The 202,922-nt window shown below is 37.3% G+C and overlaps 4 protein-coding genes across 4 annotated transcripts; 1 reads left to right on the top strand and 3 right to left on the bottom strand.

Annotated features, from left to right (window-relative positions):
• Positions 1-3,707: 3,707 nt before the first annotated feature.
• LOC124158537 (activating signal cointegrator 1 complex subunit 2) lies at positions 3,708-6,618 on the top strand. Its single transcript, XM_046533675.1, has 2 exons — positions 3,708-3,873; positions 4,056-6,618. The coding sequence occupies exon 2, from the start codon at positions 4,102-4,104 to the stop codon at positions 6,247-6,249; it is 2,148 nt and encodes a 715-aa protein (XP_046389631.1). The 5' UTR covers positions 3,708-3,873; positions 4,056-4,101; the 3' UTR covers positions 6,250-6,618.
• A 5,034-nt stretch (positions 6,619-11,652) lies between these two features.
• On the bottom strand, positions 11,653-22,658 carry LOC124158527. The gene is made up of 4 exons (XM_046533665.1): positions 22,415-22,658; positions 18,818-18,911; positions 13,543-13,630; positions 11,653-12,512 (listed from the first exon to the last, which is right to left on the bottom strand). The coding sequence occupies exons 1-4, from the start codon at positions 22,566-22,568 to the stop codon at positions 12,057-12,059; spliced, it is 792 nt and encodes a 263-aa protein (XP_046389621.1). The 5' UTR covers positions 22,569-22,658; the 3' UTR covers positions 11,653-12,056.
• Positions 22,659-26,981: 4,323 nt separating this feature from the next.
• On the bottom strand, positions 26,982-201,847 carry LOC124158523 (dynein axonemal heavy chain 5). Its single transcript, XM_046533651.1, has 76 exons — positions 201,558-201,847; positions 200,342-200,534; positions 200,086-200,255; positions 197,340-197,465; positions 197,073-197,237; positions 195,955-196,062; positions 193,808-194,114; positions 193,647-193,664; positions 192,334-192,557; positions 190,757-190,904; positions 190,484-190,665; positions 189,597-189,803; positions 182,340-182,536; positions 182,049-182,193; positions 177,890-178,013; positions 176,616-176,848; positions 175,734-175,884; positions 172,878-173,056; positions 172,359-172,379; positions 166,825-167,112; positions 164,127-164,175; positions 163,959-164,096; positions 162,291-162,526; positions 161,928-162,209; positions 161,582-161,820; positions 158,707-158,947; positions 153,316-153,515; positions 151,612-151,776; positions 150,291-150,443; positions 149,999-150,206; positions 149,606-149,767; positions 149,303-149,527; positions 146,406-146,578; positions 142,002-142,180; positions 141,436-141,623; positions 139,725-139,919; positions 139,485-139,623; positions 136,292-136,449; positions 132,938-133,056; positions 126,262-126,389; positions 125,432-125,628; positions 125,161-125,346; positions 121,148-121,604; positions 117,948-118,090; positions 117,680-117,814; positions 117,348-117,588; positions 115,327-115,532; positions 113,929-114,092; positions 110,924-111,046; positions 110,605-110,797; positions 104,591-104,721; positions 104,032-104,180; positions 103,789-103,958; positions 103,456-103,682; positions 101,586-101,808; positions 100,333-100,531; positions 97,648-97,793; positions 93,751-93,966; positions 90,437-90,702; positions 90,186-90,354; positions 88,017-88,172; positions 87,604-87,916; positions 86,918-87,048; positions 81,990-82,243; positions 80,420-80,610; positions 80,146-80,267; positions 77,520-77,688; positions 75,816-75,968; positions 70,197-70,423; positions 57,616-57,693; positions 49,750-49,944; positions 47,019-47,281; positions 42,687-42,843; positions 38,315-38,527; positions 32,322-32,474; positions 26,982-28,318 (listed from the first exon to the last, which is right to left on the bottom strand). Exons 2-76 carry the CDS (start codon positions 200,454-200,456, stop codon positions 27,932-27,934), a joined length of 13,788 nt encoding a protein of 4,595 aa, XP_046389607.1. The 5' UTR covers positions 200,457-200,534; positions 201,558-201,847; the 3' UTR covers positions 26,982-27,931.
• On the bottom strand, positions 59,518-61,953 carry LOC124158512 (jerky protein homolog-like). Its single transcript, XM_046533640.1, has 2 exons — positions 59,986-61,953; positions 59,518-59,626 (listed from the first exon to the last, which is right to left on the bottom strand). The coding sequence occupies exon 1, from the start codon at positions 61,697-61,699 to the stop codon at positions 60,005-60,007; it is 1,695 nt and encodes a 564-aa protein (XP_046389596.1). The 5' UTR covers positions 61,700-61,953; the 3' UTR covers positions 59,518-59,626; positions 59,986-60,004.
• Positions 201,848-202,922: the final 1,075 nt, after the last annotated feature.

The raw sequence follows: 202,922 nt of genomic DNA, 5'->3' as shown, positions 1-202,922 counted from the left end.
TAGTGTTCAAACTACTCATTTATCGCTAGTGCTATTCTTAGGTTTGTTTAATGCTAATCATTTTGTTGGTTATGTATGTAATTTGCTATTTCAACTCTGTCCTTTCAACTGTTTAATTGTCATTAATTGAGCATTATTCATTAAGTGTTCTACGATGTTTACATTTCTTAAAACTTTAATCTCTTTCCCTTTGAAGTAAGAACTTAATTTCTACTACATTGGTATAAAATATTCTTCACTTTTCTTGTTTTCTACTTTTGGGATACTTTCTTTCGTATAAGTGATGGATATTAACTTACAAGAACCTTTCATTTTAAGACTCCTCTGCCGACATATGCTATCTTAATGGGTACTCGTCATGAACTACTTCCTACGAAATAATGTCCTTCTCCTTTCATAATTAAATAATTATCTTCCATGAAATGATATTCAAAATTGCATGCTTATTTCTAGTGAAGTAATGTTATGGTCTATGGTTTCAGGATTAGCATTATTTTCCCTGTCCCAGAGGTGTTGCAAGATACATCTACCTCAAGGAATACTGGGTCACCCTCTTTGTCTGTAACTGTGGAGTGTTTACTTAAGTAATGGAATCTTTCTCCTATTACGCAAAGGCTGCTATCTCATGTTGTAATTGATATTTGTTGCTTGTGCATCTCATGTGCTTGTAGAATTGTTAACTTCCACAGATTTCATCTCTAGTATGTCATATTGAAATTGTTATTGTTGTATTTCTTTTACCAGTTATTGTATCAATAAATACCAATGTCCACTGAAGTAAGTTTCCGAGATCATTATTCTTACCAACCACCAGATCGCCAGTTGACTTTGTACATGAATCTTGTATTATGGTTACTAGTTAAGTAACCTGGGGAAGTTCATCAGGAAGATTTTCCTACATTCATTGCTTTTAAGTTTCTCGCAATCGCAGTAGCATTATTAAGCCTGAATAGCACGCCCTATCGTGACGCGTAAAAGAACAGGCGCCGAGATGTCCATTCAAATTTCGCGGCAGCCTTGGACCACTGGCATAGATGGCACTGATGTATCAAAACCTATACGCATTATCCTTATGGGTATGTCGCCCCCTTGCTCCAACCACAGATATATACAATAGATTGGCAGTGCCTATGTTTTCCTCACGGTGGCGCTGAAGCCGGCCGGCAGAAGAATTTTGCGCAACTAGCCATCTTGCTTTCACCGACCGTTGCTCATGTGCCATTAACATACGTGTATTTGAGAGGCTACTTTTCCTGCTTTTGGAGCTTTTTAAAAGAAGAATGGTGAACCACTGCGTTATGTGGGGGTGCACATTTAAGTATACTACGAGGGGAAATTTTCCTGGGGGCGAAAATGTGTCTCTACACGCGCAAATAATAGATATAAGGAAAGCATGGTTTGCGTTCAGTAATGTCTCCGCTTCCATCTCACAGAGCATGAAAATATTTTCCAAAGCCTTTTTTTTGTACGTATCGCCACGAAATTTATATCACGTGAAGTGCAGGTTATGCTCTACCTTTTTAAATTTATTGTTGACAAAATTCACATAGTTGTAGAAATAGCATCATGAAACTGTGACACGTTATTTTTGCTGAAATGCAAATTGCTCTCGAAAACAAATTCTAAAGGTGTGTGACGGAAGCGGATATTTACCGGAGTTTCTGAAAGCGATATCATTTCAAATGCAGTAGCTTCATATCTCTAGGATCGGTAATTAACCCCTCAAGCGCGGCGGGCATTTATTTAAATACCATCCCAGCGGACGGATGAGATTAAGAAGACTTCTCCTTATTGGCATACTATCATTCAATAATTTATATCGTTCATAATATACGATCATTATCATTAAAATTTTTTGTAAACTTGCATAATGTAGTGCGCTACTATATAATAATTTTTCAAGCGATTTGAATAAATATAGGCGTTGAGTTTTTCGACCGAAGTCGTCAATGTGCTGGTTTAAAACGGAATTTCATCGAATCATTTTAAAAATTTCTGAAGGCCTAAAGTCGTTATGAATATTTTATTGGAGAGGGAAAGCATTTCTTTAAAAGATAGAGCAATTTGTTTTAATCTAAAATACAATATCTGGCGGAGAAAAAAAAATTATGTACAGTAGGTCAGGAAGCGTACTGGGTACGCATGACGGCGTTGAGGGGTTAATAACATGTGCATTCTCTGTCTCGGTGTCTGTGTTTTGATGACGGAATCATCATGATGTTTTAAGTTGTGTTTTCTGTGTTTACCAAGAAAAGACTTTCTCCAGTTTCCATTATGTCATATACTTTCCGCTGTTGCATTATTACATTGTATCGGAATTTTATTTCCGTTGTAGTATTATTATTTATTTAGATGTGTAGAGCGTGTATTATGCACCTTTAACTCAATCTGGAAACTTAACGAATTTCTTTCAAAAGCATAAGTTTTGACTTTGTTAATATCTATTGAGTGAAATTCCGAGAAACTGATCGCTTAAATAATGGTTTGCATGTGCTCGCGGTGAAATGACGCGGTCACATTCATTATAATTCAACCTTTCCATGTAGCACTTATCAGGTATTTGATCATTTTGTGGCTTCTATATAGAACATGGTGTCTGTTATAATCACTTATCCCGGTAAGATAGAAATTCTAATTAAAAACGTACCCCCTCATGATGTAAGATTTATATTATAGTCTGCATCCCCTTCGAATATTATAACAACATGAAACTGATTATTGATGATCATGGATCAAATCGTTGAGTTTTTTAAGCCAATAACTTCTTTTCAAGTTCGCAATTGGGTGATCGTGAGGGGAAATCCAAAACACAGCCTATATAAAATAATGTAAATTATATTTCTGATGCTTAAGGATAGGAATTCAATCGCATTGACTCTTTACGACCTCAGAAAAGCATTTTACAGCACCAAGCAGCATGCCTTGCTCAGAAAGTTAGATCATAATGGGTTTAAATAGGTTGAATCAAATTTAATTACGTAATATTTTTGGCCCGATTACTTATGGCAGTGAAAGGTTAGGTAGCATTGCTTCTACGTTTTTCGTCTAATTGACAACTCTAACTGAGCAACAACTCTTTGACAACAAAAATACAGTAAGTGGAAGCATCAAACCTTTGGAATTTTCGAATTATTTTGTTTGAATAGTGTGACAATGTCGCTGGTAAATCTAAGGGTGAACAATACCATGTATTCACGATTGTAGGCTACCTTCCTACACTAGCAGACGACGTAGTTAACCATTTTCCCCATCTGCTACGCCCCTTCTACATTTGGGACACAATATTTTTTTTTCGAGATAACTCATGCATATGGATTCCAATTCCATAATATTGAGCAGGAACCGAATTAGTATTAATCTTAGCTCAGCTTATATTACCAATTTCATAACTTCGTCACGGTTATGTTCCGCTCAAAGATGGGTTAATTTACCACGTAAGTGTCAAGATCGGTCCCTTTCTTTTTAATTGGATACATCTTAAACGAAAATGACAACGTTTTCTATAGTTCATAGCCTTAATCAATGCGCCATTATCTTTCACAATGTAATTTTCCTCCAGTTCCCTACTTACGCAAACGCATAGGTCGGTGAAAGCAACATGGCCGCCAGCAGAAAGGCATGGCTTCACCCCCCCCACTCCTATTGCCAATCTATTGTATATATCTGTGGCTCCAACCCTCAACAAAAACAAGTTATAGGCGAAAAGCGAAGATAGTGGAGTTGAATTCGCTCGCTAGCACCGGATTCCTCTTACTGTTCCTAGAGAATATTGGAGAATATCGAGAATATTCTGGGGCTGTGGGTGTTGAATCCTCACTAAAGCTGCTATAAATAATATTTTATTTGGTGATAGCATTTTGTTGCATTTATATGGTAAGTGATTTCTTGTGATATCTACTTTTAACTGTAGGACGGTGCCTAAAAGTCACTTTGTAGACTCATAGCTTTCTCTATTTGTCTCGAAACTGTTTATTTATCATTATTTCAATCACGTATTCAGTTATCCTGATTATACGTTGACGGATTTACCGACCGTGGTTTCCCAAATTTCGTAGGTTGAAGTGGAATGTGTGCTCGCGCTCAAGTTTCGTGAGAGACGGGATGGCGAAAGGCAGTGCTGACGACTACGCAGAAGAAACGTCCATACTGACGAAAATAAGCAAGGATTACATTGAGGATCATGTGTACATAAGCTATGTTCCTCCCCCGCTAATCCGGGGTAAGGGGGTGTTGGCCCGAAGTGAATATGAAGAATGGGTAGGCAGAATTAACGAAATACAGGAAGATCTCGTTTGGCTTCTTGAGTTACCTTATCATAAGTTTTGGTCTCAATTTGCATTTGATGGAAGAGTTACAGCATTGCTTAATTCTTACATTCAAAACACCCCTAGACCATATGAATTAGAAGAATTCAATGAGTGTTTGGAGAGTGAGATTGCATTAAGTACTAAAGAAGCCCAAGATAGGGTGCACGCGCTTGTACTCTGTGTGTACATTCGCCTGGCCAGTTTTAATGAAGTTAAAGAGTCAAAACGTTTGTTAACTGCTTCAGAGTTTGGTAGTCTAATTTATGACAAGTTTATATTTGATATTCCAACGATTTGTGACATTTGTTTAATTTACGGTAGTGAAAATCATTTGGAAGTATCCCATATAGTGAATACTGTTTTCGGGCAACAGCCTATGTACTTGAATGACTTAAATGAAGCAGTAATTTGTGCAACTAAATCCTTGAAGGAAATAATGCAGAAGTCCAGAGACTTGGATGTTTCCGATTCTGCTTTGCTGAAGGGTGTTGTATGCATGACTCCTCTTCTTGATATTGTAAACTATCTGATTGATGTGGTTTTTTCTGTGTCTGCTCTCCTTGAATTTTATTCTTCTGCTTGCAATATGTTGGTGAAGTATAGATACGTGTCCTTACTCGGTGACATTTACTATAACACAGTTCCGCTGCTCTATAGTCATGCCGGAGAAATTTCTTTACTGGTGCAAAGTGGTAGAGTAGATTCTGGAAAACACAGTAAAGTCTCTCGAAAGCTGCGAATTTTGCGGGAGGAGATGCTTAAAACATTGAACTTAATTGTTGCATACTTTGTCAGTGAATCCCTTAAATTTAAATCTGAAAATAATGAGGATGGTGTAAAAAGGTGCATTGGCAATTTTCTAGATGTGTGGTATGATTGTCTCCCTTTTGATACATTTGTGAGGGATTATAACAAATTGTATGGCGCACAGAAAGATTTTATTGTGCTCAAAGAAGTTAACTCCTCTGAAATTGAAAGCGACAAAATTTCCTTCATCATGGAATCTATACTTTCACATGAAATACTTGAAAAGAAAAGCAGACACTTTCCGCAACCCAAGAATGAAGTAGAAATTCTAGGAGCAGTGGGCGATGTAACAGAAGAAAATATAGAAAATAACAGAGTTACGAGGATCTCAGACTTGGAGCTTCAATGTAGAATCTCCTCTGTTAGTGATATCCTTCCTGACGTGGACGTTGATGTCATCCGAAACTATCTATCTACAATGGATTATTCCACAGAAAAAGTAATTGATGCAATATTGAAAGATTCAATTGCTGGCATTCCTTTGGATGAAAAGAAGCCCATGGAGTCTGAGGAAAGCTATGTAAATCAGAGGATTAATGTTTTTGATGGAGATGAATTTGATGTAATGACTAACGACCACATTGATATGACAAGGGTGAATTTAGGTAAGAAAAAAGAAAAGTATAAAGACTTCAAAGAACTTATCGATGATAAGTCACATAGAGTAGAGATGGCAGACATGTATAATCGTCTGGGTGTAGTCAGTGAAATAGATACTGTAAATGGTGGTGTAGACACTTATGATGATGAATATGATGATACCTATGATGATACTGATGTAACTAGCAGGAAAACATTTGTGACACCAAGAGTACTTAGGGAGGTAGTTTTGGATTCTTCTGAGGATAGTGAAAGTGAGGACTCAGAGGGTACGTCTGAGTGTGGTCTCAAAAGCAATTTGAATTTTGTGGCAAATCCTGCTGAAATCAGAGAGAAAATGGAACAAAAGAGACAAGCAATGAGAGGCGCTAAAGCACCTGTAGTAGAAAAAGATGTCATTGGGAAACCAAAGGGCACAGGTCAAGATCAGGCAACTGTGATAAATCGCCAGCGTAAAAATGCAAATAAAGCTGGGCGAGCCAACCATCAGCGTAAGAACCGGTCATTGAAGAAGCAGCAACAAGGAATGTTTTAAGTGGGCTTCATTTGGAAGCATATTTATTATAAACTTTGCTTCACCGTGCTCAATCATGATGTGAATCTTTCCTTTCCTATTATATTTATATGTTTGAATATGCTATGAATATTTTCTATTATGATAACTTAATTTTTTTGATATTTAAATATATATTATATTGGTCTTAAAGAATGTTATAGTTATAAATTTGATGGTTTGTTAGGTATTTGTATTTTTTCCATTTGTTGATTAATTTTTGTCTATTCAACTGTAAATAGGTGCATGAAGATTTTGGGAGTACTCTTTTGTATTTTTATTCAGAACTTGACATATATTTGGTGTATGAGGCTGTGATTTGAAGGTAACTAATAAATAGATGAACACATTTATAATTTTTGTCATTACTGAAATCTAGGGGTGAGTGCATCTATGAAAACTATTGGAACCTTTCTTTGGATTCTATCCTTGTTTTAGGATCCAAGTTGTTTGACATTCAGCTCCCCACTCTTGCTCGATCATCAGGGTATGATCTCAAGGACAGCACTAACTTATTCATTACTCCCTACTATCCTTGTCCCCTGTGAATATTTATCATTGTTGTTGAAGCCCCGTATCCTTACTATTTTTAGTTTTCCCCATCTTCAACTACCATCAATCTGAATATTGGCTTGATGCAGCTCTCCACTCAATTCTCTTCAAATCTTTTAATACCAACTCATTAATCTGCTTAAGATCCTTCGTCATCGGCTTTATGTAGGTATCTCATCCTAGGCCTACCTCTGCTAGTTGCCCTTCTATCTATCTTTCAACAGTAAATTAGCAGATATATTTCTTGAGGTGCAGGCCTATTGATGAAATTCATACTTCAGTTCGCCAACATTTCAAACATGATAGACTCTTCCTCTGGGCTTTAATGCATTGTTATGAAATTGAAGGAGCAGACAGTTAGTATGATTGATATTACAAAAATAGAATTAAATACTTATTATTATTACAGTATTCCACCAATTAAGGCAGTGGCGGCGCGTGCGTATACGCATGTTAGCAAGTGCACACCCAAAGATGAATAAATTATAAAAGAAAACTATTCCTTTGCAACGCGAAGGATAAAAGTACTGTCTGCATATGCAAGAAACATGAGCCTCCGAACGCTACAGCTATCTCCCTTTCGAATTCACCGCTCTACTAGTGTGCGATCCCGTGGCATCATGCCGGGCGCATTTTCGGTCTGTGCGATCGCTTGAGGGAGCTCTGGCGGGACGAGGTAAGCGGGGGGGTATGTGCTGTTCAAAGGGGCGATGGGAGCAGACTCAAAACCATGCGAATGCGCACGCGCATGTTTTTGGTGACTGACTAGCAGGTAGTGTAGTGGTGTAGCCGCCACCTACACTACCTGCGCCCAGGATTCTAGTCCGTCTACAGAGCCATCTGTATAGCCGTTTTCTACACTACTTCCTCATAGGGTGTAAGGAAAAGAGAATGAATTTCAACTACCGTCACTTGTAAAGGTGTGTTGAGAATAATTATTTTCATACATGCTAATATTATTTCTGTTCATGCAATTTTAAGAGTAGAGTGTACCAGTGATATGTTTTGCTTGCTATGTATTCTATTACGACGAAATATGACGCTCATGGATTAGGATTAACATAATATAAATAAATCATCCTATATCTGCTCTAATGCACACCCTAGATAAATTACCACCAGCCGCCACTGAATTAAGGTAGGTTTGCATGGAGTACTTGAGTAGTATTTAGGCAGTCTCCTCTCCTTCCATTGACTTCCCTCTTCCCTTCACAATAAGGCCTATCACTGTTATTTTATCTAGAAATCTTATTCTCTTCCCTCGTTTACCTAACATTCCACCCGCTAAAACTGCTTCCAACTTCCCCTCCCTGCTAGTACTCACGCCATCCAAACCTTTATCTCCTCTGTATCTCATCAAGAAGCCACCTTTTTTCACCCACCACGAGCAGCACTTCGTTGTTCTTCCTCCTCTCCAACCACTTCACCTTTTCCATTTTTTCGTCATACCCACAATGCAAAAGTCTCCATTCTTTTGTCGTACTTTTTTATAAGTGTTGCCGTAAAGCTCTTCACTATCCTTTTTTTTAAACTCTTGCATAACAATAATCCTCTCATAAGCTCCTTCCTATTCATGAATGCTTCCTTTGCAAATGCAATTCTCTTCCTGATGTCCTTACTGCTCCATCAATTTTCCTATTATGTGCCGACCAAATAGTTCAATAGCTCTACATCCTCAAGATTTTGCCCATCTACTTTTATCTCGAGTCTCACATTTCTAGCTTGGGATGCTTTTAAAAATGCAAGTTTGCCCTCACCTCCATTTGTCTGTTTAAAATCCTCAGTACCATTTTTGCTGCGTGCGATATTTGGCTAATAGTTCTTGCATCTTGCAAGCTTTCTTCTTTATCAGTAGCAGAATTAGAGCAGTTTGGAAATGCTATGGAAATTTATGAAGTCCTTCAGCTGACATCCCTCCACATAGATCCTGCGTACTAGTTCAAAGAACCTTCTTTTACTATCCCTCCCTAGATTCTTCAGAAGTTTACACTGGATATTGTCCATGCCCACCGCTTTCCTTGCCTTAATATCACCAGTGGCGCCGACTCCAAACTGGCCCAAGCCCCCTCAAAAATTCGTTATGGGTGTGAGGAAAAAATGTGCCAGGCTTGTCGATTTTCCCTGGAGTGTCCAGATCTCGATATTCGAGTTAACAGGGTTCTAATGTTGACAATATGACTCTTCTAAAATTCTTAAAACTCACTAATAATAAAATTTCCCAAGATCCCCAGTTTTAGCCCCCCCAATATTTTTTGTAAGTCAGCGTCCCTGAATATCACTATGGGGTCTCTTTATTTCCATGTCTAAGATCATCCTCCTCCGCTGCACTTTCCTCCTATAAATTCAATCTTACCCACCTGTTTCTTTTGTCGTACAGGTCCTCCAATTATTATTTCTATCTACTCTGAACTTCTCATTGGTTAGCATCCTTCCATCTCTAGCCTTAATTTTTAACATGGATTTCCCTCTTTTGCTGCCCTACAGCACATTAAAGTTGGCGTGCAACTCACCTACCTCTCCTTCTTTCTGAAACTTTTACATTTCCACAAAGTCTTTTTCACCAAGCCTCCTTCTTAGTTTCACGCTGTAATCGATTATTTGTTTGCCTATATATCCTTTTACTCTGCTCTGTGCCCACTTTCTTCCACTTCCTTCTCTCAACTACTTTTTTATCATTTCCTCTGTTATCCATGGCTTCTTTATCTGTCTACAATCAGTCATGCAAATGAACTTATTGCCGCTTTGACCATTAAAGATTTAATATTTTGTCAACCTTCCTCCACAGTCTGTATATCTCTAACCTCAGGATACTATTCTCCTCCTGGTTTTCTCCTCTCTGTCCCATTAAGAATTTCTCCTTTCTAATTTCCATAGGTGTTTTGAAACTTAAATTAGATTTCATTAGCGCTAGGTTGTGATCTGAATCTGCATCCATCACAGGGAAGCTGTGCGAGTTTTTAATTCTATTACTGTCTGTGAATGTCTTACCTAGATGCAATCTATGTAATATCTCCCCATATACCCTGGACTCAACCATGTTCACCTCTGCACTTTATGATGATTGAACCATATGTTTGTGATAAATAACTTTTTTCCCTGCAAAATTCTACTGCTTTCTCTTCGTTGTCTTTTCACATTACTAATCCAAATTCTCCTATTTTATTTCCATCCCTCCCTTACCCGACTGGAGCTTTCCAGTCCTCCATCACTGGTAGAATTTTCTTACCCAGGATTCCCTAATTATTTCCTTGTGCTGTTCATACACTTCAAAGGATACATAATATATATTTCCTCATCCCTATGATTGCTTGCGGGCATGAAAACTTGAACCACAACAAGGTTGGTATGTTGCCCCTCAATTTCTACCATCAGAATCCTATCACTTACTTGATGTATACCTATCACATTTCTGACCCATCTTCCCCTTTTATTACTAAATAATAATATTTATTTGCCTGGAGATCTTGATACATATTCCATGATACACGGCACGTCAATGTTTTGCTAAAGCTAGCCCTCGCTGACTTTCCTCCCCACCACTATAGATAACCCTGTACCCATCACTCCAGTAGTCCCCACTATCCTACCACCTCGTTTCGCATAGACCCAAGATATATATTCTGCCTTTTTCCATTTCCCTTTCGATATATTCCATCTTGCCCACCCTCTTCATCAAATTATTTTAACCATTTTAGTCATTCCAAACCTGCAACAAAAGATGTTATTTACCAGTGCAGCTCTGGGGATCATAGGAACATGTAAGCCTTTCCCCTGCTATGAGTTTGTAGTCCAAGGGTAAGGATGCATAGGATAAACAGTATTTAAAAATGTTGAGTAGTAAAGTAATGCGTGTACCTCCATTGAAATATTGTAGTTACTTTTTTGTTGCTTTGTTACATTCTTACAATTAGTTTTGGTGTTTCAGATTATAGTAAATTATACTTAAATTCATATTTTAAATTCTTTTATTGCAGCTATTCAGCTTTTTTGAAATATAAATGATTTTAAAAATATACTTTTAGTTAAATTATGTTTTGTATCGAGACATTTGATGTTTTCAAAAGTGAAAGTACGTTTGTAGTCAATTGTGTGATGTGAACAAGTTGCTTCTATAACCGGATAGTTTTTCTGTTTTTCAAAAAAACTAGAGCAGCATGCATGAATCTTTTGCCATTGAAATGATTTCAATGGTCAACTTTGTGCCAGTCCTCGACTGCCATGTTGCTTTCATCTTGCCTGTACTGTGATGTTGGTTGCAATCTTTGCAGCATTGAGAGAGATGGTGTGACTGATGCTTCCTCTCCCACGCTGAAAACTTTCTCAAGATTATTTCTTGTTTAATAGTTATTTATAGTCTGACAAAAATTAATCCAGAGAAAGAAAGCATGGTGAATAAATAAATGAAGCCATTTAAATGCATATCTAAGTATCCAGAAGTGAAGAAAGCAGGAAGTTTTTAAGATCACTTAGGATAAAAGAAAGATTAAATTACATGTATTCACTAACAGAAATGCGAAACATTACTTAAAAAAGTTACCATAGAGAAAGAGGAATATGAAAAAGAAACCCATATGTCTACCATACAATATTCTGCATTACATATACCTAAAGGACGCAATGAAATTAAGCAGGCTTGTAAAACCATAAAACATGGGAGACATGGAGACTATAGCAGGAGAACTGTTAATATGCATGTTGCATGAATCCCATAGCAGGGAAGGCAATGGAGAAGCAGATTACATGGAGTGAAGAAAGAGGATGAAGAACTGTGAAAGGATTGAGATGCATGGAGATTGGGAATTAAAAGATGTCGAATGTAATAAATCCGATACATTTTAAAATAATAAATCTTTATTCTCAACTCTGCTTCCATCAAACGCCCAGGTAGTGAAGCCTAGAAAGTAGTTGCCCTGAGTCCCCGTAGTAGGACCAAGCCACATTCTTGAGGCACTGTGCTTTAGCATATTGCCAGCTCCAATGGGTCCAAAAGGTGGTTGCAACATGTTCCTCCAGATCCTCTCAATGTGCTCCCATCGGTAGAAGGCCCCTAAGAGTAGCACCACTTCTAGACAGTGACTAGAAGGTGAGCCTTTTCATGACCCTCTGGTGGGTCCCACCACAGTCTGAACCCAGAAGGGGAAATTCAGTCCCACCGTGTAAGTGTTAAGGAAATTTTTATTCACCATTCTCTTTTACTTTACTTCAGTGCTGGGTGATTAAAAAAAAATTCTAAATCCTCAGGTGTTTTTATTTACCAGCTGTTCAAAAAGTGCTAAAAATCTCTCTCCCTGCCTTTCATGTACTTCAATTGATCTCTCCAACAGGGAACAAACTCTCTTAATTCCATGGAATACTTCTTTTTCAGCAAGCCTCCGCCTCCTTAAGGGTCTGGTGTATGAATGCTCCTCATGATAGGGAGAAGAGCGTGAATCCAGGAGTTGAGTCACTCGTGATGGGGAGGGAGGTGGACAGGATGCTGGTGAGGGGGATGCTGGTGATGGAGATGATGGTGATGGAGATGGTGATGTTTTTCTGACTGGAGCGATTGGAGAGGAGGGTGCAGGTAATGAGCAACTTTCAAAGATTATGATTGGTTCATGCTCTTCTCCTCCGAATAATTCATCCATTAGGCTGTAATGAGGCCAGCTAGGAGATTTTGCAATCCTTTCTTCATGTGGAAGACTCTGTAAGGTCTGAAAATATTTTAAAGATCAAATTACAAATTGAATCAGTTATTTGGTTGATGGATACAACCATTGATGAAATCACACAAAGTGACTTTATAACACATTTAGTAACTTCCATATATGTACATATTTAAGAAGTTACCGCTTTACTGAAGGTGACAACTCGGGACAAAAAGGCAAGCGAAAGTCCAGGGTAGAGCAAAAACTCGCACTCCCTTACTGAATGTAGATTATTCTACAGCCATTCATCCCAGCATGAATATTGCAGGGCCCAGGAAGGTTTTGAAGTTAAGGAAAATTATTCTGAGAGAAGAGAACTGCTTTTTTCGAACACACTTATCACCAAAAGATACATATGAACATTTAGCATTACTAAAATGCCAGAGGTTATGTACTGATATCGATAACTAATCCTAAAAATAATGAAAATAAAACAAAGGGCAATAAATTATAATTCAATCGAACAACAGCATTTGCAACATGATTATATGAATCTCACACATAACTGTGAACACTACTATTCTGGTAAAATAATTGGCTTGATAGCAATGGGGCAAGCATAAATAGTTCTGAAAATTTGCTAGACTGGAAATACCATAAGATTCCAACCATTGAATCATGAGAAAATCATTTGAATTCAAGTCAAATCATGAATCATACAAATTTAAATAATTCATTAACATCCCATGCAAAGCCTTCGAGGAGGCTTGCAGCAATCTGCATAGCTTGAGGGTGGAGTCCTTCAATGGGCCCACACTCATGAAAAATATTACATTTGATTTAAAGTAAAAAATCTATTTTGATAAAAATATCCAAAGTAACAAATAAAGAGGAAGCGTGAAAACTCTTCCACTTCCAAAAACACAACTTCCACCAAAATACTTCACTGAAATTAAATTGAACATAAAAAACATTGATTGACTCTATGAATCAGAAATTGTACATGTATTTTTTTATTTTTATAAAGATAGGCTTAAATGTCAAAAATTTATTTTTTTTACTTCACAACCTTTTGAGGAAATATCAAACCACTCACCTTATATTTCTTAAAAGTGTTTTCCCATTTCTTTCTGCACTGCCCAATAGACACCAATCCCTCCAGTTTTAACTCCTTGATCACCTCACTAAAGTTTAAGGTGAAGATATATGGATGAGAATAAACAATTAATGAATTTCATTACATAGTTTAAATAATTAAATTCAGCCCTTTTCAGAAATATTAAAACTTAAAACAAAGACAATAAATAAAAATTAAATGGAACAACAATATTTGCAACATGATTACATGAATCTCACACATGTCTGTAAACACTTGTAAACTGGTGCGGTCATTTTGATGGGAGTTGAGATTTCATTTAGCCACCTTAATTTTTTACCAAATAACATTGTATTCAATGACTACACCTAACTCAACAAAGTCATTGCTGTAAAGGTTGGTAGATACGTTAATTAGTCATGATTTTAAAATTATTTCTACCATAATGCCACAGTAAATGGCATAATGGATACCTATGGTGAGAGGGATGGATTTTAACAATTTTATACATGGGCATCATAGGTGAATTTAGGGGTGGACCCCTTAACCCTTAACTTAACCCTTTCGCGACGAACATCGGGTGGGCATTTTCAAATGCAGAAGGCCTGATGTGAGGTATGGCTGTCATGGCTTTTTCAAAGCAAACCAAACGACTGGATGCCGGCTCTAGCCGACACGAGGGAAGGGAAGTGACCGCTGAGGAAGCAATCGTCAGACGTTCAGGCCTGGCCTGAGACCCAAATTAGCGAGACCTTAGGGCCACTCCTCGGCAATTAAGCCCAAACCTCCCACTCATTTATGGTCATCCTCACCACAGGAATCCGTTGCGAAGTGGTCATGCAGTCAATGGTTTTTTCATTTATAAATTTTGTTGTATACAACAATTTTTTATATGGATTGATTGAATTGGATTCTTTGTTTTGCTCTGTGCATAAGCAACTTTTAAACAAAATTTTAGCATTAAAAATAATGCACTTCTGGACTTATAGTCTTAGTACCTTGTGTTCACTAACTTAGTTGTTATTAATGCTAGAAATACGTTTAAAATTCCACAATGCTTAAAAAATATTAGTAATTCTAATCAAATGCATTATTTGGTTGAAACAGAATGCTGGTTACACAGTAAGTTGATCCGTAGATTCATGATAAGATAGGGTTAGAGGGTCTAATCCAGTGGCCAAGGTAATCATAATCATAATTTATTCAACATTAAACATAATATGTACAATGTAATAGTCTTCGTCAAAGAAAAACTAAATCTAGAATATACAATTTAGAGTATTGCTCTCCAGAAATTCATTGAGTGAATAAAAAGCTTGAGTCACTATCCACGAGTGAAGAACACCTTTAAACTTTCTTAAAGTACAATTTCTTGCCTCTTGAGGTAAGTGGTTGAACATGCAAAGTTTAACATGGTCAAAAGAATTTTTTGTAGTTGACAGCCTACAGTGGGGCTGTAAAAGATTATGTTTGAGCCTTGTGTTGTAATGGTGGACATCAGCACCAGTTTTATGGCTGTCAATATTCACTTTTACATTTATTAAACATTTAAATATATATAGACCGTACAATGTCATAATCCCTTGCTGCCTGAATAGTGGTTTGCAGTGTTCCCTTACGTTAGAATTGGTAATAATCCTAATGGCTCTTTTCTGTAGAATGAATAACTCTTTCGATGAGGAAGAATGGCCCCAAACCTCAATGCCATAGGAGAGGTGGCAGTGAAAAATGGCAAAGTAAACTGCTCGAAGATGTTCGGCAGGAATGAGTGTTTTCAGTTTTCTAAGGAGGAATATGGCTTTTGATAACTTAGCAGTTGTAGAGGATGTATGACAATCCCATGTTAGTCTGCAATCAAGGTCAAAGCCCAGTAGCTTTAAATTTCTAGTGTGGTACAGAGTAGGGCTTAAGGAGAACACCATTTGTTGGGTTTTATTTGTGTAAAGGGCAAGCCTGTTTGCTGAGAACCATTCTTCGGCCACTGAAAGGATAACATCCGAAGGATAGGTGGGGTCATTTAGATCATGTATGAGAGTAGTGTCGTCAGCATATAAGACTGACGTGCAAGGAAGATGGTGTGGGAGATCATTTATCAAAATTAAAAATAAAAGAGGACCGAGGACAGATCCTTGTGGTACACCATGTGTTACGTTAATAGGGGCAGACAGTGAATTATTCACTAGAACACATTGCGAGCGGTTTGTTAAGTAGGACTCCATGAGTTTTAATTCAGTATTATTGATACCATAATATTGTAATTTTCTAAGGAGTAGTGGATGGGAAACACAATCAAATGCTTTAGAAAGGTCACAAGCTGTTAAAACAAGAGAGTATCTATTTTCAAAAGCCTCCAGTAAGTTATCGACCACATATTTGATGGCAGAAGATGTAGAACGACCTTGACGAAAGCCATATTGAGAGGGTGTAAATAGATTATTATCGTGAAAATGATTGTAGAGCTGAATTTTAATGACTTTTTCAATTATCTTACCAAAAACAGGAATGATAGAAATTGGGCGGTAATTTGCTGGTGAGGTTCTATCACCTTTTTTATGAATAGGGACTATTTTCGATATCTTGAGTTTTTTTGGGAATGAGCCTGACTGAAAGCAAGTATTGCAGATTATTGCAAGGGGTTCACTGAGTACATCTGCTAATTGTATGATAAGGTTGGCAGATAATCCATAAATGTCGGTGCAGTTTGATTTTCTGAAGCTTTTGATAGTTTTAAAAATGTCAGTGGGAGTAACCCACTGCCATTTGAAAGCAGGTGCGGTTACAGAGAGTTCTCTAAGAAGATCAGTGGCATCAGCAGATGGGCTCTTTAAAGAGGAGATGATGAGATTGATTGAGTCAATGAAATGCTTGTTCAGGCTTTCAGAACAGAAAGGGAGTTCTTAATTGAGATGTATAGAGCCAGTTTCAGAATTAATAACTTTCCAGGCTGCCTTTACTTTATTGTCAGCCTTATTAATTAGAGTACCATTTGCCATAATTTTTGACTGATTTATTTTATTTATGTACTCCTTCTTATGAAGAAGCCAGGCCTTCTTGTCCTCAATATTGCGAGAGTGACTATATTTGGAGTGAAGTTGGATTACTACAGATCGTAAATGAGATAATTCCTTAGTAAACCACTTATTACTGGGCTTTTTACCTTTAGTTTTGGACATAAGTCTTTTGGGGAAACAGTGTTCAAAGAGCAATATGAAATTCTCAAAAAAACAAGTGAAGTTATCGTTGCCATTTTGATATTGAAGGAGCGAAAACCAGGTGACATTGGACAATAGAGATTTTAAATTTTCACCACCAATATGAGAAATATACCGAGTAAATGTAGGAAGATGGGTCTTACATACGGGTTCAGAAACTCTTCTTTCAGTGGTAAATCTGAAGTCCAAAGCTAGGTGATCTGACAACCCTAGTCAGTCACGTTGACATTATAAGAAGAGGCAGGTAAGCTTGTGATAATATTGTCAAGGCAAGAGCTGGCTCTTGTGGGCTCTCTGTTTACACAGTGCAAATTGAAGGACATGAGCAGAGCAATGAGGGAGTTTGTCTCTCTTGTGTCAAATCGAATATCGACATTTAGGTCACCAAATACAATTATAACCTTACCAAACTTATAGAGAGTAACTAAAATTTGCTCTAGCTGTTGGCAGAAAATTACAAAATCACCATTTGGGGATCTATATAAACACACAACAATCACATGGTATTCTTTCACATATATGGCACTTGCCTCACAATGCACTTCCCTGCATAACCCACTGATGTTGATTACTTTAACAGATAAGTGCTGGGCAGCATAGATTGATGTACCGCCGTGCTTTGCTTTAATTCTGGAGAAGGATGTTGCCAGCCGGTAACCCTTGATATTGGAGATATCAAATTCCTCAGTTTTGAGCCAGTGCTCTGTTATACATAGAAAGTCATATGGGCACTCATTGACTGAAACTTCTAGGGCACTAAGTTTATTGCGTAGGCATTGAATGTTTAAACACAGGATTGAGGACAGACCACTGTGCACCTTTACACTGTCAATACTGTTATTATGGTTAGAATTATCAGACAACTGGTAGGAAATGATAGAGTCCTTTTGATCTCGAATAACTACTTCTGTTTCATAAGGTGACACCGGCGCAGAACTTAACTTGGTGCCAAGTTTTTTCGAGCTATCCGAAAAGAATACCATTCGAACAGAACATATAATGCCCGGGCGACCCGTTGAATTGGGTCCCAAATCGTCCCATGTAATTTAATATTAATGACTTCATATTAGAATAAAGAGAATATTTTGTAGAGTAATTGTTGTATGTTGTTTTTAATCTCAAATTCGAGAGGACTGTTTGCCTTTCAGACCCTTGTGCTCCCTCTCTGCCCCCTCTGTTACCTACTATCTTTATTTGTATTTTCATTTCGCATTTAATTTCATATCGCAGGCATGAAATTATTGCCGTGGACTTGCATGTAGTTGAATATGGCACAAGGGAGCCGGAGATTTCGTTGCACTTGGGCATGCTTACACAGCGACTATTCAAGGTCAAACTGGAGAGGAAGGGAATAGTGGAAGCAGACGAGTAGAAGTGAAGGCAAGGGGGGAAGTGAAGACAGCATGAGTCATAGACAGGCACTTGCCTGCATAGACAGTTTGTCATTAGTCCTGGTTCCTGTAACCACTGTTCGGTGATGGGATGAGCGCAAGCCAGGGTCCATCATGGGCAGTGGGGTAGCCAAGAATTTTGTTTGGGGACTCACACAATGATATTTCAATCAAGCTATCATAAATGGTTCTTTACATACGAAGAAATGAATTTTGGCCAACAATTCAAAGAGTATTCATATTGTTCAGCAGTTGAATAGATGGAACTCTTACACATTGATCAATTGGCAAATTTGACACATTTGGCCACATAGAGTACCAGGTTAACTGTTAGATACAACTTTCTACAGCTTGTAATCTTAAAATTACCTTACATAAATATATTAACAATAATAGTGCAGAGTAATTACTTAGATGTTAATCACATTATCCCTGGTGAAAATGGCCATTATAAAGTTCAATCCAAAAGGCAATTCATGGACACCCATACTGGAGAGCCATTTTGCCATTTCACTTTCACAAGGGGTAAACACTCCGCATTTCAAGACAATTATATAAGGGATGGAAACTACTACAACTTCTATTACACCTGCATAAAAGACCTATCTCACTGGGTAAGACTTTCAGAAAGAAATCATGCAGCAAATATTGACAAAATCTCAGGATACCTACGTCCATGCTCTACTCGCTGAATGCCTGCGACCAGAAAAAAGGTGGGAATGCTTCTGCCTGCACTTTATGAGTCTGTCAGTCAACTCTGTTGGCCCTACAACAATGTAATGTGAAAACACAACAGTTAATATTAACAAAACCATCAATTCATAGACATGTGTATATTCATCAATTTTATTATATTCATTTACTTATACAATAGTATCAATTTCATAAAGCATATGTTGTGTGAGTGCCGGAAATTTAATTTCCAGCAAAACAGAAGAATATGAAAGAACCACCAGCACAAAGCAATGGCGCCTGAAATATGGGGATTCAATGCTTACTATCAATATGTCTGAGTCTGGATAGCGAGGCAGAAAATGATAGCAGCCTCACATTAACACATTCGATACCTCCACTGCATAAACGCTCAACAATCGCCCACCGATTCAAATCCGCTCATCTAGGTAGTCCTTGTAATATTAGATGAGCAGATTTGATTCAGTGGGCGATGACTCCACATGAATGAAGCTTATTATATGATATTGTGTGTATACTGGAGAAAGAACCATAATTACCGCTCTTGGGCACATTACACGAGGAGAACTTAAACGTGGTGCAATTATTAACACTTAGCGTAAAGTGTACCACCTTATTCGTGGAACTTCGTCATAAAGTTTATTTTGTAACCTCCGGGACTGAGGTTATGAATTTCGTAACAAAGTTTCTTTTACTATGGATTGGATAGGCCTTTTTGTCAGGACCGACGATTTGCTTCGTAATAAGGAGAACTTCGTATTTACGTTGTTCGTATTAACGAGAGTCTACTGTAGTAGCAATCAGTTAGCAGGTTAGGGGGAGGAGTGCAACCTTGTTTCAATTGGTCTTGCGTAACTTGATATGTTCCTTCGAGGCTAATAATGTATGGCCTATGTAACATGAACCTTGAGTAGTCCATGATCTGGGGCCTGTTGGGTGGTCTCAAGGAAGGGAAAAGCATCAGGCTGAGGGGTGATGGGAGGGGGAATAATAGATAATGGGATATGGGGGATGAAGTTACCATTCCATAGCATAGTAAAACAACAAAACTGAGCTTCCCTGATGGTAGTTCCATCTCTTGGGGAAGCTACGTACTATTTGCCTCTCGTATTTTGCCTTATAAATTGTGTAAATGAGTTTTGCCAAAGGAGATTCAGAATAGGTGGAATTTGACGAGGATGTATGGGACAGAGGCAATAGACCAGAAAAGGATGAAGAAAACGGGGACCTGGAGCAACAGTGGAGCTGAGCAAATTTTCATGGTTGCTCCAAGGCGCTCCACTACTTCCAGCATGTCAGAGTGGAGCACTTGGTTGGAACAATGTTTTGGAGCAACTCAAAGAGGAGCAAATTACAGTAACGTTGCTACGCTCTGGTGTTCTGGAGCTGAGTCACTCCGAGGATAACTTTCTTCCAGAAATTCTACTTCCACTCAAAAGTGCATATTTTCCAATTGGTATTGCCCATAATTTATCCCATACACTAAATATAATCAAGGGTCCCGAAAACGCCACGATGCATTGGTAAAACATTGATCGTAGAGGTTGTGATAAATATTCACGCAAATTGCTATTTGATTTTCATTATTAATTATTCATAGTTATTTCGAGCCGGAAACACTGGAACTAAAACAATGAGGATACCCTTAAAGACTGAGCAATGAGAAAAAAATAGAAATACCACATTTCAAAATAGATGTTATTGAGCGTCAGAAACACATTGCTCAGTAGAACCTCTACTTACAAAGCATGTCATTGGGAGGTTAGTCAATTTGAAAGAAATATGTTGTTCATGCATATTTCTTTCAAATTGAGAAACCTATGTATATAATTTAAAATTCCATGAAAATAATTCTTTGCACCTAATGAATGGACCGAGTGCGTATCCTTGATACTTTCAATGCACGCTACCGCATCGTTTCAAAAACATGCAATTCCAATTATTGTGATTAGTACCTAGATGTTAAGTCAGTTCATGATGCACAATCAAAATCCATAATCTCGAAACATGCTTTAACAAAAATTGTGTGGTACTGAGAAAAATGATGATAATTCAAGAATTTTGCAACTGTTATCTGCATAGTTGACTGTAGCATTTTCATTTTTCAATACCGCCCAAAATAGACTTTTCTACTGTTATAATGATATGACTAGAAGATTTCACTATGTCTATCAAATTATATAACAACACAGGTAGATATATTGACTAATGTATGTTATTTTAGACTTGAGGTTATCTTTATTTGTTATTCTTCAAAAATATTTAACATAACATGATTGAATAGAAAACATAATGCACTGCCTAATTTGAAAAGTATTTTTTGCATAATACTATTGTAAATTGGAACGTATTGGCATAAGCTATTACCTACCACAAATCATGTTCACAAGTGATTAATAACTCAACATAAAAATAGCGATAGGGAATATACAATGAGTCCCAATGCTGTAGAAGCGAGCCCATATAAATTTCTAATGGCGGAGAGGAGCATTGACGTCAGTGTAGTGATCTGGAGAGGAGTGCTTGCAAGGAATACTCGAGCAGGCGATTCAATTTTAGTTGCCTGTTAACCTGTTTCATTTGCAACCGTAACCATATTTATGTTTACAAATGTTTGGTTTGCCAATTTGTGGCCTTTCTGAGGCGATCAAAAAAGTGGTTGGCCTAATTGGATTCAAAGAGTGGCCCGTGTGTTTGGCAATCCAAACTACAGCTTGCCGGATGGCACCCACCGCACCTACAGTCGGGCCATAAAACATATACGGCAAGCTATGACTAGCCGTAGCCATAACTGCCACTGGTTAGCCACAATTCGGCCATAATTTTTGTGCTGACTATGGAAGGTGTATCACCAAAACACTATGCAGGAGTACTTTAAGGGATCATAGAATTAAAATACCAAAATATTTGCGAAATCGAAAACAAAAATTTTTCTGGGTGGAAATAGGTTAAGGCGCACGGATTTAGGCAGCTAAATTTTGGGTAGCCATTTCGAAAGGAAGCATGAATAGGGACATCCTCGATGTTGGAATTCCAAGTTCCAACCTCTCACGGAGAAGCTAACGCAAAGGGTTACCAACACCTGGGCAAAAAATCAATGTAAAACATGCCAGGAAGAGAGATGAATTAAGAGACGAACGAATGCATCCTACATCGTTTAAGTTCTCGTGCAAATGCGTGTCAACCGACTTGTGAGTTTTGGATGTCAGAGAAAAGTATTTTCTAATCCTTGCAATAAATCAGGCAACATTTTTGTTTGAGCAGTAGATGAAACTGGTATTTTTTCAATCCGTAGTTACAAGTAAAAATTTTAGTTTTTCGCGTTTCTCTTGTACTGGCTTACTTTGCTGCAATTGCTCAGGGCATATTCCGTAATATGTAGTCGGTAGTATTTATATCGTTCTCTTTAGTATTGACACTACTTCAATTTCCCCACTTTTGATGCAAGTTACGTTCTAGCGAATTTCTCCGTCATGTCAACACTCCCTATAATGATGTTTCATTTTAGTAAACGAAACAAAAATTACCAAGCATTCGGACAAGCCTGAAAACCCTGAAAATAATAACACCACTTACAAACAAAATACTTTCCCTCGTTGGCAGACATGTTGCACTTCGTCTGATACAGCCAGTACAGTTTCTTCCCAAATATCAAGAACCGCAAGAACCCACGGGGAAACTTATGGGGTTGTTGCCAAATATGTTTCAGCTTCTTCCCAAAAGGGATCATGGGAGAAGGATGCACTTCTCCACGAATATTACGGTAAAGGAGTCTCACAGTGCCGCTACAATAGTTGTCACTTCGCTTGCATTATTATCAGTTGTTAAAAATTTGCCACTCGCAGCGCCACCAAACAACCATATCCGCCTTTCACGAAGAAATACACAGCAGTACATGGAAGAACACACTTGTCACCTTCACTCGCCACAAGTTTGTTTAGTCTATGGCGAGCCTTCAGGACAGGGTGGCACTGAAAGTGAAATTCCCTGAATTTTACAGGATTTAGGATTACAGGAGTGATTTTTGCAGTTTTCCATACAAGTTGACACCCTGTGTGTACCTCCATGGTACCTCACATTAATCTTTACACATAAAAATGTAATTTTTCCCTGAATGATTCGCTTTCGAGTCCCAATCGAAAATACCGCAAAGCGCAAAAACGGATTTAAAGATAGAGTTCGCGAGGCTACTACCACTAATACCTCATAATCGCGGTAAATTGAAATGAGTCATGCTAACCGAGATACCGTGGCCTATTAGCGCCGCTATTTGGTCAATGTTGGAGGTCGATAAAAATGCGCACGAAAAGGCAGCAATATAACGCTCATAAACAGACGTGATGTTCTCAATCCTTTACTGAGCCACATGGGACAAGGGGATCGTGCACTCATCGATGCCCAAATCCTAAAATCCGCTGAAATCCACCTGGCTGGCTGGCTGCTGTTTGGACCATCGAGGACATCGCTGCTAGTCATGCTTGGGCGCCTAGGTTAGGTAGGTCTAGGTTTGCATAGGCGCGTAGGTTTCTATTAGATCACTATGTCATATTCTGGACGAAATAGAGGGCATCTAGACGTGGATTGCAGGATATGGTGGCAGTCTCGAAGTTTTTCGCGTCGCCAAGGATTATTCTGGTACATAAAATTTTCCTCGTTAATCTCTATTCAGTGTTCTCATGAAAAGAAAGCGGGTACCAGAAAGTTGGCCCACATGAACTTCCCACCGTGGGCTATTACTTAACTTTCTTACCCTACGTGAAAAAGCGTCATTTTAACACCTTTTGTTCGTATCTCAAATAATAATAATACCATTCTCCTAAGTCCAGTCTAAACTGGTGCTACTTAAATCAGTTTAACGATATCAGTATTACTCGATAAATTTTGTTTGAACTTGCGAGGTTAGTCGGGTGCCGGCACGTATGCGTTGGTTTTGTTGTTTTATGAATTCATTGATCCACATCCTCGGTTTTAGTTAGTTGCAAGTGGTCACAGGCATGCGCGAGTTTTCGCAGTTTCCTGCCCTTCCGTATTCATGCTTGCTAAACTAATGTAAGCCTTAAACTTATCATTTAACTAGTACTGTACTATAATAAAACGTGACATGAATTGTAGCTGTGCCTCACTTTGTTAGTCTTCTGCAAGAACTAATCTGTGTATAGGTACTGTGGGTATACCCATGCCTCCAAAGTGCACATTTAATTGCAATCTCTCTTGCAATGCCATACTCTTGTCATTAATATGAATTTACACTGAGACTTTCCCAGGGATATTGATTACCTATTCTATACACACTAAACCTTGGTGGCAACCCAGTGTGGCCCAATTTAGGCTTTTGATCGGCAACATGTTTGTCCAACGTTTTGGCTCATTTCAGTTTACAGGGACTAGCCACGGTGATAACGCAGTCACCTGCAATCCAAAAATTGTGCAATAAATCCACAAGAGTACATTCATGCCAACAAAAGGCCCAACACTGACAGCAGTCATCATTGGCTCAACATTGTCCCTGCATTATGTACTGCCTTCATATTTTATTATAGGAATCAAAACTGATTCAAATATAATCTTAAAGCCAAAATGCTTCCTAATATACCTTGTGGATGGGTTTGAACTACCTTCCAATAATTCTTCATAGCCTCAGAGAGGATATTTTAAGCCAGAGCTTTCGGAGTCTTAATTTTCAATAGGCTCATCTCTAGTTAGTTATTGGGAATCCGGTTATTCTCAATCCCTGCTCTACCTTCACCATGTTCATCCTTTTCTTGTCTATTTCAACTGCCCAAAATCTCTTGCTCAAATTCCTTTATCCTATTCAGAATCTTATTTTTTGTAAACATCCTGCCTTTTTAGGACTACTTGTCTCATGCTTCTTCCACATATTGGCTACACAGTGCTAATTGGCATTCATGTATGTAGTCACCTACCTTTCCCTTCCCGAGCAACTTTTAAACTCTTAACATTTCTTCATCAACCAAGCTTGACTTCTCTTCTTTTTTTGTCATTGTAGTCTTTGATTAATTTCCCTTGACCTACTTCTGCCCTCTGTGTCAAGGTTTCTAAACTTCCCTCTCTCCTTCATATTCCCTTTAATTTCTTGTGTGATCCACCATTTCCTAACCCTATTCCTTGCTATTTATCCAATTGATTTATCTGTCAGTTGCATCACTCCTTCTGTAGCCCCAGCTTACTCTTCCTTTATCGTATCCATGTCACCTCTCTATTTTCTTGTACGTACTTCTGTCCTCTAACACCTGGTGATCTCTCCTCAAATGCAAGTAGCATCTGAAGCTCATTGAAGTCCCTTCTGCTCTTTGTTTTTCAGGACAGGTTTTTTTTTTTATTCCTAAACCACCGAATACAGCTGATATCGGCCATGTTATATCTTTTCATTCAACAAATTTAACAATTGCACGGACACAAACAACTATGCCCTAGGAAATCTACCCAGGCGGGACTCGAGTCTGCGATCTCTTGTTTGGCAGGTGAGGATGTTACTCCGCCGCCACCAAGGCCGGCAAGTTTATCTTTATTAATTGAAAACCTGTGAATATATTTATCCATCATCAAATTATTTTTATTTAATCACTGAAATAAGTAAATAGTAACAACCATACCCATAGGAAGATAAAGCCTGGCATTCAAAACTCAATTTTATGTCAAATTTAATCCGAAGACTATACGAATATGTCTCTTTATATCTTCAATACTATCACCCTTGAATGCTACAACATTCAACATTGACTGCAAATAATAAGTTATATTGTTATTGTTTCCTCAATAGAACTTTGGGTTTCTTTACATCCACCCTTTCCCTTCACTGCTAGTATATCATAGTATATAATCGAATACCTGTTACTGAATTGATCACCAAAATTATTGAATTTGCATTCATCAAAGGAGAAAATAGATATTGGACTCTAAATTAATATCAGATGTCATCTTAACATTAGTAGCCTATAGGTTGAGAAAGCTATACATTTTGTGAGATGGAACGCACATATTTTATACTTATAAGGGTGTGGGACTATATTCCGCTGTAAACCGATTTCTTTCTTGGAGCACCAGATAAAGCACAGGTGAATTGTTCTAACTATTCAAGTATGTCTGATCTGAAAGAAATACTTCAAATCTATATTATATGAGGTAGTTGAGGTTACCTTTGGGACACTACTACAGCTGAGGCTATTCGTTCTCTTTCATTTATTATCATTCATGAGATCTTATCGGTTTTCTATTGCAGTTATGGAACGCAGAGAAAGAAGTGTGGTACACAATGAACTTTTCAAGGGAAACATTCAAATTCATCTTTGACTTTTTAGAATATTTAAACAGCCATTTAGAAAATAAATGATTCCTTTTTTTTTGCTTAATTTTACACGTAATGAATGAACAATTCCAGAATAGGGAGAATGTTATAACAAGATCAACTTCAAGAATGATGCTAAAACAATGCAAATTGACTTATGTCATACTTTATACCTCGCCATTTCATTCCCAGAAAGTGGATGGTCTCTTTCAGACCTCTGCAGAAGCAATGAAAATGGGCACGTCGTTGATCATAGTGTAGTTGCATACCCACAAATGCCAAAATGTTTTACCAAACTGTATAGTGCACCTGCTGGCTCTCATCATTAAAATCAAAATGTTTCCTGTGCCTCCCTGTATGGTGAATAGGCACAACAAATAACGATACCCTAAAATTACAGTGACAGATCCTGATGATTATGCTCCTCCAATCAGTGGGACTGCTTAATCACCTTTTGAGATGAACACAATGTGTATTCATAGCAAAACCATTTTGCTGGTGATTGGATTGGGATGGTAGCTGGAGCTATGGCTTTCCACCTAGTCGAAGCAGGTTCATATCCCGGCAGTGGCAGAGATTTTTCAGAGGTTGCCCGATCCCTGCTTGAGTGCCTAGTGGAGGGCACTTCAAGTGCAGCACTCTGTCTGTCCCCTTGGCGCCTTTCGTTAACAGGAGGCTTAGGCCAATGCTGGGTTTCTCTCCCCTCTTCCCACTTGGCTAAAATGCCCTCAGCTGTCAGTCGCCTCCTCCATACTCCTTCAAGTTTATCAATCTGATAGGACTGCACTTTAAGACTTCTAATGCTAAGCATAATACATGTCATAAAATATAAGTAAGTATTTTCCTCTGTTATTTTATTGACGTTTGACTAGTTTCTGTACATAGCATCATTATCAAGAGGTTACATTACAGTAAGTGATTCACACAATTAACTTAGCTTATGTATGAGCTGGGTTTTGATCTGGTCTTGATGGTCTTTAATAAATCTCTAGAAAACTAAAATATAGATGACTTTTAGAACACAGATCTGGCTGTCATTATATTTATTATAAGTATTGATTGACATGGTGCAGAACGCGTGAATTTAATAACTGACAGTCAGTCACATGTTCTGCACAATGTCAGCCATATATGACCAAAAATTGATAGTAACTTCAGCCTTTTTTGGTGAGCCAATAGTCACCACAAGGGCTTTATTGTGGCTAAGGCTTGACTGATATAACACGTGCAACAACCACATATTGACAAATCTCAAATAAAGTAAATAGTTACGGAAATGACAACAGTCAGTGACATTGGTTGTGTTAGCTACCTGAGATAGCCTCTAAATTCAGTGACCCCAGTTCCTAATTGCTATGCTTTGCACATATGACAGAACAGCCCCCTTAAAAGTCTGCCCAGGGTGGAGCACGCTCCTCGCCGCATGTAGCAACTTTACTGGGTAAAGTTTTGGAATACAAAGTGGCCCCAAGAACAAAATTTTCAGGTACGTAATGGTAAAGAAAGTTTTAATATTGAGCCTCTGACTGACCTAAAAGACTTAAGAAAAATCTAGTCTTTCTGACACTAAGTACGTAATGATCATGCCCAAATTGAAACCAATAATATTACAAGACCTCTGTACAATGACAATGCTCTACCAGGGATAAATGTCATCGTATTTAAAATTTATTATTATAATTCTGATATTTTGTAACTTTAAGCTAGTTGCTCCGAAAAGTCTTACATAACTACATTAATGAGTGAATGCATAGTCTAATTGTAAACATCAAATTACACTTCCACTTTTATTTGATATCACACAATAGAGCCACTCCTCGCAAAGTCCAATGCCGAGGATTATTGTCAGTCTCAAAGTCAATAGATCCCACATACTTCAAGTCAGTCCGTTGTGGCTTTCTATAAATTGGGCATTCATATAAACGTGGCTCCTTACCAGCCGTAGTGTTGATAGCATAAATATAGATAACTGGCATTTGTTCATATAGCACTTTTGGCTTGCTTTCAATCAATTTCCCACTTCTCCGATCAAGAGAGGCCCCCTCCAAAAATAAACCATGTACATATACACCCTCTGGTGGGGAATCTGTCAGGTCTTCTTTGTTATGACGGGTGATCAGATTTTGTAGGACAACTGAGTCCAGGGCCCACCCTTTGTGTGCTCTGGTGACCTCCTGAAAACAGAGAAAGGAATCAAGATTTTACGGTCAATAAAAAAAAATAGAGAAAATAGTGATGTATTAACTCCTCCTATTAAAACCCTGGACTATCACATATGTACTGCTTTCAGTGTTACATATGTATAACCATATGAAATGCCATTCTTCCAACACAATTTGATGAGTGACCGCACAGGATTATGATAATAATATGTACTTTATTCACTTGAGAAAGGCAATGCACATTGAGAAAACAGGCAAGTGTATGAGATATATAATGTTAGGAGATATTACATAAGAGCAAAATATAGCATAAAAGTATTTGGCGTTAAGTATTTTCTAACAGAGTAAAAACACTTAACAGTAATAAATTCAAGGATTCTTTTCTGAAAAATAGGTAAGATTTAGAGATGTGTGAATACTAAAAAATTCAAATTGAGTGCTTTGAGTACTCTTATGAATGTCAAGGCGAGTAGTTTCGGTTACTGAGCTGATAAGGCCAGTAGGTTCAGAAATTGCTGACAGGAAGCACTATCATCAAAATAGTGTACAAACCCTTTGCAAAGTTGATAGATCATTTAATTAATTGCCTTGGCCTGAAACTGTTTCAGCTGACTTTATATATAGCAGTCAAATACTGTAACAGTCAACCTGGGTGCCAAATTGGCAGCGGTGGCCAACCCTCCTTTCCTGCAGAGTATTCGGAGTAATATCAGTGGACTGCTCATATGTTCTTGTAAAATAATTTTACCAACCGATTCTCCTCTGTTTTCTTTACTCAAATGCTCAGAGAATTTTTTATAAATTTGTTTTTCTACTGTAAATGATTCTTGTTAATATCTTCATTGCATGAGTCATTTGCCTAAAGGCAGTGGCGGCTGGTGGTTATATATTCAGGGTGTGCATTAGCGAAGATATACGACGATGAAAATGGGCGTGAAGTTCAAATGAATGCTGCTAAATGGTACTGAATGCATTGACGGACTAGGATCCTGAGCACAGGTAGTGTAAGTGGCAGCTACACTACACCAAAAATGTGGCCGGCGCGATGCCACGGGATCGCACGTTTGTTGAGTGATGAATTCGCCAAGGAGATAGCTGTAGCGTTTGGAGCTTCATATTTCATCCATGTGAAGACAAGATTTAAGATCTAGTGTAAATTGGATACCCTAGGGGGGGCTATAGCCCCTTTACCCCCCCCCCCCCCCATAGATCTGCCACTGTGTACAGCAGACTCCTGATTATCCGGGTTGCGAATTATCCATGCATGAGTTCCCTGTCCTTTGAAGTTTTCTTTGATCTTTATAAAAAAGATGTATTCAATGGTGTTCGGCAAGATGTTGTGGAACATATTGCAATGCAGCATTAGTACCTGATGATGGCGAAAGTGATTCGCTGAAACATGTCGTACGATAATAAATACTGTGGACATACAAAAAGTTTTTCATTTTCATTTATCATTTGTAAAATCAGATGCCAAAGAACCAAGATATTTGTGTTTTGGTGATAAAATGTTACTCTGGGCTAATTATTTCCATTAGAATACCCTTATTTAAGTGGAATTATTTTATCTACTTGCTGACAAGGAATGTTTCAAAGTTCTTGGACGTCTGCTCTAGCATTGTAAACGATGATCAGCAATGGGAAAAAAAACTCTTGATAAATTTTAGAAGATTCTCTATGGTTAACCATTCTTAAATAGGGTGGTTTCCTGTTATTTTTTTGTTGCCTAAATCGAAAGATTATTACTCCCAGAGTACGTATTTCACGCTTTTAGATTCTTAAATGACGATATCTATTTTTCGCGATTAAATGAAAAGTGAAAATTTTCAAGCGCGCGAAAACGCGACGCGTAAGTATAAATGCCGGGAAATCTCTCCGTGTGACGTATTTCTGGTTCCCGCTGCCGCCCTGTGAGGTGACCTTGAGGCGAGGCTTAGCACTGATACGACGCAGGCTGCTAGCGGGTAGCTGAGTACCCTGCTGGCTGGTAGCGCTTGGCTTAAATAAGGATAATTAATACCTTATCAAATGAAGAAAACTTTCCCACCTTAGCCAGTTTTAACAAGTGATTATTAGGACATGTTTCCCTGAGCTCTGCGCCTCATGCATGCATTGGTAACCTCAGACGACGTATAACTCCTATCTTCTCGTATAGAAACTAGGTCCCTGTGACGTCACGTGGAGTGGCATCGCATGGGCGCCAATCTGGCCCTTTTCAAATAAGGATAAAAATGGACCATTGCCTTTCGTCTAAACCTGTATTTCTAAAACGAAATAATTTGTATATTATGAATACACTAGTGGTGGGTAACGAATCGCAATCAATGCCTTTCGTTTTCTTTGATGAAGGAAACTACCCTATTCAGAGAAATGTTACTTACGATCTAATACAATTATGTAAAACGAAACTTGAAGCTTTTATGTGGTGGAAGGGCTCCATATTAATAATGAAAAACACTTTGTTACTTCCACAAAATTCACAGAGTTTCTATTTTATTACCGGTTTTGTCTATTACACCATTCTCAAATACAATATATGGAGGAGGCAGGTATGTATATGTATAGTGGTTGTTAATGTGGGGGTGGTAAAACCTCTTCCCCCCCACCCCCACCTGCCTCCACCATATATTGTATGTATTTGTGCATTGTAGCCATGCAATTGTACTCTTGCCAATCGGTGAAATAAATTATTATTACCTACATATTATTATTTGAAAATGGTGTTATAGCCGAAACCGGTAATAAAATAGAAACTCTGTGAATTTTGTGGAAGTAACAAAGTGTTTTTCATTATTAATCTAATACTATATTGCAAATGCGTAATTATTACCATGGCCTTGCATGCAGTTGATTACGGTCCAAGGGAACTGGAGATTTCGTCACACTCGAGCATGTTTACACCATTACCAGTCAAGGCCAAACTGGAGAGGAATGGAATAGTAGAAGTGAAAACAGCGGGGCAAGTGGAAGTAGAGATAGCATGAGGCATAGCCATGCACTCGCCTGTGTATACAATTTGCCTTGGTTTCCTATAACCGCTACTGCACGATGGCGTAATGGTGCACCCTTTGTCTTCACGGGAGTTCTGTGCTCCTCTTTTCCAAGCATCGCTGTGCAGGATCAGGCCCAGTGATTACGGATCTGCAGATCTGTAATCACTGAGCCTGATCCGGCACCCTGCAGCAGTTGCATCCCAGGCAACTTGTGCGAGACACAACTACTCGGCATGTTTGTAGTTTCCAATGATGGACAGTGGCTTCGAAGCATTCGTGCAAACCACTTTTCTGAATCCGTGACCTCGCAGCCAATTGTGCGTGGTTTTCAGAAACCAGATATTACACATAGCAGTACAAATAGGAGTACAATCTTGATAACACCGCGAAAAAAATTGTGGTTGGGAAGAGAAAGCTCTTAACGATTCCGGAAAGCAATCTAAAATAAAAGACAATGTGCATAAGTAATAATAGATCGTTTACTTTATGTAAATTCTGAAAATTACAATAAATAAAAGTAAAGTTTGGATTATCCATGTTTTCTGATTATGCGTGCTGCCTCTCCCCATCATTAGCCCGGATAATCAGGAATGTACTGTACTTAAGAGTGGTTGCATGTAGAAATATCTATTTTCCATCGACATATTTATGTAATGGATTTGTCAAATTATGCTTTCAAGCCTAAATACCTTGAATGCAAAACTACATATGTATATGACTAGTGACATGGCAGCAATTCCATCATCATCACATCAACATCATTTGAGAGCAATAAAAATTTTTCATTGACTTACCTGCAGTGATGTTTTCTCGGGTTTCACACCGGGTCAGGTCCTCCTTTTCTCCTTCCAACGTTTCGATGAACAACTCGCCCATCGTCTTCAGGGATTCAGGAATCCAACGATCATTGTTGTTCATCGAAACGTTGGAAGGAGAAATGGAGGACCTGACCCGGTGTGAAACCCGAGAAAACTTCACTGCAATTGTTTGCCAGGAAAGAACCAAAAATTATATTGACTTACCTGTCTCATAGCAGTTAAAAATCCTTGAGGATTGAAAAAGCCAGTCATCCAGAACACGTTTGGGCGCCCATTATTACACCATCTTCGGAATTGTGCATCTCTCTCCAAAAGTTCTGTGTACCAAAATCCTAGTGTAGCAGATTCCCAAGAAACCTAGAAGGAATTGAAATGTAAATTTTGACGTGGATAACTGTTAGAAACACACTTTTCAATACAGTCAAATGCTCAGGTATGTCATCATTGATTCTATTTACAAAGCTCTCAACTTTTATTACTTTAGTTTGGAGCAAACACTGTTTCTGACTCAAAACCTTCGGCAAAAAAGGAAAAAACGACCCATGTTGATCAAACCAGCTGCGGAATAGTGCGCCTAAACCATGAACAATCACGAAGAGAATCAGACGACGACGGCTATACCCGAGTGCAACACAGAAGAAAGAAACGAAACTTCTTTGGTATTGGAAAAGGTGCGACTGAAAACAACGGTGCAGGTCTCCGAGCTGCGAAAATGATAACGTACGTATATGTGGGCCGCTTGGCCAGCGATTCCACTGAAGATGAAGTGGTAAAATATGTAAAAAATAAGTTTGACGTCACGTGTGATTCTTGTGAAAAAATAGAAGGTAAAAGTGTACATGGTGCATTCAAACTCGGCGTTGAATACAGTGATTTTAAACAGGTGATTAATCCGCTTCACTGGCCTTCTGGCGTGATTATCAACAAATTTACAAGACCAAGACAACAGTCGACTGACATGAGAGTCGAACCTAAGGGTAAGTCTTCCTGACTAGCTTTCTGTGACTCAAATCAGCAAAAGACGCACTCAGGGTTTAAATTACTGGTTTTAAACATTCAGTGCCTGAGTAACAAAATAGCAGAGCTTGAAGCACTAGCAGAGGCAGAGAAACCAGAATTTATATGTTTAAGCGAACATTGGATGAGAGATATAATTATATCAATACCAGGCTATGTGATTGGTGACTTTTATTGTCGGAAAGATCATCGTAATGGAGGTGTGGTTATTTTTGTAAAAAGTACATTAGTTTTTTCTAATATGTCGCATTTGGTGCATAATCTAAATGCTGAACTTATATTTGAATGTGCAGCAGTGAGGTACACTGTAGCAAGTAATGATTTTATTGTATTATCTGTATATCGATCCCCTGTTAGTAGCTTTAATAGTTTCCTAGAAATTTTAGATAATCTGTTGTACACCTTGACAAGTCAATTGTCAAGACCAAATGTTATATTGGCAGGAGACTTCAACTGTAACCTTTTTAAGGACGGACAAGATAAAAGAAGATTTTTGCAAATTTTACAGTCCTATCAAATGAAACCACTGGTAAATACTCCAACAAGGATTACTAATGGCACAGGGACACTACTGGATAACGTTTTCACTGATTACAATGAATCTAATGTTAATACTTCAGTATTTGACCCAGCAATATCTGATCATTCAGCTATTGTATCCATCTTTCATATACATGAGGAGCATCCTCAATCAAAAACCCTAAATCAATGTAGGTTCTTTAATGAGCATAATATGAATTATTTTTGTGTATTGTTGAATCAAGAAGATTGGAAAGACATATATGGTGGAAGACCTCTGAATGTTAACTTTGATGAATATCTTTGTAGATTTAAGTATTACTTCAACTTAGCTTTTCCGCTGCAGTCCGTGGAACACAGGAGTGTCAGCACAAAAAAATGGGTTACAAAAGAAGTTCAAAACTTATCCAGAGTTCTAAAACAAACATTTTTGCAAATACGGTACTCAAATGATGATGGGTTGCGACAGAAGTACTCTCAACTTAGGAAAGAATATAAGATATTTATAAGAAAAGCAAAAAGGGAGTATAATGACCAAAGGTTTAGGAATGCCTCTAATTATTCTTAAGTAGCCTGGGACATCATAAAAAGTAATGTCAATGCCAACCCAACAGTTCTGCCAGATCAAGTTACAAATGAACAAGGGGAAATTACTACAAACCCCATTGAAATCTCCAATGCCCTAAACCACTCATTCTTGCATCTTCCTAAGAGGGTGATTACCACCCAAAGTGGAGCTACTCTCGAAAACCATAAAATAAGTAGCTCATTGTATCTTAAGCCTTGCTCAGAAAGAGAGTTGTCTCTCTATATAGCCAAGATAGGAAAGAAAAAGTCTGCTGACATTGAGGGAATAACGGGAAAAGTAATTAAAGACTGTGAGTCCCTCATACGAAGACCCTTACTCTCGTTAGTCAACCAGTCCTTGTCAGAAGGTGTATATCCTGATTCCTTGAAGGTATCCAAGGTGGTCCCAGTGTATAAGAACAAAGACAATAGAAATAATCTGCAAAACTACAGGCCAGTATCTATAGTGCCACAATTTGGTAAATTATTTGAGTATGTATTCTGTAAAAGGCTCATTGACTATCTTGATAAGCAAAACATAATATCACTCCATCAATATGGCTTTCAGCAGGGAAAATCGACAGAATTGGCTCTATTTAATGCAATTGATAATATTACACAGGAAATAAATAGTAAAAATAAGGTAATGGGGATATTTTTTGACATGAGCCGAGCCTTTGATGCTGTGGATCATGACAAATTGCTAAAAAAATGTGAATCAATAGGTATTAGGGGCATTCCTCTAAATTGGCTTAAGACATATCTTCATGGAAGAAAACAGAAAGTAGCATACAGGAAAGATGGGACAGTCTATTTCTCCTCCACGTTAGAAGTCAAAAAGGGTGTACCACAGGGGTCAGTATTGGGTCCTCTTCTCTTTCTAATATTCATCAATGACCTACCTAATAAAATTGTAACCCAAGATAATAAGTGTGTATTATATGCAGATGATGTAACCATCTTATCAAAAAGAAAAAATCTGACCGCGTTAATTGATTCCAGTCAATATATAATAAAATGCATGCAAACCTGGTGTGATGTCAATGAACTAAGGCTAAATGATGATAAAACCCAAGTGATATTGTTTTCTGCTGGGCACAGCCCAAAGGACAACGATCTACTGCAATGTAAAAATAATTATCTTAATGATATGGAATGTGTAAAGTTTCTAGGAATTTATGTGGATAGAAATATGAAGTGGGATGCACATATAGAGCACCTATGTAAAAAACTGAATACAGTGTTTTATCTTATATCTGTATTAAAGCATAGTGTAAGCCAGTATGTTCTGAAAACCCTTTACTATGGATTATTCTACTCAAGAATTTCATATGGAATTATAATATGGGGATCTTCGCCCCAACTTCATGATGTGTTTGTTATACAAAAGAAATTTGTGAGAAGTATGTGCAAACTAAAGTGTCGAGCTCATTGTCGCCCTTTTTTTAAAAGCCTTAAATTACTCACTGTACCTTGCGTATATATATATCAGAGTGTCATATATGTAAAAAGGTATAAAGGTTGTTTTACTATGAATAATAGGATACATTCCTATGAAACCAGGAGATGCAATGACGTTCATGTCAAACAATCGAACCTAGCTCTGGTATCTAGAGGGCCTGAGCACATGTGTACAAAATTGTATAATAACCTACCTGTATATATTAAAAGTATAGAAAATATTGATGTTTTTAAAAAGAGTGTCTTAGCTTACTTAATAGAGAAGTGTTTTTATAGTATAAAAGAATATCTTCAATCTGAAATGTAACATTTTCTTATGTGAATTTGTTAATTTTGACGTGCCCTATATACTTGTTTTATGATTGTATCATGACATATAGTATCCTTTGGGCAAATAAATATTATTATTATTATTATTAACCATTATTTTATCATCCAAGAAGGTATTTACAAGCCAGGTCTAAGAGCTGGTGGCTAATAACAATAGTATCAAGTAAAACCATTTATATGATGTACATCAATCAACAATCGATCAACATTCTGAAGAATGTTAGAAACTCTTAACTAAAATATTTCTAAAATTCTAAATCACCAAATTTTATATTGCAATAGAAGGACGTTATTGAAAGTTAGAACCAAAGATAGAAGGACCTTGTTGAAAGCAATTAACCTAACCATCATGTAGACATTGATTAATAAGTTCAACTACATTGTCAAAGCATATAGATTAAGAGCTTTCTAGCACATTAACTGGATACATTTTTTTTTTGGAATTTCATCGCGGAGAGTTGATGCTAGTACTTTTGTTCTGAGGTCCATGATGTTCCCTCTCAGGGGCGCAGATAGAAATCAAGGCTAGGGGGGGGGGGGTTTTCGGCACAACTAATACCGGGGAGGCTAGGGGTATGGAATACCCACCAGGGTAAGCAGGAGGTGCTGGGCCCTCCCCCAGAAAATTTTTTAGATAAATGGTTTAAAATGCTGAGTTTTAAAGCTTTTTGAGGGATACAGGCAGTCCTCGACTTTCATACAATTCACACTTTCGTACATTCGAAATTGACACCTTTTACTTGACTTCTGTACGCTAAATTTGGATTTTCGTACGTTTGGCTGTATTTTTTTGAAATTCCCACGATATTTGCTCACATGCAGACAATACAAACCCATATGATCGCAGAGTTGACTTTAATCAGGGTGCTTTTTTGAGAGAGACACAGCTTGCTAAAGGCTCCTTTACCAAGAGAAGGAGAAAGCTGTAGTCCGGCCATCATTGGAGAGATTTATCAAAAAAGTTGACTAGACACCATCACACAGCTTCCAATGAAATTAATAAATAAAAGTACTTCTTTCTAATAGTGTTTTTCCATTTGAATGCTGTTTAATTTAAATATGACATTTAAACCATCAGCAACGATACTGCACGAAATATCCAAGGAAAAGGTGTAAAAATTTACATGTATCAAGAGTGAGGGTTCAACAATAGGGTGGTTTCCTGTAATTCTTTATTGCCTATATCGAAAGATTATTACTCCTGGAGTACGAATTTCACACTTTTAGATTTTTAAATGATGATATCTATTTTTTGCGATTAAATGAAAAGTGAACATTTTCAAGCGTGCGAAAACACAATGGCTAAGTATGATTGCAGGGAAAAAACAGCGTTACGTCATTCTGGTTCCCACTGCTGCAAAGTGAGGTGACCTTGGGGCGAAGATGTGTGCGCTGCTGACATACAGGCTGCTAGCAGGTAGCGCTTGTTTTAAATAAGGACTATTAATACCTTATCAAACGTAGGAAACTTTCCGACCATAGGCAGTTTTAATAGGTAATTATTTAGGCATGTTTCCTTGAGCTCTGTGCCTCATGCATGCATTGGTAATCTCAGACGATGTAAAACTCATATCTACTCGAATAGAAACTAGGTCCCTGTGACGTCACAAGGAGTGGCATCGCATGGGAGCCAATCTGGCCTTTTTCAAATGCGGTTAAAATTGACCGTTAACATTCGTCTAAACTGGGATTTCTGAATCCAAATAATTTTTATATTATGAATACAATAATGGTGGGTAAGGAATCGCAATCAATGACTTTCGTTTTCTTTGATGATGTAAACTACCCTATTGTATTTTGATTTATAATGGACATTATAAGTGGAATGTCAACTTAAACACCGAGCGGAAGAGCATGGGTAAAACATCAGCTTTATTCAGATTATTTTTATGCAGCACTGCTCGGACGTACTCTTGAGAAGAGAAAATCAAGCTTCGGCGACAATTGACATCAACAGCCACCAATTAGCACCCAATGGACAACTCAACTTTCAACTATACGTCAGGCCCTGGTTGTTGGCTAAGACAGAGGATTTTGAGCCAAATATGTGTAGCCAGAGTATAAAATGACATACCTACTGATAAACTATGCTTGGTTTACAAGAGGTAAATGATTAGCCTCAACAAAAATTTTTTGCCCTTATACACTGAGGGGTAGTGGAAAATCTCCCTTTTCTCCCCATGGTTTCATCAATTTTTTACATAGCTTAGTTTCATATAATTGCTAAGTTAATTTTATTGATTAAAATATGAAAGGAAGAGTCTATCAAAGTTGGTGTCACTATCTAGTAATGTCTTACTGACCTTCTGCCACTGGTCTGGTATCCGAGCATCATACATTGCATCTAGAGTCTCTCGTAAACCTTGGCTCATTACAATTGTTCCATCAATTGCTAACCTCAAGTCGCACAGTGTTGAGTACACAGTTTTAATGACTCTTTGAACACGATCAATTTCTTGACGAAGAAATATATTCATTGGTAATAAAGGCCCCATTCTTTGCAAGGCTTCTCGAACCTGAAAAAGTAAGACATAGGTAGTTAAGATATTTTTATTTTTTCTGAAATCTTTTTAAAATGATACTGAGGGAGAAATACTTGGTTAAATCCAATGAAATTTATCATTTATCTCTGTTGTCTTAATTTTTGTAGGATAATTTTTTTCTCTTAACACGTTGCGTACGGATGACGAAGATTCTCGTCATTTAGGCACGTCAACCTAAACAATTTTAAAGCGTACAAGCGTACGTATTCATTAGTACGTTTTCAGTTGCTGTTCCTTATTAATAATGAATTGATGCATCATAACGTTTGATTGGGTAAAGTTATATTCTAAACATAAGCTTACCCCGGTATGCAATGTGTTAATATCAACTATAATACAGCTAGCTGAGGCAGATGAGGCCAACTCTTTTTTTTTTATGAGTTATGATGGCAAAAATCAAGTTAGCTGCTTATTGTAAGGTAAAGTACTTATGTAAGACAGGCATCAGAACATGAAATAAGTAGTTAATGCTATCAAAAATCCTCATATAAATTTATTTAAGCTGGATTGTTTCTGGCTTTACTTTGTGAAAATCCATTCTGAACAATAAAAAGTTATGGTACTTCTTGACACGATTTATTCAAGACGACCGGTTTCGTCGTAGAGGCGACATCATCAGGTACAGAAATCGTTATATTAAATTAAGCTGCTTATTTGCATTCTTGGCATTAGGGACAGAAAAGCATTCTTCTCATGTTCTCATTATACAACCATCAGATACATATATAACATGCCTGTACAGCTTGCTGAGGAAATCCAGCAAACCTTTAAATTGCTAAACACTTTAAAATAGTAATGTTTTAACGTGCTGGAGGGTAAAAATGAAACTGTTAATATTTTTTATTTCAGCGCATAATTTGTTATAAAGTATAAGGCCTATCTTTTTTATATAATAAATAACTGTCATACTTCGACAGGGTTCCCACTCTACCTTAATAATGAAATTCACGGTTTTTTCCAGGTTTGTACGGTCTCAATGTCGTCAAATTCATGGTTCGTTTATAAGTAAAAAATAGGACAATCAGCGGCCGTATATTAACTAAAAATCAACAAACGCGACATATGCCATATGTACGAGACATATAATGTAAAAGCAGCAATGAAAAGTGATATCTGTTATGACGTCAGCATTTGGAAAATTCAGGGCCAACTTAAGGCCCAACCCAACCGCGCTCTTGCCCGGACGCCGAATACCATGGCCTCCTTTAATATGCGAATGCCCTTATTCCGTCTGAACACCGGAACTCCTTTTTTAATAGGGTGGTTTCCTATTATTTTTTTATTGCCTAAATCGAAAGATTATTACACCTGGAGTACGTATTTCACGCATTTAGATTTTTAAATGTCTCTTTTTTTAGATATCTATTTTTCGCGATTAAATGAAAAGTGAAAATTTTCAAGCGCGCGAAAACGCGACGCGTAAGTATGAATGCCGGGAAATCTCTCCGTGAGACTTATTTCTGGTTCCCGCTGCCCCCCTGTGAGGTGACCTTGAGGTGAGGCTTAGCGCTGATACGACGCAGGCTGGTAGCGGGTAGCTGAGTACCCTGCTGGCTGGTAGCACTTGGCTTAAATAATGATTATTAATACCTTATCAAACGAAGAAAACTTTTCGACTTTAGCCAGTTTTAATAAGAGATTATTAAGACATGTTTCCTTGAGCTCTACGCCTCATGCATGCATTGGTAACCTCAGACGATGTATAACTCCTATCTTCTCGTATAGAAACTAGGTCCCTGTGACGTCACGTGGAGTGGCATCGCATGGGCGCCAATCTGGCCCTTTTCAAATGAGGATAAAAATGGACCATTGCCATTCGTCAAAACCGCTATTTCTAAAACGAAATAATTTGTATATTTTGAATACACTAATGGTGGGTAACGAATCGCAATCAATGCTTTTCGTTTTCTTTGATGAAGGAAACTACCCTATTCCTCGCACCTTTGAGAGATTGTGTTTTGCGCACGCTGTTATTACCGCACAGTAACCAAATTTCCCTTACCCAATCTTTCTCAGATCGCCGAAAATATTTATTAAAATTGTTTATAAAGTGTGATAAATCAAAAAATCAATTTCATATAATTACAGTGGAACCTCGATCTATAGTTTTTTAGGGGGTTGGACGAAAAAACGATGAATGCGGGAATGTTTGGATAGGTTGCCTATGTCCCAGGAAACACAGGATTTTGGCGCGTAATTATGATATTTGTTAAAGGATTCAAAGAAGATTTTAGCCAATTACAGGAATACTAGTACTTTATCGAGACACTAAGGACATATTGTTGATTCGAATAATATCTCTTTAAAATATCCTGCCATATAAATAGCCATGAAATTTTCTGTTCTAAAGAGAAGGCAACTTACACATTCTTTTCTAATTATCGTAGCGCCAGATGAGTATATGAATCCGGATTGTTAGTAGGGAGAAACAAAATATCTTGACAAGATATCCTTTCCTCAGTAACTCTTACAACTGAGACTTATAGTATAACTCATAAATTGATAACTGATAATAACCTGATATCCTGTTTTCGGAAAAATGCCACATTAACTGCCAAGAAGCTCAACTACGAGGATATCGAGTTTCGCCAGAAATCATCATTGTATTTTTCCAACTATTTTCTTGTTTTAAATGCTTAAATAACGTTAAAAATACGTCGTGTATGGTCTCATTCTTTTTAGAATTACATGCACTTTACAAATATTTCAATCTAATAAAATTATAATGTCAACAGCCGAAATTCATTGTTAGACACCTTTTGGGCTAATAGGTGATTCATGCAGCAATTGACCTCCAGAAACTGGGAACTTTGAAGCAGTTACGCTGAAAAAGGTCAGTGGGTGAGAAAAGGGGGGGGGGGCGCGAAACACGTTTCTATTTTTCTCGTGTAACCTGATATTTTTTTCGAAGCTAAGGTCTTCGTAATATGATCCCTGCGCGAGCTGAGACCTTTTTTTTATTTTGGAGAAGAGGAAAGCTTCAGAGGGGGGAGGCAAGTTCTGAGTGGAGGGGAATAGCGGATCTTGGGAAATGTGCTAATGTTACTATCCCACTGCACTCAGCTTCTCCCCATAGTAATTCAATCTCCTGGGGGTGTCTGTCGTTATTAGCCACAAACAACACTTTGTAAACACTTCATCTCATTTTCGTTAAACGATGGGTGCAGGAAAATTATACGACGGGACCGCAATCTTCAAACGAGGTGAGCGTAGTCTATTGAGAGCTATTGCCATAAATTGAAAGCCTATTTGCCGTAGAAATGTTTCCTTAGGTAAAATTCCAATGGCAAACTCATATTTCTAAGCATATGGCATGTGCCCTAATTTCGATTGGGAGCCAAACTTCGAGTTACAAATCAGATAATTTTCGTAAATGGTTCATTCTGGGCCCATTAGAAATGCAAGTTATTTCATTCGTCCTTTTTCGAATACAAGTCCATCCCAAGCTATCACTGAAATTGAAACGCTTAGACAAAATAACAGACTTCCGCCATTAAAATGGAAAATATCGGTCAATGTGTCGTCATATAGTACGGACCAATTACTACACTTCGAATATTCGTGTGTAGAGAAATGCGTAGACTAAGAGTCTGCGCGTGTCTGACCATGAAACATGATTAACATACCGAATTTGATCAGTAAATCGTAGTATTATTATCAAGATTGCGATACATTTAAGGTTTCATGGCGAAATTCACGGCTTTTTCCAGGTTTTTTCACGGTGAACTAAATTCACTGCTTATTTACGGTTTAAAGGTTTTCACGGTTGAGTAGGAACCCTGTTAGAGACATTTATTCTATTTCCTTGTACTGTTTTAAATAAATCTGGATTCTGGAGATCTATCATTAAATTTCACATGAAATTTTCAGAAAGGCTGATTGTCCTTCACAGACATAAATATTTCACATAATTTCCACAGATTAAAGATTAGTATTTCACAGGCATTTAAGAAATAATTCCATGATAGCTTCACGTAAAAAAATTTCTTATTGGGTTTTCAAAGGCAGGAGATTTACGATCATTTTACATTCCGCTCTAGGTTTCTGATAGACCATGAGCATGGAACACTATTTAAGTACATTCCACACACATGACTAATATATGCTACTGCATTTTCCAAGAAGGACTCACCTCAAAATTATTGTACTGTTTTGGTAATTTTTCCAACATATCTTCAGCTAGGCGGTACACGATACTCTCTCTTGTTTCTCCCCCTTGACTGCCTCCTTCTTTGGGCTGAACACTAAGAATAGTATCTAAGATGCCCTTGGCTGTATTTATCTGGTAGCTGCAATACAATTATGAGGAAAGACCAAATTTAAATTTCAATTCGTCACACTCCAAGTTATTACAATGCGTGTAAATATATCTTCAATACTATAATGAAATGAAGTTTTAGCCAATTTCCAGTGCATGTACTAGCGAACTGGCATTCAAAAAGTTAAAATTTATTAATCATCCTCTCATTTTTCATTAACGGAAGCAGGAAGTAAATTATTTGGCCCACGAAAGTACATGAGCAAGTAAAATTTAAGCGTGGAACTTCAAATGCTGATTTTTTGGGCAGGCAATTAAAGATATCCTGGTAAGTTGGACATCAAAATTAATGTTCCAACCTATCCATGAAAAAATTACCATGCTGCAATTTACCAATGACTTAGCAAACATAGCAGGGACAGAGATACAGAGAAAATTCTATTAAATATGGAAAACATAATGACAAGATACAATATTTGTAGTAGGATCAAAATTAAAAACCATGAATTGAGACTTATTTTAAAATCAATTTATCAGAATTATTTTCCTAACACACACAAACTCCAAGCAAAGATCGACATTAACACTTTGTCGACTGATCTCAGAGATCTCTGTGTTTTGCATGCTGAATGTTGAGGACCGGGCACAGAGATTTCTGTGTTTTCAAATATGATAACAAAATTTATTATGCTTAGTTTAATATTAGTTACTTATGTTCTCATTTGCCTCTGATGTATTTAAGGCTCTGCTTTCAATGATTTAAATTAGTTATTTGGCATGAAGATTTTTAGTATTTGAGTATTTTTTTAATGAGCATAATTCACTTATAGAGATTAACAATGTACCGTATTTCCCGGCCTATAAGACGCACCGGCGCATAAGACGCACCTGGATTTTTCAGGTTAGAATTTACGAAAAAAACTAAAATACTTGGATAATACAAAAAAGAATTTTAATGATAAAATTTTACATAAAAACGGAACTTTAATATTAAAAACTTTTAAAATTATTAATGAGCAAATATATCAGAGTTTATTCATCATAGAAACCCAGAAATTCCTCATCACTGCTGCTAAAATCATTCGCGTAGATATTTTCTCGGGAGTCGTCACTTTCCTCATACAAAATGTCATCTTCACTTCCATCTAGCGCATTGCTGATTCCACACTTTTTGAAAGACTTTATGATAGTCTCAGTTTTTACTTTCTGCCAGGACTTTTTCACCCACTCACAAACGGTAGAAATTGACGGCCGTTTCATTCTTCCGGTCGGTGTGAAATCGTGAGTTGGTGCCTCAATCCACTTTATCCATTCTTCACGCATAAATCCCTTGAATGGTTTATTGATTGAAACATCCAAAGGCTGCAGTTGAGAAGTCAATCCACCAGGAATCACAGCAAGATGCGTCTTCAGTTCTGTAGCAAGGATTTTTGCGGACTCCGTTATATGGGCCTTAAACTGATCGCACACTAACAAAGACGATTTCTTCAGAAGTCCGCCTGGACGCCGGGACCACACCCTCTGCAACCACAGTTTCATACCCTCTCCATCCATCCATCCCTTATGATGAACATGAATATAAATTCCATGTGGAATTGTACACTTAGGCAGCGTTTTTCGTTTAAAGATCAACAAAGGAGGGAGTTTTGAACCATCAGCACAACATGCAAGGACAACAGTATAGCGTGTTTTTTCGTTGCCGGAAGTCTTTATCGTAACTGTCTTTGTACCTTTAACGTCCACAGTTCTATTTGATGGCACATCAAATGTCAAGGGAACCTCATCCATATTTCCTATCTGTCCTATTTCAAAACACTTCATTTTTCTCAGGTTAAGAACGTATTTATGGAATTCGATAATTTTTCTTTCGTATTCGGGTGGCAGTTTTTGTGCTATTGTGGCTTTAGTACGCATGCACAGACCATTTCTCTTCATAAATCTTTCACACCACGACGTTGTCCCAGAAAAATCGGCAATAGACATATCTATCGCCAACTTTCTCGCTTCCATTAAAATCATTTTTGTTGAAACAGTGATCCCGTCCTTCCTGTGATTTATTATCCAGGTCTTAACGTGCTCCTCAAGCTTTGGCCATTTCGGAGAACATGAACGTAAAGTTTTCTTACTCTTATTTGCATTCATTAAATCTACCTTCTGCTTCCGCCATTCTCGTATCATCTTCTCCGTTGGAGGTGGGCCGAAACGCCTTGCAGCTGCCCGGTTGCCGTGTTCCGAAGCATATTTCACGACTTCAAGTTTAAACGCAATACTGTACGACAATCTTCTCTCTTTAGATCCCATTAGGTTATTCTAATTTTGACTTTTTATACAGAAATTACCAAGTTTCTGTGCTTAGAAGCACATGTGCAGACTAAATAGAAAGATACGTATTACGCCTGAACTGACTGAACACCGAGCTCATACTTTGTTACCTAAGGTTGAGTGCCGGTGGTGCCGGTAGACTCGTGAGTTTATCGTGAGAGATACAATGTATTAGCATATAGATGACATCTCCTTTAGCTCAATGTATGCAAGTTTTGCAGCAGCACCCATTGCAAGATTAAACTAAACATGCTACATTGTATGCATTTCTGATTTATCCGGGAATTTTTTTTAAGGGAGTTAGACATCGACGTATTAAAACTTTATTTCTAACAACCTGCTCAAAAGAGTGCTATTATCAAAATTTTTAATGAATTGAACTATTTTCAATGCCTGATACACTAAAAAATACCTAATGGTAATTATTTATCCTGTCAAAACGGTTGCTTATTATAGGACCCGTGATATCCGTATACCATCGGCGCATAAGACGCAGGCAAATTTGACAGCACATTTAGGAGAAAAAAAAGTGCGTCTTATCGGCCGGGAAATACGGTATATGAATACAATTTCACTATGCTGTACCATGTGAAAAAACTCCATGAAATATAAATTTTTCCAATATAGCAACACTATAAATTCTCCAGTGTTCTGAAATCATCATTATAATTTTTTAGCTAACTTGCATGGAATGGGGATAAATGGAGGACTGGAGTATAGTGTTGTTTTAGTTGTAACAAAGAGTACAATGTTAACCAAAGCTCATAGATCTCCTAAGGATGAGGTGATTTAAAGAATCTGAAAGGTATTGTGAGACCTTTCTTTCCAGAATCCATCCAATTTTAGCTCATAAGTTTCGGCTATGAAAATGCTCCATCAACATCATCACAAGTCAACAATCATGAGATTGGTTTGATACAGCTCTCCATTCCACTCTCATATCAGCTAGCCTTTTAATGTAGTTTACGTATTTCTTCACTTTTACGTACTTAATAATAAATCCTATGTCCTATGTATTTGGGGATGTCCCTTTCCCTTCTTCCTGTCCACCCATCCCTAGACGATTGCCTTCATCAGCCCAGAACATGTCTCATGATGTGGCTGATTAAGTCATCCTGCATTCTCTTCAGGATTTTTAGAAGACTTGTCTTTTCTCCCACCCTAGGTAGCACTTCCCCATTGATTAATCAATCCATTTCTTCTTTATCATAATTTGGTGGCATCTCATTTTGAATGCTTCCATTCTTGACTCCCAGGCAGCTGTTAACATCCAAGACTCGCTCCAGAGAGAAACATGCTTCATAGTTAGCACCGGATGAATTGTTTCCTTACTTATATGCTTGTATTTTTAGCTGTAGGTGAATTCTCCTTTTTGTAGAATGCCCTCTTTGCCTGTGCTGTTCTACTTACGATTTCTTTCCTGCTTCGCACATCGCTGGTCAATCGGCTTCCTAGGTAGCAAAACTTTCATCTCTTTAACCTTTTGTTTTACCAGTTTAGTGTTACTCCCAATCTCCTCTTTTTTGCTGCAAACTAATATAATAGTTTTCTTTTTATAGACTTTCAGCAGATATCTGGCCAATGTCCTTCCCATATTTATCAAAGTCTTCAAATGATCCATGTAAAGAATATTTTCTACATTTTTGTGTGAAATAAGTTAAGAGAGGCTTTCAGAGAGATACAAATGTAATTACATTTTTTACACAGCCTATGGTCTACAAAGATTTAATTTCCCTCAAAATTTATTCCTGGATCCACTACCAAACAGGGAGAATTATTTAATTTGTTTACTAAACATGTGAATTAGATAAACTCACACATGAATAATAAAAAGAGTAAAATTATGAAATTTCAAGTAATTCAACATTTTACTTATTTACGTACGTGATATCCGCATTTGTGTGCAGTCCAAAAACTTCTGGAGTGTCAGTGGAGGGTAGAGAATTTATGTAATCAATATATCCTTGAAGGTTACGTGTTGATGGAACTTTATAATTGCGATAAAATTCAAATCCTGGCCTGAGTAAAACATCACAAAACCAAACATGAGTGAAGGTAGTCAATAGCCTTTTATCAAAGTCGTCTGTCACTCGACCACCATATTGAACTTCACCCAGCATATAGCACACTGTGGGCCATGACACACCCTGTAACAGTAGAAAAGTTTCTGTAACCAATGAAAATAAATGGAATTCAAAAAAATACACAGTTATTGTAAGACTGTGGCAGAAATATCAAGCAAAATTTCCTTTTGTAGCTCTTGGCTTGAATGCTGACAATTTTAAATTTTTTAATGCTTCAGCTATTGCTCATGAATAATGGTAAAGAACATGCTGTTGTTAGAGATCTGTGAAATTCCTGAGATTCCATCAAACAAAATTGGCAAATAAAATGAAATAATGCAAAAATAGTAAATACGATGAAAGTTAAATGTTGTAAGAATAAGTTTAACCCTCATAGGATATCTTATATACAGCAAAATTATCTGGGTTAATGATGAGGAGAGGCATGAACAAATATCGGAAAACATGGATAATCCTAACTTTCTCTTTAATTTATCGTTATGTTCATAAATTAAGTAAATCAAACAATGAATTAATATTTTTGCATATAGTTTGTTATTTTAGATTGCCTCCCAGACTCATCGAGAGCTTTCATCACTCAACTTCAATCTTTGTAGTGGCAATAATATGGTTGTACTTGTATTCCTACTGCTCCATGTAAGACCTGGTTTCCAAAAACCAGGCATCCGTGGCTGCGTGATGCTTGGCAGCATGATCACGAATTCAGAAAAGTGGTTTGCCAGAGTGCTTCAAAACCACTGCATCACATCATAAACTACACTTTCAGGCACCACACCACGGGGTCGCATCATGCACAAGTTGCCCGGGATGCAACTGCTGGGGAATGTGGATTCATGATCACTGAGCGTGATCGTGTACCGCGATGCTTGGAAAATAGGAACATTGAGCTCCCATGAAGGCAACTGGCGCCAGATCACACCATTGCAAAACAGTGGTTCTAATAAACCAGTGCTTATGATACACTGTCTACGAATGCGAGTGCTTGACTGTGACTCATGCTATCTCTACTCCCTTCATCTCTGCTTCCTTTTTTCCCTTCTGCTTTCAATTCCACTGTTCCCTTCCTCTTAAGATTGACCTTGACTGGTCACAGCGCAAACGTGCCTGAAATCTCGGGTTCCCTTCGGCTTTATTCAACTGCATGCGAGGCCACAGCAATAATTGTGCATTTGCAAAATGAAACATACATTTCAAAATCGTAGACCTCATTTTTCTCAATTTAAGATTGGTTACCCATTGAAGAATCTTCTAAAATGAATTAATTGTTTTTTCCCGCCGCTCATTGTCTTCTGCTGGAGCAGGTGCCCATGTACCAAGGGCGTACCCAGGATCAAAACTAGAGGGGGGCAATCCGCGGTTGTTCAAGTTGTAACATAGAAAAGATTAAGGAAACCAAAATTTCAGGAAAATGAAAACAGTGCTTTATTTGTTTTTAAATTAATTTGCTCAAAAAATATTTTTATACTAAATACCTACATTATTTATGCTAATATCATTTTTTTTGGATTTAAAGAAAATTTGTTCAAATGTTTTGTTTTGAACTAAATTTACTTTTGCTTCTAGTCTAATCATATTTTATTACATTACGAGGGCTTTTTTTCATAGGAGTTCAATCGAATATTTCACCAAATTTCACTGCAAATGTACACTTAGAATGTGGCTATCAGAGTAACGTATATCTTTAGATGTAAATCATAACAATATCGCTCCTATACATTTGCTAGTAAGGTTTAAAAATAACAATTAAACATCTAACCTTAGGGTCTCCAAAATTTGTTCTAGGTGATGATTAACTCCGTTAATATGAACGCTAGAGTTCCGTTTAAATTTTGGAACCGATCAGCAGAGCATCCAGAATGCAATTCTTGGCATTGATTTTCAATAAATGCAACATGTACATTTTTAGTTATTCTAACTTATAAACAAATAAGTGACCATGAACACCTTCCTTGAGTGGGACATTAAGTGCCGGAATGGGCCGAGATAATCCCCACAAGAAAGGGTCGGACCTCTCGTGCCTTGGGACCCTAATGGCGTTTGGGACCCACTTGCCATGCTTGACCACAAAGCTGTGAAAACACGGCCTTCGGACTTTAGCGTCGATAAAGTCAAGCCGTGGAAACACGGTCTTTGTAGGGAAAAGGTTAAAATGCAATAATCCTGGTGTTTTTATGTCCGATTTTATTTTTTTATAAAGATTACGGAAAGCATTGAAGGAGTATGAAACTTATGCACAGATAATCCGCAGCCAGATAATCATGAGTCTGCTGTATATTATTTATTTTTCATTTTCTCTTTTTGTTTATTACTATTTAATATTGTTTATTTTATTTAACCCTATAGTATTTACGTATTAACCATAGGTATAAATGATAATCAGCAAATAGGATCATTCCCTCAGACTCAAAATCATAATTCATTGACTCTGACTGGAAAAATAAACTGTCAATGATTAGATAAATAAACACTCAAGAGCCTGAGTAGCATCTCCCAAAAAGCTTAGCTTTACATTTATCAGTTTATCTTCATACCTTTTTTGGGTCCATATCATCTAAATGGTTTTGTATGAATTGAATGCTTGCTGAGAAGTCAGCTTGATTGAATTCGTATGGTATATTCCAACCAAGAGGTCCAAACTTTCTTCTTTCCTGGACTACTGTATGTAAAAAGGCTACTGCGTACAACAGAGGTGGCCACTGAGATTGAGTTGAGTAATCCAGGGTATCCTGTAAAACAAGTTTGAGTCATAGATATTATTACGGATGAAAAAAGAAAAATATCACTGAGCAATCACACAATGCCCATCATCTGCTTAATGAATTAAGAAATTTTTTCATAAAATTTGAAAACCATACTCTGATTGTATTCATTTCCATATTTAAAAAAAATTGTGATAATACATATTACCAATCTCATATCACGAAAACATTAGGTATGTAAAGTAATAAAGCTAGTTACTTGTAATAATTTACTTTGAGCAACTACAATAAAACCTATTTTAATTAAAATACTAGCAATAAAACAGTTAAAAGGTACTAATTTTTGGTTTTTACTCTTGCTTAATAAAAAAAATAATCTCTCCTCATATCCATTTGAAATGCCATTTCGAAATCGATGAAAAATTCGGGTCAGGTGAATATCATTCTATTGAATAAAATTTCATAATTGGACTTTTATGATGAAAAGAAAAAAATACAGGGATTTATAACAAAGATTTTAGTGAAAAAAATATATTCTGCCGAAATAAGGGACACTAACCAACAGGCAATATAACTGTCAGTAATTCTATGTAACTTTTAAATTATTGTAACACATTTTTTGATTGAGTGACAGAAATTCATTACTGAAATGTATCAAATCTATGCTGTTGGTCAAAAACACAAAAACATTATGCTCTTTTTAAGTTAAATAACTCCTGTAGATAGATGAGGGTGTAACAATTATGACACCAGACGATACAATTGGTTTCAATTCAAGGTGTTATTAGGTACTAGTGACCAGTAATAATTATTCATCGTCTGCATTAATTTTCTTTCAAGGTTACTGCCTAGGGTTTTTCATCATCCACTTTTACAAAAAAAATATTATGGATGATTTTATTGGATATGTCAGATCCGAATATCTGAGGATACTATGTTTCACTTGAAAATGATATTGGATCCGAATTCACTGAAAAAAATCAGATCTGTATGAAAATTCCTAGGCAAGGGAATAAAAAAACAAACAGATCCCAAGTAACATTTTTGGTTGGCCCTCTGTTGGCAGATGGTGGGACACAGCGGTTGGCCCATGGTATGATTTGGCCACCTCGCCAACCGTATCCCAACCAACGATTCCCCAACGATGGGCCAACAGAGCATTACAGTCGGGCCTTCATATTCCCAACTATAGGCCAACCCCTCTCCAATGATACACTGTTGGCCCTTTTCAATTCTGCCATCCGTTTCCCAACGAAAGCTATACAGTAGACTCTCGTTAATACGAACAACGTTGTTACGAAGTTCTCGTTATTACGAAGCAAATCGTTGGTCCCGTCGAAAAGGCCTATCCAAGCTATAGTAAAAGAAACGTTATTACGAAATTATCGTTTTTACGAAATTACGAACCCAAGTTCCGGTCCCGGCGGTTACAATATGAACTTTATTACGAAGTTACACGCACAAGTCACGGCATTTAGGTGGATATTCACAACACTTAAGTTTTAATAATCGCGCCACGTTATTCTCGTGTACTATGCTTAAGAGCGTCAATTATGTTTATTTATTCAGTTTACGCGCTACATCATATAACAGCCCTCATTCCTGTGAAGTCGTGGTGACCCACTCATAACCGTTAGTAAATTGGATGTACAGTCAATCCTCTTCCTATGCACATTCGATGTACGAATTTTCAGAGATACGAGCATTCAAAACTTTCAAATTTCAAATTTGGCGCCTTTCGATTTGGCCGATACTACGCGGTTTGGCGCTGTGAAACTCTCACTGTAATCACCATCTGAATAAGGTATCATTGAATCTGGTGTGAATTTAGGAACTGTTCAGCGTTTCGCCCGTTCTTCGTTACCGCGGGGAGACATTTTCTCGGCTCCGGATGCATCGCAGGCCCCGATGGATCAGGTCGCCACAATCGTGAGTTAGCGCATACGTGTAATGCAGTGTTGCATCCCGCAGGATAACCGTACTCCTCGATAACTTACATGCAGTCCGGCTGGCGAGGGGTGTCCGATTACGGCACAATAGGAGGGGTGGATAATCCTGCGTCAGCACGGTTTAAAGCCAATCGCTGTCCCCAAAACGCACCTCACACCCTCGTCTAGTCATACAACTTTGTCAAATGCATATTCGAGCACCGAAATAAGCCTGACCAACCAAAATAAGCCCATTCATCGAATCACAAGAACAAGTAATTATCCCTCTAGGTCCTTCACGCTCATCGTCCCTTCCGGTTATTTTCTTCATGGAACACTTTGCAAGCGTTTCGCTTTCCTACCTGGCTCCCATACCCCCTACCCAGCCCATTGTCTGTTACTGGACAACTCTCGGTGGCCGGACTGTAATTTTATCAACCTTGGAACAAGGTCTTGGGGCGCATCTAGTTTGAACATCGGAGTTCATGTGTTCGGGAAGATATCAACCTTCGATTGCGTCATGGCGTAGTCTTCTGTTGAAAAACTGAAACGAATTTTCTTGTTTATATATATTTCCGCGTAATTTAATAGCGTTTATAATACACTATTTCTTTCGACGATTCTTAAAAGAAACGTTCTTACGAACTTCGTTATTACGAACCTCCGATTTTTCGGCCCCGTGAACTTCGTAATAACGAGAGTCTACTGTATTTTACTGGCATTCCTCATTTTTATAGAATGAGAGTTAAATTAATTTACCTTCTCACTTGATATGATACCGGTACATAGATAGAATCTTTACCTTTAACTCCCGATAAATCAAAATGAAATTAAATACATTAACAATCAATGCTATAGGACAAAGTAAGGTTACAGTGGTTAAAAGTGGAAAACAAAAAATCAATATCAGTTCAGAAGGTCCCCAACTTTTATTTTCACAAATTAGGACACTTGTTATTAGGACAAAATTAGGAAAATTTCAACAGCACCTTTCCATATTACAATATGGCACACACAAAAACTGTCCATCTTCTTTGTAGGGCAACAAAACACACTTAGATAAAATCTGGGTGGACTGTGCAATTTGCATCCAGGTACTAATTTTTTTACTACAAATATACCAATGGTACCACTTCTAAGAGGTAATTCAAAGAAATCCTCCTTAATTTCAAACATGTCACACTGCAAGATGTACACCCCTGAGTTATTTGATTCAATTGCCTTCACAATTCCTATTCTCTGGTCTTCGGTAACGAAATTGTTAAGTTTAGTCCATTTTACTTAATTGGATTAATAAGTGCAAGATTTAGGGATATTAATAGGAATCACAGAAACACTGATTGAGTATAATATAGTTGATGTATTTTCCATAAAATAATAATTGTGCAGTTGTTATTTAGGTTTACTCCTACAAATTCAATCTCATTCTCTTCAGAGAGGACTAAATCACTCACTTTGTCCATTGAAACACTGTTTTCATTAAAACTTCCACTTGTACTAGATATGCCACAATCTGAAAAAATATACATATCGATCTATCTAAATTAACACTTTCGCTGCGGCGGACGCACCGGTGCGTCCTGCGCAAACTATTATGCTGAGCGGAGGACGCACCCGTGCGTCCTGCTTCGACCCGTTTTCAAATGCCCATAGAATCAGCCGAGAACGTCTTGGGCGCTCCAAATTACCTCTCGCTGCTCTATTACATTCCGTACCATCCAGTATTGGCCGTCGTTTCTAGGATTCACCTTTCATTATTTAGGTAAATACTTTTTCATCTTTTTTCTATTTTTTCGTAATTTTTTTGCTATTTTAATTTTTCTGAGCTAAATTGTCTTGGAACTGGAGATAAATGGGTCTCGTATGCCTTATAAACTCTTCTAAATATTATTTATGTCAAATAAAGTTTTATATTCAGTTTATCCGAATATGTGGAAATGTGTCGATATATCCGAAGATTGCAAAAATATGTGAACACATTGGTTTGGACAATTGTCATGGCTGCTTCTTTTGTACATAAAAGATATTACGTTTAGCTATAATAAATCCTTTGAAAAAGTAATACGCGTGATTGAGCCAGGTCCGATGCCAGAATTTTCTATACATGTCCCTTTATCGTGCATAACGTGGAAAAAGTTAGCTCTAAGAAATTATCACCATAAATTCGATAATAATGAATTATAATCCATTGCACTCTTCTTTTATTCTTCCATATAGCCTATTGATTATGTAAACATGCCGTAATGTTGCCGAATTTTGCTGAAATATAATGAAAAATTTTGTTGAGCATTCAATCACTTGTTCCACAAAACCCCGAAACACAATATTATAAACAAGTGTCTCGTTATATTACGGTTCAATCGCAAAGGCTATGTACTTTGTTAAACTGACAGATGGGTATATAATTACCACTCTGCGTATACATTACACACGGAACTGAAATCGACCACTATTTCAAGATAAAATATTTTACACAGGATCCATTAGCATTGACCTTGAGAATGAAATTCAATGCCGGTATGACGGAAATGTAACACCGGGAATTCCAAGACGATCACGATAATGTGTGAAATAAAAGGGAAATATTTCGTCTCATTTCATGCGGATATCGTTTCGTATGGCCTATAAAAACAAAGTCGTCGAGGCATTCCTTTCACTCTCATCCCTCCACGCCCTCTGGCCGAAATATCATTGCAAGTACGACGCTGCCACAGGAAAGTACTGTGCTCGGGGCCTTCGGAATAGATTGATATGCTCGATTTTCGGAGATATCTATCATCTGAAGTATCATCGGAGGTGTCACCGGTTACCTGAAATCTTGATTTTTTCCCATTACATTAGATGGCTGAGGAGCCAGTGGCATCAACGTCTGGTTCAGCGGGAACGCGATGAAAAAAGAGATGAATATCCTTAGAGAATTTTGAAGAAAAAGACTAATTAAGAGTTTATGGATATCCTTATGCAGTTTGATGAGGAGATGGACAGCAAGGAAGATAATGCATCCCAGGAAGGAATTCCAGAGGAGTCGTCCAAAGAGAGTCAGGAAGAAAACGCCCATGCTTCTTCATCAAAACTGTTCCGAAAGCACTCAAATAACTTCTATTTATGGTACAAAGATGAACTCCAAGTAACAGATATCCCTTTTACTGGCACCTCAGGACAAAAATTAAATGTTCCCAGCGGGAATCCTTACGACTTACGACTCATTGCCAATGATGTTTTTTGAGTTGCAACAGAAACGAATATCAATGCTGAATATGTGGTTCGAAATAATACTTCTCCAAATTAGAATATCGTCTTGGAATAAGTCTTGAGTCGAAGATAATTGGAAACTTTTTTGACCTTCTATTTCCGATGGGTTTTATTTCTCTTAGTAGATTATAATATTATTGGAAAAATCTGAAATATATTATCTCCCTGTTTTTTCCATATACATGTCTCGAGATAGCTTTTGCAAATATTGCGCGCTAATCACTAAGATAGAAATGTGGTTGAATGCGAACACTTACCCAGTGATCCATTTTACAATATACGACCCTTGCATGATACATTCTATGCAAGTATGAGTGAATTGTACTACGTGGAAAGGGCTGTGAGTCTAGACGAATCCATGGTTCTATGGAGTTGACGTTATCCACAGTTACTATTAAAACAAGTCATTCCTTACAAACGTCACAAATATGAAATAAAATTGTACATTATCACTGAACCACGCGGTTTGGATTTGGATTGCTTGATATATTGTGGCACCGAGGGTAAAAAAGTGGGGGGAGCATGGAACGCAGAGAAAGTCACTCATAAATTGTTGGCAAATTTAAAAAAATAAGGGGCACGCTGTGTACAGGGATAACTTTTACGACAGCGTGAACCTTTTCCATTGTCTGCAAAAACATACTGTACAGAGAAAACATACTGTACAGTCATTCTGATAATGAAGAGATGTGAAGACGATTTCCTCCGAGTATGGACACGATTTTGCGGGCAGGCGGGGAAGGGTTTCAACTAAGCCCAGTATGGTGGACGATTACAATAAACATTTTGGAGGCAAAGATTAGACCGATCAATTGTTGTCATATTATCTTTACGAAACAAAAACTCGCCGTTGGTACCTAAAGCTGAGAATATACTTAATTCAGATAATAATGATTCATTCTTTCATTCTATACCAAAGATTTAGTGGGAAACGTGTACATTTGTTAGAATACCGCGATGAATTAATAAACTATACTATAAACATTGCTAAATGTCCAACCTGAGGTAATGCCTTCAATGAGTTCCCCTAAACATGGCCACTCACCACATAATTTGGAAATGAAAAGAAAAGGAAGAAAGAAGTGCCGAGTATGAGCCAAAAATAGAGTGAGGAAATATGTTAGCACTTACGATCCAGGTTGCCCCTAAAAACACGGTTTTATGCTTTAGGATATTTTCTAACATCTTATATTTATTGCTGACTTAAATAGCACTCTTCATTCTAGTGTTTTTTTCAGGATGATTCTTGAAAGTTATCCCAAAACCATGAGTAAATTATGAGTTTGTAATTATTTTACGAGAAAATTATATTTTCACTAAAAAAATTATCACTTTCGAATACTCCAAATTTTTAAAACATCTATTTATTTGCAAAATCAGTCGAATAATAAGAACGTTAGATGAGAATTAAGGGAGATAAAAATATTTGTGTAGCGGGTTGCATAACGCATGTGACACGGGTTGCATAGCTTTGGCAATGCTGTGAGCGGCAGACGCACCGGTGCGTCCTTCGTTTTATTTGTTTAAAACAATCATAGGATTTTTATTATTATTTTTTACGGTATCCATAGAGACATATCTACTTGGTTATGCAGAAAAACCACTGCCGCTCACAGCGATATTTTTCATCAAAATGGCTAGCAGCGAAAGTGTTAATGATGAAAAGTTTAAAATTCCACGAAACTATCTGTTTAAGGTAACATGATTTTAGGAATGCCAGTTTTGTAAGACTTACCAAATGAGGTCAATGCCTTATTTTTGTTAGAAGCACTCGACTTATTTTATTTAACTGCTATCACAAAGACATAGTGAATGATTAACATATAAAAGCAATCCCTAACAACCAAACAAGTTTTGGTTGTTAGGTTGCTAGGGAACCATGTGAACCGTATCCTGCAACTTATGCAATCGTACTATAATGTTATGATGTCCCAACAGTGGCCCAATGATAATCCATTTCGTAGGGCCATCGTTGGGGATTTCCGTTGGGCCAACAGCATAAACCGTTTCGTTGGGCCGACGAACAATATCTGCGTTGGGCCAACAGTGGAATTTGGTAGGCATATCCACCCACAATGAGCCAACCGTGACTACGGTTCCCCAACCGAGGCCCAACGGTCAATGTTACTTGGGATATAATATATATTCTATCTAATTTGGTAATATCTACTCTATATAATTTGGTCCCAATCTATAAGAATAAAAAATTAAATGTTTGAGACATTAGCAGAATAGCATTGCTTGTATTGTATGTACCCAGAAGAAACTTGATTCATTTTATTTTTTTAATTTTTAGCATACAATAAATAATGGTCTTGGATCCATAAATATCTGAAGATCTGATACCTCAAATCAAATCCATTTCTGAAAAAAATTCAGGATCCGTCCATCCCTAAAAATAATGATTCTTTCAAGGGAATAATCCTTTCTTCAAAAATAATGTACAATATACTGAAGGTTTAGAAGTAACTCCTAAGCAGTTGCTCTGGCAGGAGTACGCAACTCTCTTTCAACTTACCTGTGTAATGTTCTGATAGGTTCGCTTGAGACTAGCTCTTATGCCTTGAGGGGGTTCATTGGTAAATTTTATTGCCATCTAGAAAAGAAAATTATACAACTAAATAGCATTGTATGGTTTAAGAAGCAGTAAATAATAAGAAAAATCTGCTCTTTTACATTCTCCCAAATGCAAAGGTTTTTTAAACACCTATAATAATAATATCATCTTTCATTTAGAGCAGAATACATATAGTCCATTATTAAATTCAACTCTGACAGTTTTTCACATCCAAGATCTGGCAGGTATAATCTATTAAGGTGGGATTGGAACCCATGATAGTTCAGCAGGCAAGGACGCTACTCTGCCACCACCAAGGCTGGGAAATGGATATGCCACCAATTTTTTTGTACTATACATGAACTGCTAACTGCAGAAATGCAACATGTCCAAATTGGCTAACTTAACGGGAGAGAAAGAAAACTTAGTAAACCCATGTACACCACAAATATAGTTTTATGAAAATATTTTTGTTTATGATAAATGGGCATTTAGAAATTGTACTGACTAATAAAGACAAAACACCTAGCAAAGACAAAAAAAAGAAAAATCTTCCAACTTCGACATGATGCCTTTCTGCAGCCAGCAATTCCCATACTCTCGTTAATACAAACCATGTTATTACATAGCTCTCATTATTACAAAGCAAATTGTTGGTCCCAACGAAAAGGCCAACGCCATCTATAGCAAAAGAAACATTATTATGAAATTTTCGTCATTACAAAATTACAAACATCAGTCCCGGTCCCAGCAGTTTCAAAAAGAACTTCATTACAAAGTTCCATGTCCAAGCAATGGCATTTAGGAGCGTATACATTACGTCAAGTTATAATCATTGTGCTACGTTTAAGTTCTCCTCGTGCACTCCGCTCAAGAGCGACATTTATGATTCTTTCTTCAGTAGGAGATACTTCTTTATACACATAACATCATATAATAAGCTTCATTCCTGTGGAATCATGGTGACCCACTCATTGCCACTTGAAAATTACTCATTGCCACTTGTAAATTGGACGTAATCCTCTACAAACAGTCAATTTATGAACTTACAGAGATATGAACATTTGAAAAATTCAAGTGTGCCAAAAATTTCAAATTTGGCGCCTCTGGAGTTGGCCGATGCGGTATGGCATAGAGGAACTCGCACTTTGGGCATAATCTGAACAAAGTATAATTTAATCCGTTGTGAAGCCAGGAACTGTTCATCGCTTTGCCCATTCTTCCTTCCTAAGGATACCGATTTTTTTTGGCTCCAGCTATGTTACACGCGCAGCTAGATTACCTCGTCACCGTCAAGAGTTAACGGATAATTGTAATGCAGTGTTGCATTATGCAGGATAACCGTACGTTTCAATGCTTAACACAGGTTTATCAACTCATGAATAAGGTCTTGGAATGCATCTTGTTCATATACCAAGGACTTATTGTATTTGGGAAGATTTAAACCCTCAATTGTGTCATGCTGCATTCTTCTATAGATAAAACCAAACAATTGCTCTTGTTTTTATATATTTGCTCGTAATTTAATTGCGTCTATCATACTTATTACTATGAAGCTATTCCATAATGCGACTTGAAGCATGGGATATTGAAGAGACAAAAAATTTTGACAAAGTATGTTATACAGTAGAAGATCGATAATCCGGAATGCGTGGGACCAGACCCTTTCCGGATTAAAGATATTTCCGGTAAATAGATCTGTTCCCTGGATGCAGGCAACACTGCAATACGGAAAATATTTTTTTCCGGAACGTGCATTGGCATCAACAGAAATGATGTATTGCTGAGTAAGGGATCAAGAAAAACTCAATAAAATTCATGATGAAAGGCGTGAGAATCTTGGATATTTATTGAATATATATTATGGTGAGAATCTTGGATATCTATTTGCCATCTGTGATTAAAAAAAGGTTCAAAACATTTGAAAATATTCTTCGTCCGTAAATCGCAGAGGTACTCTTGATAAGGCCAACTGTAAATGAAATAAATATGGCAAATAATATTTTTACAATCCGACTGGAATATCAACATTTTGCCTCTCCGTATTTTTCAACATGCAGCTATCGCAAATTCCATGTCGTTTTCACGACTACTAGCATACATTTATCGGTAATTATCAAATCCTCCGATCGGAGGTAATCCCACTTCGAGTACGTTACCGTAAATAACAATCGAATTTGAATGTTAATTCTTCAATTTAATATTAATAGTCGCAGCTAATCTTTTAAGGGCGGAAAACGCGAGTATTTTGGAAAATCTACTTGGCATTAACTTCATAAACAACGCGTTCCCTAGCGGCATGAATCCCGAAAAATTGAAAAAATTGCTTACCATTACGTCCATTGGATATTTATTTGCCATGGGTGGAGTGGCACGCAGTATCTGTGGCAGCAACATCCGCGCACTTGGTTGTTGGTGCGTTCTTCATGAGGTCGGTAAGTTTGACCTGTTTCCAGCGGCTGCGTCTCTCTTGTATTAAATTGTTTTTCAACCTATGCATGTGTAATACCTCCATATCGTTGGAAGAAGAGGGCCTCTGCTCCAAGTACTTTATGAGTTTTTCTGCATAAGTGATTGCGTCCGACGTAGTAATTTTCTCCTCATCAGAGCTGCAGTCACTGTCGGTCACGTCTTCATCAACTGTCGAACCCGTGACTGCATCCATTATCTCTCCATCGGTCAAGCTTTGGTACACTGGGGCATTATTGTCGCAGGCATTCCATTCTTTTAGATCTTCATCACTTATGTCGGCATCCAGCTCTTTCACAAAATTTATAAAATGAGAAACGGGATCATTCGACGGACCCTGGAAGCCATCAAATTCTGGTATGTCGTCAGTTTCCTCACAGCGGTTTTGAAAATCCGGCAGCAAATTACTCCAACATCTTTTCAAAACCTGGGGAGTAACCTTATCCCACGCTTCGGCAATACACCATACTGCATTTTTAAGGGTAAATTCCTTCTTAAATTCTTCATAGGAGAAAGCAGTGTCACGGTTGATGATATTTTTCATAACTTCACTTCGATAGTGACACTTAAGGCTATTTATTATCCCCTGATCAAGTGGCTGGATTAGAGCAGTACAGTTCGGCGGCAAAAAAGACACTATAACATTCTCCTCGACGAGAGTTTCTGCTGGAGGATGAGCAGGGCAGTTGTCCAACAACAATAAAATTTTTGCATTTTCAGGCAGTCCAAGAGCCTTGAAATTTTTTCGGACCTCTTTGACAAAGTTAGTATGAAACCATTCCTTAAATAATTCTTGCGTAATCCAAGCTCGCTTATTGGCTCTGTAAATCACAGGAAACTGGTGTATACCCTTAAATACGCGTGGTTTTGCACTTTTACCGATGACCATGAGCTTGCATTTATGGCTCCCGGCAGCATTGGAACAGGCTGCGATGGTGACCCTTTCCATTGATTCTTTCGCTCCGCTCGCAGTCTTTTCATCGCGGCAAACGAACGTATTTCGGGGAAGACAGCGCCAGAACAATCCAGTCTCGTCCATGTTGTAAATCTGATCCGGTGAAAGATTATGTTCATCCACCAACTTTGCCAGCTCATTGACGTAATCTTCCGCAGCATCGTGATCTGCTGACAGTTTTTCTCCGGTAACCTTCAGATATCGAATGCCATGGCGCTGTTTAAATTTTTGTAGCCACCCTGTCGTATATTCGCACGGTGACGTGATTTGTAATTCCTTGTGGAAATATTTAGCTTTTTCCATTATTATTCCTCCGGAAATTGGAACTCCTTCACTTCGTCGCTGCCGGAACCATTCGTATACCACCTTATCCACTTCATTGTTACTCGGCCCCCGTATATTTCTTCTTTTGGAAATTCCGGCCAACGAGTCAGACTCCGAAACGAACTGCAAAAGTTTTTCTCTCTGTCCCTTAATGTCATAAATGGTCGATTGCCCGACACCATACTCCTCACGAAGCTTTAACACACTAACACCTCGATCCAATTTTTTCAATAACTCCACTTTTTGTTGAAGGGAGAGAGTTTTCCTCTTTCTCTTGGATCCGATCGCTGCTTCCATGACCAATAGAGATGAAAATCAATCTATTGCAGGGTTATTCACTTAACGACACAAACTGCACAACGCTATCTGATGGCAAACGCCTTGTTACTGAAGCTGAAAAGAACTGACAACGAGACCCACGGAGTTACATTATGTTGCGAGAACTATTTCACGTGACCGACAAGGCGTGTCATTGGGACATTGTGAGTCATTTTTGACCTGCGGCGAATACAATGTCTTTGGGAGAAGGGTGGAGTGGTGCAGTCGACGTTTTCGACCAGTCCACATGACTCATAGGGAGAGTCTTAGGGCCTCGCGGCGGGGGTCGCCCGCCCAACGACCAACTCGAGAATGCAATGCATGGTGGCCTTTCATTTTTCTCTTGGATTTAATTATCGCAATCTCAGGTTCAACCGCGGGTCATTAGGAAGGGTTAAATATGTTTTGAGAACATCTACTTGTGAAAAGGGATTGCCATATCCAATATTAAAACTACTAAAGGGCTCCCGCGATTCATCTACATCTACATCTACAAATTACCCTGCGAGCCACCTCTAGGGCGTTTGGCAGGGGGTGATCAATCACCAGCATGCAGCATGCATCTGGACTCCCACATGCACACCACACCGTCCAAGAAACGTCCCGTATAATATCAAACTATACTACTATATGCTGTTAGAAATAGAATATAGAATAGAAATTCAGAAACATGCAGTAAGTTTTACATAGGTTAGTAGGCTACACTACAAGTCATGCAATCTATTTACGCGTTCTATTGCTGCCGTTATAATCTCTTATTGATCGTGGAAAAAATGACATTCGGAATCTGTCAGTTCTGCAATCTATCTCTCTTATTTTATTTATATGATCTGATCTTCCGTAGTACGTTGGCGTTCGCAAGATATGGTTAACTTCGTCAGAAAAGACACTGCTCTTGAATTTATCTAAAAGGTTTAGTCTATTTTTCAATCTACGGTCCGACAGAGATTCCCATCCGAGTTTATCTAAGAGGTCAGTTACACTAACAAGACTATCGTAACGACCTTTCACATACCTGGCAGCTCTTCTTTGCACGCGTTCTAACTCTGTTATTAAGCCTTTTTCATGAGGGTCCCAAACACTGGCAGCGTATTCCAAATGTGGTCTAACGAGGGAAAAGTAGCTAATTTCTCTCACTTTGTCGTCGCACTTTCCTAATATTCTTTTAACAAAACCCATTTTACGATTAGCTTGACCGGTTATTTCTCGAATATGTTTATTCCACGATAGATCATTATTGAGTCTAACCCCTAGATATTTCACAGATTCAACTGCCTTTAACTGAGTGCCCCGAATGACATAGTTACGCTGTAGGGAGTTATTCTTCTTCCAGAAATTCATTACGACGCATTTTTCCAAATTTAATTCTAACTGCCAAGCATCGCACCAAGCTTGGATAGCAGCAAGGTCATTCGTTAGTTCATCTATATCTTTGCTGGAACGGATTTCTCTGTAAACTACAGCGTCGTCTGCAAATAATCGTAACTTACTCTGCACTACTTCGCCAATGTCGTTTATATAAAGAAGGAATAGGAGTGGGCCAATGACACTACCCTGAGGAACGCCAGAAGTGACTCTAACCTCATTGGAGACTGCACCGTCTAATACTACTCTTTGGACGCGGTCGCTCAAAAATTCTCTAATCCAGGAAATGACATCTTCGTCTAGACCATAAGATTTCAGTTTTATTATTAACTTTCCGTGGGGTACTTTATCAAATGCCTTTTTGAAATCAAGAAAAATCGCGTCTACTAGAATGTTGTCTTCCCCGGAGACTAAAATATCGTGGGCGAAAAGCGCTAACTGAGTTTCGCACGATCTGCTTTTCCTGAATCCATGTTGATTTCCCATTAATAAGTTTTGCGCGTCTAGGTGTTTCATTACCGAGCTGACTACGATGTGTTCAAGGACTTTGCAAGAGATGGACGTTAAAGATATCGGCCTGTAATTAGATGGCTGTTCCTTGTCTCCACTTTTAAATATAGGCGTTACATTAGCGATTTTCCAGTCATTAGGTACTTCGTGTTGCTTGATGGATTTACTGAATAATAACTGCAAGTAGGGGGCAAGTTCTGAGGCTAGTTCTTTATATACGCGAGAAGGGATTTCGTCTGGACCAGGTGATTTATTTGGACTAAGCGATTTCAATATATTTTCTATTCCGAGCGTACTAATGTCAATTGGTGGCATCTTATGTATACAGGGTTTGTCATCGGTCTCGGGTGAGTTTTCGGAAGGCTCCGTGAACACGCTCTTAAAGTAGGAATTTAATAAATTGGCTTTATCGTAACTGCTTGTCAACACATCTCCATTGTCGTTTCTCAGCGAACATACGGTAGATCGTTTACCTTGAACTTCCCTAACATATGACCAAAATGCTTTTGGGTTATCCTGTAACTGCTCTACTAGTGTTTTTCTTTTAAAATTCGTGAACGCATTCCTGAACGCTTCCTTCGTGGCGGCTTTAGTCATCCTATATTTTTTAATTATTAGCTCGCGTTCATTAGCGGATAAATCCGTGCTGACTTTTTTCATTTTAGCATGACACGCTCTCTGTCGCCTCAATGATTTTCTCACTTCCGCGTCGTACCATCTCGGTTCGCTGCCTTCTTTTACTATTTTACTAGGGATGTAGCTATTTATTCCCGAAGTTACGAGCGAAAGAAAAGCTTTCCAAGTATTCTCTACATTTAACTTTAATACTGATTCTTGAAACTCGGGGAAAGCATTTTTCATATGACTCTTAAACCCATCAAAATTAGCTCTTTTAAAAATGAAAACTTTACGCTCTTTTTTAAAGTTTACAGCGGTATTTAGAGAAAACTTTGCAGTTACTACCCTATGGTCACTTATTCCTTCGACAGTGCCAACGTTTATTACCTGATGTGGTATATTTGTCGCTAATAAATCAAGAATATTTTCTCCTCTGTTTGGTGCGGATGCTATTTGAAACAATGAATTAGATGTGAAAGTGTGTAATAAAGCCTCGCAGATCACTTTATCCCTCCCACCAGGAATGAAGCTATAAGTCTCCCAATCTATAGAAGGTACGTTGAAATCTCCACCCACAATCAAGTTTCTTTCCGGATACTTGGATCAGTGGCGGCTCGTGAGTCAAATGCTAGGGGGGGCGCACTCCACCGGGGGGTCATAATTTTTTAATATTTCGTGTATTTTATTAAGTTTTTACGGCAATCTAGGAATTAAATTCTGTGATGCCATACGTTCCGTTTTTTTCAACACAAATACCTAGTTTTCCTAATAAAGCTTGATTAATAAATACTAAATGCAGTAGACTCTCGGTTATACGGATCGGCTTAGTCCAGACTCTCGATGATACTGATCAATGATCTTGAAGGCTAAAAATATATTTGCTGCGATATTTTGCAAATACAAACGAAAATACGTAACTTTAGATTTTAGCGCCTACATTCTTCGTGCGGATATGCCCGCAATACACTTATGGTGTTCGTTTTTCAATCATAATGCGTTATTTGTCAAATCTATTCAACATTTGCAATGATTTAGGTGGCAATGACACTTGTAACACGTGAGGAGGGAGGAGAGTGTCAATGACTTCCACTAGGCAACAAACACTACTAGAATGCGCGCGCTTTGCTATTGCAGATGTAAACTTTGATGGCGGTGTTCGCGTTGCTTCTTGAATACAGCATGATTTAAAATCAACAATTAAACATTTCTCACACATTTTAAACAAAATATGAAATACTCACAGGCCTTTAGTTATATTGCAAAAGTCCATCCTTCTTTCATTCTGTCCAGCAAAGTGATCAATTACACGTTCGTTGAAATCAGCGCTGGACAACAATTTCTTTCTGATTAAACACATGGCAAGGGCACTAGTCTATAAATAAACAAGGGACGACACAAAATAGGCCGACGAAAAATACGACCAAAAAGAACAAGGTGCCTGGACACAGAATTGGGACAAGTTTTCCCTATATTTCCCTTAAAAAAACGAGCACTGTTGATTAATTCAAAATTATCTTCTTGAATGTACACACAGCACTAAGAAACTTCTTAATCGGCAATTACGCACAATTAACTCCTCGAAAATGATGTCTGAACTCATTTCACTCCGTTCTTTCCGAGAGTCTTGCCGTTACTATAAGGACGACTCAAGGGAGATAGAAGTCGTGGTCCACTAATGCTGATTCAGCTGAGGGACGAATTTAAGGTCAGCAAAGGCATTCAAGCAAACAAAGGACGTCACGGACCATCTCCTTGAGTCTAAGATTCATATGTGGTAAACACACGAGACGCCAACGGGTCGCATTTGGAATGACCGTGTCTTCGAAATCATTGCCATGATATAATAGAAAATAAGTTCTAGATCGTAAAAGAAGACGACTCGACTGAGCCACAGATGGTAGCTGTAAGGATTTCCGCACTGATATGAACTCTTCGAGGCCACATAAATCAGACCCAAGTGGGCATTTTCCGTCAGACAGCTACCGCTCTGCCTCTGAGGAATTAGGTGAACATGAACTAATACAACAAGGACGGCTAGAAAAATGATGAACCTACACACAAAAGGTGCATTGTACGCGGCACTTCATGACATTAATTGAATGACTCTATTTAAAGTCGCGCTTAACGATTTAAATTATATTTAATCCTTCACCCTTTCACGCACGCACCTATTTCTTAAATTATAAATCAGTAGGAGATGTTAACTGATTTTTCCCAGTACCGCAGGTCTTTTGAAAAAAATTATCTGAAAAATAAATACCGCATTTCTAATCATCGGGAAGATATGAATACATTGTTAAGGCCTAAATATTATAATATTAGTTTCCCCAAGGTTCTTGAAATTCGTAATCATAACAGAACTGTGTCAAATACTAGAGAATAGTTTTCCTTCGTCAATACGGCCTTTAACTGGTTGGATTTTGTGTGTTCCGGAATTCAAACACCAAAAAATGCAAGCATAATGGGATAATTTATTTACTGTAGCAATACCTACCAGTAATTAAAAATTAAAATCGTATAACTACACCCAGTACAGTGACCATTCTGATTCCGTACGCCCCTTTTCTGTGGCAGCACCAAGTAGACGCCAGATTATACGCCCGCCGGCCTGCGCAGCGATGTCAGCTCACTCGTCGCTCTGCGCATTTTCGGACGACGTCCCAAGACTTCTATAAGACACAACGTTAGACGCGTCATAGCACCAGCGGCCCCCACCACTACCACTCTCCATATAACTGCATGGGGATGGATTGGGACGTTCTGGCCAGCGCCCCACGGCTACAAATACGAACTTCTCGCGCTATTTCTTTTCGTGTTCTTCCAACACTTTCGATGTATGGGACTGAAAAAACGCTTTGATTAATCAGATGTATAATTATAAATTAATGGATATTTATTTTTTTTACTTTTTCAAATATTTGGGAGGGGCGGCGTCCGAGAGTCCTTATGGGCAAACCGCCACTGACTTGGATGCTACGCTGTTTATTTGATTTTGAAAATCCAACATTGACGTTATATCTGAGTTAGGTGGTCTGTAATACGAACATAATAAAATAGTTTTGAATTTTGGACATTTAATTAAACACCACACAGATTCAACGCTGGTCTCAGTTACGGTTATCGCTTGGCTGACGATTGAATTCTTTACAGCTATAAAAACTCCGCCCCCAACTCGATTAATTCTATCTTTCCGATAAACAGTGAACGATTTTGGGAAGATCTCATTGTCTGAATCATCATCTGTTAGCCAACTTTCTGTTCCAAAAATGACGTTACACTTCGTACTATGAATTAAATGGTGGAATTCGGGAATCTTATTTCTTAAACTACGGCAATTAACCACAGCCACGATTAAAACTTCGGAAGTAGTAATATTGCGATTCGGGAATAATTCTGATTTGCTTTTGTCGAATAGACTATTCACAGGCTCTATACCGCTGATAAATGGAAATGCATGTCTTATTGTCACACTATCAAAATGACTTGAGCCTTGACTGCCTTTGAACGTGTTGCTCGACTGACGCTTCTCGTGCTTAAATGTAATACCTGAAACGCTGATTTTTCTCTCTACTTCTCTATTCTCATTTCTGGAAGAATCTTTGTCTGTGAAAAGTTTTGAACTTACCCCTTTATTTTTCAACCCACTAATATATCTACACTCTGCCCTACTCTCTACTCTAAAAAAGACCTACAGTGCTCAAATATGCTACTCGCTACACGACTAGCCGACTCGGCCGTGTAATGGACTCCCGAACGGTTCAGAGGGATCCGACACGATCGGATTGCCGGCCTAAGGTCCACGAAGGAGGCTCCGATGTCCGTGCAGAAACGACGCAGCCTCTGGTTTATGCCTTCCACTCGGCTCCAAACCAGAGAACCACGATCGATCCTCGGGACAAGACTACAAATCGAAAGCTCAATGCCGACTCCAATGGTCCCACCCACCCGCTTCACTTCGGAATTCAGATCCCGGAGGGAATCTAGAATTTCCTCAGATCCACGGAAGGTGGCATCATTGACGCCGACATGAGCCACGACCCGCAGCCTGGAGCACTTCGTGCCCCGTACCGCCGCACCAACCGCCTGCGTCACCTGAGGAACACCGCCACCAGGGATGCACCATGACGTTACACGGTCGCTTACACCCTCGCGGTCTGCCCTCTCCCGTAACGGGACCATCACACGACGGACATTGCTACTCCCTAACACTATGATCCCCCCCTTCCCACTCTGACGCCCCTTCCTAGGTGCCGGTTTCGGGGTAGGAGTAGGCACGTCAGGCACCTCGGAGTTTCCATCCGACAGCAACTGGTACCTGTTCGAGACGGGGACGGGATTTGCCTCAGCATCCCCCAAACCCCGTCTTAGAGTGACACTACCACCGTCCCTCCGAGACACGACCCTCCAAAACTCAGATTTACGGGGTGACGTGACCCCGTCATCGAGAGATGGACCTCGAGGAAGGCTCTCGATCGACCAGCCGCTATTTGCAATCGGGCGAACCCGTGCAGCCCCTGTGGCACGGCGACCTTTCGAAGAACCACCCCTCGGACCATTCCCCTCAGCGGTATCAGCCACCCTTTCAAACTGGGCCCGAAGTTCCCGCACCATCGTCTCCAACGCGGTAATGCGGTCTCCGAGAGCCTCGCATTCACCGGCGTTTTCAACTCCGGCAACGGGTGACCTATTCGAAGGCATCCTATCACTATCGCAACTTTGGATTTCAGAAAAGCTTACCTGACGGGAGATACGCTTAATAGATATTTGAGAGAGTAAAACAAACCGATAAACTTACTAGCTTTGATTGAAGCAACTGGTAATTTCGCTCGTAGATTTTCAAAAAAGGCAAATTTCTGATCGGAAAATAGTGCTTTCACCAGGGAATATGCCAGCTGAAAAAATGTGTTTTAAGCAATACGTTGATTCTCACTGCTGCAAAATGAGCGCATGCAGATTAAAGACGTCGATAGAATTCCTCTTCCTGACGGTCGGAGCTCATTGAGTGAAAAAGAAGGCAATCGTAAGAAAATAAGCAGTTATCATTCATGTTCCTTACAGTTTTATTTTAACTGCAAATCTCCTCGGATTAATTTGAAGTAATTTTGGGCGTGCGGCGCGCACAATGTAAACTTCAATCCACTTTCATCCCTCTACTGAAGTCCGGAAAGTTCGAGGAATATACATGGTACGTTGATTCCGTGAAATCTTTTGCGCGAAATCACTACATCTAGGGATCCCGGATCACGAAATGAAATATTTTACAGAAAATAACGGCAAATTAGTTGACTATATCTCTTGGGATTAGCGAGAAGACAGCCAGGCTCTGAGACGGCGATTTAACCACTTAGATAGCCATATTTTCGGCGATGCAACTTAAAAAATAGAAATTTTGAAAAACTCCGGGAAAACCTTCCGTTGTTTAGATCATTCCGTTAAATAGATTTCCGGATTATCGATCTTCTACTGTATTTTGACGATTCCTAAAATAAATGTTCATACGAACTTCATTATTACGAACCTCCAATTTTTCAGTCCAGTGAACTTCGTAATAACAAGAGTCGATTGTATTACCTTTTTATCTCAAGTTTCCATAATATTTTTTAAAGAGTGATGATTTCTTGTTTTCCTCTCTGTGTTACATAAATTTAGGCAGTTCTAATATTTAACAATAATCACTTATCAATTTTACTTCATAGAAGTCAACAAAACACACAAGACAGTACAACTTGAGCTCCAAATTTTGGCCAACTGCAATAACTGATGGAGAGTATTTTACTAGGGTTTGCAAAAATTCAAGTTTTGGCAGTTCTCTGTATGTTATGTTGACTTGACCCAGTCTGAAATTTGACAGTTGTAAAATTTGACTTTAGCAGGGTATGCTGAAAAGAATCTCCTATGCCTGAACTTAAGAACTATCAGGAAGTTCTACTCATTTGGTTCCATAGCCCACTGATTTCAAAGAGAGAGATAAAAATTAGCTTACTTGCAGTAATCCAATGGGAAACTGGGGATGAACTTCAGTTGTCATCCATAATCGGAAAGAATCATGCACAGTTTCAGCTTCCACTAAAGCATCCATGACCTCAGTACAGAAAGGTAATGAGAGATGAATATTTTGAAGAAGAACCCAGCCTCCAACAGACATCATTTCTGCTATCAAACGACGAGCATGCAACTCTTGACCTTGCCCCATTGATACCGAGCGAATAGCTATTAAAATAAGAAAATAAATAATCAGCCATATTCCCAATAATTGTTCACTTGGTAGCATCATACTCCTATCCACTACTGTAAGATCAAATCAAAATAAGCATAGTTTACATCCAAGAAAATAAAAAAACAATGAATGCAGATTTTACAGCAGAATTATCCAATTATAAAAAGAATTAATGAATTACAGATTCATGAAATTGAATGTAAGATATCCTTGCTTTTTTAATAATGTATCATCAATCATTCATATTACCAGCTAAAGCTTTCGTGGGTCATTACAGCTGCATTTAGAGTGTTTGGTTATACCCTGCTCAGTAAATTGGTTATTGCCTGACATTTTGTGGCCATTGCTAGTCACTCCTTCCACAGGAATAAGTCAATTTTTCAGAGCAGAGCACTCGTAATGGTTCCAAAAACATTTTTAAAATCAGGATAAAAGATAAGAGTGGGTTGAAAGAAGATATTTGATCATCACACTTAGATAAACCTGCTCTGAAGGAAGTCTTTCTCCCGTATGTCTGTGAAGTCACACACATAATAGGAAGCTTTCCCTGTAACCGTGAAATAAAAACTGAATTCAAGCCACATAGAAAAGTTAGGAGTAGCATTTGGGAGAGTGAGGGTCACCACATCATCACAAGAGGAGGGAGTGTACAAGATACCTTGCCAAACCTGCAACAAAAAATATGTTGATGAAACCAGATGTTTAGTTAAAACCCAACAAGAAGAACACAAGTGCATCATTCAAATTGACCAACCATGAAGTTAGAGATAGCAGGGCATGTAACCTTGAGAAAATTTATCAATTTTGGCCAAAGACATGTAATGGCAAAAGTGAAAAATTTTAAACCCCAGCTTATCTACAAAGCATTGGAGATCAGAAATGCCATGGTAATTTCTAAAGGGTCAATCATACTCAAAATCAGCCACACATGTTATCCTGCTTTGAATTTTAATAATATGATAACTTTATTAAAATATAAAGCCCCTTAACTAAAGAAAAACCCCTACTTTGTAAACCTTCCTCCCGCCATGAACTGTTATACCAACTGATATAACTAGGGATGGTCGGATCGGATACCACGGATCCAAATACCTGGGGATATTGCCCTTCATCAGATACATAGGATCCAAAGTCACGGAAGACATTGGATCTGGATCTGAAATTTTAAATAATAACTTCAATGAATGCAACGCCCTTATAAGGGTGGAAATAGTCCTGATTCTCTCTTAGAATGTGCCGTCGCATGTGATTCTTGTCCTACTCATGAACCGTTTTGTTTGAAAGCTCTCGCAGAGGTTAAGTAGCAGAATTTCAGCCGTGGAAAATAAAAAAGGCAAAATACGACTGGCACATAGTGTGACTCTTCCCAAGAGATTGAACCATCATCGGGGGAATCCCAGCTTTGTAAGATAATAACCACGTCAAAAGTAACTACATCACAGATTTCAGAAAACCACCCTCGGCCGTCCATCAGCCTTTGCCTCTGTTATTTTTTTTGTTTCCGAAACCACCCGGACCATAAATCATTGTCTTCTAAGGAAAATATCAAATTACACGAGAACAATTGAAGCGTGTTTCATCCTTATCCTATCTCACCAACTGACCTTTTTTTGGCCTACCTGCTTCAATTCTACATTTCTAGACGACAAATGATAGGTGAGTGACTTTCTGGGCCCAAAGATGTCTCGATAGCTTCAAAAATTAGATGACATGCACGAGATTTAAAAAAGATTTAGACCAAACGCGATGTATTCCTGACGATATTTCTGTTTATTTTCAGTTCTAATTGATTGCCACTAAGTTTTCTTTTTACAATTCATCATCATTGGTCAACAATCCTAGGATTGGTTTGACGCAGCTCTCCACTCCGTTCTCCTATCAGCTAATCTTTATTTACAATTAGACTATACTAATATGCAACATTGTCCAAACAGCACAATTTTCAAAGAAACAAGCGCAGCATTAATTCCTCAAATAAGTAGAGACGGATTGGAAACGCCAACTGCATATATCACGTAGCGTGCCCAGCTTTGCTTTGAAGCCAACGACGTCACTGAAGCAAGATCTGATTTGTTCGTCCTTGGCACCCTCATTTGTAGCCTTGTTGCTTGAAATACACAGGGAGCGTGCTCCTTCCCCTCCACCTCTCCTTTATGCGCTCCTTCCCCTCCACCTCTCCTTTACGCACTCCTTCCTCTCCACCTCCAGGCGCTTCTGCTGCCCACCCCTTCCTTGTGCTGAGCGATTGAGCACCTCGTCGCACATGATGTTAATGCTGTTTTAAATACTGTTAATACCGCAGATTGTGCAGTTGCAATTTGATTTAATGATATACTGATAAAAATTTCTTTCATTGTGTAGAAACATTTCTATTGAGATAAGGAGAACCAATATATGCCATGTGCGTTCACTGTGGCGTGAAATTATCGCAAGGAAGTGCTAAATCCACCTCACCATACTGAAGCATTTTCGGGTGGAACACAAGTCAGTATACGATGAGAAAGTGACCAAATTCGGGGGAATCGTGCATGAGGTGAAGGCTATTTGGGCTTCCAGCCGGGTGGTCTCCCTCCATTCTGCCGACGTTTTGGAACCTGACTCGTGTTCTGAAACGTTGGCAGAATAAAGGGAGACCATCTGGATGGAAGCCCAAATAGCCTTTTTCGAAAATATTCGCCGGGAAAGCATCAGATTTTACTTCACGTGAGGAAAATTTGAATTAAGTCGGTAGCAGAGGAGAAGCCAGGAATTTCGTAAGGGGGAAAATTTTTAAACAACATGTTCCAAAGTAGAGGGTTTCAAACTGATTTTAACATCCTTCATAATTGAAATAAACTTCATTTTTCAAAGAAATAGATTGTAAATTTATGATTTTACAATATTTTGTTTCCTTTTATGAAGGAAAGTAATTGTGTTTTTATATTTTCGGGGGTTCGGACTTCCCCCTGTCGCTGCGCCACTGGTCAGTGGATTTTTTCTGTTTTCATTTCCAAACCCAAACGTAACAGTTTAGGTCCTGAGTATGTAAAGATGTTTTAAAAAACTTGAAAGCCTATAAAAATGATTTTTAATTTATAAAAATAATTAAAATGTGCATGAAAATCTAAAAAGCATTCCTTTGATTGTATGTACCCAGAATATACTTGAATAATTACTTTGTTTAATAGCAGGAATTTGAAAATGCATTTGCATCTGAAAATATCCAATCCGAAAGATATGGCTCCGAAAGTCAAGGACCCGGTCCGAATCCGGATCCAAAAAAAATCCTGGATCCGTCCATCCCTAGATATAACGCATTGGGTACAGTCAAAAACACTAAATTATGTACACCCATGTCTCGTATAGCGCAATTTCGATTAGCGCAATTTCGATATAGCGCAAATTCGTTCCTCGGGGAAACATTGCAACGCAGTGTAGCCTAATCAAAAATCTTAAACACTCTCGTGATAAAACGTGAACTTGCGCTAAGTACACACGAAATTTCTATCATTTTACGCATATTCATATTATTGCTTGCCTCAAATCTTCTTTTTTGTTTATATATTATTCGAAATCCATTGCTGTGCAATGGCCAAAAGTATTACTCGTCATTGGGTCAAGATAGCCGGCCTACCGAAGTAATTTATCTCGTCTCCTTAACAGAATAATAATGAATAATTTAGATCGTTAATTAAGCTTGGGGCTAGTAGACATGAGTTTTTTTCAGCAATACGGTTTGAGACGTATTTTTGCCGTCATAGGTAATCGGGCGATTGACTTCCAGGTAGAGAGTCTACGCTAAAGCCTTCAAGGTCATCGGTATTCACGGGGGAGAAATGGAGCGGTGGGCGAGTGGCGCATGAATAGCATCAACACACAAAAGGTTCCGCTATAGAGTCTCAAACACAATGGCTTCGTTCCCTCCCCGCAGTCGTATGCCTTCTACGTCTCAGGAATACAGTTCAGCAGTGGAAGGTGATATAGAAAGAGCCATACAGAGTAAAAACCAAGAGAATATGACATAAAAATAGGAATGCGTGTAGAAAATCAAGAATTTATCAAGAAAAACTATAAACCTAGAAGAGGAATTGAAAGAGGTCAATTGCTTTGAAAATGGAGAACGTCAAAGCGATATTGCTTGGAAGTTTAAACGCACGATGCCTTATTCTGAATAAAGACGAAGTTAAAACATCAGTGACCTCAGCCGCACCAACTTCAGCCAAGCGGTCTACACATACGGAAAGTTCATAGTGAATCAGTACAAAAAGACGAGAGTGGTAATCGCTCCGAGACATTTAGTGAAAGCTCCGGTTGGTTCCAGAATTTAAACGGCAAGCAGGTATTTTCAGTGCGGCGATATCAGGTGAATCTGCAAGTGTTGATAGCGCAGTCACCGCAACATTTTCTGATGAACTCCAAGCTGTGATTGAAAGTGGCTCCTTTCCCCCTCAACCAGTTTTTAGTGTTGACGAGACAATATTGTTTTGGAAAAGAATGCAATCTCGTTCATTCATTTTCAGGGAAGGAAAACCTGGGTCAGGTTTCAAGGCATTTAAAGACTGTTTCACGTAGCTGCTATAATGACTCGGAGGACTTCAAATTAAAATGATTTATCATTCTTTAACTCCGCTAGCTATGAAATGGCATTCAAAGTAGCATTTTCCTGTCATTTTGATGAGCGACAAAAGGGCCTGGGTGACATAATAGTTGTTTTTAGACAAGTTTGAAAAATCGTCAACTGCCGGCAACGCATTACGATCCCCTGAGATAGCAGATGTTAGCCCACCCGCACGACTGGAGGGAATTTAAAAAGCACGTAAGAATTTTTTTTAACGTGAATAAAAGTCTTCAAATGCATGCATACTATTTTTAAAGATGTTTTAAACTATAAATATTTATATAAATAATGTTTTCTAAGGCTATTTATGGGAATATATATGTTTTAGAGGAAATTCAATACCCAAGACCTATGCTACCAGGAACGCATCCCTATCTTCCCAATGTTAAAACGCTCTCGTATAACGCAAATTCGTATAGCGCAAAGACCCCAAGGAACGCATCCCTTGCGCTATACGAGACATGGGTGTACAGCCACCAGCTATCAGTTTATCCATGTATCACTCCCTCAACAAATTCACCCACTTTAACCCTAACATATCCATTCCTATCCACCCACACCACCTATCACTTGTTCTCACTCTGTTCACTTGCACAAGGTCATAAACAACTTTTTTTTTAATCTATATTATGGCAGAATAAAAGGAAATGCTGTTGTTTCACCCACAAAGACAAATGATAAGGCACCCTTAATATAATTTTTGGGGAAGAAATGAAATTTTACTATGAATTTTTATAATAATTGATCCACATCATTTAAATGAAACACATGCATGCATTGAAACCAACCTATATCCTTCTGTTTGGCAAGTATTGCAACTTGTGAAGAAGGATCTGACCCGACAGATAGAATGCAAATCAATGGTGTCCTTGGCTCAGACTCTGACCACGTTACTTCCAAGTCCAAAATACATGCCTCTCCATATTCAGGGCCTAATGATTCTGCAATACATAAAAGTATATGGGTATCACATACCAGTCATAATACTGAGAAACTCAACAACTTCAATATCAAATAAACTAATTCTAAATGATCACCACGCAGCTTGAGAAGGAAAGGATTGGTAGTAGTATGCGCTAGAACTATGACATTTATATGAGATTGAAAGCATCAATGGGAAAGAACTCACACACATATAACATCAGGAGCAGAGAATTGACTTCAAATGCTATTCTACTAATAATAAGTAACAAAAAAACACTTCATTTTGTAACATTCAAGAGATAAACTTCTGGAAATGGTAGAATGCGATAATGAAAATGTATTCACCATAAAATTCACTAATTCATTATTAACTTTGAGGTATTCCATTATAAGTTTTCTTGAATATTTCACTATTACTTATACCATTGCTTTTACTGAAACTAGTGGTATAAGTAATAGTGAAATATCCAAGAAAACTTATTCACTATAAACCAATTAAAGAACTGAAATGGATAGGAATTAACTCATACTGATTTGGAATCATTGTACAAAGTATCTCAGTAGAGATAATGACAAGGACACCTTGCTATGAAAATAACTTTGATTAGTTAACATCAATAAAAATGGTGGGGATGGAGAAGAAGCTGAGCATAGGCGAGTGCTATTGATGAATACTTAAGGGCTTCTTCAAATTCAAAATCTAAAATTTTTGACAGCTGATTATTTTGATGAGGTTGAAGGACAATGGGGAGGAAATGGAACATATCAAATACTCCAATACAATATCCACAATCCAACTTATGCTCAAAGGTGGATTTTTTTCTCTGTAGGATTTATTTAAAGGAGTCAATCCAATCTGTGGAGGCTGAGAGAAATGCATGTAATATCTATAAGACTCGGGGAATTTTAGAAAATATGTTCACAGTAGACACTCGTTAATACAAAGTTCGCAGGACCAAAAATTTGGAGATTCATATTATCAAACCTTCCCAGCTTTAATTCCTTCCTAATATGCATGAGAAAAAGAATATCCTCTAGAGGCCTCTCACAATGAAAAAAAAATTTGACTCTCAACTCCCATCTTAATTTCTCTTGAATAATTCACAACTCTCATACTTTGGGCATTTAGTGCCCTCTTAAATTTTGCTAATCCATTGGAAACCTCTACTATCAACGTAACATAATTGGTTATCTAAAACAAACAATTTTAGCCCAGAAATTATAAAATTCTAATTCTATTCATATGCTAGCATACCCCTATGCTCAGGACCATCACTTTATTTTGTAATAAGGAAAACTTAGCAATAAAGCCGTTCATAAAAACGAGAGTCCACAACATAATTTCACAATTTTTCAAAATTATAGTTATAATAATATTGCTAAATTAGTACTTTCATTGCATTTCAACACTCATGCATGAGGATTTACGTAAAATTTGGAAATATCTCCGATAAAAGGGGCGACCACTAGATTGAGGCAAAGTGTACCAATCCCTATGAGTTCCAACTAACCAGAATGCTCTGTATTATCTGCTATGCCTCATGTTTTATGCACAGAGTTTCATTTACCTGCTACATATCTCCTGGCTTGGGACAGAGTTCTGTCAGGACTCCATGAGCGAATCAGTAATAGTTTTCTGAATACATCCAAGGATTTTTGGTAGCCACAGGGTATCAGCTCCTCTTCAGGGCGCTCTTTCTCATACCAATGTCTCCACTCTTTCTCATTCGTTTCAATCTAATAAGTAAACGGCATAATTGGCATCATAAATCATTTCCATAAGCATTAATTTTTGTAAAATAATGATTTACTGTTAAAATTACAAAATACGAACTGTATTTCAGTAGATCAACACAGATTTAAAAAAAATAATATTTAAGTATTTTAAAAATTTTTGTCAGTAAAGTTTTGAAGCAAGAAAAATTGCAAAAATCAAACCCAAATTGGAAAACCTCACTTTTCAGAACCTACTCGGACAACCAAAATTGATCTCATTTAGGATGATTCAGGAATTTTTGAAATGAAAACAGAGTTGTACTGAATTTAATTGAAACAATAAAAAATAAAAAAAATATTCCATAGAGAGAGACCTGGGAGCAAAAATTTCTCATCTCATTGATGCTACTACTATATAATAGGGAAAATAAATCCAAAATAAAATGATATATGTATATTAAATCAGAAATTTTATGATACATGGATCATTAAAAAAAAGCCACAGAGAAGAGATTTGTGATGATGGAAAAATTGAACTAAACTCCATCACAAAGTGGATGATATCTAAAATTAAAATAAATGTTCTGCATTCAGCCATGATAAAATCTATCAATGAGTGAGTGAATGCATATTTAAATAATATTTTGTCATCACATCCAAAATAATTCTCAGTTTTTTCTTATTTTACCATTACCTTGTGAGCTTACACTTAAGTCAAGGTATAACCCTTAGGAAATTCTCAGCCCAAATATTCAACAACAGACAGCAATGCTAGGATAATTCATTTCATAGATGTGGCACATATTGCAATCTAAATTGTAGTTGACTAACAGTACTGCTAGAAGACACATCAGTTATGGCAAGACCTCTGCCCAGCTACCATGTGGAGTCGATCATCCCAGTGTGGTAACAATCAGTCCTGCTCGCAGACTCGGTGATCTACTCACTGACACGAGCTTCCACTGTTAATGAATTTAAATGAAATTACTAAAATGAACTTCCACCAAAGGATAATTTGCTATTAATTTCTCACAATGTGCCCATAACAGATCTCAGTATGCTTTGTATTATTTTTTTTTGGCCATTATAAGAGGCAGCTGTTATATTCCTTGCCTTATTTCATTTTACATCCAAAAGTCAGTGCTTCCTTCTTCCCTTTCGTTTCCCACACTCCCAACCATCCAAACCCTTCAGCCACAGGAAGTGTTAGACATGCTGTGAACGTGATCTTGTCATACATTCGATCCAATAACAGAAGCGCTGATGAGAGGGACGACGGCTCCCTTTGGGGCAGTCGGCATGGGTATGCGAATGAAGTAGCAATTAAGTGTGATTGTTCTGACTCATGAATTCTTCCTTTTTCTGCGCGACTTTCCCTATACTCCTTCGGAAGACAAGACTGGCAGAGCCATGGCATCTTACACCATGCAATTATGTCCCTTACAATGTGCCCATATTATTTTATTAGAAACGGGTGTTCATGTCAGAACACCCTTTCCTTTAAGTTATTTAGTCTTCACAGGAAAAAATTAAAAGGCCAGTGTGGTAATTATATAACCCATGACTGATTTAAGTCATTAATTCTCTTTTTTAGGATAATTCATTTCATAGATGTGGCACATACTGCAATCTAAATTGTAGTTGACTAACAGTACTGCTAGAAGACACATCAGTTATGGCAAGATCTCTGCCCAGCTACAGGCTTAAAGCCACAGGCTTAGCTCAATTGACACACTGGTTCCTGTAGATTAAGCCATGTTGGGCCAGTACAATGTACCTAATACCTTGACCATGTTACTCTTTGTCTTCTCTCTGCAAGTGTCAGGAAGGATAAAAATGTATTTTGAAAGTCGAAAAAAAAACTTCATTTATTGAATAACTATTTTGTAAATTCATGATTTTTCAATTCTTTTTTTCTTTTATAAAGGAAAATGATTGTTTTTTTACATTTTGGGGGGATCCAGACCCCCCAGACCGTCCCCCTGGCTACGCCACTGGTCCCAGTGCCAGGCCTGAGTAGGCCCCCCTCACCATAGGTGGATTTAGGGGAGGCGCATGAGGGCATGTGCCCTCCCCTCTCCCGACTCTTAAAATATAGATGAGATTTATAATACAAATATGTATTAATAAATTTTATATTTTAATATAAAAGTTATTACTATTTAGATATTATTTTTATTATTTATATTAATAACTTCTATACTAAAATAAATAGTATATTTCGTACAGTAATTGTTGCATGTAGTTTTTAATCCCAAATAAGAAGACCGTTTGCCTGTCAGACCCTTCTGATCCCCCCTGCCAGAAAAAAATCCTGGATCCGACCTTGCCCCTCACCATTCAATTTATCTATCTACCCACAGGCTACCTACCACAGGTTTTACCCTCTGACTTTACAAATGGAATTTTTAGTGCCTTTTCCAAATTATTATAATAAGTTATCATTCTTCTTTTCTTGATTTATCTAATTACTTTTACCTTAGAAAGTAGAGTAGAAAAAACCTCCAGCTTATTGATTTCTACGAGATTCAACCATGTTATGTCCAGTATCCACCGAAAAGGTTTTGGGGCTACTCCATTTAAATCCAAGGAGGCACCACCTAAAAAACCATAATTAAATGATACATGACATCAAGTTCTGATATTTTAATTATTAGGGCTAATTACTGCAGTATGGAAAATTAAATGCTACTCTACATGCCTCTTTAGGCAGTTCATTTTCATCTTCTCCTTTTGTAAATCTTTGCTTTACCTTTGATAAAAGCCATAAATTCATCATGAGAAATGATTCCAGCATGACAGTCAATTTTCATAGCCAGCATAAGGGTAAATAGTGGCTTATGACGTTCATAAAGACTTCTCAGAGTAAAAACCCAAACTTCATATGTAAGATATCGTAAAATGTTTTCAATTCTTTCTTTAGTGACAGTACTTTTCACAGACCTAAAAAAGAATACATTACTTATTAAAAGAAAGGTCCTGGAAAAATCCTATTACATAATTTCACACATTCTGAATGTGGTGTATCATTCCTTGATTTCAGATTCGAACACCATTCCTCAGGAAATTGAAACGACTTACTTGAAGTGGATCGAAATTAACATTTAAAAAAAATTAATATTACTTTCATAAAAGCCATCTTTTTAGAAAGATTCTGATCAGATGTTACATGCACATTTTTTGGAGCCTTCTATTCTACTATTCAGTGAGGATGTGCTGCTAAATTCTTAGCTGGATTTTTTCAGTGATAGTTTTTTTAGATCTCTGTTTGAAAATAACTTTCCTGCCCAATTTTTGTAAATTCTAGGAAAATCAATAGAGAAAAAACTGAAATGTCTGTATTTACTGCAGTTAAACAGTATAATAATAATTATTATTATTATATTTGTTCAAATTATTTTAATGAAAAAATGCCATTAGGGTACAAATTCCACAGAAGTAAAATTATTCTATTTAACCTGTACATAAATCAGGATATCCCAAATTTTCATCAAGTGCTTCGAACAATCAAGTTAACTAAGCAACCAACACATCTTTCACCCCTGTAGAATGCAACAGGGGAGGATGCCTTGGTATCTATGGAGGTTGGACTTCTTCTGAGCTCTCTCTTTATTCTGAAGGCTGCCAAAACTCTATTAGTAAAGGAAACCTGTCTTGCCAGGAATTGAGAGAGACTGGTGTGCCTCGTTCGGATTCAAAGAGCTATTTTCTTTTTTGTGTGATAAGGAATTGTTTTAATTCATCAATGTCTTTTTATAATGATAAATCATTTAAAATATAAGATCTTCTAATTCCATTTAAAAAATGCACATTTTAATACCATATCAATATTACAAGAGTTATAGAGTGTAATACAAAGATACAAACTCATACTTCACAATTTTTCCCAAATTCCTTACTCTGTGACCCTCTCTTGTATGGTAGAGACACCCTAAAGATTAGCTTTTTTAATTATTACTACCAAGGGCCCAAAAAAATCCTACATTCGAAAGTAATGGAGAGAGGTTGAGAGGTGTGTTGAACGCATATGGAATAAACCCATATGAAAATTTACAACTGGTTTAAAATGTATGGCTGTAATTTTTTCAATAGCCACTCTTAAAATGTTTGCTTGAAATATTTGTTAGATTCATTGGAATAGCGGTAAATGATACTAAGCTTTTTCAATACTTCAAGGAGAGACATTATTGAATGTAATCCACATAAGAAATGGAGAATAAAAAAACATGAAACACCCCTGTAATTTCAGATTTCAATTCATTTTACCTGCTTTTAAGGAAATAGTTTATACTATAAAATGCATGCTATTAATCAATACTTACTTGGTAATTGAGTTGTCAAAAATCGTTAGGAATTGTTTCAGTGAATTTTGGTACATCACATTTACATTGCTCATTTCAACGATAAGAAAGTATAATATTGAACCCCTTGCAGCAACTGATCTGAATTCCTCTCTGGCCACCATAATTTTGCTCTCAGTTTGTGCTGATACTTTAAGTTTTGCATTTACGTCTTCTGCTGTTGATTTAGTTTCTTGTAAAACTTGTATCAGTGACTCATCATCAACCAAAGAACCCTAGAAAAATTTCAAGACAATTTATTATAGCAATTATAATTTTCAATCCAAACTACCAGGGATGGAATTCTGTAACATGGAGTGATGAGGAAAGGCATTGTGGATTATTAAAGATTAATTAGTTGTTCTTTAAAAGAATCATTGCTGATAGAAGTTTTAGTTTGGAAGAAAATTTAAATGGTGTTCGGATTAAAATGAATTTGATTACATATTCTACTGGCTAAAGTGACGTACGTGTATGTGTTAGATGGATACAATTACATTTATAGATAGCATGCAGGTATTTTCTATTGACTGGTTGGATTTTAACATTTGTTAATTATTCGGTCAGGGGGAAAATTGGTGCTACATGCTTTATATTTTCGTTGACCCCAGGAACCTGGAGGAATAAGTCTTTGACTATGAACTTCAATGGGACACCTAAACATCCTATGGGTAGAGGCAAAGATTATTGGTGAATAAAAACTGTGAATTTCGTTATAAAAATCTGTCAATTTCGGTTTAAAATGTCGTCATAAAATTTAAATTTCGTCACAAAAAAATACCATTTCGTCACAAAAAATACAGTTTCGTTATAAAAATTCACTCGTCATAAATATTCTTTTTTATCCCAAGAACAATAATTTCAACAATAGAAATGCTCATTACCATATTAAATGTATTTTTAATGGTAAAAACCTTGATAAAGAAGGGTCAAATCAAATGCTAAAGGAATAAGTTAAGCATTTGTTAGATACACATAACATAAATATTCTTTGCTATGAATATACATATTTCAATCTCATAGCACTAGAAAAATGCCACAGTTGTACAGACGGTTGTACAGAGTTGTTGTTGTATATTTTTGATTGGTCTAAATTTCAATGTCTCATTGGCCTGCATGATGTAAAAAACGTATCGTTTTCACCAGGGGCAGATCCAGGATTTCTTTCTGGGGGGGGGGGGGGGGGGGGGGGGCACAAGCAAGGCCGTATCCAGGATTTTGTTCTGTGGGGGCACAAGTATATCTCGTAATACAAAACGAACGCAATGATAATGACCATATTACAATCTTGCACATTGTTGAGGGTCTGGGGGGGAGCACGCGCCCCCGTGCCCCCCCCCCCTGGATCCACCTATGGTTTTCACTTATTACATTGATAACAAATGTCTTTAAGGTCTAACACAAAAAAATTATATCAACACTTGCTAATGTGTATTTATCTACTAATGGGTTGCTTCTATCTATAAAAGTTTTTTGGAATATGCCATCTGAAATTATGCACACTCTGGAATTTAAAATTGGCTGAATCCTTCTTTTACTGGAATTGAGATCCATTGGTCAAACTTGACTTTAATTCTGAATTTTTTGGAAGTTCAGTGGTTCTTTTATTTATATTTCCATACATGGAAAAACCACTTTCTGCATCTACATTTGCCACAGGTATCCACAGGGTTTTCACACAATTTTCTACAAAATGGGGAAAATCATTTTAAAGGGCAAGAATTAGTGGAAGTACTGAAAATTCTTTTCCTTCTTCCTGAACTGATCTAACATAATCCTTCAAAATAGAATTGCCAAGAAGTTCATGAGTTTCTGTTAATGATAATATGGGGACATTAGCAACGAGTGTGCTTAAGTCCATCACATCAGCTGTCGATATACACCTTGTGTTGAATAATCTTCCCATGGCTATAATAATGTTCCTCCTTGGGTCACTGTGTACAAGGAATGACAACTTCATATTTGTCTTTACGCCTATTTGCTTCAGGACCTCACACATGAAAAGTTGCACAGATTATGTTGAGGCTATTAAAAGAAGATTCATTTTCTTTTCCAAACTGTGCATTGCTGACTAGGGTAAAAGAATTCAATTCTCGATATATACAGGTCTGGTTCTCCCTCACTGATTCTCGATACTTAGTTCTAATTATCTGAATTAATGGCAAATTTAAATGAACAACCTCAAGAAGTGAATGAAAATAATTTCACGAAAGATGTTAATCAGCAGGATAAATACCTCCATAATTTTATTTGCCAAGTAAAATAACACGTTGTTAAGAATGCATGATCGACCAATGTGTCTCATTACATCAGGCAGCCACTGGTTCTTTCACCAGGTTTTTTGTTGTAACTTGTAAGTCAGATCAAAATACATTCTGTGATGTGGCTAGCTTAAATTGTTACTTTAATTGACAACTTATTTGCATGCTTCACTGTCACAGTTCTTATAACCTAAACAATAAACTGCTCAACACGCCGGTACAGCGACACTGGATAAACTGAGCGGCCATGAATTAACGCAAAATTGTAATGCGGCGTTGCATTGTGCAGGATAACCACCCTTTTCGACGCCTTGCATAGGTTTATCAAATTACGAGTTGGCTCTCGAAACGCATTTTGCTCGTATGTAGAAGAATTACTAAATATATACATGAATCAATCTTAAGACCACTCTCAGACGAAACGATTTTCCGCGGGCGCCGTCCATGGCATGGCACACGGCGTTGCAGAGAGTCGTCTCGTCAGAAAGCCGCCTGAATTTCACGTGAACGGCGGCCGGCGAAAGGTCGTTTCGTCTGAAAGCGGCCTCAATGTAGCATAGTGTATATTTCACCTCGTAGACGGCGCATCACCGGGCCGGATTGAAATGGGCGCCGTGCCGTCGACGGCGCGAACTCGTTTGGAGACATCCATAGAGGCCTATAGAGAGAACGTCACCGTGTTGAGGACGGCGGCAGGCGATAAGTCAGATTGTTTAAAAGCGGCCTACGTGGCCGCGGGTACAGAATGTTACAATGTTGGCGAGAGCGAAAAACTGACGAACCTTTAAATGCGCGAGTTAGCAAGCAACTCTCAAAAGAAAAAAAAACATGGACGCCATAAAATCGGAAAGTAATATATGCGTTTTTAAGACTTTTTTTCTCTTTTTGGCCATGAATACGCTGCAGACCATTTCGGATTTGGGCGCCAAATTCAAATCCTCGCCACGGTTCCGAGCCGGTTGCAAAGCACCGACTTTATGCGATCGGTTCTCGATACCGGTTTATAAATAGACCTTGAAGTGACGGGGTATTTTTTATCGGCAATGGTACAAAATATCGCGCCAAATTCGCAGAAAAAGTGCTTAAACGCGAAATTTCGTGGAACCAAGTGAATTTCGCGCAGCCTTGGAAATTTCGCGTTATAATTCGTGTTTCGCGGTTCGCGAAAATTCGGTGCCCCTACCTATGGGTGTATAAAAAAAAGACAAAAGTAAGTGACAAAATAATCTATTTTTTTTACTGCATATTTCAATTCCGAAACATATTTGGAATTTCATGTAAATAAAGTTGACTGAATGTGCTTAGTGAGAAAATATCGATATTCTGTATTCCCGGCCCCTCAAAGTACACATTCAAAATGCATTCATTCCAGGATTTCTGTTCATACTAAACAGCCTTTATCACAGGATGTCTTAAGGCAACATAATTTCTATAATGATCATGTTGCCATCTTTGGATTATGTACCCTCAGCCTTTAAATCATGAATTTATGAGATAAATATTGAATAAATGTCTGATAGCATTCTGTAGGCCTATTGCCAGATCCAATAGCCATGAAATGCTGAAATATCAAGAATAGGGTGGTTTCCTATTATTTTTTTATTGCCTAAATCGAAAGATTATTACTCCTGGAGTACGTATTTCACGCTTATAGATTTTTAAATGACGATATCTATTTTTCGCGATCAAATGAAAAGTGAAAAATTTCAAGCGCGCGAAAACGCGACGCGTAAGTAGGAATGAAGGGAAAAAGTCCGTGCGACGCATTTCTGGTTCCCCCTCCCGCCTGGTAGGTGACCTTGATCGAGGCTCTGACCGCTGATAGGATGCAGGATGCTAACGGGTAGCTGAGTACCTTCCTGTCTGGTAGCGCATGGCTTAAAAAAGGTTTATTAATACCTTATCAAGCGAAGAAAACTTTCCGACCTTAGCCAGTTTTAATAGGTGATTATTAAGACATGTTTCCCTGAGCTCTGTGCCTCATGCATGCATTGGTAGCCTCTGACGATGCATAACTCCTATCCTCTCGTGTAGAAACTAGGTCCCTGTGACGTCACGTGGAGTGGAATCGCATGGTCGCCAATCTGGCCTTTTTCAAATGAGGATAAAATTTGACCCTTGCCATTCGTCTAAACCGGTATTTCAAAAACCAAATAATTTGTGTATTATGAATACACTAATGGTGGGTAACGAATCGCCATCAATGCCTTTTGTTTTCTTTGATGAAGGAAACTACCCTATTAGAAAGCAATGTAGCCCACATTGGAGCTCCATCTTCTGATGAGTTGCACAGCTTATGGCAATCAGTAGAGTGAAATAAGTCAATAGGTAACAATGAATATAAACTCCAGGAATAATGCCAAATATACTCGTAGTTGTGAAATTGCATATACGCACTAGGTAATATGATTTATAAGTGAAAAATTATGCTATAGAGAGGTCGGTTCCCTTATTGGAGCTACCAAAGTGTGTCATCTATTATAGTGAGGTTTTGTAATTGTAGAATTTCATAACAGGAGGTTTTACTCCATGTGATATGTGACCATAGAGTAGGATGGGTTCGAACCTGAGGGGCAAGTTTGAATAATTACGCTGAATGATGAACTTGATTTCACATATCAAATATCTAAAAATCATTAACACACCCACCTCAGATGAGGTTAGACGACAGAGTAGATTAGTCTCCAATTCCTTCATACTTCTTTGGTTTTTCATTACAGATTCAAACAGGGCTACTCTCTCTGCTTCTAAATCTGCTTTTTCCATCAATATGACTCGTCCTTTAAAGAAAAAATCGTACAGAATTCACATCTTTGAAATTTAAAACTTGATATTGGGAATTGTACTTGAACAACCCCATTACAACAAGAAAAAAATGATATTCAAGATGTAGAGGAAAAATATATAAATATGAAAACCACAAATATCATACCATACTAAAGTATATTTGCATAAAACATAAGATGGTTATTTTCTTGAAACAAAAAAAAAATACTTACTGGGAAAATATGACAGAGTGGAAAGTGGCAATTTAATGGAGTGCAATTTATATGCTGGGTGACAATTAGGTTTTAAATAATACATACTCTCAAAATGGCATATTTTGCTAAGTATAAAATTATTGACAGATAATAGCTATCAGCAAATCATGAAATAGGCATCAACAAACCAAAGATTAACCTGTATTCAGATGTATGCTAACATCTTAGAGGCCTCTACAGCAGCAGCACCAAAAACGAAACTACTGAACTTATTCATTCCTTTTTGGATTCAACAACCTAAGCACAGAGGTCAAGCATATCTGTGAGGCAAGTAAATGAGAAAAAAAATCATACCCAAAAGTTGATCCTCCAGACCCTGCATGGTAACAGTGAAATCTATTATGGATGTTTTAGCACTTATTTCTGGAGAATATGCTGGATTTGGCAACTTAGTGGTGATATACAGAACAAATCCAGGCATTACATCACATTCTTTGTCACCAACAACTACTTTCTCAATTGATCCAGATTTGATGAAATTTTTCTCCAGAACATTATCTATCACTGGGTCCAACTCTTCCCCAACATCTTCAATCAACAGTGGTCTACCTAAAGACAAACTATCCTCCAGATGAGTTCTGAAGTACTTATGATTTAATGATGTGATCTGAAGAAAGGAAATAAAATACACATATTCATTACATAAATTCCTTTTCCATTCTAATCAGGAGAGGAGAAAAATTCACCATGGAGGTGGCATACATTACCTGCAGTTCATTAGTAGATTCCTTGTTTTTTATCCATATTTTTCCTTGATTTTGAGGGTCTACTAACAATGGATATGAGCTGGATTTAGTCACAATAAGGGCATTTTGAACTGATAGTTCATCATTGGGTAGTCCTTGTAAGGTCCATTCAGATACCTATAAATCAGAGATGTGCATTTAGCTTTGTGGAATTTTGTGGAAACACTTTAGGCATATACTTCGTTCGACTAATATCTCTTTCAAATATCCTGAGAAAACCAGACCACACTGAGAAATTGTTTCATTATTGCCGTCTCAACATTTGCACTCCTATGATATATTTCTGTCTGATGTAAAAATTGTGCGCAAATTATAAATAAATAACATTGAATATCCACCAAGTGTCTTCCTTTATGTAAATCAAACAACACATGTAATTAAAAAAATAAAGTACATGATCTGATTATTTTAGATTGCTTCAAGGACTCATTGAGAGCTTTCTTCACCCAACGATGGATCTTTTTCGATTCCCACATGACTCTAACACTGCATGTCAAATTATTACATTTAGAGTTGCCATTTTTTACAATCAAATCTATAAAATGAAATATTAGTCTTTTGTGTGAAAAATTCACAGATTAATTTAAGTATACCAGGACTAACCTTGATGATAACTCGGTGAGAACTTTGGGTTCAAAGTTCGGGCTTTGCTCTCCGGGTTTGGCACTGCATGCACAATTTGGACTGCTACTGTCGTATCATATGCTCAGCAGTCCATACCACCTTGTCCGGTAGAGTCCTCAAATTTCCACAGGGAAGAATGATGCTTTGGTAGCTTAACTAGATAACAACTCGACTGGAAATCGGGTCATCCGGATTTGAATCTCGGTCAATGCGAATGATATTTTCTCTGTGGATTTTTCACATAATTTGTGCATTGCGGGTGACTCCGTAAAGTTATCAACAAGGCTGACCTCAGTACATCAGACTCCCGATTATCCAGCTGCGGTATATCCGTGTTGCAGATTGTCCAAGCATGGTTTTCACTCTCGCTCAACATTTTCTGCGATCTTTATAAAAAAATAAGATCGGACGCAAAATCACCGGAATCACTGCATTAATGCTAGGATACACCGGGCTTATTATTTCCGTTAGAATCCCCTTCATAAAATGGAAGCAATCGTGCACTAGCTGCATTCACGGGAGCACCGTGTTCCTGTTTTCCAAGCCTCGCAGTGCGTGACCGTGCTCCTTGATCACGTATACACGTCGCACAACAGTTGCAACCCGGGTAACTTGTGCCAGACAAGACTACGTGGTGTGGTGCCGGACAGTGTAGTTTCCAACGTCGAGCAGTGGTTTTGAAGCATTTGTGCAAACCACTTTTCTGTATCCATGATCACACAGCCATGGAAGTGTGGTTTTCGAAACCAGGCCTTACATGAAGTATTCATAATACGAGTGCAGCCATGTTATCGCCGCTAAAACGATCACGAACTGGCAAAGGAAGCTCTCAATGAGTCCAGGAAGCACTCTTAAATAACAGAATAACTGCATAAATAATTATACATTGTTTGTTTTACGTAAATTATGAACATTACAAGACATTTAAGTGAAAGTTTGGATTATCCATGTTTTCTGATTATTCTTGCCGTCTCCTCCCATCAGTAGCCCGGATAATCGGGAGTGTGCTGTATACTTAAATTTGTACGTCTTTTGCTGTGGACAACTCTAGCTGAAGCTTGTTCTTTTGATTAAGAAAACCTCCGGCTACCATAGAAGAACAGCAAAGGGTTGATTCTAGCCCATTCCATATATTCTCAATCTGACTATACTAATACAGTAGGTACCCTCATTTTGGTAGAAAACAACAAACTCTGAATCTGCCAAAAGTCTGTGAATGAAAACTTTATTACTAAACCGTGACATTCTGAGAAAGTGGCCTCATCAGGAGGAAAACATTATAAGCATCAATGTTAAATGCAGGACCTATTCAACATCATTTAAAACTTCAAGATTTTATGAAGGTGATAATTATTTGAGAAATTTGAATCACGTAATAGTGAGGATATTCGAGTTATAAAGTTAATCCTAATAGAGAGGTAATGGCCTATAAAATATTTCAATCTTGAGAATTGTTAAAAATGAATACGTGGAATGCCACTATATTCCTTAGTAATACATACTTACCATTGAACTCTCAACCAGCATGTTAATAATATGCAAGTCGTGAGTGAAAGGAATATTCTTTGACTTCAAGATATTCATCCAACTGCTCACAAGGTTCGCTCGGAATTCCTGGTTATAGGGTCCACAGTATGATAAAAATCCAGTAGCCAAGAGGACATCACCAACTAGCCTGTTGATTTATAAATAACATCTCTGTTGTTGATATATGACATCAGATTTATAAATAAATATACTGATTGAAATTAATTTACCTTCCTAGTTGTGCTTTAAATTCTTTGCTTTGTTGTGTCCATCGAATTTTTTCCCCTCCTAACCCATTGATCAGTGCACTCGCAGCAGACATTTTACGAAGGCAAACATTGGCTGCATCAGTTAATCTTTGCTTTTCAGCCACAGCAGAATCATACTGAGCTTTCACTGCTGCCAATGCAGCTTCTCTTTCTTCTAGTTCATTTTCTGCTTGCTGCAGATCGTCCATCGCTAGTTTCAATCTGGCTTCTTGTAATGTCAAGTTAGCCTTTGAAAGGAGGAATCAAATCATGATTATAATTACTCAAATATAGAGAACTTTTCGAAAGGTTTCAGTACAAATGAAAAATAGTCAAGATACACACTTAGGATTACTACTCTCATGTTGTTTTTCTTTTCCAGGAATTTCACAGTAGACTTCTACTATTAATTAACCACTTCATTACAGCATAGCGATTACGTGATAGCTTAACAGAAAAATATTATTGATTTAAAATCAAGGAACCAAAAGATGGAACTTCAAATTATGGGGCACAAATTAATCCACTTTAAAGCGATGAATAAATGGGCAACATGAAATACACATTAAAATTAGGCAACCTATGAAGACAAGATCAGAGTGGTATTCAAGGGTTGATTTATGTCAGTGGTTTAGCCAGGAATTTTGTCAGGTGGGGGGTCCAAAACCAGAAGGGTAATAAAAAAAAACAGAGTACTTTGTAGAGGTTTTAAACTAATTTTTATACGCATTATAATTGAAAAAATTCATTTTCCAAAGAAATATTTTGTAAATTCATGATTTTTTGATGTTCTGTTTTCTTAAATTAATTGTGTTTTTATATTTCAGGAGGGGTCCGGACACCCGGACCTCCCTCCTCGCTATGCCAATGGTTCATGCATGAGTTCAAATGGTGGGAGCTCATCCATTAGCAGGAGAACATTTCAAATGCACATGATATTCTGCTATTGGAAAAAAATTCAGTTTTTTCTGTGGGGATGGTCAGGAATTATCTAAGCATCCATTCAGCAGGGGTTTTTTGAGTTAGCTTACTTTTGCTCGCAAGTAGAAAATCAAATACATTGTGTGTAGGTTTTCCATTTTTCAGGCAAATAGTTGTTTTTGAAAGTACTTTCGAATAGCCCCTGGATATTGCCTTTGGGTACTCAGCTCGCTTCACAGGAAGGAGGAATGGATGAAAAGTGCAAGAGCTGAAAACTATAGTGGTTCTGGCATAATCTGGTGGAATTCTAACACAAATTTTAGTTAAAACTTGCAATTTTCCACAAACAATTTTATTCTCGTGACAGTTTTGAATACATTTTTTATTATTGTCAGGCAGCAATAGAATTAAATTTATTGTTATCGGCTGTTTGAATAAAATTGTATGTGGAAATTCTTAGTAAGTTTTAATTTACACCCTGTAAAACTGTTTTATTTTTCCCAGATATTTAAAAAGCTTCATTTTCATTAACAGCTAGGTATTTTATCGTAGTTTTAAATAGCTTAAAAATTACCCTTGCTGGTGGAAAATAAAGGGGGTTCCCTAACTTCTTAATTTTGCTTGCAAGTGGGGACAAAAAAATGCTTACATAATACTTGAACACTGACAACCAAAGAAAATAATTCATTAATAAAACCAGAAATATGATATAAATTTCAATTTGGTATAAATTAGTAGCTGGGTGTGCTTCTGTGTCACAAAACACGGGTTTACGCACAAGATCTATTAGAATTTTGACTCCCACCTCCGAACTTTTTCGTGCTGTGACCACCAATTGCGATATTGTTCTGTAGCATCCTGATGTGTACGCAACCAACAACTCGTTTATGAAATGTGGGTGGCGTATGCTCGTAGGATGACAAGACGGAGATGGCAATTGAGCGGTGTGTACATTATATTGTATGTATAATATGTGGTCCTATCTATTTGAGTTACAATCCTACGATTGTTTAAATCTAGACTTTTCTTCCTTTATATCTCACACAAGCTCTTAACTGACCATTGTTCTTTTTCTCCACCTCCTCCTGGTCTCACCCTGTAAACTTGGCCTTGGTCTTCCAAAGGGAATATTCCCTTGGTTAACCATTCCCTTGTTTCCCACATACTTGCTCTTTCATTTAATACAGCCAAGACATGACATGACCTTGACCTTGCTGAAATACATATTGAGGAATGGCCATTGTAGGTAGGTTTTTTGATTTTTGCTTTTTATCTTCAATTCTTAATTCATCTTCAATCAATCATAATATCAAATATTTAAGTAGTAATTGGATAAAGCCTTCAAATCAGCAATATCCATATGGGTATGAATGATTTACCCACTCTACACATATATTAGCATTACAAACCTATATTTCTACCACAATGATGGACAATTTTGGCCAAGTTTAGGACTAAGACCCAATAGAGAGGGATGTAATCTACTAGCTACAATGCAAATTTTGTGCAGTATGCGAGGACCATTGAAATTGGAACTGAATACAAGGCTGCCTGGTTTACTGAAAGGTTAATCACTCAGGCAGAGCTAGCACTCACATAAATTAATGAGTACAAGAGTTGACTACAATGTAGCTTATGCTTTCTCAGTCTCCTTGAATGGAATAGTTGACAGTGGGCAAGGATAGGGATTTTCAATTATTTAGCAGCATTTGAAGCCCCATCAGTGAAGGACAAGTTACCAGGCAAGTAGCAGACAAAAAGAACTCTTGAATAAATAGAAGGTTAAACACTCTTAACAATGAATGAACCCAGGGCTTAGGGATTGGCATATGCAAACACTTGAATAACTCAAATATTGAAAATGATTTGAAAAAATTTGAATCCTTCTATTTTTTGTCATTAGAATATCCTGAGTAATTAACCCTCCAGTAGTCATATTGGCAAACTCAGTGAGCCAGTGGATATATTCTTATCCATGCTCCAAACTAATCATTGTTCTTTAAATCTTAATTTATATGTTATCTAGGTAGGAATTGAGTTTCACATGCATAGGAATTGACTTACAGGGATAAGAAGGACTTCTGAAAACTTAGTTGCGATGATGTAAGGCAAAATAACTGAAATTAATTGATAAATGTATGATGTTTTTTGAGTTCATTTTTACCAGATACTTTTAAGCTAAATATTCAAAACATTCTAAGAACATGAAGTACCCCATGTCATAATGTTCACTGCTGTCTCTATCTGAGTGAATTTTCCTTCTCAGAATGAATGTTCTTCACTATTTTCTGTGACTAAGGCAAGAAATTAATTACCTTTTTAATAGTGAGATCAAAATTTTTCTTAATGAAAGCTATTGAAAAGTAGTTAAATACCTTAAGAGGCAAAACCTCCTTATTAACACTGTGGAAAAATGCCATAGCTTTTGTCCAAGATAGCAACCCAGCCACATCACCACAGACTCTTTTAGCAGTATCCATGTTGTAATCTTCCATTTCAAAGTACGGCTGGAGGAGTTCCACCATTTCATCATTGATTATGTCTTTAGGATAGTTTTGGAGCTGAAGTAAAAATGTTGTACTAGCCATCATCTAAATAAAAAATAAAACATAGCGTCAGCTTTATAAATGAGGATTAACGATTTTTGTCATGAAATTAAAACTAATCACTCAAAAGACTATCAATATCAAAATATGAAAGAATACAGTGGAACCTCGATCTGTCGTTTTTCAGGGGGATGGATGAAAAAAACGATAAATACGGGAAAACGATCAATGCGGGAATGTTTGTGCGGGTTGCCTATGTCCCAGGATACGCTGGATTTTTTGCGAATTATGACATTCATTAATGGATTCAAACGAGATTTCAGTTGATTACAGAAATATTATTACTTTATCGAAACACTTAGGTCATATTGTTGATTCGACTTATCTCTCTTTCTAAAATCCTATAGGAACAAAGCCGCCTTGCTAAAAAACGTTTGTACTCCACTCGGAATTTTCCCGGCTATTATGAATTTCTGTCTGATGTAAAAATTCTTATCTATCAAATCCCATTTCAAGTACACGTATTTACGAGAGAAATGTGCGTGTTATGCCTCAAACAACTGATTTCGCCGTCGGAGTGATTGGTTATGAAATGGATCAAGAAGGCCAAAAATAGTTTATTATTTGAAATGTTCCTTTCTAGCAATTAAATTTTTGATATGATTGAGGCAATGAGGCGTTAATCGTCAGCGGCACGCCCACCTAATCCTCGGCTTCATCCCACTTCTTGTTTTCACCAGGGATCTCGCTCTACCCCCACCCCTGCCGTCATGTGCTACCGGACATACCGAGGCGTTCTTCAATATTCACGTATTTCTAGCCCGGATTCTTTTATCCATCATCAATTATTTTCAGTCCATCTTTAAAGTTCTCACCTGTGTCTTCGGAAGGGCCACGGTCCGAAAACGAATAAGAATAAAACTAATAAAAATGAAACTGGACTCCATTGAACCCACGCGGAAAAAAACTCGCTAGTTTTAAGTCAACCCACCCCGGAAAGTACGGAACCACTCGTACGAGGTGAAGTTCGGCACTAATTTGGGTTGCTATCGCATACGGCGTAGGCAGAGCTTACTGCAGAGGGTGAAGCATGACCATATGACTGCGCAATGAAATTTTTTATCCTATAGAGAAGGCAACTAACCCACTCATTTCTAACAATAAGTAGCGTAGCTCTAGATGAGCAGGTGAATTCAGATTGCTAGTAGAGAGAAACAAAATATCCTGAGAAGAAATCGCTTCGTTAGCAGCTCAGACAAGTGAGACTTGTAGCATAACTCGTAAATTGTAACCAGACGAAAAAAAATCGCATCAACTGCCGTGAAGCTCACTATCAGCTACGAGGATATCGTTATTCGCCAGAAATCACCATCGTATTATTCCAAATATTTCCTTCCTTAAAATGCTTAAATAACGTTAGAAATACGTCGTGTTTGGTATCAATCTTTACTAAATTACGTGCACATCACTAATATCTCAAAATAATAAATGTATAATACTAATTGCCGAAATTCATTTTTAAATACCTTTTGGGCTAATAGGTGATTCATGCCGCAGTTGACCTCCACCTTTGAAGCGAGTCGGCTAAAAAGAAGTCAGCGGTCTAGAGAGGGGGTGGCGTGAAAAAGGTTTCTTTTGTTCTCGAGTAACTTGATATTTTCTTTCGAAGCTAAGGTCGTCGTAATACGATCCCTGCTCGAGCTGGGACCTATTTTTTTATTTCGGAGAAGAAGAAAGCTTCAACCGGGGGGGAGGCGATCGCCTCGAGTGCTGAATGGAGGGGGATACCGGATCTTGGGAAATGCGCTAATGTCACCATCCCACGGCGCTCTGCTTCTCCCTATCGCATTTCAATCTCCTGGGGAAGATTCAAACTATGTCTGTCATTATTAGCCATAAATAACACGTTGTAAACACTTCGTCTCATTTACGTCAAACGATAGATGCGGGAAAATTATACGACGGGACCGCGTTCTTCAAACGATAAATGCGGGAAAACGATACTTCGGGGAACAATAGATGCGGGAAAAAATTACATTGTCTTTATGGAACATAATTTGGGACCAGGAGCGGCGAACGATGAATGCGGGAAAACGATGAATGCGGGAACGATAAATCGGGGTTCCACTGTATAAACCAATGATCACAAAACCCAAAAATGACCCACATGGAACAAATACAAGTTAGTCTTTTATGTAGAGCAAGCTTTTAGGAGTCTTATTTTATATTGTCAGTCCCATACCTATGATTTTTAGTTTCATTTCAGTAATTAATGTAATTACTAAGTTTTATTTTCTTTAAAAAATCAATAGAAATGACTTAAGTGCAGTTGATAAACATTTCCATTTGACAGGTTTAAGTGAAAAGAAATCAAAACCAAGTTAAATTAAGTCAAACACAAATCTGTGCCCCCATTTGAGATTGTTTACAGTTTATTGGGCTAATGAATAAAATCGTTGTTTCACATTCCCTTTGGTACTCAATAGGGTGATTTCCTATTATTTTTTATGGCCCAAATTGAAAGATTATTACTCCTGGAGTATGTATTTCACACTTTTAGATTTTTAAATGACAATATATATTTTTCGCGATTAAATGATAAATGAAAATTTTCAAGCACACAAAAAATGCGACGGCTAAGTATAAATGCTGGGAAAAGTCTGTGTGACGTCATTCTTGTTCTGGCTACCACCGTGTGAGGCCACCTTAGTGCAAGGCTATGAGCACCGCTACGATGCAGCCTGCTGGCAGACAGCAGAGTACCCAGCTAGCAGGTAGCGCTTGGCTTAAATAAGGATTATTAATACCCTATCAAAAAAAGGAAACTTTCCCACCTTAGGCAATTTTAATAAGTGATTATGAAGAGATGTTTCCCTGATCTCTGTGCCTCATGCATGCATTGGTAATCTCAGACGATGTAAAATTCCTGACTACTCGTATAGCATCTAGGTCCCCCTTACGTCACGTGGAGTGGCATCGTATGGACGCCGATCTGGCCTTTTTCAAATGAGGTTAAAATTGACCATTAACAATCATCTAAACTGGGATTTCTAAAACCAAATAATTTGTATATTAATAATACACTAATGTTGGGTAACGAATCGCAATCAATGCCTTTTGTTTTCTTTGATGAAGGAAACTATCCTGTTTCGGTGCACAGTAAAGGCAAAGTGGACTGTAAAGTTGATCTTTTATTAATGCGAAACAAAAGTTATTTATCAAACTATAAATATTCGTGACTCCAAAGAGACCATCATGGAACATACTGAACATCTATCCTAGCAGCCGGTGGCGGCTCTGCCGATGACGGCCACTTGCCCTCTATTGGAAATTTTAGTAAACACAACAATCCAAACATACCCTATTGTTTGACTGTCATTCTATGGCAAAGAAAAAGTTATGGAAATATTTCACCAAAACTCATGTTCAAACAGAGTCAAAGAATCAAAAGTTTAAGAATTGCATAAACAGCAATTTGGCAAAATCTCATAGCAATTATTATAATATTTCATCCATCATAGCCATTCATATTTTTTTAAGAGTAGGCTATCGACAGTAATACCTCGAAGAATAGCCTGTAAAGAGAAATGTTTGCTTTTCCTCAACGGCATTAAGGTTTTCACCGTTGAGTGGGAGCCCTGTACATTTTATCAGTAAATGTTCTCCACCAGTAAAGTGCTGATAACACATTGCTCCAACCTACTTTATGCTCATCAATTTGCATACCTTCAAAGATTCTGCCCAAGATGGCTTGGGGCAAGGTGCAGTGGTATCTCCAATGACTGCATGAACTTTTCTTTGGAACAGTAGCAGCACACAATCCATAATACGCATGATTAAGTGAGGGGGGCGGCCTAATTTCCTAATGGTTGCTGAAAAATTGCAAAGAATTATAAAAAAAATATTATTAGTTCACAGCATGGGTTTGCATGAAATACATCTCAAACTCAGCAGGATGATGACAGGGTTAAGTGAATAATCAGTTTGCTGCGCAAGAGGGTGGAGGAGGCTTACAAAGGGGCCCACCAAGATGTGTATGTACTTACATCTTGATCAATCAGGTCTCCAATAAGCTACAATCAGTCCAACTAATGCAATCCAATTATGGAGAACAATCAAAAGACTAGGAAAAGAGGTTAGCCAACATAAAGACATGCACCATCCATCAACCACTGCTTCCACTGATCACAGAAGATGTAACCCAAGACTGAAAGCAAATGGAGAGGTCAAATTGCTAAAATTAATGCTGATGCCAAGGGAACATCTGCAGTCCACCACCCTTTTCCAGTCCTTTCTTTCTTTGGCTTCATCTGGCTTTTACTGCTGGGGACACTTGACATTGGCCCACTCCTCCTTCCACCTTTTCATCACCTAATCCTTGATCAAACAGTTGAGCAGATAGTCTTCATCTATAATTTTTCCACAGCTGCCCAGTACTTTCCAAGAGTGCAAGAAGTAGCAGGTGTTTTAGGAGTTACTCCTAAGTCCTCCTCCTTCTGATGCCCAATCTGCTTTAACAACCAGATTTCTTTCCTTTACTACCCCACCCTACCCTTGCCTTCCCTCATTTCCCCTCCCATTATCCCAAAATCACCATCGCTTCAAGATTGTTGGCAGACTACTCACACTTCCCATCCCGTCAGCAATTCCTCTCCCAAGATTACCTCATCTCCACCTCCATTTTGGACTGTATTCATCAGCACCAGAGATCCCCCCCCCCCCTTGATCCTTAACACCTTAACAAATAGCTGCAATGTATATGAACCGTATCTCTCTCTCTCCCTACCTGGTAGGATGAGGGCAGTCTTCTCATCCAATGTTCCACTCCTGGTAGATAGAGTTAGGAAAGGATTGGTGGATGCAGTAGTCCCTTAGGACTCCCTCACTGCTTTCTGAATGAAGATGGCAATGGTTTCTTGGAAATCGAATTAGTCATACATACTTGGATTTTTGCCAGAATTATCTCCTTTCCACACAACCTTTCTTGTGAAGTTGATGAGTTGAATTGATGGACTTCTTAGAATCTGTTGCTTTTCTTTTAGTAAGTTCAATTTTTCTTCTATCCCATTTTCCTCCCAGGCCCCTCTCATATTTTGCTCTGGTCATGACCTTTTTCAAACGTTGTTTGACCATATATAGCCCACTTCAACTCATTCTCATGCTTGTGTCACCCAAGTTATCATGTTCATCATTATGTGAGTACCTTTCCTGATACTTCTCCAACATTGAGTTTTATGAGCTTCATGTGCTTCAATGAACATTGCCGTTGATAGTGTTAGCATCCTGGCTCTGATTGAAGCACTGGTGTGAGACGAGCCTTATTTAGGCATTTGAGTAGTTTTCTTTCCAGAATCCTTTGTCAGAGTATTCACATCCATTGCTGCAAGTATGACAGAATCCACTGTCTTCTCAGCCCTGCCTCTTGCCATCTACTGACCAAGGTCTCTTGCTTTTTGTCAAAGGGCATGAGTTTACCCAGACTAAGGGGTCAGACTACTTCCTTAGGTAAAGATTACCTTTTCCTCAGCAACTGATAAATATCTAGGAACGTCTAAGTTTGAGATAATTTTGACAATCCATTGGGATGGAATAGTTCGGTTACTTTCCCTTCATTTCCTCTCCACCTTCAGATATTTTTCCTTAATTGAAATCTTTTAAATCCGTCTCATGATGTCCCTTTGTCACAAACACTGGAAAATATGAAGCGCTCAGGTTGTGAATCCCAGAAGGTCATCATGATTACTGCACCCTTGAATATATACAGTCTCTCTCATGAAACTATGTAATATGGAACAGGGATCAAATATAAATCCAATGCAATTACTTTCATGAGCCTATAAAGTTTTAATTAATGAGCAACATTCGACATGGGACATGAAAGCCCTCTGAAAACAAGGGCTAGCTTGAACTGGTAAATCACCTGCAATATCAAATATTTGTTGTCACCAATGACTGTTAAAATTATCTCCCCACTGCTTCTAAGGGTAGTTGTAAAAAATATTTTGTAAAAAATATTATAAATATCATCCTTTTATGTCTTTTATTTACCTATGTTTGTAACACTTTCAATGACATAAAATTCTATATTGAATACTGGAATATAAGACATTGAATTTTTATTTTTAGGCCCTTACTTTACACAGAAAAACTGCATGGAAATGTACTGTTATTGCCCAAAAATTTTGGATGCACCAATTACTTTTCAGCTACATGCATGGCAATGCAATTTTATTAATACTAAGTTCAAGTAGTAACGGTTAATAGAATGGTGGCTGAAAGACATAATTGCAAATTTCAGCTGGTTGCTCAATATTCGCTGTGAACTCAACATGAGGTAGCAGTGTGGGCTATCAAATGTTTCTCACAGTGCATCAGCTTGGTAAGGATCACATCATAAATGATAAAACCTACCAATGTGAGCTGGCTTGATAGTGTTGAGTGCAGCTTCAGCCTCCTCTAATGCAGGCTTAGCAGCATCGAGTTTTTCTTCAGCTCGAGCTTTCTCTTCTGCAATAATTGCAACAAGCACTTCAGCCTTTTCTTTGACTTTTTGAACCTGATTTTTTACTGTTTCAGCTTGCTGAGCTCTTTCAGTAACTTCAGATAGTACCTGAAATAAATATTTAGTTTTCTCATTAGCGTCAAATTTTTGTATGAGTAAAAGTAAAATAATTAATTAGAGGAAGACTAAGGTAATGGTGATAAGAAATAGAAAAGAAAGTGCTGAAGTTGACATTTAAATAGGATGAAGTTGAAATTTTATGCTACCTCAGGAGTATTATATGTAAACAAGAAAAGTACTCCTGAGATATAGATAAAAAAGATAGCCTTAAGGAAAAATCAATACTTCATTACAGGAAAACGAAAATTTGATTGCAACCACTTAACGCTAGGGGGATGGGAGTTTTGCACTTCCTGAAATGACCGGAATGGGTCACTTTTAATCCTTTAATTTTTTTTAGTTTAAATTGATAATTTTTCTCCCCATACCTCAAGTTCCTTCAGTATAAAGTATGAAAGAGTCTCTATCTGTCTGAACCAAAGCTATAAAATTAATTGATTGCAAATAATTTAAGTTATTTCATTACACTATCTTCATCAGCACTGAAGCTCAAGCAATATGGTAACCATTACAGGTTAGAAGTTAAAGGATGAATGTATATAGCTTTATATGTATTGTGTTTTCAAAATATATTGCAATTGAGAGCGAAAGTGAAAATATATCTTTAGCTAACCATGGAATAAACTTCTTTGCATTCAATCAATTTATGTGGAAAATAAACAGCTGTTAAGTTACATGAGATTCAAAGCTTCAAAAAATATAAAAAAGTCAGTTACTTGTTACTGAATGACCTGAGAACTTTCTACATACGCAGTACTATTTTCCAACTCTTAATTTGTTTCTGTAATAAAATACTACCATTTCCACATACATTTCACATGTGACAAAAATATTCACATAGAACACTGTACCTTACCAGAGACTATTTGGCTTAGTAACTAATGAAATATGCTATTTTCTGGTTGCTGAAACCAGCCTTTTGTCCCAGACATGAAACCACTACCCCACATTGCCTTTAGAAGATAGAAAAAAACTGAAAAATAATAGTATATGAAGAAGTATGAGAGGTGCAATTAAACATACCCTCAAGAGCTATACCTACCCTCTCTGCTTTCTCTGAGGCAAGTTGCAATTCTTTTTCCATCACAGCTAAATCCTGTTTCAAACTCTCCACAGATTCTGATGCCTCATCTAGCTTAGCTAAACCAGTATCCATCCTTTCAGCACCCTCTCCCAATTCTTTCTGCTTTTGCTGGTAAATATTTTTATATCCACCAATGAAATTCAAGTAAGATTTGGGAGTCACATGGGTGGCTCTTCGAAACCTTAATAAAAGAGAAAATAAAAGAAGCTAATGAAATGATGGGAGAAATGAAATACAAAATAAAACAGGCAATTTCAAATTTAATTATTCTTATATTCCAGTATATTCAGGTGTTAATAAATGCACATTAAAAATACAAACTTGGGATGGTCATAAGATTTTGGCATAAGCTTCTGGTACCCTCCTCAATTGCAGGAGCATGTAATTTAATATATCATAAAAAATATCATTGCAAGTGAATCTAAAATGAATTTTCCTCCATTACTGCAGTTGTAATGGCCACTCGGCCACGACCCATTCCTAAACAATCGGTCTTGATTCACTCTTGGCATCTAATGGGACTTAGGGCCGTACTCATAGTTGACCCGGTGGGGCCAACTGACCCTTGATACGTCCTACATAAACCGATCTTGCCTTACACTCGCCACATTAGGCCCTACACCCAACAAAAACATGGCGGCCAAATTTCATCTGCTGATCACTTTGATTAAAGAATATATGTTGAAATGCATATTAAGGGAGACGAGCTCACATGAACCATTTTAAAATGTATAAAAACACAGAAGAAAGGTATTAATACTACCACATTACACCCATCGAGTGAAATAAATTATAAAATTAGGTGAAGTATAATAAGTACAATATAGTGGTTTACATACACCTTGTTTCTGCGAATATATATTAATATTTTTCACGTTTGAAACTTGGTATGCTTTTGAGAAACCAATACTTTGTTTACGTATAACCAATAACCATAGAAAATGTATTTTCATGCTGCTATTTGCCACATACTAAACTCAACTGCGGAAGATAAATGCAAATGATGAACCTTGATGATGCATCGTAAGTTCCCACGTCAATTATCATATTTACCACATGCTTATCACTATCTTGTATAGACCGCTTTTGAAGTAAATTAAAGACAATATGGTTCTATTTTTGGCTCAATATAAGAGCATTTGTAGTGATAATAAATTTACCGACATAACCTGGTGGACGACACCAATTGTTAATTTACCTTGAGTCTTGCTCTAAAAATATGCCTGAAAATCATTGGACGTCTTTTCCTAGTTTCATAGTTAGGTTCCATTAGGCAGCCAGAGTGGAAAATTGGCACTGCGCCATCATCCACATCATGACCTACGTCATCTCAGAGAACTGACGATGGAGTCACCCCCCACCACTTATGTAGGGTCCACTAAGAAACGCATGTTGGGGCCTCTTGTTATGAAGGGACAGATGTGTGGGGTGAACTAAGAATAGTTACTTTGCGGCTGGTTGTTTTGACTGGCATGGCATGCCAGGAGCTTTCATTGCCGGTCACTATTGACCAGCACTGTGGTTATAATGTGTTGGCATTCAATTGACTGAGAAATTCAAGTACCCTCGCTAAAGAGCCGGGAATTTTATTGATAGGTGAGAAATTATTGCTGACATATATATTAGTCCACACTCTCAACAATGCAAATGAGCAATCCCATATGTATTTCTCGTTCTAAACTTTTTTGGCAGTATTTGGGGATATGTCCTTTGAGGTCTTGTCATCTAGCCCAGCACTCAATGTGGTAGTATATTTTACTTAAACCTAGGACTGGGCCTGTTTAAAAAATATCCTTTATTATTTCATAGTACGTAGAACTCTACATACCTTTGAAAGTATTCTGCTGAGGTTTCAGACACTATATCTTGAATAGATCCTAAGGCTGCAACAAGTTCTTTCTTTACAGATGCTGTACATGCTATCTCAAAATCTGTTAAGAAGTGCTCAGCAACCAAAACAAGGGCATCACGAGGCCATGGTTGAAACCAGTCAATTGTGCATCCAGAAACGAGAGCAGGAAACCTCAGAGCTCGATTTCTAAATTTCTCTCCAACCTAGAAAATATTGGTGTTTGGATTGGATACAAATTTGTCTCAGGTGATACATAATGTATCAATAACAATATGTAATGCACACTTAAGTAAATATTAAAATATTTACAGGAGAAAAACAAAAGACAACATGTAAATTCTGAGCTGTCCTATTCAGGAAGTATTCCATCACATTTTCTTGTGTGAGGCTTTTTTTTGGGTTCTCTCTTTTCATTGTAGGGGTTAATTCAGATATAATTTCTGCTTGCTCATCCCGGGTGAATAAGTTCGAAATCACACCTGAAAATATAAATGGAAACTATAGAAAAAAAGTTAGCAATTTACCAACATGAATCAGAAGACAGTATTTTACCTGAAGAGAGGACATTATTTAAATATTCTAAAAAGCCTTCTTCCTTAATGTCCAAGTCAGTAAATATGAATGTTGTTCCTTTTCCTTGTACCCCACAGGTACGATAAAGTAACTTGATATCTTCCAGAAAATTTGCGACATTATATGACCTGTAATAATAATCCTTGATGATTAACTTGATTCATGTAGCAATGCGGCTTGATTCATCTTTCAATTTCATTTTTTAAAAATCATGTAAACCACTCTAATTAGTTTGCAGGCTACTCATTTTTGAAGCAGGGTCTGAGAGAAGGAATAGAACTTGTAATCACCAAATTTCAAGGCATTCTGAAAAAGTCCAGGGTTAAGGCGAAAATGTACCATCATTTACAAAGGCCATGCAACAAATCAAGTGACACACCATTCACTTGATCTTCGATTGTACCTGGCAAGTCTATGAAATTAAATTCATTCTCACTCTACTATTTAATCTTCATTAAACCAAAAATGTGTTTGGATTCATAAATTTTTGAAAAATTTCAGATTTTCTCCTATGAAATAAAACACAACTTGGTAATACCTTGACAGCGTTATTTGAAATGTTTTGTAGCCAGCAATGAAGGATGCCAACTTTGTAAGAGACTGCTTTCCAGATCCTCCAACCCCAACTAATAGAACATTTCCACGGGGATGACGGATCACTCTTGATATCTACGAAAAAAGAAAAAAATCATTAAGAGTTCACTGGATTCTGAGGAATAAAACAAAGAATAATGGAATTGAAAGCTCCAAAAATGAAAAGTTGAATCCAATTCCAGTAATACTTCCCTAACAACCAATTGCAAGAGAAAGAGATATCTTTTTGATAAGGTAATGATACTCCTAAGCCATGGTGACCACCAAAAATGGGTTGCAGATATGCTCCATAATTTTGAGTGCCATTTACCGTTTTATTATTTATCTGGCCAATTTTGCACATGTAAACACATAACTAATAACCCAAACAACTATTAAGACAGGAAGACGACTGATCAGATGTTAGAAATTTGCATTCTTTATTACTTTACGGCTAGCATTTGTACATGTTAATGACTTGGAGTCCATCATATTACATACCTTTTTTAGTCTTTTGAGATATTTCAAGGGAAGTACAACACTCGTTTGACTTGGTAACTGGTCATGAGGTAGATCTGCACATTTAATACCAGCAGGGGCACAGCTAGGAATTAAGGCTGGGGGGAGTTTAAGAGCAACTAATATTGGGGTGTGTGGGGGTATGGCATACCGACCAGTATAAGCGGTAGGTGCTAGATTAATACATTGCGGAATTTTAAGATAAATGGCTCAAAATGGTGAGTTTTACAGCTTTCTGAGGCATATTTTATTAATCCTTACACTATGCTATGAGTAATATCAATCCAATTAAGTAAAATGGATTAAACTTAACATTTCCCTGAGCTCTGGGGGGTGGGGGGGTTTATCCCCCAAAACCCCCCTCGCTGCATTACTGAATACCAGTGCATATTTTGCAGTAATATGGCTTTTATCTTGTCTATCTATCTTCTCACATTGGAGATTGATGCAAAATGGGCCTGTAGATATATGCGTAAGTGGTAGAAAAATGACCCCTACTATCACCACTTCGGCACAAATATATAGGCCTATTTGGTCTTGAAATTCCACTGAAGAGGCCTGCAAAACTTTTGTCATTAGATGTGTAACAATGTGGTGAAAACTTGGAAATCACAAGAGCAATCAATGTATTATATTATTTAATTATATCAACATACGATTGAATAATAATAATAATAATAATAATTTATTTTTTCCCTGGTAGACAATATACAAAGTAAGTTATACAATAGCTCACAATTAGTAATTGTATAGGGTACGTCAAGATACAATAAAATAAAATTCTCTTAGGCAACTTTGTCTGTCAGAAATTCTCTCAGTGAATAAAAAGATTTCTTTAATAAATATTTTTTAACCTTATTTTTAAAGCTATTGCTACATTTGGTAGATTTGATGCTCTCAGGGAGCGAGTTACAGTAAAACTTCGATTTTACGCACTTCGATTTTACATCAAGTCTCGTTTTTACGCAGCGGCACTCAAGTCCGGCCGGAAAGCATAGGGAATTGCATTGGTGAAACTTCGATTTTACATCTTTTCTTGATTTTACGCAGTTTTTCGATTTTGCGCAGCATAACCCCAGCCCCTAGGAGGTCGCTAATCTTGATTTTACGCAGTTGTCTTTCGGCTTGTTTTGAAAATCCGACAGGAGCAATATGAAGTTAGGTTATTATTTCGTCTCAATGAGTTGCAAAAATGAATACAGGAACGGTTGAAATGACGTCGCGCTGTTGAGCGTGAAACTAAAAACATCGCGAATCTATTGTTGCTTCCCCGTGAGCCCTCTCAGTAATATTTCACGCTCCATTACGAACGCGAATGTCGTTCTTAGTTTAAATTCGCCGTAGAAGGATATCGAAAACTAAAACACACGGCAATCGCCGGGTATGCGTAACTACTTTTGATTAAGACATGATCGCTGGAGATATTAACATTATCAACCTTCGTTTATTATTCGACTTATTGATCGACGCTGTTTATATCGAGAATTATGAGCTACGGAATATCTATCCCCAACGCAAGGCTTTCTAGAATTTTGCCAACGCTGTTTCCCGTCGCCCCAGCGAAATATAACGGCGAAATGAGTCGTTAAAAATACTCCCGTGCCACAATTTTGGCTTCCAAGGTGATCCAAAAAAGATAGTCGTACTTCTAGTATGGACGTAAGTCGATGGTGATTCAACACGTTGGTAAAAGCAGCATGCATTGTCTCATTCCCAGGCTAACCCCACATCTGCGGGACAAATGGAGGCGAGTGAAAATTGCTTGCGCTGCGCGCTTATCAGATCCGACTCAACTTGTATCTCATTGTCAGAGGGTTTAAATTAACATGGTTGGAACTTGAATAGCTATTAGCTTAACTTCGCTAGGTGGCAAGCGTTTTAACGGAACGGGAGTTAATGCCCTCGGAGAATAACTCGCGTCGTCAATCGTCATGTAATCATTGAAGTCAAATTCAAGACGTGAGTGATAAGGCAGTCCCTTTAAACTCAGGAATGGCTTAGTACCATTAAATCGAAATACAAAAAGTGTCCGGTGTTGTTATCAGATATGGGGAAGCAAAATATTACGTGAAGCTGAGTCACACGGCTTGTGAGTCGAAGGTCCCGGCGCTGAATTCGCGGAAGAATGCCGACAGAGAAGCTATTCCCGGAAGAGTCAATCTACTAATGCTAAAATTTCTTGGGGAAATGCTTTTTTAATGCGTATAAATTATAAAGAAGGAAAATTTTTCAGACTATTAGTCATTTTTTATTCATCACGGGCGGCATGACGGCAGTTGCGCGGTCATTTAAGTAGCTCACTTAAAAAAAGTGATCTAAGCACCGGAAAAATCTGAATTTCCGAATATCCCGGGTCCTGTGTGCTCCGTATTATCTATGGCATGCTATTTGGAGGTAACCAACAACTGGGGTCATTAGCGCCATGAAGTAAGGGCTGGGGGGATAGGAACCCTATGTTGGCATTAGCCAGGTTGTAATGATAAGCTCAAAAGGGACCAGGACTTAACTTCCCATCTGATGGACAGAGTGGTGCACTGGAAGTGCCCTTCACATTAGACTCAAGTAGGGATAGGGCCAACTCTGATAAGTCTCTGCTACTGCTAGGACTTGAACCCAGGACTACAGGGTGTAAAGCCTTTTTGATGTATTAGCAAAATTTTGCTCCCTGTTAATGGGGTTTATTTGGATGACTACCTCAGGTATCTCATTTCTTCAATCTCCAATTTTTGTTTGTCTGCAGGTGGTTAAACGGATATCCTGAGAACTGCTTTTAATGAGAATATTTTCGAAAATTAGCTTCTCTGCGACCATTTAGTATCACCATTCCGAAATTTCTCCTGGGTAACAGAAGTAATCTTAGTGCCAGAAAGTGCCATTTCAAACCATTTTGTGCAACCATGGGAAACACTGTTCAGGAATGCAACGTTGTTTCTCTTAAGGTAACACATCATCTGTGGTGTTGCTTTTGAGTAAATATGATTACTAGGCTTCATTTTCCGAGCAATAATGAGCAAGTGTTATCCTGAAAACTATACTCCTCCTCAATACCAACTCTTGATTTTACACACTTTGATTTTACACAGTGCCCATATTTCGGTCCCTCCAACTGCGTAAAATCAAAGTTTTACTGTATACATTTTAGTCCCCACTGCAAATACACCATTGTTTGATATCCTTGAGTTGTGGTGTTTTACATGGATAGCATTTTTATTTCTAGTACCATATGAATGGATGCTATTATTGAAAATGAGGAGATGAAGGTTATTATTTACAACTACAACTGTGCTGAAAATATACAAACATGGTACAGTTAAGATGTTTAATTTTAGAAATAGAGGTCTGCAAGGAGCAGTGAAGTGGACTCCCATCATGCTTCTTATCATCTTTTTCTGTACTAAAAAAACTTTATTTAGTAGGCTCACTGATGATCCCCAAAATATTATACCATATGACACTTTGGAGTGAAAATTGGAGTAATAAATGGATTTTAGAACTCCTATGGAGACAGAATCTCGGAGAAATTTTGCTTGGTAAATGGCAGAATTCAGTTTGGTAATTAAGTTGCTGACATGGAGGGACCAGCTGCCTGAATGCTGAATGTGTAGTCCTAAAAATTTAGTATGTGAGGTGTAGGATATATCAGAGGAATTTAGAGACAAATTTTGTAAGTTGTGAGTGTTTAGTCGGTTGAAGAAGAGAGCCTGTGTTTTGCTGCAATTTAGATTCAGTTTGTTTACATAACACCATTTCCATATATTATCAATTAAATGCTGTGAATCATTCAAGAGGGAGTCCGAATTCTTGTTAGAGAGAATGAAATTAGTGTCGTCAGCATATAAAATACATTTCACATTGGCATTTTCACTGATGGATGGTAAATCGTTGACAAATAACAGGAATAGGATAGGACCCAAAATTGACCCTTGAGGTACTCCAGTTGTGATTTTACAGGGGTCAGATATATAATTGTTGTTCCTCAGGGTGATTTCCACTCTCTGTGTCCTCCCTGTTAAATAGGATGTCAACCAGTGTAATGCAATTCCTCTGATTCCAACCTTATAACATTTTTGAAAAAGGATAGAATGATCAACCATTTCAAAAGCTTTAGAAAAATCTAAAAATAGTGCAAGAACTTTGTGGTTCGTGTCCAATGCATTTGATATGAAGTGGAAGCTATCAAGGAGTGCAGCTTCGGTGGATCTACCTTTCCTGTATCCCCATTGAGAGTTAGTCAAAATTTTGTGCTTCTCTAGATAAGTGATTAACCTATGTGAATAAACCAATTCAAACAGTTTAGAAAATTGAGGTAAGAGTGAGATCGGTCTATAATTGTCCAAGTCATTGATATCACCTTTTTTCTTGTAAATAGGGACAACTTTACATATTTTTAATGCCCGAGGAAATATCCCTCTACTAAGGGATTTATTAATCAAGAAAATTAAAGGTTTTATGATGTGTTTACTGCAGTCTAGAAGAACAGTTCCGGGTATGCCATCTATACCTGGGGTGAAATTCTTTCCAACCTTCTCAAGACAAGACAAAATCTCTCTTTCATCACAGGGATAAAGGTATAATGATCCGCCTACGTAGATCTCTGAATGCTTTTTTTGCTCCATTGAAATATTACTGGAATTTTGTAAATTTACAGCAGTTGAGAACACTTCGTTAATTATGTTAGAAACAGTGTGACCCTTCGTTATAAGATTTCCTTTGCTGTCATAAAGGTTGGGTAGAGACTTAGACGACGACCTGCCTAGGGTTTCATTGATAATCTTCCAGGTCTCTTTAGTTTTATTGTTGGAAGTTGTAATCCTGTCGTCATTAAAAGACTTCTTAGCTTCTTTTATAATGTGATTGTATGATTTCTTAGCAGCTAAATAGTCCAAGTGTGCTTCAGGGGATTTACTTTTTTTTGAAGCCATGTCTTTCATTAATCTCGAGAGCTTAATTATTTCTGGTGTTATCCATTCCTTTTTTCTTTTCTGACCAGTTAACTTGCATCTCACAGTAGGAATAGCACACTCAAATAGGTGACAAAATTTCTCATAAAAATTGTCGAAACTGGAGTCAACAGAGTCTCCATGAAAAACCTCTCCCCAGTTTTCCTTCGAGAGCAAGAAAGAATCATATTGCACATTTACGAGAATTTATCCCACTCCAAGTTTGACGACAACTTCATCTGTATTTGAATGGAAGCCTTGCCCAACCAGAAAGATGACCTCATCTCCTCAATGGGAGGCTTGTCCCTGAAAATATCTCCAACATACATTCATTCCATCCATTCACATATTCAGGCCAACATAATACGAAGTTTGGTTACAACGAAGGACATTTCAAGTTCCCTCAATCTTGTTACATAGGGCTTTCACTGTATTTCCTAGCTTAGTTGATGCATTTTGTCTCCAGAATTCTATAAACTCAACATTTAGACAATGAAAAATAAGAAAATATCACACAAACCTTGACTAGATGTAGCATTGCATCAGGAAAGAAAACCAAATCCATTCCGGCTCCTCTGACCATTTCATTATACTGTGAAAGGAACATATCTAGTCTTTCCCTTAATTCTGCGTAACTTGTTACGGGTTCATATACTTTTGGTAACTCCATGTCTGCATCTTCACCTTCTTCACCAGTTGGTTCTGGAGCATCCCTATTTCAATGACAATATTTAGTGATTTCATCCAATCAAGCACCATTATACAAACTAAATCACTCCTAAATATAAACTATATTTTTTTCCAATACCACATTTTCCGACTTTTATATATGACAATACCTCATAAAGTCTACAAAAACACAACTCAAATCTGCCATCTTTTGATACTGTGGTCCTAAGACATCTGTCAACGTTGATAAGAGTTCAGCATTAAACCAGTCTTTATCAGCCAATGATGTAAACCTGAAAAATGAATTCAATTATTAATGAATAAAATGTAACAAGGCTCATGCTTAAGAGTAAAAGGAAAATGCAACAGCAGATTTTTTCATTAAAGATTAAATGAAATATTATCCAGATAATCCTCTTATCAAGAAGAGTTAAAGATCGCAGGATAAAGAGAAATTCAAAGGAAAAGGAAGTATCATCACCAAATAAATAGGCAGAGCCATGCACCAACACTCGCAAAAATTGAGAGGAGGGCGTTTCCATGTAAATTCATTCTGGCCCCAGTTAAAGGTGCCGTGAGTCATTTCAGAGACAGAAACTATACCTCTAAATAATGCTGAAAAATCTCTTTGTAAATTTTCTTTAGTTTATAAATATTTTTTCATAATTATTACTTTATCATAATAATCAAGCTTCATTACTCAAGTGACAAGCTCCGTCAAAAGTTTTAGTTTAGTAATAGAGCTAGGTTATCCTCTCATAATTACTTTAAATAGAATAATGTTTTGTTGAATTAATAATATAATACATAGTTATACACAGTTTAGTTTTCAATTACATGTTTATGTTTTGCCGCCTTTAAAGACAATACACATCTATCAGCGAGGCTCTAGGATAATTCATTAAAATAAATATATAAATGCTTGATTGAATCTTGTGAATTAATAATATTCATATATCCCACAGCAATTAATTTTTTATGCCATGCTACTGCATCCAAACATAGAGTGCACAGAAGAGTAAGCTAAGTAGATGGAATACCAATTTTAAAGAAATATGTTGGGATTTTTCTTGGAGGGGAATATAATGCAGGGGATAACTTTTGAAATGTTAGTGTTTACATGGAAAATTTCTTATCTAGTAATAGCCTCAATTAATAATATAACTAAAGATTATTCCACCTTGGAAGCTTAGTGATGACCATGATATGACTCGTGAGAGAGTTAATAACCCACTCTTATTTGATAAATGGAATTTGGATAATAATAGTAGTGAATATGGTTCTGGTTTTCACAGTAATTTTTATCAACTTTATATCATCTGTAAGCCTATTACATCTCAGTACATTACGCAACATTGAGGCATTAATGTGTCAAAAGTAGAGATGGGTCGAATAGCAGATTTCTCGAATTCGAATATCGAATTCGAATATTAAATCATTGCTCGAATATTCGAATACCTTGAATACTAAATGATGAATGCTGGAATGTTTGACTCGGTTGCCTATGCAGCAGGCAACACAAGATTTTGGGGAGTAATTTTGATTTCCTTCAAAGGATTCGAACAGGAATTTAACTGATTAATGAATATTTTAATTTTATGGAAACAATTGGGCATATAATTACTTCAACTAACATCGCTTTACCCCCACTCCTGCTGCCAAGTGCTAGCTGACAATCTGAGGCATTTTGCAAAATACAAGCTCTTTTCCACCGGATTTTCTTCAATTATTTTCAGTCCATCTTTGGGAGTTCTCATGAGATAAGAAGATGAATTGGGATTGCTATCAGGGAGAAACCAATTATTCTGAGAAAATATCCCTTTGTCTGGGACTGTAACAATAAAGATTTATAGCACCACTCATAAATTGTAACTTGATATATGTTTTCGGAAAAAAATACCGCATCAACTTCCGAGAAGCTCTGCTGCTCATATCGAGTTTCGCCAGAATGCTAAGTCTCCGTCGTATTTTTACATTTATTTCTTTGCGTAAAATGCTTAAATAAACTCAGAAATACGTCGTGTTTGGTCTTATTCTTTTTGAAATTACGCGCACATTATGTACTAATATTTCAATTCAATAAAGGTGTAACATCAATTGACGAAAGTCATTCTTAGACACCTTTTGTGCTAATAGATGACTCATGCAGCGGTTGACCTCCACAGAAATGGGGAACTTCGAAGCTGGTAGGAAAAAAAAGATCAGTGGGGGAGAAAAGGGAGGGCCCGAAACACGTTTCTATTGTTCTCGTGTAACTTGGTATTTTTTCGAAGCTAAGGTCTTCGTAATATGATCCCTGCGCAAGCTGTGACCTTTTTTTTGTTTCGAAGAAGAGGAAAGGGCTCAGAGGGGGGGGGCTAGTGCTGAGTGGAGAGGGATACCGGATCTTGGGAAATGCGCTAATGTAAGTATCGCACGGTACTCACACAGCAGTTGACCTCCAGAAATGGGGAACTTCGAAGCAGGTAGCCAGAAAAAGGTCAGTGGGTGAGGAAAGGGGGGAGGGCGTGAAACACGTTTTTATTGTTCTCGTAACTCGATATTTTTTTTCGAAGCAGTGGTCTTCGTAATGCGATCCCTGCGCAAGCTGGGACCTTTTGTTTGATTTCGGAGAAGAGGAAAGCCTCAGAGCGGGTGAGGCGAGTGCTGAATGGAGGGGGATAGCGGATCGTGGGAAATGCCCTAAGGTTGCTATCCCACGGCACTGAGGTTCTCCTATCGGGGGGAATCGGGGATTTTCGGATTTTTTCACCCGACCATTTTCGGTTCCCCTCGTCGAACTCTTTTCACCGCTAAAATCCACGAATTTGATGTAATTCGTCAACTTGCGTAAATCGGCGCTGCGAGCACTAAATGACTACAGTTCTCTACATTTTTCCAAGTCAACTACCAACGACGTGCGTGCGACAGTGTATGACGCGAAATTCAAAGTATTCGAGGTATTCGAGGCGGTACTTTTCGCATAACTATTCGAAACCTCGAATATCAAATACTTTCTAATATTCGAGGTATTCGAGTATTCGCGGATACTATTCGCACATCTCTAGTCAAAAGCTGAAAATTTAGGCAGTAATCGAAATAATACACTGCTTCCAATTAAAAAATAGTTTCAACCATGATTAAAAATTATTCAAGCAATCACTGATATCAAGAAAATGAAAATGTAAGTTCTTACCGATCAGAGAAAACTCTAGTAACTTCATGCTTCCAAAGGACAATCAATACAGATTGAGAATCAATCACAGTTGATAGTGTTCCAACAATCCCTTGCCATATCCTGGAAAGGTCTCTCAGGTTGAAAACATAGTGAAATTTTGCTGGGGTTGGCAGGAGATGAAGCTATTCAGTAAAACAAATATTGGTTAACTATCAAAAATAAAATGGCAACACCAATTAAAGATGACATATTTAAAGAGGAGAACATTCAAACACAGCTAGCACATTTTTTATGGAGATTTTGAATTCCAGCAACAGCAAAGTTTTTCCCATGCATGAGGTTCTATAGTTATTCAGCCCTTAGATGAATCGAAGAGTATTTACCTAACCAAAGCCAAGGAAAGAGAGGAAAAAACAAGCGCAAATTTATAATCCACCCCAAACTGTTTGGAAGATAAAGTCTTATGTTCTCCCCTTTCAAACAAACACCAGCATACTTTTTTCTGGCTATGCTTAAGAGCTTAATAAATTCTCCATAAGTACGTTCTGAAAATCTAGAGTACCAGCACATTTATAATGAAATAATTTTAAATTTTTACCTCCATTTTACCGAAAAAGATATAGCAATAATAGAGAACCATGACTCACATTACCGTATTTCTCCGAATATAGTCCCCCCCCCCTAATTTTGAGGCTTCAGTTTCGGGAAAAGTGAAAAAAAAAAATGCGTTTGAATATAGTCCCCCCCATTACTTTTACCACAGGCATTTTTGGAAAAAAGGGGGTACTATATTCAGACGTACACGGTATTTAATATTAAACCTGTGATTTGAAAAATTGGATTTCTTCCTAAACACTTCATCATATCTTTATGGATATTCTCCAGAAATATAAAATGTATCTATCACATGATTTTATGATAAATATGATAATTTTTTAGCAGAAATCTATTATTGGATTATTAATGGACTTAATTTGAATAAATAAATAAAATAAAATGATTAACTTCTCTTGCTCTCATCAATTAACATATTAGGGGTTAAATTTTTCCTCACTTGGCATGTCACCTACATAACAAATTAGATCTTCCTACCAGAAACGTCATTTAAAAATTTTATGTCAATTCAGTTACTTTGACAATTAATTGATTATTGGAGCAATGTGAGCTTCACATTTTGTGCTAGAGGTGTTGAACCTATGCTAGTTTTTATTCATTTGAAGATGGTTACTGACAGTTACAAGTGGGAAGAGTCTCGATAGAAAATCAGATAATCAGTTCCATGAAAAGCTGATTTTTAAATAGATGACTCACGATTTGTTCTTCAAATCAATACATTTCAATATTATGCAATAAAAATGAGACAATCATGAAATGTAATATGGAGGATGCTGAATGACGGAAATCAATGGCACTTACCCGTGTTCTCTGCCACAGTTCTCTAGTCAAGGGAACTATATCTTTCACAAGTTCCCTCACTTCTTGGCAAAATCCTCTCTTTGTGTTGTAATGACCTTCTCCTATTACTCTAAATATTTTGTCAATTGAAGCATTCGAAGGTATTACACAGTTGAATATGCAAAATTGCCGTTTTAACCGGGATGGTATGTCATTCCTTCCACCACCTGAGAGTGATAATTAGGGACAATATCATGATAGAACATTTAAAGTTTGCATCCACACTTAAAATTTTGATAAGATCACCTCTACCCAAGACCTCAGGACTCAAATTAATCAATATTTTGCTTAGATTAGGTTCAGTTATTGCTCCTTACAGTGTCACCCTCGCCCAACAAGGAATCACGGTTAAGTTTAAAAAATTACAGTTTTCCATTTAGCTGAAAACATTATTCTTATAATCTCTCAGAAAATATCACTATGACTTTACGTTTAAGCTCGTTGGCAATACAAGGAGTCACAAAATCTTGACAATGGTGACTTGCATAGATGCATCATTCAATTTACATTTTCACATCTATTTCCATCAAAACATAGGTGCACCGTTCATGCAACAACCAAAGTTCCCACAGATCAATGTTGTACACCATTATCATTACGATATAGCAAATACATATGATATTGTGATAATGCTGCAACTTTGTCATCTCCTATTAGCATGGCTCTTTCATTAAAGGAAAAAAATTGATTACCATATTTACCAGTGGAAGTCGTGCTCCTTTTTTCCGGAAATGCCAGAGAAAAAAATGGGGGTTTGCGACTTGCATAAATCCTCCAAATTGTAAGCCGCGTTCCATTTTCCCTCAAATTCTTATCGTTTATTTCTCCAGAGGTTAGCATTGAAACTAGGTAACCTTTGCAGGAATTACATTTCTAACATTATTTAACCTTTTTATCATGGAAACATAAATTTATCAATTTAGCAACAAATCATGAGTTCCTATATTAGACCGCACCCAAAAAGTGTTAGGAAGTTTTTTCTTCCTCATGAGCCAGCCCAAAAATGGGGGTGTGCGGGATACAAGAGGGCGTGGCTTACACGAATAAATACGGTATAAATATAAATCATTTAAAATAAGTCCAAACTGAGGTTCAACACAAAATAAGGAGAATAAAAATAACTGTATGGAAAATAAATATACATCTGTAACAATGTTATGAACCCAGAGTCGTGCTTTTCAAATATAACTTTAAAAAGTTTATTCTTTCATTTACCATTGTGGAAAGCTTTCACAAAGATAAGCCTGAAATCATCAGTGATAAAAAAACTGCATTCAATGACTTGTGACACTTTCGGAAGCTCACTTGCAACCAAGCGTGGTTGAGTCTTGCTTGCTACTTGCAACCAATTGAGTCTGAAAACTTGGCGAAAAGTTTGAAAAAGCAGCGGTGGTATAAAGCAGAGGCACAGCGAGGGGGGGGGGGGGGTTTGGGGGATAAACCCCCCCCCCCCACCCAGAGCTCAGAGAAATTTTTAAGTTTAATACATTTTACTTATTTAGATCAGTATTACTTATTAAATAGTGTTAGGATTTATCAAATATCCCTCAGAAAGCCGTAAAACTCCATAAAGACGTATTTTTTTCTGGAGGAGGGCCCCTGCAACTCCTGCTTATCCTGGTGGGTATGCAATACCCCCCACCCCGTAAGTATTAGTTGTGCCTAGAACCACCCCTAGCCTTAATTCCTAGCTGCACCCCTGGTATAAAGGATTTTAAATGTCTTCTAAAATGTAATTTACGGAACTAAATTTTCTTGTAAGACCAGTTTTTTCTGATTTAAAAATATTTCCTGGGCTTGAATCATTTACCTTTTCCTGGATCACTGACAAAGCCATAAAATTACGTAGAAGAGTTAAAAACATCTTGCTTTTAACAGAGTTTGTGTCTAGTTGTTGGAACATCCAATATCACTTATCCATCATGTTGTACATATGGTGGTGGTAAACATGCATAGGTAGCAAGAACTGTGTATTAACTCACCCGGTTGTCCCATTGCTGCAACAAATTGAACATCCACTATGGTAGTGAAGTCTCCAGGCTTTTCCAGGCTGTAAAAACCCTTCATATCCATTGTTTGTCGAACAATTTCATTAGTTACTTGGTCTCCCCATTCATTTATCTGAGGAAGATTGATGTCATCGATAAATACAGTCATTTTGCGCCCATTAGAGGGACCAAATGTACTCCCCATTCTCTTTTCCACATAACTCTCAATGGTTTTCTGCAATGAATTATTTTTTTTACATGTAATTAAAAGAGTCAGAATTACAGGATTATGTAGTACATTCCTCCATTATAGTCAATAAATTTACCTGAAATTGATAAGGACTGGTAGCTGAGGAAAAATTGAACGTACGGCCTAGATGAGTATCAGGATTAGCTTTTTTCATGTAAGATTTCATCATGACAGTTTTGGCTGAACCTTGCTCTCCAATCAATAGAACTTCCTGAGAAAGATTATTTCATAGTATACAAAACTAAATATGTATTTCCCAAGGCTCTCCTTTTCATGGGTCCATTAATACATTTCCTCATTTTGAATTATTTTTTGCTCACACATGTGCAATATAAAAAACATACCTTTCCTTGTTTAGCGATCACATTGATCAGATAGTCAATGCTGACATTTTCCACAATTGGTACAAGAATATTACTGTAGTCAGGAGTAGAATACTCAGGATATACATACTTCCCAAGAAGGTTACTCCAGTGCTGCCATTTTCCTAAGTGATATAAGTACAAAAAAATCATGCACCAACAACATTAAAATATTACCATTATTTTATTATTTTTGTCTCCAGCCTGCCATAACTGATGCAAATACAGTCTCCCAACAAGCACTATTGTTACCACTTCAATGCTCCCTTCAATAGATATTTGGCTGCAAATTTGTATCATATCATCAAAGGCAACAGGATAAGATGGTGAAATGGGCTCCCAAGCCCTTTGAAGCCAGACTTGCACCACCATGTAGGGAATGAAATACTATGTGCATCTATTACTTGTTGGCTATCTGCATGGCCACATGACACATCAGGGGCCACTTGATGGTCAAATGTTTTCTAACGCAATATTCTAATGCAATTGCAGAAAATCGATAATCCAGAAATCTAAATAACTGAATGATCTAAACAATGGAAAATGTATCAGAGTTATTCAAAATTTCTATTTTTCTAAAGTTGCATCATCAAAAATATGACTCTCTAACTGGTTTAATTGCCATGTCAGAGTCTGGCTGTCTTCACAACAATCCCATGAGAGCTCGTCAACTAATTTGCCATTTTCTTCAGCACAATATTTCATTATGTGACTTGGGATACCCAGAGGTGGTTATTTTGCACAACAGAATTCACAACTTCGACATATGATGTCAATTCCTCTAACTTTCCGGACTTAATTGGAAGAGGAATGGAAATGGGTAGTACAGCTCACTCCTGATTATCCGGGCTAATGATGGGGAGAGACGGCATGAATAAAAGGAAAACACGGATAACCCAATCTTTCACTTGAATGTCTTGTAATGTTCATAATTTACATTAAATAAACAATACATTATTATTCATGCAATTATTATGTTATTTTAGAGTGCTTCCTAGACTCATTGAGATCTATATTCGCCAGTTTGCGATCTTATTAGCGACGATAACATGGTTGTACCTACTCGTATTATTATGCTCCATACTCCATGCAAGGCCTTGTTTCGAAAACCACACATCCGTGGCTGTGAGATCACGGTTACAGAAAAGTGGTTTGCACGAATGCTTCAAAACCACTGCTCGACATCGGAAACTACACTGTCAGACACCACGCCACGTACTTAATCGCCTCTCGCACAAGTTGCCGAGGTTGCAACTGCTCTGGGATGTGTATCCGTGATCACGGAGCGCGGTCGCACACTGCGCGGCTTGGAAAACAGGAACACGGAGCTTATGTGAATGCAGTTAGGGTCCAAACGCTTCCGTTTTACAAAGGGGATTCTAACGGTAATAATAAGACTGGTGTATCCTAGCATTGATGCAGTAATTTTGGTGATTTTGCGTCCGATTTTATGTTTTTATAAAGATCGCGGAAAATATTGACCTAGAGTGAAAATCATGTACGGATAGTCCGCAACACGGATATACCGCAGCCGGATAATTGGGAGTCTGCTGTAATTAATATTATGCGTGCCACTTTCATCTACATGCACCTATTTTGCAGCAGTGAGAATAAGTTTTTTTTATATGTTTTTTGGATCCTGTTTTTCCAAGTGTAAGCACCCTTTTTCGATCAGAAGTTCGTTTTGTTTTGATAATCCACGAGTTAAATAGCCAGTTGCTTTAAGTGCAGGAGCCTTGCAGTAGTTTTTTTTTCAGATATCTCAATCAATTTTCACAAGTGCACGTCCTCAAAACATTTTTAACACTTCCTAATTATTGTTTGTTGTTGGAGGATGTTTGAAACCTGGGATTGAGATAAGCAGTTCCATGAGAGGAGTGAATGGCCACCCAGCCTTATGTTCTCGAGTTGGTCTTGTGGTGGGCTTCCACTGCCGCTAAGCCCGAAACTTGAGGGGCATCTCTACGTATGAGTCCTGAGAATCAATCAAGGATTGTTTATGAAGTTAATACCCAGAAGTTTTTCCAAAATACTCACATTCTCCGCACTTAAATTAGCTGCGACTACAAATATTAAATTTAAGAGTTAAATTCACAGTCGGTTATTACTTATGGTAACATATTCAAAGTGAGAATACCTCGGATCAGAGGATTTGATAATTACTAAAGAGTTTCAATTAGTAGCCATGAAAATGACATGGACCTTGCAACAGGTGCAAGTTGAAAAATATGGAGGTGCAAAATATTGATGTTCTAGTTGGATTGAAAAAATTTTGTGCCATTTTCCTCACATTAACAGGAGGTCTCATCAAGATTACTTTCATGACTCATCTACTTTCACCATTTACGCACAAAGAACTTTTTCAAATGTTTCAAATATTTTTTAATCACCTTAAATCGTAAATTTGATAAATTTGATTGGTTTTTCTCATTACTTGTCCCTCAGTTCAACAATTCATCATTTCCACTGGTGCCAACATACAATCTGGAAAAACATTGTCTACGTGAAGTGTTGCCTACATCCAGGTAACCGATCTGTTCACTGGAAATATCATTAATCTGCAATGTGTCCGGCCCCAATCATTCCGGATTGTTACTCTTCTACTATATTTTGAAATCAGTTTTTAAATATTGATGTAATCACTTCTTGAAAATTAGATATGCGTAAATAAATCAAATTCTCTACTTTTCGTTCCATAGTTACATGAACAAAACATAAATTTTCAATAGGCATTACCTATGATAAGTTTGTCTTAGAGCTTGTCCAAGGACAGCTAAAAATTAATAGAATTGCATATTTTTGCACGCTCTACCAGGTGATCTATCTACTTTCAAACAGCCTGGAGGCTGATTTCACATTCCAAAGTATTGAATGTAGCTGTAGTATAAAAATGGTTTGTTCTCAGTCATTTACAAAGAGGAAGACCCTGCTTGAAAAGAGAAGAATACATAGACAGTGCAGCATAGCCTACATGAACTTTGACACCACCTAATTAGGCTGTAAAGCTATTTACGAAAATCTCAGTAAGTAGCCACATTCACCTGACAATAATAAGAGACCCCTGTATTTAGCCAGAAAAAAAACATTAATAAGTGGTTGCAAAGAGGCTGTCTATGTAGCATCCCTTCTAAACTTTCACTAGGATTATAAGTTAGTCAATTATGAAATATAGCACCATTTACCTTCAGCTGAAACAACATAGTCAAAAACTGTACTTGGTGGCAGACCATCAGATTGTTCTTGTAGTGGGGGTAAATCCAACTTTGTGACTTTTTCGCGAAGGAAACCATCAAACTGCTTTCTTCCATCTAGTTCCAGAAGGGCACCAACACTCCATATGAGGGAGAAGGTGTAAAAACGCTGAAAATGTTGATTTGTGATATTACTGAAGCCAATATCTTCCCCTTCCGGCATTTCGATTCCTCCAATTAATCCTACAGCATTTGATTCCCTTCTCCCCATGGCTTCTTCATCCTCATCATCTATAGCAGCATTTGCTAAGCCTTGAGTGTCTGTAGTAGCCATCTCTGCCATTGGTTCAATATCAGGCTCCGATGATTTTTTTCCATTAGCATCAGTTTTATCATTTTCTTCATCTTCTTGTTCCTGTGGTATCAGGCCCTCTAATAGAGCAATCATCTGCTCATAGAAAAAAGAATAAAATTTCACTTATTTTATAGATTTAATAATCTTGAAAGACCGATTCCACAAGAGATTCATCAGAGTTGGGGATTCAATGCATAGATTAATATTCATTATTATCATATTCACACTTTAGCAGTTTTTGCAAGAAGAAACTATTCATGAAAACAGAACTCATGTTTTGATCCAAAAACTTGTTCATTGCTTTGTATTACATTAACTCTTTAGCTTGTTTACCAAAAAAACTCCTTCTGGGCACTGAAATTCTCTCATTTTGTACATATGTGTAGAAAAAAAAGCTATTGTAACATATCCTGTCAATGGCAGTCATGGAAAATTAATCTACGATTTTAATTATAAAATGTTCAGAAATGTGAGCAACACCTAATCAAAAACAATACATTCAAAATAATGTCACTCATTGATATTTCATTTATTCATGGTTATGTCTATTGAGTCAGTAACCTATTGATTATAAAAAAACTGGGAGCTTCATTGATTGGGCAAGGCAACACAAGTATGAATAGTTTCCTTCAAATGAGTTCAGTAATCACAATTTTCACCCAAAAAACATTCACATGGTCACAGAAGTAACGTTGTATACTTCACATGAAATCACTGTGTTGGATAGACCTTACCACCTGAAAACAAAGAAGGAATTGTATGACACACAAGAAATTCAATGAATCATAAATTTTACTTCAAAATTTGACACAGTAACACTGCTCATTCCTGGATTCCCTATCCCACATTAAAAAATCACAGTTAAATCTAGAGATGTGTGAATAGTATCCGCGAATACTCGAATACCTCGAATGCTAGAAAGTATTCGATATTCAAGGTCTCGAATAGTTATGCTTAAGGTACCATCTCTAATACCTCGAATACTTTGAATTTTACGTCATACACTGTCGCACGCACGTCGTTGGTAGTTGACTTGGAAAAATGTAGAGAACTGTAGTCGTTTAGTGCACGCAGCGCCGTTTTAGGCAAGTTGACGAATTACACCAAATTCGTGCATTAAAGCTGTGAAAAGAGTTCAACGTAGGGAACCGAAAATGATCGGTTGAAAAAAAATTCGAAAATCCCCGATTCCCCCCACGGAGAACCTCAGTGCCGTGGGATAGTAACTACGTAGCACAATTCCCGAAATCCGTTACCCCCTCCATCCATCAGCCCTCGGCCCGTCCTCCGACGCTTTCCTCCTCTCCGAAATCAAACAAAAGGCCCCAGCTCACGAAGGGTTCGATATTACGAAGACCAAAAATCAAAAGCTTCAAAAGAAAATATCAAGTTACAGGAGAGTAATAGAATCGTGTTTCACCCTTCCCTCTTTCTCCCACACTGACCTTTTTCTGCCTGCCTGCTTCGAAGTTCTCCATTTCTGGAGGTCAACCGCTGCATGAGTCATCTATTAGCACAAAAGGTGTCTAACAATGACTTTTTTCAGTTGATACTACACCTTTATTGGATTGAAATATTAGTAACGTTCGCGTAATTTCAAAAAGAATAAGACCAAACACGACGTATTTCTGACTTTATTTAAGCATTTTACCCAAAGAAAAAAATGTCAAAATACAACGCAGACTTAGCATTCTGGCGAAACTTGATATCCTCGCAGCTGAGCTTCTCCGAAGTTGATGCGGTATTTTTTTTTCGAAAACATATGTCAAGTTACAATTTATGAGTTATGCTATAAATCTCTATTGTCACAGACGAAGGGATATTTTCTCAGAATATTTGGTTTCCCCCTACTAGCAAATTGAATTCATCTGCTTATCTCATGAGAACTTCCAAAGATGGACTGAAAATAATCGAAGAAGAAGAAAATCCAGTGAAGAAGCGCATGCATTTTGCAAAACGCCTCGGATTGTCCGCTAGCACTTGACAGTAGGAGTGGGGGTAAAGCGAGCTACCTGTTGAAAATAAGAAGTTGGATGAAGCCGAGTATCAGATGGGCGTGCCGCTGAAATGGCATTTGGTAGATAAGAATGTATACATCAGACAGAAATCCATCGTAGCAGTGTAAATGCCTAGACGGCATGCAATCATTTTTTCGCGAGGTGGTGTGTCCCCTTAGGATATTTGAAAGAGATGTTAGTTGAATCAACTATATGCCCAAATTGTTTCCATAGATTTAAAATATCCCATTAATCAGCTAAATTCCTGTTTGAATCCTTTTAGGAAATCACAATCACTCGCCAAAATCTTGGGTTTCCTGCTGCATATGCAACCTAGTCAAACATTCCCGCATTCATCGTTTTTTTTCGTCCCCCTGAAAAACGATAGATCAGGGTTCCACTGTATACCTCTTTATTTATATTCATCAAGGTAAAAAGAAGAAAAACGTACGTTTAATATTCTTTGTGCAATTCTAGTATTCGAGGTATTTGAAATTCGAGGTATTCGAATATTCGAGCAATGATTTAATATTCGAATTCGATATTCGAGTTTGAGAAATCTGCTATTCAACCCATCTCTAGTTAAATCACATTAATGCAATATAGTCTGTTGTAATACTGCAAATTAAACTGCCAATACCCATTGACCAGTGGTACCTACTTGTTGATATTCTTGAATAAATAAACTTCACACCCACTTCATAGTGATCGTTGCATATAATGTAGATGAAAAAATAAATACCATAACAAGAAACTAGCAAGACAGTCAATATATAACCCATGGGCGAATAATGATAAAACGCAAAATTTCAACGTCAAATGCTGATCATTGCACTACTGGTATAGTAATTATCAGAAATTTTATTTAAAAGTAAAGCAAACATTTACAAAAATGAATATGATAATATAAAATGAATGCATAATTTAGAGGTGATGAAAATCAATAACGATGTACATATTTAAAATGGACGTGACTTGTTCTATTACATCAATGTTATTTACGATAAATTTTTCCTTTCCAACTGCTCCAATTCCAAATTCCTTACATACATGTACTCTGGTATATAGTATGCCGTAAAAAATAAATTACATCATCAGATATTTTGTTTTAAAAATTCCACCTTAACTCAGAGGAGGAAAAAAATTGTCTGTCATGATGGAAACTTCAGCAGGTAGAGTTTCAAAGCCAGAATAGCTGGTCGTGGTGTCTCACTGACCACCTAACCACAGGGATCAGGTGGCCAGTAATAATGGCTTTTGGGCACCATGGGCAGAGATCTACTGCATGTGGTTAGAAGTTTGTAATAGGCCCTTTTCTGAGAATATGATGGCGATTTGATGGCAGTGATACTATTCAGAAAAAATGTAAATGCAAACACATCCTTCTGCCAGGCGAGTACTGAATTTCAATCACACGAATATTTAACAGATACTGGGTATAAGAGTTCTATTGTAATATTTTGCCTATATTCAGTACAGCTAAGAATGTTAAAATAAAGAAAATATTATGCAGATGAATGCTGCAATGGAAGAGAAAACTGAGAATTTAAGGGTAAAAATTAGGCAATCCATAAATTACAACACAAAACTATTAATGTATTAAAAGACACTTACCAATCCTCCCTGGAGCAAGAATAACATCACATGCTTACCTGAGATATAATGTTGCATTGCAAAACACTCATTGCCATTGTCAAATTCTGCGTCACCCAAGAAAAGGTTGTTGGGAATGTTGATTTGAACAAGCTTCTAAGGACCGAAGCTTCTTTGTTGCCTCTTGTTTTCAACCAAGCGCTGACTAATGGATTCCAATCCAAGCCAGAAGAGCTCATATATACCTATCAATAAAATTTTTCCTTCCATGAAATAAAATTAACTATGCCATTTCTTTGCATCTGGTGCCAACAAAGAAAATTAACTTACCATTCCATTTCTGGATACAGTTGCAGGCGATGCATTATCTATATTATGAGGCTCAAAAATTATTTTGCAAGTCAGTGCCATTCCTAATCTGTCACCATTTGCCAGAGTCAGTGTTTTATTGTCATCTAATACAGAATTCAGATTTTCAATCCAAATACTGTCAACAGGACCATCCAAAACCAGCCATACATGTTCACCTACAAAAGTTAATGAATAGTGTGGAGATAATGGATGAGAAGATTCAATGACAATTTGAAGAAAAATGAGGAATCTAACAAATCTAGTAATAAAGCTAGAAGAAAAAAGCCCAAATGAAATGTTAAAATAGAGGAAAATTGAGAAAAAAGAATTGTGAATCCACAACCATACAAATGCTTAAAATTTTGGTGGCTAAAAATGCTTAAAATACATCAAATGCCCAATGTCTATGACTTTTGTAGTGCAATAGGTACTATTGTGTAATTCTCCATATCAAGCTGCTATTAACTGTTCACTTTTGATGGATAGTTTTTCAATTTTTATGCATCCAAAATTTCTCCCGAGAAATACACTAATTTAGGATTGAAGTTGTCAGGTTATGGGTGCAGGACTTTTTGATGTCACTCAATTTTAAATTAAGTGTAAATCTATTGGCAATAAATAATTGCTGTGGCAACTGAGAGAAGTTTTAGAAAGGTACTTAAATTTCTTTTTCTTTTATAAAATTATGCATAACTCTTAACTGTTTATAAATAGATACCCATAAAAATATGGGCCCCATGTGGGATTCCTATCACGTGTAACATTTGCCCACTAATTCAGAGAATTAAAGAAGTGTTTATTCTCTGTACCTTTTTTTAGCTTCAAAGTTTTCCTCCATAGAGCTGAAAAAATTCCATCAGTCCAGTCATTTGTGGCAACATCAAGTCGGCCAAACATTTGAGCAGCTGTAATTGCTTTAGGATTCATCCTCATTTCCCTGCAAAGGAAAATAAAATGAGTGTTTATGCTCACTGTAAGATGCAAAAAGAGAAATGAGACAGATGGTAAAGGAAGAGTTGAAAACCATATTCATATTGGAATGGAAGTGAAAAATGACTGTAACATGTAACAACTATGACACCTTTTGGAATATTTATGAAGTGACAAAAATTTCTGAATGTGGCAATAATAAAAAATAATTATCAGTAACTGGAGAGATTTAGGGTGTTCCTTTTTGTGAATTCTCACTGCCTTAAAGTGCACAACTGCAGATCAAGCATTATACATACAAAGGTGATCCTATTAAGAACCAATTCAATGGCAGGGAATGCTATGTTTTTGGAAAATAATAGAAAATTGAAAGCACTCTCCAGCATGCTGAGTGCCATAACTCTATCAGACATTTTTATGGTGAATGCTGATGTGATATTACAAGATTCATGTTAACAGCTACAATGGAATTTTCATATGCTAGGGTGCACCCACCATATCCCTTTTTTCTTTGTTAACATAAGCACTAGTGAAGGAGACGAATTTTTGGGATGAAAGCCATCCCCCATGGAGGGAAGACTGTGGTTGACGTGTGATAGAGTATGTAGGTGAGGGGTTGTTTGGACAAATGGTTGAGCTCTATTGGGACCAAGGTATCTTCTCGAGTCCTGTGAGGATATTGTTTAGGAGTAATGAGGTGCTAACATTCTGGATTAACTTAAGTAGGCTTAAGTCTTTTCTTTCTCTTTTTTGTAAGTTGATACCTCCTGGGGTGGATTTAGGATGTGGGAGGCCTAGGGCCCATTTTGGTGGGTGGCCTAAATGCACAAAAAGCTACGCGTGCAACTCGTGCTTGCGACGACACTGCTTGGCATGCCACTGGTTGCATTCAAAGCTTCATTAACAATGCCAACAGATAAAATGTTTCTTTATCACCAGATTTAACCATTTATTAATGTCAATGTTGATGAGTACATGTTAACCAAAGAACAACCCAGCTTCACTTCGAAAACCCTCATTCATGATGGTTTTCTCTGTTTTTTTTCTGATTTTGAGATTTACCTTCATATTGGCTGAAGGCTAATTGGCCCAGGTCCCAGTCCCTCCCTTTCATCTAGCCTGGGTGGAGAACAGGTGGTTTCTTTGGTCGCCTCGTACCGTACCGCAGGTGGTTGGGAGGAGGGGTTAAGCTCCTCGGCACGTACACACAGTCACTCAATCGGAAAAACCCCAAAATTGTGAGGCGGGAAATTGTGGGGGGGAAGGGGGAGAATTGTGCTACACACAGGTCCATTCATATCTAACTACACACACACAGACAAACACAGTACAAGGCAATTAAATACAGCTCTCCTTCCCTTGGAAACACACATTTAAGCTAAATCATGAAATTGTCAAGCAGCAACGGTTACAATATTCAGTCTGAGATTCCTGGCCTACGTTAAATAGCTGTTGGCCCAATTATAATCCGTTAGTCTTTAGATTGATCCCTAATGCATTTTCAATTTTTCTTGCAAAATTTGATTTTAAATCGATGATCATCAGGCACTATTCATGATTACATTCACGGAATGGCAACATTGTCTTCTAGCTACAACATAAAGGCACCTCCAAGTGATTAGGAATTCAAAGTAAAAGACAAAATTTTGGAAAGGTTGACTATTATGGCAGCGAGGATGGTTAAACACTTGCAGAGAGAGGGAGATGACAATTGCTCCCTGTTGCTCCACCTTACTGCCAGTCTCAGTTGTAGTTAAACTTGAGGACACATAAGCTGTCAAATCAAAGCATAAACCACATTACCCTATCAAGAACTGGCAACCTAAATAGGTTTTGTGGAAAGATACGAGAAATAACCTACAAGAAATAACCTAACCTACCTAAACCTTCAAGAAATAATAGCTCCAATGGATATTTCCTGAATAGGAAGAGATTTATCTACAACATGGAGATGGAGGATTCAACATGGCGGCCGGTCAAGTAAACATTGAATGTCACGCTTGTAAAAACCATTTAAAGGATTGTGAAAAAGCCCTTCCTTGTGAAAATTGCAAGCAATTTTATCATTATAAGTGTACGGGCCTGAAAGAAATTGCTTTGAGAGCTCTGGAGGAAATTTCCGGATTATTCTGGAAATGTCTTTCATGTCGCGTTATTGAAGGAAACCGACTTAGCAAGATGGCGTGCGACATCGAATTATTAAAAGAAGAGATTAACAATCTAAAGGATAACCCTAAGTTTCACGCGGGGAATGAAAATCGTGTGAAAAAGTTAAGATTTGCTGAAGTGGCAAATCACGTAACAGAGGCCTCACATGACGTAGCTAAGCCGGCGAAACATCGTCAAAGAGATGGAAAAGAGGCTGAGTTTGGAGCAAACACTGTTTCTGACTCAAAACCTTCGGCAAAAAAGGAAAAAACGACCCATGTTGATCAAACCAGCTGCGGAATAGTGCGCCTAAACCATGAACAATCACGAAGAGAATCAGACGACGACGGCTATACCCGAGTGCAACACAGAAGAAAGAAACGAAACTTCTTTGGTATCGGAAAAGGTGCGACTGAAAACAACGGTGCAGGTCTCCGAGCTGCGAAAATGATAACGTACGTATATGTGGGCCGCTTGGCCAGCGATACCACTGAAGATGAAGTGGTAAAATATGTAAAAAATAAGTTTGACGTCACGTGTGATTCTTGTGAAAAAATAGATGGTAAAAGTGTACATGGTGCATTCAAACTCGGCGTTGAATACAGTGATTTTAAACAGGTGATTAATCCGCTTCACTGGCCTTCTGGCGTGATTATCAACAAATTTACAAGACCAAGACAACAGTCGACTGACATGAGAGTCGAACCTAAGGGTAAGTCTTCCTGACTAGCTTTCTGTGACTCAAATCAGCAAAAGACACACTCAGGGTTTAAATTACTGGTTTTAAACATTCAGTGCCTGAGTAACAAAATAGCAGAGCTTGAAGCACTAGCAGAGGCAGAGAAACCAGAATTTATATGTTTAACTGAACATTGGATGAGAGATATAATTATATCAATACCAGGCTATGTGATTGGTGACTTTTATTGTCGGAAAGATCATCGTAATGGAGGTGTTGTTATTTTTGTAAAAAGTACATTAGTTTTTTCTAATATGTCGCATTTGGTGCATAATCTAAATGCTGAACTTATATTTGAATGTGCAGCAGTGAGGTACACTGTAGCAAGTAATGATTTTATTGTATTATCTGTATATAGATCCCCTGTTAGTAGCTTTAATAGTTTCCTAGAAATTTTAGATAATCTGTTGTACACCTTGACAAGTCAATTGTCAAGACCAAATGTTATATTGGCAGGAGACTTCAACTGTAACCTTTTTAAGGACGGACAAGATAAAAGAAGATTTTTGCAAATTTTACAGTCCTATCAAATGAAACCACTGGTAAATACTCCAACAAGGATTACTAATGGCACAGGGACACTACTGGATAACGTTTTCACTGATTACAATGAATCTAATGTTAATACTTCAGTATTTGACCCAGCAATATCTGATCATTCAGCTATTGTATCCATCTTTCATATACATGAGGAGCATCCTCAATCAAAAACCCTAAATCAATGTAGGTTCTTTAATGAGCATAATATGAATTATTTTTGTGTATTGTTGAATCAAGAAGATTGGAAAGACATATATGGTGGAAGACCTCTGAATGTTAACTTTGATGAATATCTTTGTAGATTTAAGTATTACTTCAACTTAGCTTTTCCGCTGCAGTCCGTGGAACACAGGAGTGTCAGCACAAAAAAATGGGTTACAAAAGAAGTTCAAAACTTATCCAGAGTTCTAAAACAAACATTTTTGCAAATACGGTACTCAAATGATGATGGGTTGCGACAGAAGTACTCTCAACTTAGGAAAGAATATAAGATATTTATAAGAAAAGCAAAAAGGGAGTATAATGACCAAAGGTTTAGGAATGCCTCTAATTATTCTAAAGTAGCCTGGGACATCATAAAAAGTAATGTCAATGCCAACCCAACAGTTCTGCCAGATCAAGTTACAAATGAACAAGGGGAAATTACTACAAACCCCATTGAAATCTCCAATGCCCTAAACCACTCATTCTTGCATCTTCCTAAGAGGGTGATTACCACCCAAAGTGGAGCTACTCTCGAAAACCATAAAATAAGTAGCTCATTGTATCTTAAGCCTTGCTCAGAAAGAGAGTTGTCTCTCTATATAGCCAAGATAGGAAAGAAAAAGTCTGCTGACATTGAGGGAATAACGGGAAAAGTAATTAAAGACTGTGAGTCCCTCATACGAAGACCCTTACTCTCGTTAGTCAACCAGTCCTTGTCAGAAGGTGTATATCCTGATTCCTTGAAGGTATCCAAGGTGGTCCCAGTGTATAAGAACAAAGACAATAGAAATAATCTGCAAAACTACAGGCCAGTATCTATAGTGCCACAATTTGGTAAATTATTTGAGTATGTATTCTGTAAAAGGCTCATTGACTATCTTGATAAGCAAAACATAATATCACTCCATCAATATGGCTTTCAGCAGGGAAAATCGACAGAATTGGCTCTATTTAATGCAATTGATAATATTACACAGGAAATAAATAGTAAAAATAAGGTAATGGGGATATTTTTTGACATGAGCCGAGCCTTTGATGCTGTGGATCATGACAAATTGCTAAAAAAATGTGAATCAATAGGTATTAGGGGCATTCCTCTAAATTGGCTTAAGACATATCTTCATGGAAGAAAACAGAAAGTAGCATACAGGAAAGATGGGACAGTCTATTTCTCCTCCACGTTAGAAGTCAAAAAGGGTGTACCACAGGGGTCAGTATTGGGTCCTCTTCTCTTTCTAATATTCATCAATGACCTACCTAATAAAATTGTAACCCAAGATAATAAGTGTGTATTATATGCAGATGATGTAACCATCTTATCAAAAAGAAAAAATCTGACCGCGTTAATTGATTCCAGTCAATATATAATAAAATGCATGCAAACCTGGTGTGATGTCAATGAACTAAGGCTAAATGATGATAAAACCCAAGTGATATTGTTTTCTGCTGGGCACAGCCCAAAGGACAATGATCTACTGCAATGTAAAAATAATTATCTTAATGATATGGAATGTGTAAAGTTTCTAGGAATTTATGTGGATAGAAATATGAAGTGGGATGCACATATAGAGCACCTATGTAAAAAACTGAATACAGTGTTTTATCTTATATCTGTATTAAAGCATAGTGTAAGCCAGTATGTTCTGAAAACCCTCTACTATGGATTATTCTACTCAAGAATTTCATATGGAATTATAATATGGGGATCTTCGCCCCAACTTCATAATGTGTTTGTTATACAAAAGAAATTTGTGAGAAGTATGTGCAAACTAAAGTGTCGAGCTCATTGTCGCCCTTTTTTTAAAAGCCTTAAATTACTCACTGTACCTTGCGTATATATATATCAGAGTGTCATATATGTAAAAAGGTATAAAGGTTGTTTTACTATGAATAATAGGATACATTCCTATGAAACCAGGAGATGCAATGACGTTCATGTCAAACAATCGAACCTAGCTCTGGTATCTAGAGGGCCTGAGCTCATGTGTACAAAATTGTATAATAACCTACCTGTATATATTAAAAGTATAGAAAATATTGATGTTTTTAAAAAGAGTGTCTTAGCTTACTTAATAGAGAAGTGTTTTTATAGTATAAAAGAATATCTTCAATCTGAAATGTAACATTTTCTTATGTGAATTTGTTAATTTTGACGTGCCCTATATACTTGTTTTATGATTGTATCATGACATATAGTATCCTTTGGGCAAATAAATATTATTATTATTATTATTATTACACGATTCATTCTGAGAAAAAAAGACAAGTGTAACCCAAGAAGTCCTCTTTAGGCTGTCACCCTTGCTCAGCTTCACATTCTTTCCATTACAAACAAAAAAATATCTCCTATCTTTATTTTCTTTGAACAAGTAGCATCTCCAAGACCTTGGACACATTCATTGCCCTTCAAGGCAGTGGTGGATACATAACTTTTTTATATCATTAGATAGCATTGTCTCGTATATACGTATCATCAGTTTAAATAAAATTATCTTAAACTTTGCATATAAAGTGATAATTTTTTGTTACGATAAAAGAATAGGTAGCTCAAAATATCTTTTGTGCCTCACCTTGAGTTTTTTCTGTATACCGTACTGCTTCATTGTTCACTAATTCATTGGCTTGACCTAAACCAAGCTTAATTGTTTTTGCAAAAAACCATTGTGAGCTCACAATTTTAAAATTCTATGGTGTGGAGTGTGTGTGTGCATCAAATTTTGAAACAAACTTTTTTTCGATACCTACAGCGACATTGGTTTGAAGTTTTGTAATACTGTTTCTTTTACCATATGATAACATTCCCCTTATTCGGGACCATTACTTTACTATGCAATAATGTACACTTTGCATTAATGTTTTTAAGGTTAAGTTTGAGGCAATGCTTAGACTATACAATGTAATATCAGAAATACTAAAGTAATTACCTGTGACTGTCACCACATACTGTTAATGCTCTCATTAATGAATGGATGCAGGTTGTTTTTCCGGCTCCAGGAGGTCCCAGGGTCATAATACCATGCCTCACACGTTGTGTTTCATAGAGCTGCAAAAATATATTTTATTTATGGAAATATTGTACCACTAGTCTTTTGTACTTATTAATGGATGGTCCTTTTCCTAATGGTTTCCACATGCTCATAATATGTTCAGAAATTTTATCAATACTAAATTAAAAATAATACAGAAATAAATGTTTCCAAATGGATGAGGATGACAAACAATTAAATTTTTCAAATAAAACATACGATATTGAAAAAGGCGGAGCAAGGTACAGTGGAACCTCGTTAAAGAGAGTACGGGCTATTGCGAGACCCCCGCCATTACGAGAGATAGCCGATGCACTGTCAATTGACCCTATAATAAGCATGTTTAAAAAGTTCGTTTTTACAAGGCCCTTATGGTGTTGGCACTCGCCATAGCGAGTGTTTTGCCGGAGAGATCGCCGGAAAACCTTCACCAAGAGTCCCTTATACCCGTAATTTCTTGCGATATGTTAGAAATGAAGTTAACATGTCTCAGTCTCAAATTCATTTAGTAAACTGTCGTTCGATATAAATAAGTAGTTAATTTTGGTGAAAATATTGTGGCATTAACATTCGCGAATGCTTGATTTTCTTTTGTTCCTCTGGCGGCAGAAAGCAGATGGCAACATACCCGCACGTCCGTGAGTTGCATGAATAGAAAGCATTTGATGGCAGACACCATGACCAAATTTGTTTTAAAAAACAATGCTTTGCATGATTTTTATTCAGTGCGGCGCTTATAAATTGTTTGAATAGTTAGTCGTTGTTTGAGTAAGGAATTTTAGTGATGCAAAAAAACATCGCCTATTGTCTGGATTTATACTTACGTTTATCGGATATAAATTAATCTGTCGCCGCACCACTCCTGTTCCTGTACAACTGTTCGCAACAGGAATATTGGCTGCTATTTGCTCCACCCCCGGTAAAGCGACAATTCGCTATAGCGAGTGTTTATTGGAGCACCCTGGGGCCTCGTTTTATCGAGGTTGCACTGTACGTGGTCTCCCCTTGTTAGACGTGTTTTGCATTTTTTGGCCATGGTGTCTACCTTCAAATACTATTCACGCAACTAACGGACGTGTGGGTATGCTGTCGACTGCTTTCTGCTGCCCTAGAAACAAAAGAAGATTGAGCATTCACGAATGATAATGCCACAGTATTTTCACCAAAATGAACGACTTATTTATCCAAAGACAGTTTACCACATGAATTTGAGACTGAGAAATCCATGTTAACTTCATTTCTAACAGATTGCCAGCAATTAGAGATGTTAGGGACTCTTGGTGAAGGTTTTCCCGCAATGGAAACTCTCGCTATGGCGAGCGTCAACACCATAAGTGGGCATCGTAAAAACGAATTTTTTTTGCATGCTAGGTCAATGGATGGTGCTTCGGCAATCTCTCATAATGGCGGGGGTCTCACAATAGCCCGTACTCGCTTTAATGAGGTTCCACTATACGCAGATTTAAAATCACACAGTGATAGCCTAGGTATTTGATTGCAAATAATAAAAATTGTTTATAGTTGCTACAGGAAAGGGTTTTGAGGTGAATAAAGCAAGATTGAGAAGTATACTAGACTGGAATTGTGAAGAACACTTTGATGCCTCTTCGAAGACACAACCCACATATCACATCCGCACAACGAAACCCCTACAGCAGTCTTGATTTTTCTGGCCCGAACAAATTGGCAGTACGGAGGCTTTAACCCTTTCCTGCTGGTGCCTACAATAGAAAAACGTTTTCGTGCTATGAGTAGCATAAGAATATTTTAAACCTCTCTGTACGGAGCTCTTTTTTTGGGGGTGAGTTGCCTGAGTATTTTCGTCCCTCAGATTTGGGGCCCAGCTCAACCCGCCCTTCCCTTACCCTGACCACTGGACTTCACCCTTTAACCCTATCATAGCACAAATCCACCGTCAACTTATTTCGTTACCAGTGTTTTTTTCAACCAAACATTGTAGTTGATTTTAAATGATTAACTCATCTAAAAGAATTACTAACCTTTTTTAAGCATTGTGGAATTTTAAACGGGTTTCTAGCATTAATAACAACAAAGTTAGTAAATATAAGGAAATAAGGCTATAAGTCCAGAAATCCGTTATTTTTAACGCTAAAATTCCGTTTAAAAATTTCTTGGGCACAGAACAAAACGAAGAATTCATTTCAAAGTATAAAAATATAGTAGTATGCAATAAAACATACCACTGAAAAAAACTATTGCTAACGTAACTACTATGCAACAGATTCCTGTGGTGAGGATGGTCATAAATGAGCTTTATTGCCTAGGAGTGGCCCTAGGGACTCGCTAAGCTGGGTCTCAGGCCGGGCCTGAATGCATCGGACAATTGCAACCTCAACGGTCACTTCCCTTCCCTCGCATTGGCCAGAGCCAACATCCGGTCGTCTGCGTTGAAAAATCCACGACAGCTATACCCGACGTCAGGTGTTCTGCATATGAAAATGCCCATCTGCTCCACCCCATGTCCGGCACGAAAGGGTTAATGTAAATAATCAAATAAGTACCTATCCATCCACTGGAAGGGAGAGCAGGAGGGAAGTGATGCATTCTAACAATGGAAAATAATTTTCTTCTAAAATGGAAAATTATTCTATGTAAATTTGTACAATAGCTAGAAGAGATGCTTATCTAAAAATATAAAAAGATGAGAGAAATCAAAGGCCCTGATGCATTTTGTAATATAATATATACCACAATATCTGTTTGGTAATATAAAATGAAAAAAAAATACGTTAAATGAGCATGAAAAAATACATTTAAATAAATTCCCTTGATTTATGTATTCGTTTTATAAATAATCCACGTCATAAAAAAACTGGCATATGCACTGGTTTTGCAATACTTTGGCAAAGTCATTTTCTTTCCATCACACCCCAATTATAAATCTCCTTTCAAACAGGCACATTATTTAATTGTAACTTTTCATCTATCCAATTTCTTGCATCACATGGCCTTGGAGATAAACAATTAAAATTAGCATCATTTTCAAAAATTGCTCAATTATGGACTTAGCACTAATAGTCATTGATTTCTTGCTTGGAATAAGGATCACTTATAATGCTAATCGCCAAATTAATGGGTGCTTCAGTAGTGTACTTCTTTTAGCTATACTTGTATATTATTCATTAGTATACCCTCTAATATTTACATAGGTAGGTACATACGACTATCTTACGACCATTTTTAAACATGATATATTTTGCCAACTGTCCATAGAGCTTATGCTAGTGTTACCTGAATTAGCTTCAAAACCCAAGGAGGATGGTAAATTAGCCCCATTTCCTCAACTTCTTGGGCTATAGCAGCTTCAAGCTCTGGGTACGATGTCTTTTCCAATGACTGATTGGGGAATAAATCTGCCACTAAAGACATAAATAGGGGCTCATCTTCATCTGTAATCAAGAAAATATAATTAAAATATAAATTAAAAACAATAATAATGATTAATTATAAATCTGAGGGAGGTAAAAATATTTTTTTCTATACCTAAATTTTAGCAATTGATTTATCAGCATTCAAAGCATACAAATTAAGCTTATCACTATAGCATCCAAATCTGCAGTGCCAGACAAAAATATGAAATGAAATCCAGAAATGAGTGCATCAGAAACTCTGCACCCAGTCCAATTGTCTGTCCACCAACTAAACAAAGCTGAAAAAAATGCTCGGAGAAATGACTCAGTGCTCTTTCTAGTAACACTTTGATGCAGATGCATACAGGGGGTAAATCTACCGCCTTTCCTGTAACACTCTGAGAGCACTTTCTCCCTAAATGGCATGGAAAAAATTAGAATCTTTTAAATCAAATGTACACATGCTGCGCCCTCTTTCATTAATATCCAATTTTCCAATTCATTTTTATTCTGGAGAGCCTGTATAGTAATTCAAACTCGATTTTTCAAGATTGTTTCCATGCAATACACTTTCTGTAGTTTCGATTCCATTTGTCCCCGTTGCACCTATACATCGTTTCACACCAACCTCTTTTGAGATTTTAGTAATGAAGAGGTTAATGTGCCATATCTCTATTAATTAATGAAACATGAGCCACCATACAATCTACCCTTATGACTACCCCTTAATGCCAATGATCACATCATTCTTCTACTGCCATGGATATCTTCCACTCCACTGGAAGTGCATTTGGAACAATAATTTTTGTTTCGCACAAGAAAAAAATCTTCTTTAATGTTTTTTTTATACCTTTTTATTGCATACTGGATCTCTATACTGACTTTTTATGCAATTTTTTGCTATTTTTTGCATGAAAAAGTACGAATTTTTTATTTATCACCATCTAGGAGCCTAAATTATTGACTTTTTGATGGTACAATGACAATCTCTCATTATAACGCAATTCTTACACTAAGCTGTGCTCACAACTGTGAGCCTCCACTGTAATTTGTAAATGTATAATGTAGCACTAAAATTATGGTGTACACCCACACAGCACATCGTTGCCAAAGGACGTCCGCTGCGTGTCCGGCACGCCCTCTCACTGTCCGAGGATTTTCAGGACAGCCAGAGGACGGCCGGCTCCTGTCCCTGCCATCTGTCCGCACACTGTCCGATCTCGGACGTCCAGCGGACGTACAGCTAGTGTCCCGTTTGTATGAAGTTTTTGAACAGTACAGTGGCAAATTCATATGCAGCGATAAAATTGTATCATACACGCCTAAATTTCCTAAAAACTCTTGAATTAACATGTGACACAGTAGTCATTTCGTATCTGGATACGCTGGATACAAAGATTCATATCCGGCGTGGGACTATTTTCTTGCTCGGATGATGCCATAGCCACCTAGAAAGATGGAAGGATCGCCCAGGATCACCGTTGGAGATTACCTTGTTTACGTTGCGTCTCACCACATTCCAGGGATTTTTGTGGTTAAGTTGGTGAAAATTAGAGTTTTTGTGAATAGTGAAGTTTCCGTTATTCTTTAATTTCATTCGGTGGGCTTCAGAAACTTGTCTATGATACATTTTTGTTAAAAATGCCATTCACGTGTGTGGTTCCGGGATGCGAAGGAACTCGACTAGACCCAAAGTTCAAGTTTTTAGCTTTCCTATAGATCGTGAGTTGAAGAAGAAGAAGTGTATTTGGGCGATAAGAAGAGACAATTTCACCCCTACGAAATACATTAAGGTATGTACCCTTTCTCCCTGAAATTATTTGGATGTAATTTCTAGTTAGAAGTGGCTTCGGGATGTTGATGAACGACTCAGGACTGAAAGTGGTGATTTTAAATATTTTAGCGGCAATTCATTTGAAAATTCTTGCATTTTAGTTGTCTTTTTTATATTCTGTCGTTCGGTTCTGTCGTGCAACAATTGCTCTATGAAAAATGTTCTTAATTATGATATATAAATTACTAATATATTAATGTATTTATAATTTTAATATTTAAATATAAAATGTATTAATATTTTTACTAAAAACTTTTCTTTATTAAGAAGAAAAAGTCAAAGAAAAGTTTCTAAAATGTATATCGCCTAAAATGGGCAGGTTTTCCTAATTTTGAAACCTTAAGAATGTTAAACACGAGACTAATAACACTGTAGCTTCCTGTCTTATGTAATCGGCTTGTTACCAACAAGAGACGATTTCTTGCTACAGTGAAATGTTTATATACTTCATTATAACAGGAGCAGTGCAGAAGAGCATGTCAGCCCCTGAAAAAGATGTGGAGGCGGCTATCAGAAACTGGCTAAGGCACACCAAGGAGCGGTTGCAGGGGAAGAAGAAAATTAAGTAATACATATGTAGTTTCTTGTGATATATTATTTTACCAAAGAAGCCAAATAAATATTGTGCATGAAATTGATGCCTTATTTATTTAAATTCTTGTCTGGACCTATTATTTATAAAATCGAACAAAATTCAGTCCTAACCTAAACGCGTCCTGAAGGTATCCGGAGCGGACAATTGCAGGAGGTCTGTAGGCAACCTTTTTTACTGACATGCGGACTTGCAGCGGACAACCTTAAGCATGAATTCGGCCGGCCTACGGACATCCGTAGGCCACTTGGCGGACAGTCACCGGACGTCCTAAAAGTGTCTGTGTGCTGTGTGGGCAAGTGCATACTAAAAATATATGGTCGGAAAATTTTTCTTAATGAAATAAACTTTTCATAAGGATTAATTGTTATATTCTTTGAAGATTCCACAAATTCATTATTGAACTATTGCAAATTTTATTCTCTTGCACAATAGGATGAAGTAAGTACAAAAGAAGGCATATGTACCTATTTTATGCATTAAGGTAATGATAACCAATCATTATGAACACCTGGTATAGAATATCAATATAAAGATTTTATTTTGAAGGTATAACTTTCCACCTATTTGAAAAATGAAAACTTTTGATGCATATCAATAACTACAAAATATTCTTAGCTTGTACAATGAATGAGTAAAAATACATACCGATCAGCTTAGACAGATTCATATCACGTAACACTCTCATCACAATAGTACTTTCAGAGTCTTTACAGTTAACCCTTTTGGCAGCCCCCAGTGTTCTCAGGACAGATAGTATGTTTCTCAACCCAAAATCATAGTGAACCTGTAATGTAATATAGCAAAAAAAATGAATTAAGTAAGAAATACCCAGTATAATATCACAAGTTTGTAGCCACAAACATTTTAAGTATTCCTTCTCCCTACCTGCTTAGTGAGCTGTTCTTCACATAGTTTATATAGAGTGTAAAATTTTCTGGCCAGAGTAATGTTCTCCAAAAATCCACAACTAGCTAGTTTCACCCGAATGATTATTTGTCTATCAGGAACCATCATGGCAACTGTTCGAAATTGGATTTTCAAATTCTCTGGTAACTCCTTTCGTCCTGCATATCCTGGGTTCTAGAAACAAAGGTAGATTTGTCAGGTACTGAATGAAATCACTGATAAACCACACTTTCCACTCCATCATCATATTCTTCAGAACTGCAAATAATGCAAAAAATCCATTCGTGCATTGCGGGTGACTCTGTAAAAGTTATCACCGTGGCTATTCCCGGCATACTTAAATAACTCCAAATAAGTTTTCAAATGATTTATTATTACATATATTAATCAGGAAAATACCTATTTCTTGTTCACAGAATATAGAGTTCAAACATTTCATGCTACTTGTAAGTTTATGATTGAATATTTTAAAAATTTCACTCCAAATACATGATGATGTACGGATTCAGTTCTCCCCTCATTATTCATAATAATGGCTTTTAATATGATCATTTCTCTATTTGGATAATACATACACACTAGATTTTTCATATTTTTAAAGCTTAAAGTAATAACTTCCTGGAAGTTTCCTCATTTCTCCTCAACTCCTGAATTCATGAGAGGAAAGAAGAGAAAACAGATTTTTTGTAAGGCTAGCTCAATAATATGACTGATTTTTTGATGTTATTTTAGCTGTAATATACAAGGGACATATCCGGCCTTACACTTAGCCTTGAACTTTACTTCATTTTATCTTTGTGCCCCCTATTAAAATCATTGTTGATTGGGACACCATTTTTTGGCAAATACTTTCGCGCCAGCCATTATGGAACAATCAATGAAAAATTGTTAAAAACAATTAACCTCAAGAATAAGGAGCTTAAAAATGCTTGAGTTGAAAAAACAACATTAGGAGGCTTTTTTTTCATAAATTAATACAGTACACTCCAGATTACATATATTAAGAAAACAATATCCACAATCTTTAAATGTATTTTTAAGATCACAAATTAGCAATAACTGGTATGGTCTCGCATGCCAATGAATACAGGAACTGGCGATTTTTGTTGCACTGAGGCATGAATTGCCCCGAGATCTCATTTTCCCCCATATTTCATAATGTGGTGATTTATTTTGCTGCCACACGTGGGAGTGGACTCAATCAACAACTAATCCATTGCTGCCCGGGATTAGTGTCTTGATAGAGACGAAAATGAGCCAGACTATAAACACATAATGAATAAGGATATTGTTTACACCACAATCAGTCAAGGTAAAATGGGAGGGGAAGGGAGTAGTGGAAGTGGAGGCAGTGAGGGAAGTGGAGGCAGAGGTGATGAGAGTAGCAACCGCATGAATCACAGCTAGGCGCTCATTTTGTATAGATAATTTATCAGAGTATATGGAGCAGGGGGAATACACAAACAATCACAAGCTAAAAGCATCCCCTATTGGGAGAAGAAAGCTCTAAATGAGTCCTTTAAGCAATACATATATGTACTTGTATTATAGTACATAGTTTATATTATTTAGATAATGTAATAGTATAAATAGTCCTTGACCCTACAATATTGGTTATTTGGGCTAAGCAATTGAAGTAAAAACTTAGGAAACTAGCTGAAAATGAAATACAGAGGAACATTTTATATACCATGGTAATGAATATCCCGAACTCAGGACACAGGTCGACAGAATCTCCATCTGTGAAAATAAACTGCTTCTTTTTTTCTTTTTTAGCAGCAAGGACAACAGCTACCTGCTGAGCAGCAACCGATAGCACTGGTAATTCAATCCTGTTGAATTCATCAAAGCAACCCCATGACCCAGACTGAGCTAGACCTGAAAATTGAAAAAAAAAAGATTCAAATCTACAATTTCTGCATTGACACCACACAAATAATTGCTTTACCAAACCATCATGGACTACTAAACTCATTAATTTTCATGTGAAGACAGCATGTTATTACAATAACATTTTGTTTTCAGTCCTCTGCATTAAAAATGTAGCAACTTGCTATTAAGTTTGGTAAGTGAAGACTCAAATTTACAAAAAAGTTTCCCAGGTTTTCCACCGGTTGATGTTTTCCATGTCTCCCGACGTAAGATCATGCATCAAATTTACAAGTTAAGTACCTACTTATTGATGAGCACTTATTTTTTTATCAGATAGGTTAAGCTGATCTCATCCCCATTTTTTATGTTTGTAGCTACTCCTACCTTTGTATATTCTTCCAAGTCCTCGATAATCCATTTGGTCTGAGCAGTTGAAGACCACCACATATTTTGCTAGCGTTTTCCCCATATCTTTCACAGTCTCTGTTTTTCCAGTTCCAGCAGGACCGCAGGGTGAGCCACCCATGCTCATTGCAAGAGCTTGAGCAAGAGTTATATAGCACCTAATGACATAAAATATATTGTCACAAAAACTCTGGTGATTTATTTTTTCTAAGCTACATTTATATCTACAATAATAGCCAATTATAACACCAAACTAGCAACTTCATTGATAGAAGTATCAAGGCAGCACACTACATATTTTCCAACAGCAATGCATAGTTACAGAATATTCATACAATGGATTCCATTTCAGACGGACCAATGCACAAACAAATAACTCACTAGATTTACACCAACACCTACTCCTCTAATCTAGATTAATATAAACTTAAACTTGATAGTAATTTTTGGAAACAGAAAATGTGTGTTAACTTCATGAACTAAATTAGAATAGCAATTATCCATAGAAATACTGAACACACTTCATAATTATAAATGGTAATATTAGAGGTATTCAATCCATTTCTCCTATGGTTCCTCTCACCACATACCTACGAAAATCGACAATATGTCACCCAATCTTGGCTAATAAACCTGTTCAACGTTTAAATGTGTCTGGTGTCAAGATTTCAAATTTTACATGGACTTGCACTTTTCAGAATGTACCATGTAAGTGTGTGTACGAGGCGCACGTTTTTTTCCCAGGAATTGCAGCCGAAAATGGGGGTGTGCCTCTTACACAAACTTCTTATCTTCCCCCTCCCCTTCACCGATTGTTGTCAACTAAAACCCTAGGTCAAAAACAAGTGACAGGCAGGGGAGTTTCTCCCTTAGTGATATATTTTTAAAAAGCTCATGTTTGCTTTGAACAATCAATCATGTACATAGGTTCCCCATGGGGCCTTGATGCATGCCTCCCATCGAACGTCGGAACCTTTAACTGTACCATCCCCGCGGATGCCATTGTGAAGTTGGGTCTCGTGCCTTCCTCGCACACGATGCGTTGGACTGCCTCCTTATCTAGCCCACCTGCTTTTGTGGTGGATTGTTGCCCCAGCTGGTCCGCCATCTTTGTGAGCCTTCCCTCCGTGTTCTCATGCAAAGTTACGTAACTCGCTTCTAACTTTCAGACCTTGCCATCGCTCAGCTCCAGCCTCACTCCTACCCCGTTAATTTTTTTTGCGACTTCTGTTATGGCAAACTTTTCATCATAGCCATGTTCAAATGATGCAAAACGTTCCAGAATCCGTATCTGCTCTCCTGCTATTTTTGCCATTTCTTCCAAAAGCTTTCTGTTTCTTTCTTCTGCTTCTTTTTCTTCTCTTTCCCTATCTCTTCTAGCTTGCTCTTCCCTAAATTGCCTAAATAGCGCTTGCATCTCAGTTTCCCCCAGTTCCTCATTATCGACGCTAAACTAATACTTACTTACATCATTCCCTCTTCTTCTAGCGTGTGTAATAATCGCTGCTGCAATTCTGGCTTGGTTCCCCTTACTAACAAGTCCCTCTTTCGTAATAGTTGCCGTAGCTCAGCCGACTTCAGCTCCACAAATTTCTTCATTTTGCCCGCCATTTTCTTTCTTCACTCCTTCGGGATGGTCCTCTTTCTCTCCGGTTCTCGTGGTCTCACCTCTCGAGTAGTCAAGCCCCTCACGTTGAGCACCAAAATGTAATGTTTTTTATTTTCTCTTCAATGCACTTACAAATATTCTTATTACACCGTATAAAAAACTTGGGAGCAAAGAGACACCTGCACGCCACAACTATTACAATCCAACCCCCCATACACTCCATCCCACACCGTCAACAACAATCGCCCCACTCTATCTCTGCTGCTCATTATTGTCCACTTCATTGTCCTCCTCCCATCAATCGTCACACCCATATCCATTCCAAAACAACTCAAAATTAAGTGTTACAACCTGGTAGACCGAATAAGGTCAGTGGGTGAGATGGGGTAGGGATGAAACACGTTTCCATTGTTCCTATGTAACTTGATATTTCCTTTGAGGCAAGTGATTTATGGTCTGTGGGGTCTCGGAAAGAAAAAAAAATCACAGAGGCATTGGCTGATGGAGGGCCGAGTGTGGTTCCGTTAAATCTACGATGTTGTTGTTATCCTACGGTGCTGAGATACCCCCAATTGTTGTTCAATCTCTTGGGAAGGTTCATGCTGTGTGTCTGTCATGTTTTTCCTTTAAATTTTCCACGGCTGCAATTCTATAGCACTACTCATACGAGAGCTTTCAAACAAAATTGTTCATGAGTAGGACAAGCATCGTAGAGCAACAGTGTATGCAGAGAGGGGATCGGAACTCTTTCTACTCCCTCTTATGGAACATTGCATTCACGAAAGCATTGATTTTAAATTTCAGATTCAGATTCAATTTCTTTGACGAATTTGGATCCAGGGTATAAGGTGAAGGGCATTATCCGTGGATATTTGGATCTCAAGTATCCCATTCAACCATCCCTAGGAAGCATCATGAGGTTAAAACTACTAGTGAATGTCTCCATATCTCCAAGCACTATCCCAGATAGCACAAAGTAAGAGAGTTAACCGTTTCTTATGGTTTTCTTACGGAAAAAATTGATAAGCAGCTTATCGTAAGCTAAGGGACTTATATAAGGAAAGGGTAAGATGTTAGGGACGATTAGGTAAGGAATGCCGTCAAATATCCTCAGGCAATGTAAGTCACTTCTGTTGGAGCGCCAAAGGCGGCTGAACAGCGTACTACACATGCTACGCAGCTCATCTCGACATGAATTTTAAGGCTATTGGTGAAATTAAGCGAGTTTTTATAAGGGCTTAACAACTGATAACAGATTTTCCCGTAAATAGAAAAAGATTAATAACTGCAAGTGACCGGCTAGTGAAGATATAAAGCATAATACAAGTACTCTATCCATGCGGCGGAAAGAAAAAAAATAACATAGGGGTGAATCCGAACGTGCGACCTACGTAACTGAAGTCCTGTACGCTAACCACTAGACCACGGCAGTTGTTAAAACTTCAACGTGTAGTTACCAATTAAATATCCAATTATGTAAAAAAAACTTGTTTGGCATGTGCATGAAAAACTGAAATTATTCAAGGTCCATACATTTTAACATTTATGAATTTTAAATTATGGCTTGATAACCTGATGAGTACAATACGTACATTAGATGTTCCTTCCAGCATTTTTATATTATTCAACGTCGGTGTTCTTGTGAAATTGTGTTTTTCTTACGACCTTCGTTTCGCTATCAGTTCATAAATGTGAATGATTTTCAAATTATGGCGGTATGATGTTATTTCTCCTCATAATATTGAAGCGCCAATAATAAAAACATTGTTTAAATACATTAAGGCCTCAAATAACACTCTGAAATGATGGGATAATAACAGCATCTACGGAAGTGCTGAATGTTTGGCATCCATTTTGTCATTACTCTGGATGTTTGTCGCCCTGGCCGTAAGAAACCCATAACAAGCTTACTTGAGAAGAGACTTCCTCATTTCTTCCTTTCACCTTATCTAAATGACTTATAATGTGCTAGCTGGGATACATATCGTGTAAATTTAGATGAAAAAATGCCATGTAAATTTTTAGTACTGAAAGAGGAAATTTTGATAACTGTCAAGAGTCCAGGCTTATGTCTGCAATGCCGTGTGATAGGATTAAAAAAATGCAGCAAAATTTTTTTTCTTTAGCTTCGATGCTCAAAATAGGGGTGTGTCTCTTACATGCGATTATATGGTATTAGTGATGCAATTCAGTTCTCATACCTCTATTAAGTTTAATATTCCTTTTTATAGTAAGGATAGTACTTCTGCAAATAGTATAGTACTTTCAGCTGTCTAATAACCTTAGTGAGCAAGGCTTTCATCATTTGACTTAGAACAAAAATGTGGAGTGCCACTCAGATAGCAAAAAGAAAGAAATAATGACCTAAGAAATAATAAGGCAAAGAAAAAGTAACAATGTAGGAAACATTAATGAAAAATGTAACCAAATTACAACTCACATCTGTCTCTGTACACCCAAAAAGTCTGGTTGAAAAACATTCTCAGAGTAGATGAGTCAATATATGAGAGCCAATAAATATTTTGTGAATCAAACTTTAAAAAATTTCTGAAGTAGACAAGTTACTTTTACATAAACAAAAAAATGACAGTCTACATTTGACATTGACATGCTCCAAAAATTTTGGGGCCTCATCAACCCCAAGGGTAAAGGGAGAATCAAAAAAATATTTGAAAACTTAAAAAAAAACTTTACCATAATGGATCCAATATGAAGATAAAAGTTCAACGACAAGAATTTCAGAATTTGTGATAAAATGAAATACTTTTACAAACCTGTCGGTTAAAGGTGTAATGACAAGTCTCTCAGTACATCCAAGGTATTCATTCTGATAATTGAAGTTGACATCTGTAATAGCAATCAGTGTCTTATCCAAATCTTCTTTGAAGTAAAATCTGCACTGTTTTAACCATTCAAAATCATTCACAGAACGGACATTAAGTCGGCACTAAAATAATAAAAACACAAGAATGCTGTTAGTGGATGTATTTTGCTAATGTTTCTTCTGGCTTATTATGTATGTAGACCATTAAATACAGAGCAGCCAGAATATAACAACTCTGAGAAGGCCAGATGTTTACTTTGTTACAACCGAACTTCATTATATGTGGGCCCACTCTTGTGAACATAAAATTGAAATCCTTCGACCCAATCTTACTGCAATTATATCACAGCTATTATTTATCACCTCACGCAGGAAATGAAAAAAAAATCTGAAAGTATTGTTCTGAAACTGCCAATGAGAGGGTTTTGATCACTGTATGGTAAGTCCTTTAAGGATACACATAATTTGCACTAATTGGATCTCTTCCAACTGGGGATTTTAATGATGTTTTAAAAATCATTCCATTATTCAGAGGATCCAAATTTTGCACTGATCTAAACTCCTAAAGCTGAAAGATATCTAAGCCTCTGGTTTGAAGGAAGGGGGACCCGCTGAAAACTGCAAGTGGATAAAGGTTGTGATATCTGATAGGCCACTTTTATGATGCCATTTCATTCATCATAATAGCAAAATCACTATTAATCATTTTACGGTCAGAATATCAATAATATCAATGGCCAATATCATTAACATTGATTATAGGCAAGATACTTGAGCATATCGTTGTTAGCAATATCATGTCCTTCTTCCACAGTCTTCTATGGCTATCAGCAAGGATTCCGAAAAGGTAGATCATGCGAAACACAGCTCGCGCTCTTTCTTCACGACATTCTCAAATCCGGGGAATCGAAAAGACATGTTGATGCATTATTTCTAGATTTTAAGAAAGCTTTCGACACAGTACCTCACAACAAACTTTTATACAAATTACAGCCATGCGGATTAAACGAAACAGTGGTAAACTGGATATGTGACTTTCTGAATGATAGTAAACAAGAAGTAGTTCTTGACAGAATCAGCTCTGATGTAGTTAAAATGAAATCAGGCGTTCCACTAGGAAGCGTAATCGGCCCACTTTTGATCATTATATACTAATGATCTCTGCTCCTGAATTAGCAGAAAAATATGTTTATTTGCTGATGATGCTGTCATCTAATGCAAAATTAGTGATCACTCTATGAAATTCTATCATCGGATTTAAACAACGTTTATTTGTGGAGCCAAGAGTGGGGACTCGAACTTAATCTGAGCAAATGCATGACGGTACATTTCTTGCTGACTTCGTCCAACTATAGCCATATTTATGCAGTGGATGATATTTACATACAGGCAGCAGACAAAGTGAAATACCTGGGAGTTACGATAACCTTGAACCTGTCATGGGGAACACATATAAAGAACACCTATTTGCGGCATAGCCCTAAAGAAATTAGAATTCGTGAAGCATATTGTGGGAAGATTTCAGATGAGAAAGTAAAAGAAAGGTGCTCTTTCACACTCGTCCGACCGCACCTTGAATATGCAGCAAGCGAATGAGATCCGGTACAGAAAGACTTCATCCACGAGCTGAACAAAATACAAAGGAAGGCTGCACGGTTCGTCAAATACTGTTACGGGCATACAGACAGCGTTACCCAGATGTTAAGCGAATTAGGTTGGGAGCCACTGAGCCACTAGAGACTTGGAGGCTGCCCGCTAGGCTTAGATTGCTTGAACAATTGAGAATGGATATCTTTAAGAGTGACACGGAGAACATAACATTAGAGCTCCTCTATACTTCCAGGTCCACAGAAACGATAAATAAAGATAGATATGGGAATTCGTTTTTCTCCGAACCATAAAGGATTTCAATAAATGCTAGTCGTAATTTCCTTAGAGCACTTCCTTTTTATTTGTAAACGGCTGGTGTCCTAACACCCCACACGCCTTTTAGGCGGCTTGTAGGGTATTATGTAGATGTAGATGAAATGGCTTATTAATGTGGAACGTACAACAAATTTTATTTTCCAATAGTGAGGCATGGCAATATTTCTGTATGCAACATTTACAATAAAATAAAAATTTAAATAAAAGTATTACAGGAGCTGTGCATCTTCTTAGTCCAAGGATGATGCATATTTCAACAGCCACATAGTTGCCATCAAGAGCTTAAGTAGACTTCATTTATTCATTGAGGGCTAGTGGGAAGTGTAATTGCAATCAGGTAGTACATATCACTTCACTATTGTTACAGGCAGGTAATGTTCCCTCTTTAACCCAACACACACATTCTGACCAAACCTCACAACTATCAGGGCTAATGGTTGGAGGGTGTGTAGACCTGTTTCCCAACAAAAACAGATGGACCCAACTATCCGATGGTCAATGCCGCCAGACCATTCAGCCAACCTCCCCAACCCAATTATTTTGGCATTGAGACATCAGTAGCATTGTCGACCAACATTAGATTCTGACACTCACTGAACATGCTTATCCAAGGCAGGCAACAAGGAGTCTGCTAGTCATACCACAGGTCAGGTATCACATAAAGACATTGCCAGCAGTATTTTATTTATTTATTTATTTTATTTTTTTAGCTTGCTAGTATAGATTATATGGTTGATTAATTGGAATTTTTGTAGATCTGGACTCCTCACAGATGGCAGGGGAGTTAAAACATGTGAGGCAGTGCTGGTATAATGGAAGTCACAAGGGTCAAATTTCATTGCTTCATAGATTTAATTTCAATGACATGACACTACTCCTTTAACGCTTGAATGGCAGTGAAAATGTAATGGGTTCACTTACCAAAATATCAAAAATATCTCTTTGGTGAACATGTATAGTAATCAGAGTTTCAAATTTTATTCTTTCAATCCGTGTAAGATCTCTTGTTGTTTGATCAATAAGAGTATTCAAAAGCTCCAAGAATTTATTATTATTTTCTGCCATTATTTTCTTATCTTGCCGTGCTTGCATTAAGGCTGACTCTGCATCTCTTGTCCATATCATCTGGATACCAAGGATCCCAACCTGTAGCAGAAAATACCAAGAATCTCATTGATCTAATTTATTGGGGTTGAAGATAAATTAAGATTAAAATTTACCAACTTGAGCAGGCATTTTATCCAGAAATGACAAAAGGTTGAAATTTGCATCATTAATCATTGTAAATGCTTGTCTAATGATGGAATGAAGAGACTGCTGCGAAGTTTGCAATAAAGAGGTCAACCACGTTTCAACGCTGCCTTCTGCTCTGACTGCTCTTTCTAGCTGTAAATAGAAAAATACAAAATATTTTGAAGCCATTTTAAATTCAAAATATAATTAAATACCAATTCATGGAAGCATAGCTAAACAGAAAATTGATTTTTAACTTAATTTATGGAGCTGATTTAAGTCATTAACATTCCAGGGCAAAATATTGAAAAAATAAGATGTTAAAAATGTACAAGGAAAACATGTCAGTAAAGTTATATGAAAAATTAGTGAGAGATACATTACTAAGATAACTTCTCCCTCAGATGAAACAATTGCCAGCATCTTGTTGTACTCAGTTTCATGGAAACGGACATATCGTGTGTTGTCAAATATTGATAACAGGTGATTTTGTATTGTATGGGAATCAGAAGCTTGTCCAAGTATTTCTAAAAGGGCAGGATCAGACACAAAAAAGAAACGTGGAAACATCATCCTCTTTTTCTCAAGATATCTGAAAAGGGAGAAAATATTGAGTCACATTCTACTCACCAAAAGAGAAAGTTCAACAAATTTCATTGCATACTCTGCCACATACCCACTTAACGACTTCTGGCAGAGCTCTAACTGCTCCTGCAAGTGGGGTAAAAGCTGCTTCAGTAAATCATCACCAACACAACATGTCACAACCCCTGGAGTTTCATGAGCTCTCTGCATTATTTTCTGCCAAGACTTGTCAATTTTGCTGAATCTGAAAGAGACCAAATTAGAGGTGGGATGAGTACTACAATAAAGGCGTCAGCATAGACAAAATTATTCCATAGATGCTACAATCAATTCCACGAGACATGAAATTGAATAGTCATTGAAACAGTATTACAAATGATTCACAAAAGTAACCAGCCAATCAATGATTGAGTTGAACTAGTGTACAATATTTCTTTCATACTGAATCATATTCAATCTTCTAATCAAGATAAAATTGCAATCAAATTGAGGATGAACTGTCTTCAAACAGGGACTATGTACTTAGACAATTCAAGGCTAATAAGTTACTCACTTTCCTAAATGTAGGAGGCCAAATTTGGACTCATAATTTAGAGCTAAAAAGCACTAAGTGGATTATCCATCAACATAGGCGGATCCAGGGGGGGGCACGGGGGGTGCCCCCCCCAGACCCTCAAAAATATGCAAGATTTTTAATACGGTCCCATTATCATTGCGTTCGTTTTGTATTACGAGGTATCCTTGTGCCCCACCCAGAACAAAATCCTGGATACGGCCTTGCTTGTGCCCCTCCCAGAAAAAAATCCTGGATCCGCCCCTGTCCATCAATGATATATAATGGTTTCAAGTCACTCATAACCTCCCTGACTTTGAAGGGGAAGGATTAGTATAAAGGATATGGTATTACTATTGGCAATAAATTAGATTGCTATTAAATAAATATGAACTTCATGAAAATACAAGTCAAATCATTCATTCTGTAATATTTATATACATCAGGAACATTCTAATAATATTTCAAGGTATTACCAAGACAATATTGGCTAGAATGGACAAAGTCTGAATTTTAGATTATTCATGCTATACATATTGTATGCGTAAGCTGTTAATTAACAAGCAAATGTTTTTATCTAATCAACATAAATCATAGAAAATTTCATCAGTCAAAATACGGGAAAAGATCTATATGCTATTTGAGAAAAATATCCTCGGTGTATAGTATCCTGTGATCTTAACAGCACATATTTGTACAAATGGTGATCCTACTGACAGTTTTAGAAGAAAAATATAGTAAGATGGAATATGTCAGGAAATACAAGCATGAAGATAATCATTAAATTCATTTAAGGATTTGAGTATTAATGCATAAAGAGTATAAATTAACATTACCACTAATTTTCCACTTGACTAACCTCTTTGCTTCTTTAGGCAGCTGCTTAGCAATATCTCCTCCAACAAATACAGCCTCTAAGTAAACCCACATATTTTGGACGAGAAGCCATCTCTCTAAGATTTCATTCGTATTAGAAAGGTCTGACACCCAATGTTGTATTTGCTTCCTAAATGGAGCATTGTATCTGAAATCAAACGTGGAAATCAAGTTGCTCACTACCCTTTGAAAATATTTATTATTCATCATTATTAGAGATATTAATATTTGAAATTAAATGATCAATTCAATGGGTTTTGTCTACTTCCTCTGTTGTCATTTAAGTGGTGAAAACAGTGGTAAATGAATGATGATTGATATTCATCCAACAAAAAATGCATATAAATTCACAGTCGCCATTTTTCTTTTTCACTTCTTTCTTCAAAAACAAATACAATTTTGTTACCACAACACAAATTATTACAACTAATGCATGTCACACATTGTAATTTTTTTAAGTGCATCACAGGGACACACAGCTTAGGCCAGAAATGAAAGTTTGGTAAGTAAGAACATATTTTTAAGGAAAAACTGGAAATTTAAGGGGTAATAAGACTACTAGTAGGAGTTAAGAGGAAAGGCAAATGAGATCCCATCAAGTTAGGTTTCTGAGAAAATGAAGGAAAATTCGTTACCATCCCTAGAGCCATGGCCAATGTGAGATGTTCAAGAATCCTTCAAGTTATAACATTATTTATGGGCCAGGGTGACACAATAATTGTTTTTAGACCGGTTTGAAAATTTGTCTACTGCTGGCAATGCATTACGAATCCCTGAGATAGGTTAAATTTTATCCTAGATGTTAGGCCACCCACTCGAAGGGAGGGAATTTCAAAAGCACATACAAATTTATTTTAACGAGAAAAATCGTCATTTAATGCCTGCCTATTATCTTTAAAGATATTTTAAACTATACATGTTTACATAAATAAGGTCTTCTTAGGCTATTAATAGGAATATATAAGGTTTATAGGAAATTCGATATCCAACACTTAAGCTATCGGGAACGCATCCCTATCTTCCAAGCGTTAAAACACTCTCATATAACACAGATTCGTACAGCACATATAACGCAAATTCGTACCCTAAGGAACGCATCCCATGTGCTAAACGAGATATGGGTGCACCCATGCCTCGCTTAGCACATGTATTTTGACGTGTGGAGGATAGTGGCCTTTGTCAACAAAAGAGACATTGTCCAATGAGTCCCAGCCCAAAATTTACTTAAAAATATTTCAGCAAAATGTGACCAAAATTTCATTCTATTCAGAAATAAACACAAAAATCCTGAGCTGGAAAACCAAGATAAGAGAGCTATTTTTTAGTGCAATAGTTTCCACACAATTCGCATACATTCATGAATGAATTAATATTTGCACCGCAACATTAGAAACTAAGTTTAGTGGCCAACGTTTATGATTTGTTGCCAATACTCTAGCAAAAAGTCTATTTTAAGCCACCTAAATACAAATAGAAATTTATCAAAATAAACCCATTATTTTTTATAAGTACAAGGTTGATAAGTAATTACGTGGTTACAATTAAAATGAAATTTAAGGCAAATAGGAAAGCACTAATCTTGTAAGGGAAGGCATAATTGTTTATATTTTTACCAACTTAGTAATCAACCCATTACACAAAGATTCATTGCAACAAGAAAAGTATTACCCAACAATCATAAACCAACCTATTTGAGAGTAGTGAACCAAGAACCATTAGGCTGTCCTCAAGTTGTCCAATTGTTTCAGCTGTAGTATCTCCTCGGAGTAGTAATTCACCACGGTTGTTGAAAGTCATGAACGTTAACTCATGTACAGACCACTCATTTGTAACCTGTCTGAGCTTGGCTTCTATGTCCTTTTCTTTCATTGCTGATATGCAGATGTCCTAAATTTTAACAAAAAATGCAAATTATTAGAATAAAATATACCAATTCTCCTTTTGCAATTTTATTCAAGGCTATGATTGTTTGTGGTAGATAAATTAGCACACAAACATAACAATATTTGAAACTTTGAGTTAAAGTTTAGTGGCTTTGCAAAATTTTGACCAAAATATACCCTGTAAACCATAATGGTTGCCACAACGTTGCAGCAACGTCTCACGGCAACCAACTGGGAGTTCCATGCAACGTTGTGACAACGTCTTATTTACTGCCAAACGTCCTCCGTACTACGTTTTCACAACGTCTTCACAACATCTTTGCAACGTGACACGTAACATGATTGCAACCTGCCTGCAACCTTCTGTAAACCATATAGGTTGCCACAACGTTGCAGCTACGTCTCACGTCAACCAATTTACTGCCAAAATTTAATCCTTACTACATTTTCACAAATCTTCACCACCAGAAGCGTAACGTGATGCAACCTTTAATAAATAATACTTTAAATTGTGTCGTTTCAAAGGAAATTTTTTTATTATTCCTTATTTACAATTTGTTTTCCTTTCCTCCACCCTCTGATGCCTTGACTCAGCGTGCCTGAACCAGTCAATTGCCTTCTCCTTTATGTGCTTATGGCCATATTCCTTTAATGTGGGCTTGCAACGGAAAGCATCTGAAATTAAATTTTAGTAAGGATTTTAGACACAAGTAGTTTTATTGAACAGTTCCCATTTTGAAATAATTTTATAAGCACAACATACCAATAATACAGGCACACATTCTGGTGGCACAGAACTGGATTTTTTTAGTGTTCATTTTGGAATGGCCGAAAAATGAAAATCTCCGACCAAGGTTATTGGTAAATAGGTGGTATAACATGCCGAAAACACCCTCAGTAATGTTATTCCGACCTCGTCTGCATAACTCTACAGTCTGAAAAATCAGAGGAATTTTTACAACACAAAAAAACTCACAAATAGCTACTTATAAAAGCCCATCAAACAAATGACACTCAAAAGTTTTATTTTACCAGAGCTGCGTGGAATGGCTTTTTGAGGAGTTCCACCTCCAGGGCATCAAATTCTTCCATTGTATCCATGGGGAATTTCCAGGTCAATAATAAGTCGTTGTCACTTTCATCTGGCATCTGGCAGTTCGACTTAGCTCTGTTCAAAGCCCGAATTTCCTTTAAAATTTCCAGCTGCGTCTTCTCAATTCTCTTTAAATACTGAAGAAGGTCTTCAGAAATAACTATGGGACCAGAAAAAGTTTACATTACTAAAAAATATGTATAATGTACTTTTCATCTTATTATAAAGGTGAGAAGTAAATTGACTATAATATAATTAAGACAGTAGTTTTTATAGGGCCATTTTTAAATAGATGCACATAACCAATAAGATGTGATGGTCAGCTGATGAAATCAGCAGGATTAGTATTGCACTTGCCACCTAGGTCAGAGCCCACAAATTTGGACTTTCTATGAGGCAAGAGTTGGCAAATTACTTCATATGAAATGACAAACAAGGGTTTGAGACACGAGCTTGGCTGCATATACTTAGTCATTTTCTTGAGCGATTCTATTATCATTACTGTCATTACATGAGATCTTGAAATGACCTCGATAATTAAGGCGTAAGCATTTAATTTTCCCACAAAATCCACCTGAGAAATTTAAGGCTGGAGAGTGGTTTCTTTACTTTAGAGAAATAAAAGTTTAGTCCAAATGTTAATGAAATAAGCACGCACAACAATAATTGAATGTCATTCAAAGAAAACAGAAATTATCTCATGATATTTTTTAGAACAGCCAATCTTGAAAATCATAGGAATGGTAATAAAAATAATCGAATGCTAGGGTTGTATTGAAAGGGAGGGCACTAACTTTGAATACAACCCAAGAGACTAGAGAGCATAATTCAATTCTGGGCGCTGGACAGCACAAAATAACAAAAGTAATGTCCTTGCAAGAATTTCAACAAAATGCAAGGATGGATTGCTGATAGCTCTCAAGGAAAATACCTAAGCTACTGACATATGTTGGTCTCATTGAAGTATTTAATTAATAGAAATTTGAAAACTTTACTTACAGCTTAGAGCCAAATGAATGTGTGTCTGTCCAAACTTTATGTTCCCTTTAAGGCCTTCCAATAAATAATATTTTGCAATATCATCTAAGAATGATGCTCTCAACCCACGCCTTATTGCATCTGGTGGAGTAGAACCCCCAACTCTTTTCAAAAAATCAATCTGAAATAAAAATTATTATATTAGGGATAATTCATTGAACCAAAGGCTGTACACATCCACTATGACAATTTTACATGAAGAATACTGGATGTCCCATTTATCTTGATCACCCGAAATAACTTTTTGTCCAGATGGAAATTCAAAAATGTGTCAAGCAAATGTTCATTAGCCGTCAGGGGGACATTAATTAGCATGATTGACTTCCTTGTAGCTTTATTATTTACAAAGATATGAACAGCGGTATGTCTTTTTAAAATGGCACCCTATATTTTTTATTTGGCAGTTCATTTCCTCTCCTAAAGACTTATTCAAAAATGTAGCACAGTGGACCATTAACATAAACACAGTGTTATGAAAAATGTCTGACTCAATAGCACTTAGTGCAGGAAGGCGGGTATTGGAACTACTCCACCAGTCATTCATAAAAAATATAGGGTGTCATTTAAAAAAGACATACCACTCTTCAAATCTTTGTAGAAACAAAGATACAAGGAAGGCAGTCATGCTGATTAATGTCCCCCTGAGGGCTTATGAACATTTGCTTGACACATTTTTGAACTTCCATCTGAACAAAAAGTTATTTCGGGTGGTCAAGATAAATGGGATACCCTGCATAATTGGAATCAAGATCAAACAGTCTGCTTGCTTAGAAGAAAACAATATTAGGGAGCCAACGCATCTCAAAGTCTTTGATCACTCTATTGAAAAGTGCTTCAAGCAAACATAAAGGAAGATGAATCTAAACCATTTCCTATACTGGGCTGGGTATTAATAATATTACCACAGATAAACTGATATTCACTTTATCATTATGGCCCAATGGTTTTATCCCTGAGTAATGTGCACAAATAGACTTGCCTCCAACAAATCAAATCCCATTACTTATCCCCTCTTTAACAAAATCACAGTGACATCTTTAACTACAAAAAATTATCAAAAATGAGACACAAAATTGATTGAAATGTTTTCTTTTAATAACAATTACCTGATTGGAACTTTGATCCAAAACTTTTTACATCATCATGAAGATGTTTTTGACATGAAGCTACACTTAAACCCACTACACCTAAATGAAAAATAAACACTATAAAAAATGTAAATAACTTTAAATGACTCAATAAATAGTAAAGCCGAGAAGTTTTTCTTCATAATCCTCCCACACTACGGTGATGCAATGCGTCAAGCATTAAAATAAATTTAAGTTTATGCATATGTAATGTTTTTCAATCCACAGAAGATGGATTGACTGAGCTGTCTCAGGAAGTGTGAGAAGGTTGAAAATATTAAGAATATGCTTCATTTAAAATAAAAAATGTTGCAATAAGCAACACTTCTACTTACCCAGATTCTGATGAAGGAAGCAAAAGTAGAACTTCTGCGGTTGATAAACTTTTGTTGGAGAAGTTTCGCAAACATAACACTACAAAATTACGTAGTAACAGTAGATGATTGCCTAGGTGCTGGTGAAACAAGTAAAAGAAGAACTTAAGAGGCTGATATGCTTCGGCAGGATCAATTCCGCTCACGAAGAACACAACACAGTTCACGTAACATTATTAATGTGCACATGAATACGACAACGGCCATCAAACGGCCATGGCCGTTGGCATGTTGTTTTTCTCTCGATGGAAATCGACTATTGGTGGAATCGACCATCGATGGTATCCACAATCGATAGCTCGACATCGCGGGCGGGAGTCTAAATCTTGGTAGGCGAAAAATTAAGTTTCGCCTTATGACTTGAGGAATAAATCCCACTGGGAAATATATCTTTTTTGTATCATCGCCTTAGTAGATTAAAAAGCACGAGTGAAATCACATTTCGAAGAACATTCTTCTTTATGAAACGAGGAAAACTTATCATGGCAGGATTTTTTTTACATCTTAAGGGAATTGATTGATTTTTTAATTAATCTGCATTTCGTAGCACCCCAGGTGGACGGCGTTCTTGGGTGTTCCGAAAAGAAATGATGAAACACACTGTAACAACTGTGACTCAGTTATTACATACACAAAAGCCTACTGTCAAAATATATACCGCGAATATCCCACAATGGTTCGCAATGTCTCTGGGACGAAATAGGAATATAACGGATCAAAATAGGATATTCCAGGAATATCCTCTGCTGTGTGGGTACCTATTCTTTTAGCTCAATATTTTCATATTTTAATGAATGAGGGAAAATTGTTGTAAGGACGTTGCAAAGCAACCTGTCTGCAACGTTTCAAGAGACCTAAGTAGCTCTGCAACCTCGTGCAACCTGTCTGCAACGTTGCCAGGACGTTGCAAAGAGACCTCAACAGCCCTGCAACCTCTGCAACCTCGTGCAACCTGACTGCAACGTTGCTGCAACTCATTGTGTTTACAGGGATAACAATTTCAGGACAGTAGTGGGTACAGAAAAAACTCAAGGGTGGGCACAAAAGGTATTTTGATCTACCTTTACTTTAGTAGTAATAACAAATAATCAAGTCATATGCAAACTTTAAGAAAGTTTTCTTTAAACAGATAATACGCATAAACCCTCCCACACCCCATATGCACCCGCCACCATTTCAGGATGACAGTTACTTATGGATTACTCTAAAACCCATTCATACATTGCACATAGTGAAATGACTATTTGATGTTCATTATTCTAATTTTCAAGAACAATTTTAGAGGATTCATTTCCCCTAATAAGAAAACAGACACTGCCTTGTATTGGATTGATATAGAGAATAAAACCAGACCAAGATTCAATTTAAATCAAATATGTAGCTGAAAAAAATTATGTGGAAACAAAAAATATTCTGCTTCAGTATTTGGCACTCAGAAGATAGCCTAGGAGTCATTCCTGCCAAAGGTGACAGGAATTTGAGGAAAAACACTAAAGAACTTTCATCCTGTTAACTGTAGAAAGGTTCTTGCATCAATTAAAATGAAAATTTCACACCTCTTACCTCAATATCTTCTTTGCATTTCATTAATGGAGCTTCCAGAATATGTTTAAGGCAAAATCCTTCAGCATCCAACTCAAATATGTGCTGAGTGATTTCCATAATTCGTTGCCAATGTCTTGGTTTCATTGCTTTATTTGCCATCAGCTCCAATAGTGGACACATATCGTTGAAATCATCAATGGTTCTTTTCAATGCATGGAAGGCAGGCCATTCTTTCAAGCCTTTCGGCAGTTTTCGGCATCTAAGAAAATTAAGTGGTTTTATTTACAATTAATGAATACAACAGATAATATAAGATATAATATAATACATCAAGAGACATGATGGTTTAATGAAACTTATCGCTTAAGGAAAGGTGGAAAGTAAGATTGACAGAGTTAGGCTACAGAAGAGAGAGCAGGTGATGAAGGATGTAAAGCAGAAGAATTATGTAGGCATTAAAAGATTAGCCAGAGGGAGAATTGAGAGGAGAGCTGTGTCAAACCAATCTTAGGATTAATGACTGACGATTATGATGAATGAAAACAACTATAAGGAATATCTAATGTGTACCTACAAGTTAAATCATATTTCATACACAATAAAATTGATTCCTCCTGCATAAGAGATCCAATAAGGTGGATCTTCTTCCCAGTAATAATAAAAATCCACACAGAAACAGCATAAATACCTCTAAGTTCCTTGGGCTTATTATTTCCAAGACCCTAGATTGGTCACATCATATTCAAGCCATAATCAGCAAAGTATCTGTAGGAACCTATATGATTATATAGGATGTTAGCACTTGTTGTGTCTCCTTATACTTTGAAAAAGCTGCATTTCGCTAAAATACACTCTCACTTATCCTATGGCATTTTGTTCTGCGGAAATTCAACTGCCTCAACAAGAGCTTTTTCTGCCCAAAAGCAAGCCATCAAGTTATGTAGCAAGAGGGAGAATTGAGAGGAGAGCTGTGTCAAACCAATCTTACGATTAATGACTGACGATTATGATGAATGTATACAAAAATAAGGAATATCTAATGTCTCAAGTCCCAACTCAAGTCTCCATACAAACCCCAGGCAAAACTCTTTTTTCAAATGCTAAAATCCTCACACTGCCCTCTTCATATATTTTGACATGTGCTTGCTTCATGCACTCCAACCGGGACAAATTTCCCACAAATGCCTCTTATCACAATTACTCTACCCGCTCCAGAAATAATATACACACTCAGCAATACTCAAGTTATCTCTGCATGAAAGGCTCCTTCCACTCTGCCTCTGCAATTTTTAATAATATCTCAGATGAAATTAAATCCGTCTCTTCACCTGCTTTGTTTAAATTGAAGGTTAAAAATCTCCTATTCAAAATGTGCTATTACAGTGTCACTGAATACCTAGAAGACTCTCATAAAAACGTATGATATCATAATCTGTATTGTATGGTTTTCCCTTTTCTGTATTTTTGCAGTATATTTATGGAATCTGCATCTCTAAATTTCATTTGTATTTTATATTGCATTTTATATATGCAAAACTTGACGTAGCCATGCATTGTATTTTGCCAACGGTGATAAATAAATATTATTAGTTATTCGTGCTTAACCAGCAGCATAGATATTTGATAGCACCATATCCATCTATTTTATGTTTAGTACTTGAAACATTTCACTACAGCATTTCCAAAAAAATTATCTTAAATATAGTTGTTTTCAGATAAAAGATTAGATTATCAGTATTTATAAATAAAATGCATCAGAAAATGAGAGAATTCCTCCATAGAGATAATCTATTCAAATGGAAAGAAGGTAGAAACAAGATCATTACAACTTCTAACAAATGAGGTTTTACAATTATGCCTCTTACCTACACATTTTTGAATTTGCTTAGTGGAGCTTCCATAGTATGCTAGTGGAAAAATCCGTAACAGGGATGTAGAAAGTCAGGGAAATGAGGGAAAACAGGGAATTGTCAGGGAATTTTGAGTCCATCACGAATTACTGTTGAGCTGATAGGCCAAAAATGAATATGAGTGAAAATCTATGCATTTTTCAGTGGCCATCGCTCTCCAACTAAATGAGAGAACATATTTCTGTTCATTTAAAGATTGCTTCATAAATAAGTCAAATATTCAGTAGTTCAATCCAAAGTAGCATTTGTGTTTTTACTCAACTTAATCTTTCTCTTTAAATTTTCACTCCTCTCTGAACATTGTGCCACTGACAGAAGATACAATGCCATTTGCAGTGGTAATATTAGGACGTATTAGGGAATAACTTTGTCTAAGTTTTGTAACTACATTGCATTTGATACATACATAAGAACATCAAAAGCAGTAATCCTACAAAGACAGAATGAGAAATAGAATATAGATTGATGAAAAATATCAAGACTACAATGTCAATAGCTTTGAGTGTTTCCTGTGAGCCAAGAAATTTGTACAAAATAGCCAGGCAGTATAGTAAGTCCTCAACTGACGAACGACTTATGAACTTTAAGAGATACGAACGTTCATGCCCAATCAAAAATTTCTAGCGTGCCTGAAATTTCAAATTTGGTGGCTTTGGATATGGCCAATGCGACCATCGGTCTGGATGCGGCATGGATGATCTAGTACTTTAGGCCTAACGTGTGATAAAATCTTTGTCGATGAAACGAATATATTTATAATATATGATATAATTTTACTATCAATTCTACCATTACGAAGTTAGGAAATGCTCAATGTTTCGCCCATTTATGCTTCCATTACAATACAATGGATTGAGTTCAATCAAATGCGAAAATAGGCAAATTTTATTTAGAATTGTTAGGTAAATAGGTTTTCACATCCATTAGCAACCTACTTAACAAATAAAGAGTACAATTAGTATAACACAGTTATAATACTTTACCTATTTTGGAACTCCATGAGTTCATTGTTTATTTCTTCAATATTCACATCTCCCCAAGGAATATCATAATAGCTGCTAACACGATCTATCACATCATTATACAGTTTGTATAATTTTTGTAAAAGATTCAATTCTTTCCTGATTTGAGCTAATTCAGGATACTCAGTGATGGGGAGACCAAATAACTCTTCACCACTCTGATATGTTTGCAACTTACGCCACATTCCATCAAATCGATTCTTGGGAGAAAAAATAATTATGTAAGAATTTACACAGCCATGTAAAATGATGATTTGAGATGGGAGATTCTAAATTCAAAACAAGTTTCAAAATGCAAAGAACAAACCTGGAATATAATTAGTCGATCAGATGCTTCTCTGGGTGATAGACCGGCCATCATTGGTCCCGATGTTCGGTACTCATGACAATAATCAATACTGTCTTGACGGAATTTCTGCAAATTTTTTCGCAAATCATCTTCTAAGTGAGGTTGCATGTTCAACAGCAATACATGAGTGTCCAATGCACGAACTTGAAGTCTTTGCCAAGTGTATCGCAAACTATCGACTTGTTCTAAGGTTTCACGGTCCACTGGAACTTCATATCGGGATACTACATTGAATGCTTCCTGATAATTAGAAAAGGTCCGATAAAAACATGAAAGATTAAGAATTATTATTTGCACTCCTCATGGGATATTAAAAAGTACCTCAATTGGATCAATTTTTATCTCCATGTCAACTTCCTGGTCTCTTATTTTCTTCAATGTTTCCATTACTAATCGCACATCATCCAAATCTCGAACTGGTCTATCAAGTTTGCGATCCATTTCACTCATCACTGCGTAAGCATGATCCATTTCACGTTTGTATCTTTTCCTCAGAGCTTGACCAATGCGGTATGTGCATGACCTAATTTCTGTCAGCAATCCAAATTTCAATTTTTCTGTAAAATATTAAATAAAGTAGCATTTAGTTTTATTGAAAACAGGCCTCAATTATTTATGCATATTTTCTAAGCAAAGAAAACAAGATGAATGTCTCGTAATTTATATTCTACCATCCACAACAAGAATTTAATTAAGCATCATCTTGTGCGAAAGATCCACAGAGAAAAAATCATTCGCCTTGACCGGGATTCGAACCCGGATCCCCCGATTTCCGGTCGAGTGCTTTAGCCAGTTAAGCTACCGAGGCGTCATTCTTCCCTGTGGATGTTTTCCGGGCCTGCTCTCCGGCTGTGGCGCTGTGCGCACGATTTGGACTGCTTGTGGCATCATATGCTCAGCAGTCCAGCAACACCTTGTCCGGTAGTGTCCGAAAATATCCACAGGGAAGAATGACGCCTCGGTAGCTTAACTGGCTAAAGCACTCGACCGGAAATCGGGGGATCCGGGTTCGAATCCCGGTCAAGGCGAATGATTTTTTCTCTGTGGATCTTTCGCACGAGTGTGCATTGCGGGTGACTCCCGTAAAAGTTATCACCGCGGCTAGTCCCGGTATACTTTAAAATAAGCATCATCTGTTATGAATGGGTTTCGAGTTAACTTGTATTTTCTACAATCTGCCTTTACATGCCACCTGTAATGATATGTTGTAACTACTTTGCCCTACTAAGTACTGATTAGATCAGTAGACAACATATTACACTTGATTGCCTTCATGTTTTCTTAGTTATTAAGTAGCTCAATTAATAACAGATGACTTAAAAAAAATGAAGCTTGCTGGGAAATGAACCCGGCCACAGTGGTAAGCTTGAAAAATAACATCTGCTCTTTAACGTGTTAAAATACTTTTAGAACTGCAGTAATAGGTAAGTACTAAGAATTCCAAGCATCTTAGAGATCATTTTTCTTTGTGATACATTTTTAATATGTCTGATGTAATCAACATCCATTTCAAATGAGTAGTCATATAAGAATTATACTCATTCATCCTCTCTGTCTTGTGCAACAGGAGTAATAGGAGTAACAGGAGGAATTGACAAGGTAACTAAGGAATTAATGACAGTAACATGTTGCCATTTATAATATGGTTTGAAAGTCAAAACAAGTTCTTTCATGCCACAATAACATCTGATATTAACATAGCAAAAGAGCAAGAAGAGATCATGTATTTCCAGGAAAAAGGGAGATTTAAGTCTCAGGTGAAGGAATAAGCCCTTCTTTGTTCTAATTGTTTACCCCAAGACTCTAAGGTCCGGTAACAGCTCCCTCACATATCCCTATGTTTACATATGTCAAATCATTTGATATCGACAATATTGATCTTCAAAAGCCCCTATGATGCATACAATTCAATCAATTCACTGTACACCCCGCAAAAAGCCACCCCACACACCCAGTAAAAAGCCATGAAAGGCATATTAATTAATTTACCAGCAGAAATAGCAATGCAAGTGCCAATTGGATGAGTGTCAGCTTCAGTTGACAATTGAGTTTCCAATTCTCCATGCCGTCGAAGAGATGATTCATAATCAAGAAGAGTTAAACCATGAGCCTGACTGTGAGACTGCCCTAAACTAGCTTTCGTACCATCTCCAGTGCTCCAGAGGAAATGATATGGCTTCCAATGGTCCATAAATTTCTGCAGCTCCTTTAATTGATAAATGTTAGAGAATGAATAAATGCATTCAGCATAAAAATGACTTTATATTTAAAGGTTTTGAGTTTTTGACTCCAAGAATGATTAAGGTAACAGTACCATTTGAAGTATTTTGTGAAAATTAAAAAAAAAACTCTTGAGCTGGGTCTTCTTATTTGGGCAGGCAAATATTGACAATAATTTTCATCAACATATATTAAAGAACTTGCTTGATAATCGGAGTCTTAATAGTGACTTAACAGGTGATACAGTAGTTGGTTTAATATAAAATATAAATGGAATTTCCAAATAATATTTTTAAATTAAGCGATTAATAACTTAATATTTAGCTTGGTGAATATTGATGTGTATTAGTTATTTAAAAAAAATTATCTTCCAGCACAAGTACTGATGACACAGCATATTTTGCTGGCACCATTAAGACTAACCATATAGATGCACTTCTCTGTATATTCATTCATTGATGCTTCTTAATTCATCATACATACCGTATAAACGTGTGCTGGAAATGCACCTTTTTACCAAGAAATTGCAGCCCAAAATGGGTGCGTCTCTTGCACAAATTTCTTATCTATTATTTCTTATCCACTGTCACAAGCCCATGGGGAAATGAGTGGCCTTGGTTTTCAGCGTGAGTCAGTCATCTGAAACCCTAGGTCAAAAACGAGCATCAGGCAGGGGAGTTTCTCCATTAGTGACGTATTTTTACAGAGCTCCTGTTTGCATTTCTTACTCGTGATCATCGTGCCATCATGTTGTTACCTCAGACAGACCACGACGGAAAAGATCGTGCGGGATTTTTTGCTCCGGGGGGTGCACAAAATTTACTGCTATGAGTGGGCATCCCGCGGCATTTACAATGCAATTAGTGATCGCATATCAAACTTATAGAAACGCATAGCTTTGAAGGACAATATTTGGTTAATAGTCAACATCTGTCTTGCCCAGTAATTTTCATTACACTAAGGGCCTGATTTTTCAAAAATCATCTTCAGACACTTGAGGATTATTGCAGTTGAAAACTATATTGTTGAAAAAAACCTGTGGTTTAGAATATTCAAATGATGGTGTACATTGCTAGACCAAATGGTGGATAGAAGAAATCGGAAATGCTTGTAAGTGAAGAGCAGTGAAGGAGAGGTTGAGGGGAAGGAGCGCGCTCCTTCTGTCTTCCAAGCAATGAGGCTACGAGCGAAGGAGCAAGGGAAGAACACGTCCGACCTTGCATGTGACGTCGTTGCCTTCAAAGCAAAGGGGCGAGGGCGGAGAAATGAGATACACACAGTTTGCGTTGCCTGAAGTTTTCAGTCTGTCTCGTCTTGTTTGAATGCGCTCATGCTATGCTTGTTTCTTCCGAAATGGTCCTGTTTGGACTATGTTGAATACTAGTAGCCTTGTTGTGACTAAAAATCTTTGGGTCAATAAATTAGAGCTGAATAAACTTACATGCTGTCAGATATGTGTCGCTTTAGGTCTCATTCTTTTTTGAACCTCGTGCGTGTCATACCATCATACAATTGCTGAAAGCTATCGAGATATCTTCAATCTCAGTAGGTGACTCACCTAGCATTTGGCCTCCAGAAACTGGGAGAATTGAACCTGGTAGACTGAAAAAGGTCAGTGGGTGAGTTGGGGTAGGGATGAAACATGTTTCCATTGTTCCCGTGTAACTTGATATTTCTTTTGAGGCAAGTGATTTATGGTCTGTGGGGTCTCGGAAAGAAAAAAAATGGCAGAGGCATTGGCTGATGGAGGGCTGAGTGTGGTTCCGTGAAATCTACGACGTTGTTGTTATCCTACGGCACTGAGATTCCCCAGATTGTTGTTCAATCTCTTGGGAAGGTTCATGTTTTGCTTTAAATTTTCCACGGCTGCAATTCTATAGCAATACTCATACGAGAGCTTTTAAACAAAATTGTTCATGAGTAGGACAAGCATTGTACAGCAACAGCATATGCGAAGAGAGGATCAGAACTCTTTCTACTCCCTCTTATGGAACGTTGCATTCACAAAAGCATTGATTTTAAATTTCAGATTCAGATTCAATTTCTTCAACAAATTTGTACCCAAAATATAACATGAAGGGCATTATCTGTTGGTATTATTTGGATCCGAGGTATCTAATGAGACCATCCCTAGTAAGTTTCATAAGGTTAAGACTACAAGTGAATACCTACTAATCTCTGAGTGTCAAATACATCAAATAACTAAAGCAGAAAAATGTGTAAATTTTTATTATTGAAAGTGGAAATTTATATAATTGTCCAAATCCAGGCGCATATCTGCAACATCGTGCAATAGGACAAAAAAATGCAGCAAAAATTTTTTTTCTTTAGCTCTGACGCTCAAAATAGGGGTGTGTCTCTTACACAGGTGCGTTTCTTATGCGCATTTATACGGTAGTTCAATTTTATTTACAAATAACTCCATTTAGTTGTATTAAAGGGATGTTTCTTCTCCTTCACCTGAGACCTCAAAGTTTAGTTCCGAGAAGGTCTCCACACAAGAGGAAAAATGCCAGCTCTTTTTAACATCACGACACAGGAATTGCTACAAAATGAGTATGAAATAGATTCATGAGCAGCATGAATCAGAAGGAACAGCAGAAATCAATAGAGGTAGAAAAACTTTTTTACTCACAGGACGAAGTTCATTAGTGCAAGTTGATAGTAAAGATAATGTCTTCAGAACTTCTTTGTTCTCCATCACATGAGCATGGAAATTCCTCTGCTGCACGGGGAAAACAGGTCTCTCTTCAGAAGCTACCCGATACAGGCGACGCCTCCGACGCTTCTTGGAATCATCAGTTGTACGGCCTCCAAGAGAGCCTGACTGCCCCATACCCCCCTGGGTATCAAGTTTGGAAACCACGAGGTCAGCCATTTTGATAGCCTGCCGGCCTAAAGCTAGCCTCTTCCAGCCGACACCCTGTGCTTGCCCAAGAGTGTAAGGACGATAGCAAAACATGGTTTTGGTCCATGAGGAAAGGATTGGGGAAAAACAATGGGAAAGGAGATTTTTTGTAGTGAGTGCAGAAAATACATCAATAGTACAAGAAGAACAGAAATGCAGAAAATACAATAAGAATATAAGAGGAAAAGAAATGCATAAAAGAGAATAACATTATTTCAAAGAAGCATGTTAAGAGAAAATGCTTAATAGCTAATACTGATAGAAAATATATTTTATAAAAATAAAATATGATTTGGTATTGCAAATTGAAATTAATTTCTTTGAAAAATTGTTCAAAAGTGAAAATATATAAGCGTAATGGCCTCGATGAAATTTTTTTTGCTAACCAACCAACTCTATAAAATGATCTTCAAAAGCTATTGTATTGCTATCACAGTAACCATTTCATGAGAAAAAATTGGCAGAATAATTAATGAATAATGACTTTCTTTGTCCAAATTGCATAAGAGTGAATAATGACTTAATTGGACCATAATGAGAGAGATTTGTTTCATACAAGTATTATTTACTATGAATTCATGCATAAGACTGGCTGAATTTATGATACCAATTCAATAATATAATAATAATGGAAATTTACATGGCACAAAGATCAAATTCCAACAGGAACGTAATTGATGGCAAAGATACAACGTGCATGATATTTAATTGTTCAATTCAATTTAGAGTAAGTGTGATCATTATTCATGGCTAATAACTAAAAGCTGACTTTATTAGCAAGTGCATATAGAAAATAGCATTAGAATTAGTCATTCCACATTTTGAATGAACCACTAAAAAGCATACATATCGTAAAGAATGCAAAACAAAGAAAATCAAGTGTGTGGTGACAGATATTCTTACTGGCGGTTTATTTATCCATGGTGACAACAGTAGAACCTTATATGGCATAAAGATGAGTTTCTTCAAGTTATGTTTTGTAAAACCTTTACAGTAATACACCTCCATGAAGGGTAAGAGTATGTTCTTTACAGACACTGGTTAAAAGCATTCATTGTTTACTGTCAAGAGGTCTGGTGGTATTAGAAGGGACCAGTACATGTCATATTTTTTCTGGATTAGTAGGTATCTAAAAATTATAGATGAACAGTCTAGGAACATAATAACATAAGAATATTTACTTTTTTTTTAATTTTCCTACCTTTCCAGAATCTGATTGAAATTCAAGCATACATGTGGGTATGCAACCCACTCTCAACCAGCATTTTCATCCCTTAATAGCATTCATGTAGCTCTGCTTGTGACCACCTGCTTCCTGTGATTAAAATAGCAAAGTATATGCAATAAAGAATTGTTATTCATCAGTCCAAGTCGTTTCAGCATTATATATGCTTTAATTGCATGAAATACCACTGAAACAGATTTGAATTCTTCATCTCACATTGGATTTATTTACGTACAGCAGACTCCCGATTATCCGGCTGCGGTAAATCCACGTTGCAGATTATCTGTGCATGAGTTCATGGACCTTCGTAGTTTTCTGCTATCTCTATAAAAAAATAAAATTGCATGCAAAAGCACCAAGATATTGGCATTTTTTAAATACAATGCTACACCGGGCTATTTATTTCATCTAGAATCCCCTTCCTAAAGTGGAATTATTTTATCTACTTGCTGAGAAGGAATGTTTCAAGTTTACTTGGACGTCTGCTCTAGCATTGTAGAAGACGATCAGCAGCGGGAAAAACTCTTCATTAATTTTAGAAGATTCTTCAATGGTTAATAATTCATAAATTCAGAGAAATGTTACCTAAGATCTTTCATTGTATATTTCATACCGCAAATGTGCAATTATTGTCGTGACCTTGCATGCCGTTGAATATGGCCCAAGGGAACCTGAGTTTTCGTCACACTCGCACATTTTTACGTCATTACGGTCAAGGCCAAACTGGAGAGGATGATGGCGTAATTGCACACCTGTTGCCTTCATGGGAGTTCCGTGCTCCTCTTTTCCAAGCATCGTGGCACGGGAAAAGGCTCAGTGATTATGGATCTGGGTCTCGCAACAGTTGCATCCCGGGTAACTTGTGCGAGACGCAACTACTCGGCATGGTGCCTGTCAGTGTAGTTTCCCATGTTGACAAGTGGTTTCGAAGCATTCGTTCAAACCACTTTTCTGAATCCCTGAACCTGCAGCCACGGGTGTGTGGTTTTCGGAAACCAGGTACATATTACAAGTAGCAGTAGGAATGCAAGTACAATCATGTTATCACCGCTCTATCAGGCTCTAGTGGATGCGTTATACGAGCGGTGCGAGGAGTATGGGATGAGGATTAATCACAAGAAGACTAAGGTAATGCGGTTTTGTAAAGTATCGCGAGCGAGGAATGAGACTCAAGATCAAAGTACGTGGGGAAAAACTTGAACAGGTAGAGCAGTTTAACTATTTGGGCAGCACATTAGAGGAAAACGGACACAGTAGCAAAGATATCAGGAAGCGAATTGCACTAGCAAAGGAGGCGTTCATGAACAGGAAGGAGCTTCTTAGAGGATCGTTATGTAAGAGTTTAAAGAAAATGTTAGTGAAGAGTTTGATTTGGAGTGTAGCTCTCTATGGTGCCGAAACATGGACACTGAGGAAAGAAGATGAGAGAAGATTGGAGGCATTCGAGATGTGGGTATGGAGAAGAATGGAGAGGGTAAAATGGACGGAGAGGAAAAGGAACGACGAAGTGCTGGATGTGGTGGGTGAGGAGAGGCAGCTTTTGGATGAGATACGGAGGAGACAGAAGGTATGGATGGAGGGAGTACTCAGCGAGGAGGGGATGTTGAAAAAGGTGTTAGAGGGTAGAATGTTAGGGAAACGAGGGAGGGGAAGGAAAAGAGTAGGATTTTTGGATAGATTGAAGGGGAGTAGGCCTTATAGTGAATTGAAGAAGGCGGTAATGGAAGGAAAGTAAGGCTCCCAGATCACTTCTTTAGTACTCCATGCAAACCTACCTTAATCAGTAGAGTACTTTAATAATAATATTTATGTGTTTAAACAAATATGCTTGCATTAATGAACATAAATTTATTATTTAATAATTACAGAAAGCGAGTGCTATCGCATGATATTAACCATGATTCAAGAGAAAACGATGTGATCCCTCTTAATTCAACAGTCATTTAAAATGATTAGGATAGTTGGATTCCTTTTTTCTTATTTACTGTTAGGTATGCTCTTATATGGAAAATGGCCACAACTAATGATTAACGTGAAAATTAGAGCACATTTAAGGTGCATTAGAAAAAAAAATAAAGCTGAAACATTTATCGCTGAAAATGTTATTCCATGTACGTAATCGCGGTTGCATTAATGGTCTCTAGTTGTCTCGGTACGATTTGTGGAGGTAGTTATGCTGTCTCGGGGGTATCTCCTTGGTATGATAATTGGAGGTTTTATGAGATTAAGAGGCTCACTACAAAGAGGTTTGCCTATAAATTAACATGTAAATGTGATAGGACCGTAGGGGTGGTATGAAGTATGGATATTTATGATGTAAAGAGGTTCACCACAAAGAGGTTTTACTGTATATTTATTTTACCCATAACCTCTTGTTTAAATTTTTATAAATAAGAAATCTTGAGTTTTAATTCCTTTCAAAAACACTAAAAAACTACACAAAAGCCTTTAAAATGGAAAATACATTTCCAAAATGCTGGTACATATTATTTTTATATATATGGCTCTAAACCTCAAGATGTTATATTTATAAAAATAACAGATTAAATGTAAAGCTTTTGTGGATTTCTCCATTTTCCGGGTTATCGCCGCGTTTCGTTGTCTGAGGTGACGAAAGTTTCGCCAGGATTCCACCAGGCGTCTTCAAGTCGAAGTGGTGGAATCCTGGTGAAACTGTCGTCACCTCAGACAACAAAATGCGGCAATAACCCGGAAAATGGAGAAATCCACAAATTCTGTACGCCACAGAAGACTCCGAGACAACATTAAATGCAAAGCTACATAAAAAATTTTAAACTCCTAAGATAAAAAAGCCGTCATCTTGGGTCACAAAAATATGTCTGAGCGCATTAAATAAGGAAATAATGTTAGAGAATTGCAATGGGAATTTAAGGAATTCTCTCATAAATAACATTAATTTCTAATAGCAAGAAAAGTAAATAATGTTTTAGATTAGTGCATCGTTCACTCAATCATCAATAATTTTGTTCCTGTCACATAAATACCATCATTAGTGCAGTTAGTCATAACTTTTCCTATTGTTACAGCAGAAAATTGGAAAGATGCCTAGGTAGTGGGAGAGCTGCTAAGATTCTTGGACAGCTATTCAGGTCTAAGATGACATGGCAGCCAATATTTTGGAAACCAAGTCTGTTTGTATCTTCACGACTGTCGTCAGATCCTCCTTATCATCCAATATTTATATTCACTCTTGGTTGCTAAGATTCCCTGATTGGCCGGTTTGTGCCTTTTTCAGTCCAATTGGATCTTGCTCAGATATTACATGTATAGCTGAGCACATATCATATGTAATGATTGAAATTCTTTTCCTCAAGCTGGATCTGGATGAATTCTTTCGTTAATCTCTTCCAGAAATTCTTCTTGCTGCAGAGGATGTTTACCTATTCCCAATAGATGGAATAGCCATGGTTGATAGCACAGTCTGCCAATGCTGATTGTTTGGGTTGGAAGAGTCTGACGTGCCTTTGATGTTCTTTTAACCTTGTTTTATTGATCTCCCCCTTCCTAACTTACAGTCTACAATTACAGGGAATGTGGTGGACACCCAGATACATGAGTCCATATGGAATTTGGGCCCTCACTAGATGGTTTCTTAAGTTTAGAGCACTGTCAAAGGAAGCATTCAGACTTCATGCCTTCTGAGGATTCTTGAATAATTTCCCGACATTGATATGTATGGGATTCCAGCTCCCACACAGTTTTTCTTCTAGGTCAATTGTTGCACGTATTAAAAAACCTGCACGTATCAAGATCAGCGAAAAAGGACTGGTGGTGCTTGTTACTGAGAATGGTTGCCCTCTGAATAAAAGTGTTTTTTTTTTCTTTCCTGATTCCTAACCAGAAAATGCTAGAAAAATTTTCTTCCCAACCCACTTGGAAACCAAGAAATGTCATTTCAGCTAACCTCTAGTAGTGCAATGCAAATAACCATGCACCCTATTCACTATGCATAAAGTCTACAAGATAAGGAGTTTATCAAATTTGGAACATGCTTAACTTCCATGCATTTTCTAACAAGGTTTAATTGTGGAACAGGCTTAACGTAAAAGGTTTTGACACTGAAGGAAGTATATCTCAGGCAAGCAAAGGATGTTTAACCATGGAAAATAAAACCAACCTCAAATCATTTGACACTTGTCATCAGTAGCACTAGGTGAAGTGTTCCTTGATTAAGCACTAATTGGAACTTAAAAAATTGACAGATATTGATATAATAGAATTCACAAGTATTTACAATGATTATATTTACAATGAATGAAAACTATCTATATCATATTTTTGCATTTTAATTTTATGAAATATTTACAAGTTGAATTTTTCTGAAGAGTGAACTATTCTAAAAGACTATCAACTCTCTATAAATTAGTGTGAATAACATTCTGAAATTATTCATTCAGCTAATTGTACTAAGGAAATCAACATAGAATCTGATTCCTGACATTTCAAGGTCTTGCCATGAAAATATGTACAAATCATTTGCCAAGAATATCACAGAACTTTTTTCCATCTCATTGCTGAAAATTGTAACTTTTACCTGATGGCCCTTCCCTCCAGTCCACTGGGATACTCCTTTTGATACTCCAGCAATACATTTTCCCACAGTGATTAGAGCTTCCTGAACCTCTTCAAGACTTGGTCGAACAATTACATTAGGGATCATGAGTGATCCATGAAGCAGAAATACAAGACTGACGGTCCCAGAGCAACTAGCAGCTGAAAGAAATATATATTTGGTTTAAAGAAGGAATGCAGTTTGCGACTAAAGGTTAAGGTTTTTAGTTCATAAATGTACTGTTAATAAGGAAAATAATGGGGCTGACAACTTACTTAGCTATGATCACACTTAGCCATGTGTAAGCTAATTTTTAAGTGCAGTAAAGCCTCGTTAATTAGGACTCTGTTAATTCAAAATACCACCTATTTAGAAGTTATGGGCTGTTCATGGCAAACAACAGGAAAAATTGTGAGCATGGTGGTATGGGTAATTTTAAATACCACTTAACATGTAATTTCGCCCTGCGAATCTCATTTTTATCAGGTCATTCAGTTTCCCTCGGCTTCAGTACAAATTAAGTTTGGCTCAAATCATTTGAAAGTGATTTATGATGGCCCACCCTTTGAAACTAGTGTCATACAGTCGGGTCTGCATTTAACATTTTTGCATGTAATGTTTTTCCTCAGTTGGTGTTTATTTTTTGGGGTGCCGATTCATCCTTATTTAGCATTTCCGCATTCTGCATTTTTCTGCATTTCAGGTCATAAAAATTTTTCCTGCACAAATTTTTCTGCCCGATTTAATGTTTTTTCATTTCAGTTGATTGATTAAATAAATCTTTAAATTTCTACTCAACAGCAAAAACGTTCTCATCAAATTTTAGCAAAAGTTGATGAATGTACCAGGGAATACTTTTTCATCAGCATTCTTCTGCGAATATAGCACTGGGACCTTCAACCTGAAAGCCGGGTTATTTGTCTTCACATAATGTTTTGCTCCCCTTCTTATCCAAATAATTTTTACATAAAATTTGATCTAATGTAGTAAAATAATCCATTAATAACCTGTAACGACCTTATCTTTCACTTCTTGAATCTGACTTCAATGATTACGTGATAACTGATGACATTATGTTGGGTGAGAGCATTCTTTCTCTGAGGAAGAACGTCATATTACATCATATTAATATATCCTGGAGTCCATTAGAAAACATGCGCATGGCTATTATTGATGCCAATTCAAAAATCTGCTACTATTTCATCTCAAAAGAGAATGGTAATCAAAGTTTGATGACTGTATCACAATCCATGACTCTAAAAAATTGCTCACGCTGGAAAAAAAGCACTGCATAATCACGGTAAAATTGATGAGCACAGAAAAATACAAAAATCCAGCAGTAATTAATTGGTGGTTGACTTCGACATCATAACTCTGACAAAATTACAAAACTTCAGAGGGAGTGACAATTTTTCAGATTAACTCCACTGCTGTTGAAGATTAAACCTTTTCGCTGCACAGAGTTTAGCTAATCGTAACTCAAGGTCCAACCATATTTTATTAATAACTGGAGAGAAACAAGGTGAGTCCGAGTCAAAATGATCATCTTGAAAAAAGTGTGATGCAACAGCAACTTCTCCCGGCTCCATTTGACCTGCAAGGTGCCGTGGATATATGACAACAAATCAGGTGTTACCATTGAGTTGAATCACTATCGACTTGCATGCATACTCGAAATAAGATTCTCCAATTTTGGATAATCTCGGAATCCAAAATGTGCGCTCAGGAGGCTTTTTAATGGCCCATTTGGCCCTCATTTTGCTGAGGTGACAATATACATTACATTGGCAAAATTCCAGAAAACATTCCGTTGTTTAGCATTACAGATTAAGGATCTTCTCCTGTCTCTTTTTTTCACTTGTCTGTAGTGAAACAGCGACGAGGATTTTTTGGGGAATTATTCATATTCATATTGTTAAAGACTTGCTATATCACTTTTATGGAATAAGGTTTTTAAATTCATCGAGACCACTGAAAAATGTATAACATAGGAATCACTTCCATAATAATATTCCGTGTGGGAATACTTTTAAGTTAATGTATATTATAATTTTCTTAAAATATAATCCACTCATTACTTTTATTCAATTACTCATTTTACTTCCCATCCTAAGGAATCATTTTGGGCACTCAATTGCACAGAGGTTTGCCACATCTGGCCAAATACTTCGCTTTCTGCCTGTTCCTTCGATCTCAACATTCCATATCTGCATGAACCTATCTGTATGATCTCCAGCATCCCCATGTCTAGCAGGCTCAATGGACAATGGCCTTCCCTTCTTTCCATCCAGAGCCATCCCTCTTGCCATGTCATGACCGATGATTGGAGGTGATAACCCTATGTGACCTTTATCACCATAAATTGGGGTTCAGCATGTGATGCCTTGACATCTCAAAAGGAGTCACTTTAACCTCTTAGAGTCATTAGGTGGTAGGAAAATACAAGCATATTCATAAAATACTCATACATCGAATGTTTGATTCGAACCCATATAATTTGAAATCCATTTTATTAGGTCCTTTTAATTTTGAATTAACAAGGTTATAATAAACAGTGGAAGCTCATTTTAGTGAGTATGGCATATGGCGTGAATTGCATTATAACAAATGATTGGCAGTGTATGATCAAAAGGCCAATGATTAACATGTAAAAACATATGGATAAAGGGAGGCCTGATAATACTAAGTCCTCGGTAAATCTCTACAGAGCAGAGCATGATTAATTAACTGGAAAGTAAATTTGGGTCATTCAAGTTCACCAGTGAAGGCTGATATAATAACTCTGAAAATAGATGTGTGATGGTTATTTTGCAAGTACAATATACACACTTAAGTCACCTGAATCATTCAAAGACACTGAAGATAAAGTAAATCTCCTCCGTACAGTGTCCAAGGACTGCCTTGTTACACGCGTCAGAACATCAACAACCTTCCGGGAGTAGTAACGCCTCATCTCAGACACCGCATTTCGAACCATTTGTTGCATTCCCTAAAAATAATCAGAAATATACAAATCAAAGTTAGAAGGGTTCAAAAATCATGAGGGAGATCACTTGAAAATTGGGATGTTTATGCTATTAGAAACATAGATGATAAGTATAAAAATTTTGTCAATAGTTCTCAGCATAGTTCATTTTAATGCCACTTTCACTAAGAAGACTTATCGAAGTCGGCCAAAGGATACAAGAAGAAGGTTCTACTCCCAAGACCTTGTTGCTGAAAGCCAATGATTGCATGAACTTCATCAGCAAGCCAAGTATGTAGACAATGGTCTAATGACTAATTATATGCAATCCTTCATGGCCTTCTAACAATTTGAAACCATACGAAAACTGTCAATGGTATTTGTCAATCTTCTTGCCAATGCAAGACATGCATTGTTAAATTATTTTGAATGCTTCATTGTGAATGGCCACTATTTTAAGGTTGGAAATACTTTATTGGCAATTGAAAACAGATTATGAATAAGAAAATTGTCATTGTTACACTAGCTAAAGGTTGGAAATACTTTATTGGCAATTGAAAACAGATTATGAATAAGAAAATTGTCATTGTTACACTAGCGATAGTGTTGTAACTATGTATGGATTTACATTTCCTTCTTGTCCCAAAGTGAAAGTTATAGTAATCATATTTTATCAGTAATAATGGTTACATCAGCCTCATACAATAGCAACTAAGAAATCATACTGAACTAGTGCCATCAAAAGTTTTAAATACCTTTGACAAACCAATTCCTCCGGCTTGTTGCAGTAATGTATGCGGTTCATCAAAACAGGCCCAAACAGCACTCCAATCCTGCTGCTGACTACCCCCTTCACCCTGACCACCTTGCTTTTTGGAATTGGCTGCCTGAGCTTCAGAAGGCCCTTGAGTCCCAGCTGCATTGCCTTCTCCTGCAGGATGATTACCTCCACCTGATTCACCAACTCCTTCTTGTTCATCACTTGAGCCTATTTTCCGTAAGTCATGAAAAATAAACATCATTCTTGGAATATTCTCAATTATGTAATACATTTTCATCTTCTCTATTAATAAACAATGACCAGTAGACCAGCAGCGTAGCTGGAAAAGAAAATGTATGGGTGTAGAGATTTCCGTACCAAAGGAGATTATGGAGGGAATTCATTTAAAGTACCTTTTTTATAATCCCACTGGCCAGTATTTCAAGTATAATAATTTTAATACTTTTCTGTTCCCAGAGGAATACATTAAAAATAGTATAATTGTACATCAACATACTAGCCTGCAAGCCACCTCAATAGGTGTGTGGCGGGAGGTAATCAGTTCTTAATGATGTTAATTCCATCAAAAGGTAACTACGTCACTCCATAGCTAATTTTATTCTGATGGTATTTCTAAATAATGCATAGTACCCTTTCCATGAATTTTTCATATCCCAAATGCACAATTATTGCCATGGCCTCTCATGCTGTTGAAAATAGCCCGAGGGAATTTAAGATTTCATCGCACTAAGGCATGTTCACACTACAACCAGTCAAGGTCAAACTGGAGAGGAAAAAAATAGTAGAAGTGAAGCAGTGGGAGTAGAGGAAGCAGAAACGAAGGAAGTAGAGATTGCATGAGTCACAGCCAGGAGCTTGCCTGTGTAGACAGTTCACTACAGTATATGGTGCAGAGGGAATATGAGTACAATCACATTATAGCCACTAAAAGGATCGCAGTCGGGTGAAGAGAGATCTCAAAAAGTACCTACTTGAAGCGATCTGCACTGACTTAACCACAGAAAATATATTTTTCCTTACGGATCTATTAGTGATTCACTTATTTCTTTTAAGACTGAAATTCCTGTTAATTCTACCATTTTTGTAGTAGTTCTTGAAATTGGCTTTTGAAAAATCATTCTTGAACGGTCATCTAGAATAGTCATTTTTAGCATTCACGACAACTTTTTTAATGCTCTTCATTCAAGACATCTCAATAGTGTGACTAAAGCTTTATTTACAAAAATTTTTAACATAAAATAAAAATACCTTCAGTCAAAAACTCAAATATATCTTGGCCTGAATTTCCTTTAAAAGCCAATGCAGCACGTTTCACCAACTCTAATATTTCTTCCACAGCCTCTTCTACCATTAAACTTTTTCTGTTCAGCTCCTGAAAGAATAGAGATTATTTGTAAGTTTCTGTGATATTATATATTGTCATACACTAAGCATTGATAGCTTATTTATATTTTTATAGGAAGGGTGTAACTAGCTAAAATTACGGTTCACATATAACATGCAAAGATCCTCTGTTATCATTTAATTTATTCACATTGAAAATCCCAACTTTCATGCCATCTTCATCCATCCAACCTTTAGGATGAGCATATATATGTATGCCACTTGGTGTTCTCTCCTTTGGCATTGTTTTCCTTTTAAAAATTGCCAGTTGTGGTGGTTTGTTTCCATCTGCTGTGTAGGCAACAACAACTGAGTAATGATTTTTTCATGCTCTGAAGCTTTACTCATTACAGTATTAGCACCCTTTAATTTCATATTTTTATCGCAAGGGAAATAAAAAAATTAAAAAGCAATACAGAAAACCTTGAAACAGATTAATATTGTAAAGCAAAATCCACTGTATCGAAGTGTGTTACCCAGGGCTTCCTAAGCATCAACCCATTTGAACTAAAGTGTTGAAGCTAAGCCCCCAAATATTTTGTGAATACAGTAGAAGATCCATAATCCTGAATGCTTGGGACGAGTTGCATTCCTGATTAAAATATATTTCCAGTGAATAGATTAGTTACCCAGACGTAGGCAACACCACAAAACAAAAAAATACATTTTTTTGGAACATGCCATGGCATCAGTGGAAATGATGTATTGTTGAGTAAAGAGTTTAGTAATTAGAAACACCAATCAAATTCATATAATTTATGATTATAGACATGATTAAAAACAGATTTAAAAAAATTTGAAAAAGTTCTTTGTCCGTAACTTGTAAAGGTAGATAAGTAATCTTGATAAGACCACTTGTAAATGGAAGAAAAATGGCACAGCATTTCTACAATCTGACTAGAACTTCATTATTTTTCCCTCCATATTTTTCAGTATGCACCAGTCCCAAATGCCACGTCGTTTTCATGACTGCTAACATAAACTTGCCAGTAATTAGTGAACCCTCTGATCAGAGGTAATCCCACTTCCAATACATTACCGTAAATAATAATAATCGTGAATTTTTACTCTTGCATTTAATATTAGTACATAGTTGTACCAAATCTTATAAGTGTAGAAAACGCAAGTATTTTGGAAAATCTACTTGGGATTGAATTCATAAACAATCTTCGACTAGTCCTCATGACACTTATGAAGAGAGACCCTTTAGGCTGCGGGCTTCGTGGCGGGGGCCTGACAGACAACTGGAGAACACAGCACAGGGTGGCTTCTCACTCCTCTCTTGGAACTGCTTATCTCAATCCCAGGTTTCAAACACCATTAGGAACACCACCACCATTACAAATAGGGACGGAAGGCAGTGGCATAGCACGGGGAGGGGTCCAGACCCCCCGAAATATAAAAGCACACTTACTTTACATCAAAAAGAAAAGTAACTACATATTGAAAAATCATGAATTTACAAAAGATTTATTCGAAAAATGAAGTTTTTTTCGATTATAAAAAGTGTTAAAACTAGTTTAAAAACCCTCTTTTTAGTACCCTGTATTTCAAAAATTTTCCCCCCTCGTTTTGGACCTTCCCCAAACAAAATTGCTGGCTATGCCACTGATGGACAGATACAGGATTTTTTCAACTCTGGAGCGGATACTTTTTTTCCATCGCATCAGATCGCATTTTTTATTGCCTGCTATAAAACGAAGTAATTATTCAAGTTTCTTCTGGGTACATGCGATCAAAGGAATGCTATTTAGATTTTCATACATGTTTTAATATTTTAACTGATTAAAAGTCATTTTTATAAGCTTTCAAGTTATTTGACAATATTCAAATTTTCATCACCCATGTCTCCCTCGAATTTTGCTACTTTTTCAACGCATGCTAGCCATTTTTTAACCCGCAAATGCTTTAGCTGTCGTGAGGTAGATTTTGCACTTCCTCGTGATAGTTTTACGCCACAGTGCACGCACATGGCATCCTTTGAGCTCTCCTTATCTCAATAAAAATGTTTCCATAAAGTTAAATAAATTTTTATCAATATATCAGCAACTGTGCAATCTGCGACATACTTGACAATGTTTAGAACAACAATGACTTCACGTGCAATGAGGTGCGGGAGCAGAACAAGACAACTGCTCAGCGATCTCGAGAGGAAGGGGTGGGTAGCAGAAGCTTTTAAAGGAGAGGTGGAGGGGAAGGAACGCTATCCCTCTGTCTTTCAAGCAATGAGAGTATGAATGAGGGAGTCAAGGACGGACATGTCAGATCTTGATATTTTGTGATGTTGTTGCCTCTAAGCAAAGCCGGGCAAGCTACGTGATATATTCAGTTGGCGTTTCTAGTCCGTCTCCACTTGCTTGAGGGGGCAACTGATACACTTGTTTCTTTGAAAATTGTGGTGTTTCGACAATGTTGAATATTAGTATAGTCTAGTTGTAACTAGAAAACTTAGTGGCAATCAAGCTGAAAAAAACTATAATATCGTCAGAAATGCATCGCGTTTGGTCTCAATCTTTTTTAAATCTTGTGTATGTCATCTAATTGTTGAAGCTATAGAGACATCTTCGTGTCCAGAAAGTCACTCACCTAGCATTTGTCCTGAAGAAATGGAGAATTAAAGCAGGTAGTCTGAAAAGGGTCAGTTGGTGAGATGGGGTAGAGATGAAACATGCTTAAATTGTTCTCTTGTTAAATTATAACTTGATACTCTCCTTTGAAGGTAATGATTTATGGTGTGATCTCGGAAATGAAAAAAAAACGTCAGACACATGGGCTAATAGAGGGCCAAGGGTGGTTTTCTGAAATCTGCGACATGGTTACTTTTGACGAGGTTATTATCCTATGAGGCTGAGATTCCCTTGATGATTATTCTATCTCTTGGGAAGTCAAAAAATGTGCCTACCATATTTTGACTTAAAATTTTCCACGCCTGAAATTCCGTTGCATAATCCCTATGAGATATTTTAAACAAAATGGTTCATAAATAGGACAAGCAAAGTAGTGCAACAGCACATGTGAAGAGAGGATCAGAACTCTTTCCACTCTCTCTTATGCGACACTGCATTTACTGAAGCAACATATTTAAAATTTTGGATCTAGATCTGATGTCTTCAGCAAATTTGGATCTGAAGTAACCGGTGAAGATCCTTGGATATTTGGATTCAAGGCATCTGATCCGACCATCCCTAATTATAAATGGGATGGGTTAAAAATGTCGCGAGAACATCTACTTGTGAAAAGGGATTGACCTTTCTGATATAAAAACTGCTGCAAGGCTACTGTGCTTGAAGCAACTGATTATTTCACCATTGGATTTTCAAAAAAAAGATAAATTTCTGATTAGATAAGTGCTTATACCTGGGAAAATGACATTTGAAGAAACATGCTTTAAACAAAATTTTGATTCTCACTGCTGCAAAATGAGTGCATGTAGATAAAAGATGTTGATTTAATTCCTCTTCCTGATTGTTGGAGTTCAATGAATGAAAAAGTAGGCAGTCGTTTTGTCAAGGAGGAAAATAAACAATTATCATTCATTTGCCACACATTTTTCATTGAACAGCAGATCTCCTTCGAAAGAGACGATGCACTTCATTAAACTTCCTTTCCTGTCCTAATTAAGTCTGAAAAGTTCAAGGAATAGACATCTTACGCTAATGTGTGAATTCTGTTGCATGAAAATCACAAGATCAAGGTATCCCTAGTCATGCAATGAAATATTTTGCAGAAGAAAACAGCAAATTAGATGACTACCTCTCACTAGATTATCATGAAGACATCCAGGCCCTGATACAGCAATTAAACCACTAAGATAACTATATTTTCTGCCATGCAACTTTAAATAATAGAAATTTTGAAAAACTCTCGAAAACCTGCCGTTGTTTAGATCATTCAGTTATTTAGATTTCGGGATTATCAATCTTCTACAGTACGTATTGTTCGACCAGAAGCCAATGACCTTCTATCACTAAGTTGATTTTCTTAACCATTGAGAAGAGACATACCAAAAATATATCATTCATACCAATGCAGCTTGTATGCAGTGGGCTTCAGTGCGCTCCACAAATTCTTCTACTGACCATGGCTCTTCATCTGGTAGTATGTGGAGAGTGACTTTTTGCATGCCAGAGAGGACTTGCAGAATTCTATTAGTATAAACATCATGGACCCTGAAAAAAATGTTTACTTATTGATGAAAATCATTCAAAATAAAAAAAAGAAATATAATAAATAAAAACAATAAATCTAGAAAGGATAAAGATCCACAACAATGCAAAGAGCTGAATGACAGGTTTTTTAGATTTAGAAGTACAACCTTGTAACAAGAACATCAAACTGCTTGACTGCTTCCAATGTTGATGCATAGAAAGGCTTCCAGCTAGGATCAGTCCACTTAATGGTATTGAGTCCAGGAGTGAGAAGTGCAGTCAAACGCACTAATTGTGGAAGAAATAGAGGACGAACCTCTAGCTTTACTCTTCTCACAGTGGTCAGAAATTGGTTCAGCAGCAGCTGTAGAATATCAATTAAGTAAATTACTAACATGCATTTGAAATTCTGTATCTCTGACCAAATTCATATTAAAAAAATTATAAAGAAAAACCTAGAAGTAATGAGCCTCTCCATGGAAAATTTTTGCATAAGCTAAGGCCTCAGTTATTTTTCTTCATCTGCAGAAGCTCTTTCATTAATAAAACATAAAGAGGCATGCCAAAACATATCAATTTGAATCTAAAAAAATTGGCAGGGAAATAAAGTACCTTATGTGGACCACGAAAGGGAATGATAAATGAATAATGAATGAAACACAATATCAAAACCATAAAAAGAATGATGAAAACATGGCCATTACATCATAATGACAAACTCTAGACAAAAGCCAATGGTGTACACCCAATTCTTCTTAAATCCAATTCATACACAAAATTGATAATATCCACCAGAGAGGAAACTTTGGGACTTATTTCAGCAGGGTAAAGAAAATATGTACCTCTCCAAATGATAGCCATCCTCCAGTCTATAAGGCAGTGTGGAATTCCCTGCCTCTGCATCATAAGCCATTTGTGACAATGTGTGAGCTATCTATCAAAGGCTTGAGGAGCACCGGATAGGATTGCGCTTGATATAAATAGGACTTGGCAGAAGTACAGGAATGTGATAGCCTCGTGGCTAGAGCAATCGAAAGGTCCCAGGTTCAAAACACTCATGAAACCTGCGGACACCCCCAAATAAAAAATCCAGTGTGGCCCAGGGAGAGGAACTCCCCCCTACCCTGAATGAGTGATATTCACATGGTAAGGCTTAATCTGGAATGAGTTCTACCCTTGCCTATCCAAACTAACTTGAATCACTGAGCGAGTCAGTGGTAGATGAATATTCTGCCACAAGCCACAAGTCACAAGATAATGTTTGACCAAGAACAGGTCTCCCCTAATAAAGGAAAACCTTCAAGAGCCCTAATATATTCATGCCAAACTGATTATTGCCAGAAAAAGAACCAAAGTTTATTGATGATGCAATGCAGACAAGTATGAAACTCGTTCTGGTTATTTCATAAACAGACATGACAAATTTAATGAAACTAACCTCACTTCCCCATGCTCACAGCCAAAGCTGTTAGGCAACAGCAAACTATCAAAGGGAGCTCGAGTATCGAGTCGAGTCAAGTACGGTAATTCTTGAACTAGGCAATACACACTGCATGCTCCAGCATATTCTCATTTTTTTCAATCCCCTTGCAAATTTTTGATTTCGAATGCTTGGCTTGATGTGAAAAGGAAAAGATTACGAGAAACATTGATGGTAATTGAGTCGCAATTAGGAGATGAATGAAAATTAATGTGTCTTCAACAGTTCCATAAGCACTGTTGAAATGAATTAACCTCTAGTAATATGTTGTGAATGTATGTATCCAAAATGCTCAGAAGAACCCTCAACAAAGATATTTGTACAATTGCAATTAATTTTGTACACGTAAATGTATCATGTAATATGTAATTGATCCTTTCAAATTCTCATGCAACATACTCAGGCAGCAGGTTTTGATGTCTCCATGTTACAGTATTACTGCCTGCAGAAAAATGTCTTTTGCAACACACTCATGTAACTGGACAAGTACTTTCTTTCCAAAGTTGCAATGCTTGGGAACTTTGGGAAGTTTTACTAAAAGTTATATCAACGATTAATATGGATCTTGAATATTCATGGAATTTTAGTGGACGAACTGTAGAACTTAGCTTTAGCTTTGTAGATTAAAAAAAGAAGTTTTCTTTATTTCTTACTTCATTCAATGAGCCATGGCAACTATTTTCTGTTAGTTCAGGAGTGAAACTAAATGCAACAAAGGAATAAACGAAAATTAACATCGGACGTCCTTAGTGCTCAAAAAGGCTAAAACATGGCATCACTTGAGACGTCAAACACCGGGAAAATCTGGCATTGCCTGCTAAAACCTAAAATTTGTATTTTTTCCATAGAAATCCTTACAATTTTTACGGATTCCCTCAGTGTTTGAGAAAAGAAAGTATGGTAGGGTATTAAAGTATCGCATAGGAAAGTATGAGCATTGCTGTGGTCCACTCTGATTACTCCGTGTATGCTGCTGGGGCGGAAGACGGTTGGACAATTGGCTGTGGTTGATGAAAAGGTATTCGGTGCCCATGTCGACTAGTATAGTGGTTGACTGCTACATATACAATTTAAGCTGAAACGCCTTGGCCAAGGAATTAGAACGACTTATCGACTTTATAAACAATAACTACAACACTTTCTGTTGGCAGATTTCTGAACTTACTGGCCTCGACAGCTTGGTAACCGAAAATACTCGAACCGACTTACCATATGTAATACTACTCGAATCACTCGAGTCTAGTACCAATTACTCAACTCGACTCGAATTTTCGAGTACTTGCACATCACTAATTACAGTAGAATCCTGATTTAAGGTTTTTCAGGGGGGACAAACTTTAAAACACTAAATGCGGAAAAACACTAAATGCGGACCTGCCATTTTTTTCAGGTTTTAGGGCCTGTAATAATTGGAATGGCTGTTTATGAATAAAAAGTATTATTTTACATAACTAAAAGGTGCTGCATGCAGCAAAAAATTCATTGATTAAGTGTTTTCAGCCCTATGAAGGTTGGATAATACTTTTCAGGAATCAGCTAAAAAAAATGGGTAGTAAAAATAAGTAATGGGAGGATGATAATAGGGTAGTTTCCTTCATCAAAGAAAACGAAAAGCATTGATTGCGATTCGTTACCCACCATTAGTGTATTCAAAATATACAAATTATTTCCTTTTAGAAATAGCGGTTCAGACGAATGGCAATGGTCCATTTTTATCCTCATTTGAAAAGGGCCAGATTGGCGCCTATGCGATGCCACTCCACGTGACATCACAGGGACTTACAATTAGTTTCTATACGAGAAGATGGGAGTTATACATCGTCTGAGGTTACCAATGCATGCATGAGGCGTAGAGCTCAGGGAAACATGTCTTAATAATCACTTATTAAAACTGGCTAAGGTCGGAAAGTTTTCTTCATTTGATAAGGTATTAATAATCCTTATTTAAGACAAGCGCTACCAGCCAGCAGGGTACTCAGCTACCCGCTAGCAGCCTGCGTCGTATCAGCGCTAAGCCTCGCCTCAAGGTCACCTCACAGGGGGGCAGCGGGAACCAGAAATAAGTCTCACGGAGAGATTTCACGGCATTCATACTTATCTGTCGCGTTTTCGCTCGCTTGAAAATTTTCACTTTTCATTTAATCGCGAAAAATAGATATCGTCATTTAAAAATCTAAATGCGTGAAATACGTTCTCCAGGTGTAATAATCTTTCGATTTAGGCAATAAAAAAATTATAGGAAACCACCCTATTGTTTTAAAGAAATATTTTAAGAAAATTTTAATATGCATCAACTGAAAAGCATTCCCACACGGAATATTATTATGGACATTAGTGATTCCATTTTTACGTACATTTCAGTGGTCTCGATGAAATTTTAAATTTTTTTCTGTAATAGTGACATGTAGGTGACTATAGCATTTCTAATATAATAAGAAAAGGTGTAAGTAGGTACTCGAAAAATCGTCATTGCATCTATAAAGATGAGTGAAATAAAGGGACAGCAGAAGATCGCTAATCCCGAAATCTAAACTACCGAATATCTAGTAAAAGGGAGATTTTCTGGAATTATACCAACTTAGCGTTTTCTGTTGCCTCGGCGAAACGAGGGATTTATGAGCCTTTAAAAAGCCTCCCGTGCGCACATTTTGGATTTCGAGGTCATCCAAAAAAGGAGAATCTTATTTCTAGTATGCGTACAAGTCGATGGTGATTCAACTCGATGATGGCACCAGATTCGTTGTCATATATCCGCGGCCTCATGCAGGTCGAATGGAACCAGGAGAAGTTGTTTACGCGGCGCGCTGATCACCTTGACTCCGACTCACCTTGTTTCTCTGCAGCTTTTAATGAAATTTGGTTGGACCTTGAATAACGATTAGCTAAACTTTAAGTTAAGTGAAAAGGTTTAATCTTCAACAAAACTGGATTTCATCAGAAAAATTGTCAGTGCCTCTGGAGTTTGGCAATTTCGTCAGGGTTACCCTGACAAAAATAAACTCCACCATGGTGGGTACAGGAAGGGTACAGGAAGGGTGGCATCCTTCATGGTGGGTAGTTACCCTTGCAGAACCCACGCCCTACCCACCATTAAGGGTAAGGGAAGGAGAGAAAAATCCTTCGTGTACCCTTCCTTGGAACTCCTTCCCTTACCATCCGTGTACCCTTCCTCTACCCACCATTAAGGGTAAGGGAAGGAGAGAAAAATCCTTCGTGTACCCTTCCTTGGAACTCTTTCCCTAACCATCCGTGTACCCTTCCTCTACCCACAATTAAGGGTAAGGGAAGGAGAGAAAAATCCTTCGTGTACCCTTCCTTGGAACTCCTTCCCTTACCATCCGTGTACCCTTCCTCTACCCACCATTAAGGGTAAGGGAAGGAGAGAAAAATGCTTCGTGTACCCTTCCTTGGGACTTAGCATTTATAACTGAAGAAAACATATCCTGAAAGACTCTCCTTAGCTACTTTTTCCTGCTAAAGAGTATTGAGTTCCGTACAAGAACGTAAGCAGTCTTTGAAAGCAAATATAGACGGGCTACACAACTAATCTTTAAAATTTCCTTAAGGAAAACAATAGTATACATATTCAGTGGCGTAGCCAGGGGTGGGGTCCGGAGGGTTCGGACCCTCCGCCCCCCCGAAGTATAAAAACACAATCATTTTCCTTCATAATAGAAATCAAAATATTAAAAAATAATGAATTTAAAAAATATTTCTTTGACTATTGAAGTTTTTTCGATTATGAAAAGTGTTTGAATAAGTTGAATTCCAATACTTACTATCCTGTTTTTCAAAACTTTTCCCACCTGGTTTTGGACCCCTCCCCCAAACGAAATTCCTGACTACGCCACTGTACACAATAGTTTCTGTAATTGTGTGAAAAAAGCTCATTTAGAAGTTCTTCCATTCACGTTTTAGGATGTAACCTATTTGTGTGGCTGACAATGAGACATCGCTAGAGTGATGTTCAGTATTAGAATGCCGATCTTATTTTCTGAAACGAAATAGGTGTGGTAGAAAAAAGTCACAGCTTTCTTCCACATAGGCCCGGGTGCGATTCTCATCTTAAGATTTTGTAGTATAAGTTCCGTTGAGAAACTACTCCTATCAAGTACCTCGATAGCCGAGGTTGTTAATCTCTAGTTCGTGATATTGTAATATGTAGGTCCTGGGTTCAAGACCACGTGAAGGCTAATTTTTTTTATGCCCTATAACTTTAACAATCACTATTGCAACTCATCCCCATTCGTTTAATTTAGTTTATTAGCGATTTTTTAAATTTTTATGTTAATTTATGGATTTTTAGTTTTTATTTTATCCTACCCTTCCTGTACCCTTCATTGAGGCTGGCCAAACCCTTCCCGTACCCTCCAGGAAGGAGAGGGCGTACCCACCAATGTTCTAAAATACCCTTCGTGTACCCTTGCTGAAGGGTACAGGAAGGGTACACTTATCCTTCCTGTACCCTTCATCGAGGCTGGCCTAACCCTTCCCGTACCCTCCAGGAAGGAGAGGGCGTACCCACCAATGTTCTAAAATACCCTTCGTGTACCCTTGCTGAAGGGTACAGGAAGGGTTTACCTATCCTTCGTGTACCCTTGCTGAAGGGTACAGGAAGGGTACACTTATCCTTCCTGTACCCTTCATCGAGGCTGGCCAAACCCTTCCCGTACCCTCCAGGAAGGAGAGAGCGTACCCACCAATGTTCTAAAATACCCTTCGTGTACCCTTGCTGAAGGGTACAGGAAGGGTACACCTATCCTTCCTGTACCCTCAATGGAGGGTAAACCTCTCCTTAATGGAGGAGTTTATTTTTATCAGGGTATGATGTCGAAGTCAACCACCAAGGGATACCTGCCGGATTTTCGTATTTTTCCGCGCTCATCTATTCTACCGTGAGTATGCGGTGATTTTTTTTCCAGTATGAGCGATTTATTTTGAGTCATGGACCGTGATAGTTCGTCAAAACTCCGATTGTCATTCTCTTTTGACATTAATTAGCACCAGATAGATATTTTTGAATCGACATCGATATCAATCAGCCGCATGTCGGTAAATTGGCTCCGGGATATGTAAATTACGATGTAAAATAATGTTGTTCAGCATGGAAAGAATGCTCTAACTCACGGTCATGACAGGGGAAACGCTTCCTCTGCTCTTTCGCTGTTCCTCCGTGGAAACTGACCTTGGAATGGATTACAGAAAGAATCTTGTAGTGAACTGCGCAATTGATATTGGGCCTTCTCTTTTGAAAAGAGAAAGTAGCCGACTGGAAAAAATATTGGGCTAATAATGGACTGCCCGTAGGGAGTAGAGTTGAAAGGGGCATAAGCCATCAATTGAAAACATTAGGTACGAGAAAACATTATTGTAGCGGCCCTCGGAGGATAACTCGTGTCATCAGTCGTCACGTATCATCGAAGTCAAGTTCAAGAAGTGAAGGATAAGGTAGTTCGAGGTTGTTTAAGGATGACTTTGCTCCATTAGATCGGATCTGATACAAAAAGTGCCTGGTCTTTGGATCAGAAGGGGAGCGAAACATTACGAGAAGACAAATCACCCAGCTTGCGAGTAGAAGGTCGCAGCGCTGCGCTCGCGGAAGAAAGCATTTGAAGAAGCGTTCCCCGGTAGATTCTATCGACTCATGGTAAACTTTCATGAGACTGTTCTTGTTGATGAGCATAAATTCGAAGATTTGGATGAACCGTCATGAAAAAACGTTAAATCGAGCAAAAAAATCTTGAGCGGGACAAATTTTTACGACCATAAATGCGGAAAAACGCAAAATGCGGAAACACTAAATACGGATAATTTTTACATTGTCCTAATAGGGAATGAATCGGGGCCCAAAAAAATAAACGCTAAATGCGGAAAAACGTTAAATGCGAAGACGTTAAATCCGGATCCGACTGTATTTTATTTCATAAAAACAAAAATAACTAACCTGCATTGAGTCATTCACTGTAGTAAAGTAATCTTGCTTTGACAATAATGTTAAAGTAACAATTGGTATTGAAATAGACATTTTTGCCAGACAACCAGCTTCACGAATAAGAAGACGAATTCGCTGATCTAAGTTCACTTTCAGCCGACCAGTGTCAGGACAAAGACAGAGAATCTTTTTACTGAGGCACTCGTCAACCACCCAAACCTATAATTTAAAAGAAATAAGCCTAAGTTAGTCATGACAATATCAGTTTTATGATAATAGTTATAATTCTGAAATCATACCCCGTTTTTGAAGATTCACTAACGAATAATCTCAGATACCCTAATTTTTTTAAGACAAGCATTAACCATCCTCCAGGAAAGTTACCATTTTTATTGATATGGGCCATTGTAACATTGATCTGAAGGGTCTTAGATTTTGATCAAGGTTTACAGAAGGTACGGATTACGGACAGTTATATTCACTTCAAACTAAGAAGCTTAAGACCTTTTATGAAAATTAAAATTTTCTTCACTTTTTGTGTGTTTCAATTCATCACATTTTTGTAAAGTTCCTGAAATTGTGTGTTTCATTTTTACATCTCTGTTTGTAATTGTGGTAGAGTCATGATTTCTGCATTTAATTTAAAGGAAAATTTGGGTATTAAAATGTAGTTTAAACACAACATATTCTGATGCTTAGGTAGAAATTATGGGACACTGGTACATCTATTAGGACAAATATTAATGAAACTGTCATGGTAGTATCCAACTCCCCTAAAACACAACTCCCAAAATTGTTTCTAAAAATCCTTCCTTAGCCCAATGCATAGAATATATAGGAGGAAACTCACTCAGAGATAATAGACTAAAGTTCATTTCTCAAACTGAAGCCAGGCTTACATTATGATTCATCCATATGGTGGTCACTTCATTTTCATAGGTGGTCAATGTTGCACACACAGCAGTATGCTTCCGAAGGAGTTCCGAGGTGGTGGGCAGAACTCTCAGCACAGGATGAGATGAAATGCTCTCAACCATATCTTCCAAGTGGCTTTTCAATGATCTGACCCATTTTATACGACCTGAAAACATAATTAGCACATATATTTATATTTTTTTAACATTTCATTGACTCATTAATGATATACACAAAATAAGAATGAAACCACCTACCAGCAATTGGAGGAAAATAACGTGGTAGCGGGGGGTCATCCCTTTGCCTTCGAAACATCTTCAATATTCGATCAACCTCTTTCTCACAATATTTTAACACTCTATCATACTTTTCATCCATGTGGGACAGAGGAATTTTTTCGCTAACCTATGGATCCCCAAAAATGTATATAGTGAGATGGGTTTGACATGTAAAACAATTAAGAGGGCGAGAGAGCTCAATCTTGAAACCAGTCTAAAATGTTGACTTGAGCCAATCTGGGGCCAGTCTGAGTGGTAAACACATCAAGCTGATTTAGCCTAGTTGCACATAAAATTTCCTCTTTGTCATCTGATGACCACTTTCTTGAGCAAAAACACTGTTTTTAGTGAATGTGGAATCGTCCATAGCATGCAATTTTGGTTTAAAATAAGGCAAAGATGTTAAAAGGTGGCTTTGACCATTTGAAACTACTTATCCAATCATTTATATTGAAAGTTAGCAACAATAACTCCCAACCAATGACCTCCCTTCACTTTGTTAAAATCCTTTCAAAATATTTTTGCGACTGGCCAGTTATCCAAGCTCGGAATATTTTGAGCCACATTGTGGAAGGAAGTGGGACCTGCAACTTTAGGGATGCGAGATGGGGAGAGAGAGAGATGGGCATTTCCATGTTTTCTCAAAAGACTTTGTCAGCAAATAGAAATGAAAGACTGTCTCAAAAACCTTCTATCCACCAGCCACCATGCGGCTCATTAGAAATTGTGGGAAGTCTAGCTTGTTGGTCAAAGGGTCAATATCAAACATACCTTTTAAAAATCTCAGCAGAAACCTAATTCCCTGAGGAGTTTCCCAAACATTAGCAAACTTACTTTCTATTAACTCACTAATCCCTTCCCATTCCTTTCATTTCCTGCTCGGATTTCTTATTTTAAGCATTTTAAAGGGCCATTGGAGAGCAATCACCATGGGATGACAAGGGAACAAAGGCAACAGACATTTGAAAATGCAACTGACTTACGAAATGTACACCACCGGGGTCTGAAAGCGACTAGATTTCCTGGAGGCTGGGCACCACCTATCACACTTTGGTTTGTTTTCATGAAGTCACATGCCCTCAGCCTTCAACCCCCAAAATACTCGAGCCTGCCTTCCAGTCGCAAAGATATTTGAAATAAATTCCAGGCATTCTAATCTTACGCTCCAAGGAATAACACATGGTAAAACTTCCATTTAGACAGCACTTTAAAAAGAGATATAATGCAAAATATGAACACATGTAAGGGAAACAAACAGAAAAGAGTCAATTGGTTAAGATCTCTATGTCAAATCCATGTTAGTAAACACAATGCACTCAGTCAGCTCAATTTCTCTATTTAGATTGGTCAGAGTTAAGATTGATCTCAGCTCAGTTGGATAATGAAGTGATTAAGTTGAAATAAAAACTGAATAGCCATTACCAATTCAGTAAAAAACCAAGATTATAAGTCTTCAATATTTGCCAAAATCAGTAGTTGTAAATGATATGACTATAGGCTAAGCCATAAATTCACTTTATTGTTCGACACAATATAATACTCAATATCAAACATACCTTTTCAAATCTCAGCAGAAACCTAATTCCCTGAGGAGTTTCCCAAACATTAGCAAAATTACTTTCTATTAACTCACTAATACTCTCTTTGAGTTGATCAGTTTGCACCAAAAAATTCTGTAAGTCATTATCAAACTCCTTGTTGCGGTGGTCTAAATAATCATAATTCTTTGCAGTCACACCTTTCTTGGCATCATCAAATGTTTTCATTGCTTCCTCCAAGGCTGAAATTAAGGATTGCACAAATGTAAATAGGTGTTTGATACATAATCACAATTCCATCACATTTAGCAAGCAAGGAAACACTAAGAACGATGTGATTTTGAGGATAAAAGGAAAAACAAGACCATGTTTTCAATCTAGGTATTCTCATTTAAAAAGTGGAAAAATGCTTCAGTATTTATATCTAACTGAAATGTATGAAACAATGTGATATAAAAATCTAATATGACATTCTTGGATACATGAAACCATTAGCTATCCCCTACTATTCAATCAAGGACCAGTATGAGCCTTCAATAGCAACCCTATTGCACTGGAGGATTAATGAATTGTATGGGAGGGGCGAGCATGATCAGAGAGATTCTCTACTTTTCCATCTAATTTGTTCCTCAGAAGCTCATCATCACTTTGAACAGGTGAAAAGTGGTACGACACTAAGCTGACCATCATGTTTGTATTATAAAGCTGGCGCAAGGGATCATCTTCACAAATTCAGATGAGTTTAGATGTTTAAAATGCCTGGCATGCACAAGCCTTTTACAGACATCAGCATTTTTAGGGTAAAAAAATCAACCGTCTTATTCACATTAAGTGTAAAATTGATTTGGTCGATTCCCTAGAGCAGTTGAGGGACAAGAAAAAGAATTCTAATTGACCCCCTGACTTTTGATTGATTATTACATATTGATTATTTAAATTGATTATTATACATCTAGTCATTCATTACTCATTTATAACACAAGGTCCATTAGTACTATAATGCCAATGTCTGCAGTCCTACTCTGTTATGGGCGACATTTTGGTTAACCCTTAGCTTTCATTTTGTTGAAGTAATTTTTGATCTCCCCCATAGTTTATGATCACATTGGAAATATGTATCACAAATAATTCAAGCACGAGAAAGGAATCACCACAGGAAAACTAAGGACAACCTTAACAATCAGTGTTAAAAATAACCAGTATGCCATACGAACACAAGCAAGCATTAGACTTTAAAAATTTGTATTTAGTTTATTTTTTGTGCTTCAATAACATATCACAAGGGATAAAATCTACTATTAATTTTCCACAAAAATGTAATGAAGACCCACCTTCTCCCAAGAGCAAGCCTGAAAGTAGAAGATACTTCTCATTAGTCATTTCCATTTGAAAATTAGCATCAACTGAGTGATGCACGTATCTAAATGCCTCATTTTAAGTTATGCAATTGGAAATCATACATTAAGAAATGTGGATTCAGGAATTAACTTACCCTCCATTCTTCTTTCAAACAGGGAATTATAGTCATCAATAAGGTCAAACAAAGATATAATGTTGTTTAGTCTCTCACAAAATGAGTCAAACTTTCCAAAGACATAATTCTCAGAGAAGCCAAAAGGAATGCGACCAGGAAGAAACTGCTCCTCTTTCACTGTGTAATATGTTTCTCGGTAGATTCGATTAAGTTGGACACAGTGCCTCAGTCTTTCACGGACATCATCCCTTGACTGTGTCCATATTGTTTCCTTTCCCCGGCAAGTTATATAGCTCTTACATGTTTCAATCATTTGATTAGTGATCTAATTGGGAAAAAAGAATACATTAGTTTTGGACTAGGAATAGTTATGAAACTACCATTGGTGTACTACCAATCAGAGTAGCACTAGGGTGTAGGTGTTAGTAGTGTTCAGGACAGTTTTGCTGGTATAAAATAGGGTACATGAGGTGTTGGGTTAAAATTGCAAAAGGAGAGGAGAGTTAGCTGACTACATGGAAAAAATAGGGAATTATAGACTTATTGATTTTTTTTAGGAGAAATAAAGGTACTGGAAAAGAACTTGAAAACATAACAGCTTTTCCATTTGCTTACTTACAGCTCCAATTTTAGCATTTTTGCATTATGCCTAAAAAAACCAGGAGATGAGTAGGGTATAGAGTAGATTTGGAGTTTCAGCGACATTATTGCAATATTGGGTATCCTATTCATAAATATAACTGTGTAGACTAATCATCAACTAAGTCAGCTTTATCTGTGATTTTTCACCTATCTACTATGATAGTCTAATTAGTTGAGTTAAATTTGCACTGCCAGCATTCTAAACATTTAATGATCTCTCAGCCCTAATGAAGAGTATAACTAATAACTTCAGGCTTTACTTTGTAAAACCTCTCCATATTGGAAGTAAGGAAATAAAACTTTGTAAGGTTCACTGTTATTTAATTATGGGCACGACCCGGGTTTCGTAACTTGGTTACATCGTCAGGTGACTGATCTTGCATGCATCATACATTTATACACAAAGTACACAAGTGACTGTGAGGACATCTATCGGAAAGGAAAAAGACTGGTTGAAAGAGCGGGGGTGGGGGTTAAACACGGACTGAAATAGGGGGAGGGGGTGGGGGAAAGGGGCAGCCTTGATTTGGGACGAGGGTTTTTCCTGTGAGGATAGGTATGTGACCAGCCAGGGGAGGGCGGGGTTAAAGTGGGCGAGGAGACGAGAGCTAAAGAAGGTGGCGGTGTTGGGGAAGAAAGAGAGGATTAGCGGGGTACATTGAGTTTTCTAAATCACAATAGTCTATGGGAGGTCGTTGAGTCCGGCTGTGGAAGGTGCTGGTATGGGTTAATGATTTCCCTGAAGGACATGGGTCACTGGGGGAATTTTGGTAAAGGCACTGCTTAGTATTCGTTCTTGGAAAGTTTAACGGCACACAGGTGGATAGGTACTTGAAAATTTAAAGGTTGTCACTGTAGGAGTTCATTGATGGGGATGGAAAAGAGAGGGGAGTGGGAGGGGAGCACTTGTTCGTTGGCAAGGGGGGTGTTGTTCTTTAAATGTTGTATAATCCTCAACGTTTCCAGGGCATCGAGTCTCCTCCTGTTTCCTTCTGAGTGTAGGATATCTGGCTTAAAATCACTATTGTGTTTGCCATCTATTAAATGATCCTACCATTTCTTTTTTTGCTTTTGTAAATACAAACAACATACGACTGGCATTCAGTCCATGTGGGGATTCTTATTTTTATATTTCATTAATGATTTATCTGAACAAAATTAAATATAATTTCATATCTTTATGGTATTTTCAATGACATATTTTTGAATGCCAAATTTTTGCAAAAGCTATGAATATCGATGCCTCTACTCAAAATCAAATAAAAAATGCTTGCCCCTTTGCTAGAGTAATTACATACGTAGGGACATGCACTTAACCCACAATATGGGCCTGCACACTCAGCTTTTTCATAGATAGCTGCACTAACTAGGAACTTTAAAGGGAATTTTTAACTTTTCACTGCATTGAACCACAACAAGAGAAAGAGTGGGGAAATTTATTTAGTATAAAGATCTATTTGGTAGGTTTACTATAGCCCTCTGAAGTAAATTAAACAACAGCCAGTCAAATACAAAATAATTACCTTAATCATAAGTGATGAAGTTCTTTCAGATGTGTTATAAAACTGAGAGACACTGTGAATGAGCCGAACAGTTTGTAACAGGCTCAAGAGGGAATCTTTCATTTTCACCTGAAATGAAATTATACAAACATACTTTTATTAAGTTTTAGTAAAGAATATGCAACTGCTTTCTAAAAATAGGCATTAGAGATTATTTGAAAGCTTATGGCACTCAAAGTCACATAATGGTGGCCAAAAGTGGGTTGTTTGTACTTGGGGGAAAAATTGAAAATGAGGGTAAAACCTTACCATTTAGATAGGTGCAGTGCTGTAGTTGGAAAAAAAATTAGGCGGTACTCACCAAAAATTCCAACAGCTGAACATGTATTATACATCCGGCCGTGAAGGTATTTTAACCCCTACACTTATAACGAGTTTGGATTTTAAGGGGTACGCCGTACTAGCCCAACTACAGCACTGGATAGGTGGCTGTTTCAATACCTGCTCTCAACTAGCCTACAGGGGATGAAGGGCAAAGAAGCACTGTGTGGGAGCATAGTTTGAAACCCCGCATCACTTTTGAAGATAGGCTGTCTTGAAGCAGACCTCTCTGAAATGTACTCCCTCTCTCAACGGAACCCCAAATTTCCCAAAATTAAGGAGTCATTGAAATAATAAAAAAAGGTTTTTCCATAGGGGCCATAAGGTTTCCAAAGAGCTTCAGTTCAAGAACAAGCAGCTTTTAGGTAACAAACAACCCAACTTGCTACATTCAACACTTTTGACATAGGCCTGTGAAGCTAATACTGAGGATGATAATAATTAACATAACACTTTATAAGCTGCACTATACATAGAAAGAAGTGGCAGAGTGGATGGATAATTCATTCAGAATGAAAAATTTTTTCAATAATAAACAGTTGAAAAATGGTTGATGGGCATAACTTGATAAAAGGAGAGGGTGCTATTGTAGGTGCAAAATCTAGACACTAATCAAGTTATACATAAATCATCCTCAAGGAGATTTTCAGAAACCTTTATTTATCATAAATAAGTGACTACTAGCAAAAAAATTACGATTTTCCAAAGAACAAAACAATGGATACGTAATTGAATTAAAGTGAATCAGTTCAACTTACTGGATCATGCAAATATAAGCAATGGCAACATTTTTCCATTGCTTGAATGAATTTAGCATTGTCACGAGCTTCATTATAACAGAAAGTTATTTTCTTGTCAGTTTCCTGCCACTGTTTGAAAATTCTTGAGTGGCTCAATTGCAGACACAGCAAAACCATTTGTACCTAAAATATAGAAAGCCAAACGATGAAGCAGCAAAACAGAAACTATTAATTAAACATCAGATCTTATAACACTACCCCATTACACTTGTACTTTCACAGTACCTCTTGAGCCTGCAAGTGGGCAACAATTTGTGAGAACTGGGCACCTCTACGTTTCCAGTACTCAAGTTCATCTTGTGGTCCACTAGCATCATTTTCTCTTCGGAGCTGCTCACTTTCCATTAGAACCTAAACGTAGAGAAATGTTATTTCTCTATTATAATCAGCTTGAGAATTTTTTATCAGTACTTAGGAAGAGTTTCACTAACTTTACTAAGAAAAAGCAGTCTTCACACTAATACTACTTAGGAACTAGAAGTGTAAGATAAAAGTACTCAATAAAGGTAAAAGGAAATGCACTTGCATGATATAATTTGAGGTCACAGAATAGGTAACAAGTATTAAACAGGAGTGCATTAACTGAAATTGCTATTAGAAACTAATGTACAAAAAACATTTCTAAGAGTAAAACATAGATGTAGGGCACTCAGTTTTTAAGTCTAAGCAATCATTTATGATATAATAGAGGAATATGATATGCATATTATTGTAGAATACGGCATCCCTCATTGCCCTACGTCTACCTTGCAACATTCCTGGCAATGCTTGTCTGTGTTCCTCTTCGACATCTTATAAGTAGGGACATGCAAAAGTCGTAAATGCGATGACGCGAATTTTAGCGCTAATTCCGGGGTTTTCCCGCGAATACGCGAATTTCGTGTCAATAGCGATTTTCTCCAATTCATGGGCGATTTTCACCAACTCTGACGCGATTTTCATCATTTTTTTTCTTCTGCCCACGCTTCTCCCACGAAATTATTTTTGAGGCATATATTTAAGCCATATTTTTTTCACTGCATTGGCTGCTTTCTGAAGTAACGAATTTTCGCGGGCCGCCGTTCACGAACAGCGCTGTGAAATCGAGATAGATGTCTCGTTTGTAAGCGGCCTGAATTTCATGGGGACTACAGACATGAACCCTGACTTAAAGACAAAATATTCATGGCCTCGAATCAATGGAGATTAGAGAAGTTGATGTTGTGGTTGGGAGAATTACAGAAATTACTACAAAAGCAAAATTGCCGGGGTTCAGTGGACATAATTAAAGCAATCCAGGAGCTCAAATTGTCTGAGACATCGTTGGCATCTAAGTGGCTTTAAGCAATTTGGATCCCCTCTGCAAATATGGACATATTTTTTTCCTGCTATAGCACTGTGTTAACATATAAGAGAACATATCTAAAAGAAGACAACTTGATCGCAATAGCAATATTTCATTTGAAATTACAGACATTCAAAAGTAATTTCTCTCTGTGTAAGCTGGATATATGGATACGCGAAGGATAAAGTATGTAAAATAGGTTAATTCAGTCAATACTCCATGTATATTATTACTTAAATTATCCCCGGTCAATAATATCATAAATTTAGAGCAGTGGGTGGGCCACTGAAAGCATAGCTCTCAATCAACATAAATTATTTTGATGTTAAAAAATCACCGATTTCAGGGCAAAATAACATCGCTTTTGTAAAAATATAACACCACTTTTGGATATAGAATAACCCCACCTTTTGCTTATAAGCAATGCTTCCGTACTCATAAGCGATGCCCATTATGCAATTATCCTCCCATAGAAAATGCACACTCCATTTTTTTACATGAAGTTTAGTTTTTGCGTAGCTTCAATGCAGTTTTCAACCATTGGGTGGTTCTCTTCCATCTTTAAAACTACCAGACCACTCTCAATATTCAACAACCAAACCTCTACCTACTCAAACCTATTCCCCCGTCACAATTGTTGCTTTCTCATACCCCAATCACTAAAAAATTTCTCGCATTTTTGCTACCTTTTACTCCATCCCCCACCCACACAACTTAATATAACGCCATTTAAATCCTTTTACACAATTCTAGCCCCACCTTTTACATTGGTTGAACAACCACTTTACTTAACCTCCAGATTAACATATAACAAGTACTGTACCTCTTGCAATCCTTCTTCCCATATTGCCTCGCTTCCCGTCCCTACCCACACTTTTTCTCACAGTTTAGATTTTGACAAATGTTTCAGCCTAGGAATACTTGCCTAATCCCAACCTCTGCCTCACTGCCAGAATTGAAAACCTTGGAGCAGTCATGCATGTGGCTGCACCATGCATTCAATCACTCTGGTCTTAAAAGGGCCCAAAAATTTCTATCATCCTTTTCTCCTTCCCCTCCCACTTCCCACCCTCTATCCCCAATTTTCTTGTTGTAGTCCATAGTCATCCTTACACTCCTCAACTCATTCTTTCCGACAAGACCAAGGAATGGTCACAAATTCGAGATGTCTACAGGGACACATAAAATCCATAATGTGCAAGATAACGCAGTAAAAAAATTTATAGACACAAATAAAAGAAAAAAAAAACTTACTTACAAATCTTCATATGAGCAATAACTTCTTATTAGATTAGAAGGTTAGAATATATATATTAGGGTACAAGGGTGAATCCAGGATTTATTTCTGGGGGACACAAGGGTCTGACAGGCAAACGTTCAGTCTTCTCATATATGAGATTAAAAACAACATACAACACATAGAGTACGAAATATTCTCTTTATTTTAATATGAGACTAATGAATATGAAATTTAATGATTGAGGCTCTGTAATTCAGAAAACAAAACAAATATAATGATAACCATATTAAAAATCTTGTCTATTTTTTAAGCATCTGGAGGGGTAATACATGCCCCTCCCCTAAACCCGCCTATGTAAGGGTACTTGAAAATGATTCAAGTGACAGGCTGTCAAGTAGAATACTAACCTCATTTACTCTTTTAATCCATATTTTTGCTAATTCTTCAAACCTTGCAACATCTTCTGGAACTTTTGACATCTCCTGCGCTTCCTCCATATTTTTAGGAGATCTATTTAGATCAGATCCTTTAGATTCATCTTCAAAAAGATTCACTTGCTCACAAACCTCTTCACAAACTATAACAAAGAAATAATGAGTACCATTCATAATTTTACTCTCAATATAATTATGATGAATGTTTTCAAAAAGAAAGTATAAGTACCACGTAATGCACTACAAAAGGATCTCAGTCCAGGTAGCAGTTGATTTTGAATAGTGGCACAGCAGCTTTCCTCTTCAGCATCACCATCAACTCCAGGGTGAGCCAAAGCCTCCATGAAAACATGTTCGACTACTCGCTCAATTGATGTCACCAAACCAACATTTTCCGCATCAATGACCCCACAGTAAAGATCCTGAATTAAGAAGAAAAATTAAAATTATAACCGTATGACTTCATCCCTTATTCTATACATTCTGGGTTGAAAGTGTGTCCAAAATAAAGTCAATTTCTTAAATTGTTTTTAGTGTTTGTCTTTTGTCTTGAATATGCTAAAGAGTTCCTGTAAAGGAGTTGTAGTGGAATCCTAGCATGGTTGTCACTGTTATTATTGCTGGTGTCATTGATGAGAGGCAAAACAAAAATATATAAAAATTCTAAAGATATTGATGTATATTCATTTTCAGTTGATTCTTTTCTATACTATTACGGAATATATGGCTGAAAATTAAATCAAATACCGTACTTGCTGCATAAAGATACATCTCTCAGGAATAAGAAATCAAAAGGGAATACCCTTTGCGCTATTGTGAAACCATTATATCATGGTCAACGTCCACATGCTAGCTAACGCATTTCCTAACTACATGAGTGTATCAAACAAGGGTTAAATAGCAATAAAGGCTTTCAACTTTTATCCAGTTTCTAATAAGTAAACAATCCTTTTGTCCCTCACATGAGGAAGACAAACAGAGTGGACTGTTAAGACCACAGAAGTATCAAATTTTTCAGTCTCATCCACGGAATTTTCAAATAAATCTAGATAAAAATAACTGTAACATAACATAGTGAAAGTTGGGGCATTCCACCTTTACACGTACATCTGTGGGTGATCACAATAATTACAATCAACACTTATCGGTTTCTATTCCACAATCCAGGGACTAACAACAATATACCATGCCTTATTGGATTACAGTGAAAATAATCTCCACATATTTCGATAAGACATTCCCATATTTCATTCGCAAATACACAAAAGCTACCGTGTATCACTTTCAACAGTACATTACATACTGTGATTGCAAGGTACAAAAGTGGAGTTAAGAGCATTATTTACGAAATTTTAGGCGTATTTATAAGTCATAGAACTAATTAATACGCTTTTTTCAGTTTTTTTCCACCCATGCCACGAGGATAAACATATTGAAACACTTACGACTCTTGCGCAAATTCACTTCGAAACTCGTCTTCGTTCTCCATGCGTAAATGATAAGTTTAACGCATAGTTTACATCGAATCACGGAATAGAATAACTTTTAAAAATATTATTCGCGGAAATATTAATAGCACTCCAACCTGCGCAAAACAAATGGATCAAATCAAGCTTTCATCTTGAACCGCCGTACATGATGACTTTGAAAATCGTTATGCTCATGTTGTTGTTGATGTTGGTCGTTCTTCTGAGCAGTCGATAGTTTCGACCAAGGGGACTGCATACAGGAGGCTCTATTCCATCCCATTTAATGCTGATTTCTGTTGCCCCTTCGGTCGCATTTAAATCAGTTTTCAAAAATGTCCGCGGTGCGGAGATGAGTGCAATGCGATCCACTTTTTCCAAAATTTGCATTAGAATGTTTTTAATTGCAAGGATTAACATTGAAAAGCTATGAGTTTCATGGATAACATCATTTTGTATATAAATTTGGTTAAAATCCCTAAATATACCTCATTACGGAAAGCCGAATCTCTTTGTCTGTTAGCGACGCGAGTGGCGACTTTTGTGAATCGATTAAATGTGCGGTGGATGACAACACATAATCCGAATGTTGGATCCTCTTTTGTGAGATGATTTTCGTGGTTTCGATGTCGCATTCATATCGAACTTCCGGAGCTGATGGAGCGGACCGTGGTGCGGGCCAATGGAACGTCTGAAACAACGTGGGACTAATTTGGAGCGTGATTTGAAGTTACATTTTCGCACCACGCATCGAAACATTCTTTAACAAATGCGTTTTATCAGCAGATTTTATATCATCAACGTCTCTCACATAATGGATTGACCCTTTTTATAGGATGTGGAGATAATGAAAATGGCGGCATAAAATTAACGACCGGTTTATTATATCATTTTCAAATATAAAGTGATGATGGGAAAGCGAGAGCCGCGATAAATACTTTTGCCTTCAAACATGATGAAATACGGTTGAGTTAGGGATTCAATGGAATATCTCTCTCTAAGCATACTCATTAATGGGAATTAATATATCAAAATATTGAATTGAAGCCTGAGCCCATTAATGGGCTCAGGCTTCAATTCAATATTTTGGCAGCGAGGGGGCGTTTTGGGGGATAAAAGAGCTCCCCAGAGCTCAGTGAAATTTTAAGTTTAATCCATTTTACTTAATTGGATTGATATTACTAATAGAATAGTGGAAGGATTAATAAAATATCCCTCACAAATCCGTAAAACTCACCATTTTGAACCATTTATTAATCTCGCACCTACCGCTTATCCTGGTGGGTATACTATACCCCACACACCCCTGTATTAGTTGCACCTAAACCCCCCCGCCCCCCAGCT

This window comes from Ischnura elegans, chromosome 1, assembly GCF_921293095.1.
Source record: "Ischnura elegans chromosome 1, ioIscEleg1.1, whole genome shotgun sequence".
Classification (NCBI taxonomy): domain Eukaryota; kingdom Metazoa; phylum Arthropoda; class Insecta; order Odonata; family Coenagrionidae; genus Ischnura; species Ischnura elegans.
Note: the sequence above shows the minus strand (reverse complement) of the source record. Positions and strands in the feature narration are given on the sequence as shown.

Excerpts from the sequence above, each read along its gene's own strand:
- LOC124158512 (XM_046533640.1), bottom strand. The coding sequence starts at position 61,699 with ATGGAAGCAGCGATCGGATCCAAGAGAAAGAGGAAAACTCTCTCCCTT.
- LOC124158523 (XM_046533651.1), bottom strand. The coding sequence starts at position 200,456 with ATGGAGGCTTTGGCTCACCCTGGAGTTGATGGTGATGCTGAAGAGGAA. Across the intron at positions 173,057-175,733 it reads AGTGTCTTTGAATGATTCAG|CTGCTAGTTGCTCTGGGACC; the intron begins GTGACTTAAGTG and ends TATTTCTTTCAG. Across the intron at positions 158,948-161,581 it reads CTCATGGAGTTCCAAAATAG|ATGCCGAAAACTGCCGAAAG; the intron begins GTAAAGTATTAT and ends TAATTTTCTTAG.
- LOC124158537 (XM_046533675.1), top strand. The coding sequence starts at position 4,102 with ATGGCGAAAGGCAGTGCTGACGACTACGCAGAAGAAACGTCCATACTG.
- LOC124158527 (XM_046533665.1), bottom strand. The coding sequence starts at position 22,568 with ATGATCCCTTTTGGGAAGAAGCTGAAACATATTTGGCAACAACCCCAT. Across the intron at positions 13,631-18,817 it reads TCAGCGAGTAGAGCATGGAC|TGAGGTGATCAAGGAGTTAA; the intron begins GTAGGTATCCTG and ends CTTAAACTTTAG. Across the intron at positions 12,513-13,542 it reads ACACTTTTAAGAAATATAAG|ACCTTACAGAGTCTTCCACA; the intron begins GTGAGTGGTTTG and ends AAATATTTTCAG.